The 202,481-nt window shown below is 48.2% G+C and overlaps 1 protein-coding gene across 18 annotated transcripts; it reads right to left on the bottom strand.

Annotated features, from left to right (window-relative positions):
* Positions 1 to 49,260: 49,260 nt before the first annotated feature.
* On the bottom strand, positions 49,261 to 192,056 carry GNG7 (G protein subunit gamma 7). 18 transcript variants are annotated; one of them, XM_074939575.1, is made up of 8 exons: positions 181,799 to 181,944; positions 171,558 to 171,647; positions 155,158 to 155,234; positions 126,459 to 126,585; positions 102,592 to 102,617; positions 63,070 to 63,109; positions 58,126 to 58,244; positions 49,261 to 53,968 (listed from the first exon to the last, which is right to left on the bottom strand). In XM_074939575.1, the coding sequence occupies exons 7-8, from the start codon at positions 58,204 to 58,206 to the stop codon at positions 53,843 to 53,845; spliced, it is 207 nt and encodes a 68-aa protein (XP_074795676.1). In that variant the 5' UTR covers positions 58,207 to 58,244; positions 63,070 to 63,109; positions 102,592 to 102,617; positions 126,459 to 126,585; positions 155,158 to 155,234; positions 171,558 to 171,647; positions 181,799 to 181,944; the 3' UTR covers positions 49,261 to 53,842. The 18 variants fall into 18 exon arrangements, with proteins under 18 accessions (XP_074795676.1, XP_074795675.1, XP_074795677.1 ...); XM_074939574.1 differs by lacking the exon at positions 171,558 to 171,647 and having other exon boundaries at positions 181,799 to 181,951; XM_074939576.1 differs by lacking the exon at positions 171,558 to 171,647 and having other exon boundaries at positions 181,864 to 181,951.
* Between the last annotated feature and the right edge of the window lie 10,425 nt (positions 192,057 to 202,481).

The following is a 202,481-nucleotide window of genomic DNA, read 5'->3' as shown; positions in this document are numbered from 1 at the left end:
GGTGGAAAGGGCTATGCAAATAAAGCCAGGTGGCCAAACAAGCCAATGAGGAAGTGACGCAGGTGATTCCAGCTTAGCTCTCACCCGGGAGGCCCTTCTGGGTTCCAGCCCCACTCTTTCTGTTCAGAAAGAGTGGGGCTGGAATCCTAAATCCTCACTCACACGTGTAACTAGGTTTGGTGGGTCTCAGCCTATCCCCCCTGGTGGACACATGCCCACAGCAACTGGCCTGATTAGCCAGCTCCCCCCGGGGACTATCCTGGGAGCAGGGGTGGGTGCTGTGGGTCAGGAGCGTGGTGCAGTGGGGAGCCCGGGACTGGACAATCCCAGGGTGGGTGGGTCAGGAGTGAGGTGCAGCGGGGAGCCCGGGACTGGACAATCCCAGGGTGGGTGGGTCAGGAGTGAGGTGCAGCGGGAAGCCCAGGGTGAGGCCTAGGATAGCAGCTCAGAAGCTAGGTCTCTGGGGAGGCCCAGTGGCCCCACAGCCAGCACATCCGATAGCGCTGCTCACGCATGCTCCTAGCCCTGCCAAAGGAGGGGTCATCTCCTATTCATGGGGTGTCCTTGCCCCTGGGACCCCGCTCTCCTTTGGAGCAGGGCACAGGGCGGCTGGCTCGTCACATACCGCCTCAGAGAGCCCTGGTGGACTGAGCTGGGGGGTGAGAGCAGGCGGTAGTGTGCAGAGGCACGAGCCTAGGCGTGCACACATTTTCACGTGCACCTCCACCTGCCGTCTCCCCTTGCACATGCACAGAACATGCATGTGCATCCCCAGTTTGTGCACAAGCCTCAGGGGCTTGCACACCTGTGCAGGCTGCATGCACGAGTGTGTGTGTGTGTAGGCTTCTGCCCTTGTCCCTGGGGCTGTCCCCTCCTGCAGGGGACGGCAGTGAACAAATGCCGCTGGCATTTCCGGGGGGTAGGGAGATCGGCAGCTTGGATGACATGAGTTTGGTTGGGTCTCAGCCCAAGTCCGAGAAGCCATGTCATTGAGCCTTGTCACCACTTTGGCCCCCGTCATTGGCAGCCTTGGCAGAGACCCCGAGGACTGACTGGGCCATGGGGGCTGAAGTCCCGTTTCACCTCTAGTCCTTCCAGGGCAGGGGTAGGGGGCAACCTTTCCCTGCTGCCGCCCATACTTACAGGGACTGCAGGTTACTGGCTGCCCATTGCCGGGGCATCAAGCCAGCCCCTGTTGTCAACACCCTGCGGAAAGAGATGGGTTAAATAACCTAACAACCCTTGAGCCACGTCCCCTTATTTCACAGGAACAGAGGTATCCAAAGCTTTGAAGCAGTCAATGGAGCGACACCGATTTTGTCCTCTGGTGATCTGGACCATTGACTCCAATGGAGCTGGGTCGATTTACACCATCTGCAGTTCTGGCCCCAAGGTCGGTTTCCAGGGGTATTCCAAACACCTTAGGGAGCAGCTGTGCACTTAATGGCATGTTCGCATTTGCAAAGGCAGTAACAGCTTGCACGAGCAACAACATGTCACACGTTTGCGCCATGGCTCTCAGAGCAACTGACAAAGGTGCCATTAGCCTTAACTTCCAAATGGGGAAACTGAGGCATGGGGTAGGATTTGTCCAACATCACACAAGGAGTCAGTAGGAAAGCTAGGAAGAGAATTCTCCCTGCTCCAATCTCTAGGCAACATCATCCTCCCAGCATCCGGGGGCGAACCCAGGATTCCTGGCTCCCCATCCCCTGCTCTCCCTCTGAGAGCCAGGAATAGCACATGGGAATCATGAATTCTAGTTCCCCTGCTCTGACTATTCACGCTCATTCTTCTACCAGAACCCAGGTGTCCTGAAGCCCACCCCTCCCCCGCGCTAGTTATTAGACTAGGTGTCTGAGCTATAACGGCCCGTTTGCCACTTGTCCACCTGCAGGAAACACGCAGCTTAAAAACCCTGCCCAGCTCCAGCTCTGAGCTGGCTCTAAAGTGTAGCACGCGAGGTCAGCACTTCCTCCTCCTTGGTTTCACTCCTGCATGCACAGCTTCCCTGCTCACCCGCCCCCCCCCCCCCCCCGCCACACACACACTCACACTCACACCTTCCCTTCCTTGCTTGGAACGCTGTCTTGCCACCCTCAGTGCTGCTGATGACAATAACCCTCATTAGTAAACAGCGTGAAAGTTTGGTGTGGGAGGAGGGAGAGCGGGGTCCGACAGATACTGACGAGGCATGTTCGTTAATGACACCCCCACCCCTAGCACCTTCCAGCCAAGGATCTCCAAGCACTTCCCCAATAGTAACAAATGAAGCCTCACAGCACCACTCAAGAAGTATTTCACCTTTTTTTTTGCAGATGGGGAAACCGAGGCACAGAGCAGTGACGTGCAGAAGGCCACACAGAGAAGCAGAGCTGGGCATAGAACTCAGGAGTTCGGACTCCCAGTCTCCCCCTCCAGCCGCCCCAGATGTGGCTGCATTTCAGCGCTGTGGGGGTGCATTTATTTTGGGCTCCTCACCCCCGGTGCACAGCTCCTTGGGGATGCAGGATTTCACCGAACGCCCGGAAACAGAGCCAGCTTTCTCTCTGCGTCCCTCCACTGTGCACCATGTCCCACAGCCAGCCTGCTCTCCGCCACCTGCCGCTCCTCGCTCCCACCACACTCACTGCCTCTGTCACCGCCACACCGACCCGCGATGACCCTGGGCCCTTGGGAGGGAAGAACATTGTGTTCCAAAGGCAGCACTAAGGAGCATCTCTGCAGCTTCCAAAGGCAGGGGCTGGAGCGCTGATAAGGACTCACACCCTGCAAGCTGCTGCAATCAGCTTTCGCCAAAGCAGAGGGGCGAATCTAGGAGCCTGCAAAGAGCTCTGCTGGTTGGGCCTCTCGGAGCCGCATGGAGCCAGCTCTGGCTTCCCCCAGGACCTTGTTTTTGGGGTGGGGGGTGAAGCTGGTGCTGCTAGGATAGGCCATGCGGTGCATGTCAGTTTCACCCAGGGGCAGGGAGTTAGTCCCAGCTGATCAGTAGGCCCCCCTCCTTAGCCCTGTTTTGAGGACAGAAGGGCTGCAGGAACTCTTGGGTGAATTTCACCTCCAGTGGCTAAGCGCCAGGGGCACACGAGGCCCTGCAGCGAGCGCTCGCTGTTCAGGAGGCTCCCTGTCTCGCTGCTGGTTAATGATTAGTTACGCACTGGTAAGGTGCTGGTCCTGCTCGTCCCGTTCCTCCCCCTTCTTGGTTCACTGTTCAGCACAGAAGCTGCCTCTGCCAGGTTCAAGCCAGCCGGGAGGGGTCCCGGTGGCGGGCGACGGGCACGTCCTGGGGCCGGGATGCAAGCAGCTTTGGCAGGCCATAGCCTGCCAAAGGAAAAGGAAAAATCTGGTCACCAGGCTTGGTGCAAAGTGGATGGGCCCCGGCACAGCGCCATCCCCAGAGCCCCGCCAGGTGGGACCCAGGACTTCTGGCCCAGCCCGTGACCTTAGCAAGCAGGTTGGTGGAGAGGAGAGTGTGATCCTGTTCCCAGCACAGGGCAACGGCAAAGACCTGGTCACCCCGCGGCCTGGCAGGGCGGGCAGCGGCTGTTTGCATGGAATTCCTGGCTGCCTGGGCACAGAGCTGAGCAGCCCCACCCCCAGAATAGAGGACCCCCCCCCAGCAGAGAACAATGGAGAATTCCCCCCCTGGCTCCATCAAGAACAGGGGGAGCCTGCAGGGTGCTGGGCACCTTGGGACTCTGTTGGAGGGGAGGGGTCCATGGTTTTTGCACGTACATGGTTGTGCTGGGCTCTGGGTGTGTCTGTGCGTGCACGGGTTTGTGTATGCGTGTGTGCACGGGGGTGGCACATCTTGGCTAGCTCAAGCCCTGAGCCTCCATTGCTCCCCACGAACTCAGCTCCCAGTTCAAGCAGCAGAGAGGGAGACGCTGTTGGTGCCCTGACCTGATTTAACCGGCTGCTCTGTTCCAGCTTCACCCCAGGGCTGGGCTGGGAGCAGAGGCAGCTTTGCACATCCACTTGCTCCCAGGCCCATGGCACCTCTCTGCATCAGCCCCACCAGGCCACATGCACAGTACAGCCCCTCAGTGGGGGGGAGGAACTGGTCTGCAGTCGTGTCAGTGGGAGGAAAGCGCCTTCCTGGCCCGTGGGTTCAGCTCTGAGGTCCCTGAAAACTGAGGGCTGCATCCTCAGCTTGTCCTGGAGTCTGACCAGGCAGCTTGGCTTGGGCCCATTCCACACTGCACGGCCTGCACCTACCTGAATGTGGCTGGCTCCTGGTCACGCTCAAACCCTGGCACGCCCCGGGCGCGTGAACACTGCGTGCCACTGGCATTGCACAGCCTGGGTGCTGCACAGACCCGGCCCTGGCACACCTGGGCTCTGACACCCGCGGGTGCTGCAGCCACTCTGCTAACCCACAGCCCAGGACTCTGCTTGTTGCCTGGACTGCGGCGCCCCCCTGGAGCTTCCCGGGCGTGTGCAGCCCTCTGTGCCTCTCAGGGCCCACCGCACACTTTGTTCCCCTGAGCACCAGGGCTCAGGCCCGGACAGTGCCTGCCCACCACTCAGCTGCAGAAGCTCCACGGCCAGAGAGGCCAACCCATTGGCAGTGCCCCGGACACCGGCTCTGGGGTCCCCTCCCCGGGCCTCGTCCCCAGCAGACGGATGCAGCCCTGAGTGCCTTGTTGTGGCTGCTGCTTTTCCTGCCCTGGGACGGACTCTTTCCCATACAAGGGTAAGAGGCTGGCCCTGGGACAGATAAATAGATAGCAGCAGGGTGATTCGTCTGGGACAGGAGGTAGCATGTCAGCTCTGCCAAGCCTGAGGCAACGTTCTGGGGCCTGGCCTGGATGTCCCGAGTTGCCACGGAGGTGGAGGAATCCCGAGGAGGTCACAGAGCCCGGGGGATGCTGCTTTGTGCCCTTCACTCTCCAGGCTCCCACACTGCCCCAGAGCCAGCTGAGGAGAAAGAGCTTTGGGAGATGGAGGGGCCAGTCAGCAGGACCTGGACTGGACTTTGTCTCCCAGTCCCCCCTGCGCTAACCCCTAGATCCTACTGTCCTCCCAGAACTGGGGCCAGAACCCAGGAGGCCTGAATCCCAGCCCCTCGCTCTACCCACCAGATGAGTTTAGTGCTCTCGCACGTTTCACTTTAGTTACCCCATGATTACAGACATTCTGCGCTTAGTAGAATTGCCCCCTCTTTCCCCCCACCTCGGCAGCCTAAGCCTGTTCGCGTTCCGGCCCCGAGCAGGGTCCCACATGGTTCCACATCTTGTATCTAGCCCAGTTTGCAACCGTTCCAGGTGGCTACAAACTCCCCATCCTCCCCATGCCAGGCGCGGCGGGTTGGAACCATCCCCGGCCCACTGCCAAGTTAAACCCAGCTGTGATTTCTTCTTTGTCTCAGAGGCTAGGGGCTGGCGTCCCTGTGAGACAGGCTCTGCAAACACCCCAGCGGGAACACAAACACTGAGGGCTCACCAAACCCGGCTGCCAGGAGAACAGAGGCAGGGTGCACGTAGCCGGGGTTGTGTGGGGTGAAGAAGGGGAGTGGCTGCACGCGCTGTACAGGGACACATGCCCCAGGGAAAGTGGGGGACCGGCACGCAGAAGAAAACACCGTGTCCTGTCTGCCAGTGAACCATGCTGCACACACACACGCACATGCATCCATGGGCATAACCTGTGTACACGCTATTGATACCTGGATCCCCCCCCTGCACATCCCCTGCAGCCCTGCCCCCAGCGTCCCGTCCCTGGCCCTCCACACCCCCGCCTGGCCCGCCCGCCCCCCTGCCCTGGGCATGGCAGGTTGGCACTCCCCTGTAATTAGGCTGCATCGTGCCTCGGTGCCGTTTGGCAGGCGGGGCACCGTGCTGGCTCAGCCATTACTCAGCCCCACTTGGCTCCTGACCAAGCGGGCGACTCGCACCCAGCACAGACAGAAAAGGGCTTCACGGGCCGCAGGCACTTCCGGCTGCCCCGCCCTGCCCTCTGTGATGGGGTGATGGAGCAGGAATCGGGGGCTATTGCCCTGGCTGATTGCTAGGGAGGCCCCGGACCATGGAGTCAGAGCTGGGCAGGAGTGCATGGGAGGGGCTGCTCGTGACCGGCTGCCTCAGTTACCCCAGAAGCAGTGACCCGGCAGCCGGTGGGGGGGGGGGGGGAGTCGAGTGGGGGTGGGGAGAGACGGCCTGATTCTCCTCCCGCTTACACTAAGAAACCTGACTCACTACCCCTTCCCGCCCCCAACCACTAGCCACACACTCCTTGCTGAGCTGGAAGCAGAACCCAGGAGTCCTGACTCCCAGGCCCCTGCTCCAACCACTAGACCCCACCCCCCTCCCAGAGTCAGGTGTAGAACCCAGGCAAGAAGTGGCTCGGACACCGCACAGGAGTGCCCGGGGGTGCCAGCTGCAGGACAGTGAGAAACCAAGCCCGTCTTGGCTCAGCTGGGGGCTTTTCACCAGTCCAAAGCAGGGGTAAATGCCACCGTTCGGATCTGCCGTGGCAGGGATGGGGGGAGCCAGGCCCCCAGCGCCTGCAGGGAACCACTGCTGATTCACACCGTGGGGCGTGTGAGAAGAGAGCCAGAAAGCCAGGGTGCGTGTGCACGCCCGCGCTGGCTGTTTCATGCTGCAGGAAAAGCGGGTCAGTGCGGGAGGGTCAGCCCAGCCTGCGTAAAGGGAGAGCACGCTGGCTCTTGCAGAAGTCAGCTCAGAGGCAGCGTGGACTGGTGGGTAGGGCACCAGGCCAGGACTCAGGACACCTGGGCTTTTTTCCCCACCATGCCTCAGTTTCCCCTCCTGCCCTTTGTCTGTTTAGACTGGCAGCTCTTTGAGGCAAGGCCTGGCTCTGACTGTGTCTGTACAGCACCCGGCACAATGGGCTCGTGACTTTGGCTGGGGCCTGTTGGTGCTTCCAGAATAACAGGGGGCAGGGGGTTTCAATGTGCCGGGCCACCGAGAGCCGGAAAGGGGCCCTGGCCACTGGAATTCTAGTCAATGACAAACCAGCAAGCAGCCCTTCCCCACCTTCTGGGGCTGAAAATTCCCATTTATTTAAAAAATGAGGAACCCCCTTCCCTCCCCCACCCCACGCGGTGCCCCTGTCCTCTGCTGCCCCGCTGGATCCGCCCAATGGGCAGGGGAGACGGGGCTCGGGCCCAGCAGGCGTGAGATCAGGTCACGGCGTGGGGGAGGAGGGGAGCAGTAAGGTGGGCTCCAGATAAACCAAAAAAGGGCAGGAATGCCAGGCCAGATCTGCCTCTTCCTGTCCCTGACAATGTCTCCGTCCTTATCTCAGCCACTCAGGAGCGAGGGGGCCGCAGCTGGAGAGGCGCTTGGGGCAGCTCCTCCTGAGATGTTTCCAAAGCACGGGGCTCTGAGCTGCGGGGCATAGTTCACCCCAGGGAGGAATCCCCTTCATCCTGCCCCTTGCTGAGCCACTGACACTAGTGCAAAGTGAGTGTGAAATGCCGGAGGAAGCCCCATTTTGCACTAGTGCCACCGACTGCGCCCAGTGCAGGGCCCTGCAGCCATGCCACGCAGGTCTGGGGCAGGCGGCAGGGGACCTGGATTTGCTGGGCCTGACGCTGACTTGCGTGGAAATGCTCCTGATTTGCACTGCCACAGTCAGGCCCATGAATCCGTCCCGCCTCTGGGCCTGAGTCTCCAGCGCCCTGCACCTCCTGCTGTTGCACCGGTGCACAGTGAGCCCAGGGTGGGTGTGAAACACCACGGAACGGGAGCAGCAATTTCGCCACCGGGGGCAAAGAGCGGGAGAGCCAGGTCCCTCTAGCCAATGCGCTGACCTAGGCCAGAGGGCCTGAATTTCCACCGCCCGGCCTCGTATCGTCATACACACTTGTGCAAAGTGAGTATGAACCACTCCCCACTGGTGCAAAGCACACTTCTCACTTGACAGCCTTCGCAGCCCCCATGTATGTCGCAATGACCCCCCCTGCATGGTAGCTGCGTGAGCTCACTCCCTGCTTCATACCTCCAGGCCGCTGAGGAGGGGGCTGGGCTGTGAAGCCAGCATGTAAGACCCCACCCGGCTGCTACTCTTGGGATGCCATTCCCTGAGGACGCCTTGCTAAGCTCATCCCTGGCACAAGGCATGCCCCTGTCCCTACAGGCAGCAACCATCATTTCTATGGGACCTTACAAAGGGGGGAAACTGAGGCAGAGAAGGGCTGCGACATGCCCAAGGTCACTCGGTGAACTAAAATCCAGCTGAACCTGCTCTAACCGCTAGGCACCACTCCCCTCCCAGAGCTGGGGATAGACGCAGGAATCCTGACTCCCAGCCCTATCGGCTCCAACATGTTCTTAAATCCCTGGGGCTGGAATACATCACTTGGGTGCTGACTCATGTACCAGGTACCTGCCAACAAAATCTACACCCCCTCCCCCCACGGCAGCCCTTGGTACCAGGTAGGTCACGACCCAGGGTTTGTAGGGTGTTGCTGAAAGAAGGGGCTCAGCAGTGAAGGGGTTAAAAGGGGCCAGGGGCTGTGGCAAAAGGGGGAGCGGAGCCCGTGTCCGAGCCCGGGGCCACGTGACGCTCGGCTGGGGAGCTGGCAGCCACGCGCCCCGGCTGACAGGTTCTGTGGCCTCGTCCCTTTGAAGCGGCACCTCCCAGGGGTGGGGAGGCCCATTAGCTGGAGGATGCCGGGGGCAACGGTGGGCTGCCGGATTTCCGGCCGCGGTGGGAATGTGCAGAGGCGTACGGGCCAATCCCGGCAGCCGTGGGCAGTGCCAGGGCAGCCGCCACGGGGGGTGGGGTGGGGGTGGGGGTGTTATTCTCTGCAGTGTTACTCCTGGTTTCCTCGCCCCGGCTCTGAGCAGCTGCCAGGCGCAACGGAACCAGCTGGGGCTGCAGATCAGCAAGCTCCCGGCGTGGCCGCGGCCCGTCAGCTGGTGCAGCACATGGGCACTTGTTGACAGCCTCTCCCAGCTGCACCCGGGGCGCTGGGGCTGCTCGGTTGTTTACCTGGGCCAAGAGCATGAGGCATGTTCCGGCCTGATGCTCTACTCAGCCACTCCAATCAATGGGCCAGATCCTCCACATAAGCCCTGTGAGGTCCCAAGACAAAAGGTGCTAACGAAGCCCCAGTGAGGAATTCATTGTCCTTGAGCTGCTGTCCACCACACAAAGGGGCTGGTTAAATAGACTTGGAGGCTAGGTCTGGGGCAGGCGGTTGAGAAGGGCATGAAGACACGCAGCCTGGTGGAGGGGACAGAGGGACTGCGCTGTGTTCAAAGCGGAAAGGAATAATTAGACTCTGAAATAGGTCACCTGGTTTTCACAGGAGCTCAGTACCTTGCACTTCTGCTTCTCCCCACCCCCATGCAGTCAAAACTCACAAATACAGCCAACAAAAATCACAAGATTGGCTTAAAAATCATGAGATCTTAAAAAGAGTCACACATTCGGGTTTCACGTTCTTTGCCTTCTGGTTCCTGAGCCTTTAGGGCTGCATTTCTCCATGCCCAAGACAGCTAGAAACTTTTTTTTTTTTTTTTTTTGGTTCTTAGTGGAAGCTGAGAGTCAGGTCATCCCAGGACTCCAGGGGCTGGTGATTTAAGAGAAAACACCCAAGCATTGCAAGACTCTCAGTAAAATAACTAGAATAAAATTGTGTGGTGAACGCTTGAGAAACCTCTGGCCCGGAGCGGAGGCTCGCCTTGAAAAATCTGCCTTTTCAGTTATTCCCATTCCCCCGCATCCTATTTACACGCTACTCGGCCCATAAAGCTACCCCATGCTAAGTGTCTGCAGGCTGGGGTGGAGGGGAGGGGGTCCTTACAAAACACCAGTGGGAGCCAATTAGACTGTGCTGCAAACCCGGCTGCAGATTGTTAATTTAGCCGTGAGTGAGTTGCGTAATCCAGCACCCTGGGGCCCGCCAAGGGGCTTGTGCAAACGAACCGCAGCCTTTGCTAACAGCCTGGTTATTGTTCAGCAATGCAGCAGTAGGAAGGCTTTCCCAAAAGAGAATTACGTCCTCGGGGACACAGTGTTGTCTCCTAGAGCACCACGTGGGGACTCACAAGACCTGAGTTCTAATCCCAGCTCTGCCGGCTGACTGTGGGCAAATTGTTTCCCCAGGCCATGCCTCGGTTTCCCCTCCCACTCTATTGAGACGGAGTTTGTCAGAGCGAGGTCTGTCTCTCACCATGTGCCTGTGCAGCACCTGACACAAAGGGGGGTCACTAGATGCTACTGTAATAAGAGGAACTATGTGAAACGTTGGAGGCTCAGGGAGCAGGGAAAATTACCTCCTTCCTGAGGATGAAATGCTAGTGGGGGTCCAAGCTGGTGTGAAGCTGGGGGGCCAACAGGTGGCAGCTTCCCCAAATTTCAGATGGGCCCTGAGCAGTGAGTTCTTTGCCACCGGGAGGCAAATGACGAATTCTCAATTATTCCACCCGAGCAGCGCTCCACCCAAGTAGGGTTTTCTTGACGCTGTTTCATCTAAACTCCCCAGTTCTGCAGCGTTCCCAGCCGCAGAAGCCAAACACAAGCCCTCTGCTGCCGTTCTAGGACACGCGTTGGAAAGGTTCTGTCCACGTGGCCTGGAGAGCCAGGCCTCGGTCTTGTGGGGTCAAGGCTGTCCCCATCCTAAATGGAAAAGGCAAGAGCTCAGAAGTTAACAAAATCTGACCAGATTCTTTCCACCGGGACGGGCACCCATCGCCGATGGCATGAAGTGGCCCCTCACTGGCAACCTCAGCAGAGGAGGTGAGGGCTGAACTGGCCATGAGGGTCCCTCTCCGCTCCCCGGGCGAGTTCCCTGCCTTCACTAGGCAAAGAGGCAGTGTAGCCTAGGGGATAGAGTGCTGGATACAGGACACCTGGCTTCTACCTGCATCTGTGCTCCTTGCATTGCTGGGGAACTCTGGGCAAGCCACTGCCCTGCCCTCTGCCTCAGTTTCCCCATCTGAGGCGAAGGAGGCTGGAAAGCGCTTTGAGATCTATGGATGAAAAGCACTGTGCAAGCCCTAGGTATTATTATTCATTTCTCACTGACTATAAAGCCACTGTGCCCCAGCTTCTGATGGCAACAAGAAACCCGGCTTAACCTCGACTTTTCCCAGCCCCCCCAGCCCCAGTCGTCCCGCACGGATCAAGTGTTGCTCAGTTCAGTCCTTCTGTGTAAACATGAAACCATCAGCTGATTCCTGGTAAGTTACAAGGAAACCCAAGAGCCATCTGGCAAGCAGCACCCGGCTGGGGACGTCGATCCTCTCCCTCTGGCGTCACGGCCGCCCTCCCCGCTTTCAGAGAACAGGCTGGAGGTCAGAGCCCTGCAGCCGGACCAATGGGAAGCGGAGCGAGGCTTTCTTGGCAAGGCCTGGTCAACTGCACAGGGCTGGGGTCCGTGCACTGAGAACACAGCGAGTTCCTTCCCATGGAGGGAGCAACCCCGGGTCCCCCCTGCGCAGCTGGGAACCCGCATCCAGGCCTGGCCTGCTCCGGCACATGCCCCTGACCTGCCGGGAATTGCAGCGTAAACATGACTCTGCAGCATTCCCAGCGCCCTGCCAGCGACCTTGGGAAGGGCCCTCGCCTGCTTCCTTGGTGCAGCGTGGGAAACTGGCTGGCTCCACCTGCACAAGGAGGCTGCCTGGCTGGGCATCTCCACGGGGAGACGCGCCCTGGGCTGCCGAGGACCCCGCAAGCTCTGGGGGTCTCTCCACCTCCCCCCTCGCTCGGGGCCCCCAGTTCTCATCCCTGGTGCAGCTCCCCCTGCTCTACGTAGCACCCCATCCCTAGTGCAGACCCCCCTTTCTGCCACTCAGCCCCCTGCATCCTACTCAGCGTTCTCCCATCCCCCACTCAGCTCACCCAGCACAGGAGCCAGACAGACACTTTCTGTTTTGCTTTTTAAAAAAAAAAATCGGCTGAAAAAACCACGTTGAACGTCAGCTGGAGCCGCCCCTCCAAAATACAAACAAACAGAGACAGAGAGATGGACCCTCCCCTGCCCCACAGCCAGACACCGGGCCCTGCGAAAATGAAAAGAAAGAAAGAAAAGAAAAGATGCAAAGGATGGTGCAAAATTTCCTTGCATTTCATTTTGGTTAAGAGTTGGATATGCCTTTGCCCTTTGTGGAGTAAAGAGAGACAGAGAGAGAGAGAGAGCACTTGGAACTAGGTCTGGGATAGATAGATAGATAGATAGATAGAGGGGGTATATGGGGATAGATAGATAGATAGATAGATAGATAGATAGATAGATAGATAGATAGATAGAGGGGGTATATGGGGATAGATAGATAGATAGATAGATAGATAGATAGATAGATAGACAGAGGGGGTGTATGGGGATAGATATAGGAGGGATTGCATGGAGATTGATTCAGATCCGACATTCCTCTTGCAGAACGTCTCTTGGGGGCTATTGCTGGGTCTGTGGCTCTGGTTTGGGGCTCTCTGGGGGACCCGTTAAAGAAAGGACACCTGGTACGCCAATGCTGGGGCTCTGTTGTGATCCGTGCTCCAGGCCCTCGTCAGGTGCTGATGGCATGGGGCACTGGTGCCATGCAGGATCAGGCCCAAAGGCCAAGTTCGCCCCCTCTTGGTCTCCCCCGTCTGTGCTGTGCAGCCAGAATGGGCGTGGCAGCGTCCCGAGCCGAGCCCTGCTAGACACACCAGCGGTGCCCAGGCCGCCCAGCCGCTTCGCTGCCTCCCACTCTGCCCTGGCAGGCGGTGCCCTGGTGCTTCTCCTTGCTCCCGCCAGCGGCCCGGTGAGGTCCCCGCTGCTCTCCTCTGCCCCAGAGCCCCCCGGGGACACAGGCCTGCTCCTCTCCAGAGCTCTCCCTGCTGACAGCCTCGGCCTGGTGGCAGGATGGGCTGTCAGAGCTAAGCTGGCTCCTGGCGTATTCGGGAGGTGCCTGCCTGGAGATGCAGAAACTCATGAGCCCCCAGGCTGCTCTAGCATAACCTCCCTGCCACCCTGTCCTGACGCTCTGCCGTTGGCCAGCGCCTCCACTCCCCGCCCCAGGCTGTCTTCTGCACAGATAGCCGCCTCTCTCGCTCTGTGGGCTTCAGGATCCAACGCCAGTCAGATGGCCCTGTCCTAGCCAGTTGCCTGGCAGGGAAGACGGCTGGTTGGAGACACATGGCACCATTGTTATTTACATTACAACAACTCTTAGAGACCCCAGCTGAGATCAGGGCCCCATTGTGCCAGGTGCTGCCCACATATGGTAACCGAGATCAGGGCCCAGTCGTTCCAGGTGATGCCCGCACACGGTAACTCAGATCAGGGCCCCGTTGTACCAGGTGCTCCAAAGAGCTCTCAGCCTATACAGACAAGGACTGGGAGGATTATTAACCCCATCCTACAGGTAGGGAAACTGAGGCAGGGAGCGATTAAGTGACTTGTCTGAGGTCACATGGGTATTCCGTAGCAGAGCCAGGAACTTAACCCTGACTTGAGGCCCAGCTCACAGCCCTAGCCTGAAAGCCAATTCAAATTGCTCTGCACTAAGCCAGATCAGACTTCTGGGATTCTGTGATCCCCAGTGCCCTGGCTGGCTCCAGGCTCGTTCCTGCCCCCAATGTCCCATAACACTGGCTACAAAGCCCCAGTCTAACAGCTTCTCTAACTGCAGAGGTGACTGTTATAACTCGTGCTGGCCCAAACTCGAGTCCTGTCCGCACCCGACTCCTTCGCTCGAACGTGACGTGCCGTTTCGCTGTGTGGCTGGGCTCACTCGAGTGACCTCTGCAGGGCAGATCCCCAGTGAGAGCGACTCCGCCTGTAGGAGTGCAGTGGCCGGCTCTTGTGGCTTTGCTAACCCCGCTGCCCTCCAGTCCTCTGGATCTACCCCCGAACTCTACAGCCCAGGGCTAGCTGCGTCACTGCGATGTTGCTTTAACCCAGTTTCATAAGAGCAAGCAGGGAAGGAAGGGTGAGAACATCACTCCGTGCAAAGAGGGGAAAAAATATGACACCTGCTGCTAGCAGGGGCTAATTTATTCCCCTCTCCGGAGAGCGGAGAGCTGTGATCTCCCCAGGACATTGCCTTAAATCAGCCGTTTTTTGACATTATCATGGGAATCTGTCTGGCCCGGAGCCAAGCTTGTCTCTGAACCCGGATGCAGGTCCCACGTAGGCCTCAGTGAGAGCAGCTGCAAAGGCCTGATGGGGGGTTCTCAAAGCTCCGTGGTGCAAACGGGCAGGGATCCGGGTCCCCAGGGCAGGGGCTTGGCGGGGCGGATCCTCCAGTGTCCTGCCGTCATCGACACCAGTGCAATGTGATGTGAATCGTCACTGCTGGGTCGGTGGCGTTTGCCCTGGTGAGGGGCAGGGCAATTGGGCCCCAGATGATTAACCCCACAAGGGCCCAGTCTGACCTGCTGCAGAACACAGGTCATGGACAGTCACCCAGTGCTTCCTTTATTGAGCCCAATGGGGCCGGGGCGAGGGAGGAGACCGGGGGAGGGAAGGGTTAACAGAACCTTCACTGAATTCACACGCCCTCACCCAGTGCCCACCTGCTGCCCCATGCCCATGGCATGAGGAGATGCGGGCACAGTGGGCTAAGGCCACCCAACTCGCTTCACCTGTGATCTGGTGCATTCACTCAGTCATTCCTGCCAGCCGCATCATGCCCCAAGGTGGCGAGAACATTCTGTGCTAGCGCTGAGCTGTGGATGGATGTAACAGCTGGAAAATTCACCTGTGTGATGAGCTCGTCAGGCATGAATGACTCATTGCTGCGGCTGGCTCAGAACGCCTGGTTCCCAAGCTGTCAGGGCGTTATATAAATAATAACAACCCGTCTGCTGCCAGCTGGACTCTTGGAAGGCCAGGCCAGGTTTAGTAGGTGATGCACTTAATTCCCCATGAACCACACAGGAGTGGAGGAGCCTGGGGCTGAATCTTTGACCAAAGCTCTAACCAACCCTCAAACTTCATTGCTATTAATTATAGTCCAGTAACATCTGGAGACCCTCAACTGAGATCAGGGCCCCCATTGTGCCGGGCGCTGCACATGCACAATAAGAGCCAGACCCTGCCCCAAAGAGCTCACAGGCAGAACAGACAAAAGGTGGGAGGGGAAACCGAGGCACAGAGCAGAGGTGGGACTAGAACCCAGAGCTGCTGCCTCCTGTCCCAGAGCCATGTCTACTGGACTAAGTTGCCTGTTAGTTACAGCACTTCAAAGGTCTAGGAAAGTTGGGTTCCTGTGTGTCAGGGCTAGACCTGGCCAAGCACAGCAAGGCTGATCCCAGGAAACGGCAGCACAAGTCCCGCGGCGCTGCCAGCTCGCTAGTCTCTTGGGGTTTGGTGGTCGGCGTTTTCCGGAAAGCTCCTGTTCTGGAGTTGGGCAATGCCGCACACAGCTCAGGACGTTTCCGGCTCTGGTGGCTAAGGAGAAAACCGGTCTGGAGGGACCTGCCCAGAAACCACAGAGAAACCACCCAGACTGATGATGTTAACACGGGGGGGGGGAGCGGGGAGGGTGGGATTCAATAAGAACAAACTGGACAGATTATTCACTAGGACAATTGCTATTTATTATTTGTAGCACAGGAGCAGCCGGAAAACCTATTCATGGCCCATTGTGCCAGCTGCTGCAGAAACACAGACCAAAAGCCAGTCCCTGCCCCAGAGCACTTCCAATTTAAGACGCGAGGCTACAGATGGAGCCAATCAGACGGGAGAGTAAAAGGAAACAATGAGATCATATTGGTCAGCATCAGAGGCAGGTCTCAAGCAAATGTTGGCTCCAGATTTTGCATGAAAATTCCCATACGTTTCTATTTCAGGCCGTTTCTCAACGCAGAATTTTTTGCGGCACTGGCCCCAAAACAGCCACTTGTCTTGCAGAAACCGGTGGCTTTCCAAAGCCCGCCAGCGCTCCCAGGATTGTCAGCCCCAAAGAGATTATTCTTAAAAATGTCCTGACAAACTAGCGCGGCTCGTGAGGGGGACTTGGACTCGGTTTCACTCCAGACCTGGCCGGCATCTTCCCCCCCCAGTGAAACTGGACCTTTTTTGAAAAAAACAAACCAACCATCACAAGCCATGTAGCATTTTGAAGCTCTTCAGACGGATTTTTTATTTTTTGCCCCAGTAATAACCAGCTTCGGGGGCGGCTGGATCTCAAAGGGGCTTTGCGAGGGTCATCCAGCCAGTTTGATCATCTCCCAGAATACAGCCCAAGACCCAGCGAGCGGAGGCGGTTTGGCTGATGGCACTCGGTGGCAGGAGAACCCAGGAGTCCTGATGCCCCATCGCATGCTTTGGCCACTAGATCTGAGTGTGATCAGATGCCTACATTTCAGTGGGGTTCAAATTCCAGCCTCGGTCATGCTCTCTCATCCACGGCCCTTCTTAAATTCCTCAGCTGACTTTGATCCGCCTCATCCTTGAAATAGCCTGGGGGAGGGGTGGAAACCTCTGACTGGTGCAAAGGAATCTAAATAGAAAGCAGAGTTGCATGGGGTTGCATCATGGCTGCTGTGGTCCTGGTGAAATCCTGCTGAGTCCAGGGTTATTACAGTCCAGGGCCCGGAAGGGGGTAGGGTCTGGGAAGCCCTGGAACCGGGTGGGCTGCAGAAGGGGCCAGACACAGGCTGCGGTCTGACCTCAGGCCCTGATCCTGCCAAGCCCCGTTCACCGCCTCGCCCTACAAAGCCCGAGGGCATTAACGGGGCTGAGTCAGCGTTTGCAGGATCAGGCCTGCTGTGGCTCCCAAGCGTTGGGCCCCCTCCCTTCCCCACCCCAACTCTGGGTGCCCCCTTCCCCTCCCTCCCCCACTGCATCTCTGAGTGCCCCCCCCCGCAGCCTCACACCCTCCCTCTCCCCCATGCAGCCCCTCGCTCCCCTGCTCCCCCCCCGGAGCAGTGCCCCCGGCTGGCGGAGCAGCCCCTTGCCAAAGGCGTTATCAGCTGCCCCATTGTGCAGGGACCCGCAAGGCTCCTGGGAAAGCTCACCGGGGGCTGCTGAGCATTGAAATCCAGACACAATGAGGAACGCCCTGGCCCTGCCAAGGCCAAGCCTGGGCCGAGGAGGAAAGGAGCAGGAGGGGAGGGGGCCGGGGGCATGGAGGATCCTGCATGGGAAGGGCTCTGGATTTCCTGTCCTGCTGCCCTCCCATGCAGGAAGAGCACCGGGGTTTGTTCTCAGCCCCTGCCTCAGCTGGGCTTGCCCGCCGGGCTCTGGCTTGATGGCACCTGGAGTGTAAGGGGCAGCACAGAGCCTGTGGGACTGGGGGCAAATGATAAGCTGCTCCTGTGAGAGAGCAGGGGACTGGGAGCCAGGACTCCTGGGTTCTACCCCTGGTCCAGGGAGGAGAGGGGGGTCCGGTGGGTTAGAGCAGTGGGCTGGGAGCCAGGACTCCTGGGTTCTGTTCCTGGCTCTAGGTGGGGGAGGGCAATAGCATCTAGTAGTTCAGAGCAGGCGGGTGGGGTGGGGTGGGAGCCAGAAGTCAGGACTCCTGGGTTCTAGTTGTCTATTCCCTCCTTTGGGAGGGGAGTGGGGACTAGTGGTTGTGGGGGTTGACTGGGGTCTATACTTGGCACTGTCACTGACTTGCCATGTGCCTCAGTTTCCCCCCCCTCTATAGAACAGGGATGATGATACCGACCCACCTCCCCCGCCCACAGGGATTAAACAGGTGGGCCCTGGCTGCATCTCTGGGCCCCTGTCTGACCAACCCTCCCGCACTGGCAGCCAGGCCCCGCCCAGCTCCCCTTCCCCTGAAGGGGCATGAGAGGGGAGCCCGTCACTGAAACCCCTCTGAACAGCAGCACCAAGGCCCCAGCTGCAGCAGCTTGGTGCTCAGTGGGAGGAGGGCGCCGAGGCTACATATGGGCATCTCGGATGGCGCCGGGAGCCGCACTCAGGCTGGTGGGCACATGCCAAGCAGCGTGCCAGCTGTACACCCCCAGGCGGACCGTGTGTGCAGCGTTACCATGGTCCCCATCCAGTAACACACGCAGGGAAAAATCTCACCATCGCTGAAACACGGGCAGCCCTGAATAGAAGCACAGCTGGGTACAGGGCCGATTGCAAACACTTCCCCCCCCCCCCGCGCCCCAATTACAGACAGGCACGACGACCTACATGGGCTCGTGCACACGCACTCACACCACAGACAAGCACAACGGGACGCGTGGTGTTGCACGCACGTACGCGCATTGCTAGACGCACACACCTGTGCAATTCGACAACACACGCCACCCCAAAGAGAGGCACAGACTCCTAGCCTAGTGCACACAGTCATCGGTACAGCCAGGCGCAGAACATAACACGCTCACAGACCCCCACACTTATAACACAGACACACAAGCCTAATTATAGCCATGACCATGCGAACGTATCGACAGGCACATACACAATCGTCTCACACACACACAGCCACCATCATGATTTCCACTCACACGCAAAATCAGTCACAGCCCTCAAACCTCCTCTACATCCCCCCACAGGACCATGCATTGTTCATGTCACACACACACTCACACACACACACACACACACTTACTTTCCCAGGGTCTGCAGAGCCGCTCTGTGATCTCTTCTCCCTCCTCTTAGGGTTGGTAACCACCATCCTTTGTTCTTTTTTAATTGTTCATTGTTCCTTCCCCCCCCCCCCCCCCCCACCATCCCAACCCCTGAGGAACCAGGCCAAAAATAACCCTCTCCCTAACCCGTCCCTGCGCACACACCCTTTGGATTTTGAACGCCAGGGGCTGCAGCCAGCCAGCCTGCACTGGCTGCCCTAGATGGTAGAGGAGTAGGGGGGAGGTTGGGAAGTCCCAGCAGCCCCTGCAGGGTCTGATCCTCCAATCGCTCCCTTTGGCGTAAATCAGGAGCAACAGCCTGAGTTACTCCACCTGGAGAAAGAGGGGATCTGGACCCTAAGTCATCCTTGGGGAGGGGGTGGGGGGAAGGAGGGTTGGTTCATTAAGGCCTTGTCTAGACTAGGACAAAAGGTGGTTTCTGAACGCATTAGCTAGCAAGGCTCACGGCCCGATGGGCCGGGTGAGCTCGGCTGCCAGGGTGAGCCAGATAGGTAGGTAGATGTGTCTGGGGATAGACAGGTAGATAAAACTCTCAGCATTTAGACAGTACTTCTTAGCCCTTGATCAGATGAAACAGACGGCCCGCAATGGCTGCATCCCCCGGTCCTGACCCAGTGCCCATCCCCAGCCCTGCCCGGGAAGTGGCTCAGCCTCTCGGATCCCAGGGCCGTGGCAGCCTGCCCTGAGCTAGCCGGGCGTGCAGACAGACGCTGTGAGAACGCAGCCGTTTCCCAGGGTGGAGGCTGCGTGTGGCTTGGCCAGCAGCAGCAGAGCAGAGCCCCCCTTCCCCACTCCCGGCTGGGCCTTGCCCCTCCTCCCCGGTGGGGAAACCACATGAGAAAGTGACATCAGGTGGGGTCCCCCCCATGTTCCCTGCGGGCCCCACGGGACGGGGGAGTGCTCGGCAGGGACGTGGGAAACGGCAGCTGCCCTCATCCTCCATGGGTTGGAGGGGCAGGAAATGATCTAATGGTACATGGGATCCAGGAGTCCTGAGTCCTGTCCTGGTTCCCCATGGGAGTCTTGGGGGGGGGGGGAATGGGGTTCATTGCCCTCCTTTCAGGGGGGCTCCCTGATGCTCTTGGCCTTGGCCTCTGGTCTGGGATGTGAGCCCCCCAACCAGCCCCCTGCACTGGGTGACTGATGCTCCCCCAGGCTGGGAGGAGGGTGGGGGGGTCAGGAAAGGGATAGGAAGGGGGGCTGGGACCCTGGTGCAGGCTGGTCTTCACAGGGATGTTAAAGGGGGACAATTCCCTCCTGCAGAATCACAGGGCTCAGGGGAGGGGGGCGATGAGCCAGCCCGACAAGCCACGCACCCTCCCAGGCCCCCACTCAATAGCAGGGTGAGGTGGTAGACGCCTGCCCTGCCCCCCAAAATAGCTCCAGCGCCTGATTCAGTAGCGGGCACCCAGCCCTGAGTCCCTCACTCCAGCTCTGTACAGTACACAGGGGGGCTGCTCTGGGGGTGTTCACCGCAGCTCAGGAGGGGGCCCCCTCCCGGGCCATCCCTCAGACATGCCCCTTCCCCCCACCCCAACCTCCGGTTGGTCCCTGCTGTCTCCCTTGCCGTCTGGCTTGGAAGCGTCTGACTCAGCGGCTTTTGGTGGGTCCTTGCCAGGCGGTGGGGCGGGACGCGGAGGGTATCCCTGCTGGCCTGTGAGCTGGATTTTCCAAGCAGGGCCTGCTGGCCCAGACAGTGATTCTGCTTCATGGCTTGTCTGGAGGCTTTTCTGGTCTGGGGCACGTTAGCCAGATCTTCCCTGCATGGATTCCCCCTCCCCTCTGGGTCCATGCACCCCCCACCAGGCCCGGAGCTCACCCCAGGGTGGAGAAAGGGAGCGGGGCTGGTGGCTCAGCAGCGGAGGGATGGAAAACAGATGGCAGAGGAAGAGAGAGGAGAGTGAAATAGAGGGGATGGGGTTAGAGGCAATGCCAGTTCCCATGTCCCACACAGAGCCATGCCAGAGCCCTGTGCTGTACACACATACACACACACACACAGAGCCATGCCAGTGCAAATGCCACACACACACACACACAGCCATGCAGTTTCCCTGCCAGTCCTGCTGCACCCTCTGCCAGGCACTGGGCAGGGGAGGGGGGCCCTTGCCTGGGGCCAGCTGAGGGGCAGATGGGGAAATTTGCAAACAGACTGCACAACGTGCTGGAACCAGAACCCCAGCTCCCAACCCTGGGGCAACCCAGCGGTTTACAGACTGTTCCCTTTCCCATGCAGGGATCCCCTATACTTGGGATCCCCCCGATCTGCCTGTGACCCCTACCCCACTCAGCAACCTGGGCAGGACAGAGTGCTTGTGACCCCCCAGCCGGGGAGCCCATGCATGGTGCCTGTTGTGACCCCTGTGCTTTATGCCTTTCCTTTGAGGATCTCAAAGCTTTGGGGGGTTCAGTGAAGAGCTGGGAGGAGCAGGTTCAGACTGGGTGATGCTCTGTCTGAACTGGTTGGCCCCATCCCTAACCATAACCACGGGAGCCCCAGCCAGCCCCGGAGCGCCGCTCCAGTGAACGCCAGACAGACGGCTCAGTGATTGTCCCAGCCACAGCGCTGCCCACCCCGTAACAGACGTCCCCCGGGCCAAGAGAACAGGCCTGACCCACACATGGCTCACCTGACCCCACACCCTTCCCACCGCGTGGCCACTGAGTCCGCCAGCCAGCCAGTGCTGAGTCAGAGCTTCCTGGCACTCAGGAAACCAGTGCATGCTCGAAATTCACTCCCCGGCCAGGCTGGCTGACAGGGCTGGGGGGGCGGAGCAGGGGAAGGGCCTCGCCTGGGGTTGCCCAGGCCCAGTGCTCCTGGCACCACTCCAGTTCCCACAAGCAGAGGGCACCAGGCTGGAATCTCAGCTCAGCCTGATGGGGCACCGTACCACGGGCGAGGGGCTCACCGGGGAGAGGTGGCGGCCCGGGCAGCAGGACGGTGACCCCAACGCACACTGGACTGGGCGGCCGTTGAAAGGCTTTGGGAGACATAGCTTATGGCAGCGTTTGCCAAGTGGTGGGGCATGCCCTGCTGCTGGGGGGAGGGGGCAAAAAGCACTAGCCGGGGGCACAGAGACACCCCCCCCCACGCCGCCCTTATTCTCCACTTTCACGGTGAAACGTCTCCAGCTGTTCTGATTGCAGAGCGCAGCGGGTGGGCCCTGCCTGGGGCTGCGAGAGCTGCACGGAGAGCGCCATGCGACGGACCCCGGCCTCCTCCTTTCCGTGGGTGCCAGCGTGGACCCTACATTCTAGGGCAGCAGTGTTAACCTCTTCACTGCCTGCCAGCAAGGAGGGGAAACTTTGCCTACCCCACCGACTGCAGCCGGGCGAGAGGGTCTAGCGCCTCATGGCGGGGCTGCCCGCTCCATTTCAGCTTCCTGGACTGGGGGAGCTCAGCCTGGGGTAGGTCAGCTGGCTCCCGCTGCTCCCCACCAAGCCTCATGCAAACTCCCATCCTCCTCCTGGCCCACCCCCTGCCTGCTGAGAGCCATCGCAATGGGGGTCAGCCCTGGGACGCCACCAGGCTCCTGAGGGCAGCAGCTCGTGTTGGGGCTCCATTTGCAAAGGACACCCCTGGAGCAGTCAGGGGAGGGGAGGATCCCTCCAGACAGGCTTGGCAGCCCACCCTCCGCTCTCTCTCTCTCACATCCCCAGGCGGAGGAAGGCTGCCGAAAAGCCTGTGTCTGAAGCACACAGGCAGCTCCCGCCCACCCCCTCAGGATCTCCTCTCCTGGCCTTTCCAATCTTTCCATGTCTTTCCTGGCCCAGACGCGGGGCGGTTGGAAGGAGCCGGTTGCAGACACACACCTTTTATAAACAGCGCGGCTCACAGAGGCCCACTGTCTGCACCTCCCGCTCAGACGCCGGGAGCCGAGCCAGCTGCTGAGCAGCCGCCAGGCGTCGGTCGCGCTCGGTGACAGTTACGGGGCGGTAGGCCCTCGGGGACCCAAGTCAGTCAGGATCGGGGCCCGCTGTGCCGGGCTCTGTACGTACTGCCAGGGCTCCTGGCCTGGAGGGCGCCTCTGGCACCGATCCACCCCCCCACCCCACCCCCAGCAGAGGAGCGGGGTTCGGCGCTTGTGGTCCCAGCTCGGGCAGGAGAACAGAGGGGAAGGGGCAACGTCCAGGCAGTAAGGAGCAGATTCTGCCCTCCCTTATTCTGGGTAAATCAGGAGTGTCTCCGCTGAGAATCAGGCCCTGGCTGGTTAATCTCTCAGAGGTCGGGGAGGGGAACGTCACACCAACACTGACACTTCTATTGCACGTGCTCACACGGGTGCATGCAAACCCTGGCGTGTCCGCGCACACGGACCTGGGAACACACGCGTGCTGCGGATACCTGCGCTCACATGCACCACACAAATGCAGGCCACAGAGCTAAAGCTGGGTATACGGATACATACGCGCGGGGGGCACATCAGTGACACACACGCCCATTTCCACACGGGAACATGTACGCAGGGACCTGAATCGTACCATGGAGCGCAGATACTTGTAACCACACGCACACGCACACGCACACGCGTTCAGAGCTAAGTGCACACACCCGCCCCGACACAGGGCTTGATATGCACACATGGGTAACCAGGCACAAGCACATATGAACCGACATCTGCACCCCCCCCCATGCACGTCGGTTCACACCTACAGTGCCCATGCGCACACACGCTTGTGAGTAGGGTCACACCTACAGTGCGCACACACACACACACGCACCCCCCATCTCCTTGGAGCACATCTCTCTGTTGTCAGGGCCCTGCCCACCCATCCCTGCACTCGCCGGTGAACCTCCCTGTCGTCACCACCCCATTGCCAGGTGGCTTCTCCCCCCCACTCCCACGCATGCTGCGAAGGCCCCAACAGGTAACTCCGGGCACCGCCTGCATCCCGCAGCCGGGCAACTGCCAGGATTACTCACCGAGCTGGCCTGCTCCTTCCCGCAGCGTCTGGGGAGCCGGTGCCCTGGTGGGGGTTCTCCTGGGATGAGAGTCATTTCACAGGCGGGACGGTGCCCTAGCTGGGCAGGCACGAAGCCCCTGAGCCCGGGCACAGAACACGCAGTCCCGTCCCCGACCATGCAGCGCCGGCTCCATCCCCCCACTCCCAGCTCCAGGCTGGGACCTCCCACTCTCTCGGGGGGGGGGAGGATATGGGGGGGGCCCCTGGATGTTGCTCCCTGCCCGTCTCCATCTGTCAGTGGGGAAGCAAAAGTCCAGCAGACGGGAGGATCCCGGGTTTCAGTCTAAGAACCGCCCGACTCACTAGGTGACCCTGGGGCAGGGGGGCGTCTGGTGCAGTCCCAGCTGCAGCGTCTGGTTGTCCTGCTCTAGTCAGAGGGGCCCTGGCCCCCGGGTCCGATCCTGCTGCCACTGGGGAGGAGATGGAGGGGTCCAGAGTAGAGAGGCCTCAGCTGGGAATGCCCCCCTTCCCCCCCCAGCTGTGTGACCCCTGCACATGCCCCTGTCCCAGTGGAAGCCAGCATAGCTGGGCGAGTGTCCCCTGTGGGGAGGGGGCCTCATCTGGGACCCAGATGTTATGGGGCTCAGTTCCCCCCACACACACACTGGGCGGGGGTGGGAGAAGGGAGGGGAGAATGAAGAGGGTCTGCTCCGGCACAGGACCCCCCTGGGCCAGCCCAGCTTTGGGGCAGGAGGGGAGGGCTGGCATGACCCCTAACCAGGACGATTGGTTCCCCCCACCCCACTCCCAGTGCGGCTCAGGACAATGCGGACGCCGAGAGCTGGGCGGGGGGGGGGGCAGGGGTCACTACCCCAGCAAGACACTCCATCTCCATGGCACCGTCCCGTAGCGGCTCCCTCCAGGCCCGGGTGGCTGCGCAGGGACCAGCCTGCTAGCTGGCTGGGTTGCCACCTGTCTAGGATTCCCCAGGATGGTCCCTCTTTGGAGGGAAGCGTCCTGGGAAATCTGTCCAGATGCTCAGGCCCTGCTGCCCGCTGGCCAGGGTGATGGGCTCAAGGTGGCCCGGCGTTCTGTACCTCATGGGTAGCAGCCCCAGTCCAGTTCTGTCCTGGAGAGGATCAGGACAAGGCGCCCGCCCCAAAGGACAGCTGGGAGCCCTGCCTCCGCTCCATCGACCCCCAGGCTGAGCCTCCCACCCCCAGAGCAGCTGCAGGCCAAGCTTTCCGAAGCCCGTCATGGTCATGCAGAGCGACAGTCACATGTGCATCCCCAATCACCTTGCCAAAGTGCACGAGTCTCATGATCCCCCCTTTCATACATGGGGAAACCGAGGCACGGAGCAGGGGCTTGACTCAGCTGAGGTCACACCCAGTGAGTCAGTCACAGAGGCAGGAAGAGAACCCAGGCATCCTGCCTCCCTGTCCTTGGATTTCTCCACTCAACCACACAGTGCTCACAGAGGGGGCACCAGACGCCAGGCACCCTGGCTGCCAATCCTCAGCCCACACGCCCCTCTGAGTGCTGGCCCCAGCTGCCCTGACCCCCAGGCCTCAGCTCTCTCCCTTAAACCATGTTACCCCCCTAGAGCTGGGAAATGGAACCCAGGAGTCCTGGCTCCCAGTCCTGCGGTCACTCCGGTGCGCCCCAATTAGCGTCCCTACAACGCCGTGGGTGCTCCAGGTGCCCACCGGGGAGGCAAAGGGAAGCAGCTGCCTTTGTCTCCTCAGGGACCCACCTTCCTAGGACAGCTCCGGCCAGGAGCAGGGCTGGGGAAAGCACACGCCCTACGGAGAGCGTGTTAGCGAGAACAGTAAACATCGGGAGCAGGCCCCGCTCGCGTGACAGCCCAGGGCAGGGCCCAGCTGCCTTCCAGGGCTCAGCGCTAGGGGATGGGGTGAGCCATCCCGGTGGCCACTCGATTCTGGGGCATGGCCTGGGGGCAGGAGGGTGCGGCCGGTTACGAAAGAGGAAATGGGAAACTTAGCAACAAGAGCAGGGAGAAATGGGAACAGTGGGCGGGGAAAGCGGGCACCGTCCCATCCCTAGACTCATGCCAGACCTTGCCAGGGGCAGGCACCCTGCTGGCTCCCAGCCACAGCCTCCTGAATTCTCACAAGACTCCTCTGCCCTCTTCCAGAGGCTTTCGATTCAGAGCCCCGCCCCACCCGCAGGTGCCAACTTCCTGTGGCTCCCAGTGACGTCCATGCCAAAGGTGGTACCTGGCCCAGTCCACGAGAGGGGAAACAAAGGCACAGGCTGGGGAAGGGACTTGACAGAAAATAAAGGGCACACTCGTGAATAGAAGTCAGGGCCCCCCACAACTCCTAGGGCTCCCTGCTCTAACCTAGACCCCTCCCCCCCTCCACACCTTCCAGAGCAGGACTAGAACCCAGGAGTCCTGGCTCCCAGCCCCACTCTAACCCCACTATCTTTGCAGGCACAAGTTCACCCTGATCTATTCCCCCGGGCATATCAACCCTTACTGCACTGGGTTAATGTGGTGGGCATTGGGGGCACCCAGAGAACAGCTAGTCCCATAACCAGGACAGCGACCAGAAAGGCCCCTGCTCTGACCCACAGCAGCTATAGGGGCTTTCCTGTCACCATCCAGGCAGAGAAACTGAGGCACAGAGCCGGGAAGCAACTTGCCCAAGGGGACAGTGGCTAGAACCCGGGCCAGCGGGGCCAGCTGCAGCCTTGGGGCACGCAGCAGAGTTTGCGGCCCAGGCAGGAGATCCCATGGGCAGCCTCGGCCTGCAGCAGGGAGCAGTTTCCACCTGGAGCAGGAGCTATTGGCCCAGGTCTGGGCCACACACCGCAGAAGGCGGCTCTTTAGTAACGCGCTCGTGACTCTGACTCATGCTCCCGGCCCCTTGGGCGCCGCGGCTCCAGCTCCGCCCATTGCCCCAGGGCGCCCTGTGGAACACACTATCCCAGTGGCGGGCAGCAGGAAGGCAGCGGTGCCCAGTGCAGGGGCGCAGACCGGGGCAGGGCTGTTTGTGTCTCTAGCTGGGTGCAAGGTGGCTGCCTTGAGCAGAGGGCCTCACCCTGCTGAGCAGGTGCAGGAATGTCTGGTGGGAGGGAACCCGGCTTCCCTGAAACCTGCTGAGTCAGTGGCCCGGCTGGCGTGTGTCCCGGGGCACTCTCAGCATCCCAGCGAGCCACGTGGCTGGCTCCTCCTGAGCTGGGGGATGTGCAGCAAGCATGGTGGGCATCAGCCATTGGGCACCCACCCCAGTGTTTTACCTTGTTAACGGAGCCTCATCACCCCCCTGCCACCTGGGGAAGTGAGTGCTAAGTATGCCCATGCCACAGGTAGGGAAACTGAGGCAGAGGAAAAAGACTTCCCCAAAAGTCAAACCACCAATGACAGAGCTGGGGACACAGCCAAGAGACCTGACTCCCAGCATCCCACCCTGCTCTAACCACTAGACCCCACCTCCTCCCCAAGCTGGGACCAGCCTCCCCTGCTCTAGCCATCACTCCCCTGCCAGAACTGGGGCTGGAGCCTGAGTCCTGAACCCCCACCCTCCCCTGCTCTTACTACTAGACCCTACTCCTCTCCCAGAGGTAACTTGAGCGGCCCAGACTCAGCTGGTGCCTTGGCATTCCCTTCGAGGCTTGGCCTCTGGCTCTCAGCCCTGGGTACCAGGAAAGAGGCCTTGGGGCAGAGATTAGACAAGCCTGGTTCTCCCTGAGATCAGGCTGCCCCAGTCCCATCACGCTCTCTGCGTGCCCTTGGCCAGGCGGCCCATCCCATCCCGCTGCGGGAGATGCTGCTGCAGGGGGACCTGGGCCCCCTCGACTGCCCACTGCCCCGAGAGCCAGCGCAGCAGCCTTGGAACATGGAGCCGGCTTCGCTGCAGGCGCCAGGCTGGCCGGAGATTAACAGGAATGCGGGTCACGGAGATCAGCTGCACCCAGGGCAGTGCAGGACAAGGGACAGCGGCGTCCTGGCAGCAGTTTGGCGCGGGCCCCTGGCACAAGGTCCAGCAGAGATAGGGGCAGGAGTGGCCTAGAGAATGGAAAACAGATTAAGGGGGCGTCACCTGGAAACGCTGCGCATGCTGGCCAGGGACCAGGATCTGGATTTCGGGGGTGGGGGGGGAACAAGGGGTTGTTAGACAGGGAGCAATAGACAGACATCTGAGGCTGGAGACAGACAGGATCTAGGGATGGACAGACAGACAGACACCACCCCTCCCTCAACCTGTCTGAGAAGTTCACCGTGTTTTTAGTAGGCCCCACAGAAACACATTGTTTCGCCCTCTCGTGCGCCCCCCAGCTGGGAGGGGTGGGCCAAGCCTGCTGCGGGTTTGGAGACTCGCTGGGGCATTCCCAGCACTGTGCCCCTGAGCGTGCATGTGTGTGTACGTGTGCACCGTACGGGCCTTTCCTCAACTCTCCCACCCCCGCTGAGTCCCCGTCCCAATTGAAGCCGGGCCGGTATCTGAGCTCCCTGGTTGGATGCGACATCAGCAGGTGATTCCTGTTCAGAGTGTCACGTAGCAGAGGCCATGCACTCTGGGAAGGACTAGGAGTCAGGACCCCTGGGTTCCATGTCCAGCTCTGGCAGGGAAGGAGGGTCTAGTGGTTAGAGCAAAAGAACACTGGGAGCCAGGACACCTGGGTTCTCCTCCCAGCTCTGGGTTCATTCTCCAGCTACAGACACACACACACACACACACACACAAAGTTCAGATGTGATCCAGTCTCTAGAATGGGGCTAAACCAGGACCACGAATTCCCGCCCCCCACCAACACTCTGGGGACTTGGAGCTTCCGGCATGAGAGATGCTGCAGGAACCAGGATCTCTCTGGACCGTCCCGCCTGTCCCTGCAGGTTGCTCCTATCGGAGGAAGCGGGCCAGCCAGCACCGGGGGGAGCGCTGAGCCTTTCCCAGCAGCCCAGGCTGGCTTCCCCCTGCCGGGGCACTACCAGAGGCTGCTCCCAGGCCCTGGCTGGCCCAGCCCAGCTGCTTGTTTATTTGTCCTTTTGCAGCTGCGACTGGAGCGGAGCAGGGCTGGGATGAAAGGGCCCCGCTTCCCAGAACGCAGCGCTTGGAAAACAACCCCTCTCCCCGGCCCACCCATGCCTGGCATCACACCCGGGCTGTGGCGGAAGGAGTGGGCGGGGGCTGTGCTCACATCAACAACAGCACACAGCAAAAGCTGGCTTCCGGAGCGACTCGGCCACTCAGCACCGAGTCCGGCTGGTGGTTGGAGCAGGAGTGAAGCAAACCAGGTGCCAACCATGCACCACTTGGGCTGGAAGCCCAGGGCCAGGCCTGCCCCAACCCAGAGGGCTGGTAAAAGCCTTCCTCGGCAGGCCACTTCCCCAGCAGTGGGGAGAAGCAGAGACTTCAGGTTACTGTGGCCCCAGGCACAAGCAGGGACAGGTCTGGGCTGGCGCATTGTGCGGGCACGCTGCACGGCGGCTCAGGGGGCAGGCGGAAAGGGTCAGCTCCAGGGGCCCAGCCAAGAATCACTCTCCATGACAGAGCTTTGAGTTGGCAACAGCCCTGGAGTGCCAGGCCCCTGCGTTCACCTGGTCTAACGGCCCCCAGCTTCCTTGGGTAGCTTCTGCCCCTGAAGGATCCCAAACGTAGACTGCAATACCCAATATCCACAGGGAGGGCTTCTGCCTGCCACTGAAGTGCAGCCACCTCTGGCTTGTAACACAGCAGCTGGTGAACAGGAAACAATGAACGACCACCAGCGGTTTAGCTGAATGGTAAGAATGTGCGCTTCTGGCACGGCCCTCGGGGCACAGTGGGAATTAACAGCTCCCTCGCATTTGCCCCCAGAGCAGTGCTGGTTGCTGTACAGACGGACTGAAAAGACAGGCCCCACCTCAGACCGTGCCCAGCGCAGAGGCCTCGGCTCGTAGCGCGCAAGGAGGGGACGGAAAGCAGGGCCATGACACCTAAGCCCATCAACTGGGACTGCTCAAGGCAACCTGCTTCATTGGGGGTCGTCCCCCTCACCCCTCCGGCCTGGCCTGGCCGCCCCTCTGGAAAAGGTACTGACCATTCCCTGCTAATGAGATGGGACAGACTAACTCTCTTCCCCCATTTGCAGATCTCATAGTGAATTCATCCCAACCCTCCCCCATTCCATTAAAACCCCTTTCACCAAGGCGGACTGATTTGCATTGTTATTAGTCAAGATAATATCAAATAGCAGCTTCTGCTGAGCTGCCCAGGGCATCTTTTAACCCAAGGCCTCTCTCGGGCCAGGTACAGGAAAACCACTTCCTCCCAGCCGCTGCAATGCAGCTGCCTCTGGGGTGGAGCTGCTTAACAACGCACAACAACAGTGAAGAAAGGTAGATCCTGGCCCCAGAGGAAGGGAAAGTTTAAGGTCCTGGAGGGTTTAATCTCTCCCAAGGCTGAAAAAAATCCCCAGAGTAGCACCCCCAAAGAGCAGGATTTACAGCGGCAGCTCAGCCCGGGGCAAGAGACCTTTGAAGAAGGGGCACAAGGCAGGCAGGACTCCGGGGTCCGCATCCCTCTGCAGAGCTGCAGCCTGAGCCGCCTCCCACGCCGCACTCCCCTCCCCCGTGCATGCTGGCACATTGCAGGGTTGTTCCCGGGGCTGGGGAAGCCGCGTGTATCAGCGCGGTGCTGCCCATGCCTTGGGTTAGCGTTGTTTTGTCTGCGAGGGGCTGGTGCCAAAGAATGACGAACTAAGACGCTAGCAGGTTTTGGCTGAGTTTTCTCTCTGGTTTTCAAAGAGGGGGAGGCACCGGCTTGGCAGCCCCAAAGAGTGCAGGAGCCTGAGCCTCGGTGACCCCATTCCTGGCTAGGGGGCAGAGATGGCAGTGAGCTAAGGTGGCTTTAAGCCCCCTTTATGCAGGGACCTGCTTTGTCACTGGTGTAAGTTAGAGCTGCCCCAATGCTGTTCTAATTCACACTCTGTTCCCCATGGACCCTGGGCAGAGCTGGTAAAAATGGCACAGGGCATTACCTGGCAAGAACCACTGCACCAGCCTTCTTTGCTACATCTAACTGGACCTGACAACCAGAGGCTGCTCCAGCTATGGGCAAGCTGGGGGGGCACCGCAGGTGGGATCACGCAGCAGTGGGGTGACAGAAGTTCTGTCTTTGGGAAGTTTCCCCAGGGGCACGCAGCCCTGAATCTGGGCATCCCAGGGATTGGGGTGACAGACAACCTGGCTGTACAGTACGTCTGGGCAACAGCTCCAGGGATTATGGGGTGGGGGAACGGGGCTGGAGAATGAGATGCCAGGCCTGGGCTGCGTCTGCGGGGACTATGGGGGGGTGTATCATTCAGTGCTTGGGCTGCAAGTTGGAAAACTTCCTGACCCCAATTGCCCCTCCCTGCGGTGCTGCCATTCCCTTGCCCCGAGCCATGGCCAGGCCTGACGGCTGCACCCACACAAGGCCTGGGGAGATCCCTACTGTGCCAACCCCCGGGGAGAGGTGTAGGGTGACCCAGAGCAGGCTGGCAGGCGTTGGTGCCACAGGGTAGCCACTCCTCAGCCTGGACTTTCGGGGGAAACTGAATCCAAATCTGGCAGAGGACCTTAGAGAGATTCCCAGCCCAGGACCCTGGCACTGAGCCAGTGCAGCCTGCCCACTGCCCCTGATCCGGGGCTGGTGTCTCCAGACCCACGCCGGCGTCGGCAGGGAGAAGGGGCGGGGAACCATGCAAGCAGCTCTGCCAGCCCCTCAGGCTGTGGCGTGGAGCCACAATTCCCGGCCGCCAGCCCCTCAGCGCACACAGAGCCCGGGATTTTTCCAGCCGCTCCAGCCAGCTCAGGTTCAAAGAGAAGGGCTGTAGTGTCAGGGAAGGGCGGGCCACAGGTGCCCTGCCCTGCTCGGAGACAGGCTGTGATCTAACTGCCTGTTTTCATCTCCGACTGCCCTGGCACACCCCACAGCGGCTGACCCACCTACCAGAGCGCAGGGCCCCTCCTGCCTTTCCCATCCTGTCCATCCCGGGTCGCCCAGGGGCAGGCGTGTTTGGGGAGGGAGTTTCCACTGAAAACATCCGACCCCTCGGCCCGGGTGATGCGAGCGCACGTGCCAGCTTTGACCAGCGCTGGGCGGGACCTGCACCCCCCTCATGAACCCCATCAGTCCCGCTGGGGTCAGAGCGGCCCGCTGCTGGAGGGGGCTGCAGGGTGAGAGAGACGGGGGTCCCGGGGGCCCGTGCGCTTGGGAGGCTGGGCTCTTTCCTGCCTGGGAGCGCAGGATGAGCCATTCCCGACCCCAGCTCTGGAAAGCTGCTTCCAGCCGCAGGGACCGTATTTCACTGCCCAGGCCTAGCTGCCCCCACCGGCCCTGGGGCTCAGGGCACAGGCCCAGCGCTGCACCCTAAGACCACAGCGGTGGCCGGCTGAGCCCTGATCCCACGAAACCCCCTGGGGGCAGGGGTGGCTGGCTGGGCCCGCTACCATGTCACCGCTGCTCTGCCCAGGCAGGTGCTGCGACCCCACATGGCCCACTGGGGTGGTGCGCCAGGGGGCTGAGACCGGGGCAGGAACAGCAAAGCCAATAGCTGGGCACTGGGAGGGGGCCTCACCCCCAGGCATGCACCCTCGGGGCCCTGCAAAGAGCCTTCAGCTCCCTCCTGGGGCTTGCATTAGCCATCGAGAACAAGAGACCTCCCCCTGCCCCCTTTGGGGAGGGGGCACATCTCATTTACTGGCTCCTTTCACAGGGTACAACCCCCTACCCCCCGGTCAGCCCCTCCAGCCCACCCATCTTCTGGCCCCAGCGCAATGCCGAGAGTCCTCTCCCGCAGGCAGGGCCCCAGATTCTCAGGCAAAACAAACTCACATGCCTCAGAGCAGGAGCCCCCAGCTGTCCTGCTAGGGCAGGGCCAGCGGTAGCCCTCGGCTAGCGTCTGCAAGGCCAGCCCCTTTCCACTCACTCCTTTCTCCCGAAAGCTTGGCAGGGCCACAAAAACCACCGCCCCCCCTCTACAGGCATCTCCTCCAATGCCACCCTGGCCCAGGGGCTCTCCGTCAATTAGCTGCCAAGCAGCCACCTAGACAGTTAATTGCTTACAGGTGGACAGAGATGGGCTCCTTGTCCTTAACACAGCCCCTCGCAGGTGGACTGGGGCCACAGCTCCCCTTAAAGGGACAACACACACCGGGGCAGTAGCCAACTCTCAGGCTTTTGGGGATTTTTTTCCTCTAAGTCAGGTGAATATGTGAGACTCTCAGCTTGCGTTTAAAAACCGACACCAACAAAACCAGGACTGCGAGCTCGAGCGGCTCCGAGGAGGACTCGACAATCATGTTCTCAGGATATCTAAGTCACGCTCAGGGGAAGGCCTGCTGGGGTCATTCCCGGGCACTTGGGGGTGGCCAAACAACAGTAGAAACAACAGCCGATGAGCACAACAAACCAGACCTAAGCTGCAGGGACGAGGAGGCTGCTCCTGCACTGCCAAATTCCACCCAGGATGCAAAGTGTTAACAGCACTGAGGCAATGACTTGGCGGGAAGGGAGACCGTGGGGCTAAGGGCACTAAGCTGGGACTCAGGTGACCTGGGCACAGATCCTGGTTCTGCCACTGACTCATGTGACCTTGGTCAAGTCTCTCTGGGCCTCACTTCTCCAGCTGTAGGATGGGAGAGAAAGATCCTTCCTGCATCTGCTTAGACTGGGAGCTCTTTGGGGCAGAGCCCACTCCCCTGCCAGCGCTGGGGCTAAAACCCAGGAGTCCTGGCTCGCAGCTCCCTCTGTTCCAACCACTAGACCCTACTTCCTGCCAGAGCTGGTGCTAGATCACAGGCGTCTTGACTCCCAGCTTGCTGTTCAATCGACTACATCCGATTATATTCTCTCTCCCATATAAACCGTTGTGGATGCAAATAGAAACACCCCCTGAACCAAACCCAAATGAAATGTTCAGGGGGTTCAGAAAGTGTCTTATTTGTTTTTAACTGGGGTCACTTTTGCTGCTGCTTCTGCCCCCCCCACCCCCAGACCAGAGAGGCTGTTAGTGTGTGGCTTGCAGGCCGGATTGGCACAGCAGAGAAGGTATATGGGGGCTCCACTAATGCAAACCCAGAGCCCTTTGTACATTCTCACCACACACACACACACACAGACCTCTGCGAGTAGTGCTAGAAGAGAATCCTCATTAGCTGTCAGCAGTATAGGGCATATGACACATAGCTGAGCACTTCTGATTACATCCTGAAGAGGGCAATGGTGTGTGCTCACACACACACACACACAAATGCTCACACATCCACAGACATGCATCTACATGTGCACACACATGCACGGCCATTGCACATACAAGCTACGCAGCTACATTCCTGTTGGAAAATCCCAAGTCCCCTGTCCTCCTGACTGGCACGGACCCCCCACCCTGCAACTGATCAGTCATGCCCTCGAGGATGGGGATAGGGGTTATAACAATTGTTTATAGTCACGTTTTCTCCCCTTTTTAAACTCCCTTTCCTTTCTCTTCAGCCAGGAGAAGAGCGGAGGGGTTCCGGGGGCTGGCGCGTGTGCTGGGGCCTGGCTGCGTTGCCCTGCACAATGCAGGCCCCACAAACAGCTGTCAGAGTGGGGAGCAGGGTGGGGGCGGGGTAGTGGGTAGCTGCCTTTTGTATGACAATGCGGGGGGGGGGCAAGGCACAAGCTGCTCCGGATAGGCTGGGATCTCCCTGGGTCATGGGTGGGGGGAGGGGGCATATCACAGGGAATTCATGGGGAGTGAGTGAAGTGACAAAGGGCTCAGGGGGACAGTGCCCAGCGTGGGGACCCCCCCCCCCAACAGAGCCCATTGTGCGGTTCCTGGATCTCTTCTCATTGCTCGGGGCCAGGCGGGGTCCCTGCAGGTCTAGACCTGCCCTGCCCAGGGCACTTGGGGGCTAGAAAGAGACGCCCATCTGGGAGCGGGCAGCCCTGCCAGACACAGAGAGGCAATGGGAGGGCAGGGACGGGATCAGAACCGGTCCAGAAGCCTGGGCCTTGGCCTCATGGGGTGGGGGGAGATGGGGAGCCAGGTCCCTGGCTTATTTCCACTGCAAAGGACTGATCTGGCCAGACATAAAGGCCCTGTTGAGGACCCCCCCAATCACACAGATGTCCCCCCACCCCACCCCCATCTGGCGTGTGCAGCGTTTAATGTGCTTCCAGCCCGGGGTGCCAGCTGTACGGGGTCAGGGGGCCCAGTGCCTGGTGGCAGCGGGAGGACCCAGGGGCTCATTCTCATGGAGACGGCAGCACAGGCCACCCGGCCCGGGGCACTGGGCAGATGGCTGCAGGCAGGGGGACAATGGGAGCCGTGACCTGCCTCGCAAACACCCCCAGCTGCAGCTGAAATGGCAGGCGCAGCAGCTGGGCCAGGGACTCCCCTCGCCACGAGCCGTGGCTCCCACTCGCCCCAGGAACGGGCAGGGGCCAGGCTGGAGCCACACTGGGCTGGCACATCTCCATTCCCAGCCAGGGAAACGAGGGCGGGTGGCTAGGACCTAAGGCTGGGAGCTAGGACTCCTGGGTCCCATTCCTGGCTCTGATGCTAAGTTGCTGGGTGAGCCGGAGCTCGTCACGGCCACGTGCCGTGCCTCAGTTTCCCTGTCTAATACATCGCAAAGCATGTTGTCATTACGGTCGTGCCTAGTGACTCCCTGTTGTGCCTGCCCAAAGAGAACAGAAGGGGAAACGGCGGGACAGCACCAGCATGGGAACCCAGGTGTCCGGAGCCCTCCAGGCCCTGCTCTGAGCCACTGGAGGCCAAAGGAGGTGGAGAAGCACTGAGCAGGGCTAGATCTCAGGCTCTGAGGCCCAGAGGCTCAGTTCAAGTGCCTAAACCCCCTGGGTCTCAGTGCGAGGTGGCCTCGAGGCTCTCGCTCTCCCACCCCTCTGCCCTCCCCCTCTCAACTCACACCCCACCCCCACCCCCGCAGGGCCGGCTCCACGGGGTGTCTCACGGGGTGATTGAACCCTGGCTCCCCGATGGCGGCTCCCTGGGCAGATTTACTCACCACATTCCTCAGGGCCCGGGGCTCGATTAGGGCTTGTCGCGTCCCGCTGCACCGATGCTCTGTTCTCCCATCCCCTGCCGGCCAGGAGCGCAGGACACAGGATGCTGCTCCCTGGGTCCCGGGCTGAGCGGGGCCAGGTCTGGGGGAAGATTGGGGCACCGGGGACAGAAGCAAATGATGGGTTAAAACATACGAAATAAACTGGAGCAAGAAGTGAAGGACCTATCCTGGCTGGAAACAGGAGCCTTTGTAGGAGCCTTGGGAGATGGGGGGGCTGTGCCCTGGCTTCATACCCCCCCTCCCCCCGCCATTAACAGTGGGTATTGGCTAGTTGTTACACCAGGAAGGCTGAGAGGCAGGACTCCTAAGTTCTATGCACGGCTCTGTGAGGGAAGTGGGGTCTAGTGAGTTGAGGGGGGGGGGGTTGGGAGCCAGGACTCCTGGGTTCTGTCCACGGCTCTGTGAGGGGAGTGGGGTCTAGGGAAATAGAAGGGGATGCTGGGAGCCAGGGCGCTGCAGCTGTCATTGGGTGGGTAGAGCCATGGCCCAGCCCCCATTGTGCTCGATGCTGTACGAACGCAGAGATGGTCCCTGCCCCAAATCTCGCACGCTGAGTAGGAATCTCTTTGCTGCTCTGGAGTGTCCGGCTGCTGCTCCAGCTCTACCCTGGCTCTACCTTTTCAGCATTTGAGTGTCCCCCCCGCCCCCCGTCCCCCCCGTCCTAACTGGTGCGCTTTGGGTGGGTTTCATTAGCTGGCAGACATCTGCCCTCCCCCTTCCCACAGCTCCAGCTCCGGCCTTCGATGGCTCTCCAGGCCCCTTGCCAGGCCGGGGGAGCAGATCTGGGCTGTTCTCTCCACTTACAAGGGAGGTGAAGAGCCTGGCCCAAGGCGACGTGGCAGAGGTAGAAAGTGAACCCAGGCGTCCTGACTCCCAGTCCCCTGTTCCAAACGCCAGTCCTGCTTCAGACCTCTGGGGGGACTTTGCTACACTGAAGCTTTGAACCAAGGGCTGAGCGACCCCTCCCAGCTGTGGATGGACTCCAGAGATGGGATTTGAACCTACCGTTTATGCCATCACTGCCGCAAGCCTGAACCAAGAACTTGGCCATTCCTGGGTGTAATCGATTCCATTTAACCAGTTCCTGCTCTCAGCCATGTCTTTTTCCCTTTATGAATAAACCTGTAGATTTTAAATTAAAAAACCCCCTTGTTCTGAACGCAGGACTCCTGACTCCCAGTTCTTACGCTCTCGTCCAGAGGCTACTCCCCTCTCAGAGCCAGACCTCCTGACTCCCTGTCCCCTGTTCTATCCACCAGGCCACTGGAATACGTGGCTCCGGGAGGGGGGGCACGTCCCTGGGAGCACGCAGGGGCTGGCAGATTCCCCCAGGGCTCCCTTCACAAGCCGGAGCAGGAGGGGGACCATTGGCGTTCCTGCACCCCAGCCGGGCTGGGGGGGCTCTCCCGGCTGCTGGTGAGAGGCGCCAGTCTGGCCCATTAAGATGGAGATTTGGCACACGCTGGCGGGGGAGCAGATGTGCGCAATGGAGACACAAAAGGCAACATGGGGATGTGTGGTCACAACCTGCCCCCCCGCCCCCATTCCCTAAACACAGAGGCATGGGCTGGGGGGGCTAAGCGCAGCTCCCTCCCTGGGGGCTGAGTGAGCCCAGGCTTCCCCCAGCGACAGGGTGTCAGGGGGGGGAGGAAGGGGATGGGAGGTAGCAGGGCTCAGAAGGGTTTGCTCATCCCACAGGAGGGGAGGTTTGGGGTGTTTGGATCCCCTCGCCCCGGGCAGGCAGAGAGCAAACCCAAACTTGCTGGCTTTTGTGGACCTGAGCATCTGCAAGGCCTGGAGAAGGCAATGGGAGCTTGGCCTCAGGGGAGTTGGGCAGCACCTTTGCAAACCAGGCCCCTAATCCTCCCCCCGATTTGCCTCACCCTGCCCTGGCTAATCAGTTATTCTGCCCCCGGGCCCAGTCTAGCAATGTTTGTAGCTCTGCCTGGCATTTCTTCTAGGAAAGGGAGATTACAAACTCATCTAATTACCAACGTCATGCCCAAAATAACCACCACTGAAATGCAGCCACCTCTGGGGCAGCACATGGCAACTGCTTCTACGGGCTCCCTTGCCCATTGCTGAAATGCAGCTGTCTCTGGGGTAAGGCCTGGAGGCTGTTTATACCAAAATCCCTTGTCCAGTGCTGAAATGCAGCTCTCTGGGGTAGGGAGCAGGGGCTGTTTATAGGGGTGCGGAAATGCAGCAGCCTCTGGGGTGCAGCATGGCAGCTGTTTAACAGGGCACAGGTCCAAGGCACAGCAGTGTGGGCCAGGCTGTGAAGGAGAGCAGTGTGCTGGTTGTAACGGCAGGGTGGGACACGAGGGTTACAGCGACTGCTCCTGCCCTGGTGGGAATCCCAGCTTTCCCCACAAGGCAGGGCCTCGGGGGCTTTGCCCCACATTGGAGAGGGTCCCTGCAGCCGCACAGCACCCCGCACCCCTCGCGGCTCAGCACCGATGCTGAGCGGTCCCAGAGGAGTCACCCACATCACTCCCTGCAGCACCTGGCGCGGCTGGCAGCCTCCCATCCATGCACTGGCCCTGGACTGGCTCGGCAGCTCAGGCACTGAGCTACAGACTTAGCCTTAGGGGATTCCCTGGCCAGGGCCCATCTCCTGGGGCTTCCCCCATGGGGGCGGGGGGGGTTGCTCCCTATCTGCCCCAGGGAGAGCTCAGGCCCTGGGCTAGAAATGAGCTCAGCAGAAACCTCCCCGGCACGGCTCCCAAGGGCCAGCGCTGCAAAGGACTTCCCCCCGGGGGGTTTCTGGAAGGAGGGAGAGCCCAGAACTTGAGGCGGGGAAGTTCCTTTAATCAGCCCTGACGGGGGACCCCGACACCCACCTCTGGCCACTGCAGCCTCAGATGCCCAGGGCACTGTGACTAGGACCCCACCAGCCTGCACCCTGACGCCTTCTTTGGGACTGGTCATTTTCATAGAGCAGCCATTCAAATGAGGGGCATTTGGTACCTCGGTATGGGAGGAACCCAGGGATCCTGGCTCCCAGTCCTCTGCTCTGACCACTAGCCCACGCTGCCGCTGAGTGGGCAGACACACAAGCTTCACTCAGCAACCAGCCTGAGAGCTGCTTCCACCCCAGCGCTCGGGCCCCATGCTGCCCAGCCTGGGGGGGCGCGGACACAGATTGGTGGGTGGTGTGTGTAGGGGGAGAAGGGGGCTGTTTATGGCCCCGATCCCAGGTGGGAATGAACTGGGCAGGATCAGGCCCGAGGTGGGTGTCTCTCTGCAGCATGACTGTCGCTGTCACACGCCCACTGAGCCCTCCCCGCCCCCAGCAGGAAGTACAGTGCGCACGGGGAGGGGGGGTGACAACTGGAAGTCCCCAGCCTTCGGTGGCGTCACGGGTTGCACCAGCCCTGAGCTGTTCCAGTGCGTCGTGGGAGCAGCCTCACGCCAAGGAGACCCGGCCCCTGGTGGCCACACAGCGTCACCCCGGGGGGAACGGACGTGATCCCCCTCACCACTGCTGGGGGCAGCTCCGACCGCGGCCTCCCCCACACCCATGTGTGGTTCCCGGGCCCCAGGGATCCCCCTTTCCGCAGCATGTGGGTGATTCACAAGCTCCCGTCCCTCGGGGATACCAGGGGAGGAGAAGGGGTTGCCCAGAAAAAGAGGGTGGATCAAGATATGCTGCCCCCCCTGCAAGGGCAGGCGATGCCCCACCCCCGAGGATCTCACCCCTCCCGAGCTCTGGAGATGCCCCCATCTCGCCCCCGATAAAGCCTGATCCTTCTTGCAGAGAAATGGCCCCGAGTAACATGCTGCCAGCACTGTGGCACCAGATGTATGCCCAACGCTCCTTAACAAGCTGCAGGAAGCTGGTGGAGATGGCACCATGTGTGCTGGCGATCCCCCCCCGCACAGCCCCCTGTTCCAGGGCCCAGGCGCCTGCAGCAGCCCCAGTGCCTGCCCGTGTGCGCCGTGCCCCTGCCCGGCTGGTGGCCTCTCACCCGCTGGGCAATGCAGGGCACGTGCCCGAGAGAACACGGCCGCAGCCTAGGGCGCATGTGTGTTAAAAGGCTGCACATGCCGCACCCAGACCTGCCCAAACTCGAACCCGTCTGCCCAGGGCTGCAGATACACACACGCACACACCAGGATATGCTGATGCAGGCACAGAAATACACCTGCCCAGGCAGCGCGTGTGTGCGTGCACACACACGCACGCACACGCACACACACACATGCACACACACACATGCACGCACGCACACGCACACACAGACACGCATACAGTCATGTGCTAAACATGGACACTGGCAGCTGTGGACAAATATCTGGGATTAGGGAGCATCAGCAGCGCTTATGGGTGGGGGGCAGGTAGAAATCCCAGGGCTGGAATAGCAAGCGGGGGGCGTGACTGGGGACGGGTGCGGAAGGGGGGCTGGAACGGCAGAGGACTATGCCTGGGAACTGAGGGCCAGGCACAGAGCTGGCGGGGGTGGAGGGGGGGAGGGGCAGGGCTGGAAGGGCAGGGGGCTGTGGGCCAGGCACAGAGCTGGGGGGTGGGCAGGGCTGGAAGGGCAGGGGGCTGTGGGCCAGGCACAGAGCTGAGGGGCAGGGCTGGAAGGGCAGAGGACTATACCTGGGGGCCAGGCCCAGAGCTGGGGGAAGGGGAGCCGTTTGCCCGCGTTTCTTTCCCCCATCAGCCCTGAGGCAGCAGAGCGGGATTTGGCCCCTTCCAGGAGGTGACCTGGGGCTCCCCACAACCCAGCAGGGCTGGGAAATAAGTGGGCGGTTGCTGGCAGGGCTCGCTGCACGTGCCCCCCCATCCCCGTCCCTCTGCAGCCCGGGGCGCGGCTAGTTGCAGAGCAGCCCGGGGTGTGCCGAGGCTCCTGCCTCGGGCAGGCCGGGGTGCCCGGAGTTTCCTGGCCTCTGACGCCAAGGGCCGATCTCTCTAGCCCCGGCACGGCTAAAAATACCTCCTGGGGGGAAAGGGAGGGTTATTTTTAGCAGCAGCTCAGAGGTTTTTTCCATCAGCAACTTTCCTGACCACGCAGCGGCCAGTGCTGGGGTGGCTGCCAGGTGGGCCTGCCTGGCCCCTCGCTCCTGGCCACGCGGCACCCAGCTGAGCCACCCGGGCATGGGGCTGGGATCCCTGAGCCACCCAGCTCCCCCAGGCTGGGTTCCCCGGCGCCCCGCGGGGCGGGAGGGGGGCCGGAGTTTCTGTCATACTTTGCCAGCTCGGGCTGTGGCTTTTTTTGCCTTGCCTTGCGGTTTCCTTTGAAGAGGGGTTCCAGGAATCTGGGAGCTGAGCCGGGGCCGGGGGAGGAGGGGGATAAAAGCAGCAGGGTCGGCCCCCGGGGCCAGTCTGGGTTTTATCGGAGAAAGATTTTTTCATTTGAAGTGTTTTTCAGAATGAAAAAAGAAGGAGGGTTGAGCGGGAGGGGGTCTAGTGGGACTGAGAGCCAGGACTCCTGGGTTCTCACCCCGGTTCCGGGAGCGGGGTCTGTTGGAGCAGGGGGGGACGCGGCTGGGACTCCTGGGTTCTCACCCCGGTTCTGGGAGTGGAGTCTAGTGGACGGAGCCAGGATTCCTGCGTTCTATTCTTTGTTCTCACTCAGTTTACCTGTGTAGAGCATGGGGTTGATTGCACCCCACGCCTTTTCCTGGTTATTTGTAGCATCCTCTGGCTCTCAGGCCTCCCCCTCCCTCCCAGGTGTGGGCACAGCCCCTCCCAGCAGCAGGGCAGAAGCAGCACCAGCCGTGGGCACAGGGCTGCTGGCAGACGTTTGGGTTGGGCCCTTTCTGCGCCTTTCCCCTGCGTGGCCCCTGGCAGGGCCCCAGCCCCTCGGCTGTCTCAGCGTAGCCCTAGGGGTCAGTTGAGGCTCCCCCAAGACCTACTGAGGGTCAGCAGCTCCTTAGCCCCGGGAAGCCCCACGGGGGCAGATGAGCTGAGGCTCCTGCTTGTTGCTCCATGGCAGCCTGGACCAGCTGGAGGCTCCTTGGCCAGCAAGTCCCAGCCCAGGGATCTTGGTGAGCACTAGCCACTTAGCAGATGCTGGTAGCCCAGCTGCTATTTTTAGAAAGGCCCTAGGGAGATGGCCAGGCGGGTAAAGATGCTGACTCCCGCAGAACCAAACCCAGTCCCCATTGCCCACTTGTTACTCAGCAATAATGCACCGCTGCCGGGCTTGGCCACAAAGACACCGGTCACACAAGGAGCCTGTTCCAAACCCATGGGCTCCCTGCCAGGGCTCCCTCCCCTGGGCCGCCGGGCAGTGTGAGCGCCTCCTGCTGGCCAGGCCCCAGCGCGGCTTCGCTGGAATTCCTGGGTGTTGTGTGTGCGGGAGAGAAAAACCCGCCCAGCACCCCGGGGGCAGGGCCAGATGCTCAGAGAGATTCAGGGGCCTGCGCCACTTATGGCCAGTTCGTCAGGGCCCTGGGTACGGGACACAACCAATGCCCCAGCTTCTCTCTCACATCAGGTACTTCCCAGCTGGCCCCTGCCCCACCAACCATGTCATTTTATTCATACCCAAACCCACTGCGCCCAGCTCCCTGGGGCCAGCCCTGCCGGATCAACCCTCCCCAGGGCCTCTGCCGCCCTAAGGGTCAAAGGCTGGGTGTCAAAATAGCCTTTGCGAGCCCCCTCTTCCCCCCCCAGTGCCGAGCTTTGTGCTGGGCTCCCCCAGGAGGGGGCGGGAGGGGGAGCAGATGCAGACACAGCTGGCCCCAGAGCTAGCCCAGCTGCCTGTGATTTGCAGCAGGACACGGCCCTTGCTAGGCGAGAGCAGGTCACGGCTGCTGCGACCCTGGCTGGAGCCACTGCAGAGGGGCCCCTGCCCCCAGCAAGGGTGACTGGTGCTTGCAGCCAGCTGGCCCCTGGCCTCGCCTGGGAGGAGCTCCACCGTTTCACGCTAGATCCAGGAAAGGGCCAGGCTGCATTGGCTGAGCGGCTGCAAGCTGCTCCGGCCCCACTGAATCACTGCCAGGCGCTGCTTCATGGCATCCCGCGCGGGAGCTGGGGAAACAAGCTCGTTAAATGAGGCAAACGGCTTCCCAAACGCCCCTGGCTCGGGGCCTGAATTCCTGCCGGTGCTGGTGAGCGCCCAGCAGAGAGAGCAGGACTGGACAGTCACCCCCACCCACCAGCCTTTGGGCCTGCTGTGCAGATGGGGGGACAGGGGCATCCCACTGTGCAAAGAGACCCCCCCACCCCCCTAGGCTTGGCTCGGTTCATGCAATCCAGGGTGGATGCTGAAGCCCTCGGCCACAGACGCAGGGGGACGACCGCAACCAGGCTCCGAGCACATCTTCACGCTCGCTGTTCAGCCAGGCTTGGAAAGCAATGACAGGGCCCTGAACCGGGCTCTGCCCAGCCTGGGCCAGCCCTCTGTGGGGAAGTAGGGCAAGCTCGGGGGGGGCTCCCCCCTTCCAAGCTAGGTTTCGTATAAGCAGACAGGCAGGTTTAGCTGGACACGGGCCGGGGGTGATGCAGCTAAACCTGGCATGGATGCAGTGGCCAGGGCCCTGTCTGTGCATCTGGGCTCCAGCAGGTGGGTCCCTCTCAAGCCCGGCTGCATTTGAGACCTTTGCTTTGTCATGCAGCGGGCGGTTGGCTCCAGCTCTCCCTCCAACCCTCCCTGCTCCGTTTCCAGCTCAGCAGTTCCGGGCAGACACTGAAAAATCCCAGCTATTCCAAGCATCTGCAGGAAGCTCCAGCCCCAGACTGCCTGTTCGCAAGACACATTCCTGCCTGGGCCGGGCGGGCGGGAATCCGCTCCAAGTTTTTCCCCACACCCGCCGGCTGAGACTTGGCTTCCTTCCAGGAACTCAACCTGGCTTCACCTTGGCAGGCGTCGCCAGCAGGAGGCCTCCTGCCGCACAAGGGGCGATTGGCCAGAGGAGCAGCGAAGGGGAACCGAATGCAGAGCCAGGCCAGGGAGCATCACACGCCCAGCAAGCGGCCCCACGGTGCACAGAGCAGCCGGCACAGGCCGGGGAGAGGTGCTAAGGGGAGCTCTGAGACCAAGGAAGCCAGTGGGGGTAGCGGGCTGCACTGCATCACCCCAAAGGCCAGCCCCACCATGGCTCAACAGCTGGGGGGAGAGGGGGGTGTCTCCCCCTTCCCAGCCCCACTCAGGGCGAGATGTGCAAACCTGCCTACAAGCCGAAACCGCACGCAGCTGGGTGGTTTGTACGCGATGCAGCCCACAAACCAGGCCCACCGTGAGACTGCTGCAGCCATCTCGCTTTGACTTGAGCGAGTGGGGACACACAGGGAGCCCCGGGGCAGAGCTGGGGGCAGCCCCCCTCCAGGAGGCCTGATCCTGAGCGGAGCCGAGCGCACACAGTGAAGGCAAAGGGGGGAGGCGTCGGGAAGCAGCAGGCAATGGCCCTCTCCTCCTCGGGGTGCCAGCATTGCACTCAATGAGATGAGCCAGTGCTCGGGGTGGGGGGGCCTTAGCACACACCTTCGGGGGGAGGTTGCAGTGCACGGGGCTGCCAGTGTTCCAGACAGAGGCTTGTTTAAGGAGGCACCAATGAGCGAAGCAGCCCCTGGGGTCTGACTGCCACTTAGGGTCCGTCCCTGCTGCAAACCTCAGCAGCAAGTCCCGAGCCTGGCTCATCTGGCTGGGGCTGGTGGGGCTCATGGTACTGGACTGAAAACAGCCATGTAGGGGACCCACCCCCATCACCGGGCACCGCCCGGGCAGGCAGGTCTGTACCCCAGGCCCTGAGAGCTGCTGACCTGGAGCTGGTTGGTTGTGCAGCGTAGACACACCCTGGCAGGGCAGAGGGCTCCCCCTGCTCGGGCGGTGCTGCTGAAGGTGGGGGAGACCGGTGCAGGGGAGGCCTAGCTGTGCCCTGGAGCTCCTCCGCATGGCTTGCCCCAGCAAGCCGAGGGGGCTGCAGCTGGAGGCTCTGCCAAGGGAGATAAGGCCTAGCAGCCGCCCGTGCCCAAGCAAGTTCCCTGCAGCCTGCGCTCCCAGCAGGCAGCACCCGCTGCACCCCAAGCCTGGCTAGGCAGGTTTAAAGCCAACACATACTTCCGGTGCGGCAGCCAGGCGGAGATCGGAGCCTGCCGGTAAATGCAGCTGGTGCTAACAGGAAGGGGGAGCTCAGCCCAGAGTCCACTTCCCCTTTCGGAGAAGAGGAAAGGAACCGCGTCAGCCCTGGGAAGAAACGAGGCTCTCGCTTCCACTCCGGCTCACGCAGGGCTCTGCCTGCAGCCTCCTGGCCCCAGCTTCCCAGGAACGCATCCAGCTCAGCTGGTGCAAGCGGCGGGCAGCACGAGGCTTTTATCTGACTCGGCCACCACGGGGCTCTCTTCCAGGCTGCCCCGCAACCAAACCACCCTCGACCCTGGCCCGTGGCTGCAAATGGAGCAGAACACGAGCCCTTTGCACCCATGGCCTAGCCACCCACCCTGGTGGTGTGGATGTTTGTGTGTGTGTGGGGGGCAGATGTGATAATTGACGAGTCTTGTCACTGCAGGAGAGCTGCACACCAGAGCTGCATGCAGCCATCCCCACCTCCATGGCAGGAGAAAGGGACCATCGCTGGTTACGCTGGCTGGAGCCGGCGGGGACTAACACAGGCCACATCCTTTGCACTATAGCAGCATGAGAGCCGTGCCCCAAGATCGGGGTGGGGGGGGCCTGCCCTGAGGGGTGTGCAATGGAAAGAGACGAGCCAGGAAGGATCCTCATCCCCATGTGACTGCTGAGGCCCAGGGAGTTTTGCTGGAAGGCCACAGCAAAGGCAGGTGCAGACTGCAGGTCCAGGCCAGAGCCAGGCTGCCCCTCCCAACCTAGCCCTTCCCGGACTTGGATGACCGGTGCGAGGGGGATTTTCCATATCATGTGCTGGGAATCCTGAAGCTTGAGGAGTGAAACAACACGTGTTTGGGGGGGGGGGGGGATTTCCAGAGCTGGCGTATGGCATGTGGCTATTCCTGGACGCCAGGAAAGGTGCCAAGACGGCCGGTCCTAGGGAGCACAGAGCGGCAGCGACAGAGAGGGAGAGGAGCAACGGGCAGGGCAGCTTTTGGAGCCCAGACTCACCCCAGAGCTAAGGCCCCTGAGGCTCACCAGAGATCCGTGGCTGGGACCCTTCGTTTGCAGGAGCTTTCCCTACTTGCAGCTCGGCTTTAGCGTTCTGCTGGCTGGGTGCTCTGGCTCAGCCACCCACTGGGACCTTGGTGCAGCCGCGATGCAGATTCCCAGGGAGCACCTGTCCAGGACCAGGGGGAGGTAGAACTCGACTGCAGCAGCCGGTGATGAGCCAGCGGAGAAGACGGCAGGAAGAACTGCCCTTCGTTCACTGGTTCAGTGGCATCCCTGCTCCAGCTCTGATCCATCTTTACTTAGGAAAGGGTCGGGGGGGCGGTGGAAGATGGGACGCTTCAAAGCTTTAGCCATCCTTGCCAGCTGAACAAACCGCCACCCTGCTCTGCTGGAGCAAAACAGCTGGGATTCACCCTGGTGATGTGTCACCCCTGGGACACGGTTTCCGCTGTATCACCTCCCTTAAGTGCTCTGTAACCTGCACACTAGAAATCTGCTCCCTTTGTAATTGCCTCATAAGGGCAATTTCTCCCTTACAGGTTACAACATTGAGAGGTGCAAGTGAACGTAGGAGATCTTCGAGAATTCTTGCTCAGATGCAGTATAATCTAGGGAGAGTCAGGACTCCTGGGTCCAACTCCCGCTTCTGGGAAACCAGCTTTGCCTAGCAGACCAAGTGAGGGCTGGGAATCAGGATTCTTGGGGGTGTGCTCCCAGCTCTGAGAGGGGCAAGGTGTAAACTTAAAGTAAGGGGCCAACAGCCTGGCGGTGTTCACACCCCTGTTCCAGAGACGCATTGCTGGGGCAAGTCACTTCGCTGTAACTTTCCATTTCCACGGTGGTAAGAAGTGGGTTCAACCTTTCACTGCCTCCCAGGAACTGGGTGGGAAGTGGTTTGAGGCTCCCTGCGTGAAAGGTGCTAAGCACAAGTCAGGCATATTCTGCAAGGAAGTCAACCAGTAACGGGACTCAATTGCTTTGATTTGCGGTTATTGAATATACTCTCCAAATGCTCCAACTCTTGAACGACCCTGACTTCAGAACTGGGCACAAGTTGGAGGGGTTGGCTACCATGCTCCAGCTGTTTCTCCCCCAGGGAAACAAACACTTGGTGTGGATTATGTCGTTCGACGATAATCTGACAAGTGACTTTATAAAAGAAGGAAGCTCAAACCAATTAAAAGTAGGTTAAAACCTGCATTTAGCAGCATCCAAACATTTTGCCCTGGTATAAATGATTGCAGAAGGTGCAGATCTGGCCTAGTGTCAGCCCCTTTTGGGAATGTCTCATCTCAGTAATGCCTGGTTATTGGAGAATCCCAAGTAAGTCTGATTAGCTGCAGTGGCTTTGGAAAACTTACAAGTCATTGCAGGCCGTGCTGGGCCCCTCTGGACAATCCTGGGAGGTCTGCAGAGTAGGAACCAGCGTTTATAAGAGAAGGAAATGCCTGACGCTATTTGGTTTTTAAGCCATTTGCTGCGGGGAAGGTGCTTAACCAGAAATAAAACCCGGTTATTTTTCTCTAGAGAAACTGATTCAAATCCTGGCTCGCACCACAAACAAGCACTAGCCCGATAGTTGAAGTCTCTCCTGGGGATACACCCACACCAGAGCATTCGGCACAACGTAGCCCTCCCAGAGAAAACTGGGGACTGGAATAGCAAGGGATTGAGATGCAGTGTCACACTGGTTCTTGGATCTCTGGACTAGAACAGGAAGAAGTACTGGAAATCAGGGCAGGGGCGCTGTGATCCAAGATTGCACTAGTTGTGGGGGCTGGGGGGAGATGAACTATACGATGGAGTTCAGGTCGCCTTTGCTCTCTCCAGTTTCAGGGATTCTAGGAATAGTGCAGCAGAGGGTTGCTGCAGGGAGCTCAGCACTGGAGTGCAGGGACGCAGCAGGGTCTGAGGAACCTCCCACTGCACTTTCTAGGCTATTGCCAACCCACATTTCTCCTGCCATTTCAGTTAGAAGATGCGGTTTCACTTCCGCCCAGAGCCGCTGCGATTTCACAGCAGGGGAAGAGATTCCTGCATGTAAAGCACTTTGGGAATTTGAGGCTAAAACCACCACAATACAAATGCAAAATCGTGCTGGCTAGCCATAGCCAATAGTAGCCCTCTCTTCAATTTTGTTCATACTGGGCCAGATCCTCAGCTGGCGAAAACTGGGACTGAAGTCAATGGAGCTGCTCTAATTTTCACCAGTTGCAGATCTAGCCGGCTGTGTTTAGTCGCTGGCACTTGGGCATTCAAGATAATACTCTGCTCAGTCTTCAGGAACTGCAGCTGGCTAGCAGAAATGGCTTCTCAGTGCAGGTGGCTGTACGAAGGATAAAACAGCATGCCAGGTAAAATGAAAAGTGAGCCTCTTTATTGTGTTATCAATTCACTTTTTAACAACAATTCCACAAAATATTAAACACTGTGCAAGAAATTGGTCTATGGCACACCAGAAATAAAAACCAGAGATCCAAAAATGCAGACATTCTGAAGAACCTACATTACAGACACTGATTACTTCCTAAAATACAGTTTTTAGAACTCTTGATTTGCATTTGGCAACAATATCAGAGTTTGGCAAAAAAATTAATCAGAAGAAAGAAACCAGAGAGAGAAATGAAGAGCGCAAAGTGCCAGATGCGTGGCTTCCCGTTTTGATGACGGAAATGCGTTATTTTCACTCTAGTTAAATAAAGTTGACTTTTTAAGTTCTCGTAAAAGGAAGAGGGATTTTTGTTTCTCAGAACTGGGCAAAGAGTGATGAGTTCCCCATTAGCACTTCCAAAGAGCAACGCGGAACACCCTTAAAGCCCCTCCTCACACAGCTGGAAGGTGAATTGAAGGATATGGACACAGTGCTTGAGGCCCAGAGATCACTACAGTATCAAAGGGGTTGGCTTTTTAGAAGCACCTAGAGCACAGTGCTCTTGTTGGTCACTGGGGCTGCTGCGTGCCAGTGCACCAGAGTGCAAAGGGGGCACGGAAGCAAGCACTGCTGCTCTGTCTTGTTGCCACGTGCTCAGCTGCCCTGCTCTCCTAATGGATAAGCCTGGCTCAAACAGGTAAGGATGCTGGTCAGAGCTAGGTAAGGAAAGCTGCCTTTATTCTAAGAGGAACAGGACCAAAGATGCCTCCTGGAGAGGCAGAGCACTGGAGTTACATTTATAATGAGGGGGCTGTTTAAGGGGGGTTGGATGGGAAATACTCCCAAATCCTAGGCAACCATATACCTGGTTTCAAGTACAGAGACCATCTATGGGGAAGGCTGTAAGTAACGTGATCTTTCCAGCTAGAGGCATCATGCAGCCTTTGTCCTTGTGTAACCTGTTTGTTGGGGCCCAGATACTTGGCACGCAGCAGGGTAGCCTCCTGGCTACTTGCTAGCCCAGCTGGAAGCCCTCCAAGAGCAGGGGGAATAGGCTGGCCTAGAGATTACATCCCTTACCTTTCTGTTTTGGGCAACAGCTTCACCACATGCTAAAGAAACCTCAGACAAATTTGGACATGTGTTTGCCACCCAAAAAGGTCTTTGTGGAGTAAATGCTGAGCTGGCACTGGCTGTCTGGCCACCGATTCAGCTCATAATAGAGGCACCACTACCTTCCTCCCCCCTTTACATTTTGGAGCACTTAAAAAGTCCTGAAAGTGTCTTTTTTTTTTTTTTTTTTTTTTTGGGCAAATGCACTAACAAAGTACAAGCAGCTACTGTAATTTGCAGTTATATTTATGCTATACAAAAACATCTACAATATGATCACCCATTTACTCAGACAAGGAAAAACTAAAAAAGGTTGAGGATTTTCCCACCTAGAGGCAAGTCACCAGTTGAAGATACATCAGATACCCAAGTGGCAAGGCTCCTTCCAATTCTCCCGCCCCACTCGGAAATAGCTGTTCAGACCCAGCTGCCTTCACCCCACCCATTCCCCTTATATAGTGCCAAGGACTTCCATTCGCCTCTATCAGCATCTGTGGAGACAAAGGAGAGGCAGGGACTCCAGACAGCACATGGCATGCATTTGTGAAAGGTTCATGAAAACGTGGTCTGGATCAGTGGGGCCTGAGCTGCCAGCTGCCCCCAGCTTCCCTCCTCCCCATATTCTTTGCATAGCTCTTGTGGGGAAACCACAAAAACATCAACTGTATGAATCAAAGGAATTGGCTCTTGCTTGGCACATAGGTCCTGTCCCCTCTCCCCTGACCTTCTCAAATTGTGTCCTGCACCAGAAGACCATTCCACCCCCAGCGCCTCTCCACATGTTGGATAATATGGCACAGTCTAAACTCCACTACAGGTTCATAGTGTAAAGGACCACCCTCCCCGGTTATCAAACCGGCTGGCATGTTAGAGGGATTCAGACAGAGAGAGATTAGGTGAAGGTGCCGAACTGGATATGCCAGGCAGAGAAAAAGAAAAGGAAGATCGACACCAATTTGCTAAACTATTAAGTGACCGGCTGGTGGAATTCAACAATAGAATGACCTGTGGGGGAACCAAGTGTCTGGAGTTTATATGATTACTAAAGACTAACCCTGCAGACACGGTACAGGGGGTGAGAGCTTGACCCAGGGACAATTCGAAAGAGCTTTGGGCAGGAGATGGCAGTTGGCGTGGGACACGAAAGGGCTGCTGGAAGTAGAGAGAGGGATGGCATCAACCTCAGAGGGGTAGGTTTTGGGAGACTCCTTAGGGTGTGCGAGCTAATGACACTGGCCTGTCCTTCGCTTGGGTCTGGAGTGGAGTAGAAGTGGATAGCTTCTGCAGTAACCTCTGCCACTAGCTTTCTCCTATGCACGTGAAGAACCCAGGTCTTCTGGCTGACCTGGAAATTCATGCATCTGCCTAGATTGCCCACCATAGCACCATGCACTGTTCTCTAATGTAAAGGAAGAATCAGCAATGTGGAGTAGAAAAATAAGGCTGGAACCACACTAGGTTAAGAACAGAAGGAATCCTTAATCTACAAGAGAAAGCCCCACTGGGGAGAAACCCAGACACCCCTTGGGACAGCGTTAATTTCCCACGACAGGAGTAACTTTCGACAGAGTTTTAAATCACATTGGACAAAAGAGAACAAAGGCATTGCTCGCCAATTTTATGGGAATAGCTCAGCCTAAAGGAAACCCCAAAGGCAGCTAGCTGCCCCGGGAGAGGCCCATTGGGTTTCTTGGCTGACAGATCAAGTTTAACACTGTGCATTGGATGGCCTACAGCAAGCCAGCGGTTCACAGTGCAAAGGAGAGGAGCGGGAATGCCGTGCAGGCCCAGAGGCGTTTAATGAGCATGCCCTGGGGAAGGCTCATCGCAGAGGGAAGCAACACTCTCCCCTCTGCCACCCACTTCCTGTGGCGCACAAGCAAAGGCAGGGCAGGAAAGGGAGTTGGCAACTAGTTATGAGGCTGCTGGCTGATTTCAGGATTGGAACCCAGGACCCTTGGAAAGGCCAGTGGAAGGTCGAAGCTCCCTCAGCTCAGCACAGGGCCCCAGAAAGCCAGGTGAAAGCGGCAGCCCGAAGTATGGTATGTGCGGCAGTTTGCAGTAGTGTTTACAAATGTGATTGTTTTAAAAAATGGTTTAAAAAGGCAAATGATCATGTAATAAAAAGCTGCCGGCAAAATACCTGGAACCCACGAGATCAACAGAGCATGTCCCTCCTGCATAACAGGCACTCTCGTCCTGTCAACAGCCAGCCCTGTCAATCAGCTGCATGAGCAGGTAGAGTGGAGTGGCATTTAAGAGAGGCAGACTCAGATTATTAGGTCCCCTCCCCACCTCCATCTGCCACCCCAGTAATAAATCTCACGCTGAATGGATAAAGATCGAGTGTTACTCCCCAAGCAGATAGGCACTGTGCGTGCACTGAGTTGGAAAGAATTGAAGCTAGGTTTCTGTCAAAGGGCCGGTGCCAACGACTCCGCTATTACCCTATACATTTTAGCCTGTATGGTGGCACTAGCTCCCCCTTCCCCCACCTTTCATTTCACTCAAAGTAACTGCTGCTGGATGGCATGCCAGGATCACGAATCCAGACAGAGAGCACAGCCTGGGCTCCAGAACCGCCTTCGAGAGTGTCACACTGCAACACTTTTCCCTTACAGGAGCACCAGGAACGTAACCGGGGAGCAGTGCCTGCCTGCCTGCCTGGGCAGATCCCCCGTTGCTCATTTTACTAGTAAAAGGTGTGCATAGTCTCCATTATTGATATGCAAGTCTTCCCTCCCCGAAACTGCACCTCAGGAGAGCCCAAATCCTCAGAGTTCCCATGAAAGCTCAAACCCAGGTTCTCCTCTAGCTTTTCTTGTCTACAGCACAGAGATCGACCTGGCGACAGGAAGCATTCTCTGGCTTTGAGGGTGCCAAAAGTGCAAAGCACTGGGCTTCTATTAAAGGCCTAGACATTTCAAACAGACCCAAAACACTGGGGAAATGGCTCAGTGTGGCAGGCTTCCTAGGATTCCATATTGGAGGCTTTTGTCCTTCTCATCCTGAACACAATCTGGACCCAAACGTGGCAAGAATATGTACAAATGGACACCCTGTGTGTCAAGTGAAAACGATTAGTACTTGCACCTTGAATTTGCCAGTATTCAACTCCCATTTTACCTCAGAAATGAGAAATTAGTAACTGTTCTGCTGCCTCAGAAGCTTGCTCGTCCCTCAGAAGTGGGCCACTCCCCGGCTTCTCCATGTTCTCCGTAGAAAGCTGGGTATTCTCTTGTAGGAAGAGATCTAGGCCTGACTGTTTAGCTCAAGTGGACAGTATTGGACAGGTTCTCTTATAAGCTGGTACGCAAATCTGCGGCGGTGCCAGAGGACTGTTCAGAATTCTGCGTTCTTATAAAATGTTCCCAGGATGCACCCCATGGTGATAGATCTAACTACCAGGGAGAGGCACCAGTACTTCCCTGAGCTCTGATCTTTCTCCCAAGCACCATTTGGGTTGCATTGCAGGGGAGGGGGTGCTCAGAACCTGCATGCTGCAGCAAGGATCCACAAAGTAGATTAAAAGGCCCTGCACTACCTTCAGTCCACCTAGGAGCTGTTATTACTGTCGCTTACATCCTGCAGCAGGTGACACAGGCAAAGAAGAAGCGACTACCTCCCTTCCCCCTTGCCTGCTGCTGTGTGTCAAGTTTGTTCCCAAATGTGCAGTGCCCGTAGTTATGTTGGTAAATGAAAAATTAGTTAATTGTCTTATTTCCAAGGGATGGGAACTGTTGGGAGTTAACACTTCTTCCTGACAGCCTTAAACCACCCCCCACTCCCAATGAATAGGTTTGAATGCAACAGATCCACGTTAATGACTAATGAGAGGGAAGGAGAGCTGGGAGGTTAATGGTGGCCAGTTCTAGTGTTTTGGACCTAGAATCTCGGAAATGCCAGGATAGAAAAGTGTCAACAGGATACTGCAGAACAGAGTGAATCACACCCCCCATCAGAAAAAGGCAGAACAAACCCAACTCGATGCCTTCAACATCGCAATTCTGCTAGGAAAATAGTGGTAACAACACACAGAACTAAAAATCCAAATTGTGACCAGAGGGTGTAAACACCCACATCTCCTTTGCCTTGGTCCAAGCACGACTTAAGGAGAGTCATTTCAGTTTTCATGGCTGATGGGTTACTCTACGAAGTATACTCCCCACAATTGGATTCATTTGTAACAAATACCGTAAGATCATATGATGCTTCAGAACCACATGCCACATTTCATGGAGAGAGAAAGTTTCATGATTTCGTTACACATTACAATGCAGCTGCCAAACACTTTGCTCTCCCTCCCCCACCACTAATTCTGAATTTACTAATTTGTAATATCCACTTTTAATGTTTTTTTGTTTTTTTTTTTTTTTAAAAACAAACAGCCACCACCACCCCTCCCCAAGAAACAGAGCAATCAGACTGAAATTCTTTGAATACGTCAACTGGAATAACTAATTGAATCAAAAGCACACCCAAAAGCTTTGCCCAAATACTTTAAAAGGTCAAAACTCCATCTTTTTAAGAGGCCATGAATCCCATTGGCAAATGCAGTTAAATTCTTGTTTCTCCCACCACCCTTGAAAACAGAATTAGTATTAATAATGCGCCCGCCCTCCCCGATGGTTTTGTAAATTGAAACCCCACTCAGTATGCAAACCGCCCAGGAGCACCTGAGCCCCTTTCTGAACACTTCCAATTTTAGATTTTAAGTTCTATTTGAATCCAACATTTAGTGTTTATCCCTCTGCGCAGTTTTAAGTTTGGGACTTGGTTTAAATCGATACAGAACGGTGCCCTGCCTGAGAGAGAGTGTGCACGCGAGAGCGAAGAAAGCTATAGGATGATACAAGGCTTTTTGTCCTTAAAAGGATTCTCCGAGGCGGGTACTCCAACCAGCAGTGGGTCATTCCTGGCATTTTGCTCACAGTAGTTCATTAGTTCAGAAGATGCTTTGGAGACCTAAATGTTCAGAGAGAAAGAACAGGTTTAGTGAGAATGCCTTGGATATCCCCACAAATTCCCCTCATGGCCAGCACTCAACCCACGCGGCCTGCACCAGACCAGCTGCTTTTAAACGTTTTTGAGTTATACAGATGTGCAGCAAGTGTTCTAAGGAGGGGACAGAGACTGGAATTTTAGGGGTGGTGAAGTTACAAGTCCAATGTTTCACAATAGGAACTCTACAAAACTGATCACCAGAAATAAAAAGGGGAAATAAGCGTGGAAAGACATGCTTAAGACTCAGGTATAAAAATAAACTGAAGCGCAAGGGAAAACTCTCTCGCTCTCTCTTTACTAGAACGAGAGCGCTTTTAAAATTATATTCCCCCACCCCATAAGTAATTTCTGTCATCTTTCAGGACTTTAGGAGAGAATGCATGCCTGGAAGTGGTAATTCTCTGCTGCTAAAAATGGAGGTTTTGAAAACCACAGCACTGAAAGCATTAGAAGCTGTTACTTAGGGTCCTGCTTATTTTAGTTCAAAGATTTATTCTGAGAACTTGGAACCCAGAGTAACAACCCAACCAAGACACTAGATGGAAGGGGAGGCTAACTTGGATGCACCTTTTAGTAATTAGAAGCCTGGTATACATGGTTAGGTTAGATTTAAGTCAGGGAGGTTTTGCTAGCTTTGGAGACTGTACTTAACGCTGTATCCTTTGCTACTGATTTAACAGCTGGTTGTACATAAGGGCTAACACACAACATACAGAATCCTCATATCACAGGGAGGTCTCTTCTGGTCCCAGATGTGAATTATTCATATTTAATAGTTTTATTCTAGGTTTCTATTTCAGCATCAGATCCTGCCACTGCAAACCCTACCTACAATCACAGACTTAAGAATGAAAAGACCTATTCAATTTAATTCCATCCCACACCCTTGGGTAGCACAGAATGGTCCTTTAATTTGCTTTCTAGTGCTTTGTCCACACCATGTACAATTGACCTAAGCAAAGGGGCTTCCACTATTGCCCTTGAGAGAAGATTTCAGTCAATTACTCCTACCAGTGAGATCTATTAAAGTAAATAATGAGGAGGAGGAGGAAGACAGCCTACACGATACCCTCACTCCAGGATGCAGGACAGCCTGCAGAAGGAGAGCTTACATTGGAAGATTCAGCAATTTGGTGCATTTCAGTTTCTGAACCTTCTAGCAACAACGCAGTGTACAAAGAGCCAGAGGAAGGCTGGCCTGGTGCTGGAGGCACTGGGCTGGGATTCGGGAGATCTGGGTTCAGTTCCGGGCTCTGCCACAGACTGGGACTTTGGGCAACTCACTTAATCTGTGCCTCACTTCTCCTGCTATACTTTCTCCCGCCCTCTGTCTTACTATAAGCTCTTGAGGGCAGGGACCATCACTGTTTATTTGCACAGCACCAGTACCCAGCCATGGCGGGAGTTTCGGAGACTAGTGCAATAATACAAAAAGTACTGAAACCCTAGGAGTCATGGCAGGTTTCTAACACCAACTGTCACTAGCCACCCTGACCAAATATGTGGAGGGGACAGTAACTCTCTCTCCTGCAATCAGTGACAAGGTCAAACCTCCAGCTGAAACCAACTACTCACACGTGAAGCTCTAAGGAACAGTAATGACTCCTAATTCCAGAGCAAAGGGAGGGGAGAGAGATTATCTTGACAGGAGTCTGACAGTAGGTGGCTTGAAAGTCCTGGCAGTGATCCTAAACCTTTCAGCTGATCTATAAACAGTTTAAGTGAACTGAATAAGGAGGAGGACGAGAGACAACGGGGATAATACTTAGTGCTGCCACAAGTACAGGGGACTGGACTAGATGACCTCTTGAGGTCCCTTCCAGTTCTATGATGCTGTGTGATATTCTGTAGTAGAGGTGTGCAAACTATTGAGGCTGGATGCCTCAGTGAGTTATTCATGAACAGGAGAGACGTGTGCAGTCGATCAGCATTGTGATGCACTGGTGGAGCATAAAACTTGCAGTGTCAGGTCCAGCTGAAGTCATTCATTGCCCAATTCTCTGAGTACCTAATCCTCCATCCTGCCATTCTCCTCTCCTAACTTGTTCAACAAAACGTTGGCAGTGGAGCGTCAGAGGACTGGCATAGGATTTGCATTTATTTTCACAGCTGACGTTTTAGTAGTCACTCCTCTAGGAAGCCCACCTTTTTCTCCCATAATAGAAACAGGAGTTCACCCACGTTTATTTGCAATGCAGAGAGACATTTCACTCATTTTAGCTGTGAAACATCCAGAGAAGAAAACGGAGGATGTAGAAGGAAAAAAAAAAAAAAGACATGGGGGAGGCATCTGACCCACTATCTCACAGGACCAGCAGATCGATTGCTTGGACAGGGCTTGGCTCGTGGCTTTAAAAACCAAACAAACCAAAGCTGACCTAGACAGCACATCTTCTCCATACATGCTACATAGTGGTATGTTGCAGTCCCGCCGTTGTTGTTCTTTCCCCCAGCAAAGGCTCTACAATAAGCACAAAGATAGGTAACTACACCCACACCCTTCTTGCTCTTCACCACACATGGTTTTGGATCTGAAAGTTAGAGATGCTTAGTAATACTTGGAGACTCAGCAATGTCTGTGCCAGGGAGACCTGTAATTTGTTGCGTCTTCCCCAAACTGGCCTCTCAGATCAGTGCATCACTGGAGTCTGGAAAGTGGTGCCCCTAAAAACAGCTACAAAACCTCAGGCTGGATTTAAAAAAGAAATTCCAAAGCAGTAGCAGCTCCCCCTGCCCATCAAAAGCTCAAGATGATGAATCTATCCCTGCAAGGGTTGCTGAAACTGACAGTCAAAGAAAACATTCTTCAACCAGGAAGCATTTAAATCTTAAACCAGGAGGAATTAATGTATATTTAACCAATATTTTAGTTTTTGGATGGTGATGAAAGACACAGTAAAGGCTTTTTTTTTTGCTCTGCTTGCTGACAGGAAGTGATTTTTCATGAACACTTCTTTGCAGTTACCCAGCCAGCCAGCCACCCACCTTCCCTCCGCTCCCAGGGAGCTTCACTTCAAGCCACCAACAGCAGAAACATTACAACCTTCCTGCCCCTAAAAACCAGTGCATACAAAGCAAGTCTTTTTCCAGATTAGAGCAACACTGCTGGCCTTCTGGCCAAGTGCAGTTCTTCCAGGGCACAAGAGCCCAGGGTTCTAAGAATGACCTTGTGTGTCTTGTTCTTTGGGGTGGAAAGGTCAGGAGAGTCACAGGAGATGACTGAGTTTGTAGGCAACGAGAAGGAATGACTGCCCAGTGGGCCAGTTAGTACAAGATGCTAATGCACAAACTAGCACCTGTACCCTTCAGCAGAAGCTGCCGACTGGAAATCACATGCTCAGTGGAGATACTGCAGCCTCCTGGAGGGCTGAGAGGAGCATGGATCCCAGAACAGAGTAAAATCCTTAAGGATCCACTCTCCAATTTTCAGGAGGCATGGTGGGTGTGAAAGAGGGCGCAAAGGACATATTCCCTGTGCCCAAAACAAACTCTTCAAGAATGCCATGATAAAATGCCTCAAATCAGAGCGTAACGTGCGTGTGTGTACAGAGATGTTGCATTTATTTTGTATTCTAAGACACAGCAATGACAGAGAAGCAGCAGTACACCAGAGACCCTTTGGCGGAGGTTGTGAACGGTGTTCAGGCAGGGTAGGGAGAAATAAAAGTTGAGATGGTTTGTGGGGTACTCATTTAGGAAGCAAAATTCACTTAACAGGTGCTGCAAAACCCAAGTCCACTAGAGAGGTTACAGCAGCATGTGCCTCTGCTACAGGGTACTTTTAGTGCAGAGTTGAGAGAACTGGTTCTGCCCACAGCATGACTGTAAAGGTGACTGAATGTTTTTCCAAACAAGCATTAACAGAGCAGTCTATAAAGCATACAGCACTTTATCCAGAGGGGCAATATGCAGCCGTTCCGAAACGGTGTCTGTCCACAGGAGTTAAAGGAAGCAAAAGGCCATGATTCAATAGCAACACGGAGAGGGCCTAATTTATGTTTTTGTAGCCCATTCCGGCACAGGCGAACAAGCATTGTACAAAGAGGCCCTCTCTTCCCCTCCTCATAACCACTGAGAGAAAGGTTCCTCGTGCATGCTACTCCTGATCCCCTTCTCACCTTGATCCTCTCAATTCCAGCCTCGATACGGAGCTGCTCCACCAGCTTCCGGGCCTGTGCTATGTTGTTAGTCGTTGACATTGTCTGCCATCAGTTCTAGCCCCCAGCACTTGAGAACGCTACAACAAAGCAAAACGAGAGAGAGAAAAGTTGGATTTAAGAATCGAAAGGTTCACTCTGCGCTACATCCTCTCGGAAAGCTGGACAGGGAGAGTCCTAAAACAGCAGAATTTCACCTTCTTGTCCACTTGTCTTCTTCACACTGACCCTAATGCAACACATAAGATGTCATTGTTCAGAACTGCAACAAGACACCCATGTAACCATTCTGGAAGAGATCCCATGTAATATGTTCTGATTTTGTCCCAAGTTCCTTTTATTCAATACCTTTTATTCAAAACGTAATTCCTGTGCTCCTATTTATATATTATAAGGGTCTTTTCAGCAAGGGAGAAGCTTACTAACTACAGAGGAAAGTGAAAAGACTATACAGAAAGTGCTACCAGATGCACAAATTAAACAGACTGAAAAATTAACAGGAATATTTTTCTGTTATCTTAGGTGAAACATTTTTAGTTAGACGAGTCTCATTGTTTCCTGAGGTTCCCATTCTTCTTGTCTGTTTGTTGTATTTACCAGTTGTCTCATCTCACACTGCCTCAGAGCTTCCAGTCTAAATAACTGTTTCTCTGCTCGGTGTGTATGGTGCCTTGCACAGTGGGGCCCTGATCCATGATTAGGGCCCCTTGGCACTAGCACAATACAAAACAACATACATTACCACCACCACCTCACCCCCTGCAATTTTTAAATGGGTGTCTTTGAAAAGCAGAGTAAGATGCTCAAATGGCTCCATAAGGGAGAAGTCTCCAGTGGCATCTGAATTTAGGTGGATAGTCAAGGAGCGGAGGAGACCCAAGGAGGTTCTTCCAGATTGCAGGAACAACAAAGGAAAAGGCTCTCACACCAGAAAGGAGGCCAGTGCTAGACAAGGAGCAGAGAAGTCAGTCAGATGAGCTGATGCAAGGCAATTACAGGGATATTTAGAGCATGCATCTCAGATGAGGTCTTGCAAAATAAGGACATGAGTGCACGTGAAAGCCAAGTGCACAAGAGCAGTGCCAGTGGAGGTGACATGTTTCAGAAAAGGTGGCAGCATGGTTCAGAGTCACAGACAGCAACATGAAGGGATTTTATTGTCTGTTTTCTGAAGTATGATCTGCTCAGCTGCCCTGGATGGAGGGTCCAGTGCAGAAGGGACTGAGACCTGGGTACCATCAATGCTGCAGGAAGTCGAATGCACTGGGGGACTCTTATGACATGGCGAGGCTCCACCACAGCTCACAGTGTTTAGCGGTGCAGTGCAGACACAAGCAAGGTTCCAACCATGCGACCGCCCTGGATTTTAAGAGGCTGTAGCCTGGCTCAGAACAAACATGGTTCCAAGGGGCTGCACAGCAAAGCAGAAGCAACAATTTAACACTGTCCAGGACTACTACATTCGTCCCGTGAATAAATTTGCAGAGCAGAGGCCAGTAAAATTCAGGGCAATCAAAGCAGAGTAACTGAATGCCATTTCTTAATGGCCAGAAAGTAACAAAAACAATGTTGGGTGCGATCTACTTATCGGCAGGTTTATTGAAATTAAAATAAACCTCTGCTACTGCCTTCCACGTCTGTTGCTGATGAGCAACTTGGCAGTCCCCTGGTGTACACTCATGGACGCAGCATGTGATATGCAGTAGTGTTACCCTCTGCCACAGTTTCAGCCTGACCCATTTGGCAAATTCTGCTCCCTGATACCAGCCGCTGAACGGTCCCACAGGGTGCTGCTACATTTGTATTACAGAGGGGTCATCCGAAAGAGCCTCCTGGGCATCTCCTGACCGTGACTTACCCATGACCTGAAGGAAACTGTAGAGAACTGAGACAAGAGGGAAGGATGGTGTCAACGCTGCCTCTCCTCTTGCAACTCCCATGCCGATTGCCAAACCCCCGATAATTGCAACTGAACTTAAAATCAGACCAAACACCAGGCTGGAGATGAACCACACTCCCAGATCTCTAGTCAGCCACGTACGGGAATCCTGGTGTCCTAGCTTTAATCCACAATTTTTCCAACTCAGACAGCTTCAAAGCAGACACTAAAGTGCTCTTTTTAAGAGGGAAAAACAGGCATCTGTCCTGCTTAAAAATATCTCTCTCAGTCTAAATATAGACATTAAAAGGGTGTATTCTAGACCAGAATGGCATGCTCTGGGCATGTTTTGTTTGGCAGAATTGTGCAATCCTCATTGAACTTTTAGATCCATGACAAATTCTACTCATGAATTTCGTTTTGTAACATCGAACGCTGAAGAAAAACAAATGGTGTTTCAGCCAACATTACTAATTCTATTATTAGACTACTCCCTAACGCAGTAGGGAGGAATTTATTTGGAAGTTTCCTTCCCTATACACTGGAACATGTTATCATTATCAGGGCAAGGTACCAACCCTTAACATACGGTTACTGGAGGATCTGTAGTCAACAACATTTTAAAAGGGCAAGCAAAGCTTTTTTTTTTTTTTTTTTTTTTTTTTTTTTTTAAAGCTGGTGGAGGCAAGTCAGCTCATGGAGAATTTCTGGTTTCTCAAGAAAAGAAAAAGCCGCAGAGAAAATCCAGGTGGTTTACAACAGAAAGTAGGTCTTGCCCGAAACTGGTGGCTCCTGCAACTACTCAAATCCAAACTCAGAGAACTCTGCAGATCAGGGCATAATGGTATCTGGAATTAAAAAGGGATGGGATCCTACAAAAATCTTAATCAGCTGTCTCAGCACACTACCCTCACGAGACCCAAATGTCACAATCTTAAAACCTTTGCTTCCCCGCAGCACAATCTGCCTGCTTGAGATTGCCTCTAAGGGTGCTTGGCACAGCTTTAACTTCTATGACTCAGCACTTTTCTGGACCCAGTCTGTTTAGGGAGAGCGCGTGCGTAGGACGCTCCAAGATTTGATCTTTTCCCATGATGAAGCAACCACGTTTCCACCCCCCGCTCACACATACAGAGTTTTGAAAATAGTTGCTTTAAAAAGTAGCGTTTCTAGATTGTACCAACATAAGCTGGTAGCTGCAAAGGGCAGCTTACCTTGAACAAAGTTTGCTATTGTCGTGTGAAGAGCTACACAAGAACTGCTAGTCTCCCTAACAAATACTGACAAATTCAGAAGAGGAATGCCAGTGGCCTGTGATGCGACCTTGTATCATTTATAGGAAGCAAAACTTATTTAGCACTGAGCTCTTATACGAAATTAAGCCAGAGTTAGGTACTAATTAGTAGACTGCCAACGTGTCTGTGGCATTAACAGTGCAAAAGGCAGGCTAGTTTTCCCCTGCCCCTTGCTGGTTTTAGTGCAGCCAACAGTGTGTCTGGATCAGTGATGTCTCATTTACATATCTAAAGAAAGTAAGTTACAGCCTGGTGAAATAGCCTATTAGGCAGCAGGACCATTATTAAAAAGGCAGCTACAGCGGAGTACTTCCTACAGCATATGCAGTGGTATTAGGACCAGGGAAGAGAACTGGCAAGACCTTATTGCAAATAAAGTAGCCAAATAGTCATTGTTAAAATATTAATTGTTCATCCGGATAGGACTTATCACAGAGTTGGAGGGGGGAAATACAAGCAATCAGATGGCTTTTACGTTTGCAACAGCACAAGTCACCTGCTTGTATCTTTACAGCTTTCTGTTTATGGAACGCCACCAGTGAATCAGCCAAAGCCTGTTTAATGAAATTATAGCAATACCCTGAGCAGTGCATTGTACTAAGAAGTGCAAGATCATGCACAAATTTGAGCTTATTTACATAACATTCAGCTTAGTTTCCAGATGAGGGACATAAATCTGACACAGCAAAGGACAGATGCACCGCACCGCAGAGTTATCTGCCTCTCATGCTAGCTTTACAGTTCTTAAGCCAATAGTCTAAACCTTTTGCAAAGGGTAAGAGTCCTTACTCCTCCCTCGCCCTGGCTTAAGAGGGTCTATCTGCAGGTACACACTGTCCATTGACAGCAATAGTTTGCAACACAGAATTAATGAGTGTATGTCCTTCACTTTTAACCCATAAATGATGTTTCATTTAGTCACTTCAGGAAGTGCAGAAGAAATCCCTCTAATGGTTAATTTGGGAAAAGCCCACAAATAACTCATTCTTTTGAGGGTAGGCAGATTTCCTTCCACTGCACTATACTATTTTGAGACAAAAAACTCCCCCAACTGATGGGTATAGTAATAGGACATACCAAACAAACAACATTAGAGAGCAACATACTCCACGTGCTACCAATTTCAAAGCAGACCATCACTAAGAGCCATTGCTGGTATGTTTATTAATTTTATTGCAACAAAAAGATTAGGTAGGCAAAACAGTCCTGCCCTAGAGTTTCCAATCTAAGTTTTAGATGGGACACCAAGCAGGGAGGAAGGAATACAATCATAAGGATATTCTGCTTAGATAAGTGCATGAAGTACTGGCCCATACCAACATCTGCATGCTTCTGCGATTTAATGGTTTGAGAAAGTGCAGCCTAAAGGTTCCCTTAAAATAAAGAATGGGGAGCAATATAAACCCATCTTTGAAACTATTCAACACCAGAAGACAGCAGGCTAGGCATGAACTATGTTACTGTAACACTGTTGAGAAACTGATGCTGAAGATCATATTTCCCTGAGAATGTTCTTCTGGTAAGTCCCAAGTAGAGGAACAGTTGCTAAAGATGGAGAACACCCTAATGAATATGGTAAACCTTGCTTTGCTTATTCAAGCAATAAAGACACTGAAATAATAACTAGAAAAGGACATGAAAAAAAGACCTGAAGAAGAGCTCTGTGTTGCTCGAAAGCTTGTCTCTCTCACTAACAGAAATTGGTTCAATAGAAGACGTTATTTCACCCACCTTGTCACTCTAGTATCCTGGGACCAACACGGCTACAACACTGCAAAAGAAAAATAAAGATCAAGCATCTTGAAGATCAATACAATGCATACAACAAAAGAACCCTGTATATTTCTGCGCTGTGATGGCACCTTGCAGCGTTCTTATGGCTGGGCTGTGAAACGGCCCACTGCCTCGGTACACCCAGGAATGCAAGCTCAGAAACAGACTGGCGTTTGAACCAAGTTAACCCAGGTTTAAATGACAAGCCTGGTTTACAGTTATCATGGTAGAAAGATCATTTTTGCAAGTCACTTTACACCACCTTTTTATTTTGCATCTTTTCTGCTTCACCTGTTTTTTCATAGTCTAACTGCATTCCTGTGAATGAAAGTAAATCCATATGGCTCTCTACGTGCAGTGAAACCAGTTGCCTATTGTAATGGGATACAATTGCCATCTTAACCGGGACTGTGCAGCTTCAGGGCTGAAAGGAGGATGCTGAGATATAATCTGCTCTGTTTTGGGGGCAGGGGGGTACAGTATCTTTGTATTGTGAAATGTATATGACAGAACTAAGACATGATTCCAACAGCAATAACCACGAATAGCAACATTTCAGTGCCCAAGAAACATAAGTCAGAGTAGAGACGATGCATTATATGCCACCAGTGATAAAATGTTTACAGATCAAACTACATTTCTATACAGCTTTTCAGCATAAAGTCTTCCAAAGTGCATAATAAAATAAACGCTTACCATGACTAGAGTACTTTGGAAACAAAAAGTGCTATGAAAATATCAACTAGACCTCACAAGAGGACTGTCGTCCAAGAGTCAAATTGGGGGGGGGGGGGGAAGAGGAGGGAAGTGGGACAGCTTCTCTACCTAAAATAATCCCAGAATAGCTGAATGGTTCTGCTAAAATGATCAAGGTAGCACAGTTGATAGTTACTGTACATTTGTCATAATGAGGCTTCAGTGTTAACTGAGATTAATTGTCTTGCTTTATCATCTGCAGAGTCAAAATGACAAGTATTGCATGAGGTCACATTTGGAGAGTTCTCTTCATGGTCATAGAGGCTAGGAAGCTTTTTTAAATGAAAGCTTAAATTCTGCACAAACTAGCGGGGCCCAGAGAAGTGCTGGCAAAGCAACCACACCAGACCACACCAGACCAATGCTGCTCAGGTCTTGGTCAAATAGATGATAGCCCCATGTTTCAGATGGGGAAACTGATGTACAGAAAAGGGACTTGTCCAAGGTCACACACAAAGCGACAGAGCATGGATTAGAAATCTGACGTTCCCTGCTTCCCAGTCCTGAGTACAGTTCACTGCCTTAATATATAGGGATTACAATCTACCACTGAAATTCTCTGCAATGGAATGTGGCAGTTGCTTGACAGTGCAGATCAATGATTCACAACTGTCTGGACAAGATGACAATGAAATTTATATACAGCAAGGAAGTCCAGGCCTAATATGCAGTGGGACAGATTGTGAATTAGTGTAATAGATCTTGATGCTCTTTGTACTGACAAGGTGTGCAAGGCAAGCAGCGCTCCTAAGTCAAAATAATGGTCTCTTGAGAAAGCGAGCACTTGTCCAAGGAAGAAAACCTACCCACAAAATGCCAAGGACCAGTCTGATTACTTTAGTAGCTTCAAAGAGTATTCCAGGTACTTATGATTGTTGTATTGTTTAAACAGACTGAGAAGCAGCCTGTCTTGTCAAATGATAGTAGTGAAGGAAATATGTCCACGCATAAGGGCATGGGAGCTTACAGTTGCATAGTAAAGGAGATAAAACCTTTGCCTTGTTACAGAGCAGTTCTTATAATAGTTTGACACGTCATATGAAGCTACATCCGAAATGGAGGTGCTGTAAACATAAAAAACGTTGGTGACATTCACCAAGTAGGAATAGTAAAAACTACCGTTCCCCAGCAGCATTTGCAACCCAAACACTACAGTGCTGAGCTACTGCATGAGAACCAGAAAGTGACTCAGCTAGTTTGACTGTCCAAGCTGAGAACGAACACACACATGTAAGTCACATGCATAGTGAAAAACAAGTTAGATTTTTAAAAGTTGTGATGTTCTTCTGTAGCTTGAATACTAACATTAGGTAGAAAATGGGCTTCAACTATGATTTTGTCACTTGAATCTGTCCCTTTATCTTTTGTTTTCTGGAGAACAGAGTGGCTACTTCTGGCTAGGAACATGGCATGAAAAGTGAAAGAACACAGTCTCTGTGTTCTACAGTCATTAAAGCCTGATCCTGAAATCACTGAAGTCTGCAGGAACTGTGTATGCACAATGGGAATATCAGGTAGATAAGGGTGCAAGACTGGCCCATAGTTTTTATAGAGGGCATTCAAATAATTGTTCCCCTCCCCCATCACCACCATACAGACCTCCTTTACATACAAAACTAACTCAACCATGTTTGGTTTAGCTTGAGTTTTGGACCTTAGTAAACTGAAGTTTTCACACATGTTTACAATAGAGTTGCACTAAACTCATCACCACAGGTTGACAGTGCAGTGACTGAGCTTTGAACCCCCCAGATTGATGCCCTCTGTATCTGTTAATGCACTGTGGTCATGTATTAAAGAAGGGGTAGATAGTTATTATATCTAGTAGGACCATGGGTGAAAAACTACAATCCTAGTTTCACTTGGGATTATCTACAGATAATCTGACCAAAGAGTTGCTTTGTAATTCTCATCAGATCAGTGCAGAACATTTAGGACCCAACTCTGCAAAGGGTCAAGAGCCCTCAACTCCCATTTTATGACCGTGGGCTCCAGTTTGTAGAAACCCAGCTAGGTTTCCTTAATACGAGTATGCAAAGGGACTTTTTGAAGCTATGTGCCATCCTAATTTCTGTTAACTTTTGCCAGTTTCTGAGGTTTGACATCACTACTTGGAACAAACACACCAACTGGAGCTCTGACATGCATAACAAAGGGAGACAGGCATTGTCCATGCCTTTGAGTGTTGATTGTGTAATTCTTCAAAGCCCAGATTCTTTTTGTTTTAAAAATACACATTTCTACCATCAGAGTCTCCTCCCCATCCCTCAAAAGAGTAACCATTGAATATTTCTATTATATAAAACTACTTCAGATGCTACCTCTGGCCTTCGTGCACAACATGCATCGAACGTTTCCAAGTGCACTTAATACCTGTACTGTATCTGAATAAAATGTTCAGATCAGCCTCACCTGAAAGCTCAATATGTTCTGGTTCACTCAAGAAGGTACATTTGAAGTACACTTGAGAAGCAAAGGCCCCTCTACATTTTACTTTCACAGCCAGAAGAAAGGGAAAGTTAAATTTCACTGACCATTTTCAGTTATCCTGCATTTAGCTTCCTTCTAAATTAACTTCATTTTCATTTCTAACCTAGCAATTGGAGTCATGGGGACGGGATGATGAAACTTCATCTCAAAGACCCAGCCGGTATTCTAAGCCTGGACGGCATTTCAGTGCAGGTGCACCAAGCCATTGTTAAGATATGGAGGTATGAAACTGAATACCTTGCTTCTCTTGTCAAGGGAACTACATGCCTTGTTATAATCTAGGATGCTTTACATGAAAAGGCTGATAAATGCAAAAATTCAACATAGCCTATGGAAGAACTGGAACTCTGGGAGCTATGCTGTAGATCAAGATATCCAGGGGTTGTGTACACTAGACCGATTTTTCTGATTTCCTATCATTGCTACCACTGGACGTGGCACTGATGAGAGCACAGACAAGGTGCTGGCAGTCAGCGTGTTGTCTAGACCTGCTCTGGGGAGGGTTAGAGGACAGCTGTTAGAAGGCTGGCAGCCCCAGTTGACAGTAGCACTCCCACCAGCCAACGTTACCAAACAGCGTAGCTGCTAGGGGCGGGGAGCTTGTATGGACCCTTCTCTACGATTAGAAAGAACTCGGTGGGACCACAGGCAAGTCACTTAACCTGCCCAGGCCTGTTTCTTCATCTATAAAGTGGAAATGGAAATACCTGCCCATCTCATAGGGATATTGAGGGTTAGTTAAATTTTTTTAATGCGCTAGGATGATAAAGCCATATTAACCCACCTCCGTAAAGCCCTCAGAGCTATGGAGAAAAGGTGCTGTAGAGAAGGCCAATGATGATTTCTTACTGCTGATTCATTCTAAGTGTAGGGAAGAAATAACTGCTTAGACATTCGTTGTTTGCTTCCAGACTTTATGGTCAGCCAGCAGCTGCTCACCTGGGCTCCTCTGCAGGAACACCTACAGCTGCTGGAGAAGCAGCAGCAGCACTGGAAGTTAAATGAAAAGGAGCTCTGGAGGGAAAAGAGGCGGCCTAAGAAACAAGCACTGCAGCTGGGTGCATTTCCTTGGCTGCATTGCATGGCTTCCAAGCCCAATTTCTAGTATGGCATTGTAAACAATTCAATGAGAAAGCTAGTATTTATTTCCACATCAGGCAGACTTACATTGGAGATTTAGCCAAATAAAAAATCCCTCAGCTACTGGAGCATACAGCAGTTATGCAACTCAGATTATTACAATGCATATGTGCTGCTCTTCCATTGACCCAACATGCACCCATTCAACACACACATTGCATCCACCGATAGCAGTCCCCTCTTGTTAAGCAAGCTAAAAAGGCTGCTATAACTACAGATCTGGTCATGCATACTTCCAGTCTCAGCTGCATGGTAGCAGTGTGCTCCCAGGCTTTAAGAACATCTCAATTAGTTTCTTTGAAAAGGTGGAGGATAGTTAAATTGCCTCTCAAATTGAGATTGCTGGAATGTTTCAGGTAGCCAAGCTATAATACCGGTCACATTCCAGGACTGCTTTGCCAGACAAGTATTGAAAAAAAGATTTCCGTTACCCTGGTAAATAATTGACTAAACGCGTCATTAGCAACTGGAAACCATGAACACAAAAGATCCAGCAGCTTGCTGCATAGCACATGAAAGGCTTGGATTACTGTTTCAGGACCTTTAAGAAGCCCAAATAAACTTTTAAAGATGTCATCTGTAGATTTATAATGGATATGTAAACTCCCAGCGTGAAATCCTTTGGAAGAGGACCTTATGGAAGTATGTTTGAGCAAAGCACTTTTGATCCTATGATAGTTCATATCAGAATGAGGTTTAGGCCACATCTGATCCTCCCTCTTTTTCCCCAAGGAGAACATTTTTAAAGTGTTGTGTACTTGGGAATACAATTTTAAAGAGAATAAAGGGAACACAAAACAGTCAGGACACCTGGGCTGTTCTCAGATCTCTGCCACTGATTTGTGGTATGACCTTGGGCAAATAATTCTCCCACCCAACGTTCCTCACCTGTAGGTCAGGGATGATACATTACAAGAATATAGATAGAGGCACGAAAGAATATTTAGACTTCTGTCTAGGAAGACCTTTCCCTTCTGTGTCGTCTCTATTCATGACTCTGCAAAGGCAGAACAGAACTGAAGACTCTTCACATTCCATAGACTGTTCTGCTTTTCTTGAGAAACAAGGCAGTGGAGGGAATATCTTTTATTGGACCAACTTCTGTATCAGGTTTCCCGATTTCCCGTGTATGGGAGCATGTGGTGATTTCTTATTTGAAGGGGTCCCTTCGGAAGTATGTAAGGTGCAGGAGATGGTTCCTCAGTTTTTCTGAAGTCCTCCTGCAGAGCTGTGCAGCATATTTGAAGTTGTATCGAGTGGTCAGAGGGATACAGACGGTAAGTCCTCTGGGGATGATGTTTTGTTTCTTGCATCAGGAAGCAGATGTTTCTGTTTACTCTGACTTCCTTCTTCATGTTGTGAAGTTTCCATTTTAAACAGCAAAATTCAGTATCTTTCATGTTGTTTGCAGCACTGTAGCTGTGTCGGTCCCAGGATATGACACACACAAGGTAGGTGAGGTAATATATCTTATTACTACTACAAAGGCAGCCATTGAGAGAGATGGCAATCAATGCAATTAATAACGTGTATGTAAATACAATGTAAGTATTGCACCAATAGAAGATACGACCTCACCTACCTTGTTTTTGATAACCTGGGACCAACAAGGCTACAACACTGCAAACTGCTTTCCATTCATGACTCAGCAAAGCGATGCAATTGGAAAGAAATCTCTTGCCTCATTCCCCCTTTGCCTAGGCAGGTTTTAACTCTTTGGAGTCCTGGGTCAGAGAAGGGAGAGATGGAGTCGGAAGACAGTGCTTCTGCAGGCAAACAGCCTGGGTTTGAGAAACGTTGCATTAGTACATGCAAAGTTAAAACACTCCTATATGTATATTCACGTGGTCATGTGAGCAATTACAGCACGATTAGAGTCATAAGCTTCAGAAAGTTAGGCAGCCTTGAAGTTCTCTGCCTATCTCCACATTCCTCCTCCAACAGCACAGCACTCTGAAGACTTGAGAAAGGGAACAAACTACAGGTCATGATCACCCGGTCATTGAAAACTCCACGTTGAAGAGCTGATGTAAGCATAGGACACATGCTACAGCAACAAGGTAATAACACTTCCCACATAGCAGCAGCAGGACAGACCTGTGGAAAGAACAGCATTGCTGCACACTCCTGAATGCAAGCAAAGTACTACAATGCAGCTGCTGGGAGAGAAGGCGATCAACGAAATTAAGAATGTGTACGCAAACACAACACAGATATTGTACTAACTGGCAATGTTTGGAATCTCTTTAAGGAAACAAGTGTTGAAAGCAGTGAGGAAGGACCGCACAGTCTTGCAGCAACCAGGCAGTAAATCGAGAATGGGGGTGAGGGACAGAGCAGCAATAAATAAGAAGCAGGAACAGAGCAGGCAAGCAGAAAGAATTTTGATATGGGGAGGGTTGCATGAATTCCAGGCAAAAGATAACAGCAAAACTGATCATGAAAAACAAAGAGCAAGTCCCAACAGCAAAGCTAAATTGAGTTGTGGGAAGGCCAGAATCCACTGTTTTCAATTAACAAAATATGCAGATCAGTTAACTGAAACCCATCTCTCACACAGGATATAAAACAATCTCATTGGTGTATAGAGGCATGTGATAGTCTGACATCACTGCCCCACAAACCAGTTCTTTTGATCTAATGACTGGCTAGCAGTTAGCTGGAGAAATCCTTGCAGAAACGTTCCCATGTAATTGTGACAGAAAATCAAGTTCCATCAATAAATCAAACAGAAAGTAAAGGCTCAAAATAAGGCTGATCTAAAAGCAGGTTTCTCTATTTAAAATACATAAATTCCCTTTAAAGGGTTCAAAACCCTAACAGTTTCTTCAGAGTTTAAGTTCTGATCAAATGCTTTGCACAATGTTTATTACTGCTTACACACTAACATACATGTTGATTTGTGATCCATAAGTTGCAATGCAAACAAACATCTGAAAAATGATATTTAGTCATGAAAAAACAAGAGTCCCCAAAGCCTGGGATCATTTCAAATTTGTTTGGTTTGTTATTCCCATGAACTATAGAGAATCCTCTGAGTTTCTCACTACAGTTTCCCTATTCCCAAAGCAATTTTTCATGCCCAAGGTAGTTTACAATTCTAATGATTTCAGAGTTTATAGCAGAATGATTGCTTTGCTGAGTCACAAACAATGCAGGGATACCAGTGATTATTGCACTCAGCTGTGAGAAATCGTGACTCAGTACATTAGAGTACTGGAGTAGAACACAAGATTCAAAAAACACCCTCGGACTCCATCTTAATTTGGCTTTTAAGGATTATTTGCCCACTTTCATACCCCCGACTCCTTTCCATCAAAACACCTTGCCTGTCTGAATATAGTCTTCAAAATTAGCTCAGGAGCAAGAGACCTGAGTTCAGTTCTCTGTTCAGTACTGTAACATCACTGTGGTGGCAAATGTGTTAAGTGGCAAATTTTTCTGCATATCTTGGAGTCTAGTTTTTCCATTCCTCCCCCAACATCAAGAGCATTCAAAGTGATGCACAATCCTCCTGTCAATCCTCCTGGCATTCTCTTGATGTAGTGCAGTGTTTAATATACAGCATCCAAATTAAGAGGATGAAGCTGCAACACTCAGAAGCGTACACCGAAAAACTACAGAGAAACCCGACTTGTCCTGACATGTTTTTGTCTGCAAGGTATGAGGTGACATTCAAAGCAGTTTAATCATTTACCTTGTATAAAATGGAATGCTCAACAACAAATCCCTTTCTCTTCTATGCAATCAGTGCCACCTCCACCCTCCCACCCACAGAGTGCTCTCAAGCTTAAGGACAGGAAGTATTACAGTAGGAAATAAATATGCATTGATCCCTCTGGTTTCGGAATTCTTCCCATACTTCTCATAGCTGGGAAGTAGCCACTCCTAGCTGGCTACATAAACAAGTTAACATCTGAGTTAACTGCTGAAGCTATGTTGGGGTTTTGTTTTTTTTAAATATTAAATAAAAATAACTTAATTCTGATAGATGTTTCTGGATGTCACGGAGTTCAACATGCTACATGAAAAGCATCTCAAGAATGCACTTTGTGATGCTAGGAAGCTTTGCTTTGGTTTCACATCCCAAATCTCTGAAACTGACTGAACTGTCTCCCACACATCCTACCATCAAGAGCTGATGGAACTGGCCAGGGCATAAGCTCAGCATTTGCACCCTGGGGAGTCTATTTATGAAGTAGATGTCTAGAGAAAGAGGTTTGAGAGAGAAGAACATATCGCTCCTTCAGGATCTCCTTTGGCTACTGCCTCTAATTTACTGCAATCTGTAAGCCAGCTGCTGCATGTAAGTATTATAGCAGAGTGTGTAATTCCACCTCAGGATAGGAAAACTCTTTAGTACAAAGAAAAGGAGGACTTGTGGCACCTTAGAGACTAACCAGTTTATTTGAGCATAATGCATCCGATGAAGTGAGCTGTAGTTCACGAAAGCTTATGCTCAAATAAATTGGTTAGTCTCTAAGGTGCCACAAGTCCTCCTTTTCTTTTTGCGAATACAGACTAACACGGCTGCTACTCTGAAACCTATTTAGTACAGGTAAGACACTATTAGCATGTAGAAGTGTGCACACTCACACACTCAGACATAAAAGCCAGTCCCCCATGTGAACATCTTTCTGCATCAGTGACCTAGCACTGCTTTCATCATCAGCACTGCACTATAAAAGCAATCTTGTCTGGCAGTCTGAAGTAGGTTCTATACTTCATTTGTGCCCAGCAGGGGACAACCATCAGGGAATTACAGAAAAAGGGTACCTGCAAATTCAGCCCTGTTCCCTCCCTTTCCGTCTCACATTCTAATTGCAGATACAAGGGCACAAGCTAAAAAGGCATCAAGACTATAGGGAAGCATATAGTTTAGTAGTTTAAAAGCTAGGATGGGGAAGCCTCTGACTCAGTGCCTAGTTAGGATTGACACCCTGAAAAGACTAATTCTCATTTTAAAACATCTTAATTTTGCAGTGTTCAATAGAGGGGACAGGCCAGTTTTATAGCTCAGAACAAGTCTGAGATGAGGCACCATCAAATAATGCTACAGCATGTACATACACCCACCCACTTTTACCTTCTTAACACATTCTTAGGGCCAAGCTTTTCAATAGCAGAGCCCCCACAACCAGGGCCAGATTTTCAAGAGCTCAGCTTCCATTTAGATACAAATATAAGTGGATAGATTAGTTGAGCTCTTGAAAATCTGACCCTTGTTAAGGGCCAAACAGGAGTTTAACTCTGGAAAATCTGCCCCATAGTTGAGGATATGGGGCACTTGAAAGTCTGGCCCTGATTGCTGCTTGCTGGGACTACTCTGGAGAATTTGAAAATCCTCTCACATCTAGGAATGGTTTCCTCAGAACATTGTTTAGAGCACATTACTCCTACCTACAATTCAAGCTAGGAGAAGGGTAGCACATAGAGTGAACACAACGCTCCTTCCAGACAAAAACAAAACAATCCACAGATCTCTGGTTCAGGAAGAGCTACTGAATCACTGGATTCTGAAGTTCCTGTAGTTCAGTGTAGATACTAGAGCCAGGAGTACTTGTGGCACCTTAGAGACTAACAGTAGAGACTGGGAGTGGCTAAGTCATTATGCAAGGTAGCCTACCCCCCCCCACCCCCCCGACGTTCTGGTTAAACTTGGATTTATGGTCTCTGTGTATATAATGTCTTCTGCAGTTTCCACAGTATGCATCCGATGAAGTGAGCTGTAGCTCACGAAAGCTTATGCTCAAATAAATTGGTTAGTCTCTAAGGTGCCACAAGTACTCCTTTTCTTTTAGTGTAGATACTGTGTCCTGCATCTCTTGAAAGATAGCCAAAGCAATAGGTTATCCACCAATCCTTCCCTATACACCACCACCACTCAGAATGACAGCATAGCTCCCTGCCTCAAATATTTACAAGACAATGGACAGCCCTCAGATATCTACCCCAAACACACTGCCAAACTCATCCATTTCATCCTTGCCCATAACTATTTTAAATTCAACAACAAAACACTTTGTCCAAACCATGGGAACAGCCACCGGTACTAGGATGGTTCCCCAATATACCAGCCTCTTCCTGGGCCACCTTGAATAGGAATTTCTCGCCAAATGCACCACAAAACCAATTATATACCTGAGATACATCAATGGTATTTTCATCCTCTTCACAGGTGTTAAACTCTCATAGATTTTCACCACAACTTCAACTACCACCACCTGTCCATTAAACTCTCTCTAGAACACTCCCACACCAGCATCAACTTCCTGGACATCACGATCAGCTTCAACAAGGGAACACTACAGACAACTATATACACAAGAAACCCACGGATCACCACACCTACCTTCATAGATCCAGTAACCGCCACAAACACACCAAGAAATCTGTTATCCACAGCCACGCACTCAGATACCACAGAATATGCTCTGAGGAGGTGGTCTCGGATATACACCTTAACACACTCAAAACTGCCTTCACCCCTAGTTGTCATTTACCGCCCTACACTGGAACCCATACAGGGTATCAAACAATTACAATCCATACTCGATGGGGACCCCATCCTGAACAAAATCTTTCCTGAATCCCCTCTTCTGGGCTTCAAATAACCCCCCAACCTCATCATCAGAAACAAGCTCCCCACAGACCAGGACACACCAACTAATAGCAGCAACAGACCCCGCCAGAACAGATGCAAAACCTGCGGACATCTCTCCATGGGTCCTACACATGGGTCCTACACATGCCTGTCAACATGTGGTGTACCTCATGCAATGCACTAACTGCCCCAACAACTATGTGGGTGAAACCAGACAATCACTACGCTCTCTAGAATAATCCTAACACAGGAAGATGATAAAAGACAAACACCATATCACCTGTGGGTGAGCACTTTTCACAAAGCGATCACTCTGTATCTGACCTACCCATCCTCAAAGAAAACCTGCGCAACACTTTCAAAAGGAAAGGAGTACTTGTGGCACCTTAGAGATTAACCAATTTATTTGAGCATAAGCTTTCGTGAGCTACAGCTCACTTCATCGGATGCATACTTTCCACAGTATGCATCCGATGAAGTGAGCTGTAGCTCACGAAAGCTTATGCTCAAATAAATTGGTTAATCTCTAAGGTGCCACAAGTACTCCTTTTCTTTTTGCGAATACAGACTAACACGGTTGTTACTCTGAAACACTTTCAAAAGTTGAGCCTGGAAGCTTAAATTCATAACTTTGCTGGACACTAAAAATCATGGTCTTAAGAAAGACACTGGATTTATGTCTTATTACAACAATCTATATAACCCACTAACCTCCCTTTTGTCCTAGGACTACAGAGGTGTTAACGAGCCACTTCACCCTAAATGGTCCCTTAGAATATGTGCTAACTTCTTATGCTAAACGATCTGTTTGAACTTGTCTTTAGCTGTGACTCTCTTCCTCAGGACCTGAGGAAGAGCTCTATGTAGCTTGAAAGCTTGTCTCTCTCACCAACAGAAGTTGGTTCAGTAAAAGGTATTACCTCACCTACCTCTTCTCTCTAATAACAATAGGGATTCAATCTGCTTTTCTTATACATGTTAAAACTATTTTTAATCACAGTGTCTCCTAACATGGTTTTTTTTTTAAAAAGTGAGGACAGGTCTCCAAAGAAAATCCTTGCTTGCAGATCACTGACCTGCACTGACCCTGGAGGAAAAAAGTGCTCTTCCCACACTGCTCCTGGATGACAGCCAGGAGTGCACTGGCAGCAACTAGAGAAGCAGAGCGGGACTTGACATGAGGTAATGCACATGTTACTGAACTGATTCTTAGCACCAGTCTTAACCCAAAGCAAGGCTGGTGTTTCAGGAAAGGAGGAGGGGGATGGAGACTGGTAACCGAGTGTACACTCATTTGGTGGTTATTTCTTTTAACAATGACCTCATGCTTTTTTGGAACAGAGAGTGGCTGTTGGGTGATGGCTTTTACTTCTTGTCTCGGGAGAACAAAGCAGGCTCCATTTTTCTTTTACACTTCCTGCATCAGTAGCTCAACAGCTGAATGAGCTATTGAAATTTTTCCTGAGTGCTGTAATTTTTTTTAAACCTCCAAATTTCTATGGTGTGACAAACAATACACGGTGAGAGCACTGCAAGAATCTCTGCAGACAGAGCCATATTTTGGGTTGGGGCACATAGCCTTAAAGGGACAGTGTCAGGTAAAGATAAGCCCCACCTCACCCCCCCCATTTCACTTTTGTTTGTTAAGAGGATTTAACAAACGCAAGAGACGTGCCTGCATTTTGGTTTGGGCTTAAACATTTCCCTGCAGTGTTTACAGCCCAAACACTGCAGCACAGTGCTCATGCATGAGGACTAGCAAGTGAAATTAACCTAGTCTATTTTCCTAATAGCAAATATTTTATATTCTAACCAAGTGTTCCATCTAGGGTGAGGTTTCAGAGTAGCAACCGTGTTAGTCTGTATCCACAGAAAGAAAAGGAGGACTTGTGGCACCTTAGAGACTAACCAATTTATTTGAGCATAAGTTTCATGAGCTACAGCTCTTCAAATAAATTAGTCTCTAAGGTGCCACAAGTCCTCCTTTTCATCTAGGGTTAGGGCTCCATGGCACCGGGCACTGAACACCTCCTAGAGCAGGGGTTCTCAAACTTGGGGTCGGGACCCCTCAGGGGGTCGTGAGGTTATTATATGGAGGGGGTCGCGAGCTGTCAGCCTCCACCCCAAACCCTGCTTTTCCTCCAGCATTTATAATGGTGTTAAATATATTAAAATGTGTTTTTAATTTATAAGGGGGGTCGCACTGAGAGGCTTGCTTTGTCAAAGGGGTCACCAGTACAAAAGTTTGAGAACCACTGTCCTAGAGAATCCCATCCCAGAGGGCTTGCAATTTAGAACTTGCAATTAAGAGCAGCTACACAGGAGACCTTACAGCAGAGCCTAAATTCAATAGCAGAGCCCCTGTAAGGTCTCCTGTGGCTCGGCTATTGAATTTAGGCTCTGCTGTGCCCCTGTAAGGTCTCCTGTGTAGCTGCTCTTTGCTGGCAGGAGAGAGATCTCCTGCCGACATAGCACTGTCCACACCAGCACTTTTGCCGGTAAAAAGTATGAAGGTCAGGGGTGTGTTTTTTTACACCCCTGACCAACAAGAGTTTCAAGATGAGTGGAATCCAAGCAATAACTGAGTATCTGAGGCTGGCTATCACTTTTCCTTTTGGGGTTGATGGGTATATGGTCTGATGCGCAGTTCTTGGATTAAAATAGAGGCTAGAACCCGGACTATAGTTTGAGGACCCCTGCCTTTGGTATTTGCTTTCCATCATGATCCCCCAGATCCAGACACTAGTGAATTTCAGCCATCATTTATTTTGTTGCTTTGAGTTTGATTTTTTGGGTTTAGTTATGATTTCGATTAGTAGATCAGCAAAATAAAATAAGCAAGTGACTTTTAGGATAGATAGGATGAAAAAATAGCTTTCTAAGGATTTAGTCAATATGCTGAAGATATGTGACTTCACATATAGCAAGCTGGAAAAATATCATTTCCTGTTATTCTAGAAAGCAAATAAGGGCTTGCAATGCTGAACTGAGGAGTCAAGGACTTCAGTGAGTAAGGGGCAGACAGCAAACTGACTATTTTATACACTTCCCCAGTAAACACGTGGCTAGCGGGAGAGGAGCTTGTAGAACCATCTTTGCAGTGAAAGTGTGTACTAACATGGTTGCCAAGTTACAACTGTGCAACCCCTGTAAAAATGCCAAGCAGTTTTCTCTGATGTAAACAAGAGCTTCTGTGTTGAGGGAAAGGGAGCGTTAATTGATACAAGACTGTTGAAAGGTGTACAGATGGGCATTGTAGTTTACAGATAAAGCCCAAAGTGTTAGAATGGCACTACCCCAGTCTGACATGAGAGATCAGAGGCTAGTCTACTGCTGACATCAGAGATCTCAATGTAGCTACTGACTGAAATGAATGCTCATTGCCTGATTTAATCAGCCAGTAAGCACAGGTGAGGTCATGCTAAAAATACAGGACTGAGTGCCATTATGCAAGGTCACTAGAATATTTACCCAAAAACATGTGTTTCTCTCCTCTTCTGGGAAGCAGTATAAGCTCTGTTCCTGGCAGCACTGCCCATGGAGAAAAGGGGGATTAGCACATTTACAAGATGGGGAGGGGAATACAATTACACAAATCAGACCTATTCTCTAGCTTCAGCTCCATGGAGTTCCTTTTAAGCTATCCAGTGGATTTTTTTCCTCTTTCAGGGCACTAATTTACACATTAGCATCAATTTAAGTGATAATATGTGGAAAAAGCCCATGTGGATCAATAGCAACTGCCCCATCTATAAGATCCATTACTTGCATAAATGTTTAGAAACTGGAGCAGCTCAAGAGACTGGCAAAGGATTCTGGGAGGACATTACATCTTAAGAGGTCTATAGCTCCATTTCCTTCCCATTAAAGAAGATGTTACTTGCTAGAGAGAATATGAAATTCTGTAAGACAGCATCAGGGCACTTAAGACACAAGAATTAAAAGGAGGACTCCTTTTCTTTTTGGGGATACAGACTAACACGGCTGCTACTCTGAAACAAGAATTAAAAAAACCACAGATTTGGAATTGTACTAGAATATGATTATTTGCAAAATTACATGGTAAACTTGAAGATTCCACAGAAAAGAGTAAGATTAATGCACATATGCTACTGCAGATAGGCCTGGTGTTAAAAGTAACACTCCCTCCCTTTTCATTTTATCATTAAAAAGCCCTTGGTGTCAGGTAGGTGGGGTCTTCTGGTGACAATGCATTTTCACACAATCATAACCTTTGTACTATTGAACTCAGTGCCACCAGGTACTTCTCAGTGTTACAGCAGTTATACTTCTATCCAATATATATATATTTTTAAAATCAGCAGGAGCAGCAAAAGCATGAAGCTGAATACGTGCACAAGTCACTACCTGGTTTCACCACCCAGGAGCTCTTTTGTAACTAATCACGTAAATGCAAGAACAGAAGCAACTGCTGGCTTCCGTTTTGCATGCATGTTCAACATGGGCTGCCTATTTCAGCCACCTCCTAGATACCTACAAGTCCTCCCATGCATGAAAGCCACACAATTAGAGTGACAGGTTTCAGAGTAGCAGCCGTGTTAGTCTGTATTCGCAAAAAGAAAAGGAGGATTTGTGGCACCATAGAGACTTACAAATTTATTTGAGCATAAGCTTTCGTGAGCTACAGCTCACTTCATCGGATGAAGTGAACAATTAGAGTGGTTAACATCATATCTACTCCCTTCCTGAAACCAGCCAACACAGCTCCCTCATCTGAGTAGATAAATTTGATTGTTTTTCTAAAGATCTGAAGCTGCCCCCCAGGGTTTTTAATATTAGTCCATGGTGTAAGAGCTAGTTATATTATAAATGCTCCACTACATAATTTAGGCTAGACTAATACCTAACCTGTGCTAAAAGTCTTTGATTTCAAGAAGTTGAAGGATTTGGATTTTGGAAGAGGTATAGTCAGGATCTGAGAGCAGAGCAAGACTTTCAACATTAACATCTTCCCTTGTGTGCATTTTAGTTCATTTCAGTCAAGGGATAATGTATGCTGAAAATCAGGCCACTTGTGCACAAAGTGCTAAGTACCTGCAGCTCCCACTAATTTTAATAGGAGCTGCATGTGCTCAGAGCCTTTGAAAATCAGGCCACAGCATTCCTCCTCATTCTCCTTGTCCTTTGGAACAACTGCAGAACTAGAGGGTCTTGGTCAGTATTAATTACATTTTTGTCTGGGAGGGAAGGGAGAAGAGCAAAAAGAATACGCTAGAGAGGCCTGTGAGTTGAGTAGCAATGGCTATAACGCGGCAGCTCAGCAGTAACAGGTGCCTTGCAGATCAGAGACAAAACTACAACACTGCTATGGCCACACAGTCTGCAATGCTGTGTAACCAGACAAAAAAGGCTTCACCTCTAGTACCGGAGTAACTCTTGCTTTAAATCTTCCTACTTTTGATCGCTTGTGGTTTATTCTCAGCTACTTTCCCTGTGCCTTATACAATCAAATTTTGTGGTGAAATTCGCCCATGTGCCGAGGGCCATTACAAGGAATATGAATCACTTATGTCCCACTTAGAAGTACTATTTTGAGGGCTTATTAGCATCTAGGGCTGAATTTCATCCATGGTGCTCAAGAATCCATACCGCAGAGAGGAGCAGGATAGTTCCTCCTTTTCCCTCTGATTCAGTAAATTCCCTGAATTATGCTTGCAGACTTGCTCATGGGATATAATAAACTGCACAACTGCTCAATAGTTCTGTCTGCTAAATATTAAACCGTCTTTTGCATAAGGGCTTTTAAAGCTAAGGACATTTATGACCTTTGAGCAATACATACGGTAACAGCATGTGTAACCTGTAACCAAAGAAATCTGTGACACTGCCTAAAGGAAAAGGGTAATAGTCTATGAAAATAGATACACTGTACAAAGAAGGTTGGGTAGTTATTTTTAAACGTTGAAGAGGAGCAGTAATTTTTAAGTAAAGGAACATTTGTACAGGTTTCAGAGTAGCAGCCGTGTTAGTCTGTATTCACAAAAAGAAAAGGAGGACTTGTGGCACCTTAGAGACTAACCAATTTATTTGAGCATAAGCTTTCGTGAGCTACAGGTGTTCATGCTATTGTTAAGAGCAGTGCTTGCCAGATACCAGAGTGTTAGCATTAGCCAATTACCACACTGTAATATACTTTGAACAGGAAGTAACAATGAATTAGTGTTGATTTTTTAATAACCTGTCCTAGATACATGCTGCAAAACATTTTATTAGGACAGTTCTAACAATGGTATAACTGAATGATGTATTGGATCTTTCTTTGAAAGTCCTACAAAAACTTAGTCTTCGTGTTCTGCAATGACATTTGGAGGTACAGCAAAACACAGAAGTGGATAATAGTATATACAGAAAAGAATCCATTTTAGGAAGAAGGCAACAATCCATGTTAGGAAGAAGAAATAGTACTGCATCCCAGAAAGGCAGCTCTATACTATTTAGCCTATTACATTCAAGCAGACTTCTCACTTTGATGCACCACAGTTACAAAAATGATCCTGCATAAGTATGCATCTGATGAAGTGAGCTGTAGCTCATGAAAGCTTATGCTCAAATAAATTGGTTAGCCTCTAAGGTGCCACAAGTACTCCTTTTCTTCCTGCATAAATCATTATACCTTGATTTAGGAAAGCAACCCTGTTCAAGATCGTAATTAAGCACATGCTTAAATACTGTCCTGAATTGGAGCCCAAAAGGAGGGACTGATTTAAGTGGACAGATTGAGAGCTGAATATGTACAGCTTGGCTCAGCCACCATGGAGGTTGAAAATTGGGGGAGGGTGGGGAGGGAAGAGGAGAGGGGCGCTTGATAGTAACTCTGCAACTATCTATCTGTCATGTGTAAACCATTAAGCAGGGAGACAGAGAATTTGGGAATTTTTAGAGTGGTACAAGAGGGTATTGCTAGAGTTATAGGACGAGATTAAGGAAAAGGAAGTTTAGGCTGAACATCAGGAAACTTCCCTTGACTTTTTCATAGTCTACTTGACCTGAGTCGGGAAATAGTGGAAGTACCTCTGAGACATTAAAAGAAAAGTGGTAAGAACAAAGCTTTGAACAATGTGCTGGACTGAACATGTCTACATACAATGCTGCGTTAGGAGAATCAAGAGGTCTGTGATTTGTACAGAAGGGAGGCAAGTTAAAAAAAAGTGTACTATGCAAAGAGAAAAGTAGGAGATTTTACAAAGCCATTAAAAATACAAAGCTGCCACCACCTACTAAAATTAATAATTCTGCTCCACGCTGCTCTTAGAGTCATTTGTCCCAGATCTAAATTGGCACCAGCTCAAAAACAAAATTTCATCTTTCCTTCGCTGCTCTGCAGCTCCTGTGCATGCTCCGAGTGGGTGGAGAGGTTTTGAAATGAATCTTGTTTTCTGAAGATGAGCAAGTGCACCAGGAGGGGAAAACCCCGCCAAACCTAGTAGCCACATTTGTTTTTCTTCCCTAAAAGGAAGGTCTTAAATGGAGGCCAATGTTAAGTGTCATGCATTTGCAAAATTCTCACCTTCAGCAGCCAAGCAGCAACCTAGCACTACATTGCACCTGAACTTGTGTACAATGTAAAACTGGACAGAAACATACACCAGGCATAACATCAACAAGACCGTTCTCTATCCACCAAGAACGTGATGGATCCAAAATGGCATAAGACTGCACATCACATTTTGAAGCCAAACCCTTACGGAAGAAGGGCAATGCCCGCCTGCACTATTCTTTAGATGCTAACACATCATTACTCGTGAGCCCTTAGAGTAGCTGGCGTTTGGGAGATTAAGAAAAGTTTGGCATCATTTTACCAATTGGAGGGGAGAGGGAATGTATGGATGAAGGCATTGATTCAAGACACTGAATAAGATTGCTGTTCTTCCGGTGTTTTTTTGGTGGACTTGATGCAGGAGTGAAGAGAAATACCCAGGTAAGTAACATGCCATTTATAGTAACAGAGCAAAAACTAACCTATATCTGTTTATGTCACTGTAGCTGGAAGATAAAGGTTATCTATGGTCTGTAAAACACATCTTTCCTTACATCAAACTAATTTGGCTTATCAGAAAAAGCAGCTACCCTCATATATAGCAGATCTATGCAAAAAATATTTTACATGGTACGTAGGCATTGAAGAATTAAAATGTCAAGTATCTTCGCTCAGCATCTGTAAGCTGAATGCTTTGCTTCTCACAAAAAAAAGCTCCACAAATTTATTCTCTCCTAGAAATAGGATCATACTGTTACAAAGCAAGTTAGCCACATATTAAAGAGAGAATATAAAAATACCCTGTACAACACTCAAATAAGTCAAAGCAACTACTGTGAGGAATACACCAGAGCGCATCATTCTTATTATAGCACTGATTTACAAATGGCACGGACAGTCAGAGCTCTGGAGAATAAATACACCACAAGGAAAAAAAAAGGGGAGGGGGCATATTTACTGAAACTTTGCACAGCTCTGTATGAGAGGAATGGAAAGGCTAAGGCGTTTGGTTTCATAGGATTTTAAGTTGACTGTGGAAAGTGAGTTTGCTGGGAATGACATCAGAACCACAAGTTATAATATCCTCATTGTATGATTAGGCATAACAATCTTTTGTTCAGTCATTGCTACGTGAGATGCTAAGACTACTGGTAAATACTCGAGGTAACGTAACCATTAAAACTTTCACTGGCACAATATGCCTATAAAAGCTTTTTCTTTTTAAAAAATAGTTACTGGAAGAAACCTTGGCTTCTGTATTATATTGCACTACAGGTACTAGGCCAGAAATACCCTTACTCTGTTTTCTAAGTATCAATTCAGGAGGAGCATAGCTGTAATAAAATGTTACTGAAATCCCAGGATAGCTGACCCTCTCAGTAAGACTTCAAAGTAGCAAAAACATGTTTTTTCCAACTACTCTGTTACAGTAAAATGTTAGTAGTACCCAAAAGCTTATTTGTTCTCTAGTAGCCTGAAGTTATTGTGCTTTCAGTAGTGATCTATTAGGATATCCCACTCTAATCAGGATCAGGCTTGGTCAGTACCGAGATTAGAGATATCCAGGGTGCTACATGAATCAATACTGGTGGCTTAGTAAGCAACAGTGTTCCCTCCAGATCAGTGCTGAACCAAAGTCCCTATGTGGTACTGGATTGCTGTAGGTACCGTCTACATACAGCCCTCCAAAGCATCTAGGAGGGCTGGTTCCTCTGGACAAGGTACCAGGAGCCTGATCTGCAGAAGTACCCACAGATCCACAGTTGAAGTCAGTGGGAACTGTGGAGGCTTAACCATTTAATAAAAAAGACAGGTCCCATAAACTTAAGAACAAGCCACGTGACTGCTGGTTGCCTTCACTTGAAATCAGAGCCAGATACTTCTTACTGCAAGAATATTTTCCATTTACTTTGTAGGCAAGTCTACAAACTGATCTAAAGACTTAAGTGGTTAAGAACCAGGAAGTCATCATCTCTGAGTTGTCCCAGAAGTTGGCCATCTACCAGTTTTAAGATTAGGCAAACAGATGCTTGGTGACAAGATACTCTTCACAGAGGAGTTCACTACATCTGGTCCAGCACCGCTTTAACTTGTTAACCTTTAGGGCACAGTTCAAGACATGTCTTTTTTCAGGTGTTTGTCTATAAGTGAGCTGAGGGTAGCCTGCTCTGGGACTTGTCCTTCGCACGACTAGTGTGCACAGAGATGTGCAATTGAACATATTTTAGTAAGTAAAGAGTCAGTGCAGGGTGGAGTCTTCCCCCTTTAACACATTTTCTGCAGCTTCCAAAATAATAATGTAAGCAACAGCCTCCTCTATAAAATCATGACAATCCCACACAGTACACAGATTAGATAGATAAACATAATCCACTATAAAACGGTTTGGACATCACAGATTCAGTCTTTTACAAATACCTGTGCAAGGAGGCTTCTGGCTTAGACATCTACCAGCAAAAAGTTTTCAAAAATTGATGTTATGACAAATATTTATTTCATATGAAAAGCCCTATGTCTCAGTTTAGGGCAAAATAAACTACCAGCTTGACACAATTGTTCTCAGTCAAGCTTCACATTATTGGGAACCAGCATTCAGCTGATGCTAAGCAAACAAGAAAAATACTGACAAGCCCTTGGATGTGCCTTGGTGAAGTACACGCCCATAAAAAAGTTGTCCAAGAACATGAGTACCAAACATACACTAACCTCTTCCATGTTCTTTGACAAACCTGATATACAGTCGGCTACACCAGCTCTAAACGGACTTTTTTTTTTTGGGGGGGGGGGGGGAGGAGAGAAGAGTATAAATCACAGCATGTTTTCTGCTGGTCACAGATAATCCTTTGCACGTTGTATGTTCGTAAGGAGTGTTTATGACCACAACACTACATTTAAAATACGAAGTCTGAACACTTTGCTCCTAATGACAGAGTGCTTGCCAGGAGTACAGTGATGTGGAAGGTCAGACCGGCCAAACCAGCCAACATGGTTTGCACAATCATAGCAGCTAGAAACTTTTTCCTTTTGTTTTCTCTCTACTCCATTTTAACACCAAGTGGGGTTTCTCATTTACTGCTTCTTTGGAAAATGTTTGTCAGTTGCAGCAGATAAAAGCAGACTCTAAAGTGCAGAGCTGGGACCAGCCAACCCAGAACTATCAGAATTACTAGAATTGCTTCCCCTGTTCTGCTTCACAGGAAGAATCCAAGGAGATGTCTGTCTTGGAATGTGCAGCTATGGCCCTTCGCTGCCAAGCAATCTAGTGCACATCAGTGTAATCTGATGTCAACATTTTTACCAGACTAAGTGATATCTATAGTGGGCGGATGTACCTAGGAGTCAGACAATCTTCCAAAAGGGCCTTTTTGGTATTAATTCCCAATACCTTTCAATTGAACAGAATATTTAATGTGCCCGTGTGAATTGGCATTTGCTTTAATCTGGCCCAAGCACAGAAAAGCTAGTTTTCCAGTTTCATACAAGAGATATTAAAGTGTGAACTCTGACCCTTCATGAGGACATTTTCCGTTGCTTTACAATGCAGCTGTAGTCAGAGAAGTGACTATAAAAACGGCACCTCCTTATTAATCATATCTGCTATATGCGCGTCTGGGTCACGTCTGCCAGCAGCACTGCCAAGCATACAAAGTTTTGCTGCAGATCCACTACAGTTTTGGAAGAATGAGCTGCTGAATTCTATTGTTAGCTCACAGCTTTGTGTATGGGTAAATTCCCATTAGAGAACCTTTATTACTGGTAACAATGTGAGAGGCAGAATGAGACCAGTTTGGTTTGAAGATCCAGGGTTGAATTTGCAATACTGACTGTTAGAGAAATCTCTTGAGTCAGGGTGAGCAAGTTAGATGCAGAAGTGTGTGTGTTGTTCTGAAAGTCACTGACTAACTGCACTTTCACCCATGTCAGTGGAAGAGGGAGACAGCAGTAACAGACCATGCACTCAGGCCCCTCTAGAGTTACATCACAAGTACTGCAGGGGGTTAAAGAACAAAAGGCTGTTCCTGGGACAAGTAGCCCAGAGTGTTTTTCTCTCCTTCACTGAGCATGCATCAGAATGCACTTCACACGAAATGTGGGACGAAAACCTGACTAACTGCAGAGGACAAAATCCTTTTTGTTGAAATCAAGTGTCTGATATGACAATCTCTACTGAACCATTGAACGGTGGCTGAATTCTCACACAAAGAAGTTTCTATGAATTTAAATGCGGAGTGTGTATTTGCCCATAGATTACATGATTTAATTTGGCGACACCCACATTTCTTCACATTCTAAAGGACAAATGTTTCACAGTTAATATTGACAGCCTCTATTTTTAGAAGTAGATTTCATTTTGACCAGTCAAACTTACACAACCACCAGGAGTATATTTCTTTTCTCAGAATCTTTGACTTAGATTTCTCATACAGAAAGCATCCTTTTTCTTCATCTCACAGACTGCAGTGCCTGATTAGAACAGTCTAAGTGCTCAGCCTCAAGTTATATTACAAAAGTCATTGAACAAATGTCACCGATTCTTGTCCCATCACTGCTCAGCCATTATGTTCTTGTGTCTTATTGTCCTGCTTTAGCAAGACGATCACTTACAGAACCAAAAAGGAGAACAGAACATTGTGAGCACTTAGCATTTGATGCTTCCTACAAGAGTAGGCACAGGGATTTTGATGCCACTGTGCATTGCAGTTATGGAATTTAATATGTTTGACATGATGGAGGAAGGACATTACCATTGGTAAGTAACTGTCTCCAACTCACATCCTGCTACCCAAGGTAATGCTAGCCTAGGAAGTGCGGCCTGTGAGATTTTGGGACTTCATTTCCCAGCATGCTATGCTCCCTGCTGCTCCTCCTATTTGGTAGATGGCAGGGTGGATTAAGGGAAGATCCATGAGCTCCACCATTTGACACTGTTGGGTCTGCCATGAGGCCAGGGGAGAAGGAAGCATTGGCAAGGTATGGAGCCAGCTGTGCTATGAGCTCTTTTGCCGGATTCAGGCCCCATTCAGCCTTAAGCCATGCATGGCAGCTGACATGGGGAAGGAGAGAAGAGGGGATAGAAAGTAAAGGCATGTAAAGAACTGAAGTGGGAGAAGCAAACTAAAGCCAGGACACAACATTCTCTATCTGTACAGGTTTCAGAGTAGCAGCCGTGTTAGTCTGTATCCGCCAAAAGGAAAGGAGGACTTGTGGCACCTTAGAGACGAACCGATTTATCTGAGCATCAGCTCTAAGGTGCCACAAGTCCTCCTTTTTTGTCTGTACGGTTTATCCATTCACACAGGGTGTGACATTTCCCGTTCAGAAGAGGGGGGCTGGAAAAAAACGGTGCTGTCCTCGGGGCTCTGGAAAGGTGCCACGTGTCCCTGTGCCCTGCAATGTTTGGGCACCTCTGCACAGTATAATTAAGGTAATTTCCCCTTCCATTAACACCACCTCCCCTGTTAATTACAACTCCTTGGACGTTTGCAATGTGAGCTGTTCCCTTACATCATGTGTGGTTACTTTGTTCTTGTGAGCTGCTCTCATGCGTGTGGCATTGACTTCACTAAGAAAAGAACAAGGAAGGATTTTCCCTCCCCAACAAATAAGTACATGTTTTTTCTGATCAAGGAAACCAGAAAAAAAAAAAGCAAGCAAGATTTTGGGTCCAGAAACCTTGATGCTGTATCTTTAATATCACACCTTTTAGACCAGCGGTTCTCAAACTTTTTGTATTGGTGACCCTTTTCACACAGCAAGCCTCTTAAGTGTGAGCATCCCCCATAAAATAAAAATGGGGGAGAATTTTAATGGGGGCTCAGGGCTGTCAGCCCCATGTAGCCGACAGCTCGCAAGCCCCATGTAGCCACGTTGCGACCTCCCTGAGGGGTCATGACCCCCAGTTTGAGAACCCCTGGTTTAGGCACTGGCCAGACTACCATGTTATGGGATTTTGAGTTCGTTGAAAGGAGGTTTGTATGAGAAACTAAGGAGAGCATGTATAGTATACGTAGGAATTAGGGTTGTCAAGCCATTAAAAAAATCAATCAAGATTAATCGTGTGATTAATCGCGCTGTTAAACAATAGAATATCATTTATTTCAATATTTTTGGGTGTTTCCTACATTTTCAAATATATGGATTTCAATTACAACACAGAATACAAAATGTACAGTGCTCACGTTAGATTTAAGATTACAAATATTTGTACTGTAAAGACAAATAGTATTTTTCAATTCTCCCATTACAAGTATTGTAGTGCAATCATGAAAGTTGAATTTACAAATATAGAATTATGTACAAAAAACCTGCATTCAAAAATAAAACAGGCATTCGCATAGCACTGTTGTAGCCAGCATGGCAAGATATTAACATGCCAGATGTGCTAAAGATTCATATGTCCCTTCATGCTTCAATCACCATTCCAAAGGACATGCTTCCATGACGTTCACTGGTTATGTTCGATAACTATCCAAAACAGTGCGGACTGACGCATGTTCATTATCATCATCTGAGTCAGATGCCACCAGCAGAAGGTTGATTTTCTTTGTTGGTGGTTTGGGTTCTGTAGTTTCCACATCAGAGTGTTGCTCCTTTAAGACTTCTGAAAGCATGCTCCATACCTTGTCCCTCTCAGATTTTGGACAGCACTTCAGATTCTTAAACCTTGGGTCGAGTGCTGTATCTACCTTTAGAAATCTCACATTGGTACCTTCTTTGCATTTTGTCAAATCTGCAGTTAAAGTGTTCTTAAAAATGAACAACATATGCTGGGTCATCATCCGAGACTGCTAGAACATGAAATGTATGGCAGAACGCGGGTAAAACAGAGAAGGGGACATACAGTTCTCCCCCAAGGAGTTCAGTCACAAATTTAACTAACGCATTTTTTTTTTAAACGAGCATCATCAGCATGGAAGAACGTCTTCTGGAACGGTGGCCGAAGCATGAAGGTGCATACGAATGTTTAGCATATCTGGCATGTAAACACCTTGCAATACTGGCTACAAAAGTACCATGAGAACAGCTGTTCTCACTTTCAGGTGACATTGTAAATAAGCAGCGGGCAGCATTATCTCCTGTAAATGTAAACAAACTTGCTTGTCTTAGCAATTGGCTTAACAAGAAGTAGGACTGAGTGGTCTTTTAGGCTCTAAAGTTTTACATTGTTTTGTTTGAGTGCAGTTATGTAACAAAAAAAATTTACATTTGTAATTTGCTCTTTCATGATAAAGAGATTGCACTATTGAAAAATACTATCTTTTGTTTATCATTTTTACAGTGCAAATATTTGTAATAAAAAATGTAAAGTGAACACTATGCACTTTGTATTCCTTGTTGTAATCGAAATCAATAGATATGAAATGTAGAAAAACATCCAAAAATATTTAATTTCAATTGGTATTCTATTATTTAACAGTGCGATTAAAACAACGATGAATCACAATTTTTTTGAGTTAATCTCATGAGTTAACTGCCCTAACAGGAATCCTTTTGATAAAATCGACTGCTTCAGAAGAGTTTCCTAGAAAAGCACATAGAGCAAATGTCACTGATTTCTCCAGAAGGGCACTGATTTCAAACTTAAGAACAGTCTCTTCATACAACACACTGTTTCTATGACAGCTGTGCTTGTTTAAGTTCACAGCATTGCTCAGTTAAAATACATGGACTGTTTTCTTAATATTGACCTCATATGCAACACGGGACACTCCCATATTTTCAGGTGTTCACTTCACAGGCAGTGAAACTAAACTAAGAGGGTGGTAGAATCATATCAGAAGGCATTAAGAAAAAAGACTAATTGCTCAACTAATGGAGACTTCTAGCTTAAGCCAGAACAGTTACACCTATATCCCACGTGCCCTTTGGGTGCACTCATCCCCCTCCCCTTGACATGTAGACACGAGCTCTTTTTCAATCTATGTGAAGCAAAGACAATAAAGAAGATGGGGATATGTGAGCACACAAAAAATTCTCTGAAATTCTCGCAGATTTCTAGACAAGCAATTTCCAAGAGGAGCAACATACTAACCTTCAGGGAACCATAAGAATCAATTAAAGAAAAAAAAAAAAGACCAGAGCAATATTCTTTCTGTGAACACTGCTGTGCCATTGACAATGTATGCAGCATGAATTGAGGTGACCATGTCCTTGAAAATAGGGTACCAAGACAGTCTGTTTGCTGAAGAAAGCTAAATATTGCAAAACAGAATAAGTAAAATACCAGACATTACTGCAAAGCCATGGGCAAGACATCCGGACACCAACTAAAATTACTTCGAGCAGTGAGTTAGGCAGTTTCTACTTTCTAACCTAACCCTGAGAATCCCTCAGTGACCCTGTGTCAAGACAATTGCAATCCCTGGTAGATTCAGCATCTCATCTGGTGGCAGAGTGCTATTTAAAGCTCTTAATTAGGAAGACAGTGATTCAAGAGAGAATTAAGCAACCAGCCTGCTCTGGAAATCATTAAGGCTCTGTGCACACTGACAGGGAAACTGTGTTAGCACCTCTAGCAAACCATATTTGAATACTTCTTTTGCTAACCTATTTCCCTGACTTGTGCAGCTGACAGGGCTTTACAAAGGCAAGAGAGAGAGTCTTCATAAACCAGAGACTGGGGCCTTGTCTACACTGGGAAAAGTAGGATCCATAATTCCCCATGGATGCTTTTGAAAAGCCCAACCTATAGCACAGTAAAATTCCTAAACACCTTCCCCAGTATGAATTCAAGAGCTGTCTGCCCAAAAGAAGCTAGGAATGGAGGAGTGGCGCCCAGCATGCCAGAGAGGAAACATCATTTTGCAGGAGAACATGTTAAAACGGCTACAGACTTAAATAAAAAGGAAGACAAAGGATGACTGAATGGGCACTTTTGCACACCAATGACTATTACCTACAGTGAGGCAGAGCCACACAGTGACATGTTTGAGTAGCGCCAATAACCTTTTATTGCTCGTAAGCCGAACCAAGTGAAGCAGAAAGGAAGAAAGTCTTAATGCTAGTTTCTTATAAATATTTCATTTGTGATGCCATCTTTGCGAGGTGACCTTTGCTTATCAGGTTTCAGTCTCACTCAGCAGTAATCACTACTAGAGTAAAGTTCACACAGCAACAGCAATCAAGATGTACTAAAATATCCTTTTCAATCCATCTGCTCTTGTTCCTTTATGTGCTCTCTTTTCACCCTTGCAGATCTGACTTCCCTCTTAATCCATGCTTAAGCCTCCTACAGTTGATTCCACTCCAGGCCAACACAACACTCCTGAAGCCCTTATATTAAAATTAAGATCTTACAAGGAAAAAAGTGAAGCTTGTATAAGTAAAGCTAAGCAAAGGAGAGCAGCACCTATCCTAAAGATGCAGTTCAGATTGTGTTTTACCTTTCCCCCACCCAGAGTCTGTCTTGTTTAGACTGCAGGCTCTTTGGGACAGGGACCATCTACTACTCTGTTTGTACTGCACCTTGCGCAGCTGGGTGCCATTCTTCGTTGGCCCATAGGTAGTACAGCAATAACAACAACAGCAGTAATTGCCCATGTCATAGGAAAGTGCATTTATTAACGACACTGAAAAACCAGATCACCTATAAACTTAAGTTCCTATGCATGTTATTTCTTTGGAAGTGGCTGGAGATTTATGGTATCTATGACATCTTTAAGGAGAAGCAGTGGTTGGCATCTCCCCCTAATCGTATGACAGGGATTCCAAGAGATTTCTTTTAATATTTGTGTTCCGGTAGTGCCTACAGGTCCAAGCTGATACCAGGGCCCCACTATTCTACAAACATACTAAAATGACAGTCCCTGCCACCAGCAGCTTACAATTTAAATGAAAAAAGAAAAGGTGGGCGGGGACATGGAGGGGGAGTGACCTGGCCATGGTCACCCACCAGGTCAGTGGCAGAGCTGGGAAAAGAACCCAAGGTCTCCTGAATCCCAATCCAGTGCCATAGCCACTAAATTGTTTTGACATGCCCCAATTAATACTGCTTCAATAATGGAAAAGCAAGTTTAAAATGAATGGTTAAGCAAGATGCCCCAGAAGCCTGGCAATAAGTTGCCAGCGGAATAAAACAACTCTTTCACATGCTAACTCCTCTGCCAGGTTCAATTACTAACATAAATTGACTGCAGAAAAGATTTCTCATTCATATTTTGAAACTGCTTCACTCCCATGCATAGATAGCTCCTGGTAATTTCACTATAAATGTGCTTGACCTTTTGTAGTGGTCACATCACATGAGGACAGTAAGTGCTAATGGCTTTGTTCATGTTATATAAAACAAAACATACTGGTATGAGAGCAGTCTTGTGACTATCGCTCTCACTCCCTTTCCATACACTAACCTTGTTTTCATTAGGGCTATGTCTGCAGAGGGCAAAAATGAGGTGCCCACAAGGGACTCAAAATAGATTAGCAGTGAAACCAAGATCCCTTAATTAAGTTAGCAGCATGCAAGTAAAAATGAGGATACTTGTTCCCTAAACCAGATTAAAATGCAGCTTGATTGACTCGATGACTACTTTCCACTTGTTTCATCCATCAAAGTAATTACACTCCAGCATGTGACTGCAGTGTCTGTGTAGATGTTTTCACGGAAGCCTGGGTCTTTCGGTAATGCTGATGACTGCACCATCATGTGAGGATTTGCAACTGAGGAGCGACTCCCACATGGGCCATGGAATCTGTTCGGCAGGGAAAGGAAGCAGAAGGTCGCTTTCTTTTGTCTCTTTTACAGGAAGTCAAGTCACGTTGGCTTGGAATAAGTTCAGGAGTTGAGCTAAGGACTGGGTAGTTGTTACTAATTTGAAAGAGTTCCAGGCTAGAAAGATAGGGAGACCAAAAAAAGAAAAGTAACTGACGAATTACACAACGGGCTGTACAATTACTAATTTTTGTAGAGCTACACGTTTTAGACGATTAGTACAGACTAGAATATAAATCCATTCAGATTTCTCCCAGTTTAGACGACGTATGTTGTAACAGATGCTGTTTTAGTAGTTTGTCCCACAAAACTAAAAAATGAAGAAACAGGCACGTTGATCTGACCTGTAAACTAGTAGTTTTAGAGATTTGCTTTTATAATACACTGTGCCTTAGACTTCAGCAATTTATCTGTATATACAGAAGTGCATGTCGCAAATGTTTCATACAGCACTAGATATAGAACAGCTGCCAGCAGCAGCATGATAAAAAGGCCAGCAGGATGTTATCCTGGAAACAAACAGCAGACCTCATTCCCCCTCCCACCCCCAATTTCCTCCCCCGCACAACCTAACCTGAAAGCACTTAATAGGATGCTCTAGATTAGCACTATTTCCTTATTTCCCAGCATTGCATCTAACTCAGGTGAATGCTCAGTTTCAGGTAGAAAGAGAAAGAAGGTGGGGGGGGAGAGAGAGAGCGAGAGAGAAGATAAAGGAATAACTAGGGTGACTAAAGCAGGGTAGATTGAAATCAAATTATTTAAATCAGTTTTCTGTTTACTGATTTAAATCATGATCAGAATTGCTGATTTAAAAAAAAAAATCCATCTAGTTCTGCATTTGTACTTTTAATTCTCCTAAATAAAGACTCATTCCCATTGGTCAGTAACCATTAAAAAAAATGGTTAGTCTCTAAGGTGCCACAAGTCCTCCTTTTCTTTTTGCGAATACAGACTAACACGGCTGCTACTCTGAAACCTGTCATTAAAACATGTTTTATTTGCAACCAGCTAAATTTGGTATTTTTTGCTGACACCATCTATACCCATTTATTTATGCAATTATATGCCTGGAATAAACTGATACATTTATCAATTACATGCCTGGAATAGGTCACCAGGACCATGGTATTCACCCAAGAGTTCTGAAAGAACTCAAACATGAAATTGTAGAACTATTAGCTGTGGTATGTAACCTATCACTTAAATCACCATCTGTACCAGATGTCTGGAGGGTAGCTAATGTGATGCCAATTTTTTTCAAAAAGGTTCCAGAGGTGATCCTGGTAATTACAGGCCAGTGAGCCTAACTTCAGTACCAGGCAAATTGGTTGGAACTATAGTAAAGAACAGAATCATCAGACACAGATGAACAAGATTTGTTGGGGAAGAGTCAACACAGCTTTTAAAAAAGGAAATCATGCCTCACCAGTCTATTAGAATTCTTTGAGGAGGGTCAACAAATATGTGGACAAAGATGATCCAGTGGGTAGAGTGTACTTGGACTGTCAGAAAGCCTTGACTAGGTCCCTCACCAAAGGCTATTAAGCAAACTATGTAGTCATGGGATAAGAGGGAAGGTCCTCTCACGGATCAGTATCTCATTAAAAGACAGGAAACGAGAGGTAGCAATAAATAGTCAGTTTCAGAATGGAGAGATGCAAATAGCCGTGTCCCCTCGGAATCTGTACTGGGATCAGTTTTGTTAAACATATTCATAAATGATCTGCAAAAAGGGGTGGAGAGAGAGGTGGAAAAGTTTGCAGATGGTACAAAATTACTCGAGATTCCAGTCTGCTTTGGACTTAACTAAGAGTTACAAAGGAATCTCACAAAACTGGATGACTGAATTCCATCTGCCATTTTACTGCAAAGTAATGCATACTGGAAAACATAATCCCAACTCTACATACAAAATAATGGGCTTTAAATTAGCTGTTATTAGTCAAGAAAGATCTTGGAGTCGTCATGGATAGTTCTCTGAAAACATCCGCTCAATATTCAGCAGCAAACAAAAAAGTTAATGGTGTTAGGAATCAGGTAGGAAAGGGATAGATAAAACAGAAAATATCATAATACCACTATATAAATCAATGTTACGGCCACACCTTGAATACTGCATGCAGTTCTTGTTGCCCCGTCTCAAAAAAGATTTTAGAAATGGAAAAGGTACAGAGAAGGGCAACAAAAATGATTAAGGGTATGGAAGAGCTTCCATATGAGGACTTCTCAGCAGGAAGAGACACAACTAAGGGGGAATATGATCGATATCTATAAAATCTTGACTGGTGTGAAGACAGCCAATAAGGAAGCATTATTTACCCCTTCATATAACACCAGAATCAGAGGTTACCCAATGAAATTAATAGGCAGCAGGTTTAAAACAAACAAAAAAATATTCCCGTCACACAACACACAGTCAACCTGTGGAACTCATTGCCAGGGGATGTTGTGAAGGCCAAAACTATATCTGGATTCAAAAAAGAATTAGGTAAGTTCATGGAGAATAGGGCCACCAATGACTTAACTAAGATGGCCAGGGATGCAAACCCATGCTCTGTGTCTCTCTAAGCCTCTAACTGCCAGATGCTGGGACAAGTGATAGATCACTTGACTATTACCCTGTTCTTTCTGTTCATTCCTTTTGAAGTATCTGGCATTAGCCACTGCCAGGAGACTGGGTACTGGGCTAGATGGACCACTGGTCTGACCCAGCATGGCTATTCTTATGTAGCTTAATATGTTTATTCAGATTCTTAATTTTTACATTATGTCAGTAAATAGTAAATGATGCATTTCTTATTTCATAGATTATTTTACTTGGGATCTGTGTCAAGTTGCATTTGGATGGAAATTGGAATTCAATTAAAATGTACAAAAACAGGCCTTTTAAAATTGTATTAATTAGTTAAAGAAATCTATTTTAAGTGTGCAGGATATATAAAAAGTTTATCAAAACATGTCTTGTATTTAAAGAAAAGAAATATTAACTTTAGTAAGTGAACTGAAGATTGTTTCTGTTCCCGATGGGGTCAGATTTTCAAAGGTATTTAAGCGCCTAAAGCTGCGGATAGAGGCCTAGTGGGATTTTTAAAAGTGCTTAAGTATAGGTACTTTATAAAACCCACTAGGTCCCTATTCTGCATCTTCAAGTGCCTTTGAAAATCTGGCCCCAATGTCCTTCAAGATCTTAGAATTAGAAGACCTCTTCCTCTCGCCCCTGATTTTAATTCCTAGATTTGAAGAGGGAAAACGAGCTCTCCTGCTTCAAGTCCCACTCTGTTTCTTAACTTTGAATGAATTAGTCCAAGTGAAGGAAATATTCTCTCCACACCCATTAGCTGAACGCAGCCAAAAGTAATTAAGATAAAAGCTTTTCTGCACTTCAGAAACTCAAAGTACTTAAGTTTGAAAAAATGTTAATACCAGCATTCACTCCACTGTAACAACTGAAGCTATAGATGCTTAATGCAGTATGTGACATTGTGACATTATTTACAATGCTTGAGTTGACCTCAAAAGTTAAAGATGCCCCCCAAGCACATATTCTGTATAGAGGAGCAGCACACTAACTTATTTTAGCAGAAAAAAGAAAAGGAGGACTTGTGGCACCTTAGAGACTAACAAATTTATTTGAGGATAAGCTTTTGTGAGCTACAGCTCACTTCAATGAAGCTCATGAAAGCTTAGGCTCAAATAAATCGGTTCCTCTCTAAGGTGCCACAAGTCCTCCTGTTCTTTTTGCGGATACAGACTAACACGGCTGCTACCCTGAAACCTGCTATTTTAGGAGGGCTCACTGATGCAGCACATTTACATTATTTTGTTGAAGTAAATTTAGGCCTTAACAGCGCTGTCATAATTTCAAATTGAGTTTTAAACAGGTTTACTTTTTTTTTTTTTAAATCTCATTTAAATAAAAAAAATCTGATTCAAATAAAACTCACGGATTGATTTAAACAGATTTTTATCCACCTTGGACCAAAACACTTCAAGCCTCCTACACCTTTTCTGGGAAACCTGTATCTCTTAAATATACATATTCACATGACAACCACTGTAGAAAATCTAGGCATCCAGTCTAGGCATCTGTAAGTGTCACGGCAACCAATGTGTCTAGCCCTTGGTAAGAAACAGTGACGCATGACCTCATGTCAGTGTCACAACCCAGTGCCACAGTACGGTTTCTACTGAAGACTCAGTGTTGAACTACCAGAAAAAGGACTGCCCTCCACCTTGGAAAGGTGAGCCTTTCAGTACAAATAAGACTGATCAGCTGCAAATGAGTTAATTAATACAAGCTTGTCTAAACATGGAGTTGTTTCAAATTCACTGTTTCTGATTAACCCCATGTGTGAACATTTATTCCAAAATCAATCTATTTCACTTTAAATTCACATGCTACCTTAGTAAGAAACAATTTTCAAATTTAGCTAAGCCCTTGGACTCTGCCTACCCATCCTTAAATCTGCTGAAAATAATTATGTCCCACTGCCTCAACTCCAAAGAAAGTTTACATAAGAACAGACTGATGTAGATTTAAATGTGTTCCAAAAATTTAAAATAGCTCTCTTAAGAAGTTACTACAAACCCACCAAATGTAGATCCTACTTTGCCTAGCAAGTGACTGGCTTGAGGCAAAACAATTAATTCTGCATTATATTTGTGTTGCAATCACTTCCAGTTTAAGTAAAACCTGCCACAATGGTCCAATTCCAAGGCTGCAGGCTCACATTTATAGCATTGTTACCTTGATCCAGTTTGCAGGGAGTACGTTTCACATCATGATCAATGCCCCCAGTTTCAAAAACAGACACTTTAGACTGGTACAAGTGTAGGGTAACCACCCAGTGCACACAGAATCCTGTGCTTATCTAGAGATATTCCCAGATGAGTGCACATTTGGATGTACTACCAGAAGGTTTTTCAGTTTGAATTTTAACCAGTCCTCCTAAGCAAGATGGATTTTTGTAAACTATTTATATATAATTGAACTTCTCTACCTCTCTGGAGGTGGATGTCAGAATCTTATTATGTTACAAATGTGAATGTAAAATGCAAGGAAAATCTGGTTAAAAAAGCCTTAAGCAAGTTAGCTTTTCTTTTGATCTTTGCCCTGCCTGTAGGAATAAGGAAGGAAGTTCCAATTTTCATGTATTCAATATTGTGTTGATTAAGGAAGCTTATTTCTTTATAAAATGCCTCTGCTGTTTGAGCAAAATATGCAAATCATGACAAAGGCATGGTACCTGCCCCTTTGTTGGCTTGAAGAGATCATGCGCATTTCAGGACACCACAGTGGAAGATGCATTTTCAGAAATTGTAAATAATGAATGAATGGCTAAAAAAAGATACTGAAAAATGTACAGAATACACCGCGTCATATCTTATACAAAGGATGATCAGTATTTAAAGATGGGCAACCTACAATCACCAATCCACATTCATTCACTTCATATTAGAAAACTGAGTGTATTTGTAATTTACTTTTTCTGTCCTGTTCCATCCTCTCTCAAGGGTTTCAGTGCCTCTATCATTCATTCTAAGACAGGGAAATGACTGATCATGCTGTTTCTACTCATCCCTGTTCCGCACTTGGAACGCCAATTCTTTAGATTTCACAATAAATCTGATTCGAAGTTGGAGAGTCACTTCTTTGTACTGTGGTTTATAGATTGCCCCATCAGGGCAGTGGTTTATATTTTGAAGTCTGGCAATTGTCCTGAGAGAAATGTAAGCTTTATTCAAGTATAAATACAAACATATTGGCCTTTTTTTTTTAATAACACTAATTCTAGCAACTAAGCCCAATCAAAAAAAAAAAAAAAAAAAAAAAAGCGTGCACTTCAAGGTGTAGAAATCAATTATTAGGGGACAACCTTATTCGAAATCACACCCAGGAATATTCTGAATGGCATATTTACATGAGCCAGGAATACCAATCCCATTAGAATTCTGTGCTTTGTGCCACAGAGAATGCTGTATGCTAGCATGCTTACAGTGTTAATGACAGAGTCCGAGCAAGAGAAGTGCTTGTGTTTTCACGTTGGTTGGTTTGCTAATGGAAGACAAGGATGTTTTTAGGTTTCACTAATAGGAGTCAGAGTTCTGGTATGTAGAGCACTTTAAACTTAGTGCCACCTTCCAAAGACACCTAGGATAGGGATTCTCAAATTCTTCCACAGTGTGGACCACACGTAGTACAGAGCACTGGCTTACACCACCTGCCTTTCCCGTCATAATTACACGGCAGCCTGTGGAACACAGAACTACGGAAACTGCCACACACAGCAAGCTAGTGGCTTATCAAATAAAAATTATCAGTACCAGATGTTTCAGTGCTTCAGAAGTAGAAGGGAAGAAAGATTTATAACCTGCTTTGGCGGGGCGGGGCGGGGCGGGGGAAGGTTTCTTACTGATCCTTGTAATTTAATTGTTGGTTTAAGAGCTGACACACAAGAGTGTATTTATCCTTTCTGAAATATCTTTTCCTTTTCCCAAAGGGACTGCATACGTTCTTGTCGTCAGATCTTTTTCTGAATCTACTATGCCAGGGATGGGCAAACTTCTTGGCCTGAGGGCCACATTTGGGTAGGTAAATTATATGCAGGGCCATGAATGTAGGGCTGGGGCAGGGGCTTGGGTATGGGAGGGACTGCAGGGTGCAGGAGGGGGCTCAGGGCAGGGGGTTGGGGTGTGGCCCGGCGCCGCTTACCTCGAGCAGCTCCGGGGTGGCAGAGGTGAGCAGCAGGGCTAAGGCAGGTTCCCTACCTGCCCTGATCCCGTACTGCTCCCGGAAGTGGCCAGCATGTCTGGCAGTGGCTCCTTGGGGTGGGGTGGGGCAAGCGGCTCTGCCACGGGCTGCCCTCACCTGTGGGTACCACCCCCGAAGCTCCCATTAACCGCAGTTCCCCGTTCCCGGCCAATGGGAGCTGCAAGGGGGGGGGGGGGGAGTGCCTGCAGGTGAGGGCAGTGCATGGAGCCCTCTGCCCCCACCCCCCCAGGGACGTGGTGCTGTCCACTTCCGGGAGTGGCATGGGGCCAGGGCAGGCAGGGAGCCTGCCTTAGCCCCGCTGCACCATAGGGCTGGCAATCCCATGGGCTGGATTGAAAGCCCTGATGAGCCAGATCCGGCCTGTGGGCCATAGTTTGCCCTCCCCTGTACTATGCTCCTGGCTTCAATGACAGCCAGGGGCAGCAAGTTCTTCAGGTGAAGTGCGTGGTGTAGAAAAGGAGTTCCTTTCATTTGTTTTAAGTTTGTGGTCATTCAGCATCCTTGGACATCTCCTTGTTTGTGAATTTGTGGGAGATGATAATTAGGAGCCCCCATTTGCACTTTCTTAGTTTCTTCATTTTGTATACCTATCATAGAATCATAGAATATCATATCATAGAATATCAGGGTTGGAAGGGACCCCAGAAGGTCATCTAGTCCAACCCCCTGCTCGAAGCAGGACCAATTCCCAGTTAAATCATCCCAGCCAGGGCTTTGTCAACCCTGACCTTAAAAACCTCTAAGGAAGGAGATTCTACCACCTCCCTAGGTAACGCATTCCAGTGTTTCACCACCCTCTTAGTGAAAAAGTTTTTCCTAATATCCAATCTAAACCTCCCCCATTGCAACTTGAGACCATTACTCCTCGTTCTGTCATCTGCTACCATTGAGAACAGTCTAGAGCCATCCTCTTTGGAACCCCCTTTCAGGTAGTTGAAAGCAGCTATCAAATCCCCCCTCATTCTTCTCTTCTGCAGACTAAACAATCCCAGCTCCCTCAGCCTCTCTTCATAAGTCATGTGCTCTAGACCCCTAATCATTTTTGTTGCCCTTCGCTGGACTCTCTCCAATTTATCCACATCCTTCTTGTAGTGTGGGGCCCAAAACTGGACACAGTACTCCAGATGAGGCCTCACCAGTGTCGAATAGAGGGGAACGATCACATCCCTCGATCTGCTCGCTATGCCCCTACTTATACATCCCAAAATGCCATTGGCCTTCTTGGCAACAAGGGCACACTGTTGACTCATATCCAGCTTCTCGTCCACTGTCACCCCTAGGTCCTTTTCCGCAGAACTGCTGCCTAGCCATTCGGTCCCTAGTCTGTAGCGGTGCATTGGATTCTTCCATCCTAAGTGCAGGACCCTGCACTTATCCTTATTGAACCTCATCAGATTTCTTTTGGCCCAATCCTCCAATTTGTCTAGGTCCTTCTGTATCCTATCCCTCCCCTCCAGCGTATCTACCACTCCTCCCAGTTTAGTATCATCTGCAAATTTGCTGAGAGTGCAATCCACACCATCCTCCAGATCATTTATGAAGATATTGAACAAAACCGGCCCCAGGACCGACCCCTGGGGCACTCCACTTGACACCGGCTGCCAACTAGACATGGAGCCATTTATCACTACCCGTTGAGCCCGACAATCTAGCCAGCTTTCTACCCACCTTATAGTGCATTCATCTAGCCCATACTTCCTTAACTTGCTGACAAGAATACTGTGGGAGACCGTGTCAAAAGCTTTGCTAAAGTCAAGAAACAATACATCCACTGCTTTCCCTTCATCCACAGAACCAGTAATCTCATCATAAAAGGCGATTAGATTAGTCAGGCATGACCTTCCCTTGGTGAATCCATGCTGACTGTTCCTGATCACTTTCCTCTCATGTAAGTGCTTCAGGATTGATTCTTTGAGGACCTGCTCCATGATTTTTCCAGGGACTGAGGTGAGGATGACCGGCCTGTAGTTCCCAGGATCCTCCTTCTTCCCTTTTTAAAGATTGGCACTACATTAGCCTTTTTCCAGTCATCCGGGACTTCCCCCGTTCGCCACGAGTTTTCAAAGATAATGGCCAAGGGCTCTGCAATCACAGCCGCCAATTCCTTCAGCACTCTCGGATGTAACTCGTCCGGCCCCATGGACTTGTGCACGTCCAGCTTTTCTAAATAGTCCCTAACCACCTCTATCTCCACAGAGGGCTGGCCATCTCTTCCCCATTCTGTGATGCCCAGCGCAGCAGTCTGGGAGCTGACCTTGTTAGTGAAAACAGAGGCAAAAAAAGCATTGAGTACATTAGCTTTTTCCACATCCTCTGTCACTAGGTTGCCTCCCTCATTCAGTAAGGGGCCCACACTTTCCTTGGCTTTCTTCTTGTTGCCAACATACCTGAAGAAACCCTTCTTGTTACTCTTGACATCTCTTGCTAGCTGCAGCTCCAGGTGCGATTTGGCCCTCCTGATATCTTTCCTACATGCCCGAGCAATATTTTTATACTCTTCCCTGGTCATATGTCCAACCTTCCACTTCTTGTAAGCTTCTTTTTTATGTTTAAGATCCGCTAGGATTTCACCATTAAGCCAAGTATCGTGTACTACCCCCACCGAATCCCAGTCTTCTCTTTTCATATGGAGCTTTCCCATGCCTCTAATCATTCTTCTTATTCAACCCTAACGCTCTTCTATATTCTTTTTGAGGCAGGGAGATCAGATACCCACACAGTATTTCAGGCAAGGACATGCTATTACTTATATTTATGCTTTCTGGCATGTACTGCAATGTCTGGGAATTTGGCAAGATCTAAAAAAGCTATTTCAGTGTGCACTGCTCGTCCTGCTCAACTTCTTACTGCAACCTAATGAATTCTAAAGATTTCTACAAGAATTTAGCCAGCCTGTGGCCAATAAGAGATTTTGTGCAATATGGATCTTTTGCAATTCAGCAGGCATAACCACAAAGGTAACTTGACGGAAAGGAGATAAGAGAGAGCTTGGTCATAAAGGCTCAGAAGTGCCACATCCGGGGTGCTATGGATGTGAAGGGAGATAAGGAGAAAGCAGATACCCTGCAATATAAAATATGAGCCAAATAAATTTAGACCCAGTCCCACAATGTGCATTATGTGCCACAAGCAAGAGCAGGGCGCCAGTGAGCTGCCTCCCTTTCCTGTTGCAGGAGGAGGAAAATAGCTGATCCATGCAGTTTACATGTGAGGCAGGACCACTCAGCAGTAACCTGCTCTGCTTGTTAAGAATAGTCCTTTCAAGACCTCTTTTGAAGAGAGCTGTGTATGGGGCACAGAGCAATTCAGCGAAGGCTTGTCCTATAGGTCTAATGATATGGTCAGTTTAAGGTTCAGTTCTGTTTGAACTATCAGAGTTGTTAATGCTGAGCAGTACTACAGACCAGAAACCATTCCTATCAGACAGAGCTGTATGCCATGGAACAGCATGCCAGTTTTAATTACATAGTTTTTAAGAAAAGGGCTCAAAATGGCCAGTGTGTACATACCTTTCCTCACTGTTCCTGGATTATTCCTGAAAGAAAAAACATTGGACATTAGTTCTGTGTGATCATTTCAAGATAACACTCGTTAGCATCTAGTGCGCACTTACACCCTTCACAACGGAACTCAGAATGTTGCAACATCAGATACTGGAAGTCCCTGAGGTTATAGAAGCCTAATGGTATCTGACAACACAAACTAAAACTTCCATGAAGAAGGGTCACTTCAGTGGTGCAGCATTCAGTAAATCACTTTCTAGCCGGGGGCTGAAAGTCAAAATGATAGAAGTGATGACCAAAGCAATGAGACATCCAAGGGCAAGAAGGTATTTGGGCATACAGCAGGGCCTATGCCTGAGGCACTCCATGTTGGCAGGGATAAGGGGGCAGATAAAGGACGTCACCAGCATGGCTCTGTAGTACTGTGCATTTTTCACATAACCAATGTTCTTTAAGGAGTCAGTCTTTTTAAAAATGTATTCTGCTTCATAGTTTTAAAAACACAAGGGGGAGAAGAATGAATCAAGTTTATTTACCCACAGCTCCGAGTAAGATATTTAAGCAAACTCAGGTTGGCTTTGCATGGCATTAAAGATGCTTAATGAGACTGTACTATAACTTCTAAGCAAAACTTTTAAACCAGAAATTTCCACTTGTCAACATTGACTGTGTCAGATACCTTTACAAGCTAAAAAGCTTTGTGTACTTCCAACTTTGGGCTCTAGTGTTAAAAAAGGAGGAGCAGAGGACCTGGAGCAAGCTGAAAGCTGGAAAACCATAACCTCCCTATCAAGCAAATTAACCGAAAACGGAACAAGTGACAGGAAACCACCTGATTTTCTGGCATGCTGTTTTATCACAGAGAGTAGTGGGGGCAATGAGGGCAACAGGAAATTCATATCCCACGATCAGCTCACTTGTCATGACCTAGGAAAAGGGTGGCCTTAGAAGGGTTTAATGGAATTTTACCAGTTTACTCAAATCATTTACACAAAATACATTTCAGAAACACACCTGTATTACTGAACCTTATGAACTTATGTCAGAAAACCTTAGCTTGCCATCCTGCTACAGGTTCAGTAGGTGCAGGAGCAAGTTTAATACCCCATGCATTCTCGTACATCCTTATATGTGCATCTTACATTAAAGCATCTAATTTATCTTTCCATCATTTTTACCAGTCTCTCTTTTAAAATTAGGAAAATCTAACTGACTGATCAGATTCATCTGAGCTGCACATTCTCATGCACTAGCTGAATTCTATAAAGTTTAGGTTGTACACACGGCACAAGTGTCACTTAAAAAACCTTTTCAATATAAAACGTGTTATGGAAAGATTTCTATTGGCTGTAGGCTTTGCAAAAAAAACCCCACCTGATTTCAAAAGAAAAAAGTTTGAGACCAAATTTGACCTGGCCATGTCCCTTTAATCCCCAATTTGCACTCTTGAAATTTAAAGTTCTAATTTAACTTGTTAAAAAAGAGCAAAACAGACAGGGTTTCTATCCCATGGAACAGAATTTTGCAATTGTCACAGTGTTGCTAAAGTGACAAACTGAAGACAACCAATGGTCTATCTACTACAACAGTGTCTAAGAGCAACCAGCGTTGGATAAATTGCTGAGGAAGGCACGAACTCCCCCAGAATTCACCTAGCTTTGTAATACTCCAAGACAAATGAGCATGATCATTGGCTACTGAATTTTTTCATCCGGGAGAGCAAATTACAATGCAAAAAGTTACCAGTGCATTTTTACAACTGAAGTACTACTGCCATCTGCCAAGATGATTTCAACTAGTGTAATGAACTTTTTGTTCTTACAGCTGATGGAAAATACAATCAATACCAGCTGTTACAAGAATACAAGATATGGACAGTCCAGCATTTTCTCAGGAACTTTAAAATCATTTTGATTCTATAATCCCACCCACCCTATTGCAGCTTACATCTTAAAACCTGATGCACAACCATATGAGAAACACAGCCAGCAGTGTCAGGTCCATGTGCTAGTACTCAATATTTTAAAACCCTCTGCAGTCCAGTTTCAAGGAAGAGCAGCTGTTCATTTCCTGAGGATACACCTTCAACAGTTCAGCTAGTTGAGAGTGGTTGGAGATGAGGAAAATGTATTACAATAGGTAAAAATAGCCAGATATATGTTTAATTTCTGTGTGGCTCAGTGTGTCAAAGTTAATTTGTAGCACTGAAGTTAGTTGATCAAGATTGCTCAGCCTCTGCCAGTGAGATGAGGTTTCAGTTCTCTGGAGAACTACTGTAAATCTCTGAAGAGAAGGGTGGAGGGGGGAAACAAAAAGATTTGTAAAAATTAATGGAATTCTTTCCACAACTGCTAGAGAATGTTTTTCAGGCATTTAGCCAACACTGCTTCAGAGAGTAAAAAAGCATGTGGGCTTTTCACAACTCTGTACTTGAACATTAAAACAAAAAAAAGGCAGGCTCAGTGAGGCACCTAGGCAACAGTCACTCTGATGCAGGAAAAACTACGTCAGTGGGCTGCATCACTGCTGAGGCTCTGGGGTTGGGGAACCCTCCTACAGCATATCACTACCCACACAGTGAGTTCAGTTTACTGTTCTTGTCCTCAGTTCTATAGGCTCAGCGAGGAGGAAGAGCAACAGCAAAGCACCACTTTTCACTTGAGTGAAAGGACAAAACTGACTCACACACTTACACACACGAGTAATAAGGCAAACCAGTGTGTTTGTAAGGTTAAATAAAAAGGTAACACTGCAAAGGACGGAACTGTCACATGCTAACTTAAACAGAAGTTGAACACAAGTTATCATTATGTACAGGTTCTTCTGAATTCCACTTTGAGACCCCAGCGGGTGGCCACTGAACAAAAGATACAACAAATCCCACATCCCCTTCTGCGTCTACACAATACAGTGGCAACTCTGTTGAGACTCCTGGTTTAGTGTATTAAAATTAGGCAGGATGATTTTGGTCCTCATGCTGGTCTGTCCCCCCCGGCCCCCGAGATTTCTCCAACTTGCACTCACAGGTGACTATTTCTATTCAAACAGAGCAAGCCAGAGCAGCACATTTACAGCATAAATACTTGCTTTAACAACAAGCTTTTCCATACAATTTCATTTTACTATAGGACATTAACTACCTGTTAGAGACTTGTTTTGCAACTGGCTCCCGACTGTCTGCAGAACTTAATTTAAGCAAACAAAAAAGACAGCACTTAACTAAACCAGAAGTGCAATTTCTAGCAATCATGTTTTACTCAGAAAACTGATTCTCAGTGCCTCAAATTTCAATAATTAGTTAAAAACAGGAGTTAAGTCTCATTTCCCCCCCTCTATTTTAACCCTTTCTGATCTCCAGAATGAGTCTGGGGATAGCCTCATGGACGCAGATCTAAAGTTCACCCCACTAGTGTCATAATGCAGTAATGACTTACACTGAGTCATTCCAGGACAGACTTTTTTCTTATTCATCCTGGGAAAATGAAGAAGAACAGCAGGAGAAAGAGCAACCACTCAGACAAGCAGTGTGTCACCACTCAGAATACTGCTGCACCTTAATTTGCTACAGGTACCCGTATCCGATGTATCCGATTCCAGAGTATGGACCATGTTGATTTGTTAGTGGCATTTTTTCAATAGGCCAGAAAATCTGAGGTTGCTAAATGGTGCCATAGGAGATTATTACTGAGAAATTCACAAGTTATTTACATCCGTTCAAGGAGTTTTGCTGTGAGAACATACAGATGACTTTAGTCTTTGTCTGTGTGGCCACTGGTCTCATGCAACAGATCCCTTACATTAAAAAAATGTGATCCTGACAACAGAATTGCTTAACTCCCAAAGCACATGGACTCTGCTATGCCACTGTTTTGTTCCCAAGAGTAAGCTAGAATCAATGTTGGTATCTACAGCACAAATAGCATAATTAGTTCTGAAAATAGTCCCCAGAGTGGAGAAAGCTTGAATTTAATTTAGGGACATTTAAGGTATTTTTCCTACCACAGTTCAAAACAAAGAACTTTGTTTCTATAGTAATTGGAAACTGTACTAAAACAATTTCCTCTCTATTGGTTGCACAGTAGTTTATTGCTGTAGGGTGGGTCATTGATGTTTAGTGATTAAAAAGACATCTGTTTAGGGAAAATATCTGCTTATAAAACATTATTTTGGACCCTGCAAACAGGCTAATCTTAGCAGTGTCTTACTGAAGAAAGTTTATTCATAAGATTCAGATTGCACTTGTTTTAACTAGAACTGTTTAGAGAAGACAATGCAATATCAGCTGGTCTCTTCAACATGTGTTTTTAAACAGCTTTAGACAGTGAGCTCTTCAGGGTAGGGACTGTGTATTGCTCTACCCAGTACCTAGCACAAGCTGGCCTTGATCATGCTTGATCCATAGGCACTACTGTAACCATGATTAATAATATCTGACATGCTTATAGAATGCTAGAATGAGAAGTGCACAGTTGTTAGCAGCAGTAGTTCATCTCAGAAAGAAAGGATTCCTTTATATTTAGAGATAAAAGCAGGGCAGCCTCTGTGGTTATTTGCTCCGTCACAAAGCATTACATAACAGTCTCTGGAGAACAGCCATCTTTTCAAAATAAGAATAATTATGAATGTGTGAAAGCTTAGGGGTGCGCCGTCTTGTCGGTACCGAGTGGAGATTATGGTCAGCAGCTTGCAGAAGCAACAGTACAGAGGAGCCATCATTTAAAAAAAAGTAAGTAACTGCACAGGAACCAATCATAACACTGCAATTTTAGACTGGGTGCAAAAATGGGCATTCGCATTTCACCTCAATTTGAGTCTTAACTAGATTATACCTTGAACGTCCAATGTCTGCAACATTAAAATTAAAACAAAGGGTCAGCAAAGGGGCAGACTGTGTGTTTTGAAAAGATCCTGTATATAGCTGCATTGGAGGTGGCTGACAGCTATTTTGACATTAAGTATTTCTAGGGCTAAAAACCATCAGGAAGAACATGCATAAGTCTTCAGTGTCTTGCACCCTTCCTCCACCCTCCCACTTTATCCACCCCCTCTACAAAGTCACCATCCTGCTCAACTTCAGAGTAAAACTGCCACACATTCCACTCAGAGTGGGCTGTTTGTCAAACTTTGCCTACATTTGTCAGCTGAGCAGCTGAGGCTAGTGAGTCGCACTGCCTACTCCCCCGGCGTGGAGGAATCAGTGCCCTGTGTGCAAGCCTCTCTCCACTGCACGAGGTTTTGTTTTTGCAGCAAAAGGTTCAGAGAAATAAGAAAATACATCATCTGAGATTCATATTTAATACACCCGCAGACAACAAGTGCGTGGCAGAGCTGAGGGGAAGATTTAAAAAAATCCACTGGGACGTGCTTCTAAATCCACTAGGTGCCTTTGAAAATCTAATCTTAATCCATGAAGCTATTCTCCTAAATCAGACTCATTCAGATCTCAGAATCCTGAAGGAGCAAGTTCATACAAAAAGCTACTTAAGTCTTTTCAGGGAATGCTGTATTCTGACCATTTACAGAGTGCTTTAACTGTTGTGGGTTATGAACTATAGGGTTCAGCATCCAAACTTGAGGCAAAATCCTGTGGGGGCACTGAGTGCCTTCAACTCCTGCTGAGGTCAGTGTGGGAGGAGGGTACTTGGCATCTCACAGGATCAGGCCTTTGGGCTCATCCAGTGATTTTAAAGAGCAATTACAAGCAGGGTGGAGGAGAAAGGTTAAAAGGAGAAAAAGGATGCTATGCGTATGGTAGTTTGGGGTAATTCTGGATTAAAAGAGCAAAAGGGTTTTACCTGAAAGAACAGAATAGGTCACAGCAAGGGGTAACTTTCAATTAAGTTTAAGTATTACTCAGACACACTGATGATCTTTCAGGGAATCGTTTAAGATTAGTTAAATTCTTTGCCTGGGATGACAGATAAGGCAGCAGGATGCTGTAGCTCCTCCCTGCTTCCACCCTGTGTCAACACCTAATTTAGGATAGAAACAAGTGCTGTAATTTAAAGTGTGGGTAATTGCGATGGAGGGGATGTAATGTGAATGCCCCAGATACCATTCCTTACTCTTACACAACTAGCTTGTAGAAAAGGTAAAAGGAGACGCAGAAAGCTAGGATGAGAAGCCAGGTGGGATTAAAACACAATCAAAATATATTTAGTGCATGCATCCATTCGCCCCCCTCCTTCACCATGCTCACACAAGGGATTTCAATATTCCACAGACATTAAGTGCGTAGCAGCCCAGCATTAAAGTAAATGAAGTAAAACTAATTCTCTGCTGGAGAATGTAATTGCTCTAACAACAGACAAGCAGCTTCCATGGAATGGAATTGACGATATGAAGGCAGATGATCAGGTCACTAGGAAACTGCTCCCCAGCATGGTAGGAAGAGAATAATGGCCTCACAGCAAACAAAATTTTCAATCTGCAATAATGGTTAAACTCCAATGATAGGAATATTGGTCTGTTTTTATTTGCCAAGAAGGAAGGAAGCCCTAGCCAGAAATAAAAGACAAGTTACAAAAATCAGTAGTAATGAGATGTGTCTGTTCTGACCCCTAGTGTTTTGTCATCAAATGTAAACATCCTTCAATTTTGCCACTAATGGGCGAAACAGCCCCTGAAGCTCCCTCTGTGCAAGATCAGTTTCCCCTTGCCACACTAAAGGTAGGAAGATCCTTCCATAACCTCCTAAGAAACAAAGTGAGCTATGTTAATTTCCTCATAAAAATATTCTGGGTTTGAACATTGGTTTTGAGCACAATTATCAGATCCACAGCTCAACTCCCGAAAGAGTTCAAGGCATCTAATACGGGAAGTTACTACTAGTTCCAGGCCAACAGTTCAATGGCCAGCTTGGAAGGGTTAACAAGGCTGCTCTTAATCCTCCTCTTCGGTTTTCTGCAAAAACAATTGTTGCTTGTAACAGATATTTAGACTAAAGGTGCCCTATGCACCAACTGCCTCCTTTCAACCATACTTCAAAGAGATTCTAGATGCACCAGACCACCAGCTGCAGAGAAGTTACTATATTAAAAAGGCTTGAGCACCTCCCCCTCCTCTTCCCATTCAGTAATTCTAGGCAAATAAAAGATCAGAAATTCCAGCCTTATCTACACTGGGGATTTACCTTTGTTACACTCAGTGAAGGACAGCAACAGTTGGGTTTACACTGGTACAGCTCTCTTATGTAGGCCTGGTCTACACTGGCGGGGGGGCGGGGGGAGTGGCGCGCGGATCGATCTAAGATACGCAACTTCAGCTACGAGAATAGCGTAGCTGAAGTCGACGTATCTTAGATCGACCTCTCGCCGTGGTGGAGTTCCGGAGTCGACGGCAGAGCGATCGGGGATCGATTTATCACGTCTACACTAGACGCAATAAATCGATCCCCAATAGATCGATCACTACCCGCCAATCCGGTGGGTAGTGTAGACATGGCCATAGAGAGGCTATAAACCACTTATTAGCACCAGAGTAAGCTTATGTCAGTTTCAAGTAGGGGTAAACTGCCTCTGAGGCAAGTTGTGGCCTACAGCATCTTAGCCTTTCTACACCAAGGGTTTGCCCCAGAAGAAGCTATGGCTAAAATTCCCAGCATATACAAGGGCTCTGTAGAATACTAGTTGCTCCAATTATGGTAACATCTGCAGCTATTTCTAGGGTGCTTGCCCATAACATTAGCTACTGAGAGCTACAGGTGATGGCTAGTAATTTGTAAAGAATTTTGACAGTAGCAAATTTGCTGCATACAAATGCTCAGAGAGCATTATGCATTCTTTGGCCTCATTAGTTTACAGATTCCGCAAGAGTGACTAATTACACAATCCCCCACACTTAAAAATACCACAGGCTAGTCCATCTGTAGCATCACAAGCTTGGGCACGAGACAGACTGGGATCAAGACTGGGCACAAGACCATAGCACAGTGAGATAGCTAGGAAGCAGTGGATGTTGAGCTAGGCAATCATGAGGAGTCATGTGACATCTAAAGTGGCCTCCAGTTGCAGTGCATTGCTTCTCCTGTTGAAGATCTGTTCGAGGCGGACAGCTGAATAGCAGGATTTCTGACTCAATGCTCCTGCAAGCTCATTTTATGCTGTGGATTGTTCTACAGCTGAACCTTGTGGGAAAATACACACCATTTGCAAATAAACACCCATTAGTACCAGATGAATCAGTGTCAGTCAGCTCAGTCCCTGACTACTCCGATACAGCAGAAATCTGATTTTCTGAAATGTCAGAGTAGGAGTTTGAAGCTTATTAATGCCTCATCAAGTGCTCGAACAGTCAGAAGAGCGAGGTAGTGTGCCATGTGTAAATCAAGTCAGTGCCAAATTTAGAGGCTGGGTGAGGATTCTGTTAGTCTCTCTAAAAGAGGATTTGTTAAAAATAAAAGTTCATTTGGTTACAGCATAATAAGGCACAATGCACTGTTCGGAGCCTGAAGCAAGCAGACACCTTCCCTTAGGTCCAGTTCTACACTATTTTCTGTCATGCTATGAAAAAGACAGAAAGTGTCAGCTAACCCCATTCCAGTGGGATGCATGGGGCTAGATGACTGAAAGATCAGCAACCCACTGGCTGAGAGGTCAATTCAAAACATGATTTAACAGAAAAAACATAGGGCAGAGGAGGCTTCAACGGGGAGTTCATGGCAAACCATGCAGCAGCAGTGATTGTTTAAATACTACAACTAAACTGAGTCACTGAAATGTAGCAATGGACAGCTGAGTCCTGGTTTGGTTTTTCTGGGGGGACCCTGTCAATGCCCCCCCCCCCCCATACACACCCTCCCTCTAAAATCAGAACTAGACCCAGGCACCCTCTCCCAAACTCAGCAGATTAAACAAAAACAAAAGCCTATTTATTTAAAAGTCACTTTAGAGGTAGGTATCTCACTTCAAATGGGGCGTACTTTAAACCTGCAAGAAGTGAATCATCACTGAGAGCAGAAGAACGCTTCTGTACTCCTCACCAAAAACAAGTAAAGATCTGATGCCAACTAAAATTGGGGGAAATTTAGGACCTGTGCTGCAACAGTAAAATAAGATGCATATTTAAACCCACACCTGCGTGGCTCAGAACTGCAGACCAGCAGTAAAGATATTCTGCTGCAAAACTAAACACTCAGCTTTATATGATACACTTGCTGGCAGAGTGAATCAAAGCCAAAAAAAATCTGATAGAAGCTGAAGATCTCCTCACACCATTGCCAAAAAAAAAAAAAAAAAAAAAAAAAAAATCATCCAAGCAAAACCAAGCACTGCATGAAGCTCTGGGCTTCCGAATGGTCTACAACAGGGGCAGGCAAACTTTTTGGGCCAAGGGCCACATCTGGGTGGGGAAATTGTATGCAAGGCTAGGGCAGGGGGTTGGGGTGCGGGAGGGAGTGTGGTGTGCAGGAATGGGCTTAGGGCAAGGGATTGGGGCAGAGGAGGGGTGAGGGGTATATGAGGGGGCTCAGGGAAAGAGGTTGGGATGCAGGAGGGATGCGGAGTGCGGCAGAGAGCTCAAGGCAGGGGATTGGGGTGTGAGGTGCAGGCAGGGGGCTTAGGGCAGGGAGTTGGTGAGTGGGGTGCAGGAGGGGTTCGGGCTCCAGCCTGGCACTGCTTACCTAAAGCGGCTCTGGGGTGGCAGCGGCACGCACCAGGGCCAGGGCAGGCTCCGTGCCTGCCTGCCCCCATGCTGCTCTGGGAAGTGGCCAGAACCACGTCTCTGCGCAGCCCTGGTGGGGTGGGGTGGGGAGCCACAGGGCTCAGCACGCTGCCCTTGCCACACCTCCAGGTACCTCCCCTGAAGCTCCCATTGGCTGCAGTTCCCCGTTCCCAGCCAATGGGAGCTGCGGGGGGTGGTGCCTGGAGGCAAGGGCAGAGCACGGAGCCCTCTGCCCCCCCGGGCCGCGGTGCTGGCCACTTCTGAGAGCAGCGTGGGATCTGCAGCACTACTGGGGGCAATCCTGCAGGCCAGATCCAAAACCCTGAGGGGCCGGATCTAGGCTGCAGGCCATAGTTTGCCCACCCCTGCCACACAGCATGCTAGAGTCCAGACATTTAATTAAGAGAGCGAGCAGCCATGGGACAAGAGGGAAGGTCCTCTCATGGATCAGAAACGGGTTAAAAAACAGGAAACAATGGGTAGGAATAAATGGTCAGTTTTCACAATGGAAAGAGATAAATAACGGCATCTCCCAAGGATCTATACTGGGACCAATGTGGTTCAACATATTCATAAATGATCTAGAAAAGGAGATAAACAATGAGGTGGCAATGTTTGCAGATGATGCAAAATTATTCAAGCTAGTTAAGGCCAAAGCTGACTATAAAGAGTTACAAACGGATCTCACAAAACTGGGTGACTGGGCAGCAAAATGGCAGATGAAATTCAATGTGGATAAGTGCAAAGAAATGCACATTGGAAAACATAATCCCCACTACACACACACAGAAAGATCTGGTGTTACTGTGAATAGTTCTCTGAAAACATCTGCTCAATTTACAGCAGCAGTCAAAAAAGCTAATCATGTTAGGAGCCGTTAGGAAAGGGACAGATAACGACAGAAAATATAGTACCACTATGCAAATCCATGGTACACGCACACCTTGAATACTGCTTGCAGTTCTGGTCACCCAATCTCAAAAAAGGGCATATTAGAATTGGAAAAAGTACAGCAAAGAGCAACAAAAATGATGAGGGGAATGGAACAGCTTCCGATATGAGGAGAGATTCAAAAGACTGGGCCTGTACATCTTGGAAAAAAGAGATGATTGGGGGTGGGTGGGGGGGGGGGGAAGAATAACTTTTACAGAGGTCAATAAAATCGTGACTGGTGAGGAGAAAATGAATAGGGACGTGTTATTTACCCCTTCACATACCACAAGAACCAGGGGTCACCCAATGAAATTAACAGGCAGCAGGTTTAAAACAAACGTAAGGAAGCCCTTCTTAACACAATGCACAGTCAACCCATGGAACTCGTTGCCAAGGGATGCTGTAAAGGCCAAAAGTATAACTGGGTTCAAAAAATAATTTGATAAGTTCAGAGGATAGGTCCATCAATAGCTATTAGCCAAGATGGTCAGGGACTCAATCTCATGTTCTGGGTCCCTAAACCTCTAACTGCCAGAAGCTGGGACTGGGCGATAGGAGAATGGATCACTCGATAATTGCCCTATTCTGTTTCTTCCCTCTGAAGCATCTGGCACAGGCCACTGTCAGAAAACAGGATACTAGACTACATGGCTCGTTGGTTGAACCCACTATTGTCATTCTTATTCTTATGAAATTACTGTAGGGAAAAAAAATTATGCCACTTCATAGCTGGAGCCGCTAAAGTGAAGCAGAGTTCACTGCTCCAACAACTTTGTTTTCCTGAGTGTGTTCCACCTTCCTTTGACAACTGCAGTCCATTAAAGTAAATGGAACATTCCACTGAACCATTCCCCAGCATGTAAAAATAAAATTGACACAAAGGGTGGCCATAGTAACTGTTAAAGGTGGAAAAAAAACCAGAGTCAATCTGCCTTCCCTTTGTTTTCAGATTTTTTTCCAATTAAAGGACTACTGTTAGTGAATGGTAAGAAATTAACACTCAGATTGTGGCAGGCTCAGATGTGCATTTATACAGACAGATTTTTTTTTTTAAAGCCTTCAGAACGCTTGGGGCTAAGGTGCTATTCAATGCAAAGTGTCTAATATACAATGCTTTAATCAAGCCTTGTATCATCATTGGGTTAGGTATTATCACTATTTCACAAAGGGGTAAAACTGAGGCCAGTTACTCAAGGCCTCATGAAAGTCAATAGCAGAGGAATGAAACATGCACGTCCTGTTTCTCAGGCCTCTAGTCCCTCACCTCCAAGCCAGATAAACACGGTGCTGTTCAGTGTGCATGGTGTCAAAAAGACTAGGCACTCAGCCCTTTTTAAACAAAGTGCCAATACACAGGCGCACCAAGCCTATCTTTAGCACATAAAAATGTACTAAGCCACTTAAAGCTGAAACTTTGCAGGAGTTGCTAACGACACGCGCATGGTTTGTCAATGTTAAGGTCATAGAATATCAGGGTTGGAAGGGACCTCAGGAGGTCATCTAGTCCAACCCCCTGCTCAAAGCAGGACCAATCCCCAACTAAATCATCCCAGCCAGGGCATTGTCAACCCTGACCTTAAAAATATCTAAGGAAGGAGATTCCACCACCTCCCTAGGTAACGCATTCCAGTGTTTCACCACCCTCCTAGTGAAAAAGTTTTTCCTAATATCCAAACTAAACCTCCCCCACTGCAACTTGAGACCATTACTCCTTGTTCTGTCATCTGCTACCACTGAGAACAGTCTAGATCCAACCTCTTTGGAACCCCCTTTCAGGTAGTTGAAAGCAGCTATCAAATCCCTCCTCATTCTTCTCTTCCACAGACTAAACAATCCCAGTTCCGTCAGCCTCTCCTCATAAGTCATGTGTTCCAGTCCCCTAATCATTTTTGTTGCCCTCCGCTGGACTCTTTCCAATTTTCCCACATCCTTCTTGTAGTGTGGGGCCCAAAACTGGACACAGTACTCCAGATGAGGCCTCACCAATGTCCAATAGAGGGGAACGATCATGTCCCTCGATCTGCTGGCAATGCCCCTACTTATACATCCCAAAATGCCATTGGCCTTCTTAGCAACAAGAGCACACTGTTGACTCATATCCAGCTTCTCGTCCACTGTAACCCCTAGGTCCTTTTCTGCAGAACTGCTGCCGAGCCATTCGGTCCCTAGTCTGTAGCGGGGCATGGGATTCTTCCGTCCTAAGTGCAGGACTCTGCACTTGTCCTTGTTGAACCTCATCAGATTTCTTTTGGCCCAATCCTCTAATTTGTCTAAGGCCCTCTATATCCTATCCCTACCCTCCAGCGTATCTACCTCTCCTCCCAGTTTAGTGTCATCTGCATCCTTACTGAGGATGCAATCCATGCCATCCTCCAGATCATTTATGAAGATATTGAACAAAACCAGCCCGAGGATCGATCCTTGGGGCACTCCACTTGATACCAGCTGCCAACTAGACATGGAGCCATTGATCACTACCCGTTGAGCCCGACAATCTAGCCAACTTTCTATCCACCTTATAGTCCATTCATCCAGCCCATACTACTTTAACTTACTGGCAAGAATACTGTGGGAGACCGTGTCAAAAGCTTTGCTAAAGTCAAGGAACAACACGTCCACTGCTTTCCCCTCATCCACAGAGCCAGTTATCTCGTCATAGAAGGCAATTAGATTAGTCAGGCATGACTTGCCCTTGGTGAATCCATGCTAGCTGTTCCTGATCACTTTCCTCTCCTTTAAGTGCTTCAGAATGGATTCCTTGAGGACCTGCTCCATGATTTTTCCAGGGACTGAGGTGAGGCTGACTGGCCTGTAGTTCCCAGGATCCTCCTCCTTCACGTTTTTAAAGATGGGCACTACATTAGCCTTTTTCCAGTCGTCCGGGACCTCCCCCGATTGCCATGAGTTTTCAAAGATAATGGCCAATGGCTCTGCAATCACATCCGCCAACTCCTTTAGCACTCTCCAATGCAGCACATCCGGCCCCACGGACTTGTGCTCGTCCAGCTTTTCTAAATAGTCCCATGCTGGAGTTAGTACAGAATATGGGCAGGGGAAAGAATGCTGCCCTGGGATTCTAGTTAACACTAAGGCCTTGTCTAGACTAGGATATGAACGTGAGATAACATGTTAGTGACAGCTTTCTCTAGATGAGGATTGTCTAGTTTAGTCTCCTGGGGTTGGTAATAGTTTGGCCTGATTCTGGCTGTTGGGTATTGTGTGGTAGTGGCTGGCGTTTGACCTCCAGTATAGCACAGCCCACTAGACAATGAGCTGGTGGTCCCTTCTGCCCTTAAACTCTATGACTGAAACGTGTTAGGATAGGTCTTCATGGCAGAGTGTAGCTAACTGGAGTTAAGAGAAGGAACTCAAGTTGAGTTAGCCTAGCTCAAGTGAGAGCACCCACATCGTGAACAACACTCGGGCTGCTGTGTCCATCCTGGAGTGATCTCCACTCATGTGTGGGTGCCAAGACTTCTAAGGGCATATCCAGTGGTTCTTTGCACTGCGGTAAACTGAGCCCCTCTATAAATTATCTTTCCCAGTGAATTATGGGATAAACTGTCTGAACTTTCTGGGCACAGAGGGGAAATTGTTGGAAGGAACTGGAGAACTAGCGGCACTCAAGTAGAGCTGGCCTGTGTCCACACTGCAGAGTGGTCATGTTAGCAGCTGACTTGTGCTAACTCAAGCTTTTAGCTCATGCCTCCTGATGGGCCAGCCAACACGAGTTAATAGCAGCACCACTCGAGTGAAGAATGTGTGTGTGTTAGGACAGGACTCCAGAATTATAATTCAGGTTAACTTTGCAGTGAAGACAGACCATTAGACTAGTCAAAGTTAAATTTCAAATCCACCTTCACTCCACCCTCCCAGGTTTAAAACTTGTGCCTTTTTAAGGCACATTAAACTGGTCACTATCTTGCTTACTTCTATAGAAGCAGCGGAACAAAGACACTGAAAAGTGGTACAAGGTTTGAGAACATTTCTCATATCCCAAGGCCTTAGGATAGAAGCCAAATGGACACTAAAACAACAGGTTTATGGATTGGAAAATCCAATTCAACTCTAAAGACTTAATCCCCTTTTTCACTTCTGCTGAAGTCACACAAATGCTTGTATATTCTTAACTCCTATGAGTCCTAGTATTAACTAATTTCACATTAGTGGCTTTTAAGTTTAACAGCCATATCATCATGCATTTCTTGAATTCAGCATTCCAAAGAAGATTTCACTTGCTCAGCGTGATATTCAGCCACAAGACTAGAGAAGACTTTCTATTAAAGTCCACAATTCATAAAAGAAAACTATTCTAAAAGAGACTGAAATTCAACATCTTCAAAAGTGAAACTGAATAGCTTGATTTCATGCTATCTATTCCTAGAAGGGTCACCTGTGGGTAAATCCCCCTTAAGCAAACACCAGAATTAATATTTCACTTTCCCAGAAACATACTATAGACCCCCTTCTGGTGCTTTATTCCCCACCCACATCCAACAAGGCTGTTAGATACTCAACTTCAGCTCAGAATATGAATCAATATGGAAATTCCCCTATCTGTCCCCCATTCTCTTCTGGAGGCTTTTAAGTTTCAAAAGTTGGCCACCTAAGTGCTATTTAACACAATGGGTTCCTGTAGGGGCAAAGATGTACTCTCCATGTACCTAACTACAGACTGTTGCAGCAGACTCACTGTACTCCTTTGGCAACAAGAGCTCACCTGGAAAGTGGCTGTCTGCAGAGAATTTTCAGCAATTCTCTACCATTTGTCTGGAATCTGAGCAGTATTAAAATGCTAGTGCAATGGTGGAAGACTGGATAAAAAATTTCTGTGCAGAGATGATCAAAGTGATAAAAGCTTATTCATGAATAATTAGTCACTGCATTGGGACTTTGTAACATACTGTTATCTTGCCAAGATCTCAGATCATAGCATTAAAAAACTTGGAAACAAGTTGTCCTATTCTTCCTAGCCCCCAAATATAAAAGCTACCTGAAAGCAGAACAGCATTTGTGAATGCTGTTGTATTTAACATGGCCACATTTCCACAATGTGGAAGTTGGCTATAAAAATTTTCTCCCAAAGTGAAAACTTCGGCTCCAGAGTGTTCTGTTTTGAAAGATCACAGCTCGAAGATCAATGCACCAGATCCTCAGCTGGTGTAAATCTGTAGAGCTCTACATACATGACATCAATGGAGGAACATCAATGTGTGTCAGTTAAGGACTCATACTGGTGTGTTTACCATTCAAAGTAGAAGGCAAACCGCCATTATACTTTCTGGCAGTGGCTAAACAACAATCCTCTGCCCAACAGGTATGAAGAGCGTCTCAGATTTATGCCACAGTGTGTAGAACAGAGGATCAATTTAAGACCAAACTGAATGTTTAGGAAGATTTCCAATGCATCAAGAGAATAAACATGTCAAGATCACCAGCTCCAGGCCTTTGCTGTCAGGTGTTCCGAGTGCCCATACCATGATAAGTGATGGGAGAAGAAGAGACATTTAACCAAAAGGACTGGGTAACCAAATTGCAAGGATGTAAAGCCATGATTAGAATCAGCAGAATTAAATTTTGCATATTCCACACATTAATATATTTGAGTAAAAATATCATACATCTCACTGATAGGAGGACACCAGGCAAGTAATTAAGATGTAAAAAGAAAAGGAGTACTTGTGGCACCTTAGAGACTAACCAGTTTATTTGAGCATGAGCTTTCGTGAGCTACAGCTCACTTCATCGGATGCATAGCATATCGTGGAAACTGCAGAAGACATTATATACACACAGAGACCATGAAACAAAACTTCCTCCCACCCCACTCTCCTGCTGGTAACAGCTTATCTAAAGTGATCTTCAAGTAGGGCCATTTCCAGCACAAATCCAGGTTTTCTCACCCTTCCCCCCCCCCCCCCCACATACACACATACAAACTCACTCTCCTGCTGGTAATAGCCCATCCCTCTTTGAAACCTCTCTTTATAATGCGCATGATAATCAAAGTGGGTCATTTCCAGCACTAATCCAGGTTTTCTCACACCCCCCCCACACCCCCCTCCAAAAACCACACACACAAACTCACTCTCCTGCTGGCAATAGCTCATCTTACAATGTGCACAGCAATAATCCAAGTTTAACCAGAACGTCTTGGGGGGGGGTTTGTAGGAAAAAAACAAGGGGAGATAGGCTACCTTGCATAATGACTTAGCCACTCCCAGTCTCTATTCAAGCCCAAATTAATAGTATCCAATTTGCAAATGAATTCCAATTCAGCAGTTTCTCGCTGGAGTCTGGTTTTGAAGTTTTTTTGCTTTAAGATAGCGACCCTCATGTCTGTGATTGCGTGACCAGAGAGATTGAAGTGTTCTCCGACTGGTTTATGAATGTTATAATTCTTAACATCTGATTTGTGTCCATTTATTCTTTTACGTAGAGACTGTCCAGTTTGACCAATGTACATGGCAGAGGGGCATTGCTGGCACATGATGGCATATATCACATTGGTGGATGTGCAGGTGAACGAGCCTCTGATAGTGTGGCTGATGTTGTTAGGCCCTGTGATGGTGTCCCCTGAATAGATATGTGGGCACAGTTGGCAACGGGCTTTGTTGCAAGGATAGGTTCCTGGGTTAGTGGTTCTGTTGTGTGGTATGTGGTTGTTGGTGAGTATTCGCTTCAGGTTGGGGGGCTGTCTGTAGGCAAGGACTGGCCTTTCTCCCAAGATTTGTGAGAGTGTTGGGTCATCCTTCAGGATAGGTTGTAGATCCTTAATAATGAGTTGGAGGGGTTTTAGTTGGGGGCTGAAGGTGACGGCTAGTGGCGTTCTGTTATTTTCTTTGTTAGGCCTGTCCTGTAGTAGGTGACTTCTGGGAACTCTTCTGGCTCTATCAATCTGTTTCTTCACTTCCGCAGGTGGGTATTGTAGTTGTAAGAATGCTTGATAGAGATCTTGTAGGTGTTTGTCTCTGTCTGAGGGGTTGGAGCAAATGCGGTTGTATCGCAGAGCTTGGCTGTAGACGATGGATCGTGTGGTGTGGTCAGGGTGAAAGCTGGAGGCATGTAGGTAGGAATAGCGGTCAGTAGGTTTCCGGTATAGGGTGGTGTTGATGTGACCATCGTTTATTAGCACTGTAGTGTCCAGGAAGTGGATCTCTTGTGTGAACTGGACCAGGCTGAGGTTGATGGTGGGATGGAAATTGTTGAAATCATGGTGGAATTCCTCAAGGGCTTCTTTTCCATGGGTCCAGATGATGAAGATGTCATCAATATAGCGCAAGTAAAGTAGGGGCGTTAGGGGACGAGAGCTGAGGAAGCGTTGTTCTAAATCAGCCATAAAAATGTTGGCATACTGTGGGGCCATGCAGGTACCCATAGCAGTGCCGCTGATGGAAATGTGCTGTGTGCAGTGTGCTGGAAATGGCCCTACTTGAAGATCGCTTTAGATAAGCTGTTACCAGCAGGAGAGTGGGGTGGGAGGAAGTTTTGTTTCATGGTCTCTGTGTGTATATAATGTCTTCTGCAGTTTCCACGATATGCTATGCATCCGATGAAGTGAGCTGTAGCTCACGAAAGCTCATGCTCAAATAAACTGGTTAGTCTCTAAGGTGCCACAAGTACTCCCTTTCTTTTTACGAATACAGACTAACACGGCTGTTACTCTGAAACCTGTAATTAAGATGTGTGGTTCAAGAACCCCCAAACTTCAAAACTTGTCATATCTGAGAAGTATGTCCAGCCTTGCTTAGATTTTCTAGGCGAGGTTTAACATCCTTCAGACATCAGACATCAGACATCAAAAAGGTCTGATTTTAATTTGATCTTAGGAACAGACAGAGCTCAACTGCAGGGTGGTGGGACTGATACACCTGAAAGGTAATTTAGCAGCTCATTTGCCTAGTGCAAGCCTCTTCACCCTAATAATGGAAAAAGCTGCCTCCAGGTCCTAGCAACTTAAAGAAAGGACACTTGCACCTAAGGCGTAACAGCTGAGAAATACAGCCCTCCAGCCACAGCACTGCTATGGAATCTGACTTGATATCCGGCAATTAAAATGCTGTTAAAATACATAGGCACTGCACAGGGCAGGTGCATTGCAGGAATTTCAGCTAATAAACTGACTGACAATCTTTGATGTATTGGGCTGGGAAGCAGAGACTCTCTATAGCCTCTTAACAGAAGTAACGTATTTAAGAGATCAGCAATCTGTATCTTCTATTTATACCTGACCTGGTGCCACTGACTGAAGTAGTTTGGTGCCAAAGGGGTATTCCCCTTTCTGTCAGTACCTCTGCTGGAAGAACAGGAATGGTCTGTGGGCTGAATCGTTTGATGTGCTACTTGCTACAGTGTGGTACATTAAAATTCTGAGCTGAGAGAATCAGCCAAGTAAGGACACAGAGCACACAGGATATCCTCAGTTACACTAAGAACATTTCAGAGGGTGCTGAAAAGAACATGTGGTGCTTCACAAACATTCAAAGAAAGGTCCCTGGGCCAATTTCCAATCAATTCCCCCTCTGCAAACTACCAGCCTCTACTAAGTGGGACCTCAACCCCATAGGGTTTTCTATCAACGAACAGGATGGTCGTCATCAACTCCCGTCCCCTACCACACAGGCTGCAGAATCTAAATGAGTGAAAAAACAATTCCTCCACTTCAGGGTGGTAGTTATTAAGAGTACTGCTAAAAAGGTCCTTCCAAGATGACCACTGTCTCCTTCCCCCTCTGTAGAGTGCTCATTGAGCCAAGGGAGTTGTTTGTCTTTGCTCTCCTTGTGTCATTCTCACTCAAAGAGCACATGAGTCAGAGGCTGTGCACCACAGATGCCACTGATAAAAGCATACTGCATTTGGGAATATTAGCAACCCCGCAGAACAAAGAGGCAGCTCAAAAACCAAACCAAACCAAACCTCCATCGACTCCCAATCAGCTTCTCCAGTAAGTGCCTGGTAAATGTCACTGGCTTTAATCTTCACATAAACATCAATTTCTAGTTGTTCCAGATTAACTCCTAAACTCCTGTGCATTAAAGCAGCACCAGCAAAAATTAAAGGTCATCAGCAATGCAAGCTGTGAAATACCTTTGACATTAAATTGTGTTCTTGTCAGCTCAGCCCATGTCGTTATTGTGAACAGAAAAAGTAAAATTTAAATTCTTCTCTTTTCCTTTTTTTCTCCTAAGCAATATTAAATAGCCTACTCAACACCGCTCCACCGGATTTTTTCCAGGGGAAGGAAAAGTCACTTATTCGTAACAGAACAACTAGTAAAAACAGAACAACTAAGAAAAGTAGAACACTCACCAAAAAAAAAAAAAGGCTTTCATCCAATTTTGAGGAGTCAGTAGGTTGAAAGCTTGACCTAGTAACAGAAAATTGGCCTTCTAATCTAACACTTACTGGGCTGACTTTGTTCTGTGTGTGGTGGAACAAGGGGTGTTATTTGTACCTTACAAAAGTCCAATATTGTTACTGTATAATGTGCAATGGGGAGTCCAAGTTTCTAGCTAGAATAATGTAGCAGGTTGTCTCTATACAATTTGCACCAATTTAGCAAAAATCTGTTTACAAAAATAGATTAAGTCTGTGCAAAGCCATTGTGTGCATATTCTTAAAAACAGTTTAAAAGTGGCTCTTTAATTAAGTTGGAAGCAACCCTACCGCTTAATCCCACAAACACTTAAGCACACGTGTAATTTTGCTCAATGGGGCTACTAGCATGATTAAAGTCAGCCACAAGCTGTGTTTACACATTCAGATTCTTAATGAAGCTGCCACCTCTCTACGCTACTGGACAATACAGTGCAGGCAGTTTTTAATGTGGTTTATAGATCTGTGTCTTTTTGACCAGAGATGTTCCAGAGCTCTGAGTGTTTGAGTCCCCCTAGTAAATCAGACAGACAGTGTGACCCACTTTGAATGAGAAGTACAACGTGTCTATTTTGGTACAGAAGAGAGACAGCTGCAGAGCAGACTGTGTTCTGACCAAGGACAGAACGGAAGTCTTCCTTTGCAGGCACACAACGCTGTGAGTAGGGCTGTAGTATAGCCAGGCAGTTCACAATGAGCAACTGCTAACCCAACAAGCTTTGCTTCTACAGCAAAGCCATATTTTGTATATCATTAACACTACTCATGAAATGGGCAAAAAAATCTTATACACAGATTAGTGAAGAAGGATCAGATATAGCATCACTGCAGGAAGTTACTTCACTAAGTCTGCGAACACTAGTTTATTTAGCCCTGGCAGTTTTAAAACATTTATTCTGATTGGGGGGTTGCAATGAGTATACCTGAAAGAAGAGTTCTATGAGGGAAGGGGCAAAAACTTAACAAAAAGGTAGCAAGGAGCATGGAAGACATGCAAAAGCATGCTGTGCGCTTACTAGGCCGCATGCAGCCCACGGGTTGAGAACCGCTGCTCTGGACATAGATAAAACCCAGTTTGCGCTTGCAGTGTATAAAGGACTGGACTATACTTTGTATCCGATGAAGTGAGCTGTAGCTCACGAAAGCTTATGCTCAAATAAATTTGTTAGTCTCTAAGGTGCCACAAGTACTCCTTTTCTTTTTGCGAATACAGACTAACACGGCTGCTACTCTGAAAACAGTCTCCCTAGGACCTTTGCAGCTCCCACAGCAGAGAGGAATGCAAAGAAGTCCACAGCAGATTTGCAGTTTTGTGACAGACCGACCAAGGTCAGGACAATTTTCATCCACGCAATTAACTGGAGAGATGGGCTCTAAATCCAGAAACTTAACTGCTTGTTTGAAAGTGTGCACAGCTGAGACTTTAACTTAGTGTAAATGGATAAACTTAAAAAACCCAGCAGCAGACTAATTATAAACTTTATCACTTGGATTGTGGGAACAACTAGAGACCCCATCAGGATTGGGACCCCAGCGTGCTAAGTCTAACAAAGAGCAACAGATGATCCAAGCCTCGATGAGCTTACATTAATGCATATTTCTCTTTGCAGACTCTGGCAGGAGAATAAATCTCTCTCTACATTACAAAATAACTCCATGATTTTGGTAAATTGAGCTCCTCTGCGAATTTATGGCCCTGCTAACAATGTGGGGAACTCGTTACCAGAAACAAACAAATGAGGTGTTGGGTGTCATTAGCCACCTCTTGCCTACCCCAACAAGGGGCTGTGCTAAGCAACTTTCCAGCTGACTCCTGCCTTATGTGGAAGGTGCTAGTTTGGCTCCAAGCCTGAGAAACACAAAGGTGTGTTCAGACTAGGTCAGCAGTCTGCTCCCAAAATATACCCTATGGACTTGTCTTGTTGCATAGACAGTGACTGGATTTATGAAGGCAAGCCCATCTATATGAACAAGAACAAAAATGCTTTATCTAGTCCCTTACTGCTGCTCAGCCTTAATGATCCACTAGCTCCTCACATTAAAAACCTAGAAGCAAAACTTTGCAGCCTTGAATCTGTTTGGCTGATTTAAGTGAAAGCACATAGCACAGTACTGGGAAAGCCAAAAGGTGATCATGTACCACTTCTGCCTACCCAAAATGACTGGATTCTTCTCTCCCCCCACCCCCACCCCACTCACACAAGTACCAGAAAAGAACCTTGTACTTTCTGGTACACCAGTGCCAAAACATGCAATCAATGCAAATGATTTTCTCCCCTTCCTCAATAGGCCTGACCTGTAAATTTTAGGTTTCAGAGTAACAGCCGTGTTAGTCTGTATTCGCAAAAAGAAAAGGAGGACTTGTGGCACCTTAGAGACTAACCAATTTATTTGAGCATAAGCTTTTATGAGCTACAGCTCAAATAAATTGGTTAGTCTCTAAGGTGCCACAAGTACTCCTTTTCTTTCTGTAAATTTTAGGTAAGTTAGTTTGTAGCTGACCATTCAGCAGTACACTGTAATTCTATTTCTTGCATGCCAATCTGCAGACAGTAGAGCAACGTTTGGAGAGCATATAACAAACATCACGCTCTATCTGGGTTCCTGGAAAGCTGCCTTCAGAGTCCTTCAGGAAGCGAGGACACACATCAGCTGCGCCTTTTTGCAGTACTAGAAGAAAAACTGCGCTTAAGTTCGGAACTTGCCACCAGAACTAGTGTAACTAACTTACATTCAGGCTAATTAAAAGGCAAAAACAGCACCTGCCCTTGTTGAAATAAGAATTTTGTTTCTTCTCCCTCACACCCACTGGGTTGTGAGCAGATGTGAACACACTGGCACAGGACAGACTATGGTTATCCGGATGTCACATGCTTAGCACTTCCATTTGTCAGCAGCAAAAGCAACAGGCCACAGCAGAAAGCCATTTTTCAGGCCCTTCTTGGAAGCCCATCCATTTGCTTTATTTGTTGGTGCTAAGCTGAGAACAGCAGCCAATGTATACAGACCTGGCTCTGAACTGTTCAGCAGTGGCTGTGATGCCGAATATTTTTGCTCCACTTGGGACTTCTCATGTACTATATTTGTTTGCCATTAATCCTTTTGTACCTGCAGTTCCCAGAGTTACCAATGATGGGAATAGATTTGAGCATCTTTTTGAAAATCCAAAGGATTTTCCACCCCCAAAGACCCAATGGCAATGCTGAACGCAAAAAAAAAAAAAAAAAAAAAAAAAAAAAGTCTAGAAAATAACCACAATGTCGCTGGAAGGACACTAGACATGGTGAAGGCACCCAAGGTTATGGAGAGGAACCAAAAGGAAAGAGCGACAGGAGACAAATTATTGCAAGGCTCTGGGTCTGGACAGGGATAATCTTTCCAACAAACAGAGCTTTGTGGCTTATTTATTTACAAACCACAGGCTAAAAAAAAGATTCAATGGGCTTCTTTTGCATTAAGACAGTCTCTGCAAATCACAGAGATGCTCAGTGCTACAAGTTTTGCTCAGGTGTGTACTCCTCAGAGAATGGGGACCAGCAGCAGACAGAATCTTGGAAGCATGAACTTAGCATTTTAGTGCTATAAACATGTTAATTTAGCTACTGAAATAGCTGGAGGAAAAAAAGTTTAAAAGGGGGGGGGGCGGGGACTACTGTGCTTGATTAGCTCTATCCCTGGGTATCCTCTGCCCATTTAACTGCCAACTGAAGTATTAAGACAAAGCATGCTCAGAGCAATACCACTCCAACAGAAGTGAAGCCCTGAAAAGAACCTTTACAATGTAATTCTAAACTAAGAACAAGGTAACAAAGGAAGAGAGGGATGAGGGTTAAAACAAAGATAACATTAGCTGAACTGTATCATGCACAAACCTTATTAGTTCTATTACTTGTTAAATTTCTTACCTCCTTGTTAAAGGAAAGAACTAGACAGCACAAAGGGGACATCAGTGGAAAGCAAAGCTCAAGTAGTGCATTTCTGGAGAACAGATGTCATACTTTATGAATACTGAGAAGAGGCTGCTGGCATTACCTAGTGGGAAAGACCGAACAGTAAGCTTATTTCTTTTAAACACAGTGGACCAAAGCATGGTGAAGGGATACTCTAATACCTGAAAGGAAACTAACTATTAGCATTGGATCCAATTTTAAAGCCAGAAGCAACTGGCCGAAGTTCAAACAGGGTAAAATTTGCTTTGATTAGGAAAAACTGACAGCAAAGATAATTGCACAGTGGAACAGTTTTCAATCAAGACAGTTGTGGCATATTCTCAGCTATCATAAGGACAGGCAGCATTTTGTCTTCAATTTCCAAGCTTGCCAGAAACTCAGAGTAGCACTCCACTGCTGGAGAAGCCTATCTGTGTGTGCTCCTCCAGCCCAGCTCTGTACACCAGCATCTTTAAAAGAGAGGGCATAAGCCAGAATTAGTGAGTGACAGCACAGTGAGCAATGGTATTATGACTGAGTGTATTAATGGTGTCACTTAACTACCAAAAAGAGGGAGGAGAAAGGGTTAGACAATTATATTTTTCTGTACGTCCCAAATGGCTAATCACAAATTCATAGCCATAGAGGTTCTGCTCTGTGGGGCTGCTCTTACCAGGAGGGCCCGATTGGCACATGCAGGGTAACAATAGCTAGCCTGACAGATGTAAGGAGGCTAGAGTACACAGACCAGAGGCTGGCCTTAGCTGCAGTGATGTGCCTATAAATGTCTAGATAAGAAGTTTATCTTTTGTTTCAGAAGGTTTGTGTGTACTGAGCAATATTCGTTCTGTACTGTACATTTCTATTTCTATCTCCCATTCTCTAAGAATGCTTGCCATGTGATCACGCTGGCGAGTCCTCCACAACTGCGCTTCCTAGACCACTGGAATTTTAGACTGCTCAACACCTGTTCATATATGTACATCGAATCAGAGTTTGCCAGTTAACCATACTTCCTCAAGATGGTTGTATCTATGATTGAAATTGGCAAACCGACACCCCCCTCACACACACACGCTCTCTTCCCTCCACCCCAACAGGCCAAATTAACAGCACAGAGATTAACAAAAAGAATCCATATTTTCTGTGAATTATGCATCCACTTCCCCTGAAAGGATGTTCCATAAAGGCAACTAAAACAGAAGCCAGGCAGGAACTGTGAGGAGACACTTGCTCCCCCTCGAACTGAAAACATTGAATGTATTTTCAGTCCACAGAGTGTTACGGTAGGTGGTGTAAAAGAAATTCATTTCACCACCGGTGGTGACATTAGGCTCCACCCCTGGCATTCATTCTTAGAGTCCAGGAGACTCATGGTTTACACTCGGATGTTTTGGCACACATCAAATCTTGTGTGTCTCATTCACAAAATAAGCCACGCTGGCCAGATGTTTACATTGCAGCAAAAGTTTGTTGCTTCACATTAAAGGAAGAGTGCTAGCTCAAGACTCACTGTAGAAAGTGTTGCTCCTTCAGAAGTTCTGTGCATAAAATCTCTTGCATCACAACTTTGCTAGCTGCCTGATCTCTAGAATTGTATGCTAAACTTTTTTGTTGAAGTCTCCCATTGTTACAACCCCCCACTGGCAGAAGACATGTCAGGAGTGATAGTATAGCCAAGGCGCTGGTGTTCATAACCAGCACATCATTTAACCCCGCTCAGAAGAGGTCTGGCGAGTGTGGTGGTTAAATGCTGGTGGCTGCTTAAGGCCTCCCTAGTCATTGCTACTGGAACTGCAGCAGTGGGGGCACAATGATGGGCAATTTCCCCCAAAAGTGGTGTAGACAAGGCCATGGAGAAGGTCTTTTACTCTATGTCTACTCTGCATACCGCTGACGACAGGGTGTAGGATACCTGTAGCTGCATGCCATAGCGAAAAGCTGGTTGTGTCCACGCTGCGGTATGTAACCTTTCCTGCTGCCAGTCTTTCCCCACTGCTGGAATCTTTCTCTGTGGCAGGGAAAGACCCCTGCAGCACGATGCTACGCTGCAGTGGGGAAGGCACCGTTTGGCAGAGTGTGGTCCACACTGAGGTACATCCCCACAAGGTTTAGCAATGTCCTTACTCTAGTCACCAAAGCGGTGCCTCAGTGTCTACACTGCTATTTATACCTTTTCTGGGGAGGGGTGGTTTAGTGTACGTACTCTACACACTGCCAAAAGAAGAGTACGTCTACACTGCACACTGGTAACCATTTTAAAGATACCTCCGCTACTGAAGTGCTACACGAAGCCAAAATCTGCAAAGACGATTGTTTACAACATAGCTTGGAAGTGGCCCTTTTAGCCAAGGGTTATGCTAGTTTTAGTCTGGGGGTAAACCCTTTCCCATTAATGCATTTTCCAGATGCAAAGTTCATGATGGTAAGGGGCTGGGAAACGGCTACGGTGAAAAGAGAACTGTCAAATTTAGCACCTTGCTGTGGGAAAGAAGGGCCATTTTCCAAAGCTAGTGAAAACAGAAAGGTGTAAACTCATTTGAAGAGGTGAGTAGATGGCCTGCACATACTAAAAGGATAGACTGATGGACGGCGTCACTTCTGGGAGGTTCTAGAAGGTAATGATCCCACCAGAAAAATGCCAGCTTTGAAAACATTCCCACGTACAAATAAATGCACTGCATGGATTTCCCATACAGAGTCCAACAGTGTAATACAAACACCCTTACCACTGGAATTCGGTACCCTTCCAGCATCTGGTTTTGTGTCTGCCGATTTCCCCATAACACAGATTTTTGTTCAGTTGTGCTAAGTGCTTCACAGAACACACACACAGAAGATGGGTCTCTGCCTGAAAGGTCTTACAACAGAAAAGCAAGTCTACAACTGTTCCAGTGTGTAGAGTACAGACACCATACACCCACCTAGCAAGGGTAAATAGCTGTTTAGATGCTAAGGCCCTGCTTACGCGAGTAGAGATACAGCAGAACCTCGTGTATATACTCTACACGGCTCTCTACATGCCCAAGAAGCACCTCCCATGTCTACACTGCTATTTTTAGGAGCATAGCTCCAGCAGCAGGACACCTTTCCTCACTACAGGGAAAGACTCCAGCAGCAGGGAACCGGCAGAGCATTTCTCTGCAGCCTCCCCATCACGGCCAGAGCCTTGCACTGCAGTGGGGACACAGCCCGCCTTTCACTGCGGTGCACAGTTACCACAATAAGAGCAGACAAGTACCTCCCTACGTTTATTTTAAACCTGCTGCCTGTTAATTTCATTGGGTGACCCCTGGTCCTTGTGCTCTGTGAAGGGGTAAATAACATGTCCTTATTCACTCTCTCCACCCCAATCAATTTTTATAGATGTCTATAAAATCATCTCCCCCCTTTAGTCGTCTCTCTTCTAAGCTGAACAGTCCCAGTCTTTTGAATCTCTCCTCATACGGAAGCTGTTCCATTCCCCTCATCATTTCTGTTGCCCTTCGCTGTACTTTTTCCAATTCTAATATGCCCTTTTTTGAGATTGGGTGACCAGAACTGCAAGCAGTATTCAAGGTGTGCGTGTACTATGGATTTACATAGTGGTGCTATGATATTTTCTGTCGTTATCTATCCCTTTCCTAACGGCTCCTAACATGATTAGCTTTTTTGACTGCTGCTGTAAATTGAGCAGATGTTTTCAGAGAACTATTCACAGTAACACCAGATCTTTCTGTGTCTGTAGTTGGGATTATGTTTTCCAATGTGCATTTCTTTGCACTTACCACATTGAATTTCATCTGCCATTTTGTTGCCCAGTCACCCAGTTTTGTGAGATCCCTTTGTGTAGTGGCCTAAGGGATGAGCACAATCTCCCATAGCTCCAGATCCCAAGAGGGGTTAGAAACACTGGATTCAAAGCACAACTAGACTTCCCAAAGCTCACATCAACCTCATCCCAGAGTCATTAAACAAAGTAAATTACGTTTTGGAGCCCTTTGGTTCTTGCATCTGGTTTGTACTCAACACGATTCAACAGTAAAAGAAAAAAATGTATTTCTTTGGAGCTCAAGGGATAGTTGCTTGGATGCTAGGTTGTCCTACAATCAGAAGAATTGCTTGAGACATTTTTCTCAACTAGTGAAAGACAGAGTTAAGTAGTACAGAAGCATGCCTTAGTTTGCTTTTACAATCCTTTGCTTCTGCAATGTAAGTGACCCTAGGCTTCTTTATATTGAGGATGGCAAAAGGGGTGTTAAAAGACGCTGCCTCAAAGGTTCTCAGGAATCATGTCCTTTTGTTTTAGGGCTGTCTGAAAAGCAACTTCTGTTGCTGCTCTGAATGGCTACATGGTGGGTGACATGCACCCTTTGATAAAACATTTTTGTTTTGCAAAATCCTGGTGTTATTCTTGAGTTTGTAGACATGACAGTTACAGAATCTGCATCTTGCAGACATCTCAGCAATCTCCACACAAACCTTACTGCCAAGGGTGTGGATTTCATGTAAACCAAGTCTTTACTGCCACAGAGAAAGGAAAAAGGAGGGGGAATTACTGGCAGTACAGACCACTCATGCTGGCAGTGTTCTGCAGCCCCACCAACACTTTATAAGGAAATATCTTGGATGATCTGATTACTGCTCCTGTTGCTAAGTTTTCTGCGTTCTATGTCAGAGGCTCTCTAATGAAGTGACTTTAGTCGGCATTTCTGAGGACAATTTGCAAAAATATTTATCCAAACCAGCACCTCTGAGGAGCAGTTCTCAGCACTACACCCACCATTCACTTTGATGGGAGTTGGGAGGTAGTGAGGGGGTTATGCTTCCTGTCTCTGCTATGTGCCATTCATAAATGCAGAATCACTGCCCTAATTAACAGGAAAAGCAGGCAAAACCTGGGGATTTTGGCTTTTTGTAAAGGGGCACAAGAGTCTCCTATACAGGTCATCAGCATGGCTGCAGCCAGACTCTGACCAACCTTTGTTTATTAATGGCCAGAAATCTGTTGGAATCTACCAAGTGCTGTGATTCAGTTAGATCATGGCAAAGGGGCCTTCAAGGAAAGTGAGGTGCTGCAGAAAGCAGCACTCATGTGGGAGGCACTACTTCCTCAGAATCAGGACCAGCATGGCACTGAAGGGATTAACGACACTGAGGAAATGCCATCTTTCTTCAATAGAGTGGTCCTGATTACTTGTGAGAATGGGTTGAGCTTGCAGAGACTTTATAGTTGGCTTGACAGCATTTCTCTGTCTGTAACTTGGTAACTTTTGAAGGTCAGTCAATCAATTCCAAAGTTTCAGGGAACATTCTAGGAATCAATGGCCAGAATCCTCGATTTGGGGGAAAAACTAAAAAAAACAGAAGGGGATGGGGGCAATCAGGAACACATGAAGTCGCAACAAACTCTTTAGCACAGCCACAGCCTCAAGCACCTCTGTAGCTGTCTATAGATCAAACACCTGGTTGATGGCCCCCATGAACACCTTCCACAATAACAATACCGCATCTCATCCCTGCTCATCCTCCCAGAGTGTAACATGTTGGTACTCTGAATGAAGAGCAATGGGGACATGCACATATACCATCGTATTGGGCTGGAATGTGGGACCCTGGTATGGGGATGAGGGAATAGGGCACAGAAGAGGGAGGGAAGGTGTGAACAGGGAGCAGCGCGCTCTGGCATGGAGGGAGAATGGGGAACACAACACCTGATGGGGGAGATTGTGCCCCCATTAGCTAGTCCTCACAGAGCCCCTGCAATGGTGCTGGTATGGCAGAGAATGGGAGACCCTGGTGTATCACTCTGGCTGGCATAATGGTCCTTAGTAGACTGTGGGGAGGAGAGGGAATGAGGGGCAAACAGAGCCCCTAGCTGGGGGAGACTGGGGAGTTGCAGGGAGTCCCTGAAAAAGAGGGGGCTGGGAGGGTGGCACCCCAGGGAGCTTTTGGGGTGGGAAATGGAGTGTGCAAGGAGCTCCTAGGTGCGTGCAAGAAGCTTGGCTAACAACAAGCGACCAAGTGTGTGACCCCCCTCATTAAAAACATCTCCTCGTGCTTTTTAGAGGAGCAGAAGGTGTTAACACCAGTGAGCTGGTCAAGCTCCCGCTCAGGTAATTATGGCTCTCTGAAGCCTCATTGTACTGACCTCCTGCTGTGAACTGTTGTGCAGTGTTTTACCCAGTTTAGATCCAAAAAAAAGCACCCACCCTGGGCTCAAGGCGCCTGTGACAATTTAAAGTCACAGAGAAGGGTTGCTGTGCTCTATTAGACACCTGCTGCATTTTTTAGTTAATTTTATAGACCACTTGGTGTCCTTCAGAATGAGAAATGCTAGAAAATGCAATTAAAGAAAGTCAGACAGAACCAAATGGCTTATCTCACCCAGAGAGAGAGAGAGAGGTAAAATACAAAGTTTGCTTCTACTGAATATATAAACTACTAAAAAACAAAAACAAATCAATCTTCAATCCCACTGAAAAAATAAAAACCAGCATGTTGGGAGGAACATCAAGGAAGACTGGCAGAACAGGATGTACTGTAATCTTTTGAATCAGGAGAGGAGTTGCGCTTGTTCGGACTTATCTGGCCTCAGAGCAACATGTGTACCAGAGGACAACTTTTTTCTCCCAAGTTATCAGCAATGATAAACACTGGTGCTGGGTGGAAAACTGAGGAGCCCCAGAGATTTAAAAGCCTACTGTTCAAACAATTTCTGTGAAGTGTTAACCACAGAGCTGGTCTTGCACACACTTTTCTCGTGACCTTCCACAGCTACAAGGCATGTAATAATAATATAGTGAGGTCCTCTGGTTAGGACTGGCTGTGAAGCAAAGTTCTTCTCACAGGAAAGAAGAGCTCATGCATGAGGTCTTGTATACACAATATGAGGAGGAAAAATTCAAGACATGGTTGATTTCTCCAGTCAAAGCAGCCATCGGTCATAAAAAAAGTAACTTTCCCTTGAGACCTTTAACTGAAAGAGCTGGCTGCCTAATAAGCAAACTGCAACAGCACTTAATCAGATGGTATTTTGGGATTCAAAATTAATTCCACACACTGAACTATAGCAACAAGCAACTTAAAGTTGCCAAAAATCAACTTTTTTTTAGTAAGTAGGAAGGAGACTTAAAATGCCACAGGGAAAAAAGTTTGAATGTAACTAACAAAGGTGTCTGGTAGTTTAAGTGATTTGGAGACCGTTCCTAGGATTCAAAATTTAAACAGATCCTAAACAAATGATCCAGTGGAGAGGAAAGGAGGAATGCTATTCTAAGGGTTGTGGAATGCAAGTGCGTAGAGACAGGAGCGGGGGGGGGGGGGGGGGCCTGTATAATGCACCCTGAACAGAGATAGGAGACCGACTGAAAATATGCAAAGTTAACACTGCTGAAGCATTTTTACATGCATCTATATTTAGAGAAATCAAACAGCTAGAGAATGTAAGCAAGCGGCCCTGTCAAACTTGAGTATTCTGTGCACCACAGTTTACAACTTAAACAAAAATAAGAGTATGACATTTGATAGGGGGCTTTCACACCAGGTATTACTAGGACAAATATAAAAACAGCGCAATGGCTAGATTATTCAGTTAAATACACCAGCAAAACCTCACCGAAGATTTGCATTTTAAAACAGACCAAAAGTTTACAGCCGGACAAAGTCTTCTTGTCTTGACAAGTTCAGACAGGACTGTAAACTAGGTGAAAGAGAGCAACTCAGCCATGTTTCCTAACCCTCTTTGCAACGATGGGCTTAGTTTACGCCTGAAGTCTGCATTTTGCACAATAAAAACATGGACCAGGTTTTAGAGAACTCCTATGCCACAAGAATTAAGGAATTTATTGGCATTCGGACAAAAAAAAATCAAATCTGTTTTAATATAGGCCAACTCAACAGCGTACTAGCTGCATGGTGGTGTTGGAAGCAATGCCAACAGACTGATCGTTTATTTTTTGGACAATTCAGACATGTACGTCCAACATCACACAACACACCATTTTAAGCAAGTAAGAAATGAGTTGCTATTAATGTTCCACAGGAAAAGCAGAAATCAAATGTATTCCAGAGTGATCTAGGACTCTCCTACTATTACTGAGCTAAGTTATCTTGAAGTCCATTAGATAACACTGACCCAATTCTGTAGGCTCTGCACACTATGTTGTAGGATAGTGAAGTATCAGCCTGGTAATTAGGCTGCCTCTGGAATATAAATGCCTTCACATTTGCAAGGAGTTTAGATGTTTCAAAGGAAAGACATGTTTGGATTATTCTGGCTGTTTGCCAACACAGAGACACCCCGGTAGGCTAACTGCTCATGTGTTAGTAGGAACACACTCTTCTCTCCATCGGCAGCAGCCCCTCCAAAAAAAAAAAAAAAAAAAAAAAGCCGCGCGCAAGCCATTTGTCCTTGTGAAAAAAATCAAACTGTATTTGCGGTGGGAGGATGATCGTTTAGGCAAAAGGAAAACAAAGATTACTTGACTGTTACCCATTGCACAGAGAAAAACCACATCAAGATTTCAGCTGCTAAAGGTTAGACCAGCATGCAGGTGGAGTGTGTAGGAGGGCTGGAGGGCAAAAACAAGAGGCAGTAAAGACTGACTCAGCAGACAGCTCATCCCCTCACGTTATCTCTGATCTCAAAGAGGAGACATTAAACACACTTGCAAATTAAAATATGAGCTGAAGATGGTTTATATAACAACAGGTCTAGAATAGGACAAATATTTTACTGTGTGCAGAGTTTACAGAATACTTATGTCAGTCGTGTCTGCAGATGTCAGTCATGTTAGGAAGCCAGCACCACAGAGTGATTAGAAATTGTGTTCGAGTCATGGGTGTAACAGGGGCATTTAATAAGCAATATCACACACATTATTTGTTTCAGGGTTTTAGTGCTACAGACTACTGAAAGACATCCTTCCCACATGGTATTTTGGAAGGCTAAATAAGATAGTGGTATACCCGAGATAGGGTTGCCAGGCATCCAGAATGCCCAGCAGCTCTGGTCAGCACCTTCGACTGGGCTGTTAAAAGTCTGGTCGGTGGCACAGCGGGGCTAAGGCAGGCTCCCTGCCTGCCCTGGCTCCACGCAGCTCCCAGAAGCGACCGGCATGTACCTGTGACCCCTAGGTGCAGAGGCGGCCAAGAGAGCTCCACATACCTATAGTGAAGCTAATATGTTTACAAGACTCTTCCCAATCTTTTCTTGGGAAGAGACTTGATCATCACATGGCAGCAACCGTTTCACCTGGTTGGTGAGCTGCCAAATACTGACCAGTTAAGCAATGTTTTATTAAATCTCCACTTATCTCTCATTCCAGCTCACTGTGTCAAGTTAATGCTGTAAGGTCTTCAGCAAGATTTGGGAGTAATTTCTATGGGAACGATCAGGTTTCGGTTCTGACACTTAAGCAGATGCTGCACCTCTATACCACACAAGTGTGGCATAAACTTTTAGATTCAATGATGCTGACTTTTAAGAGAGTGGCATAGAGAGATCCATCTAACAGTTAACTAAATCAGTGGTTTTCAAAAGGCGGGTCACGACCCAGTAGTGGGTCACAGAACGTGAGGCACTGGGTGGTGGCGGCTCTGGTCCGCACTGCTGCCCAGGCTGTTAAGAGTCCGGTCGGCGGTGCTACCCAGCTAAGGCAGGCTAGTCCCTACCTGCTCGGACACTGCTTGCGCACCTCTGCCTAAGAGGCGGACCTGCTGCTGGCTGCTTCTGGGGCGCAGCGTGCTCCGCGGTGCCAAGGGAGGCAGAAAGCCTGCCTTAGCACCCCCACCTCATCGCTGACTGGGAGCTGCCCGAGGTAAGCCTGCGCCCCAACCCTGAACCCCCTTCCTGCACCCCAAACCCCTCATCCCCTGCCCCACACCACAGCCTGCACCCCCAGCCCAGAGCCCTGACCCTCATTCCTGACCTCAGCCCTGCACCCCAACCCTCTGTCCCAGCCCTGATCCCCTCCCGCACCCCAAAGCCCTCATCCCCCGCTCTGTTAGGTCGCGGGCATCAACAAGTTTCTTCAACGGGGTCACGAGAAAAAAATGTTGAAAATCACTGAACTAGATAATGCACATAACAGTCTTTGTACCGCAAGAAAAACTTCCTTAGATAAAAAAGGCAAACATCTGAAGGATTCAATTTATGAGGAAATATTAAGATTTAATCAAAGAGCAGACATAGGGAATGCGCTACAGGGGACAAGTGATGGCAGAAAGTTTAAAAATGAGTGCTGGAGAAGTGTGGTGAACGAACTAAGTGGCGTGATAGATTTCCATGTATAAGGATAGAAATACCCAGAGCAGCTCAGCCCTAGGGGGCCAATTTTATTCCTCTAGAGCGGGATGGGCAAACTTTTTGGCCCAAGGGCCACATCCAGGAATAGAAATTGTATGGTGGGCCATGAATACTCACATAATTAGGGTTTGGATGAGGGAGGGGGTGAGGGCTCTGGTTGGGGGTGTGGATTCCAGGGTGGAGACAGAAATGAGAAGTTCAGGGTGCAGGAGGGGGCTCTGGTCGGGGGCGGGGGGGAGGTGAGGGCTCCAGGGTGTAGGAGGGGGCTCCGGGCTGGGACCAAGGGGTTCAGAGGATGAGGGGGGGATTAGGGCTGAGGCAGAGGGCTGGGGTGCGGGAAGGGGTGCAGGCAGGGGTGCAGGCTCTGGCTGGGGGTGCGGACTCTGGGGTGAGGCTAGGGATGAGAGGTTTGGGGTGCAGGAGGGTGCTCCAGGCTGGGATCGAGGGGTTTGGAGGACTGAAGGGGGATCTGGCTGAGGCGGGGGTTGGGGCGTGAGGGGACGCTCAGGGGTGCAGGCTCCAGGCGGCGCTTACTTCAAGCAGCTCCCAGAAGCAGCAGCAGCAGGTCCTTTCTCCGGCTCCTACACGAAGGCATGGCCAGGCATGGCTCCCCAGTGGGAGCTCGAGGGCCTGATTAAAATGGCTGGCGGGCCGAATCCTGCCCGTGGGCCGTAGTTTGCCCACCCCTGCTCAAGAGCAAATAAGTGAATTAAGTGTTCGTGGTTACTCTAGACTATCAACTGCAATAGGTTCCCCACACACACACACACACACACACAAAGGAATTTCATTTCACAGAGGCCACAGAATAGTCAAATACTAACTGAAGATTTTCAACTCAGTGCAGATTCAGTAGCCTAGATGTAAAAAGCCCTGCACCCTATTCCTGAGTCACTCCCAGTATTAGTATACAAGAGCACAAACAATACTCTGTCTATTCATTATCAAGTATGTGAATAACGCTTTAGTATTTAATAGCATCCCTATGTATACTTCAGCATCACTGCACAGCTAATCAGCATTACATAAAATCCATTAGCTATGAGGGTTTTCTTAAACTAATTGCCGTATTATATTGCTACCCATTTTTCAATCCCACCTCCTTCTCAGCAGACACTCAACACCAAGAGCAAAAATGCCCAGCATGCAGTGACTAAGATACCTTTAAAACATAACCAACCCACAAAGGCAGTGCAGCTGCGAGCTACTCTAGTTTCTGGGTCTGAATTTCACTGTATGAGAAGGCAGCTTCCTTATTTAGACAGTTTGAAAAATGTAAATTTAAAAAGGAAGACTATGGCTGAGAATCTGCATAATTGGTGTCTACTCCTTGCTTACCTAACAGGAGAGGAATTCTGTCTGTCAGTTAGTCTAGACTGTGGTGTTCAGTCCATGGGATTCTGGAATCTGTGGGCCAGAAACACCACAACAGCTGAGATGCACCAGAACAAAGAACTGCCACCTGGTGGCTTCCTCATTTTATTGAAAATTTAAGTTAAATATATTGCTTCATTCATATTCATTCTGGCATCCAAACAGTTATAAAGCAACTCCCACACATGCCAATTAGATTCAGTGCACAGTGGCAACATCTGATGCAATTTGCACCTTAAGTCAAAAGCAAGTTAGGTTTATATTCTCAGTAAGGCTTTTTTAAAAGCTTGCATACTTTACTTAAGGTTAGATAAAATGCCGGTATCAATAGTTTTTGAATTCAAAAGAGCAGCATTTCTACCCCGAAACCAGTTAAGTGGTTTAACAGCGACATCTGCAGATCAAATAGGTACACTGCATGCAGCTGCCTTTTCCTTCTTTCCTACCTAAATGAGTTGTGTGTAAAGACAGGACATTTTCAAAGGCACGAGAGAAACATGGGTGCCTGGCTGCCATGCGTGTCTTTGAAATTCTCCTCCGTGGTACATTTTGTGGTCCATCTCATGTAGTTCTATGAACTCTGAACACCTTAAAAACGATTTTATGGTGCTCTGCATGTTTCATGCATGAATTTCTCAAATGCTTCAGCTTCATTGGACATACCTACAAGAAAAGTGGACTGGTGCTCAGAGGATACCAGTGGGTTACCCCAACACTACATTGCTGATGAAAAGCAAACCAGTCAGCTTAAGGGATAGGACTGGGAAAGCAAGTCTCTATTCCCAGCTCTGCCACAGGTTCCCTGTCTAAGCTTACATAAGCCCCTTCACTTGTGCCTCAGTAAGAAGGGGGAACACTTGCCTCTTTCAGAGCTAATGCAAGGCTTAAGTAATATCTGAAAAGTCCTTTGTGACTCCTATATAGAAGGAGCTATCTAGTTAAATGCAAAGTATTAAAACATTGATCCAAACAAGAGAGCACACCTTAGCCCATAACGAAAGGAACAGGACACTACTGGAGTTCCACTTGCACATTGCAGTCAGTTACCCTGCTGTAGAACTCTTAATAGCCACAAATTCCGTATTAGGTGGCCCCAAGAGGAGTAGTATTTGACATTTACATAGAGCCTATCATCCCCAAAGGGATCTCAGTACTTTATTTGTAGAGGCAAACACCAATGAAAGGTCATGACATCTAGATGTACAGCACTGCAGCTGTGTGTATGTGGGCCGGGGGGAGGAGAGATGATTTTGGCCTGGATACCTAACATGCTGAGTCCCAGGGAATCTTCAGCACCCACACAAAATAGACAGAGCCTCTTGGGTCTTGGTGGAGAGATCCACACAGGACAGGACTGCATGAAACTCAGCTGATCTACTTCAGGGGGATAGACAGCCTGAGTCTATCCTGTTGGGATTCAACCGACTCCAGGGAGTCTATATAGTGTGAGCCCAATGCTTAATCTCTGTTATCTCCTTTAAAGTGGCTGCAAATTCACTCACCTAGTTCTGCCAATCTCTCAATGTAATGAATTCTCATTGGTAGTTTAGCACCAGGAATAAATTGCAGCCGTAGACACTGTTCCAGTTTAAGAGTTAAAAACACAAGAAAGATTTTATTTTGAAGAGGGAAAACTCTCTGCAAGAAAAGCCATGTCAGAGTCTGAAGAGTTTGGAGTGAGACCGCAGAGGCTGTAAAATTGAGTAGAGTGATCCCAGACCACCACCATCATACCAAATTACAGGAGGATTCAACAATGTTACTGATACATAACTTGTTATTCCACCTTATATAAAAGGCATGGGACTTTAATTACAACAGTGCTTCATTATATTAATTGGAGTTTGCTTATTTCAGGATTAGTCAGCACAACAAGACAATACTTTAACGCTGAATGTGTACACAGAAGATTGGAATTGGTGGTTTAATAATTTTGACAGAATATATGGTGCTAACACCATGCTCAGCAGGAGGAGAACAATGGAACAAATGGCAGTTTGCTTTGCTAGACACTTCCCAGAAAGAGAGACTTAAGTGCAATACCATCAATGTTCAGAGAAGCTCAGCACTTAAATCATTTATTGAGGTGCTGCCTCCGCTGCAGCCATTCTGCTTAATTAAAAGTGATGGGGAAGGTCTGGTATTTCCAGTTCGTCTCATGTAGCCTAGTGCAGAGTAATGAATCCTGTAACACTAAAGCTGAAAGTCACTGTGCTCAATAGCTGCTGTTCCAGTACTACTGGTTAATCAAATACCAGGTTCCAAAGAGGACTGGATTAGACTGATTTTTTTTTTTTTTAAAGTGTCCCTGCTACCCAGTTACAGTAATTCCCCAAAAGCACTGGAGACGACTGAACTCCGTAAGTGTTACTTAGAGATCTTAGTAAAAAAGATCCAATATGCAGGGCACGTTTTGAGAGCGGCAGCCGGCAATGCACATTTACAAGCACTGAGAGGGAACAAAAGGCAGAAAGCGACCTTGGATGGATGGTGTGGTATCCTGGATGGATCAAAATGACTATGCTCATCCACAAAAAGATTAGCAAAAGGACCATTTAAAAAAAAAAAAAAAAAAGGACTACGAAGGCTGCAAACCTCCAGTATTGAAGATGCCACATAAGAAGAATTCCCCATCTCCCTTTGCTCCTGCATGGAAGCGTAGAGCTCTTTTACGCCCCGTGAAGTAAGACTTCTGGCTAAGAGGGATGAACATCCTTTGGAGCCTATCCAGCTTGATCCCTAATCAACCAGCCTGATCACTGTTGCACAATTCCACATGAGCCAACAGTGCTGTCTCAAGTCAGCAGCAATCCCAGCTTGAAGGATGCTGGAAAAGTCAAGCAGTAGACACAAGAGTCAAGAACTGCTCAGAACATGACCAAAAGGCTGGCAATGCTAGAGCGGACAGCACACCTGCATGCTGAAGCACCTTCAACTGCAAGCAGACAAAACCTTAGTGCCAATTTTCAGAGTAACAGCCGTGTTAGTCTGTATTCGCAAAAAGTACCTGTGGCACCTTAGAGACTAACCAATTTATTTGAGCATAAGCTTTCGTGAGCTACAGCTCACTTCATCGGATGCATACTGTGGAAAGTGTAGAAGATCTTTTTATACACACAAAGCATGAAAAAATTCCTCCCCCCACCCCACTCTCCTGCTGGTAATAGCTTATCTAAAGCGATCACTCTCCTTACAATGTGTATGATAATCAAGTTGGGCCATTTCCAGCACAAATCCAGGGTTTAACAAGAACGTCGGGGGGGGGGGGGGGGAGAGAGCGGGCGTAGGAAAAAACAAGGGGAAATAGGTTACCTTGCATAATGACTTAGCCACTCCCAGTCTCTATTCAAGCCTAAGTTAATTGTATCCAATTTGCAAATGAATTCCAAATTCAACAGTTTCTTGCTGGAGTCTGGATTTGACTTTTTGTTGTAATATCGCAACTTTCATGTCTGTAATCGCGTGACCAGAGAGATTGAAGTGTTCTCCGACTGGTTTATGAATGTTATAATTCTTGACATCTGATTTGTGTCCATTTATTCTTTTACGTAGAGACTGTCCAGTTTGACCAATGTACATGGCAGAGGGGCATTGCTGGCACATGATGGCATATCACATTGGTGGATGTGCAGGTGAACGAGTCTCTGATAGTGTGGCTGATGTTATTAGGCCCTGTGATGGTGTCCCCTGAATAGATATGTGGGCACAGTTGGCAACGGGCTTTGTTGCAATGATAGGTTCCTGGGTTAGTGGTTCTGTTGTGTGGTATGTGGTTGCTGGTGAGTATTTGCTTCAGGTTGGGGGGCTGTCTGTAGGCAAGGACTGGCCTGTCTCCCAAGATTTGTGAGAGTGTTGGGTCATCCTTCAGGATAGGTTGTAGATCCTTATTAATGCGTTGGAGGGGTTTTAGTTGGGGGCTGAAGGTGACAGCTAGTGGCAGGAGAGTGGGTTTGTGTATGTGGGGGGGGGGGGTGAGAAAACCTGGATTTGTGCTGGAAATGGCCCAACTTGATTATCATACACGTTGTAAGGAGAGTGATCACTTTAGATAAGCTATTACCAGCAGGAGAGTGGGGTGGGGGGAGGAATTTTTTCATGCTTTGTGTGTATAAAAAGATCTTCTACACTTTCCACAGTATGCATCCGATGAACTGAGCTGTAGCTCACGAAAGCTTATGCTCAAATAAATTGGTTAGTCTCTAAGGTGCCACAAATACTCCTTTTCTTAGTGCCAATGTAATCTAGAATACAGCTAAATAGCCACTCAGAGGTTTGAAAGATTAGAGAGTCCCCCTGTTTGTCATCCAGGCAACAATAAACCTCTTCCAGCTTTCCTGCGACATAGCAGGTGTCAAAGTTTGTGAGCTCAAAGTTATGATTCACTTTGTAAAATGAATTGGAATTCACAGGCTTAACAGTCACTTAATGCATCATCCATTTAATGCATTATTAGATGTTACAAACTGGGGCAATATATTTTGCCCTATTTACACAGTGATTTTATTGTTGTCATACTTCAGCCAAAGTGAATGTAGGGCCTTGTTTATTACAACAATGAAAACAGCTTGTTCACAACGAATATGAATTTTGTATACCGAGGTACATGTTGATTCATTTGAATGTTTAAGTATTTCTGATCAGGGCTCCTGTTGAATATGCCAGAAAAACATTGGCAAGGGATTTTTTTTTAAAAAAATACATAATGTACGTGCATGCCCTAGAGGTCAAGCTGTGTTCTTGTGATGCTCAGTCTGACTTGGCAGCATCTGAAACATCAGATCAGTCATCTCCAATTTCAACTACTGGATGAGTGAGTTCAGTTAGAAATAGCAATCTGCTCTCAAATTCTCTGCAGTCTGGTTAGCTGATCACATTCAATGGCTGATTAAATTATTTGTGCACCAACACCAGGCTTGGTGCTTTAAAAGCTCCGACACTGTCCCGCCCCCATTACAAGGGAATCCAAACAAATAATAGAATTTGTACCCACGTAATGCTGATAGGGGAATTCTACACTATGGCGCTTTTACATTGAAGCCCCTTAGTATCTTTAGTCACGATGGCTAAAAACAGCTCTGGTGGCAAGTCTAACTTTCTCAAGCAGCAAGGACAAAAGACATTCTAGGCCTGGAAGCAACTTGTATTTTAACAGAACATTAAAAGTCAGAGAGGAAGCATTAAAGGCACAATTAGTTTTTATATGTAGAAGCTCCCCTCCTGCATCACCTTCCGACTCTCCTCAGGAAGAGACTTCCTGCTTACCAGTAAGACATTGCTCAATCTTTTTCCGGTCAACCCTGCTTACTGCACTAAACACAAAGGTGATGTGTGTGTGTTCTGGATCAATTCCAAGAATCCAGCTGAGCTGAAATCTAAGTCAGCTTGTTTCCCCCACTTACTGTTTGAACACAAACAAAAATGTTTTGTGGAGTGAAAACATGTCACTTATGCTTATCTCTCTACTGGGATCTGGGCCCATGAGTGCCTGGCTCCTTTCACCAATATTTTCCTCCGATTTATTTAAACCTTGGTCAATGCGACATACCTTCTGTACTCTGGCTGGAGGGAAGTGTTCTAATCAAACGTCATTTTACTGTGATGCAATAGTAATTACTGCGAGTTCTTTATCACAGGCAAAACTGCCAGCTATCACTACAGATACTTAGGAATTGCAAAGAACTTTGCATATGCCTAAATAATATGTATTACCTCCCCTTTTGTTTGCTTGAATTCTAAGTTAAAATAGGGATGAAGAGAAAAACTTGGGACTTTGATAATCATTCAGAGATCTACTGTAACAGTTTAGTACTGTTTTGTGAGCTTGTAGAAAAGCTCCTTTAGAATTAAATGCAGTCACCTTTTTGCTATTAATAGGCATATTTGCATATATGTCAATGATCAATAGGTTCCCCTTCCTGTTCTCTGGACACTTAAGTTAATTATTCATTGCAGGAAAATCTGTTTATGTGCAAAGTAAACCTAAAATCCTCAAGCCCCAGAAAGAACTCCAGTCCTCAGACCATGCCTTCCTCAAAAAGAACCTTGCATTAGATCTGAAAGATTAACAAAACCAGGTTCTGGATGACTCAGGGGTCAGGAGAGCAAGTTTAGAACAGAGGGTTCTCATTGTTACAGACAGCTCCTCTGCCCTTTTAGAGAGGGAATTCCAGCTCAGCACCTCCACTGATAACAGTGTAACCTATGACAGGAGAAGAGGCAGACTCAAGAAATCAGGCCCCAAACCACTAAGTACTAAGCAAGGCAATTAGGCTTTAGACAAAGCTGAGACAAAGGTCATGTCACAACACAAAAAGCTTGCTTGTAGAGATCAGGGTCAGGAGCAACAGCACAGAGACTGGGAGATCCAGCAGAGAGATGGGATATAACTAAATGCTACCACCAGGACAGCTATTGTAGGTAAAGGGCAAACGGCAGTAGTTAAGATATCACATTGGCTCCTCTCAAAAGCCTTGTTTTTGGACCACCACTGGGGACCTAGACATTCTTCAGAGTACAAGGTCAAGACACCATCTTGTCACTTTCATGTGCTCCACTTGTACCCACATTTCTTACTCAGTTAAACTTTCCGTAACATTGGCCATGTGTTCCTTTCTGAGGCAACCTTGGACTCAGTGACCCTCCGAAGAATTAACCAGAGTAATGCTAGCAGGGGGAGAACAGGTGGTTAGAATTCCCCTCATTCTTCCTTCTTCGGAACAGATGGCAACGTTTGAGCTGGCTGGTGCATCAGATTCTCACTGAAGCAACAAGGACTTGCTTGATTTGATGCAAGTTCAAATCTCAGCTATGAATATGCACCAACGATTGAGTTTCAAGAAGCTTCCTTCGCAATGTCAGGTGAGCACTTACGTCAAAGCCAAGGAGAGAGAGTGACAGAGGCAATGGGTTGTGTAACACCACATTAATTCAACTATGCAGGAGCTGCCTGCTACCTCTGCACTGCCTCTACTTCCAGGAAGGACCAAGTTAAAGATCAGAGACTCAAGAAGTGTCTTCACCCATTTAGGATGTTGAGAAGCAAGTTCTTGAAGACAGTGCTATCTACTAATCATTGTGCATTACCATTAGAGAGGCAATTTCAACATCCAGTACCGAAGGCTGCAGACCTAAACACACCTTTAGTTAAACTTTAATTAAAATCACTATAAAGGGAGAGAGGGTGTTACTAGTTTACTGTAGTTTAAACTATCAATAACCAGCTGTGTACTTAGGCTATTTCTATGAAATAACTAGTGGGTGGTTGTTGTTGTTTTATAAGGGAAGGGCATGAACTGTTTTCCCAGATGTCCTGCCAGCTCTTACTAGTTAGCGTCTCTGTACAACATGAAGTCAAAGAACTTACCCTCTTAACTCTCAGGCTATACTAGAGTCAGAGTTCACTTGTATTGCCCACCCCAAACTGCAAAGCTTTTAACCAGCCCACTACTATGAACCGCCACTTCCCTAAGCAAAAACCAAACTATCATCTCTCTAACGCCCAGTCCAACAGCACAATACATTTGAAGTGATAACGGTCAAAGCAGCTCAGTCAGCAGAGATACAGACTTCAGCCATCCCTCCAAGAACAAAGCACCCGAGGGACAATATCATAATTCAATACCTGGATTCCTAGAAAACCCTCACTAGGCTCCCAACCTACCCAATCTTTTATAACTGTACCACAGAGTTTGGTTCACAGTAATATAGGGCCACAGCAAGGCACTGCTTTTCAGCTTTTCCTGAGGAGATTGAAATGAAAAAATTAGCATCCATTCCAAAGCTGGCTCAGAACTACCGCATGCAGTTTTACACCATGGAATAGCAGAGAACATTAGGGGCTTCTAATCTGCAAACAGATTTAAATAGTAAGTTACTTGGACCCTGCAAAGTATGCACAGTTGTTTAAATGCTTCTGGTGTTCAGTAAGAGGTGATAAATAGTGAAGTGATAAATAGCAAGCTGCTGAAGGAGTCAACCACAATTTTCAAACTGCAGAAGGAAGCGCAAGGGTTGGTTTATTGGACAACTTAACTCTCTCAGCGGAACACATCTACCTTTTGGCTAGATGAAGCTGTGCTGAGTAGAACCAACTGGTCCCCGCATGGGATGTGACCATAACAAGAGACGTGAGGCTCCCTGTGCAGTGACTTTTTTGAAATTTCAACAAGTGAATGTGAACAAGCACTGTACCCCCCTCTGCAGGTATGTTAAATAAAGCACATATGCTCTTCTATGTTTGCATTCAAGTTATGAACACCAAACACCAACTTCCTAAAGTGTTTACACCTAATTAATGGAAAAACTGAAGTGATATAAATGAGTGTTCACCTAAGGTTTACTCTTCCATCAGTGATTATCAGAGCTTCCTTAACGTGCCATTTTGAAAAGAAACGTACCTTACCCCGAGGCTGATGAACAGTTCAGGCATAAGGAGCGCACATCAGAATGAACAGCATTACCCAGCTCACAAAACTCTTAGGATTCCAACAGGCACCCGTAATCTTTTAACAGTTATAAAGCTCATTTATTTTACAATCACCAGGTCCATGTTCTCCACCATAATGGAGTACCAGGCCAGCTTATTACAAAAGCCCTAGAGCAATTTCAGAGGCTGTTCCTTTCTGCAGTCCATCTTTTGGACAAGTATAATTGTTACTTACTTTCCACTAATCTAGTGAACAGCAGATGCATAAGCTATTCAGAAATCTGACTGGCAGAAGGGAGGTGACCCCAAAGTTTACGCAGGAAGGGCAAAGCAGGCAGATGCAATTGTGGTATGGATTCACTTATTGGACCAGCTGGCTGAATGTAGGGAATAGTTCAACTGTAACAACCTCCCCCATACACCAAGTGGCATGTTAAGGGTTTTAAATCAGCTGCTCTAGCTCCAGTTTCCAGTCCCAGAAAATACATTTCCAAAATCCAGAGCCTTCCAAAAAATGTTAAACCTCTTATTACATATCAATTGCAGCAAGCCATATTGAGAGAAGAGGGGCAGTGGAAAGATTTGGTTAATATTTCCCTATGGTAGTTTAAAAAGGAACAGGGTCAGATTCTTGGCAATATTTTCAAATGCTTTTGTAAGGCTTTAAAATTAGTCCCTTAGATTGTGAGCTCTTCAGGGCTGGTACCATTTATACAGCAGCTAGCACTGTGGGGTCCCAAACGTGACTGAAGCCACTGGGCTCCTCAGTATAGAGGTTATATTCATTATTCATGAGGAAGAGGGAAGGCAGTACATGCCTACAATCAGCTGGCAAACCATATGTTTGGACTACTAGCTTCATGTGTCCTTTCAAGATACGTCAACCAGGTAACACACATCTAGCAAAGTCAAATTCTTGTAAGTGGGCCTTAAGAGTCACAAACTGCTGTTTTGTTTACTCTGAATAAAAGCTCGCTCACTGACTTGTAAACAGTGCAAGCACTGTCAGATACTAAACACAGGGCTGATTAATAACATGTGTGGCTGCTGTAATCTTCATGCATATTCAGTCCAAAAGCCTACACAAAAAATCTAGGGACGAGAGAGTTAGCATAATTTGGAACAATTCTCAGAAATACTAACCCCTCTTCAAATCTTCCTGATAAACAGAGCGCCACCTTTGGGGTTTTCCATAGAAATAAGCCTTTTGTTTACAGGGCTTGCAGAATTCCACTCCAGGGGCTAGCCTGTTCCTGCTCAGAAAGAGAGAAAACAAGCCTGACCTCGGATTGCTGAAACAATCCCTCCCTCCCTGCCCACACCATCACTCCCAGTGCAAAGGTAAAAAAAGCACGAGACATCATGCAATGTGACCAAGCTGACTAAGAACAGAATGAATGACAGCAAGAAATCCTGTTTATTGCCAATAGCCCTGCAGGGAAAAACAAAAATCCCAGAGCGAAGAGGATGAACTGCACTGGGTGCACTCCTGGTTTAGTTCGTCAGGCTATGTTGGTTGTTCTCATCATTTCTTAGCTGGTGAAAGGGAGGCAGGAAGGCAAATGGACCACCAGTATATGAACTGCAGCACTCACTGTTTAATCGCAGCCCTCACACTGAATGCAGGAGATCTCTGTTGCAAAGTCTTGTGATTTTATTGATTTTTATCTTGGGATTTTGTTAAGCCTCAATATTTGCAATTTATTTATTTATTTATTATTTTTTAAAGCCTCAGCCTTCTGGAATCTTGTAATGAAAGAATCTTGGGGGGTTGGTTTAAGTTTCTAGCCCTTGTGGATTCAAAAAAAAAGCTTGAAAATGGGCCTGAACGTAACCTAAAAGACCAAAAAGGCCGACAGGAAAAAAAACCTCCCACCATCCCCTTTTATTTTTACATCTCACAATTTGGGGGGGGTGGGGGGGAGGAGAGGGGAAAATAGGGCTGACATTCTTTTTGACCATGCGAAATTGGTAATATATCCTTTGCACTGACTCCAGCTACAGGCACTCCACCCAGCCCCGTGGCAGGACAGCTTGTTTCACAACAGCAAAACAGCTCGACAGCAGTATTATGAATTGAAGTTTTAGTGCTTATGTTTTAGTGCAAATTCAGATTGTATACAACGGCCATTTGCACAGATGGTGAATCAGTTTATTATTTGCACCACAATCGCATCAAGTGCCAATCCAAATCAAAGGCCCACTGCACTAGGCATAGTACGTGCCCCCAAAGAATTTACAGTAGACAGAGTGGAGGGGAAACGAGGGTGAAGTAACTTCCCCAAGTTCACAGCAGGAAATGGAACCTAGGTCTCCCAACTCCCTAGTGCTCCAGCCACTGGACAATGCTGCAGGCATTGAGATGTAATAGGTACCAGCTCATGGAAGATGAAGATGTCAGATGGCAAGAGGTTTACTTGTTAGTTGCAAATAGGATTCACTTGCTACATCACTAATCAAGTAACTTAGGGACATGTTACATAGTGTACCAATAGGCTAATTAAAGCACCACTAATATCAATTAATTGACTCAGACACCAGGACACATTCTCACATGATTTTGATTCACGGTAATACTGCAATTTTGTATGTGAGGTAACCATTTGGATGTCAGTATGGCTCACCTTGGAATATTCACTTCTGGGCTAGAAGGTCACTAGCCCAAGGCCAATACCAGGACTTTGTACTCCATGGTTACATCAGCATTACATAAGTCTAAAGGCGGGGGATGCATTACTGAAGGAGTAGTTGCTCAGGAGAGATATTCCACGTACAATTGTCTTAATTGGACAATAAGAATGCTCTTTTTAATCCTGGTATGTAGTGCCTGGATAGCAATCTAGGGGCCAACCAAGTTACAAATCATGTCCCTTTTCTAAGCAGCCCAGTCGATTAAAATCAGCAGTGTCAGACAGGTTTGGACGGGCAGCCAACACTGCGTGGCTGGTGCGCTTACCCCGATTACAGGGGAGCTGAACCGTCCACCGCCACATTCCCCAAAAGAGCAGCAACTTTTGAATCTCTCCTCATCCCCAGAAGTCTTCACATTTTCCAAAGCCAAGCGTGTGATCCAGAATTCTCAGTAAGCAGCAGCTGCCACAGCCATTCTGCACACGTCAGATCCTAGAGCAAGCTGCCATTTGTGAAGTTGTTAGGGAGCTTGTTCTGGGAACTGGCTCGTACGATCACGGATTCCTGAAAATGGAAGGCTTAGGGATTGAGGAAAACAAAAAGGTGGCCTTCTCTCTCCTCTTCTACTGCTCTGTAGTAATCCATATATCAAGGGATCAATATTCAGAGATGGAAATCTGCAGGAACCAAACAACCAAGAAATATGCTACTAAGCTCCAGTCACACCTGCTTTTGTAGACTCACTCAGCTGCTTGTGGGCTTCTCAGCAAGCCAGTGGGAAACATTCTAAATAGGGCAGCTGCTGGAAGACAGGGAGAGCAGCCTGATGAGCCTGTGCTCCCTGCATCTAGGAGAAAGGGATCTCTGCATACATAGTGGTTCCAACAGGGGTCCTAGTGCGAAGGTGCTATAAAGAAGTTGCCTGGAGACTGAATAGCTATGGGAAAAGAGATTTAAGTAGCCTGGAGCTCCTGCAGAAAGGAGGAGAAGAGGTGAAAAAAAAAAAAAGAGATAGCCAGCATACCCCTTCAGAAAGACCACCCTCTCTGATGCTCAAGGCAAGCACATGATGGCAACCACATTTGCTTACTCAGTCATTTCACTGCTAGTATCTTAGTAGTTTCTTTGAAAGCATTCTGGGATACTGAGAATGAGAGACAGCATACAACCATGAAACCATGCTCCTAGGCTGTGTCTTTCTATTAATGAGCAACAGGGAAAAAAGTTTACACACAATAAACCCTGCAGACAGCCACATTCTATCTGCAAGAGTTCACTCTTTAAAGAAACAAGACAAGCTAATTCCATGGTAAATACTTGGAGTTATATACCCTGCTTAATAATATCTTGTTACGCTCTTTCCCAAGGCTTTAAATAGCTAACACTGCAGATCACTCAGGAGAGCACAGCATCCATGGAAAGAACAGAACTTATGTTTCACTGGTAACTCCGAAAACTATTTTCAGAAACATTAACAGGGATGCCAGTTTCCTCAAATTGGTTGGAAAACTAACTAGGGGAAGAAGTGTGTTACAGTAATACTCCTTTCCTTGGCTAAGAGATGTACTAGATGATTTCCAGATCTTTTCAGTCTCTAACATCATCGTCAAAAGCAACCTTTTTCTTTCCCCTTTTAGGGGAAAAGTGGGTTGTGGGGAGGAGAGAAGATAGAGAGAAACACACTAAAAACATGGCCAGGTTATAAAACAGTAAAAGACAGTCCACTATTTGGCAAAATAGCTTCAGTCTAAGGTCTTTTGCAATTTCCGTCATAAAAAAGCGTTTAACTCACCATTGTATTTGGCACACGTTCAAGCTCAGAGTGCGTTTTCAACTAGTTAATTTTATGTCTATTTAGCTTTTCATTAATAGAGTGAAAAAAATGTCTGCTGTGTAATGGATGAGATTTAAATTAAAATTTTATTCATAAAAAATACTTCAGAAAGAAAAGGAGGACTTGTGGCACCTTAGAGACTAATAAATTTATTTGAGCATAAGCTTTTGTGATCATGCATCTGATGAAGTGAGCTGTAGCTCATGCAAGCTTATGCTCAAATAAATTTGTTAGTCTCTAAGGTGCCACAAGTCCTCCTTTTCTTTTTAAAAGATACACTGTAAATTCCAGGGCTGAAACCTAGATGGGACAATGAAGTTAACAATTCTTAAAGCATCATGTGATCTTTACTTACAAGTGGTCAGGTTTTATATCTCATCTAATGACTGGCTGTATATACAGTGCTCTGCATTGTGACCACTCCAGACTAAGACTGGCAAATATTAGGCCAAATGGAAAGGCACACAGGTTCCTGTAATGAAATTAATGAACCAGAGGTAAGTCTGTTTTGCCTCCAACCCATTGTCAAACTACGCCTAAAGTAAGGCGCCCCTCCCTTCCCAAGCTATACTTTCAGAATGGACCTTAGTCCATCATTAGAGAAACTAAAAATTCAGTCTTTAATATAGAATTGAGGGATTACAAGAGAGATTGAGAAGGAAAAAACAATATCTTTAGCAAATAGGGAAAGACATGGAAACAAGGTTAACAGTATTGTATTAGATTTGCACGTTTCTCCCAAGACAGGGCTTCTGAGGTTTCATTTCAATGTGCTTTCATATTATTCAAGTGCCCTAAATTCTAGAGACTGATCTGAAGTCAATGAGCTATTTCACAGAGTCAATTAATAAGGAAACTAGATAAATGCCTTAATGAATCTTGGGAACACACAATACTCCAGATACAACAGTGATAACTGGAACAGGGCAACATAATTTCTGCTGGATCTAGGTCAGCAACAGAGCAATCTTCATTTAACTCCAGGAAGAGGACAAGAATCACCAGAATTTAAAAAAAAAAAAAAAGGTTATATATTAAAGACCTACTCATGGCGCAGAGCGCTCTGAATGAGTCCATTGATGAAGCACTGGTTATTCATCTAGGAGAGATGAATGGAACAAAAGGGTTCTCTTAAATGCATCCTGAAAACAGAAGCCAAATCTAGCAGTGACATTTCAAACATGTGCCCTACTTCAGGAATAAATTCAAGAGGGAAAAAAACGCCACACAGCAGAGGTAGGAATCTAAGCTACAGAAAGAGTACGAGCCGCCCCCCCCCCCCCCACTCACCACTCTAGTGAATATGTAATTTTTATTTCACTGTGCAGGGGTTTACATAGACAGTGTCTATACATTGAAATATACTTCTCATTTGGAATTATAAAATTAGCACCTACTAGGGAGATTACCAGTTAACAATATGTTAACCTCTGGGCCAGACAAGCCGATACTAATGCAACATGCAGTGATCAACAGAAAATTAATCCATGAATGTTTTCATTACATTTTTTCAGTTTCATTATGCTTTGACTCAATCAAGCATTTCATTATGGCTCACAGGAGGGCACTCTCTTCCAATTCTGTGAATGCTGCATGGGATACATTTTCTGCACAGCAAAATCAGTTCTAGCACAGTAGGTGGCCAATAGAGAAATGGAGGGGGAAAACAAAAAGAGAAAAGAAGTGTTGATTTACATTCTGCCCTTGAAGTGAAGCAGGTTAGGGGGACATTTTGGTTGTTAACACACAGCAACAGGAAGTTACTCCATTTCTGCTACCATTTGGAGAAAGCAGGGGGAATTGCCAGTCATACAAACGTGGACAGCTCTAACCAAACTTAGTTGGTACAACCATCACTTGGGCCTCATTTTAGCGAGCGAATGCCTGCTAACATATCCAGGGACCAATGATCTTTCTTAGATAATTGGCAAATGACTGATTCTGCTAGTTTAAAAGCACTAAACAGAAGCTTTCCTGTATGCTGCAAAGCACAAGTCTCATGGACACACTGCCCTCTTGTGGCAATTCAAGAAGTCTTAAGCCAGAATCTATTACCAGTGGCAGGAAAAGACAGTGTGCTTGTCCCCACCGATGGCATTGTTCTCTTAAAAGTATTGGAATGTGCAAGTCAGAGCCAGCAAACTGTTTTGTGAAAGCGCCTCTCCAACTTCCTTGCTGACAAGCTCAATCTATTTGATTTCTAGTTTATGTTTGGCTTTCAGTTCCATGAGGACTTAGTTTGGAAGAAAGACAGTATGAGGATAGGTCACCTGAATGAAGGGGACAGGTTTAAAGAAGAATCACCCACAAGGCAGGTCAGTTTTACTTAATAACCTTAACAGTATTTTAAGTCACCATATCACTACTTTATGATCCAAGGGATAAAAACATTCATTGCTTGACAAAGTGACCACGAAGGAGTAATCTATATAGAAATATTTGAAGCGGGTACACATCAAGAAAGGCAAATCAAATATTTAGTATTTGAAAACAGTCTTCCCTGTATTTCCCAACAAAAACCCACCAGAGAATGGATAGATTGGCTTCTGAGGGAGCACTACAAACTATCCAAAGCTTGGCTAAGCGATGAAAAAAAAAATGCGTGGAAGGCAAAAGGGGACACATGAACATCAAGGAGGAAGAGCAATTTAGGAGGATACAACCCCCGGGGGTCGCAACCAAGCACAATGGGATAAAATACAATGGAAAATTTAGGCTGAACAGGAAAATAATCTGAAAGCACAATCCAGTAGCCTGTTGAACAATCTGCCAGAGAAATAACCCCATAAACAGAGATTTTAACACTAGACTGTACAAAGCACGAGAAAGGGTTCAACAATCCTGCATTGTCTCTTGGGTATGGACTAGATGACTTAACAAGCAAACAGTCAGGTATGGGAAAGCATTATTGTTTTATGAACCATCATTTTTCATTTTCTATGGAACAATAAGGGGAAGGATGGTGCAGGGGTTAGGGCACTAGCGTGGGATTTGGGAAACCTTGTTTTGACTTCCTGCTCTACCAGACTCTTTTGTGCGACCTTGGGAAAGTTACTGAGTCTTTTCATGCCTCAGTTTCCTGTCTGTAAAACCCAGGTAGCAACGTTTCCCTGCTTGCAACAGTGTGGTGAGGCATTCAGATACAATGGTCAAGGGGCCATGTAGACACCTTGTAGAGACAGAAGTTGGCCTTTTTGTAATGTTTCACATTAAGGGGCTGTTTGTGCACTGTGCCCTTCAACAAGTCTCTACAACCTATTCTTATAGGCTTCACAGACAACAAATTCTAAATCTGTAGATGTGACCTAAACATTTATACTGATCAATCAATTATCCTTGTGACGCTAAATTCAGGCTGCTGCTTGGTGTTCTCTAGAAGACCCAATATCTATCATAGTCATACTATTATCCAAAAGTTAGAAAATTGTAACAATCCTTTCTGACTAAAAGATGCCTGAAGTGCAGCCACAACTCGTCTTTGGATGATGCATTTTGTAGGACGTCAGCAAATGGCTGCTCCAGCATTTTAGGGTGCAGCCCGAGCACAATGCATGAAGATTTAGTGTTTAACTGCTATCAGCACAAAAGGTAGTTGTTCAAATAAACCGCTGTGCAGAGTATTGAAAAGTTTACTTTTAGGGATAGATACAGCTTTCTGCAACAAAGATGCTGCAACAATCGGCTGGATACACAACTATGTAAAGTTTGCAACAAGTGTCTCACAGAGCATCTGGATTAGGGCAGTAGGCAAATAACCCTTTAAGGGAACTGGCACTCCCCAATCGCACACATACATTCCTCCCCAGCTCCTCCCTGCCCGATATCCCCTAGTACCTTTCCATCTAAACCCATATCCTTTATAGGGAAAAGAACAAAATCCAGAACAGAACATACGATCACCGTTTGACAAACCTGCAGCAAGTCTTATCAGCCCTGGTGGTCTCTCTGATTGGATTCTAAGCATATTGCTACCACTCTCCTCAAGCCACTGGGAGGAGTAATTAAAACAGCTACTCAGTTTTTGAAACTCCAGGATCCACAGATTAAAGAAACTGACAAGTCATTAAGAGGCACAGCAGTTATGTTAGGTGTGTGTTGTGATGTACCGTAACACAAAATGTACCTGTTTAGAGGATGTCAAAACTACAGTTTTCAGCACCAAGATAGCGGATTTCTCTGGCTTGACTGAAGACACTTTTCCTTTAAAAACAAAACAAAAAACAGAAGAGAAGAGAATTTACAATGATCAAGACATCGTTACCGTGTTTGACAAGAAACATCATTTGCACTGAATACACTTTGTAGCTGGCATTGCTCCCTGAACAGTGGATGTCCTGTGCAGTACTAAAAGCATAAAGATGCTGAGCCCAACCAGATACTGTATTTCCTACTTGGCAGGCATTTATTATATGAAGGACACAAACAGATTAGCTACTAGCCAAGTGGGTAAGAGAGCGCCTCTTTGCATAGATAGAGCAGAGATTGTGTGGGATAGATGATATTTTCCCCCTCTATTAGACCATTTAAGTTTCGATGATGCAAAAATATTTAAATAACTATGATGTACATTTTAGCTTACTGTTTCATGGTGGTTGGCTGAGACTTTGATCATTGGCATCAATGCAGGCTGGAGCTCTGTGACAAAGTAATTCTCACTTATGCCTGCAGATGGCTACCTCACCAAAACAACTATCATTCATAAATACAGGGTTTGTTTGTTGTTTAAATCTATTGTTAGGGATGTAAGGAATGAAGAAATATTCCAAGTGCTTAGTCAGCCATTAACTGAGGTATCACAGAGAACTTCTCTCCTGCTGATGAAAGTGATATAGAATGGAATTATGGAATTGGTCACGTACACATTATGCTTTTCTAAAGACGTAAGACAGAAGATTTCAGAGAAAGAGACCAGAGAAATCAGCCAAAACTATTAACGCAAAGCCTGTCATGAAGACAAACGTTGTCCTAAAAAGAAAAAAAGAATTTAGAAAGATTTAGCCACAGGCCACGCCTACAGCAGTATTCCTGTTTGCTTCCTCACCAGAGCAAACATACTAAGTGCATATTTGATTTAAGCCTAATAAATCATAGAAAAGAACTTGCAAATAAAACCTTTCAGAATGTTTTCAGGTAGGAAAAGGTGCTGAAATGCATGTCTCTTTTGTTGTTCTCTTGCCACAGAGGGCAGGACAAGAAGCAATGGGTTCAAACTACAGCATAGCAGATTGATTAAATCTCAGGAAAAACCTAATTGAAAGAACAGTAGGACAATGGAACAAATTGCCTAGGGAAGTTGTGGAAGCTTTTTCACTGGAGGTTTTCAAAAAGAGGCTAGATAGCTATTTGTCTTGGGTGGTTTAGACACAACAAATCCTGCATCTTGCAAGGGGGTTAGACTAGATGACCCTTGCATCCCTTCAACCCCTATGGTTCTTTGATTCAGTATGACAAAGAAATATAGTGTACCCTATAAAGTGAGCTGTCTAGATACTTCTCAAACGCAAATCAGACTGGTTGAGGCAACACTATGTCTACCATGTTTTCAAAATACAGCCAGCGAAGCAGAGACCCCAGAATTATTAGTTATATAAATCACAGATATGTTTAATATTTTACAAGCATTTAGCTCCATATCTGCTTTTGCAGGAGAAAAAAAGTTTTTGCACAAGAAATGAGGTTAACAGTGTTTAATTTATTACCTACTACAATGAAAAACCTTTAGCAAAATCCTGGCTCTTTTGTAGTCAACAGGAGTTGAGTCATTGCCTTCAATGGGGCCAGAATTTCATTCCTTGCATTTACACTGTGTCCACAGCTTCAAGTGTTATTGAAGTCGTTTAATACATGATGACAGGAAGTTGCCTCAACATTTCCATGACAGCCCTATGTTCCCAGGGAATGGTTAGCCAACAAGATTCCTCCTGGGCTGGAACCCTCTGGAGAGGTTAAATTTTCTGAGATATTGAGGGGCAAAGGGAGAACAAGACACTGAAACTGGATTCTTGAATGAAGAAAAACATTTAACAGAAGATGCTATTTTTAGCCTTACCACTCTGGACAGTGTGGCTTTAAACTATCCACCATCTTAAATGAAATATCTAAAAGGGAGAGAAGTCAGGGAGAGTAATAATTTTATTAAGATAATGTTGAAGTAAAAAGAAAATGGTACAGAGTTTAAGCATAGAAGGTTCTGGTTATCAGGGAATAAGGTACAGATTATCAAGGGGTGCGAAATTCGGTTTAGGAACGGGTGGCGTAAGGAATACATAATCTGCAATCTCCCCGATTGGGGGTGAAAGTTTAACCGGTCAAAGTAGAGACATTGAGATATGGGGGTATGTTGTCCATATAATGGCTATGTTCAGGTTTGGAGTATAATGAGTGGATACAATGATAGGGATGGATCTACCCTCATTTGGTGGGATTTAATGTTCAGTGACAGGTTTCAGAGTAGCAGCCGTGTTAGTCTGTATTCGCAAAAAGAAAAGGAGTACTAGTGGCACCTTAGAGACTAACCAATTTGAGCATCCGATGAAGTGAGCTGTAGCTCACGAAAGCTTAAGCTCAAATAAATTGGTTAGTCTCTAAGGTGCCACTAGTACTCCTTTTCTTTTTGCGAATGTTCAGTGAGTTTATGGTTCCAGTTCATATGGTCCAATGGAAAAAGTCTCTCAGTCCCTACCCCATAGTGGATGCACGATGTCGTACCGGCTCACACCTCCCGATACTGTCGGTGGCCAGTGGTGTGTTCAGTGTAGATGTCCCTGGACCATCAGATGGTGTCCGAGACCATGAGGCGTCACATGAGCCGTGCGTAGCGTCGACTGATCCCACAGATCCGCAGCACACGCTCGTTGCAGGGGTCCCAAGTGCCCAGGGCTCCGACGATCACGGCATCCATCTGCACCTCGTAGCCCTTCGCTCTCAGGGTGTCGGCCAGAGGGGTGTATTTTTCCAGCTTACGAGCTCAGGCTTCGCGGAAGGCCGGGGTCCTGTTCTCGAAGGAGATCGTGATGTCGACAAGGATGATCTTTTTCTGGGCCTCGTCGGTGACTACCACATCAGGTTGCAACTGGCTGTCAGTCCCAGGAATGGCGCAGTTCACAGCGACCTCCCTCAGGCGCGGTGCGATGGCTTTCACTAGGCGGTTCTGGATGGCGCTGTGGCGCAGCTGCCAGGCTCTGGAGTGGGGCTTGCAGCTGCACAGGACGTGGGGCAGGGTCTCGCTGGGAGTAGCCGCACTTCCTGTAACACTTGTCTCGGTTCCCGTGGTGGACAGCTCTGTTGAGCGGGACGCAGTTGAGCTGGGCACGGTGGATGAACCGCCAGTCGGTGAAACGGGTGAAGCCGCCCCCGGCGAGGAAGGGGTTGCTGGCTTCCCACTTGCTGGTCAGTTTGAAGGCTTTACCCTCGTCCGGTTTACGCTTCAGGATTTCCATGTACAGCGAGTGGATGGCTGCCTTCAGGGTCCTCTCCAGCATGCCCCGGCACCTGGGGTGACGATGGTGTTGTCATCGGACCTGATCTGCGGCACCAGGACTCCCAGCTCCTGCCGCTCCTCGCACCACTCCCAGCGGCAGCCGATGCGCTTCCCCAGGCGACGCGTGGCATTGCGAGCATGGGACCACAGTGAAGGGATGTCGCGCCCATCCCATCCGAATTCGCCATCCAGGGAACCGCGCAGGAAGCTGGCGGTGTCTTGGTTGGAGGGGGCTCTGCCGATCTGCTTCTTTGTTGCGTCATGGAGGGCATTTGCTGAACGTATTCTCAACTCAGCCCTCCTCACCCATGTCTCAATATTACAGCATGATTGGCCAGGTCTCATAGCTGACACATCTAAGCACAACAGAGCCTGAGTCAAGAATTAAAGTATTACTGCAGTAAGATGGAAAAAAAGCCAGGAAGCTGTGTGTGATAGTTTAAAGGGAGGGAAGGGAATCTGCTGTAATAAAACAGGGTCAGCAATTCTGACTCCCAGGCTCTGTTCCCAGTTGTGCTGCTGATTTGTGTGACCTGTGACCTTGGACCTCAATTAATCTCCTCTGTAAAATAGGTGCTAAAATGTCCTCCTCCCTGGGGTAATGCAGTTCAATGTTTGTCAACTAAACTGACACCCTCTGCTGAAGAGGGGCACCCTATTACATGTGTGAACAAATGAATTAAAGTGTAGTTGTCTGCTCCTCCAAGGCTGTGTCAGCAAGTCTCCTTTTACACTGGTATTGATGCTGCTCCACCAGGGGTGACATAGGTGGGAATGCTCATGTTAACAGGGCAATTGCATTTTTACCACTTTAGACATCTAGACTATGCTTACTCTGAGCAGGTCTAGAGAACATGGTGACAAAAAATGCTGGTGACTTTCTGGCCCCCTCTAAAACTCCTATAGTTGTGGGGAGGTTTTGGTGGCTGGAAGGAGAGAAGAGGAAGAATATCAAACAGACAAAGGAGAGAGATATCTACTAGTTAAAACACATGTTAACTGTAGCCAAAGGAGAGTACGATGGAGTGCCAAGCTCTCATCTTATTGGGGGGAGGGGGGAGAGCAGACGACAAAACAGTTTCTCAAGTCTCTTCAAGTTTTGCTTTCTGTTGTCCTGGCTCAAAAAAAACAACCCACATTATCAATGGCCTGCTAGGCCACAATGTAACAATACCATTCTTTATGGTTAGGCTCTCAGTCTTCATGGCAACAGTTCAGAAAATACAGATGCTGTGAGCTCATGCGATAGCAAGTACTACAGCTCCTGCCTCCTAGACGGACGCCTTGTTTACGACTTTAATCATTAACAGTTTAAAAAAACAAAAAAAATCACCTCTCAATGTGCAGCCAGTGAGGTGGCTGGACATAGTAAAACAGTGATGCATTTCAAGTTTTAGAAAGTCAGAGGAGTCATTAGTGATAATCACCAGGAAGCTAAGGAAGTTTACTTATTCCTGTTATGAATCTTCCATGTTTCTACTGCAGGGGAGGAAGGTTCTCCGGAAACAATTTCAAGAGTTGGAAACAGTCACAGGTCTGGATAGAGATCACTGCCATGGTTTAAAATGGAGAGAGGACATTACAAGAATACTGCTTTCCTCAGGGTGCTAAGGTAAACATGGTCACGTGTCATTAACAGTTATCTGAGGTCCAAGGGAAAGTAATTCCAGAGAAGCTTTGGAGGAAAAGGAGTCAACAAACCACTGTACTAAAAATCGAAAAATAGGGTTTTTGTATCCTTTCATCTGTACCCTAATCTCTCAAAATTATGGTCTAGAGATAAAATCAAAAGTAAAATCCACCAAAGATCATATGGAATCTTGAGGTAAGCAGGAGCTTCAAGTTGACTCCCAAATATCTGGAAAGAAAGAATGGGGTACCTATGTTGAACTCTCTACTGTGGGATCTTCCAAAGGATACTGCTATAGGTAATCGGAGGGGAGGCAAATTGCTGTTGGAGATTGCAAAAACAACAAAGCATGAACTGGAACAGAGCTAACAAGCTAACAATGCAATTTTGCTCACAGTAAACTGCTGCTCTATGCCTCCAAGAATATATGGAAAATCCATAAAGTTTCATGTAATAGGCAGAGGAACGGAAGTTGCGTCAGGAGCACCACATGTATCATCCTCCTTTGGTTTTTCCACTTGACTCCCTTTATGACTTTACTTCCAAACGGGAGCAAAAACTGACTTAATGGTCACTAAAAGCAGCCACGAAATGAATTAAAGGAGCATTAACCCAACAGAAGTGTAAAATCTCTTTAATAAAACACAGAAAAGTAACATGATACTAACCCAACTCAGGTTCACTTCCAGAAAATGAAACACTGTACAACTAGCCTCATTCTGGCCATTAAACAATAAACTAAGAAACTCACTGGCCAAGGCCCTTCACTCATCTGTAAACATATTATTATTTGCCAGGAGATGCCTCTAGAGTACTGAGCATCTTTCCTTGGCCATAAAGAACCTGCTTTATTTTCTTTAATGCAATAACAAAAGCCTATATAATGCAGTAAGGCATACCACAGCACTATCCATTTCCATTCGATTTACAGTCCTGTGCAATGAAATGTCAATGACAACTACAGAGCACTGATTTAGGCATCCCAGGTTATTCCAGTATTTCACTCCTTGTAATATTAAAGGATAAATCACACAGCATTAGAGGATATTACCATATAATGCATTGCTAAAGCAGATATATATATGAAGCGCATTTAAAGTGATTACATAATCTAAGTCTTGTATATGTAGTGAAAATACCTGGATAAAAATAAACCTGCATTGTGTGTGAGAGCCTTGTAGAAATAAACTGGCTAATGACCCTTTCTGAACATGCAAAAAGCCTATTTATAAAATAATGCCCTTCGATAGTATTTTTCATCCAAGGCTCTCAAGCTCTTTACACATTAAGTAATCACTGTTCTCCCCATGGTTCTGGGTTTCGGAAGTCTCAGCTGCCTGACGATCCAATCAAGTTTTAGTGATCATAAACAGATATTATATTGATCATTATGATCAGTGAATGGTGTAGTAGAAATGCATCTATAAGTAAGGGCCCAGGAAGAACTTGGAAGAGAATCAGAGCTTAAGGCAGCTCTTGAAATTAGTTGCCTTTGTGACAGAATCCTATAGAAAAGTGGTTCTCAAACAACTTCTGTAGTGATGACCCCTTTCACACAGCAAACCTCGGAGGGCAACCCCCCCTTATCAATTAAAAACACTTTTTAAAAATATTTAACACTATTATAAATTCTGGAGGGGAAGCACGGTTTCGGGTGGAGGCTGACAGCTCACAACCACCCAGGTAATAACCTCACGACCCCCAGTTTGAGAACCCCCGCTATAGAAATTCTTGATCAACAACTTGAACTATGAAGTACAACAAGCAGCAGACAGGTTTTAGCATCTTTTTACTCCATCCACAGGTGTGAAATGAGGACCCTTGCAGTACAATGAAACAGAAGCATTAGGAGTCTATTTCTTTATCAGAACCACTGACGGTATTAAAAAAACTACTGAGGTGGCTGGAGGGAACAAATCAGTATGTTGACAAGAGCTCTAACAATAGGATCTGGTGGCAATGCAAGTTATAACACCACCATTTAACAACAGAAATCCCTAGAACTGTTAAATATTTAACAAACAAGATTTTTCCCTGTAATCTTAGTGATGGTCTTGAGAAGAAAGCCATATACTTCACCCAGAGAATTAAAGAACTCTGCTTTCCAAAGCCATCTTCTAATAAAAGCTAGCCTGTTAGAAACTTTACTGGTGTCTCTTCTGCAGCGTTTGCCCAAAATACTTAACCCCTCTCCCCACCACACACACACACAAAACTGGCATTTCCCCACTCCCTACATAAACTGGAGTTCAGCTGTTTGTTTAGTAATTCTCTTGTGTTTTCACTTGCCTTTGCTAGGAGCTCCAGTTGACCTGCAATTTTGCAGTAAGTTTTGGTGTTACGTAAACTAAAGGAGTTAGAAGTGGGTTTTGTCCAGATTAGACATGAATACACTGTTTAAAGTAGTGACAAATGACATCAACTATGTTCTTAGGAAGATAACCCAGAGGTACTGGGATTATTTCTGAAATCATTGCTCCCCATGCCAAACTACCTACTGAAAGCAACACTTTCATTGGACACCTTTTCTAGAATGACCACTCACATTGCAGTAGTTTGGAGAACATTGCAGGACAATAACCAGATGCCACCTGGCTACAGGTTTTCCCCTTTCAGAAGGGGCCCCATGATCTATGTTAGCCTTCAGCCTGATGCCAAGAACCAAAAAACTGTGTGCTACAGTCAGTCTAGATTCTGGAACAGATAACGGTTAGTCTGCAATACCCCAAGAAACCAGATGATTATGGGCAAGCTATTTCTTCTTCAACTCTGTCCATATCACTAGGATAACATTACAGTAATCACATATACTGGCAAATAAAACTGGAATTAACTTCACAATCCCCATAAAAAATAGGAGCAACAGCTGCCACTGGGGGAAAAAACAACCTGGGATTTCTCTAGCATTTGAAAGCATTTCCTTCCTTAATTTGATCTGTTTACAATGTCAGATTACAGACAAAGTAAACTAATATTTATAAAGCAGCTTAGCAATGGATCTTTGTAAATCTAATTTTGCAAATAAACATCTTTCTATGAACATGAAGCTTATTTTTTGGATACTGGTAGCAAGGACAAGAGACGGGCCATAAATTCACAAGAAGTTTTCTTCTATTTATAAAAAAGATTTTTCTGGCAAAGTTATCTGGTAAGAAAATACACCGACAGCTCACAGAAAACCCTGAAAAGAGTAGTTAGAAACAAATCTGGTAATGCTACATATTCTCTATTTTTCCTTCCATCGTTCTTTATAGTACATATTTCTTCTGTTGCAAATCACAAGATTTGCAGACATTAGGGACATTTAAGACAATGTTTTGTTTTGTAACAAGGTCACCTGCTCCTAGGTTTTCCTCCTTGTCAGTCATTTCCACAACAATCACCTACAGCAGAATGTAAGGGACAGTAACCTGACATTATAGAGGAGGAATAAGCATCACAGTGTTGCCAGCCCCTCAAAATACTCTGCTTTTTCTTAAAGGCCCAGCTCATGGAGTTAGGAGATTACATGAAAATATCTGCTTTCACTACAGAAATTAAGTATTTATCTTAGCTCATAAGGCTGCACAGAAAATAACTGAAAACGTAAGCCTTCAGGGCTCAAAATACAGAAGGCAAATAAAACAAATCTAAAATGTTTAAAGTCTCATGATTTAAGTCAATCTCCCAATTTCTGAATGCTTGACAATAGTGAGAACAGGTAAATTCTCATGAAACATTATTTGCATGTAAATGCCTCATGAATATCCCAAATAGAGGGAGGGATATACTGAAGATATGCACAGACTGGCGAGGGGGAGACTCAGGGATGCAGGCTCTGGGCGGCGCTTACCTCAAGCGGGTCCCGGAAGCAACAGCATGTCCCTTCTCCAGCTCCTACACGGAGGCATGGCCAGGCAGCTCTGCACACTGCTCCGTCCACAGATGCCGCCCCTGCAGCTCCCATTGGCTGTGATTCCTGGCCAATGGGAGCTGAAGGGGTGGCGCTTGGGGCAGGGGCAGCATGCAAAGCGGAGCCCCTTAGCTGCCCCTATGTGTAGGGGCCAGAGAAGTGTTGGATCATATTAAAGAAGTTCTGTATTAAAATCACAAATGAGTTTGATTCCCCATAGTTTAAATTCCAGGGTATTACTAATTAAGAGGTCTCTTGGTTTTTGGTACTGTTTCTCTCCCTCTATGTGTGAAACTTGCAAGCTGCTAATTGTGTTAGGCCCACCTTGATTATCATGCACGTGATCACTTTAGATAAGCTACTACCAACAGGAGAGTGGGTTTGTGTTGGAAATGGCCCAACTTGATCATCATACACATTGTAAGGAGAAAGAAAAGGAGTACTTGTGGCACCTTAGAGACTAACCAATTTATTTGAGCATAAGCTTTCGTGAGCTACAGCTCACTTCATCGGATGTAAGGAGAGTGATCACTTTAGATAAGCTATTACCAGCAGGAGAGTGGGGTGGGGGGAGAGAAAACCTTTTGTAGTGGTAAATACCCATTTTTTCATGCTGTGTGTGTATGAAAAGATCTTCGATACTTTCCACAGTATGCATCCGATGAAGTGAGCTGTAGCTCACGAAAGCTTATGCTCAAATAAATTGGTTAGTCTCTAAGGTGCCACAAGTACTCCTTTTCTTTTTGCGAATACAGACTAACACGGCTGTTACTCTGAAACCTGTAATTGTGTTAGTACATTCTAAGACACAGTCTGTTCTCAAAGCAATTCTTTGTAACAACTACTCACACAGAGAGAGACTCACAGCAATACTCTGTAACAACAGAAACAGCACCCAGAGACTCCCCGCCCTTTTGTTGTATTCATCTCGCTTTGTTAACAATTGTGATTAAAATAGAGATAGAGGATGTATGCTTGGTGTGGATAATAACTGAATGATCAGGGAGGTGCCAGCCTAAGAATCCAGTGTCCATCGGCTGAAGAAGGCGTCAAGTGGAAATAACCAGAGGACCCCCAGAGGGCAGACTGGAATCCACCCAACAGCCTCAAGAATGGGAGAACCAAAGAACAAGATAACATCTGGCAGCACGGAGCAGTCAGGAATGTGTCATCTGCTGATTGATTCAGCAACAGCATGATGAAGCAGTTCCCACAGACTGGCCTAGGAAGAAATTCCTATAAAAATGGACTCTAGAAAGTGAGAACTTTGGGGTCTGATTCTGCAAACCAACTTCCAGGAGCATCAGATGAGCCTCTGACAAGGCCCTGCTCCCTCCTCATGTCCAGGCCACCTGGTCAGTGGCTTGGCATGAGCAACTCTAAGGCTGGTAACTATGATAACAACCTTGCAGAACGTGTGTGTGTGTGTGTGTGTGTGTGTGTGTGTGTGTGTGTGTGTGTGTGTGTGTGTGTGTGTGTGTGTGTGTGTAAATATGAAATTGAATGGAATGTTATAGCTAAAGCTAACTGCATAGTGAAAAGGAGTACTTGTGGCACCTTAGAGACTAACACATTTATTTGAGCATAAGCTTTCATGAGCTACAGCTCACTTCATCCGATGATGTAGCTCACGAAAGCTTATGCTCAAGTAAATTGGTTAGTCTCTAAGGTGCCACAAGTACTCCTTTTCTTTTTGCGAATACAGACTAACGTGGCTGCTACTCTGATAACTGCTTACTATGATTCTTTCTGTATTCACAATAAATGTGGCATTTTGCCTTTTCCCCTTTAATAAGATCCTGCTGGTTTTTATTTTATTGGTATAACAGGAGGGCCATGCCGCTGCTTCCAGGAGCCACATGGAGTGGCCCCCAATCCTGTTCCCCGACTGGAGTGCCAGAGCAGGGCCAGCCTCAGACTCCACTCCCCAGCAGGAGCTCGAGGGCCAGATTAAAACTGCTGGTGGGCCATAGTTTGCCCACCCCTGATTTACACCCTGCTCCTGAGAGTTAATCCAACCCACTGACGTCAATCCCACAAGTCTGAGCCCGCATAAAGCTTGCAGCATTGAGGCCTTATTTACATAGAGGACAATAGCTAAAATGACCCTGTAGTGCAACAACAAACAACACTTAAATACATAAAGTTACCTAAAACAGGAAGTTCACATGAAAAGCCAGAATTCCACTAGAGATTCTCTGCCTTCTCGGATACATTTTGTAGCTCTTGTTTCTGTAGTTAGTGTATATAAATAACTAAAACTTCGTATGGATACTTTGAGCCAAAAGTTCTTCAGAAATGGTGGTAATCAGAATCTACATGGTTAAATTTAGAAAGGCACTGAACTTTAATACTTGTGTCAGTCACAGCCTTACTGATTCAGCTGAAACCACACCCTCATATCATGCTGTAGTGCCAGTGTCAACTTCAACTTTGAATTTCCTATAGCGGTTGGCTTTTTGGTAAGCTTAACAAAATTTCCTGTCCTCCAACAAATTTTCTTCAGATTGTGTCTTCCTGGTCATTGTGGAGAGATTTTAATCTTTCTAATGCTAGCATAATTTCCATCTGAAAACATTAGAAAGTTTGGTAATAAGCACTTCCTTTAATACTATTAAACATGGTAACTACAAGGAATGGCTTGAGCTGCAAAGAGATCGTATTTCACCTGCAAAGTAACAGCATATACAGTATTATCCAAACAATCTCTCCCAGGTGTTACTCTCAAACTAGAGCTAAATCTCAGCAACTTTTTACAAGATACTAGAGAGTGGAGTAACTGGGCATCTTATACCAGCAATAAGCAACCTAAGAGCAACTAATCTCTTAGGATATTAGGTGATACACCTATTTTTCTAGATCAGTGAGATTCTAGAAAAGTTACAGGTACCATGGCCCTGGTACTGTGTAAACTATTCCCACAATGTAGCACCCTCCTGGCCGATAACAGTTGTTGCTATTCCAAGTCCTGGGCCTCTCCAACAGAACCTGACAAAGTTGTACCGAAGTTGTGTAATATATTCAGATGTGCGCTAGGACAAACTACCAAAACACAAACCCATTTCCCCATCAGTTAAAGACTGATGAACTTATCCAAGGCAACACCAAGCCCTCCCTTCCTAGTTCAAAGGAAAAAATAATAGAAAATTTGTGGCTATCCACCCTATTTTAAAATAAACCCTTAAGTGTTTAATACTGAAATGGGTGCCAGTTCCAAAACAAAAAGAATGGGAGAGGTACATGAAACTATTTGCCAGTAATGTAAATTATGTTTGTTTATTTCACATACTGAAATGTAAGAAGATACTATTGGCTATCAGGTGCTTCAAAAAGGCATAGGTCTAATCAGTCTACTTGACCTATCCCCCAAAATATTCATAAGCATAGGATGTTTAACCAAATGGACTATGGAAGCACCAATATGATTCAACAGAGATGTGCAGGGACGACAGGGGAGGAGATCAAATGTTCTCAAACAAAATTTTCTGATTAAATCCAGAACTTGTACAGTAGAACCTCAGAGTTACGAACACCTCGGGAGCAGAAGTTACTTGTAACTCTAAAATGTTTGTAACTCTGAACAAAACATTATGGTGGTTCTTTCAAAAGTTTACAACTGAACACCGACTTAATACAGCTTAGAAACTTTACTACGCAGAAGAAAAATTCTGCTTTCCCTTAATTTTTTTTAGTAGTTTACATTTAACACAGTCCTATATTGTATTTGCTTTTTTCGTCTCTGCTGCTGCGTAATTGTGTACTTCCAATTTCAAATGAGGTGTGGGGTTGACTGGTCAGTTGGTAACTCTGGTGTTCATAACTCCGAGGGTTCTAGTGTAACTCCAAGGTCATTAGAAAGCTGAACCACTTGTGTTAGTCTAGGGGTAACGTTTTCAAAAGCACTCAAGTGACTTAGGAGCTTTTTGAAATTTTTGCCCTAGATCCATCCCTATAAAGAAAGGCAGAGCATGTGGTGATATGACAATGGATGTCAGATACCTAATTAGCACCTAGTCCAAAGTGCAGATTTTTTTGGTAGAGCACAGAAGACAGTTGCTTATTTACATTCATTCTTGGCAAGTACAGATACCACAATTAAATAAGGGTCCTTTTCTCTTCCCAACCATAGATTTGTTTAGGGTCCATAATGAGAAGAACCTGTAAATCCTGTAGCAATAAGCTCTTAGACTCACAGACTTTAAGGTCAGAAGGGACCACTATGATCGTCTAGTCTGACCTCCTGCACAATGAAGTCCACAGAATCTCACCCATCCACTCCTGTAATAAACCCCTAACCTATGTCTGAGCTACTGAAGCCCTCAAATCATGGTTTGAAGACTTCAAGGTGCAGAGAATCCTCCAGCAAGTGACCTGTGCCCCACGCTGCAGAGGAAGGCAAAAACCTGCCAGGGCCTCTGCCAATCTGCCCTGGAGGAAAATTCCTTCCCGACCCCAAATATGGCGATCAGCTAAACCCTGAGCATGTGGTCAAGACTCACCAGCCAGACACCCATGAAAGAATTCTCTGTAGTAACTCAGATCCCATCCCATCCCAGGCCATTGGGCATATTTACCGCTAATGGTCAAAGATCAATTAATTGTCAAAATTAGGCTATCCCATCATACCCTCCCCTCCATAAACTTATCAAGCTTAGTCTTGAAGCCAGATATGTCTTTTGCCCCTACTACTCCCCTTGGAAGGCTGTTCCAGAACTTCACTCCTCCAAGGGTTACGATCTTCATCTAATTACAAGTCTAAACTTCCTGATGGCCAGTTTATATCCATTTGTTCTCGTGTCCACATTGGTACTGAGCTTAAATAATTCCTCTCCCTCCCTGGTATTTACGCCTCTGATATATTTATAGAGAGCGCCCTTCTTGAAGAAGGGCTCTACCAAATCACCTACGACACCACAACAAAGGCTGAAGTTTTCCAAAGCAATTTGCTGCTTCTGTACATGGGCAGTTCCTAGTGGCGCCAAGGGTTTGCAGACTGCACCCTGCAGTTGCTCGTGACCCAAGTTCCACCACACTTTTAGCCAAAAAGATAGGTTCTTCAGCATACAGGTTCAGATTCAGGAAGATTGCAGCCTCCACTGTGTGTGTAAAGAATTCTGCAGAGCCAAATTATATTCTAATCAGTCACCCACTGCAGCTCACATGCAAAACATTTTTATACTAATATTCTGGAGCAAGCTTTTCCTTGTCCTCCATAAACTCTCTGAATAGCTTTTGCTCCACAGGGCTGTTAGAAAATAATTACTACTCTAAACTCATAGGCCACTTTTCCAGAGCAGGTCTGCCATATGAACAACATTTGGTTCATCTGCATTGGTATGTTGCAAGCATGGAGCCACTGCTGTCACTTAGATCCTATTCTATCTGTACTAACAATGTAGCGTCCTTTTTAGGACTCACTGCAGCAGTCTATGCTCAAAACCCTGCATGTTACTCAACCTTGAAGCTGACAAACTTCTGTAAAAGGCAGCAGCTAGGACCCCTGTAAATAATCCCATGTTTAAGAAACAGAATCTAATCCTTAATCAGGTTTTACAAAGTTCCTTCATTATAGGTGTATATTTAGGCAAATGCCATACATTTATTGAAAAAACTGCATGGGACCCCTGTAGCGCGTTTCCACTGGAAAGCACAGAATCATAGGAATGTAGGACTGCAAGGGATCTCAAGAGGTCATCTAGTCCAGCCTCTTGCGCTAAGGCAGCACCAAATATACCTAGACCACCCCAACAGAGGTTTGCCTAGCCTGTTCTTAAAAACCTCCAATGACAGCGATCCCACAACCTCCCTTGCAAGCGGATTCCAGAGCTCAACTACCCTTATAGTTGGAAAGTTTTTCCGAATATCTAACCTAAATCAGATTAGCACAATTACTTCTAGTCCTACCTTCAGTGGGCATGGAGAACAATTGATCCCTGTCCTCTAACAGCCCTTAACATATCTGAAGATTGATCAGGTCCCACCTCAGTCTCCTCTTCTCAAGACTAAACGTGCCCAGGTTTTTTTGTTTTTTTTTTTATTTTCTCAAAGGTCAGATTTGCTAAAACCTTTTATCATTTTTGTTGCTTTCCTTTGGACTCTCTCCAATTTGTCCACATCTTTCCTAAAGTGTGATACCAAGAACTGGACATAGTATTCCAACTGAGGCACCATCAAGATGATGAGAGCTGGACAATTACCTCATGTCTTACAAGAAAAACTCTTATTAATACACTCCAGAATGACACTCGCCTTTTTTGCTACTATATCACATTGCTGACTCACTCAATTTGTGATCCACTATAACCCTGAGATCCTTTTCAGCAGTACTATGCCTAGCCAGTTATTTCCCATTTTGTAGTTGTGCATTTGATTTTTCTTCCTAAGTGAAATACTTTGCATTTGTCTTTATTGAATTTCATCTTGTTGAATTGCAACAATTCTCTAACTTGTCAAGATCGTTTTGAATTCCAATCCTGTCCGTCAAGTGCAAGCAACCCCTCTCAGCTTAGTGTCATCTACAGATTTTATAATCAAATTCTCCACTCCATTATCCAGGTTCTTAATGAAAATATTGACTAGGACTAGACCCAGTACAGAGCCCTATGGGACCTAACTAGTTATTTCCCGCATTTGACAGCAAACCTTCGATAACTACTCGGAGTATGGTCTTTCACCAGCTGTGCACCCACCCTGTAGTAATTTCATCTAGACCACATTTCTCTGGTTTGCTTATGAGAATGCCATGTGGCGCTGCGCCAAAAGCATTACTAAAATCAGGATCTCACATCTACATGCCTGCAGAAGAGTTACCTTTCCCAGAAGAACATCTGCAAGTGAGTCTCTTCATTCAGAATGCAGAATTTACGTACCCTCAGTAGAACGAGACACACAATTGCACAGGCTGCAGAGGAGTTGAAATGAAAACTTTAAAAAAAAATTCTGTTGCAATTCCTACTCTGGACGTTCTTTCTACAGCTTACTTGCAAACATACATGGCACTGCAGCAGCAGCAGCAAACGTAGGTCTTCATACAAACGAGCAGGATACACGAAGTACAATCTGAGGGACACTATTCTTTGTGACGGACATAATAGCCCTACAGACTGACCTCAGTCTAGTCGGATCGTCTTCCATGGAAATTTGAATGTGGGGTATCCGAGAAAATAGAATTTGGTTTGATCTTCACTTTGTCTACTGAAACCCCAGAATGCCCTTTTTCTCAGTATCTAGTCCTGCCTACTAGATTTAAAACAGCTGAAAAGCCAAAATACATGGTCTTGAATCTGAACTAACAAAGTGAAAATTCAGTCAGAGCAGCCCAACTCTTAAAGAGGGCCAAAAGAAATCAGAACCACCTAATGACAATGTCAAGAAAAAACTCAGCATATAAACTGCTTAGTACCTAAACATCTGTAATTTCAGATTGTTAAAGTACAAAAAAGAAAATACAAACTTGCCAGTTTTAGAAAGCTCTGGGGGAAAGGAAAAATAAACCAGAATACACAAAAAAGACTGTTTTACCTCAAGGGTGTCAGGAGAAGGTAAACACCATGTTGCAATTAGATCTGGAATCCTAATTTTGTCCAAACATGGTAAACACAGAATTAAAACCTGTTTCATCACAAGAGGAAGAGAAGCAATCAGCAAAATTTATCATCCAGCCCATAAAGGTAAAAGAATGATTAAAAAAAAAACCACCACCACCAAACTTTAAAATGATTACCCAGGTCCTCTCCCCAATCACACCCCCACCTCCCAAAAAAACCCTAAATCATAAAATTAAGCATCTACATGATGTACTTACCTATATGTGACAAGGGAATAGCTTTCCGTTAGCGCAATGATACATGTGACTAACCCCTTCCCTGCTTAGAAAGGGTTTGCAACACAGACAAAAGGCTGCGTTCATCAACCCTAGAATGCCTCCTTCCAAAAGACAGGGAGAGTATAGTCTATCAATGACAACCTACTGTGCTCATGAAGGAAAGGAAACCCTTGGGTATTTACTGCAGTCCTTCTGGCTGGACTGGTGTTTTCTGTTCCCTTTGACTAAAGTAAAGCTTTAATGCTCCCTTTTGTTCCTTAACTCAAAGCAAATATTTGTGCTCTCACACCCTTACCTAATATCTACATGAAAATTAAAGGTTTCAGAGTAGCAGCAGTGTTTTGCTTCTGTGAGCTACAGCTAGCTCACGAAAGCTTATGCTCAAATAAATTTGTTAGTCTCTAAGGTGCCACAAGTACTCCTTTTCTTTTTATGAAAATTAAAGCATCTACCAGAAAGGGTTCCTCTCACCCACCCTGCATGTCTTTGCCATGAATTAAAATAAATAAATCTAGTTACTATTTCACCAGCAGCCACCAACAGAATTGCCTTCCCCACAAAAATATAGGAATTGCAGGACGTTTTGTACTTCAGCCTGTGCAACAATGCACTTCTTTAAAAACACATCAGCCGCTTTTAATACATACCCTTGCTGCAGAGAGCCATTAGTTTATTCTCATGTAAGGTTAGATCCAAGCCCCACCCTCCAAGACTTAGTTAAAAATCCAGTTATGTGGTGGATTTTGGTTATGATAAATTGAGATTAAGTGGAGAGCCCTGGTTTCAGCACAGTTAGTGCCCTAAAGTGCATTCTTGGAGCCTGCCAGCTGCCTGACTTCCCAAACTAAATGGCAGTATACTGCAAAGAATGCAACAACGCATGTTCTTAGAAATACATGAGACACTCTAGAGTAGACCCTCCAAACTAATGGCATGGGGGTGAAAAGAAGTGTTTTATATACAAACATTCTGCTGAAAGCATAATGACTGCTCCAGACTAACAGGTTTTATGCTCAAATAAATTTGTTAGTCTCTAAGGTGCCACAAGTCCTCCTTTTCTTTTTGAGGTTTTAGAGATTAAGCAATGGAGAGAGAGGCACCTGACTTTGCAAAATAGCAGTTTATAGAAACTGCTTGCAAAGTGTTAAACACAGTGCAACAGATTTGTAAACTGGAAGAGAGTGTGGGAAAAGCTAGAAGCCAACTGCCAATTAGGGTTTTGTTTGTTTGGTTGGGTTTTTTTGCACCAGGTCTGTCCAGGCTCCAACTTAATGTTTGACAGAAACTATCGAGAAACAGAAAGAAAAGGAGTACTTGTGGCACCTTAGAGACTAACAAATTTATTTGAGCATAAGCTTTCATGAGCTACAGCTAGCTCATGAAAGCTTATGCTCAAATAAATTTGTTGGTCTCTAAGGTGCCACAAGTACTCCTTTTCTTTTTGCGGACACAGACTAACAACGGCTGCTACTCTGAAACCTACTGAGAAACAATTTCTGAGCTATCTGATATCAGAGCCAGTGGCTTTCTTATCATAAAGAGAGAGACAGTATCAAGATTTTAAAGAACTGTGAAGAAATGGAGTCATTTAGACTTGAGTTACTACACACACATACTTGACAAAAAACAGAGTTTTAAGCATATCAACACAACACATTAGATTACTGCAATTAAAAACTATTTGAAATCCAGAAATTTAGAATTAAGGTTCCATACTAAATGAACCATAGTTCAGACCCTGAATCTTCACGCTCGGTTCACAGAAGCGTGACAGAACTTTTCCTTACCCTCACTACACTTCTTCATGATGTTCAACACTCATTCTTCCCACTCACCCTCCAATAACTTTTACATTACAAAAGACAGATTTAGGTCTAGTCTACACTAGACAGGCTTTGCCAGTATAGCTAATCAGCATGGCTATCGGCAGAGGCTCGTAGTGTAGACAGCATATGCTGATACAAGGAGTTTCTGCCACTATAGTAACACCACCTTCCCATACACATTAGTTATGCCAACAGAAGCACTCTGTCAACATAGCTGCTTTTACAACTGGGGGGGTTTGCAGAAATAACCTGTGTCAGCTGGGGGTATGGTTTTTTCACACCTCTGGCCAATAGCTATACCTACAAATCTTTGTAGCATAAACCTGGCCTTATACAGGATACAAGAAGCTTCTGTCTGCATAGTTTACAGTACATGATGTCTATGTTAATTTCATCACAATTTCCAAGGCTACTTCTGCCATTGTCTGTTAGCAACAATTTAAGGAAGTTATAAGAAACTTCAACAAAACCAAATTGACAGATTCCCAAAACCACGTGAATTAAATGAGCTTCCAAACTATTGGACTTGTTTTCAGTTGTGGTCTCAGTGTTCTACAGCTTTCCTTCCAAACTTGACTCCATTGTCTTTCCTATTCCTGTTAGGCTAGGCCTCTCCAAAACTGCTCAACCATTATTCCTTTGGTTCAGCATGTTCTTCTGATCCCTACTTGCTTTTCGCCACTTCATTTAAACAAACAAATTAAAAAAAGAATATTTATAGAACACTTGTTTCCCCATTTCCAAGCAACATGGCTTTACTTCTCCTCAAGCAAAAAACATCCTCAATGCCAAAAGATTTGTTCCACTTTTATTTCCTAGATCTAACAGGTACTGTACAATGGTTCTCTTTTTTAATATACAACCCACTGAAAAAAAAAAAAGCCTTTTGTTTCAAGATTTAAAATTTTATAACAATAGGAAGCTATGGGTCAAGATTAACAGCATAAATCCATATATGATTCAATGATTGGAATGATGACAATGTTTAATCTGGATTAGCTGGCAATTAAATCTGTCTGATTGTATTAGCCTAGCACAAAACTTTCTGTTGAATGCCCCCACAGAGGCGCTCAGTACATTCATAGGTCACAGGAAAAACGATTTGCCAACATTTTGTTCTAGATACACTATGAACTTCCTATTGTGATGAGGCTGGAAGAAAGGAGCACTGATCCTCTTGAAAGATTGATCCTACCTCCACTGATCGTCCTCTTCAATGGAATAAACAGACATTTGCTCTTAAACATCCAAGCAATACGGCCTGTTTGAGTGGTTGATACCACCAAAGCAAAATGTTGTCATTATTAAATTTAGGCAGTAATACTATCAGAGAAGGGATTGTATTCATTCACCTTAACTAAGGATTTTTTAAAAGGTTTATATTTAAATTCTGTAACTATTTGCCCTCAAAACTGTTTTTAAATAAAGAATTACACAGTAATCTTAAAGTTAACAGAATTTGTGTTTGGGAATATTCAAGTGGTGTACCAAAGCCAGTATCACAGCTCTCGTTTTCAATAATCCTAGTTAGTTTTCACTAGGAGTCATGACCTACAGAGCAAAAACATCATTCTGTTGCCAGCCAAAACAGAAATTTCACCACCAGCACATTGCAGGGATCATGATATCACCCACCAAACGAGGAACAAAATACTACTTTCTGTAAAACCAATTTCTGAATGACATCTGAAGAGAAACAGTTGTCTGATTTTAGAGGAAAAGTATCAGAAAATAAGCACTTAGCTGGGAAAAGGTTAAAACACATTGGGGGGGGGAGGGAAAGAGTAGGAGGAAAGAACAGAAAACACCCAAGGACTAAATTGTAAGAGCAAAGCAAGCAGAAATGGACAAAAATCCCGCAGGGCTTTGGGGAAAAAAACAAAAACCACCATCGCCATCAACTCTTCTATATGTTTAAAAATAGACCTTAAGCCCTCTGAATGGGATAAGTTGAAAAACCATTTGAAGAACTTTAATAGAATGCCAATTTCTCATGCTGATTGTTCCAGGAGGTCTAATGGAAAGGAGAGGGCTGTCATTTCTCTACAGCGACCAGAGCACGACTGGGCAAGGTATCGAGTATGATGAACAACACATCCTGCAACTGTCATAGGCCCTGTATTCATAACACTAGCTTCAGGACTGAAAATGAAGGAAATCCTGCTTGCACTAAGACCTCTGGTTCAGTTACTGTCATATTCACACTAAAAGGGGTGGGTCATTTTCAGAGAGTACACACTCACACATCCATTTTCTACCTTTTTCCTCCTACTATAGGAATGACAAAGTAAAACAGTACATGGGTGACTCAAGAGTTCTCAGATTTTACTTTTAATATTTTAAACAAAAGTAATTATTTCCAAGTACATGTCTGAACACTTAAAATTTTGCAAAACAATATATAATAAGACAGGTCAGGATAAGGCAGACACACTTGTGTCTGTTCGAGTGGATGGGGGAAGGGCAAGTTATGAGACAGCCTTAACTAAGTTTCCTGGTTTGTGTCTCAACACTAACAGTTTGCCTGAATTTCCTCTTTTTTTGTAAACAGTAGTTTTAAAAATCTGTTCATAGAAAGTATTTAGAACAAGTTTAGACCAAAGATAATAATGAGTTATTGGAGCTATTTCGGTCACAAACACTTATTTAAGATCAGTAGCATACATGTAGCCCAATTCAGGAAAAAAAATAATCTGGTTTCCATGTTAAAAAACAAAAAACACACATGCTTTAAATATTGCTTCCACTCTGCACAAGCAAGACATTTGTATTGAAGAAAGCCAAGAGACAATTCTAAGATTTCTATTTACTAAAATAAATCAGTGTAGTGAATATTGAACTTTTTCAAAATTAAGCAGATTTTCTCTTGATTTTCCTGACCATTTGTAGTCTCTTCTCTTGACTTAAAATAATTTTGATTCTAATCTCTTTGGAGGATAAAGAAATAGAAGATTTACAAAATACAGGTAATACTAAAAATAAGGCTAAACGAAGACACCCCTTTCCCATGATAATCTTTCCCATAATATAAGAAGTTTAAATACTAGAAACCTCAAAAACTCATGCATGAAATAAAGGTGCATAACTGGTGTATTTAAAGAAAATGCAACATATACATCCAAGTTTATCAGTCTATTCTTGTATATTTTGTTAAGCTACTGTGATGGGATATACAAACCCCACACTGGTCAGGAACAGGTTAATGAGCTGCATGGAGCCCCCACCAGCCCCCCTACACCTGTGCTGGGCCTCAGGCATGGAAGGAGGAGTTAAAAGGAGGGAGCACAGCTCAGTCTGGCCCTGACTGGGAAGGAAAGCAGACTGGCAGTCCCCACATTCAGAAAGAAGCCTGGGTGGGGCCCCGGAGGTGACTGAAGACTACAGTCTGCCAGAGCCTTCCTGCGGAAGGGTAGGTCAGATGGTTTGATTTGTTACCAGGAACTGGCTGGTAGTCATTAAGCCAAGCCACTGCAGCTGAGGACCACCTGAGAGGAAGGGAGCTGAAAGTTGAAACCACCAGGCCCAAAGATTCTCTTTTTGTTTGTTGGTCTTAGACTTCTGGGGTACTGAAGTCCCCACATCAAAGCCACATCCATGAACAAAGTGTCCTGAAGACTTCATTGGGTAAACAGAGGCAGAGCTGCTGCAGTACCACAGCACCTCTCCCACAGCTACCTATTTAGCTGACCTGGAGCAAATAGAAAGGTGAAATGCTTATGTGATAGCAATAAAACCTAAAGCACTCAGTTCAATATTGTAGGCTAGCCCAGAGTAATTTGGTACAAGTTCTACCATCAGATATGCATATGCAATGCACATGCAACTCCCACTGGAGTCAAAAGTTTCATGCATGAATCCAAGGGCAGAACTTGGCCCTTTGAATCTTATCTATGCTGCAAAAGTTTGGGTAATTTTTTTAACAAGCGGAGGATACCAGCATGAAGATGTGGGTAAAAATTATGCCCTCTTCAGCTTCGCTGGTGGTCCTCTAACAGGCTTAGGTTATTAAGCGGGTGAGACCACAGAGCAGTGTGGGAAGGAACATTACTTACATTTTTCTTAATCTTCATTTCCCTCCCCCCTTTAATATCTTCTCTTAGTTTGATGTGCAAAATGTCAGACCCATAAAGGAGGAGGAGAACATAACATCACCTTGGCAACATAGTATTTACCACCCGTTAGGTCTCTTAACCTATCAGGAGGGTTACAAAACAGTCATACTAGCAATTTTCAAATTCAACACTTTCTGACAACCAACTGGTCAGGGTACCACCCAATTTAAAAAAAAGCATTTCAAAACACATTAGACAAGGCAAATGATAATTTAACACTTTACACTTCAAAGTACCTGTTCAAACAGTAGCCAGTCAAGCCTCAACCCTTTTATCTGTTTTAGAGATGGGGAAACCGAAACTTTGTCCAGACAAAGGATTTCAAGCATTCATAGCTAGCCACCACTCTAGTTAGATTGGTGCAAACCTCTAGCATTGACAGGCAAAAAAACATGGACTGGAGCAAGCTGCTGTTTATAGCTTCTTATCCTAGAACCCTGCTTGAAACTCTGCAAGGGGTTCCCTTCTCATATCACTATCTTCTTAGCAGGGGTCTGATAAAATTAAGTCCCCCTACGGCTCTTAAAGAGGAGTTCTCTTCCTACCCCTCAGCTGCCCTAACCCCAGAATACCTCATCTGTTGTGGACTGTTTCTCTACAATTCTTGCAACCACCATTTTTGGGCCATCCTCCCCCAGATCCTGCCTTTTTCCAAGCAGCAATACAGTGAAACTGTCATGATTGTTTTTCAGCTTTACTGCTACCCCCAGGGTTCTGGTAGCAGCAGTGAAATTGATCAGTTGTCAATTCTACACAGCACCAGGGTCTGCAAATTCAGTAAGATAGCACTACACAGGCCCACATTTCTTCACAACTGAAAGGACAAGAAGGTTTTTTTTTTTTAAATGGCAGCTTAAATTCTGCTTCTCTCCACCCCCTCCTGAACACATTAGGGAAAACTTCCCACTAGTTACTGGTAAGTGGACAAGTGACTATTTCAAGCCTTGCACAAAAGCATAAACTATTCTAATGACAACCAGTTAAGCCGAGGCATTTTGCCAGCACCAAGGCTCAAAGGACCAGCCACTGTGCTAATGAGATGTCTTTCAGTATGAGGAATCATGATTCCCCCTATTACTAAAAGTGACAAATTCAGTTATGTGATTTTCATTTTACAAAGTAGTGGGCTACTTTAACCAGCAGGGGGAAAATGGCATTTAATACTTTCTGAAGGCCAGAGAGTCTGCTCAAGTTTGAGGAGAACAGTGTCTAGTAGTTAGAGCATGAGTTTGGGAGGCAGGAGCTAGAACTGCCCAAATTCTCAACAGTCCTGACACTATTTTCCCATATCTTTAGAACTTATCCAGCCCCCCCATTACAGCAGTATCTAAGCACCTCATAATCTTTACTGTATTTATCCTCAGTACCCCTGTGAGATAGTAACATTGCCCTATCTCCATTTTACAGATGAGCAACTATGACCCAGAGAGATTAAATTATTTGCTCAAGGTCACAGAGGAAGCCTGTGTAGGGTAAGGAACTGACCCTGGGTCTCCCAAGTCCCACGCTAGCGCCTAACAACTGCATCATCCTTTCTGCTTGTCCTAGACTAGAACAAGTCATTGTGTGCCTCAGTTTCCTCACCTGTAAAACTCCCTCTATGTTGTGAGCATCTAGTTAATGCTTTTAAAATATTTTGAAGTTATATGGAGTATAAACACTACATCAAGGGGGAAAATAAGGAACATTACAAATGGAACACGAGGTACATTTAAAAACTGCTTCCTATGGAAGCTGTAACATGTTACAACACTTGGAAGACCACAAACAAAAAAAGTGTTGTTCTTGTTTGGTTTAGAGCTACAAAATGCATGAGAGAAACTTAAACACAAAAAGCTATACTTAAGTATTTAACTAGTGTTATTTTGTGTAATATATTTTATATTGGCCATAAATACGGTTGAAGTAATCTAGGTAACACCATGAAGTTAAACTGCAGCATATAGCACACCTTCATAAAGCAAACAGATTTAGGCCCCAATACCTACAAAAAAATACCCACTTGGAACTACGCACAGTGCATAAAGTTAAGAATATGCTTTAAGTCTGCAGAATGAGTGTTAGTTCACTGCCATGCTGTTGTAAGGCTAAGAACGTTTTGAAAGCTAATATGCTTCAAAAGAAAAACACAAGAACAGTTACTTGAAGTTCTCTTATAGAGTTGGATGGACTCAGATTAAATATCAAATTACTGCTTCCTGTGGCCTGTGAGGAAGTCAGCTCCTCTACTGGTAAAGTCACCAGAGTTGTATTTGTCAGAGTACATTTTTTAAATACCTACACCTATAAACAAATAGGTCTAGGTTGTCAGTTTCACCAAGAACCATCCATCAAGTGCAATTCCACCCTATTTTTTTAAAAAGCTGTACTGACAGGGAATTTGAATAATTCAAAACAATCACTAATATAAAAAGATACAAAGAACAAAATAAATCTAACACTAGACTATAACCTAATTAGTTATTTCCCTCTTTGTTTCTATTTTAAAATCACATCTGCTAGCAATGGCCTAGTACAAAACACATGAGTGTTTAGACCCTCCAACACAGCCTAATGAAACAACTTTGAGAGGAAATCCACTGCCTCCAGAATGAGCCATAACACCCCCCTCCCACAAACTCTTCCCTTCCTAAACCCCCCTGCTCCCCCAGAACACCTGCTAGTATTTGGCTTCCCCATTCTATACCACCTCAGCCTGAAATTCAACAAGGAGATGGAGAAAGAGAGAATTTCCCTCCCTTGTTGCCTGCAACACCGACATTACCTGACTAGCCCCCACCTCATAAAAATGAAAAATCTTGATCAGCACAATTACTCCTCCCTAAACTAGCCTGTGATTTACAATCCATCACACACCCCTCCAAAATACTCCCCAAAAGAACAGGAAAGCTACCAGTACCACCTTCAACCAGCCATCAACTCCTTGCCAGTGATATACCCCACCCACATCTTTAACAGCTCCCCAATACGCCACACTTGCTACCTCCCAACCCCTACCTCCCAACACACTATAACCATGTATGTATGTATGTGTGTGTGTGTGTATATATATATATATGTGCATGTTACCAGTCCCACATACAACTCGTATTACCCCCATGCTCTCCAGCTGTCCCCGACACCCATGTTATATCCTCAAGTACCTGCTCCCCAGTTATCTAAAAATGGTCTTATCCAACTCCCCACATTCCTCCATTAATTACCCTGACATTCCTCTTTATTCCCCCACTCCACAGACCTATTGTCTTATTACCCCAGAACCACCACATGCCCCTTTATTACCCCAAACTCACCCATCCACATGCCAACACCCTCTTATTCCCCCCAGGATTCCAACATGCCCCTCATTACCCTCCACTCCCCTTTATTCCCCCAGTATCCTCACATGCCCCCTACTCCTCCATTCTCCCCTGATGCATATACCCTTATTACCCAGTACCCCCCTATTCCTCCCACTCATTACCCCAGGACTTCCACATGTCCCCTTATCCCCCTACATGGCCATCCCCTTATTACCCCAGTACCCCTTGTTACCCTCTTATCCCTGTAATGTCCACACATGCCCCGTTACCCCTTAACCCCCAACTGCCATCCCAACCCTGTCTGCCCACTCCACTCCCCACCCCCGTATCCCCCACCTCCCCCTGTATCCCCTCCCCACTCCTGTACCCCCGTCCCCCCAACCTCCCCACTCCCCTCCCCACTCCTGTATCCCCCTCCCCTCAACCTCCCCAACCCCCCACCGTACTCCTCTCCCCCCTACCCCTGTACCCCTCCTCCCCCACCACCCCACTCCCCTCCCCCTCCAACCCCCCCGTACCCCTCCCCCTCCCCCTCCCCTTACGCCCGCCCCTCTTCCGGCCCGGCCGGGCCCCGAGAGGGTCCCTGGGGCGGGGGCTCCGCCAGGCCGCGGCCTGCGCCGGGGTTTCCCGTCGCTCCCTCCCCGGGCTGGGCGAGAACCCCACCCGCCCCGGGGCCCGGGGCCCGGCCCCTCCTCACCCTGCGCGGGGCACCGAGGGGGCGGAGGAGGGGAGCCCGCTGCCGCGGCCGCCTCAGACACCAACCTCCGCCGCGCAACCCAACCTGCTGCCGAGCCCCAGCCGGGGACGGGGTGGGGGCCCCGCGGTGTGACTGACAGCACGGGAGGACCAATCGGCGCCCAGCACCCCAACGAGGAAGGCGGGGCCCGGCACAGCCGCCGGGTTAGGCTGCAACCTTCTTAGCGGGGCCTCCAAGTAACGGGGAGCAAGAGAGGAGGGGCCGGGCGGCGGGCCAGGGAGTGACAAAGGAACTAGCCAATCAGAGCACAAGGAGCCAAAAGAAGGCGGGGCATTCAAATGAAGTTCATTAATATTGATCCGCAAGGTGGTGGTGGGGGGATGTGATCATTTCACTGGTGTTTTTGCGGGCGGGTTATTTACATTTATTTAAATGAGCCCCTATGTGAGCCCTGATTAGTTATTCACTGTTAAGGGTTCATGCAATTAACATCTGTTGGTTTGCCTGGCTTGAGCTCTTAGTAACCACCGGGATCCGTTCTGGACCATTATCTCCACTGGCCCCGGGGGGGCCCCGCGCCCCTGCCCAGCAGGGCCAAGGCCTCTCCGGCAGGGCCCCCCGGAACCGCACAAGGCGGCGTCTACACGGGGGCTTTTGCCGGGATGGAAAGGTCCCTCGCCCACCCGGCCACCCCGACCTGACGCCGTGACTGCCGGCGCAGGCCTGGCCCAAACCACGCGGCCTCTGACCCTGGGCAAGGCCACCGGCGTTTAGCTGTCGTCAACCTGAAATCGATCAGTTGGGCCATTAGAAAAACATCCAGCCATGAAGCCAAAATCTACATTCACCTTTATTTTGTTGTCCATCTTTCATGCCATCTGTGTCCCCAGATCCTTTCCAGAGCGAAATCATGCAGGCAGAGCGCTAATGAGTGACAGCAGAGGGGAAAGAGGTAGCAAGAGCTTGCGAAAGAGAGGAAACACATGCCGTCTGAGCTTCGGAGTCAGATGGAGAGTAAAAGAGGTGGAGGTAACTAAAATCTATCCCAGATGTCAGAAGCTACGGGGGAGGAGGCCCTTGCACCTGCAGTGACCAGACTGTGCGAAAGGAATGCAGGTGTGTTAGGCCATGAACCGATCTTCTCCTTACGGTGCCTGTTTAGGAAAAAACCATCTAGTGCTTGACAAAAGTACAGATTAGAAAGTTTAGGGTAGTGTAGTGCAGCCCCTTGCTCTCTAGTGTGCTCATTGTTCCCTCTAGTGGTCCCTTTGCTGAAAACATAGCTCATTTAGAAAGTCTGTGTTGAACATTTCACTGTGTCCCGGCTGGGCACGAAGGGTTTGCAGTCTGGGGTGCTGGCCCTATGCACAGGGGTGAATTTCAGCCCCAATAAATAACTGATTTTGAAGTTTACTAATTTATTTTTTGGTCCCCCCGCCCAACGCTGTGGATGGCAGACTCCTGCCCTATGACATATCCCAGCACAAGAAAACCTGCACAGACACCCCCACACACACCCCTCACGGATTCCTGGAGTGAACAATAAAGCACCGCCACTAAAATCCTTGGCCCTAGCATTGCTGTGCTTTTCAGTTGAGGTTCTCCAAGCGCTCCATGAAGGTAGATAAATATAACCCCACTCCACAGACTGGGGAAACCAAGACAGGGAGCTGAGGTGACACAGCCAACCTCACACCCAAAGTCAGCAGCAGAGTGGGGAACAATGACTTTCCTAACTCCCAGTCCCCTGCTCTAACCACTAGACTCAGCTGCCTCCCAAAGGAGGGGCCCAGAAGGTGGCATTTCAGAGACACCTGGCAAGTGCTCATGGTTCATGCAACTAGAAGACAGGCACTCATGCTGCTATAAAGCATCTCTGGAGACCAGAAAACCAAACCCATTTGCATCCCAGCCTTCTGGCTGCAACTTTGTTTGTAACCGACTTAGTTCCTCTCCAACAGCAAGATGCCTGGGCTCTGCCTTGCAGCTTCTGTACCTTTCTGTGAATCCACTCATCTCATCAGCTTTGTTTCCCCAGTGTCTGAGAGGCCCTCTCAGAGGCAGCCAGCAGAATAGAGCAAGAGCTCAGGGTTCAGTGGAGGATTTTTGATATTTCACTTCTTTGTGCTTTTAAATATCAGCAACGGCTGGTGTGAAATTTACCAGCATTTCACCCACACATAGCCCCACCGTGGTTGGTGAGGAAAGGGACCGTCCCACACATGTGCCAATAAAACCTTTATTCCTCCTCCACCCTTCCCTAGTCTAGCTCTCTAGCTAGGCAAGGGGGGACGTTATCGACAGCAGTCAGAGAGCTGGTGGAAGATGCCCTTTTTACAGCCCCAGAGAGGCTGAAGCCCTCTGATTATCCACTGAACAAGCATAGCAGGGCAAAGCTTCCCCCACACACACACACAGCCCCACAGACAAAGACACACCACCAAGGTGCCTTATCCTAACCCAGGCAGGACACTCCTTACGAGGGTCAGGGGAAACAGAGGTAAGTTTAGAGCAGCCCCTGAGGCTGCTCTAACTTACACCCAGGCTCAGGTAGGCTCCTGCACAGCCCCAGTGTATAAGGAGCACAAATGTGGCTTAAAGGCTCCCTGCCCCTACCCAAGGAATTTAGAATCAGGCCCTTGGTTCTTATTTAGACCTCTGCTCACTTTCTCCTTTGGGCCTGGCCCTTTGGTCATGGACACAGGTGTCGCCTCATTGGCTCCAGTGAAACAGATCTTGTTTTGGGTGAGAGAGGGAGGATCTGGCCCTGTGAATCAAACCGGGGGCTGGGAGGATCACTCAGCTACCTGTCTCCTCTGCCTGCTCAGGAGCAGGAAGTCATGCTCCCTGGGGCTCCCAGGCTGGAGAATGAATCAAGGCTTTATATAACATTCCCCCATCCCCCCATGTCAACATCATGACTGAGTGAGGGCGACTGAGGCACTGCAGATCCAGAGTCACTAGGTGGGTGGCATCCTTCCTTTGTCTCCCTGACTCACAGGTCACATTTGGACCTCGGACTGTGGAAGGCTGAGTGCTAGGGAGCACAGTGATTCCTGCCCTGGAACCCTGACGTGGATCAAGCAATGGTCTCATGAGAGGCTGTCTGCCCTTAGAGAGCATGTCCTGGGAGGTGGGAAGCCAGCTACACACACAGAGAGAGAAATCTGAACGGGTTAGGGCTTATCCCAGCCCAGAGCAGTCTGGCAATTGCAGCAGGAGGCACTGGGAGGTAGGACCCCTGGTTTCTATGCCGAGCTCTGGCAAGGAAGGGTGGTGTAATGGTTGCAGCAGGCAACTGGGATCTGAGCCTCCTGGGGTCTCTTCCCAACTCTGTCACTGTCTTGCTGGGTGACCTAGAGCCCCTCACTTAACTTTCCTGTGACTCAGTTTCCCCTTCTGAGAAGCAGGCCTGATACAGTGAGTTACCCAGCTCATCCACAGGGGCATGGTGAGACTTCCAGTAAATGCTCACGTAGCCCTTTGAGATCCCCGCAGACAGCATCGCTCTTCTTCTCCTCAGGCTGTGGAGACGGAGCGGCTCCTGGGTCAGGCTGTCGGTCCACCCATCAGTCAGTCACAGGAGGCTCTGGAGCTCACCAAGCTGTGAATCCCAGACAGGGACCATTAATCAACCGACAGGAGATGACTGCAGCCCTGAGCCCACTGTGACTGATCCAGAAAGCAGACGATTATCGCTAAGGAGGAGACAGCATCCCTCAGGCACGTCCATCCGCTGGCCTGGGGACTCGCTGCGTGTGCTGGCTGCAGGCCAATTCTGGCCCTGCTCAGGCTCCTCTGGGCTACTCCCACGGTGCCCAGGGCAGAACATCACCCCAGGCCACGCTCCTGGGGCAAAGGGGTCTTCCCTCTGGTGTGGGACTAGCAGAGCAGCCCAAAGCCACCCCCATCTCCTGGTGGAGCAGCGTGCCCAGGCCATGAGAGGCACCCACGCTGGGCATGTGGTTGGGCCACACTGCATTCCAGGGAGCAGCTCAGAGCTCCGAGGGCATAAGGGTGAGGTGACGCCCCCTGTCGTCCCTGCCTGGTTTGCACCTCCTGCAAAATGTGGCCCAGAATCGAGCCCTGGGTTCTGGAAGAGCCACCTGGGGCAGGAGCAGAGGGGCCGGATCAGCGCGGCCCACCTCACGCTTCGCCAGCCTCCAATGGCTGCTCCTCCCAGCTTGGCTAGAGGGAGGCAACCCCCAGGCCAGCCCAGCCCCTGCAACCAGGAGTGTGGCTCCTACCTGCTCTGCTGGGGCAAGCTCAGTCCAACTCGCCCGACGGAGCTGCTGCCCACAGGCCCCCAAGGATCCTGTGCGTGCAGGGCAAACACCGAGCAAGCCCCCCCGATGTAGGACATGTCTAATCGATTAGGTCCATGCTGGTGTCTGGCCACCAGCTGGCAAATAGACACAACAATTGGAGCCCCCAAGAGTCAGGTCCCACCCTGGATCTAGACTCCCATCCGCTTCCCCACGCCACTCAAAGCCAAGAGGAGGAATAGTCTCCCCCCCTCCCTGCCTCAACGCCGCGTTTATTCCCCAGCACGCATGGGACGGTTCCCATTTTGCTCAGCTCAGCCATCTGCACCGTCCCCCAGGAGAGGAGCTCTCCTTGCCGTACAGTCGCTGGGAAACCTATTGGAAAATTGAGTCTTTAATTGCATCTGGCATGTCCCAGGCTCCCTGACGGCAGCAGCCACCAGGCTCCAAAGTGACATCACGGTAAGTGGGAGGAGGCAGCCCAGACAATCTCACACATGTGCCTGTGCTAGGCAAGCTGCTATCTCCCTGCCCCAGAGCTTGACCCATGGCCTCTGGAGGGACATGGGTCTATCAATGGCTGAGAGCCAGATTCCACTCGGGTGGACTCCCAAACTAACCTAAGAAATAGCAATGACAGTGTACTGCGCCTAGCACACAGGGGTCCTGGTCCACAGCGGTGGGTCCCAGGCGCTACTGTAATACCAATGGATAATAAGAATAAGAAGAACAAAGAATGCACCTGCCAGTGACCATAAGAAATGTCCCCAGATAATAAAAAAGCATCCCCAGTGGTTTACAAGTTCCCCACAGCCAGGCCTGGGGAGCAGAGAGATTCCCCAGCAACGCAATAGGAAGGGAAGGTTCGATAGCTCACCTCTATGCCAGGATGAGGGGCAGAGAGCTCCAAGATCAGAGGAGAGGAAAGGGGAGAAGCAGGCGGGCAGGTGAGGGAATAGACCACAGCTGCCGGGGCAGGAGATGGTGACTGGGGGACAGAGCAGCTGTTTTCCCCCAGCCACGCTGCTGCAGTCTCCTCTTTTGTCTTCCTCTGAGGAGTCGCTGGAGAGGAAGGTTAACACAGGTGGCCAAGGGGCATGGCAGGGGCTTCCAGCAGGGAGGGGTATTTCAGGGAGCAGCAGCAATCACCAGAGTCCCCATTTCTGTTGCTAACATGCTATTCTGCTACAGTGCAGAACACAACTCCGGGAGCCTGGGTCAAAGTGCCACCCTGCACAGAGCAGGCACCACCACGCGCGGCGGACAGCAACAGCCGGGCTTCACAGCTCGCTGCTTAGAACAAAACTGGGCCAGACACTGAGCCAGCCCCCCATGCTGGTGTCAATCAGCAGAGACTGACTTCCACCGAGTTATACTGATTGACACCAGCTGAGGATCTGCCTGTTGGTGGGAACAGATCCAGCCAAACCAAGGGCCTGATCCTACAAACAATGTGGCCAGCTGCAGTACTTACTGCCAGGAGTAATTCCAGTAGCACTCCCATTCTCCCATTAGTTAACATGTGTTTGCAGGATTGGGCTCCATCTTATAGTTTATATATATATCGAGTCCAGGTAGAGAACTGGGCTGGAAGACAGATTTTCTTTCTTCTTAACCCCAGCTTTAATCCAGTTTGGCTCCATCTGCACTGGCCAAACGGTGTTATAATCTGCTTCAGCCACAAATGAGTTTAAATCATCCTTCACAGCTGTTGCTAAGCCCAAGGCCAGATGCCACTCCGGCTTTGCAGGATATTGGATTGGACTGAGAAGGGATAACAGACATGGCATCATCGCACGAGGGAAATGAACGAGAACCATGACCAGGCCAGTTTTACTCTTCCACCCCGAGAGCATTGGAGCCTAATCAACAGAAAAGTCAATTAGATTTGTAACAAGAGCCCTTTCGCTGTACTCTTTCCCTGCCTGCAATTTAATATTATTCCAGTGTAGCGAACGGGGAGTCGATAGATTTGCAGAAAACAACCCCACCCTGTAAAAATTAAAATAATTCAAGCCCCACATCCAGCAGAGTGCTTAAATATTTGCTTCACTTTGACATCCCTGGGATGATCTACGTGCTTAAAGTTAAGCAGGTGCTTAAATGTTGTGCTGGATCAAGGCTTAACTGCTGGATTTCCAACTCTTAACCCCTAGAATCCTTAGGGGTTCCCAGTTAAACTCTTCTGGGCAGCCTGCATGTTACTCCTGATGAGCTGGTATTTTCAGAAAGCCTAAGGGATTTAGGAGCCAGGCTTTTCGGTAAACCACAGCCATAATTCTGTGTAGGAAAAGGAAGAGAAATAAGCTTGTTGCTTCTGGTCTCCGGAGTCCCCCACCAGCCTGCTTTGTAAAGCGTGCCCATGCCATCTGCCAGCAGAGGCCAGATTAGCTTTGCTTGGAGGGAGGGGCAGCCCCCATCTCCCACATCTATTGCATCCTATTATCCATAGCCACTCTCCAGTTAGGAAATGAATTCAACACCACCCAGGAAAAGTGGCCTTCCCTTTGCATCAAACACGGAGCTTTTCCAGCCCCAGCTGTGCTTCGTCATTCTGCTACTCTAAGCTGTAGGAGAATTAATGTGCCAATGAAGCTACAACTAGTTCTCAGCCAAAATAAACGACGTTAAGATGGAGAGCCCCCCATCAGCAACTGAAGGATAAAAACATGAGAGGGATGTTATCATTGTCCTCAAAGCAAGCACTAGAAACCCAGGAAAGTCAGAGTGAAGGCTGCGCTGAAAAGCAATCCAAACACGTTACGGTACAGAAAGTCCCCGCAAAGCACCCAAGCCAACCACAGCGATGCCATGCAAGCACCACACAATTATGAGTAAGGCATGTGAGCTCCAATTCAATTAAACTGGTTTTTAAAACCATATTAGCTTTCGCTCCATATTTTCCCCCTTGTGATGTCACTACAGGGCAGAGTTAAGGTTGTTTATTCAGCGAGGAGGGGGAACAAGAGGCAGAGGTATTCCCTTTGTGTATTCCCGTTAAGTAAGAGGGAGGGAGGGAGAAAGAAAGATCCATGCACAATTTCTCCCGCAAATCCATTTCCCCACGTGCCAACTTGGTTCTTCTTTACGTGTCAGAAGGCCAAATAGTTTTCAAGGTGGGACTAATGGAAAGCACGAACGGCCTGATTTGCAAAGGTGCTGAGCACCTGCTGCTCTTGATAACCATGCTGGGAGTAGAGATTGCTCAGCAGGTCTGAAAATTCAGGCTGCCAGCTACCCAGGGAGCGGCACCTGGGGGCCCTCTTGGCCTTGTCAGAGCAGCCTCTGCCAGAGCCGCCCCCTGGCTTCAGGTGGAATCACACAATTCTCCCCCTCTCGGACCAGCCCCTGGATTGCATTCACCGGGGATTAACTCAGCAGACCTGACCTACGCTCAGACCCTGCCGCTCTGCTGCCTCCAAGAGCAATGTCAGTGGTTGACAGGTGCTGGAACTAGGGATGCTGGGGGCTGCCACACTCCCGGCTTGAAGTGGTTTCCATCATATGCAGTGTTTACAGTTTCGTTCAATGGTTCTTAGCACCCCCACTGTACAAGTTCTTCCAGCTCCCCTGGGCTGACACAGTAACCAGACGCCCTCCTTAAGTGAAGTGTCATTTACGTAAGAACAAAAGGATTTCCGAGAATGCAGATGTTAAAGCAATACAGCAGCCAGTCCGCATCTCAAACTGTTCCCTAAGGCTTCCCATTCCCTGCCTCCTTCTTTAGACTCCCCCTGCAGCATCTCTCCCACTCCTGAGACAGCTTGTGAGAAGTGACCCCAGGAGTGTTCAGTGATCACTCAGCACTCAAGGGGCTTGCCAAAGTTCTGCTTTATTCTGCCGGAGGCTCCATCCCACTAGTTGAGCATAACAACCAGAGGGCCACAGAGCCTCGCCCAGACTCTCGGTCAGGGAAGCTCAGCCCTTAAAGGCCCAGTCCTCGAATATCACAACCCCTGAGAAGTGCTTTTTAACTCTTCCTTGTTCTTTTTCTCTCCAGGCTCCTAGCTTTGGCAAAAACAAGGCTTGCAACTTCTCAGAGACAGGCTCCTTGACGCTAACAGTCTTTGGGGGGTGTGCCAGGGTGCCTGCATCTAGATTTGCTGTGATGCTTTCCGTATCTAGATCCACTGAGTTGCTCCTTCCATAACTTTCTGAAATTAGATCAATACAGTCATACAGGAAATGCTAGTTACACCCCCCCCCCCCAATTATACAATAGCTGTACCTCACTGTCCAGAGCCCAGCCCCTCAAAGATTTTTCAGGCCTAACTGCCATGGATTTCAATGGATCCTTTGAGTATCTGTGCCTGGGTCCCTTACAATATTCTTGCCATTGTTACAGATCAGTATTCATAAATAAATACACAGCAGCTTCTCATCCGTCACGCGGGCCATCAAACCCTCTTTCATGCAAAATTTCAGCCAGGAGGAGTGGCATCAATTTTTAAGCGGGACTGCAAAAATTCAGCCGCCAGTTGGATAAGGAGTCGTGCGATCTGTGAGAACGAGCCCAGAGCTGGTCTGGCCAACGATGGCTGGGGCTGTACAGGATTTTAGGAGCATGGCAGTACATGGTGAAGTAAGAACGGTTACTTTGCAGATGGGGAAGAGAGACCCAGGCAGGTTATGTGATTAGGCTGGGACGTGCTGGGCTCCAATGCAAGGTTTCTCACCCCAGGGGTCGCACCCCAAAATTGAGTTAAAGGGCTGTGTGGGAGGCTCTGTGGGGGACGCTGCAGTGCGGGGGGCCAGCTGGACCAAAGACAAGTGAGTGGTGCTGTGGTCCCATGCGCCAGGTTGAGACACCGCTCACACAAATTGGGCCTGCCCCCCAAATAGCACTGGGACCCCAGATGCTGCACCACCCGAAGCAGGGAGCTGAGCCAAGCCAGCCCCACAGGACAGCAGCTGCAGGAGCAGCGGCTATGGTATGCATGGTGTACTTTTCCCATACTTAGTATGTTAATGTGGCTATTATGTCGTGAGTAAGAAACACTTAGTGAGCCAGATGCTTTTTGCACTGAAGCTATTTACTGGGTCACGGCAGGCCATCATGGTTAACAAATGAGTCCTGAGTCCACAAGGGTGGAGAGCAACTGCTCTCACGGATCAGGTCTAGACCTGCTGTAGCAACACCAGGACTGGGCTGGGCTCTAATCTCCGTTCAGATTTATTGTGTGACCTTGTCTGAGTCAGTTAACCGTACCTGCGAACGTCCCAGGCCAGGCAGAAGGAATGTCTTCATAGTGCAAGGACAGTGAAATCTACCAGGCATTTCAGTGCTTGCTAAACATCCATCAGGATCTACACGTGACTCCCGTTAGCTGTCACTTTTGTTCACACTTTATATGAAAGGTCCACAGTTCAGAAAGGAGTAACGAATGGTTAATAGATGTTTCAATCTGTGCTGAGAGCTCATTATAAACTCCAGCCATAGCTTATAACCACCTTCTCCTGATGTCCTTATTACTGCCTAGAACACACACTGCTCATGATTGTAACATGCTTATAACATGCTAATAATCATTAACGTTTTCTAAACTATTTCTAAACCAAACCTTATTCTAATGGGTGCCCTGACTTTCTCTTTTTGCAGCCGGATGGCTCCCAGAAAGGCTGAAATTCTTTCCCTACCTTAAAAACCCCAAAGCGACCACTTTCCATGTCGTATCCTCACAACTGAGCAGCATAAACAGGCCAGACACATTGGCACTTAAAAATGGCTTTGAGAGGGTTACTTTTTTGGATGCATGGCATTAAACGCAGGCACCCCAGATTCCGCTGCATTTATTTGTCCTTTGCCCAGGTGCCCTCCTGGGTCTATACTGCTGCTGCTTTCCTCCTCCCAATTGTTGGCAAAAAGGAAAATATAAACCCCACCAAAGGCACGAAGCACAGAAAAGGAAAAGTGAATTCTCCTTCCTGACCCGCCCAGGGTCAGCGTGCTGCCGGGACCTGGCTCTCCTGACGTACCTGCAACTCAGAGCGAAGATCCGCCGTGTGGATCTGAAAGGAGAACTGGCAATTCAGCCCTCACAAGACAGTAGAGGATCAATCCAGGCGTTGCTGGTATTTCCCCCCTTCCATCCCCACATCAGACGTGAAGGGCAAAGGTCCCGCCACTGGCTGAGGGTTGGCATCTGGGAGGGACGCTACCAAGGGGAAGGGAGGGAGACAGCAGACTCGACTGGCAGAGCTAAGAGGGAAAAATTCTTTCCTTGTCCTCTCCCTGTGCAGTTTGAAATGAGTCCTTTATGCATAATGCACAAACTCCTCTTTCATCATCTCACTGCAGCAGGGACTCCCAAAGCCACTGTCTTCAGCTGAATGTGTCACTTTGATGGTGAAAGGGGAGAGAAAAAATGCAGGGAACTTTGTTATTTTATTTCAGCTTCTCTTTTTGCTTCAATTATGTGGCATAAATGAAAGGAGCAATGGGTGGGCGGGGGGTTGCAAAAGTGGAAAGACGGAGGAAGAGACGAGGGCAAAGAGACAGCTGGGAGGATGGGGAAAGGGAAGGGAGTGATGGCCAGTGGGGACTAAGTCTGTCGTTGTTTCAAAAGACCGAAAGCAAAATAATCACGCCTGAAACGGACAGAGGCAGCAGGTTTGCAGTGATGTTGTAGCTGTGTTGGCCCCAGGATGTTAGAGACAAGGTGGGGGAGGGAATATCGTTCATGGACCCAATGCCTGTTGGCGAAAGAGACAAGCTTTTGTGCTCCCCAAAGGCCGCCGGAGCAGCTATAAAATTGTAAACACTGGGCAGACACCCAAGGCTGAATTTTCAAGAGTTTGGTGTGTTGGGTGCTGAGTGCTCGGAAATCTGGCTCTTATTCGGGTGACTAAATAAATGTGCAAGACATCACCTCCTGCCTTCCATCGGCCCATGACACCAGCCTTCATTGCCTGCGTGTTTAATTTTCAAACAAACACTTTGGCCTTTCGCCCATGCTGCCCCACACATGTGGGTCGAGCTCCCTGTAGAAATCTGCCAAGCCCTCTCCTCCTTCTCCTTCCAACTCTCCTCTGCTACGAAGCTCCAAGGAAACGGATAATGGTTGGCCTCTGGTGAGCAGAGTGCTGCCCATCAGCTGACCAGGATTGTCTCATTGGGTATGTCTACACGGCTGGGTCAGTGAACTTGATCTCCTGGGGCTTGGTCTGGGGGGCTAAATATTGCAGTGTAGACGTTCAGGCTCGAGCTGGGTTCTGAAATCCCACAAGACGGTGCGATTTACCCAGGTAGAATCCAAATTAATGAGGGGCTGTGTCACTCCTGCCCCCCAACCTGGGGGGCCACTGACAGTGCTTTGCTGCTGTAGCCTCCTGCCTGGACTGCTCTCAAACAGCCTTCAGCATGCAAGTCACTCCCAGCTATGTCTGCATGTGAGCTGCAGCCAATCAGCCACACCTCGGCTCTTACCAGCCTGGGTTATACTGCAGCGTGACCCCAACATACTCCCAGTCATATCCTGTACTGCCCAGCACTCTCCTGGACAGTGCAAGTTTATATAAAGCCTGTTATTTCTTTAACAGAAATAACATGCACATAACTTGCCACCCCACCTGGCATTTCCCAGCCACTTCCATTGAAACTCACTGGATTAGATACATCAGCAGCACAAGTTTATTAACTACCAAGAGAGAGATTTTAAGTGAGTACAAGTCATGAGGCATAAAAGTCAGAAATGGTTACAAAAACCTAAAGTTAAAACACTCCTGGTGCCTAACTTAACACACTATGTTAAATTCAAAGCAAAGTTTTCTCACCACATGCTCTCAGCGGTCTGACTTCTTAGGTCAGGATCCTTGCCCCACTCCAACGCTGCTTCCTTTGCCTTCAGGTGCTGTGACTGCAGTGGTCAGAGAGAGGGAGCGGTGCCTTGAAGTGTTTACCCCTACTTTTTATAGTTTCAGTCCACCTTTTGAAAACCATTTCCAGCTGGCTCCAGGAGACAAAAGGACTATGGGGAAGGATGGTCCCTGCTGCTTTTTTCTCAGCAGTTTGAGCTTCCTTTGTCTCCCCTTCCTGCTTGATGACTCTGCACACATTGCTTTATTGGAGCCAGACCTGTTCGCCAACCTCAGTCTGGAAGGTGTATTATTAACACCATGCAGTGGAATCTCACGACTTCACAGGCAAGGTTGTCCCACGCATTTTATCAGGACACTAATGACCAGCCAATTAGGAGTTTTCAGATGATCCCTCACAAGGCATAAGGTGTGGACACAGGGATACTTTCTGTCACATAGGGGTGGGTCTCAGAGCCCAGGCTCCAGCCCAAACCCTAATGTCTAAACTGCAACCTTTATCCCCACAGCCTGGCTCCAGGAGCTTGAGTCAACTGAGCTGGCCTCTGAAACTCAGTGCCATGGGTTTTTTATTGCAGTGCAGGTGTATCTTTAGTTTTCTTGTACTCTGCTGAGTTTGTACAGTGCCTGGCACAGCAGGATCCTGCTCCATGACTGGGGCTTATAGGTGCTACCACAATACAAATAATAAATGGGCACTGAGTCTTTTGAAGATCTGGCCCTGGCTGTGGGTGCTGAGTCCTTGGAAATCTGGCCCTAGAACTGATCTGTTTGGCTTTGGGGAGGTCACTACAGTGCTCTGTGCCTCAGTTTCCCCATTCAAAAGCACTGTCTGCTCCATATGAAGCCAGGACCCTGTGCAAACTAGAGGGATGGGGAGCACAGGACCCAGTGCCTCCTTCCCTACACCCACTCTGCCACAGTGTAAACGAGTGTGGGGGCATGGAGAATCAGGACCTCTGTCATTGCGATATGCAGCCAGACCCTACACAACCTACCGGAGCCATGACCATGACCCTATGGAATTTTCAACCCTGAAAGGGAAGGGGCTAGTGGGTCTTGGAAATCCAACCCTGCTCTCCCTGGTGCTGCCAGTTCCAACACCCAGTCTAGACACCTGGTCCATCGGGAAGCCCCAACTCCCACTCCATGCCCAGCCAGCCTGGCTCGTTAGCCAGCTGGCCACACCCATGAAGCATTTAGAGGCATCCGAGGCCCACACCGCTGTCCCAGCACAGGGACGTCTCCCCAGCCAGCTTGGCTCTGGCATGGCCCAGACTGCCCCTTCTGCTTTGCACCTGAGCAGGCCTGGCACATGGGCATGGAGAGAACCTGCCTGAGAAACCAAGGCGCTCCACTCCAGGGATGCTGGATGGTACAGGGCTGAGACCAGAGTGCAATAAACCAGCCGGGGGGAATAGCAAAGACCTGAGAGCCAAAGGGAAAAGCCAAGAGAGAGTGGAGGAGGGAGATGGCAGGGCTGTGTTAATGTGGCAGGGCTGTGTTAATGTGCTGGGTTGTGTGCATGGGCACTGCAGCCCCTGGCTGGATGCTGTGCCAGCCTGGCTCAAGTGGGTATGTCTGCAAAACCCTCTACTGGGTGGAAGCCCTAGCTTGCTGCCTTGAGAGACTCTCCTTTAGCTCGGGCAGAGGAGGATTTTCCGGAGCAGAAGGTCCTCGGTTCTAGCCCTGCTCGGGATTAGCTGGTGTCTGTATGCACACCGTGCAGGGAATTACTATTCCTGGGAGAATACCACGCCTCCGTGCTGGGCTTGGCAGGGGGCACTGGCAGGTCTACAGCCAGCAGGGATCCGGTGCCCCCTCCCTGTCTCCATTCCCTGCCCGCAGGTATTGTGGCAGCCAAGGGAAAGGCGGAGCTGGGGGTGGGGGTGTGGACAGGGCTCCCCCTTGCCATGAGGTCAGCATGCTCCTGCCCTTGGGGATGGTGGGAAGCATCCAGCCTACGGCTATCACACCCCCTGCATTATAGCATCTCCATTGCAGAGGACGGGTGCTCCCAGCACCAGAGCTGTGGAGATCAGACCCTTTCCCAGCAGATCCCCCGCCCTTCCCCACATAGCGAGTCTTCGTGGGGCCCAGCAGACACTGCTGGCCATCTGGAGTTCACCGAGGTCTTGCATCCAACAGTGGGGGGGGGGGAAATACACTGAAACCGCTGCTGTCTCCACACAGCCCCCTCTCCCTCCTGCAGACAGAGAGCCCAGCCCCTGGCATCTGGCCGTTCCTTGGCTCCAGCAGAGCCTCTGTAGGGCTATTATTGGCCCTTCCCTGACATTTATAAAAGCCCCGCTCATGCCTTCTCCAGGCCTCGGGCTCTGTGCTCCCGCCACCTACAGATGTCACTTTGACGCCAGCAAATCCACTTGGGGCGACCCGGATCAGAGCCGGCACTGATGGTGCTCACGTGCGGGTGAGCCCACCCATTCCCCAGCCAGCCCGCCCGCCCTCTGGGGCTGCAGCCAGGGGCCATGCTGCCTGAAGGGGGTAGCCGGGGAAATGCCCGGGGTTCTAAAGGGTTGCTCAGGAGCCCTGCTGGGATCCTGCAAGCAAATGCAATAGCTTCCCCCCCACTTCCCCCCCCCAAACAAAACAAAAACGAAAACAAAAACCCCTTAGGAGCTGCAGCAGTCAGATCCTTTGGCCTGGGAGTTGTTTCCACCCTCTGGTGGCTAAGCAGGGTTATGCCCAAGCAGTGCCGGGAGACTGCTGCCGGGCCAGTGAGGGGACAGAGCAAGGGCCCGTGCTCCCTTCCACCTGCTCCCAACAGGCCTCAGTTTGCTTCTGATGTAGAATGATGCCCAGCTCTGGGGGGCAAGTCCTTTCCCGCGCGCCAAGCGAGGCCGCATGCCTCTGTCCTCCCTGCACAGCAGCGTCTGCTGAGACCGGCTCAGGCTTGGGGCTTTGTTTGGTTTGGCAGCGTCGAAATGGGCTCAAGCCACAAAATTCGGGGGCAGGTTTGGACTCCAAGAGCTGCCTGAGTGAAGGGGGTCTTGGATCCTGGCTGTGTGCTGGGGAGGTGGAGGTGCTGGGGGGGTGGATGTGCTCTGTGTGTGTGTGTGTGTGTGTGTGTGTGTGCTGGGGGGTGGAGGAGCTGGGGGGGGTTGGAGGTGCTGGGGGGGGTTGGAGGTGCTGGAGGGGTGGATGTGGTCTGTGTGTGTGTGTGCTCGGGGGGTGGAGGTGCTGGAGGGGGCTGGAGGTGCTGGGGGGGTTGGATGTGGTCTGTGTGTGTGTGTGCTGGGGGGGTGGAGGTGCTGGGGGGAGGGTTGGAGGTGCTGGGGGGGGGGTCCTTCCATCTTTCCACCTTCCCCTGGCAGCAGGTGGGCAGCTGGATGTGGCAGCTACTCCTTACACGGTGCACAACCACCTCGTGTGCTCACCTTGGGCTCTCCAGTCTGTCTGTCTGTCTGTCTCAGCCAGCTGTTGGCTCTCACTCAACGTGCAGATTGTGGACATTTCCGGGCAGGGACGGTCTCTGTACAGCACTTGGCTCCCTGGGGCCCTGAGCCTGGATTCACACCGAGAAGCGCTGCCCCCCCCCCCCCCAGTACCAGTCTCCCGGGATCTCTCTCTGCTCTAACACAGAGAGCAGCGCTGATCGGTTGCAGTTTGAGCCCAGACACCCCTGCTGGCCCATGCCAGGCAGCCAAGGCACCAGCTGGGTTGGGGAGAACAGCCCTGAGGAGGAGGAAGCTCAGTAAATCCATGGCCACTGTTTGCACCGACACAGCTGATGTGCACACCTGTGGCACAGAGATAACGGCCGGGGGCCCACCCCGGCAGTGCTAATAGCCGCAGGTGGACTGTGAAGAATAAATCACGCCAGGCAAAAGGAGCTTGCCTCTTGGTTTGGCTGGGGTGGCAGGCTGGGGAGATGAAAGACGTGCAGCTGATTGAATGAGGGGCCAGATCCTGAAGCTGCGGCATAGCTCCAGAGGAAGCCGATTAAGCTGAGCAGCTAGACCCACTGGAACAGAGCAGAGTTTGGTCCATTGGCTCTTGCAACCTCACAGGAACGGGCTGAGATCAGCGTGGGTCTGGCTTGTGTTCCCAGGCCATGCACTGGGCAAGGGGTGGGAAACAAAGCTGGGTGCTAAGCAGGACTGGCTCAGGCTGCCTGGGGGTCTCAGCATTGCCGCTAACAATCTGGGGGGTGGGGGGGCATGTCGTGAAGCACAGCGGATGCTGAATGCCAGCAAGGGCAGAGAAATCCCATGAAGGCACCTCGAGGTGACAGATGGGAGCAGGGAAAGCCAGTGAGGATCCAGTGGAAACCTGCAGCCAAACTAGTCTGGAGGGAGAGGCCTGGGGCAGGGCTGAAGGAGACCAGGGTGGGACTGAGAGGCAGTTAGATGGGAGCTTGCAACGCAATGAGTGAGGGGCTGGGCTGGGCAATATGGGCCCCGTTCAATCCTGGTGGTGGGTGTGAAAGGCTGCCCTCTGGATTTCACGAGTGAAAGCAGCTGGCCAATGATCTGGAGGAACACACAGAATCATCACTGATAAAGTTTGCAGATGACCCAAAAATTGGGAGCGTGGTAAACAATGAAGCGGACGAGTCACTGATTGATTCAGAGCGAACTAGATCGCTTGGTAAGCTGGGCACAAGTAAACAAGATGCGTTTGAATATGGCTGGATGTAAATGTAGATATTGAGGAACAAAGCGTGTTGGGCATATTTACAGGAGGGGGGACTCTGCCCCGGGAAGTGGTGACACTGAAAAAGATTGTCTCCCTCCCCACAATCAGCGGACTGTGAGCTCTCAGAGTGAGGCGGTGGCCAAAAGAGCTAATGCCATCCTGAGATGCATAAATAAGGGACTCTCGAGTAGGAGCAGAGAGGTGATTTTACCTCTGTGTTTGGCCCTGGTGCGACCGCTGCTGGAATCCTGTGTCCCGTTCTGGTGTCCACAACTCAGGAAGGATGTTGGTAAATTGGAGAGGCTCAGAGAAGACCCACGAGGACGATTAAAGGGTTAGAAAACCGGCCTGACAGCAAGAGACTCAGGGAGCTCAGTCTGTTTAGCTTAGCAAAGAGAAGGCTACAGGGTGGCTTGATCCCAGTCCATAAGTATCTACATGGGGAACAAATCTACAATAGCGGGCTCTTCCATCCAGCAGACAGGGCTAGCATGCTCCAACGGCTGGAAGTGGAAGCTAGACAGATTCTGACGGGATACAAGGTGTGAATTTTTCACAGTGAGGGCAATTAGCCATTGGAACAAATGACCCAGGGGGCGGGGGGCTCTCCCTCACTGGCAATGCTGAACTCCAGACGGGCTGTTTGTCTAACAGCTCTGCTCTGGGAATGATCTGGGGGCCGTTCTCCGGCCCGTGCGATCCAGGGATCAGGCCCGTCTGGCCTTGCAGGGGATGAATGTAGGATCTCTCCAGCCTTTGCCATCTCCTGCTCCCCATGCGGCACACTCCCCTCGCTCCTCCAGCCGCCCCCACTCACCTGAGCCCCAGCCCCCACCCCCCATCTCCCACGTGCCCGAAGCAGCCAGCTGCCAAGCACCCAGGGAGCAGATGGTTTCCATGGCAACAGGCCGAATGACGCATTCCCAGCCCTGCCAGCCCCTCTCCCCTCAGGGGAACCTGCCATGACAGAGAGGGGAGGGGGCGGTGATGGGCACCTGCCTTGGCGAGGGGAGCGGCAGGGGCCGGGTGCTGCCGGAGGGGCGCTGGCACGGAAAGGGGCTGGGAACGTGCACAGGTGTGACACCGTTACACACACACACACAGGGACATGCACACGCATACATGTGCACACATGGACAGGCACACACACACACGCACAGGGACACGCATATGCATACAGGGTCCACGCACATGTATGCCTGCACACACACGATAGGCGTGCACACACACACACACACGCTCCTAGGCATGCACACCTACTTGTGTCTATTCACTCCCCCATCACACCCCCTTCCCCTCTCATCCCGCCCCCATCTGGCCCATGCACCTCGCCTGCCCCGTTCACCCCACACAGGGGTTGTCGTTTGGGCAAATCACTTCCTCTCTCTCCCCCGCAGCCTGTGTCTCTCTCGTGTGCTCTGGGTTTGTCTAGGACAGGGGACTCATTCGGGACTCAGGCAGAGGGTGGATTCACACAGCTGTCCCAGAGGCAGAGTGTCCCCCGGGGAACTAGTCCAGGATAGCTATGCCAGCCGGACTGGGGCAGGGACGGTCTCTCCCTGTGTGCCTGAGCAGCACCTGGCACCCTGAGCTCAGCTGGGGGCTCCGGAAACGTGAATAAATAATACTTGATCTGCCCCCGGGGGTTTCTAAGGCCCCATCACCTCAGTATTGACCGTCCCACCCTGCTTGCCCTAGAGACACCACCCCCATACACTGTCCCCCCGAGGGGCACATTGCACCCCACTCACAGACCACCACGCACCCCTCCAGCTAGTGATATGAGAGGTCTAGGTGTGCCCCCCGGCTAGCCTGGCCCAGGCTCGTCTCACTGAGCAACAAGTACTTATTGCTAGGCTGATGTGCGGGGCGGGGGGGCAGGGCAAGGAGTCCTTTTCCCAGGTGTAATGCTAGCAGGTTCCTGAGGCTGATGCCCGTGGAGGGAGGACGTCACTACGTGCTGGGAGACACTTACCCAGGGCACCATGTGTCACCATGGATCAGGGTCCCTGCCCAGCCAGGGCGAGGGGACAGATGAGCTCCTCATCCACATCACCCGAGAGCTGGACTCTTTGAAATTGAAAAACTTCAAATCCAGACTCCAGCAAGAGACCGCTGAATTGGAATTCATTTGCAATTTGGATACAATTAACTTAGGCTTGAATAGAGACTGGGAGTGGCTAAGTCATTATGCAAGGTAACCTATTTCCCCTTGTTTTTTCCTACCCCCCCCCCCCCCAGACGTTCTTGTTAAACCCTGGATTTGTGCTGGAAAGGGCCCACCTTGATTATCATACACATTGTAAGGAGAGTGATCACTTTAGATAAGCTATTACCAACAGGAGAGTGGTTTTGTTTTTTTTGGGGGGTGTAGGGGGGGTGTAGGGGGGAGAAAACCTGGATTTGTGCTGGAAATGGCCCAACTTGATTATCATACACACTGTAAGGAGAGTGATCACTTTAGATAAGCTATTACCAGCAGGAGAGTGGGGTGGGGGGAGAGAAAACCTTTTGTAGTGATCATCACCCATTTTTTCATGGTTTGTGTGTATAAAAACGTCTTCTGTATTTTCCACTGCATGCATCCGATGAAGTGAGCTGTAGCTCACGAAAGCTTATGCTCAAATAAATTGGTTAGTCTCTAAGGTGCCACAAGTCCTCCTTTTCTTTTTGCAAATACAGACTAACACGGCTGCTACTGTGAAATCTGGACGCTGCCTCCTGGATTCTCAGTGGGTGCCAGGTGCAGTTCCTGGCTCCGGGGCACTGGGCACGTTCCCAGGCTCCCATAGAAACACACACACCGCAGCAGCATGGGCACACTCAAAGACACAGACATGCACACACAGACACATATACAGTCTCCTTGCACCATCACATACGCACGTCCTCAAATGCATCTGAGCCCCTCAGACCCTCCCCCTCCCTCCTGTGTCCCCTGCCCCGCCGCCGACGGGACAAGGGCCCTTGCTGAGCAGCGCACCACTGCTTGGTTGTGACCCCTCCTGCTCTCTGCGCCAGAGCCCCACTTTGGAGCTTGGGGCCTGCTGGGGTGACTCTAGGGCTGACGAGCACGGAGGTGTCGGGCTCCCCACCAACCTGCCTCTATAGCAAAGATCCCGTGTCACTCACTGAGCTGTGGATTCCAGGTCCCAGCTGCTCCGAACCCGCAGAAACTCGGGGAAGGGGGGGCCCATATGGGAACAGCAACAGAGACGCTGCTCTCGTGGGCCCGTTGTTGGAGGGGTGGTGGGGTAAGAACGCAGGAGCCTTGCACTGACAAAGCCTCTGTGCCTTGCAGGGGGTGGGAGCCTATGGCCAAGGTTCCTCTCTTGCCTGGACAAAGAAAGCAGCCCCCCCCCCCCAGAACAGAAAATTCCCCTCCCACTTTCTTATCGCTTTATCCCTAACTAACGCCACCTGGAATCAGCACGCCCGCCCTGAGGCTCCAGGTGGCAAAATGTGGGTTGGGCTGGGTCTTTAATAAAGGAGCAAGGTCCTGTAACTCCACCGCCCGTGGGTGGAGCCCCATGCCAGCAGGTAGAGGAAGGGGACAGCTGCCGAGCGGGAGGTCCCCTTAGGAGTCTGGTCTTGCCCTTTCTCCTTCCTTCACCTGGGGTGGTGAGTGGGGTTCTGAAGGCGGCCGGGCGGTGGCTCCAGGCCCCAAGGGACTGGCCAGCTGGGAGGCCGCCCTTCCAGGCGGCCCGTGTGGAAGCTGGGACTCGGCCGCTGTGTCTCATTTGGCACTGGGTGTAGGGGGTGGCCCTGTCCGTCGACCCTGAGCCAGGCCACGTGGCGCTAGGGCAACCCCGGGCTGGTGAGTTCCAGCTGCTGGTTCATAAGCAGAAGGGACCAGGCACAAAGCTGGGTCCTCCACGGTGAGGGAAACTCTAGGGCAGGGCACCTCCTTCCTTGGGGCAAAGGAGGCAGCCTCTAACCCCAGG

Source organism: Natator depressus, chromosome 25 (genome assembly GCF_965152275.1).
Source record: "Natator depressus isolate rNatDep1 chromosome 25, rNatDep2.hap1, whole genome shotgun sequence".
Taxonomy (NCBI): domain Eukaryota; kingdom Metazoa; phylum Chordata; order Testudines; family Cheloniidae; genus Natator; species Natator depressus.
The sequence above is the reverse complement of the archived record's forward strand: the minus strand, read 5'-3'. Positions and strand labels throughout refer to the sequence as shown.

Excerpts from the sequence above, each read along its gene's own strand:
- GNG7 (XM_074939573.1), bottom strand. The coding sequence starts at position 58,206 with ATGTCAACGACTAACAACATAGCACAGGCCCGGAAGCTGGTGGAGCAG. Across the intron at positions 53,969-58,125 it reads CTGGAATTGAGAGGATCAAG|GTCTCCAAAGCATCTTCTGA; the intron begins GTGAGAAGGGGA and ends CTGAACATTTAG.